Here is a 283810-nt window from a genome sequence, read left to right on the forward strand (position 1 = left end):
CAGGTCATGACATTTGATCAATATCCTTTTGGACCCTGGAGGAGTATGTAAGCCAGCAGTCTGAGGAGACAACACTCTCAACTGAGTACTTACGGTGGCTTCTCAACTGGAGCTGAACTGTCTGCAAATATTTTGCCAAGCTCGATGATCAGCTGAGCTTCCAATGATACACAGAGTAACATGTACAGCTGAGAACTGGAGGTTCCCTTTTTCTGCCTCATCAATCACCCACCAAACAAGTACAGCGCAAATTGGATACTTATTAAAGTACAGTGTAAAGCACTTTCTAAATTAATTCATCAAACACAGCCAACCCAAGTACAGCAATGTAATAAACACAATGAGGAGCTTCTCCATCATGATTAAATAAAGCATACCCGTTCAATCCCAGCACAGCATTAATACAGAATCAAAAGCCTTCTACTTGCAATTTTCAAACTCATAGAATGGAAAAATAAATGAGATCCAGGTTAAACATGCCTCTTTGTTCTTAGACCATAACACAATAACACAATAATGAGACATAACAGCAGAATTTGGCCATTCAGCCAATCAGAACTTCATTGCTATTCAATCATGGCTGATTTATTTTCCCTCTGAACCGCTATCTCCTGCATTCTCAAAGTAACCTTTGATGGCCTTACTCATTAACTCTTGTCTTTATAAGGTACTGGACCCATTGTAATTTGCCTATCGTTACAATAGGTCTATGGTGGACGAGATCTCAATGGTTCTCTATGCAGCCTTGGATCAACTGGACAATACAAATATGTATGTCAGGATGTTGTTTATTGACTATAGTGCAGCATTTAACACCATCATTCCTCTAGTCCTAATCAAAAAGCTACAGAATCTGGGTCTCAGTACCTCCCCCTGTAACTGGATCCTCAATTTCCAAACCAAAAGACCACAGCATGTGCAGATTGACAGAGACATTTCCACCTCGCTGACAACCAACACTGGCGCACCTCAGGGATATGTGCCTACCCCACTGCTCAACTCTCTATATACGCATGACTGTGTGGCTAGGTGTAGCTCAGATGCCATCTATAAATTTACTGGTGATATAACTATTGTTGGTAGAATTTCAGGTGGTGACGAGAGGGCGTACAGGAGTGAGATTGTGAAGTAGTGGAGTGGCACTCAACGTCAGTAAAACGAAAGAGCTGATTGTGACTTCAGGAAGGGTAAGACAAGGGAACACGAACCAATCAGAAATGGAGCGCATGAGCAATTTCAAGTGCCTAGGTGTTAATATCTATGAGGACCTAACTTGGTCCCAGCACATCAATGCAGCAATAAAAAAGGCTGGACAGTGGCGAATTTCTTTGGGCGTTTGAGGAGATTTGGAATGTCACCTAAAACACTCGTAAATTTCTACAGATGTACCATATAGAGCATTTTGGTTGGCTGCATTACCATCTAGTATGGGGGAGAGGCTACTGCACAGGATTAAAGGAAGCTGCAGAGAGTTGTAAAATTAGTCAGCTCCATTATGGCGTCTAGCCTCCTTCGTACCCAAGACACCTTCAAGGAGCAGTGCCTCAGAAAGGCAGCGTCCATTATTAAGGACCTCCACCACCCAGGACATGCCCTCTTCTCGTTACCATCAGGACGGAGGTACAGAAGCCTGAAAGCACACACTTAATGATTCAGGAACAGCTTCTTCCCCTCTGCCATCTGATTTCTGAATGGACATTGAAATCTGAACACTACCTCACTACATTATAATTTCTATTTTTGCACTACTTATCTATTTTAAATGTTTGATATATATATTTACTGTAATTTATTGACTTTTTCAATATTATCATGTATTGCTTTGTACCGCTGCCACAAAGTTAACAAATTTCACGACATATGTTGGTGATATTAAACTTAATTATGATTAATCTGCTGTAGATACAATATATCAAATTATTTTTGCCTCCACAGCCATCTGTGATAATGAATTCCACAGTTTCATACCCTCAGGCTACAGAAATTCCTCCTCGTCTCTGCTCTAAAGGGATGCCTTTTTACTTTGATGTTGTGCCGTCTGTTCCTAGACTCTCCCATTGTTACAAACAGCCTCTCTTTGCGCTCTCTATCTAGGCCTTTCAATATTCGATAGGATTAAATGAGACGTCCTTTCAATTTTTAAATTCCAGTAAGTGCAGGCCCAGAGCCATCAAATGCTCTTCATTTTAACCTTTTTATTCCCAGGATTATTCTCGTAAACCTCCTCTAGATATTTTCAAAGGCCAGCTCATCCTTTCTTAGATAAGGGAATCAAAACTGCTCACAACACTTCAAATTTGGTCTGTCCAACATCTTATAAAGCCTTTGCATTACATCCTTGCTTTTATATTCTAGTCCTCTCAAAATGAATGCTAACATTATATTTGCCTTTCTTACTACCAATTCAACATGCAAGTTAACTTTTAGGGAACCCTGCACTGGGACTTCCCTGTCCCTTTGAACGTCCAAACTCTGAATACATTCAGCATTTAGAAAATCATCTCTGCCATTATTCCTCTACCAACATGCATGACCATACACTTCCCGACATTCCATTCCATCTGCCACTTCTTTAGTCATTCTCCTAATCTGTCTGTCCTTTTGCAGATTTCCTCAACATGACCTGCTCTTCCACTTGTCTTTATATCATCCATAAACCTGGCCACAAAGCCATCAATTCCATCTTCAAATTCATTGACATTTAACATGAAAAGTAGTGGACTCATCATTGACCCCTACAAAACACCACTGGTCACCAGTGATACAAGTAAGGATTATTCTTTCTTTTAGTTACTCAGTGAGAATGCTGCCTGGACTTGAGAGCCTAAGTTACAGGGAGAGGCTGGCCACAGTGGAGCGTTATTCCTTGGAGTGGAAGAGAATGAGAGATGCCTATAAAACCATGAGGGGAATGGACAAGGTGGATAGGTTTAATGCCATCTCCATGATTGTGGGGGGTCTAAAACTAGAGGTCACAGATAATAAATTAAAGAAAGATTAGCTTTGGAGCATGGAAGAAAATCAGAGCACCCTGAGGAAACCAAACGGTCACAGAGAGAATGTTCAAACGCAAGAGAACATAGGAGGGAAGAGACTTAGAGATCTGAGAGGGAACTTCTTTACACAGTGTGTAGTGATTACATGGAATGAGCTGCTAGGGGAAGTTGTCAGGTTGAGTACAAATGGGCTATTTAAAATTATTTGGATGGATGCACGGAGGGAAGATGAAAGTTTATAAGCTAAATGCAGACGACTGGGACAGTGTCAGCAGGGGCCAGTTAGTTCGAAGGCCCTCTTTCTGTGCTGTATTATTTTATGACTCTGTGACTGTAGGAATGTTGGCTGAAGGCCTGCATAGACTCAGCGCACTGAAACACCTGTTTTCGCACTGTATTTTTTATAAGTCTGCAACAATAAATTTGACGGGTCAGCCATTGGAGAAATACCAATAAATCTCTCCATTAAACTGGAAAGAATTTTCAGAAGTGGGAGCTGAGGATCAGTGTTAGTCCCTAGTTTTGGCCTTGCCTTCTGGGCCTCCTTCGCTGAATGCCATTGCTGTGTTAAATGAGGCAGACTATGATGACGCAGGAAGATTATGTCAATGCTCCTCTACAATACAGTTTTCCAATCTGCCAACTATAGAACACGTGCTCAAAAAGTGTGTTTTGTGTTGATTCTGATGGTTAAATCTATATTTTTAGTTGGTGCAATGGCAGAAGACTACCATTATGGGACATATAGTTTCTTCAAATTGCCAATAAACTGAAGATTTATTTTGAAATAAAGTAATAAGACGTCTTTGTTGTTGGTGGCCCAAGATTACCCAGCTTTGATACAGACCTCTGGTGTTTGTGTGGAGTTTGCTCGTTTTCCCAATGACCTAATGGGTTTTCCCGGAGGCTCTGTTTTTGTTTTGCCTCACTTCAGAAATAGTTGGTTGGTTAATTGGTTTCTGTAAATTGTCCTTAATATGGTCGTTAATCGCCACTGTAACATGTACTATCCCCTCACTGGAACAGCCACCACAGTGTAAGTCTTTAAAGTCAACCTTGTTCGTTCTGAGGTGAGAAGTTGGAATTTCTCTTTCTAAACTGTCTCTGACACCAACGATATTTCAGTACCCTATCCACCTGCTCCCTCACCGTGGCCCCATCCAACCATGAGATCATCCACTAGCCATCTTAATGTCCTGAAACAGATAAAGCATACAAAGCTTCTTCAAGTGAGGCCTCTGTATGCTCTGTATTACAGTGTTTTTGATTGACAGTGTCTTTTTACTTTTAGAGGTGTGTTCAATATGTCACTTTTTGCCACAGCTTTGGCAATTTAAATCCCTATACTGCAATCTTTTTCTGAATGCCCAGTTTTGCCACAACACAAACTTTGATTGCCAATAGGTATCTTATTTTTAGTCAATGAACTTGGGAAGATGCGAACAATAGCTGTGCATCTTTAACTTCCATCTCCATAGATGAATGAATCCCAATTGCCTTCTGTTGTGTTAGTCTGTCTTCCGTAAGCAAATGTTTCTGAATTGTCTCACTACACTGACCACATACGGGTCTATCACATAACATGTCAGTTCAAAAGCTGCTCAAAATCACAGTGTTCAGATAATTGCTTCAGTACTGCCACGAACTGTGAAATAGACTCACTTTTCTCTTCATTCCTTTTAAGAAACCTAACCCTCTCAGCAATAATCAAAGTTTTAAGTGAATTGTGGTTCTTCCATGTTCTTTCTTTGTTTTGTGACTATCTGGAGAAGATAAATCTCACAGTTGTATATGGATACATACTTTGATAATGAATGAGCCTTTGAACTATGTCCTCATAAAGCTTATCACCAGGATTAGACAGTTGTGCTGGACTGCGTAATGAATTACTATAAACATTTTGCACCCATCACAGTCAGAAGAGTCAGAACATGAAAATCATCTGAAATTTAATTTTCCAGTGCAAAATATTAAAATTTTTCAGGATATGAATTACATTGCTCTGTCATTTCATCATACATTCATTTTTAAACACAATTATGTTCCAGAAAAGATAGTCTTTTCCATCTCTCTCTCCCTCCCTTCCTCATTTGTTTTATTTAACCATCCCTTTCTTGTTCTCTTCCCTCGGATTCATCACTCACCATGCTTCCCGTGGCCTTCTTCTTTTCACTCACCCACGTTACATAGCGGTACACAACCAGTACTGCACATGGACTTTTCTTGTTGAAGGGAGCAAAACAGTAAATATCGCATGAGGGCTTGTCTCCTCATCATTATTTGTTATGTTTGTGGTACTGGGAAGCCAGGCAGCTGTGACTAACACACTCAAGAGACGGAGAGGTGAGGAACCACTGCACTACTGTTTATTTTTCTAGTAAGTCATCTACCCAGAATGCCCTCTCACATTATGTTCAGTACATAATACACAGGGAAGCTTGAAAGCAACCCATAAGGTTCCAAATGCATAACGGTGTCTACCTGCAAAGATGCTGAACAGGGAAACTGAACGTACAGGACAATGTGGGCGATAAAAACCAAGACCAGGCACAGACTCTTATGTCACATGTTGTTCGTGACAGTGCGCCATTTCCCTTATTATGACTGAAAAATATTATTTGCAAGTTGCCAACTTTTATTTATGACTAAAAATTATTAGTTGTAAGTTGCAAACCTTTGATTTATTTTTGGTTCACAATCTTCCATCAACACGAGAGACAAGAGACACAAGGGTCTGTGGATGCTGGAATGGAAACTGTTGCAATCAGATATCTGTGCTGTGCATGTTGATGAAGATGATGATGGGACATTTTCAGGAAAGTGCAACAAGAAGTCCCAAAAGAAACTAGATTGGTTGCTAGGAAATTGGACTCCTAACAGCAATGTATTGTGGCGACCTTTTGGTCCAGCAATCCCCACTGTGAGTATGAGGCTTTGGTCTCTGGGTCCAGGGCGGAGACCTCTGTCCACTCTGGCTGTCGTCCCACACCCAGCCATCCCCTCACCTGGGCCAGCACGGGATCACTCACCTGTTCGCCGTGCAGCTGCTGGTCCATGACAGGGAGATCATCGCCGGCTGTCACCGCGCTTGCTTCTGGTTGTGTTGGGCCGCTGCCGGATGTGCTGTACTGCCGCAGGCCGCTGTGAAACCAGAGGTGGTTGCGGCTCCCACTGGGATCGCTTCCTGGAGCTGCTCTGTTGGAGAGCCACGGCGTCAGCACCGAGGTAGAGTGTTGCCCCCGGCACATCCACACGGGCCCCCAGCGGGACAGCAGGTCCGGGCTCAGGATGCAGGACTCTCGGATGCCGGCGAGCCACACTTCGTGCTGCACCGTGTTTCCCCTCACTGCCATGTGCAGCCTCCTCTTCCCTTGTATCGCCACCATTACCGGTAACCATAGCCAGCCGGACGCCATCATTGTCCACCCAGGTGGGGATGGCTGATCCGTGTTGGGGAGAGCACCGAGACAGACGATAGTGATGGTTGACCCCGTGTCCACCAAGACACGGCATCTGATGTCCTCCTCCACTCACTCCACATGCAAGCCTTGCTCTTCACCCACCGGTGGGGTTCTGCTGGAGGATGCGGGCGGTGCTGCCCGATCGGCGTTTGCCGATGGATGTTCTGATCTGTGGCATTGCCGGGCCAAGTGACCTGCCTCACCGCACTGGGAGCAGCATCGTTTCGTGGCCGCAGGCGGGGTCGGCGTGGTGCTGGTCGGGCCCGTCTCACGGGCTGCTCTTCGTGAGTTTGCTCCTCACCTTCGGTGATACAAACCCGGGCTCGCTGCATGCGGGCGACGCTGGAACTCCTTGGGGGGCTAAAATTGCTTCTGCCCTCTCCGCCTTCAGCCAGAGCCTCGGTCAGTGACGAAGGGGATGTCAGGCCAACATGCTGCCGAAGGCGCTCCGGCATCAGCCCCTTTACAAAGGCGCGGAGGGCGAGCTCTTCCTGGGCGCGGGAGGGAGCTCGGGGTAGCCATGCCGAGCACAGTGACAAAGATCTGCTGCCAATGCCCTCAGGTTTTCTCCCGTACGGAGCCGTCTGCTGCACAGTTCTTCCCTCATTGCTTCCACCCACGGCCTCTGCTCGAAACGCCGCTCAAGAGCCCGGTGGTCACGCTGCTTCGTCGGCGTTAGGTGAGGGAGGGCCCGCAGGGCATCTCTGTCCAGTGCCAGGGCAAGGTGCACCGGGGTCTCGGCGGGACTCCACCCGTTATGCCACGCGGCAAGTCTGACACTCCAGAGAAGGCTCCAGGCAGCTGGCGCCGTTGTATCTGGGGAGCTTCAGAGTAGATCTTGAGTCGCAAATCATCGAAGCCAGTTGATCTTCCTCTTGCTCCGGCGGCGTCTCCCATGGTGCCCATTCCCCCATGGCCACGGCGTCTTGGGTTCCCCGGTGCAGGTAACTATGGAGGCGAATGATGCGCTCCGCTCTGTCCTCCGGGTTGGGGAGCCTGGGTACGGTCGCACCATCAGGGCTCCCTGGGAAGCCACAGTGCTCGATTCCCAGGTCCTCCCTCCGGGTCTCCCCTGCATGAGCCCTGCCCGTGGGTGCAGGAGAAGGATACTGTTCGGTCCCTCGACTTACCCCGGAGTCTTAAGGCTCTCTATCCGGCGTTGTAGCTCTTCAGTCTCGTCGTCGATCTCGCATCCCACTCCCGACACCAATGTGGCGAGCATTTAGTCCATAATGACAGATGAGGAAGCTGTTTAATTCAGCAACAGTTTTATTGTGATAAACACAAAACAGACTGGGAACCATGACCCAGAGAGTGAACCCCATAAGTCTCAAAGAGACGTGGGGGGGGTGGGTGACCGGTTACAGTCAGGGTGACCCACAAATACACAAGCAAATAACTGTATAACCCAGGGGTCAGCAACCTTTACCACTGAAAGAGCCACTTGGACCCGTTTCCCACAGAAAAGAAAACACTGGGAGCCGCAAAACCCGTTTGACATTTAAAATGAAATAACACTGCATACAACGTTTTTTTTGCCTTTATGCTATGTATAAACAAACTATAATGTGTTGCATTTATGAAATTGATGAACTCCTGCAGAGAAAACGAAATTACATTTCTGCATGCAACAAAAACATTTTGAACTCCGAAAAAAAGACGTTGGGTTGAAAGTTACTTTTAAGTAAAATATTCAATGTCTATTTGAGTCCTTCTTGTATTTATGAAAAACGCCGAACTTAAATTTTCCGCCAGCAGCAAACCAAAAATAACGTCAGCCAGCTGTCATCCTGAAAAATGAAAGGACTATTTCACTGAACAATGAAAAAATATGAATATGAGTAAAATAATAGGCAATTAAAATATTTATCATACTTGGTTAATGGGATTTCTGCTCCTGGACCTCAGCGCACAGCGTCTGCACATCAGGGCTGTATGATGTCACCTTCATCTTTACACAGGATCGCAAGCTGTCATCTGTGAGGTTTTCAATATCACTCCATTTGTGTTTCTGAGCAAGAACGGCCTTCTGACGGGCAACATCTTCAAGGTCTGCTGTCAAGCGTCTAAACTTGGACACCCATATGTCTTTGTCGGCTATGTCGGCCAGTTCCATCTCAAGATCAGGTTGACTCACACCTGCCAATGCAGTCGTATTCAGTAGGGAAGGATCGATGCTTAAGGGAGTGACCGGGAAGGATAATGTGTTTTTTTCCTCTCTGAACTCACAGAAGCGTTTCCCAAACGATGTTTGCATTGCGATGATTGCAGAATGTAAATACTCCGAAATTATCATGTCGTGACCTTGTTTGAACTCTCTCAAATTGGGGAAGTGAGACAAAGTGCCTTTCTGTAAATCTCTGGCAAGCACTGTCAACTTGCGCTCGAATGCCAAAACATCCTCCAACATGTGCAGGGCTGTACGTCCTTTCCCCTGAAGAGCTGTGTTCAGCGTGTTCAGGTGCGCTGTCATGTCTACCATGAAGTGTAGCTTTTCCAGCCACTCTGGCTGTTCCAGCTCAGGAAAGGTGAGCCCTTTGCTGCCCAGGAAAGTTTTCACTTCTTCCAGACACGCGACAAAGCGTTTCAGCACCTTCCGTCTGGACAGCCAGCGATAAAAACACGTTGTAGCGGTGTCAGTAAACTGCAGTCAAAGATAGCTTTATTCGAACTAAACAGCCTTGCTTTTCAGCTTCCCTCAACCCAGCCCCCATGGACGCAGATGCTGCAAAAGACGCGTACTCACAAACCCCCGTAGGCTATCTCCCTTAGCCGGAATGCTGGCTAATTGTGAGCCGTTTTATGATGTGGCAGGAAATGTGTCGCTACACTTAGGTTGTACAAGGTCACCATAATTACATTTCAAAAGCTAACAAACTAACATAAAATACATTTTAATTAAATACTGACCAATTATTTCCCAAAGCCACAGGGAGCCGCAGCACAGAGGTGAAAGAGCCACAAATGGCTCGGGAGCCGCAGGTTGCCGACCCCCGGTATAACCCAAGCTAAAATGAACTAGAACTTCACACCATAATCCCACAAAAGCATTTTAACACAAGAACAATAAACAGCACTGGTCATTAGAAATGCAGTCGACCACACCCCTCCCCAGAGCATCACAATATGCAAACAGTTAAAAAGCTCAAAATGTACAAAATGCTCTTTAAATGTGATTAATGCATTAAGTGGGTAATTTCTAAGCTTGATTATTTGACAATGCGTCAACAATATTTCAAATAATTCAGCTCAGCCTTTACATTTCAGGTCAAAGACTCTAAAGCTGCAATAATAATTCTGCTTCTCTTTCCTCAAATGCTGATGAGTTTTTCCAAGATTTTCCATTTATATTATAAATTTTTGATGTCCTGAGATTCCTTATGATTCTCGTTCTTCCATTCAGTCTTAACCCTACCCTTCAGAAGCAAAGTAATATAGTATATGTTATTATGTTTGTTTGGTATAACATGAAATTCTGAAATCAGTAATAAGCATTGGAAAGAAAGATCAAACTTCCCGTGCAATAACTTGTTCTAACAGTGTTATCGCCTTAAAATAGAATTGCCTTATCATCGAGATGGAAGATGTGTATTGTTCCTCAGCTTACTTTGGGAGCTGGGAAAGTTCTTTCACTTTGACTTATTTAATAGCCTGCGCTGTGAATCATGGGCACAGGCACAGGCACCTGCACCGGAGGAAGAGGGAGCTGTTCCATTCGGACAAGCTTCAGGCTTCATTTGATCTGTGCAAAGCACATCAATGTGGTTAAAGACCTTGAATAAATTTAAAAGGAGAGGGTGATGGTGAAGGGAAGTTTAATAACTCAGAAAGAAATGAGCAAATGATGGTGCATGATTACACAAAGTGTGACAGAAAGAGCAGTAAATAGATAGCACAAAATAGAAATTAAGGCCTAGGACAGTTTAGTCATGATCATATTGGATGGTGCAAGCTTAAGAGGCCAGCTGGCCTGGTCCTGCTCTTATTTCATTCTTGTGTTTCATGTCAAAGATGTTTCATCAGACCTTAAACGTTCACTCTGTTTATCTCTGCATAGTTGCTGGCTTCCAGTGTTTTTCTACAGTTCATCCTCACCAAGGGCACAGGGCCCAGGGCACACACACTTTCTGTGTGCAGGGTCTGTGCTGTCGGAAGGTGTCGGATTTTGACTCCCCAAGCAGAGGAGAATCATAGTTACAGTAATGCAACAGGCCTTTGGCCCAACAAATCCATGCCAACCGTGAAGCACCCATTTCAACATCAATCCAAACCCATCTGCCACTTCTTTGCCCACTCTCCTAATCTGTCTAAGCCCTTCTGCAGACTCCCTGCTTCCTCAACACTACCTGCCCCTCCACCTATCTTTGTATCATCCACAAACTTGGATCCTATCAATTCTGTCATCCAAGTCATTGACATAAAACATAAAAAGAAATGGTCCCAGCACCGACCTCTGCAGAACACCACTAGTCACTGGCAGACAATCAGAAAGGGCTCCCTTTATACCCACCCTTTGCCTCCTGTCAATCAGGCAATGCTCTATCAATACTAGTATCTTTCCTGTAATACCACAGGCTCTAATCTTGTTAAGCAACCTCCTGTGCAGCACCTTGTCAAAAGCCTTCTGAAAATCAAAGTACACAAATCCAGAAAACCTCCTTTGTCTATCCTCAAAGAACTCCAACAGATTTGTCTGGCAAGATTTTCCCCTAAGGAAACTAAGCTGATTTTGGCAGATTTAATTACGTGTCTTCAAGAATCCCAAAGCTACATCTTTAACAATCAACTCCAACATCTTCCCAACCACTGAAGTCAGGTCAGGCTAACCAGCCTATAATTTCCTTCCTTCTACCACCCTCCCCTGAAGAGTTGAGTGACATTTGCAATTTTCCAAACTTCAGGAACCATGAAGTCTATTGTTTCCTGAAAGATCATTACTAATGGCTCCAAAATCTCTTCAAGTACCTCTTTCAGAACCCTGGGGTGTAGTCCATCTGGTCCAGTGACTTATCTACCTTCAGACCTTTCAGTTTCCCAAGTGCCTTCTCCCTAGTAAAAGCAACTGTACTCACTTCTGCCCCTTACACTCTCGAATCCCTGACATACTGCTGGTGTCTTCCACAATAGCAAAATACTTCATCAATTAATCTGCCATTTCCTTGTACCCCATTACCTTTCCAGGGTAATTTCCCTGTGGACCAATAGCCACCCTCACTTTTTTTTACTCTTCATATATCTGAAAAATCTTTTGGTATCTTCTTTGATATTATTGGCTAGCTTTCCTTCATATTTCTTCTATTCCCTCTTTATGTTTTCTTTAGTTGTCTTCTGTTGGTTTTTAAAATTTTCCAATCCTCTAACTTCCCACTAATGTTTGCTTTATTATATGCCTCCTCTTTTGCTTTTATGTTGGCTTTGACTTCCAATGTCAGACATGGTTGCATCATCCTGCCTTTAAAATATTTCTTTTTCTTCTGGCTGTACCTGTCCTACACCTTCCAGATCACTCCCAGAAACTCTAGCCATAACTGCTCTGCCATCATCCCTGCTAAAGTCTGCTTCCAGTCCACTTTGGCCAGCTCCTTTCTCATGCCACTGTAATTCCCTTTACTCCACTGGAATACTGACACATCTAACTTCATCTTCTCCCTCTCAAATTCAGGGTGAATTCTATCATATTATGATCACTTACTCCTAAGTGTTCCTTTACCTTAAGCTCCCTAGTCAAATCTGGTTCATCACACAAGGCCCAACCCAGAGTAGCTGATCCCCTAGTGGGCTCAACCACAAGCTGCTCTAAAAAGCACATTGTAGGCATTCTATAAATTCTCTCTTTTGGAATCTAACACCAACCTGATTTTCACAATCTATCTGCATATTGAAATCCTACATGATTATCATACCATTGCCTTTTTGACATTTCTTTTCTATCTCCCAATGCAATTTGCAGCCTACATCCTGGCTACTGTTTGGAGGCCTGTGCATAGTTCCCATTGGGATCTTTTTACCCTTGCAATTTCTTAATTATACCCAAGAGATTCTACATCTTCTAATGCCACGTCACCTCTCTCTGAGTACTTGTTTTCACTTTTTACCGTACAGGCACACCACTCCCTCTGTCTGCCCTATCGATACAATATGTATGCTTGGATGTTAGGCTCTTTCGGCCACGAGTTAGTGATGCCCACAGCTAACAATCTCTAACTGCGTTACAAGATCATCGACCTTACTCCATCCACAGTCCTGTTTCCGTCACCCATTTCAATTTTGTCCCCCTTTTACACTGCAACTCATCCCACTGACTGCCCTATCATCTGCCTATCCTTCCTGACTTTCAGTATACGCTGCCTCTGCTTGTAAAGCAACAGCACTATCCTCAGCCTTAACGCTCTGGTTTGCCCCTCCCTGCCAAATTAGTTTAGACCCTCACCTTTAGGTTCAGGTATAACACATCCCTTTTGCACATCTCATATCTTTCCCAGAAGAGATCCCAATGATCCAGAAATCTGAAACTCTGCACCCTGCACCATATATCCACTCAGTCACAGGGAGAACATGCAAACTCCACACAAACAGCATGGGAGATCAATATCAAACCAGGACCATTGAAGTTGTGGGACAAAGTCTTTATCGGCAGCTCCATTGTGCCTCACTCTACTGGGCCGGCACTGTTGAGGGTGAATTGCCCGTAACCCCCAAACGTTTATGGTCTTTGGTCACGAGAATGCAGCTTTTTGTTCTCTAAGAGAATGAGGGGTGAGGGGTTGCTGATCTCTGAGGTTAGGGACCTGTGGTCTCAAGGTTGAGAGATCAATATTTTCAGGGGTGAGGGGTCTGTACTTTCCAAGCGCAAGAGTTCTATATTGTCTGAAGGTGAGGAATTTGTATTCTCAAGGGTGAAGCAAAAGGACTTCTCCACTTGGAGTTACATACACCAAGCTAACCAAGTTTCCTTTCTGGAATACGAATGACCAAAACAATTTAGCATCAACTGGTATTCTCTGTGAGAGGCAAGGACTCTACCTTAGAGGATAAGAGGTCTCCATTCGCTGAACGTGAGGGGTTTGAAGTCTTAAGGGGGATAATATTCACTTTAGATATATAATCTGTCTGTATTCTTGGGCAGATTAGGGATCTGTTCTCTCCAAGGGTGAGGGATCTGACCTCTCTGAAGGACGAGGGAAGCGCACTCTTTAAGTACTATCTGTAGGGAGAGTCTATAATCTCAAGATGAGACTGTTCAAGAGTGCATTCACACTCTCTAAGATAAATTATTTGAAATAATGATATTATATAAAATTATTAGAAATGAAACAAAGTCAGTGCCAATAATGTGCCCTTACTTCCCTTGCTTAGTTATTTTGATATTAAATAATATCCCATATATAATCATGAGTGATAGAAGCTTATTTTTAATTGCTTGCTGGTCAGGATCAAATAAAAAGCACAGTGTTGTTGCATTTACTTTAATTTAACAGCTTTAAGTACAAATGCTGAAAAAGATACATTTTCAGGAATACTGGTGTTATATACATTAAGGCATAAAGATAATGTGAAGAAAATATCTACAAAATAGTGTGAGAACACCAGCTTACATGAAATTGTACTGGTCAGATTTTGGAAGTATATAAGAAATATCCTTAACTAACAAAATCATTCTTTGAGCATTTCACCAACAAACTGTAACCAACTGCAACAAAACCAGTAAGTATATATATATATATATATAATGTATGATTTGTAAATCATGTAGATAACTTGTACATTGACTTATTGCTGAGGTACTTTCCTTTTCGAAGCCAAAACTTTTCTCTTTGGAAAGTTCTGCTTTTGCCTAGGTCCGCTTGGTATTTCAGCAAGCTTAACTTTAATTTGATCAACAGACTCTTCCACAGCACTAAATTTTTCAGTTAGGTGTCCAAGGTGTTCTTTCAGTGAATTAAACTCTTTGAAGAGATCATCAAGTGCCTCGGACAGAGGAGAGATTCTGAAATAGAAAAAAATTTCAAAAATGCAACAAATTTTATACTAATTATTAAAGTAGCCTTGTTTTGAGTCATTATTTAGTATTTTTTTCCCATTTTTTGTGGCTTTCCTAATTTATCAGGGTTAGCAATTAGCTCTACCTACTTTGCTGTTGGCTTGGATCCTAGAAGGTGCACCAGACTGGGACAAATTGATTTGCTTTCTGAGTTCCCCTCCCTCTATTTCTCTACTGATGTAATCTGTGCTCCAGATCGAGATTTGAGCTCTGTTTCTCAGCAGATCAGTGTTCCTGTTGTAGAGGCACTTAAGTACAATGGTAGGTATTACTTTATGATTTTTTTAATCTTGCTTCCCCACTATCAATCTATGTCCCCACTATCAATCTATGCAAACAGTCTGCAGATTTGCAAATTGGTTCCAATGACATTGGAAAATTGAGTAAATTTCAAAATGGTACAGGTTGTCCACAGGATATTGTCTGATTTTATCTATACCTTTCAATTAGTGGATCTGTATCTGATCATACAGTTATATTCCAACTTTAGTCGGGTCCTGCTGAAGAGTTTCGGCCCAAAACATCATCTGTACTCTTTTCTTAGATGCTACCTGGCCTGCTGAGTTCCTCCAGCATTTTGTGTGGGCTGCTCGGATCTCCAGCATCTGCAAATTTTCTCTTGCTTTTAAACATTAAAGGCTGTACTTTTTTCCAGTCTATGATCTTCGATTATTTTTAAAGAAGTGGCGATAGCTACTCATTATTCAGGGATATGCACTCTGATCAAATATTGATTCCCCCATATGGATTTGAAAGCACAGCACCATCTAGGGTTCTTTCTTTGTCATTAAGATTTGCTTTATAACATTCTAACTATTCTGCCTTGGGCAACATGATTGCCGATTTCAAATGTGTGAAATGATTTGGGTGCATCAACAACAGTTAACATTTGGAAGCTTCAGTCGCTTTCCAGCAATACCCCATAACTGGTGCTGAATCAAACCACGATCTTCCTGGCTGCCACAGAAAATGCTAGGAAATTTGGATTCAGGATTATGCCAGCCTGGCATAAATTGAACCAAGTAATTCAAAGCCAAAGTTCTGTCTCTTAACTTTGCAAAAACATCTTAAAATCAAACTAGATTTGTTTAGCAATTGGAAACTTAGGTTACTGAAATTAATGTTGATGCATCCAAGTGCAAAACGATAGCTCCAGCATTGAAATAAAAGTTGCCAAATCAAACAATTCTCTGAAATATTTACTCAGCAGGCTTCTGAATTTTGTTAAACTTAACCATTGGGGTGAAATATAAATTTGTTGAAAAATGTCCCCATTCTACAGCAAAGAAACAATTTCAGTTGGCAAAAAAGTTTAATTGATAAATTTAATGAATCAGTTTCTATATTAAGTTAGGCAAACAGGGCTCATTACAATTAAGGTTGAAATGTCCATTAAATCTGAAGCTGAATCTATAAAATGTGCACCCCTGCATTAGTATTATATCTCATTAAAGAAGAATTCCCATGATAGCTTAAGTTTGGTTAAAGACAATGAAATCAATCAGTTTTGAGTTATTGCATCTAAAATATCCATCACCTGGAATAGTCAGGGAGGAGAGACTGGTGATCATTTATCAGCAAGTTTCTCATTTGAGTCATAATGTCAAATCTCCAGTTGTCCAATACTTCTGTCAAATTGGCAACTCCACGCAAATTAACCTTATCAGCTGCAAAGAAACGTTAGATATTGATATATGTAACTCATATTAATTGAACTGCTTCAATAAAAAAACTGATAATATAAATTATCATCACGCCCTTAAGAAACACTACCACCTCCAGTTGTTTTTACTATCTGACATGCTGAGAAACACTCTGAAGGAGCTTAATGTTACATTCCAATTTAGAAATTGGAAGTACAATTTAAAATTTGGCAATTTTTATTACTTTCTAGACCTAAGACTTTGAAAGGTAACAGAATGTTTTAAGTCAAGCTATAATCAATTTGTAAGGTAACAAAACAATAATTGGAAACTCTGTGCTTTCACGCTTTGCTTCAATACTCTACTTTTGAAATAGTAAACATAAATATACAAAGATAAGAACAAATATCTCATTGGTCTTCAAAGTGTCTATCATCAGTTAAAGTGTGCTTCCTGTAGATGAGTGGATCAGGTTTCTCAGTTGACTGAAGGAATTGAACATTTTAAGGCACTATCAATCAGTTACAAAAACAGTACTCACATCCATATCTATAGTCCCACACATCACTTTGCAAAGGTCGTTTTCTGCTCTGCACAACCGTTAAAAGAAACAAGGAAATCACAAAGAGTCTGAGGAGCATTCTGAGCTGAAAGGTAGGAAACTCCCCTCAATGACTATCCTGAAGTAACGAGAGAATGCAAAGTAAAAAGCAGCAGTAATGAGCCTGTACATTATATTCAAATCACATTTCTTAAACTATTTAGTGCTGGACTTTTAAAAAACAAAATGGCATTAGAATTCTAAATACAGAAATTTCTTCAAAAGAAAACATTATTTCAATGGATTGTGCATTCTTTAAGAAGTAAATAAAATTCCTTACTCTATACTGAACGAAGTGGTTGCTGTGAACTCCCTCAATGCAAAAAGCACTTTGCGATATATAATCTGGAATTGATTTGAATGTTGTGTTGGAACATGTGGAAATGACTGCCAGCATCACGTGGTCTGGGAGCGGAGGACAGAAAATAAGTACTTAGCATCTGGATAAAGCTAAAAATGCTCCTAGCATGTGTTTTAAATTTTCAAGCAGCTACAAAAAAAAAGCTTCTTTTAACTCTATATTGTGCAAGAGTTTTTAAAGAAAACAAAGCTAGTCTTCTTGTTTAAGTAGGTATCACTTTGCATTCTTTTAAGAAGGAATTTCCTTTGTCAAATAATTGGAGAAGTATTGTGAACAGAATGACTTTTTGAACTGAATGAATTTTAGGAAGCTATTCAGCCCACTGAATCTAAACTGCTTCCTAATACAGCAATCCCTCCACCCCCATTTCCCCACTCTTCCCCTACCCTTAAAATGAAAAAGCCTGTCCAGTTCCCTAACCATAACCCTGCACAAACTGACCTTCATTGTTGCCTGCTTAAGCAGCAACCTTGTTTTCAACATTCTTTTTTTAACTTCTCGGTCTCCTTAATCACCTCTAGCCGTATCATACCTTGGGGCATTTGTGATTGTCTACTATTAGGTGCCGAACAATGAGCTGCAAAGACCCTAAATTTCATTCATTCTATAAAGCTTTCCACTCTTCTATTTATCTTAAGAGCTACGTCTTTCATCATTTAGTTATCTGAACTAATTTATGGTCAGTTTTATTTTGCTTGATAAAATTCTCTCACACACATTAGGACATTTTTGCTAAAGATGGGGACTGGGACACTGAGTTCCAAGGATTATAACCATTAGGAGATTAAGGATTTTGAGAAGTTGAGAGTATTAGGTGACTGGAGTATTAGAGTGTTAGGTTGTCTCAAGGAGAACCAAGGGCAAAATAGGGCTGCTATTTTGGATAGGTTCAAAGGTCAGTATGGGCCATAACTTACAGGGATCTCAATTCTTGTTCATATTAGTAAAACCAGAAGTGTCCATCAATAGTTGTTCTTGGGTCAGTGTTGTCTATTCTTTCCTGCAATGTTCCACAGGGACTTTTCATCAGAATATATAATTTCTGTAGAACAGGAATGTCATAGAATGACATTTCACATTTCTAACCAAAGAATGTCTTAAATTCATCAGTGAGTGATGTTGAAATCTCATCTGGAGTATAAGGATTAGTCACCCTATGGTGCATTTAAATTAAATATATAATGCTTTAAAAGTTTCTGGGTCTGGAAATCCTACCATTGTGACTTAGATGTTGCTCTAATGCATTTTGCATTATAAAGTGGGAGGATCGTGTGTAGTGAACACATACAGTTGATCAGAAACAAACTTGCAGGACATGAAAGGTAAATAACTGCTTAGTGGTGTGAGGTAGTTGTCAACGCACATCCTCCTAAACACTGAGACTATTGGCTACTTCCACAGAGGAGACCGTAACTACTCGGACATTTGCTGAGTGTTACATAGAACAGTACAGCACAGGAACAAGGTCTTCAGTCCATGATGTCTATGCTGAGCATGACTCCAAAATTAAACCAACCTTTTCTGCCCACAGAGGATCCACATCTCTCCATTTGCCCTCCAGTTTTCAGCATGTCTGCCCAGAGAAAAAACTCTAGCTGTCTTCCTTATCTATTATGCCTCTTAAAATTTTCTGATTTACAAACAGGTCTCTCTTCAGCCTTCAGCACTCCAGAGCAAAGAATGCAAATTTGTCCAACCTCTCCTAAGAGCAAATATCTTGTAATCTAGGCAGCATCCTGGTAAATCTCTCCAAGGACTTCCCATTCTTCCTGTAATGGGGTGACCAGAACTGAAAGTAATACTCTATGGGCAGCCTATATTAAAGTTTTAAACAACTGCAACATAACTCCTTATACTCTATGCCCCATAGCAAAGAAAGCAAACATGCCATTCATCTCCTTTACCATCTACCTACTGGTGTTGCTTCTTTCAGGGACCTATGGACTTAAATCTGAAGATACCGCCAAACATCTATGCTGTTAAGAGTCCTGCCAGAAACTCTATACTTTCCCCTTGCATTTGACCTCCCAAAGTGCAACAGCTTATACTTGCCCACATTAAATTCCACCTATCATCTCTCCACCCATGACTGTTGCTGATCTACAACCTCCTGTATCACTTGATGACTTTTGTTACTGTCGGCAACTCTTGCTATTTTTGTGTCATCTGCAAACTTATTAACCCATCTACATTTTCATCCAAGTCATTTAAGTATCACAAACAGCAGAGGACCCAGCACTGATTCCAGCCAAACACGAGCGACAGAGCTGCAGCCAGAATAACAACCTTGCTACGTCCAATCTCTCAGTTAAGTTATGAATTCAGCATTTTTTGTTCAATGCCGATCTAAAATTTCTAGTTACATCAGTAAATATCCATTAAGTGGCATGGTATAGTAAAGTTATCCCACTAGTAACCGTTTATTTGGCTAGCAACCCAAAGAATGAGATTAAATCCCAGCATGGCAGCTGTCACATTTAAATTCAATTAATAGCTACAGAAGTTTTACAAAACCCTTTCTTTGTTGAAGTGACCTCAAAATTAATGACCTATTGTTTAAAATCTCTTCCAGTTGCCTGGTGTGATTCAGAGGATGAACTCCGCTGTCCTCATTTGGTCTGGTGTTTATGTTCTCCAGACTTGCAGCTATTTGGTTGACTCCAAAGTGGCCAAACATGACCACAAAGTTGAAACAGGAGAAGTGTAACCCCCCGGGGTCGTCTCAGGCTCGCTCAGCTCGTTCTCGTCTAGGGGGAGCAGCCTTCGGCCCCACCAAACTGGGTAATCAGCTGGTGTGGATGCTGTGTATTGTCCCCGCCTCGCCCAAAAACAGACAGTACACCATATGCGATTAAATGATTACAGTTCATAAAGATTACTATACCTAAGTAATTAATAACGATACAGTATACATGAAGGAAATGAAAATAAAGAAAAGGCACCAAACTAATCAAAGTCCAAACCACTTCGTGCACAACCGTTGGAGCTCAATTACTGAAGTCTTCTGGCCACCATTCGATCCCCTCCAAACTCCTCGACTCACAGCTCAGGACCACCCGAAGTAGTCAACCAAGCACATCTATCTTCTTCTCCTCTCCATGGGGTACCTCCTGGCCTTGGACCCCACTTTAGGGTCCGTTCCTCGCCCAATTTACAGCATCGCGTCCTCTCTCTCTCAACCCCTCACGCCGAATCTCCCCAAAAGCCCGCCAACAATCGCTTACAGACTCAGAAGGAAGAACAACATTAATCCCAATTGGTTAACAAAGGAATACAATTCTCATTATCAATAAATTTTAACCCAAACAAGCTTCCAGCACTCACTCGCAACAAAGAAGCATTCCTACTTTTAACAAAACAAAGAAGCCATTTTGATTAACATACGCAGTAACAAAGAAAAAGAAGAAACCCCCCTTTACAGAAGAATTAAATTACATGGAGCAGCACTTTGTACCAACCAGGGACTGAACTTCAATGTGGCAAAGTTGCTGATAAGAGGCTGAGATAGCATCTCCATTGAGTCATTCACCAAAGCTGCTGGCCCTTCAGCTCACAGTGCATGCTGACAATCAACACTATACCAATGGTATTATTCTTTCTTAATCCATAGTCTTCTCATCCATGTGCTATGTAAATATTCTGAGAATATCTGCCTCCACCACCCTCACTTTAGACCTACGTCCTTTAGTTTTGGACTCGTCTGCCATGGGGAAAGTTTGTTAATATCTACTAAATCACTGTGTATCATGGTATTGTATACCTCTATCAGGTACCCCCTCAACCTCTCTTCATAACTGGAGCACCCCATCTCAAACAATATCCTGGTAAACCTTCTATCACTCTCTTCACTAAAATCACATTCTTCCTAGGGTGGGGCATCCAGTACTACACACTGTATTCCAGCTGTTACCTAACTAAAGTTTTATAAATTTATACCAAGTTCTCACTGTTCTTCTACTCTGTGTGCCAGCTAATGAAGGCAAGCATTCTGTATTTTTTCTTGCCCACCTGTTCTGCAACTTCCAGGGATCTTTGGACTTGTAAACATAGGTCCCTTTGTTCCTCAACATTATCTAGGGTCCTACCATCTTTGGACTGGAGTCTGAACTGACTAACAAGCTAGCTAAGCAGCTGTCGGACTTGGTAAGGCAACATTGCCAGCTCCTGTCTTCACAATGGGCTCGATGGAAGAAAAATTCAACACATCTTTGAATCTTACTTTCAAAATAAGTAACTGTTCTCTGTTTCCTCTATTCCAGGGTCAAGCTGTCTCCCAGCCATGGGATGGATACTCAAGGACCAAACTCCAAGTCAATGCTATCCCTTCCTCTGAAGTGGATAAAACAAAATGGGTTTACTGCATCTACTGACACCACCATTGTTCAAAGATAAAGATCCAAGATGAGATCCTGGTTAGAGCGGACCATTGCCTGCATCTCAGGTACCATCTTTCAGTGATGAAATTCACTTTTGCCTCCAGTGCACCAACAGAGCCTTGGCCAACTGTAGAAAAGAGCATTGGAACTTCAGGCATGACCTCAAACCCATCACAGGTCCTGCTTTCCTGTACCTTCAGGGCCATAAACTAAATAGAGCAGGTACCTCAAAGAAATGCCACATATTCGCCTTTCAGATGTACTGACATGGAAAACGAGCAAATATCAGCAACCTCTCCCAGGCAAACAACACATGGTTCAAAGACTCCATTTACATTGAGGCACTAATTTTACTCAGCTGACTTTAATGGGCAGGCCATGCGGTTCAAAAAGTCCATTTGACAAGAGCTCATAGAAGCCCAATGTAAATGGTAGAAGAAGCACGCCATCATCGTTAATCAAGCACCTCTTGCCCCTATCTGTGGGTCTCATATTGGCCTCATCAGTCCCCTCGGAACCCAAAGAACTAGAGTGTTATGTAATTCATACTGGGACCTGAGAGATGGTTTAAGAAGGAAATGAAATTATGAAATGCCTTCTCAAAAAAGGCAGCTTGTTTGATAAATTTCCTGTTAACCATCCTTCATCATGTTGTGGCTGCAGAGCATGCCATCTACAAAATGCACTGCCATTTCTCACCATGAATACTCCCGGAATTCCCGATCCAATATCACCATGGGACTAACTTCACCAAAAGTACCACACCAATTTGAGAAGATAAACACTAAATAAACATGTAACCCATGATACTGACATGCAATAAATTTTAAAATATCTAAATCTTTGCACAAGTATTTGTACACACATGTGCAATGTAAAACTTACAGTACTTCCTGCAATATCATAAGCACATAGCATCATACACAAAAAAATCATAAATTATACATAATTTTTACATGAAAACATACATTTAAGAAATTATGATTTTCATTTTAGTGCAAGGTGATTAAAGTGGTTATGGTGTTGCTAAACTATAATGATTAGGGATTTGCAAGTTGGTACAAAAACCGAATGGTTGGTACAAGAACCTGGTGGTGTGGAACTTCAGGCTTCTATTCCTCCTGCCCAATGGTAGCTGCAAAAAGATCCAAGGCCCAAACGGTGGGGATCTTTGATGATAGATGCTGCCTTCTTGAGGCATGGTTGCCTGTAGATATTAGCAATAGTTGGGAGAGATGTGCCTATGATGTATTGGATGGAGTCCACTACTCTGCTGTTTCTCACATTCCTGCACATTTGAATTGTTGTACCAGAACACAATGCAACCAGTTACGATACTTTCAATAGCACATCTGTAAAAAGTTTGTTCAGAGTGTTCAATGACAAGCTGAACCTGCTTAACTTTCTAAGAAAGAACAGACACTGGAGCATTTAGCCTTATGATTTCACCCATGGACATTTGACATCTGGGGGCTTAACATCTAAGGATAGACATCGTATTAAAAGAACAGAAAGGTGGGCAGAAGGAATGGGGTGTGGTTGATGGTAAAACAATGAAATCAAATCCTCAAAAAAAAATGTAGAACCCTTGTGGATTAGAGTTAAGAAACTGCAAGGGGAAAAAAGACCCTGATAAAAGTATATGCAGGCCTCCAAACAGTCACCAGGATGTGGGATTCAAATTAAAATGGGACATAGAAAAGGCATGTGAAAAGGGCAATGTTAAAGTTGTCATGGGGGGGATTTCAATATGCAGGTATATAGAGAAGGAATGTATAAAATGCCTTTTGAGGTGGGTTTTTAGAACAGCTTGTGGTTGTGTCCACTAAGGAAAAGGCAGTTCTGGCCTGTGTGTTGTGTAATGAACTAGATTTGATCAGAGTGCTTACGATAAAGGAAACCTTAGGAGTCAGTAATCATAACATGGTAGAATTCACCCTGCAGCTTGAGAGGGAGAAACTAACATCAGATTTATCACTATTACAGTTGAGTAAAGGTAAATATAGAGGCATGAGAGAGAAGATGGCCAATGGCAATTGGAAGAGGACACTGGCAGGGTTGATAGTAGAGTAGTAATGGCTGAAGTTCCTGGGAGTCAGTTGGAAAATATAGGATCAGTTTATCCTAAAAAAGAAAAAGCATTCTAAAGGGAGGATGAGGCAACCATGCCTGACAAGGAAAGTCGAAGACAGCTTAAAAGCAAGAGCGAGTGCATACAACAAGGCAAAAAAGCAATAACTAGTGTGAAGTTAGAGGATTGGAAAACTCTTAAAGGCTAACAGGGGCAGCTTAAAAAGCAGTCAGGAGAGAAAATACAGTTGGTGTAAAGTGAGACTGATTCAGTAGTCAGAACACACTACCTACATCAATACCCTGGTGCAAGGACAACCTGTGATATTTCAACTTGATTCAGGAACTACATGCAACATCTTCCTGAAATAAGTCATCAATCTACCGGCAGTGCAGTTGTAACAACAAGTTATACTGTCAACGTAAAACTGCACTGAAGCCAGCACAGAATCTTCAGGAAAACTTCATTAAACTTCAGGAATCAAGAGAGCTTCAATGTTCCTATTGTATATTTAATTATTGGATTTATCATTTGTTTATTCAATTTAGTAAATACAAAGGGAAGCGCAGCTCCTAAAATAGAATCCAATGAAAAAACCAGTACAGACTCCCGTTCGAGGTTCATCCATCGTGGACATTTATTTTTTAATTTATTAAATTTTTAGAAAATTACAAAGAATAAATGTAATAAAAAAAAGAAAAATAATATTGATCCTCCCCTCCCCTTAACCCTTATCTAAAGAAAGAAAAAAAAGAAAGAAAGAAAGAAAGAAAGAAAGAAGAAAAAAGAATGCCTGGATATCGGAGGATCCCCACATGCTCCTTGGAGTTCAAAATAATTTCAATATTTATTTTTACTTTCCCCAATTACTTTATAATTTTATCTTCAAAGGACCTATATATTTAATCCCATCTTTTGTAAGTATGGGAGCCAAATTTTCAAAAATATATCATATTCATTTCTTAGATTATATGTAATTTTTTCAAGTGGAATACAACTATATATTTTATTATTCCAATGATCCATAGTTAAATATAAATCAGATTTCCAAGTAACTGCAATAACTTTTTTAGCTACTGCCAATACAATTTTTATAATTTTTTTCTGATACTTATTCAATTTAAGTTTCGGTATTGTCCCTTCAATATCTCCTAATAAAAATAACATTGGACTATGTGGGAGTTGTACTCCAGTAATTTGTTCCAATAAAAGTCTTAAATTTATCCAAAATGGTTGAATTTTAAAACAAGACCAAGTAAAATGTGAAAAAGTACCAATTTCTTGATTACATCGAAAACATGGCTCAGACATATTTGAATTTAATCTATTTATTTTCTGTGGTGTTATATATAATTGATGTAAAAAATTATATTGTATTAATTTAACTTGAACATTTATTGTATTTATCATACTATCAGAACATAATCTTGACCAACTTTTTCCATCAATTTTAACATTCAGATCAGATTCCCATTTTTGTCTTGATTTATGAATTCCAGATTCAATTGTCTGTTTTTGAATCAAATTGTACATACAAGGTGTAAATTTTTTTAATTTTTCCTTTTTGAATTAATATTTCTATTTCACTAGGTTTTGGCATCAACATTGTTTGACCCAGCTTTTCTTGTAAATAAGCCTTCAATTGAAAATAACAGAAAAGAGTGTTGTTTGATATTTTATATTTATTTTTTAATTGATCAAACGACATCAATATACCTCCTTCAAACCAATCACCTATATATTTAATCCCCTCTTGGAACCAATTATGTAAAAGTTTATTATCCATTGTAAAAGGAATAAGCCTATTTTGAATTAAAGTTCTTTTTGCTAATAAAGATTTCTTTATCTCATCATCCATATTTACCTTATTCCATAAATCAATCAAATGTCTTAATATAGGAGATTCTTTTTTTTCCCCTTATCCATTTGGATTCCCATTTATATATAAAATCTTCTGGTATGTTTTCTCCTATCTTATCTAACTCTATTCTAATCCACGCCGAGTTTTTTTCATCAAAAAAGACGCAATAAATCTAAGTTGATTTGCTTTAAAATAATTCTTAAAATTTGGAAGTTGTAACCCTCCTAAATCAAATTTACACGTCAATTTTTCTAATGATATTCTTGACATCTTTCCTTTCCAAAGAAATTTCCTTACATATTTATTCAGTTCTTGAAAAAACTTCTGTGGTAATTGTATTGGTAAAGTTTGGAATAAATATTGCAATCTAGGAAATATATTCAGTTTTACAGCATTAACTCTACCTATTAATGTTATTGGTAACATCATCCATTTATCAAGATCCTCTTTTATTTTTTTTAATAATGGCAAATAATTTTGTTTATATAATTTTTTTGCATCATTATCAACTCTAATACCTAAATATTTTATCCCATTTATTGACCATCGAAATTGAGTTACTAATCAACATTGATTATAATTTCCTTTGCTAAGGGGTAAAATTTCACTTTTATCCCAATTTACTTTATACCCTGATACTTTCCCATATTCTTCCAATCTGAAAGATAATCTTTGCGAAGATTGCAATGGGTTTGTTAAATAAATTAATCTTATATTCTTCTTGATTAACTCTAAAGCCCCCAATGACTGAATCTGTTCTAATTAATTCAGCTAATGGTTCTATTGCCAATACAAATAAAGCAGGTGATAATGGGCAGCCTTGTCTAGTTGACCTTGTTAAGCAAAATGGTGTTGAAATCTGACCATTTATAATTACTTTAGCTTGAGGATTAGTATTTAAAGTTTTAATCCATTGTATAAAAGATTTTCCTAACTCATATATTTCCAATACCTTAAATAAAAAATCCCATTCCAATCTATCAAATGCTTTTTCTGCATCCAAAGCAACTGCCACATTCATTTCCTCTCTTTTAGATAGATAGATAGATACTTTATTCATCCCCAAGGGGAAATTCAACATTTTTCCAGTGTCCCATACACCTATTGTAGCAAAACTAATTACATACAGTATTTAACTCAGTATAAATATGATATGCATCTAAAATCACCCTCCCAAAAAGCATTAATAAATAGCTTTTAAAAAGTTCTTAAATAGTTTACTAAAGTGCATTGAGTGGTAACTTAAGCTCAGTCCTAACCCCGGCACTTAACATGTCTTGCCCCTGGTGGTTGAATTGTAGAGCCAAATGGCGTTGGGGAGTAATGATCTCTTCATCCTGTCTGAGGAGCATTGCATTGACAGCAACCTGCCGCTGAAGCTGCTTCTCTGTCTCTGGATGGTGTTGTGCAGAGGATGTTCAGGGTTTTCCATGATTGACCGTAGCCTACTCAGCGCCCTCCGCTCTGCCAAATGTGCCAAATGAATTATACTAAGTAACTGGATTATATTATCCATTGATTGTCTGTTTTTAATAAAACCTGTTTGATCCATATGTATTAATTTTGGTAAATATTTAGATATTCTATTAGATAAAATTTTTGCTATTATTTTATCATCTGTATTCAACAAAGAAATAGGTCTATATGATATTGGTTTTAAAGGATCTCTATCTTTTTTTGGCAATACAGTTATGATCGCTGTTAAAAAAGATTGTGGGAGTTTATGCATTCTTTCCACTTAATATATTAATTCCATAAAAGGAGGAATTAATAAATCTTTAAATTTTTTATAAAATTCAGGAGGAAAACCATCTTCTCCTGGGGATTTATTACTCTGAAGTGATCCTAAAGCTTCTTCAACCTCTTTTAATGTAAAGGGCATATCTAATCCTTTCTGTTCTTCCAAATTTAATTTTGGAAGGGTTATTTGTGATAAAAATTTATCTATCTCAGCAATTTTATTTTGTGATTCTGATTGATATAGTTCAGTATAAAATTTTTTAAAAGTTTCATTAATTTCTAAAGGTTTATAAGTAACCTTATTTACACTTGTTCTAATTGCATTTATTGTTTTAGAAGCCTGTTCTGTTTTCAACTGCCAAGCAAGAATCTTGTGTGATCTTTCACCTAATTCGTAATATTTCTGTTTAGTTCTCATAATTACTTTTTCTGTACAATATGTCTGGAGTGTATTATATTTTAATTTTTTATTAACAAGTTGTCTTCGTTTTTCTTCTGTCATATATCTTTGAGATTCTTTTTCTAACTTTTTGATATCTTTTTCCAATTGATCTATTTCTGCCATGTATTCCTTCTTAATTTTAGATGTATAACATAATCTGACCCCTTAAATATGCTTTCATTGCTTCCCATAATACAATTTTATCTTCAACTGAATGTAAATTTGTATCCAAAAAAAATTGAATCTGTTTTTTCATAAAATCACAAAAATCTTGATGTTTTAATAAAATTGAATTAAATCTCCATCTATAGATTGATTCTTCCTTATCCATCATTATCATTGTCATTATCAAGGGGGAATGATCTGACAGTATTCTTGCTTTATATTCCACACTTTTCACTCTATCCTGAATATTTTTTGTTAATAAAAAAATCAATTCTTGAGTAAGTTTTATGTCTATTTGAATAAAATGAATAATCTCTTTCTCGGATTAATTTTTCTCCATATATCAATCAGGTTTAAATCTTTCATTAATGATAAAGTTAGTTTTATTACTTTTGATTTTGTAGCAACTTTAGTTGACCTATCCAAAACTGGATCTAAACAAAAATTCAAATCTCCACCTATTAATATTTTATCATGTGCATCAGCCAAATTCAAAAAAAATTCTTGTATGAATTTTGCATCATTTTCATTTAGTGCATAAATGTTCATAAAAGTCCATAATTCTGAAAAAATTTGACAATGTATAATCACATATCTCCCCACAGAATCAATTACTACATTTTGTATTTTAATTGGTAAAGCTTTATTAACCAAAATTGCAACTCCTCTCGATTTTGAATTAAATGAAGCTGCATTGACATTTCCAACCCAATCTCTCTTTAATTTCTTATATTCTGTTTCTGTTAAATGTGTTTCTTGTAAAAAAGCTACATCTCCTTTCATTTTCTTAATATATGTTAAAACTCTTTTTCTTTTCACAGGTCCATTAAGTCCATTAACATTAAAACTTTAAAAATTAAGTAAATTAATCATTCATAATACCTGGGGAACTCTTTGAAATTCTCCATGTTGCTATGAGTCTCTCCCCAACCATCCAGGCAAAAAAGAAGAAAAATAGAAAAAAGGTAACTAATATATAAAAAAAAACAAAATACCCCCCCACTAATGTTGTGAATAAAAAGAACACAACATTACCCCCCCCCCCATTTTACGGGTCATGGCAATCACCATGATTGTACACGTGAAACTCGCAGCCATCGATCAGGAGCTCCTCCAGCTCCCCCGCAAAAAAAAAGAAAGAAAATATATTAGTGAAGAAAAAAAAGAAAATAATGTCTCTACTCCCAATTAATACTCCTCAACTATTTTTGTTTTCCTTATAAATGTCCATCAAGTCCAACTTTATTTCAGTCTTCATCATTAATCCACTTCATTTCTATAATTCTTTAGTCCTCTTCATGGACATCAAATAATTCTTGTACAATTTTCTCTGCTTTCTGGTAATCTTTTCCCTTCTATTATCAATGGCCCATTTCTCTTTTTAGCACCTTGAGTAGCTGCCTTCAAGATCATCTCTTTATCTTGATACCTTAAGCACTTTATCAAAATTGATCTTGGATTTTGATCTTGTTGAGGTCTTGGTCTTAAAGCTCTGTGTGCTCTTTCAATTTCAATTATTTGGCTTCCTCCTTTCATTTCCAAAATTTTCAGAATCCATTCTTGAAAGAATTTTATTGGATTTTCACCCTCTGTACCTTCCATAAGACCAACAATTTTAATATTATTTTGTCTACTAGAGTTTTCAAGCACATTTATTTTTTCCAACATCCGTTTTCTTTCTATTGTCCAGGCAAGATTATTGTCTTCTATCTTATCTGTTCTTTCAGTGTTTTCTTCCACTTTTACTTCCATCTCTTAAACTTTATTATCCATCTTCTTTTGTTTTTCCACCACATTATCGAGTGTATTCTGCATCCTTCTTATATCTGTTCTTATAGCTTTTAATTCATTCATCAGATATATATCAGGATATCTTTTATGTCTCCTTTAATCTCTTTCTTCTTTTCCTCTTCTTCATCCTCTGTAGTTCCCAAAGAGTCTGATTCCACTTTGGATTCACTTCCAGCCGTAGTTGGGATTTGTAGTTTTGTTAATATCTGTTCATGCATACTTGTTTCTTCACGCATGCGTTGTTCTTGCCGTTTCTTCTTAGAGACCGCCGACATTGCTGCAGCTTCCTGTCCTGTATCATCAGAAGTGCCATGCACTTCGCCGAGAGGAGATCCAACTTGAGTCCGAGGCTTCGCCGAGATGGTTTGCGACAGTCTTCGAAGTAGTAGCTTTCTTCTGTTTCGGTTTAGGAGCCATATCCAAAAATAATCCTGAGTTACTTATAAATAGTTTCTAGTAGGTATTTATTAATTCTTCTTCATTTAAACTCTATTTCATTACTTTTTACGAGGGAGCTGGATTCCCAACGTCTCGACCCAAATTCATCATGTGACGTAAATTTTTTGGATTGAATAAATTTATCCTGTCAAGTTCTATTCTATCTAATTTTTTCTTTCAACCATCTAGAATTGATCAAGCTTTTCTTTTATGGAAAACAAAGGGAATGACATGTTTTCATGATTTATTCATGGATGATTGTTTTATGTCTTTTGAACAGTTGTCTAATAAATATAATTTGCCTAGATCACACTTTTTCTGATATTTACAGATTAGAAACTTTCTGAACGCTAATTTACCTACCTTTCCGATATTGCATCAAATTAAAATTACAGAAAAAAATTAGGTTTAAACCCCTATCAGAAGAGTTTAATAGCAATTATTTATGATCTGATTACAAAAATAATGATTACATCTAGGTACATCTGATAAAATTAAGAATGAGTGGGAAAGAGAACTTCAAATATCTTTATCTATAGAGAAATGGGAGAAAATTCTTCAACTAGTTAATACTTCTTCAACATGTGCCAGACACGCTTTGAATCAATTTAAGGTTGTTCATAGAGCTCATATGTCCAACAATAAGTTGGCTTGCTTTTACTGCCATATAAATCCTGTTTGTGATAGATGTAATTCCGAAGTAGTTTCCTTGACACATATGTTCTAGTCTTGTCCTCTTCTAGGAAAATATTGGAAAGATATTTTTGATATTATTTCAGTAGTTCTGCATGTTGATCTACAACCTCATCCTATTACTGCAATTTTTGGACTACCAGTGATAGACTCCAGTCACTTATTCTCATCAGCTTGTCATCTAATTGCATTTGTTACATTAATAGCCAGAAGATCCATTCCACTTAAATGGAAAGATTCCGATCCCACACCACATTTCAATGGTTTCCCCAAATGACAGCACGTTTAAACTTGGAAAAAATTAGGAGCGGTACTCAGGACCCTTCGGTTAAACTTGAAGAAACTTGGAGGCCATTTATTCAATATTTACATATGATGTAAGTTGCCCTTTTCTGAATCCTTTTTTTTTATTAATTTTTTGCTCATTTATAGAGGAGCGGAGTTAACGACAAATTATAATTTTAACTGATGAAATATGGCAGCCCAATCTTTGATCTTTTTTTAAGTTTAGCTTTTTTTTAGTTTAGGGTTTTTTTCTCTCTTTATAAAATATCTTTATCATTGTTCGTTACTAAGAGATTGGGACATTTATTTGTTACTTGGAATCTGTGTTTGTACATGTTGACCATTATTAATGTAATCCCAATCTCTATGTATCATTATCATTATTGCTATGTTTATTAATTTGAAACTTAATAAAAAGATTGAAAAAGGAAAAAAAAAAGAGAGCTTCAATGTCGTAGGCCAAAGTAGTGTCACACTTGCAGGTATGAAATCTTGCAGATGGAATTGTTTGAGGCCCGCCATGATTGGAGGTAGTAGGAAAGGGACATGCACACCACGGAAGTGCTGAAGACTGGCCAACAACGGCAATCAGAAACTCAATGGGCCAATAGCAGAAAGCAACAGAAGTTTCAGTGTTGATTACAACAGATGTCTCATCAGATTAAGCAAGTGCATGATGGAGAAGGACACCCTCCCCCCTTTCAGTAGAACAGACTCAGAATCTTCACAAAGATGGAGAGAGGACCAATATCTCCACAGCGTAAGAACATCACACCACACTCTAAAAAACTCCCAGAACAAATAGGGTTAAATCAGGGTTTGCTGGGTGGTGAGGCTTGAAGGGTCAGAAGGGTCTATTCCACACTGTATCTCAAAAAATTAAATAAATAAGTAATTTTTGAGTCAACAAGAGCTCATAGTCATATCAAGCTAATTGATTTTAATGTTATATCCCCATGTTGTGTATTTAAAATTTCAGCAGTATTCGAGTAATCTTTTATATACTTTGGTTGATTAAGCATTTTTGTTTGTTTAAGTAATTCGTTTTGGGCTATAAGTATAAATACGTGAATTGCATTCATCATCACGCTACCATGTGATATGTGTGCGCCTCGCTTGAAGTAAACACGGAGATGGACCTGCATTTTGGAACCCTGCATCTTCCTTTGAATTAGTTTAATGTTTTGAAGTTACAAAACTTAACAGCCTAGCTGCTTTGGGGTTATAGATATTAATCGATCTCAGATGGCCAGTTCCCACCAGTTTCCTAAGGACTGCATGTGCTGAAGTTGATTGAAGCTCTGGTTGTCTGGCTTCAAGTTTTTAACCGTAGTCAAAGAACAGACTGGTACGAGCAAGCAGGCTGACCCAGGCTCACTCATCCTCTCTCTTAGGCTCTCTTGCTTCCTGTCTTTTTCTCTTGATCTCTCCCATGAACCCAAGTTTCATGCATTTTATTGCACTTCTATCTCAGAAGTGGGCTTAATGTAATTTTGTTTATTTCTTTAATCAATTTTGGAGTGTGTCTTGTCACCTCCTGACAATTAAATCATTCAACCCAACCATCTAATCATCCCACATGTTTGTTGAACCAGATTCCAGTGTGTACAGTCACTTGTGTTTCCAATGATCCCATACATTTGATTAGTAAACATTAAATCTTGATCTTCTCTCAATTACATTGTTCAGGTCCGCTCCACCAACTCTAAGTTTGTCTCTCACATAGACATCGCACTGACCATTTCTTGATTAGGCAAGTAACTGCATTTCTCCCAGCAACTAAGGTCTTAACAAAATTAAACAGTAACAACACACAAAGTCATATACGTTTACGTTCACTGGCACAGTTTATTAGGTAAACCTGTACAGGGCTCCTATGCAAAGATCTGATCAGCTCATCGCATGGCAGCAACTTTCTGCATGCATGAAAGCATGCAGAGATGGTCAAGGCGTTCAGACTAAAGATTTGAATGGGGATGAAATGTGATCTAGGTGATTTTGATCATGGAATGATTGTTGGAGCCAGACAAGGTGGTTTGAGAACCTCAGAACTGCTGATCTCCTGAGATTTTCACGCTGAACAGTCTCTAGAGTTTACAGAAAATGGTGCGAAAATGAAAAATAATCCAGCGAGTGGCAGTTCTGTGGCAAAAAATGCCTTGTTAATGACAGAGGTCAAAGGAAATTGGCCAGACTGGTTCAAGCTGATGGGGGTGGGGGGGGGGGGTGCGACAGTAACACAAATAACCTCATGTTACAACAGTGGTGTGCAGAAGACCATCTCTGAATGCTCAGCATGTCAAACCTTGGAGTGGATGGGCTCCAGCAGCAGAAGACGATGAACCTGCACGCAGTGGCCTTTTCACTAGGTACAGGAGCAGACACTAGGGACTGCAGATACTAGAGTCTGCAATAAACAAACACGTTGTTAGAACTCAGCAGGCAGGCAGCAGACAAATAAAGGTTCAATGTTTTGGGCTAATGAAGAGAATCTTCTTGCAATACTTCTTTAATGTACTTTTAATATATCATATTTTATTTTTTTATTATGTATTGCCCTGTACTGCTGCTGCTGCCAAATAACAAATTTTGTGATATATGCCAGTGATATTAAACCTGGTTCTTATTCTTTATTCCTCTACATGGGTTTCAGCCTGAAATGCAGGCAGTTCCTTTCCCCACACAGATGCTGCTTATTTACACTCATCTACTATTTTGCATAAGATGATTGTGTGGATAGTCAGAGGCATTTCCCAGGGCTGAAATGGCTAGTGCAAGAGGGCACAGTTTTAAGGTGTTGGGGAGTAGTTACAGAGGGGATGTCAGGGGTAAGTTTTTTATGCAGAGAGTGGTGAGTGCCTGGAATGGGCTGCTGGCAACGGTGTTCAAGGCAGATACGATAGGGGTCTTTAAAGAGACTCCTGGATAGGTACATGGAGCTTAGAAAAACAGAGGGCTATGGGTAATCCTGGGTAATTTCTAAAGTAAGCACATGTTCGGTACAGCATTGTGGGCTGAAGGGCCTGTACAGTGCTGTAGGTTTTCCATGTTTCTACGCTGCCTGACCCACTGAGTTCCTCAGGCAGCTCATTTTTTTTTACCCTAAGCAGTTATTTTGAACTCTTGTTTTTTTTTTGGCTTTGTTTTCCCCTACAGTTGTTCATTATTAAGGATGCATTGTATGTATTATTACCTATAGTAATATTCGGAGTATCTCATACATTGCTAGTGTGGAATGGGCTAGATTTGATTTGCCTCTCTACATGTTACTACACAAGAAGAAATACCTTCCCTTTCTCTTAGTCACCCTACCTTTATTTTATTGATTCAAAGACTCAAAGTACATTTATTGTCAAAGTATGTATGCAGTATACAACCCTGAGATTTGTCTTCCCACAGACAGTCATGAAATAAAGAAAACCATGGAACCTGCTCAAACACTCACCCCCCACCCCCACCACCCAGCCTCACGCACAAAAAAAACTAATTGTGCAAACGACAAAAAAAAAACAAACACAAAACACGGAATATTAAACACCAACCTACAAAGGTAATCGAATGAGTCCAGGCGTATTCACTTCAGTTCAATGAAGCACTGTGTCGTTCATTATCCGCAAGCTCCCCCAATCAAAATCGCACAAAATAGCAACAAGACAATGGAGCGACCACTCTGTTAATTTAGCTTATGAGAGGGATACTGATTTGGTGGCGATGAGTCTTCACCCATTGTTTTTGCATAGCTTCACTTTAAGCAGTCATGTCTGCATATCGGGCACATTGAAATTTAGAAAATGGAGAAGATAACAGCATCTGTTAATCATAAATTGGAACCATTTGATTCATACTAGGAAAAAAGGTTTAATTACATAATACCTCATAGGCCTGATTTTATTCTGACAAATCAATGAATATGTTGTAAAAAAAAGATCACTCCCTTCTTGTACATAGTTTTCTCCTTTCGCTTGTTCTTTCTTTCCTCTCTTCTCTATAAGTGTATACCCCAGATAAATATTATGTGGAGATTACTGGCAAATATGACTATATAATATATATGTATAGTATCTGAAATACGTCTTATGGAAATATTTGTTTGATGATGAGCTTCAATAAAAAATAAATTACAAAAAAAAAAGAAATTTGGGAATGCATTCAGGAAAGAGCATGAGATACCACAGGCTTTAGCACCCCAACATAGCAACAGACAGAGCTGGTCAGTATTAAGCGGTTGCAGGCTGCCCCAGGTCCAGGGTAGAACTGATGGGTCGCTCGTCGTTTTACACATTTCCACAACCTAAATTTACCCTCAGAAATTGTTATCGTACAGAGGCTGACAGCTTTGTTATGATAACTAGATTCTTTAAATGTGCAGTCTCTATGAATTTTTTGGAAGGTAAAGATATTTTTGGTTGCTGAGGCTAATATACAGTACTTGAATCAATAATGCACTCGATAAAGCTCTCTTATACAGTAGAAGAAAGCAACATTTTATGCTCAAAAAGACTTTTTTTGTCCAAGTCCTCTGCATCCCAGGTTTTTGGTCTCAGCAAAATTTTTGTTGTCTATATGAATCAGCTTAGTCCACACTCCTCATTTCATAAACTCATCCTGATGAAGGGTCTCAGCCCAAAACGTCAACTGGTTATTCATCTCCATAGATGCCGGTTGACCTGCTAAGTTCCTCCAGCCTTTTGTGTGTTACAAAAATCAGAGCTCGTACATGAGAGGAACACAGAAAAGAGTTTATACAGTTTTTGGTATGTCACTGAAAAGACTAATATTCAATGCACATTGAGAAGATTTTGGTGAGATTCCTTGTTTTTGAGACCTATTCCCAAATCAGGATGATGTGCGAATTGGAGAAGGGATCTGTAAACCGTGGTGCTGCCAATTGATAAAAATAATGGAAGGATTGAGTACCTACGGTGACAGATGGGGAGCCAGTTATGCGTGCATTCTGATCTTGTTGGAGCCAAGCATAATGAGTGTGGTTCGAACTGCACCCTTCCTGGCAAGGGGACTGGTTCCGGAGGAGTAAGCATGTGCACCTTGATAATCAGCATCAAGACAAAGCCAGGACCTATCATTGTGCTGTGAAGCTCCCCAGTCCGGTTGGAAAGGGTCTACATTAGTTTGGTAGGGGGGAAAAGACTGAAATATTTGAATTATCAACAATAAGATGAGACTATTAAAGAAATTGGAAGGACTGGAGTGAAGCAAATAAAATATCAATGCTCATAAGATAACTAGTAAAATATGAGAGTTTCTGAGAAAAGATGCACCACTGGATTATAAATATGATTAGACTGACAAAGGCCTTATTCATGCAAGGCCAGAAATGGCTTCTGAATATTCCTTGTGTCAAGTATTCAGAGATCACAGTGAAGAGAAATGGTGTGGCAGTACTGACTAAGGGTGAAATTAGTTTGCTAAATAGGAAGGCTGTACTCAGATAGTCCTGGCTTCAATCTCTTTGGCATAATTTAGAAAATACAGGGAGCAGCTGTGCTCTTGGGTGGACTTCTTTTTGAAACATAAGCATATTTGCTTGTAAAACAAATTTGTTTGACGAAAATTGGGAAAAATTTAATTACCTTAAAATAGAATAGGAAGACAGTGTTAACAAAAGAAGGAGAACTCAATTTATTTATCTGCAGCCTTGTATACGTTATGTCTCCAGCCCAGTGAGCCCAGGAATGTGAATGGAGCAAGTGAAGCATGTTACAGCTGAAAAATAACAACCAAAGCATAATTCAGACATAAGCAGTTGATGAAAGCCGCCCTGAAACATCAAAGGTAAAATGCTCAGTACAGAAGAGCTCATCTCTGATACCTAAGAAGGTCATTTTAAGCCAAAGTGAAAAACTGATATCTTCAGTAGCAAGTAAGCATGCAGGATCAAGATTCATGTAATAAACAAGCAGATTATGGAAAGTACCAAGGGAAACTGAAATATTTAATACAGAAGTAATAAAAGATTAAAAGACTAGATTAGCAGGAGCATTAACCTGAACACATATTGCAAATAAAATCTTTTGTGACTGCCCATGAGAAATGTTCAACTTTATTAAAAACCCCAAAGGAAATCTTATCAAGAGAATGTGTGGTTAAAGTATTAAATTAGTGTTACATTGATCTATACAAAACAACCAAATGGTGTGAGGGTTATAGAGTTATAGGGTAATAGAGTAAGGTAACAGAACTTTGGGTCCAATTGGTCCAAGGTGAGCACAGCATCCTCCCAGCTTGCGCAAGTTGCCTGCGTTCAACCCATAACACTCGATAACAAATGTTTTCAAATGTGTTACTTCCTCAGAATTTTTTTTTGTTTATGATAGACCACTGGAGGCTGAACACAAATATAATTTGTGTTATTCTATGTTATTTTATTCTATGTTCTAATTTCAGACTATTTGTGTCATGTAGGAACTTGGAGAAAGAATAAATTTTATTGAATATAATGTGCTTAATTGCATAATGGTGCTGACCCTTTGCAATAGTTCAGCTAAGCTAAAAATGTTTTGTTGACGATTTTCATTTGTACTCAGTGTCTGAAGCTTCTTGCTTAAGTGTCCAACAATAATCAGCCAGCATTGATGGATTCCAGTTGCCCTGATACTGTTTCTCCATGACTGCAATGTCCTGGCGAAACCTTTCACCATGCTCGTCACTGATGGCGCCAAGGTTTATAGGGAAGAAGTCTAAGTGTGAATTTAGAAAATGAAACCTCAGTGACACGTTGCACTTCATGGTTTTGTATGATTGAAGCATGTTGTCAACCAGCTGCATGTGGTTTGGTGCTCGTTAGTTGCCAAGAAAAATTTCATTAACATTCTTGAATACTTTTCATGCGATTTTCTCTGGTCCCACTAGAAGTTCTTTGACTTGCCTGACATTGATGACCTGATTGATTTGGTGGTGGTGGCATCTGTCGGTCTCGAGAGACCATGGATCTGCGCCTGGAGTTTCCAGGGCGCAGGCCTGGGCAGGGTTGAATGGGAGACCAGCAGTTGCCCAAGCTGCAGGCCTTCCCCTCTCCACGCTACCGACATTGTCCAAGGGAAGATCACTAGGACCCATGCAGCTTGGCACCGGTGACGTCGCAGAGCAATGTGTTGTTAAGTGCCTTGCTCAAGGACACAAACACGCTGCCTCAGCTGAGGCTCGAACTTAATCTTGGTATCAGTTATTCTGATTTGAATTATGAATTGAAATAACAAATGCAGGCAAGTTTTAAAAAATGGTGCATGATAGGGAAATTTCATGGTGATTTTCATGATCAGCAGCCGAAAAGTCCATAAGCTACACCCAAAAGTATTCAGGAAGCAAAATCTTTGTTGTCCAGTGTAACCCTCCAATGAATGGAGAAACTGAATTTACCTACAGGATTGCAGTTGAGAAGGAAAACATGCTAGATAGATCAATTTTAGTCAAAGTCGGCATATCGCTGATTGGAATGGAATGCATTCTAGGTTGCTTGATTAAAAAAAAACAAGGTAGAAATGTCAGAGACATTGATAATAAACTTGCAATTGGCATTCAATACAGAACTTGCACCAGACTACCAGAGTTAATAAATTTAAAAAAGGGGAAGTCAGCCCAACATTAGTAACAGGAAAGTTATTGGAAACTGTTATTAAGAAGACAATAATTTTCATATAGAAAGTCATTTATTAGTCAAGGAGAGCCACCATGTAATATTTAAGGAACTCATATCTGATTGATTTCTTTACAGTTTTTGGTGAAATAACAAGGAAGGGTAGTTTGGTTAATACAGTACAGTATTCATAGAAGTAAACCATCAGCATCCAGCGTTTGACACAGGGCTTTGCCAAAAAGATGAGGACCCGTGTAATTATGGAGAAAGTAGAAAGGTTACAAAGCTGATCCAATGAAAAGAGGTAACAAGTAGTGACAGAGGGTATTTTTCAGACTGGGAAATAGCTTAGCAACAATCCTTTTCTAATCAGACACCTTTTACAGTGACTGTACATGTTCTTGTGACTTAATCAAGAGCAAATTTGCTGATCACAGGAAACTTGGTGGAATAGCTGATAGTACTGAAGGTGCCCTGAATGGGATGGGGAAACGGGCAGAGGCACGGCCATTGGGAATAAGTGCAGAGAAGTGTAGAGTGATGCACACTGTGAAGTCTCACAGTTGAGTATATTGAATAGATGAGTAGTGGTTATAGATGACCAGTGAGATCCCATTATCCATATAAACAAATGCTTAAAAGTGGTTAGAAAGAAAAACATTTTTTTCAGCACAGTACTGGTATTTAGAATTACAGGAATGGGATTTTAAAAAAGAGCAGCCATTATACTAAGATTCACCAGTTGGCCATCAGCTAATAGATTGTGGAGAGTTCTGGACATCATATTTAAGAAAAATGTCATGATTTTCCAGAACATGACCAGGTTTGTAAGAGACTTCAGTTATGAGGAGAGATTATAAAAGCCAAATCGAACCTCCTTGGAATAAGAAAGGATAAGAGAAGTTTCCAGGAAGGATGAGAGGCTTTAATAGAGACAAACTCTTCTATTTGGGTAGTGTTCAATGGGTTTTACATTATTGGCAAGAAATTGAGGAAATAGATAATGTTTAGTTTTCACTTTTAGAGAGTTGTTAGGAACTAGAACATTCTCCCTGAAGACGACAATGGAAGCTGATTCCATGAATATTTTTTGAAGAGAGTGAGTTGAGCTTTGGAGAATAAGAAGCTTATAGATTAAATTCTGGATGTAAGGCTGGTTGTGCTGCTCTTTTTAGCACAGACCATCCTGGCCACTGGGTCTCCTTCTCTACCACAGGATTCTATGTTTCATTCAATAACAGAGGATTTCCTTTTCCTTATATGTAACAGTCAATTATTCCATGTTTTCCACCCAGAGCTCAGTCCTCTGATTCAACTCAAATTAACTTGAAACTTCAGACACAGGGTGCCAATCATCACTTACGGTAATTAACACCATCTGCCTCCTGTTCGCTTGGAGGACTAAAAGGAAAATCTCCATTAATGACTAAAATATAAAAATAAATATTTCTGTGGCACATGTGAAACTTATTATATCATCTTCACGTATTTTAAACAAGGGCCAGACTGTATCACATTAAATTCAGGTCAGCACTATGTTTGAAATTCAGTTATCCCTTTACAAGAACAATCATTTTTCTCAGGCACGGCACCCTAAATATACAGTAAGGCACTCTTCATTTGACTAACTATTGTTGTATTGAAACATACCTATATACTTAATAAATTAAACCAAAGTTTTATTATCTGTGTCATCATAATGTAAGGAGTAGAGTTCCCTTCAAAGTCTACTGCTTCTATTAGCTGAGTGATTTTTCATCACTATTTATGGTTGGATGGGGGGAGCATTTCAAAGCTTTGATTTGAACTATTGGTTGTAGGATTACTTAGTTGCACACAAGTTTTCATCCAGTCCTATGCTTTTGCTTCACCCATTTGGCATTTAATTTTTAGGTACAGCTGTCACTGATCTTGGCATATCCTTCTCATCATCATCATCATTATACCTCGTCTCGTATGACATAGGCGACCATGGTCTCATGACCATGAACATTCTTGGCAAATAATTCTACAGAAGTACTTTGCCATTGTTTCTTCTGGGCAGTGTCTTTACAGGACGAGTGACCCCAGCCATTATCAATACTCTTCAGGGATTGTCTGCCTGGCGTCAGTGGTCGTATAACCAGAAATGGCAAAGGAGTCTGCATTTGTCGAATGTTCCTCGTAGTCCCAATCCACTCTCCACGTGTCTGACGTGGCATTGCTCACCCATACCTGTGAAGGCTATTATCCAGAGTTGTCGCTGTCTCGCATTCGAAACCTCTCCTTTTATACATTTTCCTCACCTGTTCAGATATTGCATTTCAATCTCATTGGCTCAAGGTCATCTGACTGACCTGGTCCAAGACAGTATCCACTTATTGCTCTCTTCCACAAGTGACAACTGTTCATAGCTCTTTTTTTCAACCCAGTAACCAGCTCAAATCACTCAGAGTAGTCACAAACTCCACCATTCACAAACCCACATGTTATATCATACCAACACCTCCCAAATAACTTCTTATTTGGAAATTAACTCTAGCTCAGCAGATTACTTGGAACATCATTGTCTCTACTTTAAAACAATTATTCAGCCAAGCAAAGCCATTTCACAAAACAGAGGATACATAGCAGCTTCACAAAATGGCAGCCTCCATTCCTTCGACCTCATGGCAAGAACAAAGTCAATTGGTTGGTCCACTTCCACTGTCCTTGATTCACACAGATTCACTGGTTTGTAAGCTGTAGTTCTTTCTAGCCAATATCTCCCTCTTCTTGATCCAAAGATATTTATCTTAGGATCCTTGTCCTTCTCCTTCAGTTGACTATGCATAGGAATGCCATGGGTCCCCCCCCCCCCGCCCCATCACATAGGGGTGTGCAACACTTACAAGATAGATTTGAACAGGAAATCAAAAGGCTTTATGAGGAAGAAACCTAAAGAAAAAGGTTATTGATTTACAGGAACATTGAAGTATGGATTTGATGCATATGAAACTGTTTCAGCTGAAGTGTGAGAAACCGGTTAAATAAAAGAGTAAACAGGAGGAAGCAGCCCAAGTAGTTAAGACAGAGATGAAGGGATTGAAGAAAGAGTGGAGTGAATTAAAGGCAACCATGAATGTGGTACAAAAATCAGTACACGAAAAGAAAATCAACACTAACTTCATAGAAAGTGTTCAAAGCAGATACAAAAGCTGCAGGGCCAACTTGCTGCACAGAGAGGAACAGAACCATAGGACATTACAGCACAGAAACAGGCCTTTTGGCCCTTCTTGGCTGTTCAGAACCAGTTTTCTGCCTAGTCCCACTGACCTGCACCTGGACCATATCCCTCCATACCCCTCTCATCCACGTACCTGTCCAAGTTTTTCTTAAATGTTAAAAGTGAACCTGCATTTACCACTTCATCTGGCAGCTCATTCCACACTCCCACCACTCTGTGTGAAGAAGCCCCCTCCCAATGTTCCCTTTAAACTTTCCCCCTTCACCCTTAACCCATGTCCTCTGTTTTTTTTTCTCCTCTAGCCCCAGTGGAAAAAGCCTGCTTGCATTCACTCTATCTATACCCATCATCATTTTATATACCTCTATCAAATCTCCCCTCACTCTCCTATGCTTCAGGGAATGAAGTCCTAACCTATTCACCCTTTCTCTGTAACTCAGTTTCTCAAGTCCCGGCAACATCCTTGTAAACCTTCTCTGCACACTTTCAACCTTATTAATATCCTTCCTGTAATTCGGTGACCAAAACTGCACACAATACTCCAAATTCAGTCTCACCAATGCCTTATACATTATATATATTATGCACTTTTTGAAAGAGGGGTGGAGAGTGAATATGGAGATAAAGATTGAAGCGGTTCAGCAGATGATGTGGCCAGATACGGTTACACTAACAAGGAAGAGCCACCACCATACAATCTTAAGGAACCAGTGGTGCCGATGACACCACTGTCCCCCCTAGTTACTATCAGAAAGTGGGGCGCCTGCACAAGAAATCAAAACCAGAATATAACATACACTATCCCATTCAGGTACAGCAGTTGAGAGATATTGCTAAAGATATTGGGAATACTTGTTCAGACACGATCCTCAGGAGCTGTTCTGGGCAACTAGTCATCGGAGAGTAATACAGGGTCTATGATGCCGAGAAAAGGAAACTGATTATAATGTGGTTGCACCCAGATACACACTCAGCCTTGCCAGAATTACAATGGCAAGGTGGGGGAACAAATGAGGAATTGAAATTCCTCTGTTATAGGTGTTAACAGAGTGGACACACTAGTTGTATGTTACCAGAGGAGAGGAGAACATTTTTTCACTGCATTTGCATCTTGTTTATGAATGGTATTCCAAGGGGTAAACAGAACAGCAATATATTGAGACATTTAGGACTAGTGTCCCTGCATAGATGGTTAGGGACACTGGTGTCTCACTGTACTGATGAATCTAAAAAGCCTTTGGAAATGTGATCCCACTGACCTTACACATACTGAGGCATGGGCACTGCAGAAAATCTGTAAAGCATGGGAAAAGGAGACACAAATGCCAGCAATAGGGAGAAAGAGAGTGGGTTTTGCTGAGATGGAAGAAGCCTAAATATTCTTTGTCACTGTTCACATTGTTACCTGATCTGCAACTATTTTCCAGCATTTTTTTTTCCATTTCAAACTTCCAGCATTCATAGTACGGGGGGGGGGGGGTGATTGATAAATTCGTAGCCTAAGGTAGAAGGAGTCAAATTTAGAAAACCTAGCACATTAATTTTTCCTATATTTACACACTTCGTTCAGCGGTCGTGGAGCATATGGATCCCTTCTTTGTAGAAGTTGGTGTCTTGGACTTCCAGCAGTGGTCCACAACAGGGGTGATTGATAAGTTTGTGGCCTAAGGTAGAAGGAGATGAGAAACTTCAAACTTTCTGCATTTTCACACAGAGTTGAACTGCATGTGCATATAACATGAGCTGTATAACTCATCTCCTTCTCCCTTAGGCCATGAACTTATCCATCACGTCTGCTGTGGACCACCTGGAGGTCCAAAATGCTCTTGTTACATGCATGTGCAGTTCAACTCTTTGAGTGATAATGCAGAAAATTTGAAGTTAATAACATCTCCTTCTACCTTAGGCCATGAACTGATCAATCACCCCTGCTGTGGACCACATCAAAAAAGAAGGGATCCGTATGCTCCATGACCGCTGAACTAAGTGTGTACATGTAGGAGAGGACCATGTTGAAAAATAAATGTGCTAGGTTTTCTAAAATAGACTCCTTCTACCTTAGGCCATGAACTTAATAATCACCCCTCGTATGTTGCATTGTGTTAACATATTTCTTTCCATACAACTCATTTTGCTATAAAACGGTAATACTCTAAAATGTAAATGCAGAGTTACAACTTAATTACAGATGTTTCTGATTATATTCTAGTGCCATGTTATCAAAAACCTCTCCGGCAGCAATTTACAAGCTTCTTAGGTCCGTTTTCCTTCCTCTAATGAAGGAGTGTAAGGCTGTCTTGCTGTGATTTTTATTGGCAAGTGGATCAAAGTTCTGGCAAACATTGCTATTTGATTTTCATCTGCTTTTATGATGTTCCTATAAAAGGAAAACACATGAATGTTTTTTTATTATTAGCCTCTAACCTCACCACAGCTCCTTTGCCATGACTGGGAAGAGCCAGCAAGGATGAGGAGTTGGACTTTGGCAGATACTCATGTTAAAGCTGGCCCTTATTTATACAAAGCCAAAGGAGCCTAGTGACAACCTAAATAAGGCATTTGAGAAGAGTGTTGGGTGTGACAGGAAGAGCACCTACACAAACAGCACCACCAGATGAGCAAAAGGACCAAGCAATCTAGACCACATCATGGGAAAAGAATTAAGTGCTCATTTATATAAAAATTTTTGTTACCCAATTCATCCATTTGCTAAAATGTCTTGTATGTAATTGGGCACTGTACACAAAATGGTGGCGTAACCCTAAAGGTCGGGCTGCATGTACGGAGGGAAATGAAGACTTGATGAAGGACCATGGCCCAAAACATTGATTGTTTATTTCCTCCACAGATGCTGTCTGGCCTGCTGAGTTCCTCCAGTGTTTTGTGCATGTTGCTCTTCAGCAAGATTTTCAGCATCTGCAGAATATCTAGAGATCCTCAAAAGAAACTGAAACACTTTTATCTTTTTGGCAGTCTTCTCCTCAGTTGATCTCCCTTGATCAGCATAGTGGTAACCTTAAGATGTAGTCAGGTTCCAATCAGCCATTGCCAATAATATTGCCAGCTCCAGTCCACTGGTAGGCCGCTAAAGATTTGCACAAGGCTGTGACTTGCTTGAAAGGTGTTTATCACCTCAGTTCTTATCAAAATTGCCAAATGATTGACCTCAGAGTCAATGAGGCCTGATCAATATTAACTGGACACGCTTTGGCAATGGTGGCTGTGGCAGATATTTGGCATCAACCTCTGTGTGCTTTGATGGCTTTGAACAGGTGAATATTTAGCTGTGTCGGACAATAATAGTTGGTTGTTCAAGCCATAAGACCATGAAACCTAGAAGCAGAATGAAGTCATTCAGTCCATCGAGTCTTCTCCGCCATTTCATCATAGCCAATCCATTTCCCTCTTAACCCCATTCTCCTGCTTTCTTCCCATAACCTTTCACTCACTGACTAATCAAGAACCAGTCAACCTTCACCCTAAAAAAAACCAGTGACTTTGCCTCCACAGCTGCCTCTGGTAATGAATTCCACAGATTCATCAACCTCTGGCCAAAGAAATTCCTCCTCATCTCTGTTCTAAATGGACATCCCTCTATTTTGAGGCTGTGCCCTTTGGTCCTGGACTCCCCAGCCAAATGAAACATCCTCTTTACATCCACTCTATCTAGCCCTTTCAATGTTTGATATGTTTCAGTGAAATCCCTCCTCATTCTTCTAAATTCCAGTGAGTACAGGCCCAGAGCCATCAATTGTGCCTCATATGATAAGCTTTTCATTCCCAGAATCACTCTTGTGAACCTCCTCTGAACCCTCTACAATGTCAACACATCCTTTCTAAAATAAGGGGGTCAAAACTGCTCACAATACTCCAAGTGAGTCTTCACTAGTGCTTTAGCCTTAGCATTTCATCCTTGCTTTTCTATTCTAGTCCTCTTCAAATGAATACTAACATTGCATTCACCTTCCTCACCACCAGTTCAACCTACAAAATAACCTTTAGGGAATCCTGCAAAAGTACTCCCAAATCCCTGTGCACCTCAGATTTTTAAATTTTCTCCTCATTTAGAAAATAGTCTGTGCTTTTATTTCTTCTGAAGTGCATGACCATACCCTTCCTGACACTGTATTCCATCTGCCACCTCTTTGCTTATTCCCCTAAGTCCTTCTGCAGCCTTCCTACTTCCTCAACATTACTTGCCCCTCCCCCATCTTCACACTATCTGCAAACTTGTCCACAAAACCATCAATTCCATCATCCAAATCATTGACATACAACATAAAAAGAAGCATTTCCAACACAGACACCATTGGAACACCAATGGTCACCAACAGCCAATCCGAAAAGGATCTATTTATTACCACTTTTGCCTCCTTCTCCGCCCCCTTCCCTTCTGAGCCACAGCGCCAGACCCAGTGACAGAGACCCAGCCGGTGCAGTTCCCCCGGCAGGTCATTCCACCTAACAGTGTCTAAAACGATATTCATGGTATTAAGGGGAAAGGCCACAGGGGTCTCCGAAACTGTTTCCTATTTTCCTTCCCTCTCCTGACAGTCACCCATTCACCTGCCTCCTGCAACCCAGGGGTGACTACTTCCCTGTAGCTCCTGTCTAGCACCTCCTGATTCTCCCATACGAGTCGAAGGTCATTGAGTGGCAGCTCCAGTTCATTAACATGTTCTCCGAGGAGTTCCAGCTCTGGCACCTAGTACAGATGTGGTTATCCGGGAGTGTGGAGGGCTCCACATCCCTAAAGGAACAAAACACACCCCATGGAGCCATTCCTGCTGCCCTAATGAGGTGAACTCTGTGCCTGTCTGGACACGCCCCTGCTGGCTGCTCCTGTGGCTCCTCCCACAGGCCCCTGTATAAAGGAGATCTGAGGCCTGACACTCGGCCTCAGTCTCCAGGACTTAGTATGATGGACACTCACTCCTGGTTCCTTCTTCCAGTCAATAAAAGCCGATATCTCGCCTTACGTCTCAGTGTGAGTTATTGATGGTGCATCACCTAACTATGCACTTTAGACCAAGAATGACAAAGAAGCAGCTTACCAGATACTTACATCACCCAATCCTGTGGAGACAAAGCCAAAAGTCTCCCATTCTGACACCGTCCCACTGCAACAGTGAGCACCTAATTATTGAAAAGGAGAAATAAAGAACACAAAAAGAAATAGGAGAAAAAGTAAATCATGATCTCCTTCAAGTCTGCCCCAGTGTTCAATATGATTACAGTTCAACTCAAATTTTTCAATTATTTATCTTTCTGCTACTTAAGTATTTCTAATGACTGGGCCTCTACCATCTCAGAGTCCAGAGATTAATTCCCTCTGAGAGATTAATTCATTTTAAATGAAATCAAGGAGTTGATTTTTCTGTCACTGCCTTGTTTTAGTACTGATAAGCAGAGCAGTGCACTTATCATATTTATGATTATTGATGTGGCCAACAAAACAGGAAGGTTGCTTATCAGAAGCAAACGAAATAAATAAATTCAAATCAGATTCCTAAGAAATAGGAAGCACAAGTCAGAGAACTTTGAAATATAAGCAGAAAATGCTGTAAAAACTCAACCAGGTCAGGTAGCATTTGCATAAAGAGAAATAGTGTCAATATTTCATATCCTTTACAAGAACTGTGAAAGAGAAAGCATTCTAGGTTTAAGTTGCAGACAAGTAGGATGAGGTGGCTAGGACAGAGAGAAGATTCCATAACTGCTGAATAAAATGCTACTAACTTATCCAAGTTAATTTGCTTCAATTTAATGTAAGTTTCTTAATGTGGAAGATTCTGGAGTTATTCTTGTCACCAAAATATATAATCATGGCATCTGTTTAGCATCTGCAGTCAAGATGCAGAAAGTGGTGTCTGGACAGAGTTACTGTTACTAACGTAGTAAAATAAAAAGCAATACCTGTCTTTTCAAGCAAGTGAAGAGATGTCTTATGAGAGGCATACATAATATCTGTTATACATAACTGTTAGCATTGCCTCTTATTCTGACAGAAATATATTGCACAAACTCTGTACTCTCAAAATTTCACTTTTGAAGGATTCCCACTTACCAAGTACAGCTTTGGCATAGGAAAACCCATCCCAAGCTACATTTGCCAGACCCTGTCAGATACCATCAAAATTGGCATTTCTCCAATTTAGAGTCTCAGCCTAAGGTCCAGGCCTAACCTTTTCCATAATCACCTTGAAACTCATGGTCTTATGATCACTAGATGCAAAGTGTTCTCTGCACAAACTTCTGTCACCTTGTCTTGTCTCTTTCCCTGGTAGGAGATCTAGTATCACAATCTCTCTACTTGTGTGGTGAACTACGTGTGCCTGTCTGGACACGCCCCCTGCTGACTGCTCCTGTGGCTCCTCCCACAGGCCCCTGTATAAAGGCGATCAAGGCCTGATGCTCGGCCTCAGTCTCCAGGATGTAGTATGATGGTCACTCACTGCTGGTTCCTTCTTCCAGTCAATAAAAGCCAAAATCTCGCCTTTACGTCTCAGAGTGAGTTATTGATGGTGCATCAACTTGGTACTTCTATGTGCTCATTGTACTGAGTAAGGAAACTTCCCTGAACACATTTGACAAACTCTATCCCATCCAGTACTTTTACAGTATGGGAGTCCCAGTCAATACGTGGACAGTTAAAAATCACCTATTTTCACAATCTTACGTTTCTTGCAACAGTCTGTGACCTCTCTACAAATTTGATTCTCTACTTTCTTCAGACTGATGAGTGGTTTATAGTATACACCCAATAATGTGATCATAACTTTCTTATTCCTTATACACACCTCCGCGGTGTGTGCTTAGCCCACTGCTCTACTCTCTGTATACACATTACTGTGTGGCTAGACACAGCACAAATACCATCTACAAATTTGCTGATGATACAGCCATTGTTGGTAGAATCTCAAGTGCTGACAAGAGGGCGTACAGGAGTGAGATATGCCAACTAGTGGAATGGTGCCACAGCAACAACTTGGCACTCAATGTCAGTAAGACAAAAGAGCTGATTGTGGACTTCAGGAAGGGTAAGACGAAGGAACACATACCAATCCTCATACAGGGATCAGAAGTGGAGAGAGTGTGCAGCTTCAAGATCCTGGGTGTCAAGATCTCTTGAGGATCTAACCTGGACCCAACACACTGACATAGTCGTAAAGAAAGCAAGACAGCGGCTATTCTCTATTAGGAGTTTGAAGTGATTTGGCATGTCAACAAATACACTCAAAAACTTCTATAGTTGTACCGTGGAGAGCATTCTGATCGGCTGCATGGTATGGAGGGACTACTGCACAGGATTGAAAGAAGCTGCAGAAGGTTGTAAATCTAGTCAGTTCCATCTTGGAGTACCCAGGACATCTTTAGAGAGTGGTGTCTCAAAAAAGCAGTATCCATTATTAAGGACCTCCAGCATCCAGGGCATGCCCTTTTCTCACTGTTACCATCAGGTAGGAGGTACAGAAGCCTGAAGGCACACACTCAGTGATTCAGGAACAGCTTCTTCCCCTCTGCCATCCGATTCCTGAATGGACTTTGAAGCTTTGGACACTACCTCACTTTTTTAATATACAGTAATTCAGTGTTTGCACATCTTTAATAACCTTTTCAATATACATAATTGATTTACTTGTTATTTATTATTATATTTTATTTTTCTCTCGCTGCTAGATTATGTATTGCCTTGAACTGCTGCTGTTAAGTTAACAAATTTCATGTCACATGCCGGTGATAATAAACCTGATTCTGATTTATACAAACATTTACTCATATATGTTTTCAAAATAACACACTTAAAATTACTTATAGGTGATCCTTTGACTTAATGCACTCTGTTACACTGAGAAGCAGGCATATCAGTTGATCATTGTCTGACTGCCTCACAGCACATGGACGTAGAGAGATCAGATGGTTCCATGCATAAATATATCTATTGAGTATTTCCAACTAAAGCATTCTTCAGGGTGTGTGTAGCTACTTTGCTGTTAGTGAGAAGGCTACTATCTATGAATCTGACAAAGTATTTGGATAGTAAATAGTTCAAAATAATTATTAACAAAAAATCACTTAGAGGACCAGAGGAACCAGTGCACTGGATCACTGTTACACCACCATCAGGAGTGTTTACCAGTCTATCTCATGCCCACACTTCGGTAAATCTGATCACCTGACTGCACTTCTACTCCCTGAATACAGGCAGAGACTGAAGACTGCAGCACCAGCAGTGAGGACCAAGAAGGTATGGACAAGAGAAACACAGGAGCGCCTACAGGACTGCTTTGAATCGGAGGACAGGGCAGTATTCAGGGATCCATCTTTGAATCTGAATGAGTATGCCACAGCTGTCACTGGTTCATTAAAACTTGGGTGAATGAGTGTGTGCCTCCAAGAACAGACTGTGCATACCCAGATCAAAAGCTGTGGATGAACCTGAAGGATCATAGTCTGTGGCATTCAAGTCTGGTGACACAGGTCTGTACAAGAGAATCATGATGGATGGCTATCTCCAGAGCAAAGGAACAATACCAGACAGGGTTGGAGGCAAAATCAGATGCATGTCAACTCTGGCAAAGCGAAACCTGACATCAGGAATGGCAGTGATACTTCACCCCCGGATCAGCTCAACGACTTTTATGCTCAGTTTAAAAGGGAGAATAAAATGACAGCTATGAGGACTCCTGCAGCACCTTGTGACCCTGTGATCTCCATCTCGGAGGCCAAAGCCAGGTTGTCTTTCAAGAGGACGAACCCTCGCAAGGCGACAGACCCTGACTGAGTACCTGGTAGGGCACTGAAAACTTGTGCAACCAACTGTTGGCAATGTTCAAAGACATTTTCAATCACTCATTGCTGCAGTCAGAAGTTCCCACCTGCTTCAAAAGGGGCAACAATTATACGAGAGCCCAAGAAGAGCTGGGTGAGCTGCCTTAATGACTATCATCCAGTAGCACTCAAATCTACACTGATGAAGTGCTTTGAGAGGTTGGTTATGGCTAGAATTAAATCCTGTCTCAGCAAGAACTGGCCCCACTGCAATTTGCCTATTGCCACAATAGGTCTACCGTGGATGCAATCTCCTTGGCTCTTCATGCAGCTTTAGAACACCTGTACAATACAAACACCCATGTCAGGATGCAGCTCATTGACTACAGCTCAGCGGTCAACACAATCATTCCTACAGTTCTGATCAAAAGGCTCCAGTACCTGGGCCTCTGTACCTCCCTCTGCAGCTGGATCCTCAACTTCCTCCTATGAGAAGTGATTGAGTCACCTGGGACTATACTCTCTGGAATTCAGAAGAATGAGAGGGGATCTTATAGAAACATGCAAAATTTTGAAAGGGATAGTTAAGATAGAAGTAGGAAAGTTGTTTCCATTGGTAGATGAGACTAGAACTAGGGGACGTTGTCTCAATACTCAGGGGAAAAGATTTAGGACGGAGATGAGGAGAAACTGTTTTTTCCAGAGAGTGGTGAATCTGTGGAGTTCTCTGCCCAGGGAAGCAATTGAGGCTTCTTCACTAAATGTATTTAAGATACAGTTAGATAGGTTTTTACATAGTAGGGGTATTAAGGGTTATGGGGAAAAGGCAGGTGGATGGAGCTGAGTTTACGGACAGATCAGCCATGATCGTATTGAATGGTTGGACAGGCTCAATGGGCCAGATGGCCGACTTCTGCTCCTATTTCTTATGTTCTTATGTAATCAGAAATTAGCAGCTTCATCTTGCTAACAATTAATGCTGGCACACCACTGGGGTGTGTGCTTAGCCCACTGCTCTACTCTCTCTACACATGACTGTATGACTAGGCACATCTCAAATGCCATCTATAAATTTGCTGATGATACAACTATTGTTGGCAGAATTTCAGATGGTGATGAGAGAGCTGAGTGATATTTCTGCAACAACCTTGAACTCAATGTCACTAAGACCAAAGAACTGATTGTGGACTTCAGAAAGGGTAAGATGAGAGAAGCTACACCAGTTCTCATAGGGGGATCAGAAGTGGAGACATTGAGCAATTTTAACTTCCTGGGTGTCAATATCTCTGAGGATCTAACCTGAACCCAACATACCGATCCAGCTACAAAGAAAGCAAGACAGTGGCTATATTTCATTAGGAGCTTGAGGAGATTTAGTATGTCACCAAAGGCACTCACAAATTTCTACAAATGAACCATGGAGAACATTCTAACTGGGTCCATCATCTCTGGTATGGGGTGGGGAGGGAGGTACTACTGCACAGGATAGTAAAAAGCTGCAGAGAGTTGTAAACTTAGTCAGCTGCATCATGGGCACTACCCTTCATAGTAGCCAGAATGTCTTTAATGAGCAATGTCTCAAAAAGGCAGCAACCGTCATTAATGACCCCATCACCAGGTCATGTCTTGTTGTCATTACTACCATCAGGAGGGAGATACAGAAGCCTGAAGGCACACTCTCGTTGATTCAGAAACAGCTTCTTCCCCTCTGCCATCCAATTTCTGAATGGACCTTGAACCCATGAACACTACCTCACTACTCTTTTTTATTCCTATTTTTGTACTATTTATTGAATTTAGTTTATATACATACATACGCACTTATACACACTTATTGTTATTCAATTTCTTATTTCTATTATTACGTATTCCATTGTACAATTGCCAGAAAGACAACAAATTTCATGACATATGAACGTCGGTGACACTTGTTTAAAAGGAGATCCTCGTGGGTATTGGACATTCCAGAGGGCCAATCAGCATCAGGAGCAAATTAAGTAAAACTACAGAAGGGACAAGAGGGTCAGCCATTGTTCGGAGTAGGTGAGTGGTGAGAATAGGAGTGTCAGGCCTTGGCTCAAAAGAGGCATTGACTCTAGGTAAGCTTCTGTTAAGGTTCCCTTTTTCCTCTCTCTCTTTCTGTATTTAGTGTAGTAAACGGCCATAGTGTACTCTTCATGCCAGATGCTGGAGCCCAGAGACACCCAGATTCTCCCAGGGCACTACATATGCATGGAGTGCAACCAACTGTAGCTCCTTGAAGATCGTGTTAGGGATCTGGAGCAGCAGATGGATGACCTTTGGCTTATACAGGAGAGTGAAGAAATTATTGATCAGAGTTACAGGGAAGTAGTCACCCTGAAGTTGCAGGAGGTGAGTAGCTGGGTGACAGTCAGGAGAAATGGAAATGAGAATCAGCAGTTAGCACAGAGCACCCGTTGCCATCCCCTCGATGATAAGTATATCGTTTTGGATACTTTTGTTGGGATGACCTCCCAAGTGAACGCTGTGGAGACCAGTAACTGATACTGAGCGTAGGTCCATGGTGCAGAAGGGAAAGAGGGAGGAGAGGGGAGTGGCAGTGATAGGGGACTCAATAATCGTAGCAACAGAGAGGAACATCTGTGGATGTGAACGGGACCCCCAGATGGTATGTTGCCTCTCAGGTGCCAGGGTCAGGGACATCTCCGATCGTGTCCATGACATTTTCGAGAGATGGGGGGAGAACAGCCAGATGTCTTGGTACATAGTGGTACCAACGACATAGGAAGGAAAAGCAACAAGGTCCTGAAGAGAGAATTTAGAAAGCTAGGTAGAAAGCTGAGAAGTAGGTCATCCAGGATTGTAATTTTTGGATTGCTGCTTGTGCCATGTGCCAGTGAGGGTAGAAACAGGATGATTTGGCAAATAAATGCGTGGCTGAGAAGTTGGTGCAGGGGACAGGGCTCCAGGTTCTTGGATCACTGGGATCTCTTCTGGGGGAGGTATGACCTGTACTATAAGGACAGGTTGTGCCTGAACCCAAAGGAGACCAATTTTCTCACGGGCAGGTTTGTTAGAGCTGTTGGTGAGGGTTTAAACTAATTTGGCAGGGTTATGGGAACAGCAGTGAATGGACTCGGTAGGACAGATGGTAAAACAGCAGAGATAGCATGCAGTCAGATTGTCAGGAAGGGCAGGCAGGTGATGGGACAAATTGCAGCCAGCAGGGTGAGCATCAGTGCATTAGGGTTGCAGAATCTAACAGGATAGCAAATTCAGCACTCAAAGTCTTATACTTCAATGCACAGAATAGACGAAATAAGGTGGATTATCTTGTTGCACTATTACAGATTGTTAGGTACGATGTTCTGGTCATCACTGAATCATGATTGTAGTTGGGAGCTGAATGTCCAAGGTTACACATTGAATCAGAGGGATAGGAAGGTAGGCAGAGGGGGTGGTGTGGCTCTGCTGGTAAAGAATGGCATCAAGTCAGCAGAAAGATGTCACATAGGATTGGAAGATTTGAATCCTTGTGGGTTGAGTTAAGAAACTGCAAGGGTTAAAGGATGTTGATGGCAGTTATATACAGGCCTCCCAACAGTAGCTGACAAAGGATCTTGGCCCGAAACGTTGACTGCTTGTTTCCACAGATACTGCCCAACCTGCTGAATTCCTCCCACTCGTTGTATGAGTAGCTGAGGTGTTGGCCACAGATTACAACAGGAAATAGAAAAGGTGTGTCAAAAGGGCAACGTATGATAGTCATGGGAGATTTTAACATGAAGGGTCGATTGGAAAAATTAGGTTGGTAATGGATCTTAAGAGAGTGAGTTTGTTGAATGCTTGAGAGATGGCTATTTAGAGCAGTTTGTCGTTGATCCTACTAGGGGATCAGCTGTACTGGATTGGGTGTTATGTAATGAACTGGAGGTGATTAGAGAGCTTAAGGTAAAAGAACACTTAGGAGCCAGTTATCACAATATGATTGTGTTCAACTTGAAATTTGAGAGGGAGAAAGAAAAGTCTGCCATAGCAGTATTTCAGTGGAGTAAGGAAATTACAGAGAGAGGAGTTGGCTAAAGTAAATTGGAAGGAGCTGCTGGCAAGGATGTCAGCAGAGCAGCAATGACATGTGTTTCTGGGAAAAATGAGGAAGGGGAAGGACATATGTAGTCCAAAAAAGAAGAAATACTCAAATAGCAAATCAGAACAAAATAGTGGCTGACAAGGGAAGTCAAAGCTAACGTAAAATCAAAAGAGAGGGCATGCAACAAAGCAAAATAATTAGCAGGAAGATAGAGGATTGGGAAGCTTTTTAAAACCCTACAGAGAGCAACTAAAAGAATCATTAGAAGGGAAAAGTTGAAATATGAAAGCAAGCTGGCAAACAACAACAAGGTGGATAGTAAAAGCTTTCTCAAGTATGTAAAAAATAGATAGATGAGGGTGGATATAGGAACGCTAGAAAATGAGGCCTGAGAAATAATAATAGAGGACAAGGAGACGGCAGATGAACTAAATGAATATGTTGCATCAATCTTCACTGTGAAAGACACTAGCAGTGTGCCGGATGTTGCAGTGTGTGAAAGGAGAGAAGTGAGTGCAGTTACAAGGGAGAAGGTGCTCAGAAAGCTGAAAGAACCTAAAGTCACCCAGACTAGATGAGCTGCACCCTAGGGTTCTGAAAGAGTGAAGGAGATAGCGATAGAGATTGTGGAGGCATTAGCAATGATCTTTCAAAGATCATTGGACTGGGGCAAGGCACCAGAGAATTGGAAAATTGCATATGTCACACCATTCTTTAAAAAAGGAGGAAGGCAGCAGAAAGGAAATTATAGACCAGTTAGCCTGACTTCAGTAGTTGGGAAGATGTTGGAGCACTTGAGCACTTGGTGACACAGGACAATATAGGACAAAGTCAGCATGGTTTCCTTCAGGGAAAATCCTGCCTGACAAACCTGTTGGAATTCTTTGAGGAAATTACAAGTGGGATAGATAAAGGGGATGCAGAAGATGTTGTACATTTGGACTTTCAGAAGGCCTTTGACAAGGTACCACACATGAGGCTGCTTACCAAGTTAAGAGCGCATGGTATCACAGGAAAGTTACTAACATGATTAGAGCATTGGCTGTTTGGTAGGAGGCAGCAAGTGGGGATAAAAGAATTCAATGCTGGTTGGCTGCCAGTGACTAGTGGTATTCCACAGGGGTCGGTGTTGGGACCACTTCTTTTTATGCTGTATATCAATGATTTAGATGATGGAATAGATGGCTTTGTTGCCAAGTTTTCAGATGATATGAAGATTGGTGGAGGGGCAGGTGGTGTTGAGAAAACAGACAAGCTACAGAAGGACTGAAACAGATTAGGAGAATGGGCAAGAGAGTGGCAAATGAAATACAATGTTGGAAAATGTATGGCCATGCACTTTGATAGTAGGAATAAATGTGTGGACTATTTCTTAAATGGGGAGAAAATCCAAACATCTGAGATGCAAAGGGACTTGGGAGTCCTTGTGTAGAACACCCTAAAGGTTAACTTCAAGTCAAGTCAAGTCAACTTTTATTATCATTTTGACTATAACTGCTGGTACAGTGCATAGTAAAAATCAGACAACATTTTTCAGGACCGTGGTGTTACATGACACAGTACAAAAACTAGACTGAACTACATAATAAAAAAAAAACACACAGAGAAAGCTACACTAGACTACATACCTACACTGGACTGCATAAAGTGCACAAAAACAGTGCAGGCATTACAATAAATAACAAACAGGACAATAGGGCCAAGGCGTCAGTCCAGGTTTCGGGTATTGAGGAGTCTGATAGCTTGGGGGAAGAAACTGTTACATAGTCTGGTCATGAGAGCGCGAATGCTTTGGAGCCTTTTCCCAGACGGCAGGAGGGAGAAGAGATTGTATGAGGGGATGCAGCGTGTAGTGTAAATGTCCGTGATGGCAGGAAGAGAGACCCCGATGATCTCCTCGGCTGACCTCACTATCCGCTGCAGGGTCTTGCGATCCGAGATGGTGCAATTTCTGAACCAGGCAGTGATGCATCTGCTCAGGATGCTCTCAATACAACCCCTGTAGAATGTGATGAGGATGGGGGGTGGGAAATGGATTTTCCTCAGCCTCCACAAAAAGTAGAGACACTGCTGGGCTTTTTTTGCTATGGAGCTGGTGTTGAGGGACCAGGTGAGATTCTCCGTCAAGTGAACACCAAGAAATTTGGTGCTCTTTACGATCTCTACTGAGGAGCCATCGATGTTCAGCGGGGAGTAGCCGCTCCATGCCCTCCTGAAGTCAACAACCATCTCTTTTGTTTTGTTCACATTAAGAGACAGGTTGTTGGCTCTGCACCAGTCCATTAGCCGCTGCACCTCCTCTCTGTAAGCTGACTCGTCGTTCTTGCTGATGAGACACACCACGGTTGTGTCATCGGTGAACTTGATGATATGGTTCGAGCTGTGTGTTGCAGCACAGTCGTGGGTCAGTAGAGTGAACAGCAGTGGACTGAGCACACAACCCTGGGGAGCCCCCGTGCTGAGTGTGATGGTGTTGGAGATGCTGCTCCCAATCCGGACTGACTGACTGAGGTCTCAAACTTGCAGATTGAGTTGGTGGTGAGGAAGGCAATTGCCATGTTAGCATTCATTTGAAGAGGTCTAGAATACAAGAGGAGGGATGTGATGCTGAGGCTTTATTAGGCACTGGTGAGGCTGCACCTTGAGATTTGTGAACGGTTTTGGGCTCCTCATCTAAGAAAAGATGTGCTAGAATTGGAGATGGTCCCGAGGCGATTCACAAGAATGATTCTGGCAATGAAAGAGTTATCACACAAGGAACATTTGATAGTTCTGGGTCTATACCCTCTGGAATTTACAAGGATGAGGTGGGATTTCATTGAAATCTTTCGAATGTTGAAAGGCCTAGAAAGAGTAGGTGTGGAAAGGATGTTTCCCCATGGTGGGGGAGTCTAGGATAAGAGGACAGCCTTAGGATAGAGGGGCATCATTTAAAACAGATGTGGAGAAATTTCTTTAGCCAGAGGGTAGTGAATTTGTGGAAATTGTTACCGCAGGCATCTGTGGAGGCCAGGTCTTAGGGTCTATTTAAGGCAGAGATTGATAGATGCTTGATGGGAGATGGCATCAAAGGTTATGGGGAAAAAGAAGGGGAATGGGGTTCAGGAGGGGAATGATGCACCATCAATGACTCTCGGAGGCAGGAAGTGAACGATAGGCTTTTATTAACAGCAAAAGGGAGCACGACATCTCGGAGACTGAGAGGGGATCAGTGTCCCGTTCGCCTTTATACAGGGGTCTGTGGGAGGAGCCACAGCAGCAGTCAGCAGAGGGATGTGTCCAGACAGGTATACATAGTTTACCACAGGGAAGAAAGGATCAGCCATGATTGAATGACGGACCAGACTCAATGGGCCAAATGGCCCAGTTCTGCTCCTATGTCTTATGGTTTTGTGGATATTAAACCTGATTCTGATTCTTCCAAAATGAAGAACAAGAATTGTGTAGTGACTTCAAGCTGGATATGTGATGCCTACCATAGTGAATTAGGCATTCAGTGCATTCCAAGCCATGAAAAACACTATACTCTAAACTTGTTGGAGAATTCTGACTTTGATATGCTTAAGCATATGCTTTTCCTTGTGCTTTAACTTAACATCTGCTTCTTTAACCTGTTATCTGACATGATAAATTGGTAAACTGGTTTATTATTGTCACATGTACCAAGGCACAGTGAAAAATTTGAGTTCCATCCAACTATCATTTTGCTAGTATTTCAATAGTTGGGTCTGACAGAAGGAACGAGAAAGTTGTCAGAGAATGGGAACAGCTGTCAGGTAGTTAACAGGATGTCATAACCATGCTTGGTATTGAGAAAACAAAACCCCTGCATTAACCTCACTAGGACTGGGGAATGAAGTGCTTTCCCACAGGTTAATACCACCAGCTGTAACTACAATCAAAACTCCAAGGCATGAACATTGTCAGCTGTGGCTATTAAGATCACTGTGGGCCCTTTAGTTTTGGGCAATAGATTCTTTACAGGTTGCAACAGTGACACATCAAATAACTTTGTTCACTGATTATTAGCAAAGTCACTAAGGCTGTGGAATCTACTTCTCTACAGAGACTAATAAGTAAGGTGGGAAGAAAGTATTACCTTCATCAACATGGTAGGATTCTCTGGGTTGCAAGGAACCATAGACTTCAATCGGACTCCTTCTCACTGTTTTAAACCCTGACAGATACAAACCTTTCCTCAAAAGATAATCCTCCTACACAAGTCCTCATTGAGGGATCAGCAAATGAAATGGTGAGCAATTTCAAGTTCCTGGACATCAGTATTCAGAGGATGTATCGTGAGCCCAACATATTGAAGAAAACAGGCCAGTAGCTTTAGTTCATTGGGAGTTTGAAGAGATTTGGTACGTCACCCAAGACTTGTGCAAATTTCTTCAGATGTACCGTGAAGAGCATTCTAACTGGCTGCATCAACCGGCTGGTGTGAAGGTGCCACTGCACAGGATCGGAAACGCTGCAGAGGGTTGTTGTCTCTGCCAACTCCCTCGTTACCATTAAGAATGTCTTCAAAAGGCGATGTCTCAAGAATATGGCAGCCATCATGAAGGACTCTCACCATCTCGGATATAAGATACAGGAGCAGTATTAGGCCATTTAGCACATCGAGACTGCTCTACCATTTCATCATGGCTGATCCAATTTTCCTCTCAGCCCCAGTCTCCTGCCTTCTCCCCGTATCCCCTCATGCCCTGACCAATCAAGAATCTGTCAACCTCTGCCTTAAATATACATAAAGACTTGGCCTCCACAGCTGCCTGTGGCAAAGAATTCCCCAAATCCACCACTCTCTGGCTAAAGAAATTCCTCCTCATCTCCATTTTAAAAGGACATCCCTCTATTCTAAGGCTGTGTCCTCTGGTTTTAGACTCTCCCACCATAGGAAACATCCTCTCCCCCTCCACTCTATCAAATTTCACCATTCGATAGCTTTCAATAAGGTCATCCCTCATTCTTCTAAATTCTAGTGAATACAGGCACAGAGCCATCAAATGCTGTTCATGTGACAAGCCATTCAATCCTGGAATCATTTTTGTGAACCTCCTTTCAACCCTCTCCAGTTTCAGCACATCCTTTCTTAGATAAAGGGCCTAAAACTACTCACAATACTCCAAGTGAGGGCTCACCAGTGCTTTATAATGTTTCAACATTACATCCTTGCTTTTATATTGTAGTCCTCTCGAAATAAATGCTAACATTGCACTTGCCTTTCCCACAGACTCCACCTGCAAATTAACCTTTAGGGAATCCTGCACAAGGACTCGCAAGTCCCTTTGCACCTGCTTTTTGCCATTTCTCTTCATTTAGAAAATAGTCAGCCCTTTCATTTCTTCTACCAAAGTGCATGACCATACACTTCCCGACACTGTATTCTATTTGCCCATTCTCCTAATCTCTGTCTAAATCCTTCTGTAGTCTCTCTACTTCCCCAAAACTACCTGCCCCTCTAGCTGCCTCCATATAATCTGCAAACTTGGCAAAAAAGCCATCAATTTCATCATCCAAATCATTGACATATTACAAAAAAAGATCAGTCCTAGCACAAAAACCCATGGAACACCACTGGTCACCGGCAGCTAGTCAGAAAAGGCTCCTTTTTTTTCCCTCTTTGCCTCTTGCCAATCAGCCACTGCTTTATCCATGCTAGAATCTTCCCTACAATACCATGGGCTCATAGGTTGTTAAGCAACCTCATGTGTGGCACCTTGTCAAAGGCCCCCTGAAAATCCAGGTACATGACATCAACCGATTTTCCTTTGTCTAATCTGCTTGTTCAAAGAATTCCAACAGATTTGTCAGGCAAGATTTTCCCTTGAAGAAACCATGCTGACTTTGGCCCATTTTATCATGTTTCTCCAAGTATATTGAGACCTCATCCGTAATAATCAACTTCAATATCTTCCCAACCACTATACTTTCTTTTCTTCTGCTCCTCTTCCTTCTTGAAGAGTGGAGTGACATTTGCAATTTACCAGTCTTCCAGAACAATTCCAGTACTTAGTGATTAGAAACATAGAAAACCTACAGCATTGTACAGGCCCTTTGGCCCACAATGCTGTGACAAGCATGTACTTACTTTAGAAATTACCTAGGGTTACCCATAGCCCTCTATTTTTCTAAGCTCCATGTACCTATCCAGGAGTTTCTTAAAAGACCCTATCGTATCCGCCTCCACCGTCACCGGCAGCCCATTCCACACACTCAGCACCCTCTGTGTAAAAAACTTACCCCTGAAATCTTCCCTGTACCTACTTCCAAGCACCTTAGAACCGTGCCCTCATGTGTTCGCCATTTCAGCCCTGGAAAAAGCCTCTGACTATCCACACGATCAATGCCTCTCATCATCTTATACACCTCTATCAGGTCACCTCCCATCCTCTGTCGCTCCAAGGAGAAAAGGCCAAGTTCACTCAACCTATTCTCATAAGGCATGCTCCCCAATCCAGGCAACATCCTCTTAAATCTCCTCTGCACCCTTTCTATAGTTTCCACATCTTTCCTGTGGTGAGGTGACCAGAACTGAGCACAGTACTCCAAGTGGAGTCTGACCAGGGTCTTACATAGCTGTAGCATTGCCTCTCAGCTCTTAAACTCAATCCCATGACTGATGAAGGCCAATGCACCATATGCCTTCTTAACCACAGAGTCAACCTGCACAGATGCTTTGAGTATCCTATGGACTCAGACTCTAAGTTCCTCCACATTGCCAAGAGTCTTATTATATTTTGCCATCACATTTGACCTACCAGCCTGAACCACCTCACGCTTACCTCCAGCTGCCACTTCTCAGCCCAGTTTTGCATCCTATCAATGTCCCACGGTAACCTCTGACAGCCCTCCACACTATCCACGACACCCCCAACCTTTGTGTCATCAGCAAATTTACTAACCCATCCCTCCATTTCTTCATCCAGGTCATTTATAAATATCACGAAGAGTAAGGGTCCCAGAACAGATCCCTGAGGTCACTGGTTTTCTTGCAGAATATGACCCATCTACAACCACTCTTTGCCTTCTGTGGGCAAGCTAGTTCTGGATCCACAAAGCAATGTCACTTACATCCCATGCCTCCTTAAATTTTTCAATAAGCCTTGCATGGAGTACTTTATCAAATGCCTTGCTAAAATCCATATATACACTACATCTACTGCTCTACCTTCATCAAGGTGTTTAGTCACATCCTCAAAAAATTCAATCAGGCTCATAAGGCATGACCTGCCTTTGACAAAGCCAATTTGACTATTCCTAATCATATTATACCTCTCCAAATGTTCATCAATCTTTCCTCTCAGTATCTTCTCCATCAATTTAACAACCACTGAAGTAAGACTCACTGGCCTATAATTTCCTGGGCTACCCCTACTCTCTTTCTTGAATAAGGGAACAACATCCACAACCCTCCAATCCTCCAGAACCTCTCCTGTCCTCATTGATGATGCAAAGATCATTGCCAGAGGCTCAGCAATCTCCTCCCTCACCTCCCACAGTAGCCTGGGGTACTTCTCATCCTGTCCCGGAGACTTAACCAACTTGATGCTTTCCAAAAGCTCCAGAACATCCTCTTAAAGATTCTTGAAAGATTATTATTAATGCCTCCATGATCTCTTCAGCCACCTTTTTCAGAACTCTGGTGTGTACACCATCAGGTGACTTATCTACCTTCAGACCTTTCAATTTCCTCAGAACCTTCTCTCTAGTTATGATAACTTCACACACTACATACCCCTGTCACTTGGAACTTCACCATACTGCTAGTGTCTTCGACAGTGAATACTGATGCAAAATACTTATTCAGTTTGTCTGCTATTTCTTTGTCACCCATTACTACCTCTCTGGCATCATTTTCCAGTGGTCCAATATCCACTCTCGCCTCTCTTTTACACTTTTATGTTGGATTTGACTTCCCTTGTGTTACCTTGCCTTTGGAATACTTCGTCATCTTTGGGATGTATATATTTTGTGCCTTCCCAATAGCTTCCAGAAATTCCAGCCATTGCTACTCTGCTATCATCCCTGCCAGGGGTGTTTCCCAGTCAATTCTGGCCAATTTCTCTCACATGCTTCTGTAATTCCCTTTACTCCACTGTAATATTGATAACTTTATACGCCCTCTTTATATTACTACCACCGGGGACATAAGCCTAATGATGCACTCTCAATATCTTAGGAACAGCTTCAAAGTTCAGAGTAAATCTATTATCAAAGTACATATATGTCACCATATACAACCATGAGATTCATTTTCTTGCAGACATTCACAGTAAATATAAAGAAACAACAAAAAAGCAAATTTATAACAAGCAATAAATATCAAGAACATGTGATGAAGAGTCCTTGAAAGTGAATCCATAGGCTGTGGGAACAGTTCAATGTTGGGATGAGTGAAGATGAGTGAAGTTATCCACTCTGGTTCAAGAGACTGTGTCATAAGTCGGGTGTTGAATCAGGACCCAACTGCAGGACACAGACAATGGAGTCCCGGAAACAGGACGAGATGGAACCCAAGGACGGGACGGAATGTAGTCTAGGCAGGGGAAGCAGGACCAGGACGGACTGGGAACAAGGAGCCTGGGGTGGACTTCAAGCCCAAGAATGGACAAGGACTCAGAACTTGGGTCTTGCCTCAGGCTCGGACCCCCAAACCCAGGCAAGGACATGACGAGACTTGGCTAGGGACTTGGGGTCTTGAGGCTTGGGTCGAGGCTTGACGTCTGGGGAACTCGGAGGCTGGAGCTAGGGGCAGACTAGGAACTGTACATCAACATGGAGCCAGGACTTATCCTCCAACAAGCCAGGTCTCATCTTTAACAGGACACTGACATGCAATGGGACAGTACACAAACATAGAGCCAGGTCTTCTCCACTGACAAGCCAGGACTCATCTATAACTCCACACCAAGGTGGGGCAGGACCATCCATCAAGTAACAGCAGAACAGCCTGACCTACCCAACAGAGGCAAAGACAAGACAAGACAGATTCCCCCCACAGGGCAACGACAGAACAGCCAGACTTACCCCACAGGAGCAAGGACAGGAAGAGACAAACACCAAGGAACAACAGACAGCTCCACCTCTGCATCAGGGTAGCTCTGAGTAGCCGTTACAGCCAGCAGCCTTGGTTGGCTACAGAAGCAAACGGCTACCTACCTAGCTCAGAGTGGCTGACAGCCACCCAGCTGGCCCAGGAAACAGCTGAATCCATACCGCAATGACCACTCCAACTACTGACAGCGAGGCTCCCAGAAGCCATGGCAGAAAAAAATACAGAATTTTATGAAACTCTATACACAAAGACAAACATCCAATGTGTAAAGAAGACAAGCTGTGCCAATAAAAATAATACTGAGAACATGAGTTGGAAAGGGCACATGAAAGTACTGTAGGTCATAGAATCAATTCAGAGTAGTGGTGATTGAAGTTATCCACACCTGTTTGAGAGCCCGAAGTAGGGTAGTAACTGGTCCTGAACCTGGTGATATGGGACCTAAGGCTTCGATACCTGCTGTCTGATGGTTGTAGTAAGAAAAGGGCATGCCCTAGATGGTGGGGGGGGCGTTCTTTGATAATGGATGCTGCCTTCTTCTGGCAGCACTCCATGTACATGTACTCAATGTTGGGGAGGGCTTTGCCTGTGATAGACTGGGCTGCATCCATAACTTTATGTAGCCTTTTCCATTCCTGGGCATTAGGGCATTAGTATTTCCATACCAAGCCGAAATGCATCCAGTTAGGATACTTAGCAGTGGGCAGAGAGTCATAGAGTCATAGTAAGGTACAACATAGTAACAGGCCATTCAGTCCATCAAGTCCATGCTGAACCAAACTGTTTAGACATTGACCTGCACTCAGACCATAGCCCTCCATACCCCTACCATCCAAGTGCCTATCCAAACTTCACTTAAACATTGAAATCGAGTTCAAATGCACCAGTTGTGCTGGCAGCTCATTCCACACTCTCATGACCCTCTGAGTGAAGACATTTCCCCTCGTTCCCTTTACGCATTTCATCTTTTGTGCTTAACCTATAACCTCTAGTTATTGTCTCACCCAACCTCAGTGGAAAAAGCCTGTTTGCATTTACCCTATGTATACCATTCATAATTTTGTATACCTCTATCAAATTTCCCTCAATCTTCTCTACTCCAAGGAATAATGTCCTATCCTCTTCAAGCTTTCCTTAAAATTCAGGTCCTCCAGACCCAGCAACATCCTTGTAAATTTATCTGTACTCTTTCAACCTTATTTACATCTTTCCAGTAGGTAGGTGACCAAAACTGCACACAATACTCCAAATTCAGTCTCGCCAATGTCTTCCACAACTTCAACATAACATCTCGAGTCCTGTAGTTAATACTTTGATTTATGAAGGCCAAAGTTCCAAAAGCTTTCTGTACACCCTATCTACCTGTGAGTCAACTTCAAATGAATTATGGACCTGTAGTGCCAGATCCCTCTGTTTTACTGAGCTCCTTAGTGCCTTACCATTTACTGTTTAAGTCCTACCCGGATTGGTCATACTGAAGTGCAACAACTTGGCTGCATTAAGTTCCATCTGCAATTTTTCAGCCCATTTTTCCAGCTGGTCCAGATTCTGCTGCAAGCCACGAGGCTTTCCTCGATCCCCTCAATCTTGGTGTCATCCACGTATCTAACTGGGCAGAGACTGGACTAATGAGTGATATCTTGACCAATACTAATCCTTTTAGTACATATTGGATAGGGGATAGATCCAAACAACATGGTTTTTGAAGATCCATTAGGTTGAGATCATAACAGCAGGAAGCTCTCCAGAAAAAAACAATCTAGGAAATGATATTTTGGTATTCTGCAGTTGATTTTGTCATCTAGTTGTGCTATTAGTTTATATTTCAACATCACATATTAGTGTCTCTCAACTAGTAACAGCAGATTTGATAAACTGTGCTGGGATTAAACGACAAGAAAGTGATGTAGATTCAGAGTAAGATGAAATGAAGTATTAGAAGAGGAAATCAAGGGAATGGGGTTGCTCTGGGAGTAAGAACAGATTTGATGTGCCAAATAACCTCTTTCTATCTTATAAGAAGAAATAAGAGAGAAATGAAGAATTATAAATTCTCAATAAAATATTTTGACAAATGGCCCACTTCTAAATCTATTCACAACCCAGATGTTCCCCTCACCCATTAGGAATGCCTGGTATTTTCTATCTTGATTCTCACTCTAAAATCCCATATTATTTCCGCAGATACTTGTCAGTTGCAAATAAGATGCATATCTCTGTCTATAGGAAATAAATCTAGTTTCATTCACGCACCTTCCCTGAAAATCTTGTGTTGCTGGCAGATTCTAATGAGTATTTAGGAAACATTATAGATGATGAAGAAACCCAAAATAAAAACATAAACTCTTACCAAAGCCTTATGAAGTTCTCTTCATATTTTAGCCCGCAAATGTAAGCAGGTTAAGAATAAAGAACAGGGATGGGCTCTTTAACTCACAGTGTCTGTGATAATCATGGTGCCCATCCAAATTAATCCCATCTGCCTGCACGTGTTCTATATCCCTCAATTCATTGCCTGTTCATGCGCCTGTCTAAATGCCTTTGAAATGCTATTATCATTATTGCTTTCACCATTTTTTCTACCGGTACAATCCAGGCATCTGCCACTCTCTTTGTAGAGCACTCACTTCATAAATCTCCTTCAAGCTTCCCTCCTCTTACCTTAAAGTTATTCCTTCCAGTATTTGGCATTTCCACCTTTGATAAAAAAAACTCTATTGACCCTGTGTTTCCCCTCATAAATTTAGGTCCCTATTTTTCAGCTTTCCCCTCAACCTCCAACACTCCAGAGAAAATAATCCAGGTTTGTCTAATCTCTCCTTTATAGCTAATTCTCTCTAATTCAGACAACATCCTGGTAAAACTCTTCTGCACTCTCTCCAAAACCTCCACATCTTTCCTATAATGAGGCAAATAGAACTTCACACAATATTTCAAATATGGCTTAACCAAAGTTTTGTATAGCTACAAAGTGAGCATTCTAGTTTTTATTCTCAACACCCTGACCAAAGGCAAGGATACCGTATATTTTCCTTACCATCTATCTACTTGCGTTGTCACTTTCAGGGAGCATCTAAGATCCCTCTGAACCTCGATGCTCCAAGGGTCCTTGTATACTTTCACTTTACATTTGACCTCCCAAAACCCAATGCCTCACACTTTCTCAGATTAAATTACCTTTTCCCTGTCCACAGTTACAACTGATCTCTATCCTACTGAATCCTTTGATACCCTTCCTCACTATTCACATCTCTCATGTCATCTGCAAACTTACTTATCAACCTACTTTCAACTTGATCCACATCACTCATATAAATCCATTACGAATACTCTTAGGAATTTTACACAAATATATTAAGCATTCATTTAACAGCACCCCACAGCAAAACATCATTATCAAGATACTCAGATGACATTGAAATGCCTCAAGTTAAAATGGTTAATAACCTATTTAAATTAAATTTAATGAGAAATTTTGGAAAAAAATCTCAATTAAGGAATTTCCAACAAAGAACGGTGTAGATTACACAAGTATAAAATCTGTTTATATTTGTGTACATATTTATTTCTGATGGGTATATCTCCTCATCTAAGAAAGGATATGGTAGCATTGGAGGCAGTCCAAAGGGGAGTCACCAGGTTAATTTCTGGGATGAGTGATTTGTTTTATCAAGAGAGGCTTAACAGGTTAGCTCTGTATTGTAGTTTAGAAGAACGTATACCATCCTAACAGGGGGAATGACAAGACAGATGCTGAAATATTTGATCTAGTCTCAAACAAGGTGGGCATAGTTGCAAAATAAGTGGCCATTCATTTCAAAATTCAAGATTCAAGTACATTCATTATTAAAGAATGTATAAATTATACAACCTGGAGATTTATCTGCTTATAGGCAGCTGCAAAGTAAGAGACCCAAAAAAATCCAGTTTAAAAAAATAAAGACCAACACCCAATGTGCAGAGAAAGAGGAAAAAAACACAAATCATGCAAACAACAGAAGTGATCACAGTATTCTGAACCAAATTGAGTCCTTAGATCCAAAACCCCGGAGCAGCTTGGAATAGGCCCGAAGCCTCATCTTAGTGGAGCAAATCGCAGCGAAGTTCGCAGACACAAAGCACAGCAGCCACAGCAGTCTCACAGCCTCTGCGTAACAAACAAAGGAATGAACATCACAGGAGAGCAAGTGAAAATGGTTCGAATCTCACCTCAGGTCCAGACACCCTTCCTTTCCAATCGATCAGGGCCGGTGTTTAAATTGTCCAGCAGCGGATTGTGTCTGGCATTAGGACCTGGCCCCACCGCAGTGAAACACTCCTGGCCTACACCATGTTGCCCAGCCTGAAGCCATTCTCGACATCCCCAAACTGGCTCAGCGCTTAGAGGCATCCATTCTCACACCCGGGTTAGTCGGACGGGGATGGAAACTCGACTCCAAAGTACATAGGAATTTCTTCTCACAGAGTGTAGTGAATCTCAGAAAAGTGGTAAGAGTTAGATAATTAGAAGCATTTAAAGAGGAGGTAGATACACTTTTAAAACACCAGTGCTATGGAGATCTGGCTGATGCACCATCAATAACTCTCTCTGAGACATAAAGGCGAGATATCGGCTTTTATTGACTGGAAGAAGGAACAAGCAGTGGTTGACCACCATACTGCATCCTGGAGACTGAGAGGCCGGGCTCAGGCCCCAATCGCCTTTATACAGGGGTCTGTGGGAGGAGCCACAGGAGCAGTCAGCAGGGGGTGTGTCCAGACAGGTATATGTAGTTCACCACACTGGCATGAGGAGGAACTGAGGCCTGGGATAGGTCAGCCATGCTTGTAGTGAATTGAGGGGGCAAGCTCGTGGGACAAGGTGGTCTACCTCTGCTTCTGGTTTCATGTGTTCTTCCTGTGTTCCAGCAATTAAATACATATAGCTTATCTCACTCTGTAGATTTTATAGATATGATAAAAACATACTTCAATGACAATTATGACAGTATTATCATATAGCCTATATAGCATATAGCCTAAATAGGAGAAGGAAAACTCTGATTTTAAAACCTCCAGTGCCTTGTGGCCACACCCAATCATAGGAAAGGCTATAGGAGTAAACCCTGAGAAGAAATCCAGAGCCGGAGTCCCGTAGGTGGTCAATAGGAAGAACTTCATCAATCTATTGTCCAGCAACTCCTGCAGCTGAAGAGGCCACCATGTGTAACGATCTTCGTGCCAGTGGATCCTGACCTCTGAGGCCGGGAGAGCTTTTTCACTATAATATCTTTCACACACAGGTCCTTGTGTTGTGCATCTTCGTCTTCTTTCTCTTCATATGCGTGCCCACAGACGTTGACTGTGCAACACATTCATCTTCCTCGGACTTCGAGGGACTGCTACTAAAAAGTGACAGCTGTACAATGCAACTATGTTCAAGTTGGTGGAGTCATAGAGTGATAGAGTCATGCAATGTGGAAGTAGAATGGCCTTAGTTGTCCATGCCAACCAAGGTGTCCATCTAAGCTAATCCTGTCTGCCTGTGTTTGACTTATATTCCTCTAAACCTTTCCTATCTATTCACCTGCCCAAATATCCTAGGTGCTGTTATTGTCGCTGCCTGAGCTAATTTCTCACTGATGTCGTGCTTTCTGTCTGAAAAAGTTGTCCTTCAGGTACTTGTTAAGTTTTTCCCCTTTCACCTTAACCCTATGCTTTCCAGTTCTTGCTTCCATAATTCAGGGGAAAAGACGATTCATGCTCATGTAAGACCATAAGACCAAAGCGCAGGATCGGAAACGCTGCAGAGGGTTGTAGATTCTGTCAGCTCCATCATGGGCTCTCACCTCACCACCATTAAGAATGTCTTCAAAAGCCGATGTCACAAGAATATGGCAGCCATCATGAAGAACTCTCACCATCTCGGATATAAGATATAGGAGCAGAATTAGGCCATCTGGCCCATCGAGACTGCTCCGACATTTCATCATGGATGATCCAAATTTTCCTCTCAGCCCCAATCTCCTTCCTTCTCCTCGTATCCCTGACCAATCAAGAATCTATCAACCTCTGCCTTAAAATACACAGAAAGACTTGTCCTCCACAGCTGCCCGTGGCAAAGAATTCTACAGATCTGCCACTCTCTGGCTGGAGAAATTACTCGCAATCTCCATTTTAAAAGGTCGCCCCTCTATTCTGAGGCTGTGTCCTCCCTCCCACTGTAGGAAACATCCTCTCCACATCCACACTATCAAAGCCTTTTATCATTGGTTTGTTTCACTGAGGTCACCCCTCATCCTTCTGAATTCCAGTGAATACAGGCCCAGAGCCATAAATGCTCTTCATATGACAAGCCATTTAATCCTGGAATCATTTTTGTGAACCTCCTTTGAACCCTCTCCAGTTTCAGCACATCCTTTCTAAGATAAGGGGCCCAAACCTGCTCACAATACTCCAAGTGAGGCCTCTCCAGTGCTTCATAAAGTTTCAACATTACATCCTTGCTTTTATATTCAAGTCCTCTTGAAATTAATGCCAACATTGTATTGCCTTCCTCACCAAATCTACACCCCTCATGATTTTGTACACCTCTATAAGATTGCCCCTCAGTCTCCTACTCTCCAAGGAATAAATTTCCAGCCTCCCCAATGTCTCCCTATAACCCAGTCCCTTAAGTACTGACAATATCCTTGCAAATCTTTTCTGACTGTTTCCATCTTAATGGCATCTTTCCTACAACAAGGTGACCTAAACTGAGCACAATATTTCAAAGAACAAACACGAGGAATCCTGACGAAGGGTCTTGGCCCGAAACGTCGACAGCGCTTCTCCTATAGATGCTGCCTGGCCTGCTGTGTTCCACCAGCATTTTGTGTGTGTTGTTCTGACAATATTTCAAATATGGTCTCGCTAACACCTAGTGAAACTGAAACATAACATGTCATTTTCTATTACATTGCCCTGACTGATGAAGATCAACAAATCAAGTGTTTTTCATTACCATGTCAACGTAAGATGCCACTTTTGGGGAACTATGTCCTCATACTCCAAGGTCTGTCTGTTCTACAATGCTCCCCAGAGCTCTACCATTCATTGTGAAAGTCCTACCCTGGTAGAAAGAGTGATGAAAAAGGTGAATGGTGCATTTGCTTCATCAGCTGAGGAATTGAGTACAAAAGTTGGGGCACTGTGTAACTGCAGAACAAAATATTGCCACGGTCGCACCTGCAGTTCTGGCTGACACACTAGAGAAAAGATGTAACTGAGCCAGAGAGGGTGCAGAAAGGTTTCAGAGAGATGTGACCTGGATTGGCGAGGGAGAGAAGGGATAGGCTGGGAGATGACATGATGGAGGCATATACATTTATTACAGGCATAAACAGGCTAGATAATCAGAGTCTGTTGCTCATGGTAGGACAGAGAGGTGTAAGATGAAAGGGAAGATATTCAAGGGGAATCTAATGAGGTGCTTCACACAAGGAGTAGTTGGTACCTGGACTGAGCTGCCAGAGGTGATGCTGGAGGCAAGAGCAGTAACAACATTTAAAAGGTAACTGGACAGAGACAGGGAATTAGTGCAAGAAAGTGGAACATCAGACATGTCTCTATGATGTACAGCTCTCTGACTATAAACAAATAGAAGTCAATATAAAATAATTACAATAAGTATTGTCGAGACCAATGCCAATGTCAATTAATGCCAAGCAGGATTCAATTGTAAACTGCTTGCACTGGAGAACAATTACTGTGTTCCCTTTGGTTTAAAAAAAAGTATCAAAAATCATTAAGTATTAAACCGCACTTGTTTATGGAAAAGTTCTCAACTTATTTAAGTTGAGCTATGTAAACCAAGAAAGGAAAAGTGTGTGTTTCCTACTTAAGGGAGTGACAGTGCCACGTTGTCAAACCATATTTGTACTGGCACATGTTGCATTGATCTCATTTTCAGCATGTTCTTTTTTTCCAACATTTTTTCATAGTATCAATCGTTCTTTCAGTTCTAAAAAACAAAACGTAAATTTCAGGAGCACATACGCTGGACATTGAACCCATGAACACTACTACACAAACATACACAGAAAATGAGTAGTTAATAGATTTATTTTCTACCTGAACATCAGGGGCTATTGTGCATTATTCTCCTCTGCACATTTTGAAAGAATACTGTCAATTTACATAAAGTTCTGCTGCTGGTTCCAGATGAACTGTTCTTTCCTGGCTTCATCTACATGAACCAAAATATTTTTCTCAGTAAACCAATAAAGATTCTTTTCCAAGTTTGTATTACTGCTTTTGTCACATGTTTGAGCTATCTTTACAGAGGGAATGTGATATCTGAAATAAATGTACTGTGTTGAGAACTGTTATTTTTGGCTGTAAAGTTCTACAGCAGTGCCACTGGTCTCTTGTTTTAAATAGCAGCTCTACCCCATTGAAGATGCTACGAACTTCCCTTGCCTTCATTATTGTTATTCCATCCATCATTAAGGACCCCCATCACCCAGGACGTGCCCTCTTCTCATTGCTACCATCAGGAAGGAGGTACAGGAGCCTGAAGGCACACACTCAGTGATTCAGGAACTGTATTTTTGTCTCTGCTATCAGATGTCTGAATGGACATTGAACCCGTGAACGCTACCTCACTACTTTTTTTACACTACTTATTTAATTTAACATTTAATATGTACTGTATATGCTTACTGTAATTCACAGGGTTTTTATTATGCATTGCATTGTACTGCTGCCACAAATACCACAAATTTCACAAGATATGCTGGAGGTATTAAACCTGATTCTGAGTTGCCCATCAGCCTCCCAACAGAGGTAGTGGGAGACCAGCAGGACTTCAATACAATTGCAATGCTTTTATTTGTACAACATTCCCTACAATTATCAGTTTAAAAATCTGTTGGTGTAATAGATTAGAAGGTTAAATTTACTGTTGAATCATAAACCAGCCTCTAGTTTCATAATCTCTCCTACACTGAACTTTCCACATCTTAGTGGATCCTGACTGAAAGCCAGAATTCTGCCAGGTGAATTTTGTAACTATCGAAAAGCCAGGGGAACTTTTACAACAAAACAAATGAATTGGTTTGAAGCCTTGAAGAAAGGTGGAGGGAAATACAGTCAACATTTCAGATCAATGACCTTTGATCAAATGAGAGGTTAAGGGTTATAAATTAAATATGAAAAATCAAGTGTTAGTACTTGATTTAAGAGCAGTATGTATTGCAGATTATATTGCATATGAAGTATTTCAAATATTGAAAGATTCAAAGTACTTTTATTATCAAGGTATGTATGCAGTATACAACCCTGAGATTGGTCTTCTCAGAACAGACACGAAACAGAGAAAACCATGGAACCCATTCAAAGAAAATCATCAAACTACAAAAAAAAGAACAAATTGCACAAACAGCAAAAAAAGAGGGAAAAACACAGAATATAAAACATCAAACCACAAATCATCAAACCTATCCAGGCATATTCAGTTCAGTTCAATCTAGCAACACACACAAAATGCTGGAGGAACTCAGCAGGTCAGGCAGCATCTATGGTGAAAAGTAAACTGTCAATGTTTCGGGCTGAGACCCTTCATCAGGACTGGGAATAAAAGATGAGAAGTTACAGTGAGAAGTACAAGGTGGAAGCTGATCGGTGAAGCTGGGAAAGGGGGAGGGTTGAAGTAAAAGAGCTGGGAAGTTGATCTGTGAAAGAGATAAAGTGCTGGAGAAGGAGAATCTAATAGGAGAGGGTAAAAGACCATGGAGAAAAGGGAAGGGGAGGAGCTTCAGAGGTGATGGACAGGTGAGGAGTGAAGTGAGAGAGGGAAATGGGAATGGAGGAATAGTGAAGGGGGAGCAATTACCGGAACTTCGAGAAATCAATGTTCATGCTATCAGGTTGGAGGTTACCCAGATGAAATAAAAGATGTTGCTCCTTCAACCTGAGAGTTCAAGCTAGTGCTGTGTCATTCTTTAACTTCAGGCCGCTCAAAATTACACAAAATAGCAACAAAACAGATGCAACCAGAAACACATCATAACATGAACCACAGTAACGTTCAATCCACAAACCGTGTCGATTGCCCAGGAGTCCGGCAGCATCGAGCGGAGGGAGAGGGAGGGGGAGAGGGGGAGGTGGAGAGGGAGGGGGAGGGGGAGGTGGAGAGGGAGGGGGGAAGGGGGAGGGAGAGGGAGGGGAGAGGTAGAGAGGGGGAGGGGGAGTGAGGGGGAGGGGGAGAGGGAGATGGGGAGAAGGGGAGAGGGGGGAGGGGAGAGGGAGAGGAGAAGAGGGGGGGAGAGGAAGGGGGGAGACCATTCGAACAAAGGGACCTTCCTACAGGAGCAGCGAACGAGAGGGAGAGTGAAACACGCAGACACCTTCCTCCGTCAGCAGCGAGCAAGAGGGAGAGAGAGAGACAGATCACCCACAAGCATACAGTGCCGAACACCCACTTGACTTCTGCTCTCGGCCTCAATGATTTCAATCTTCCCTGATGCTTTAATTGGTGAGAAATGGAGTCTATCATGGGCTCATGATCCATCTCCAGGCTTCTTGGCCTGCAAGCCGCACACTTTGCTTAAAATCTCACCAAATATCCTCAGAGGCAGCATGGTGCCAGATTACTCAATCGGTCCAAAAACATGTCTCCGAAATGTATATCACTGGCTCCAGAAGAAGCAGAATCACATTTCTGGCTTGTTCAGAAAGTGTAATAGCCCTTGCAGAGCTGTTTAAAACACTCTTAGATGGGAGTGAGGTGCTGGAGGACAGCTAATGTTGTTCCACCGTTCAAGAAGGGTTCTAAGAATAAGCCAGGAAATTACAGGTCATTGGAAGGTATTCTAACAGACAGGATGTATAAGTACTTGGATAGACGGGGCCTGATTGGAGATAATCCAGAAGGCTTTGAGTTTGACAGGTCACGTCTAGCCAATCTTATAGAGGTTTTTGAGGAGCTTACCAGGAAAGTTGATAAAGAAAAAGCAGTAGATGTTGTCTACATTGGCTTTAGCAAGGCCTTTGACTAGGTACCACGTGGGAGGCTGGTCCAGAAGGTTCACTTGCTTGGCATTCAGGATGAGGTGGTCAGCTCAATTCAACATTGGTTCAGTGGGAGAATCCATAGAGTTGCAGCTCTGACTGGAGGCCTGTGACCAGTGGTGTGCAGCAGGGGTCAACGCTGGGTCCATTGTTGTTTGCCATCTATATTAAGGATTTGAGTGATCATGTGATAAACTGGATCAGCAAATTTGCGGATGACACCAATATTAGAGGCAAGGAGGATAGCAAGGAAGCTTATCGAAGCTTGCAGTAGGATGTGAACCAGCTGGATAAGTGGGCTTAAAATGGCAGGTGGAGCTTAATACAGACAAGTGTGAGGCATTGCACTTCATTCAAGGGAGGTTATACTGTACTTGCCTACTCTTCAAAGGCTGGATTACTTCCCTGTTTATTCTCCATGGTGGATTGAGCTGCTCCTACCCATGAAATAAAAGATGGGTCTTCCATCCCTTCCAGCTAGAAAAGTAATTTATTCATTAATTCACAATTGTTTATTCACAGTTCATTTATTTTAGTGACATGTTTAAACTTAGATAACATTCTTAAAACACATTTAAAACTCATAGAGGTGTTCTATCTTATAAAAGATTTCCAAATTACAATTTCTAAACACAAAGGATTTCCAAAACACAGGTACAATTCCTAAAAGTAAAAAAGACATACCAATGAGTTGCAATAAGTAAGTCCTCCATAGCACCAGTCAAAAGCAAAGAAATGGTTTCTAATTCACCCTATCTCTCTGTCATTCTTCTTGCTGTTCCTTGACTATTCCTAACAAACCTGACTGCTCTGTAATATTCATTCTATGTTTTGCCACTTAGTGACTTCACACGCATGTGACAGTTTTTCAAATAGCTTTTCATGCAGATCGTCTGAAAGGCTCTGGCGAAAGGTATCCCAGACACCCAAAATTAATGCTGTGAATGCTGGTGCTCTGAATACACAAATCTTACAACTATTGATAAACCAGCTATTTGATGTGCTATGTGATAATATCAATTTGGTCTGCAAACTTCCTTGAACTAAATAACAGAGGAGTGTTGTCTGATTTGAAACTAACCATTTAAAGTAAACCCATTGTCTCATACTGCATCTCCAGAGTAATCAGCCCCATACTGTGAGCCAAGAAGCCTGTGCTCTATAGATAGTGCTGTTTGTTTGCAAAGCTGTCCTTTTAACTTCAGACTGATTATTGCTTGTAACTTACATTAAGAACTGAAGACTGGCACCTGTACAAAGAATATTGTTTTAGGAAGGTTAACTTACTCAAAAACACCTCAATGATCTCAAGTATCAGCTGAGCATGGCAAAAGGCTCCACCCCCCCCCCCCAACCCTGGACAGTGTATATGCATAATATAGGATGTTATATTGAAATTGTATCAGATGTTGGTGAGGGCAAATTAGGAGTAGATAGGGTAAATACTTACTTGCTGATTCCCCTGAGGTTGGATGACATTAGAGGCCATACATTCAGGGTGAAGGGTGACCCTGAGGGGCAACTTCTTCACCAGGTGACTGTGAGCATATGGAATGAGCTGCCAGTGGAAGTTGTGGATGACAACTTGACTGCAACACTTAAGAGAAGTTTGGGTAAGTACAGGGATGGGAGGGGTATAGAGACCTGTAGTCCAGGTGTGGGTTGATGGCCCTAAGCAGAGTAACAGTCCAGCATGCACTAGGTGGGCCAAAGGGCCTGTTACTGTACTGAAATGCTCTATGACTGGATGACTCTAACATGTCATTCACAAATATAACTAGTATCTTCACACTTCCTTTTCTGCAGAAATATATAAAACATAGCTTCATCCCATTCTCTTCCTCCAGTGACAATTTCTGCTCTGCCTCTAAACTGCGAATTTTTGTAGGCTATTCTCATTTCTATCATGGCAGCCTCTCTATTAGTTTCCTAACTCTGAATGGATACATTTCAAATCTTTTTCCTTGTTTGCTGATGTCTTCGATTAACCCATCTAATGATCAATCTCTTCAATGAAACCACATAATTCCTCATACCTTCCATTCCATGATTTGATATCAGACAGGTAACAGAGGTAACATGGGTCAGATTCTTATAGGGACCTCAGGAGAATTGGTGTTCAATGATTCTTTAGGCTACAAGCCCACAGCTCTGTGAAAGTAGTGACACAGATTGGTAGGGCAGTGAAAGAGGCTAAACATTGTCCACAAGAGTTGTGACGTCATGGCACTGTTATGCAACATGATATTTTATACATTTGCTATGCAATATGTTATGTTGTATAACCAATTATTATATATTAAATATTTGTATAACTCATATGATTATGCTGCATTTTAAGTATTCTGGTCACCACATTTGGGAATTATATAGTAAGAGAGAGAGTGAAGAACAGATTCATCAGGGTGATGACTGGAATGGAGAGCTATAACTCTAAGGAGAAATTTGATAGGCTGTGTTTATTCTCACTGAAAGTTGGATGCTGAGGGGAGAGCTAACAGTGGATTATAAAATGATGAAGGGTACGAATTGAATAGATAGCAGTATCTTTTTTTCACAGGCTGGGAATTTAGATCTGGAATGCACAGTTTTACCAGAGAGATGGGAAATTTAAAAGGGATCTGAAGCGTAAATGTTTCCTCCTGGAGGTTGGCGAATATCTGGACTGAGCTGTTAGGGGAGGCAGACAGAGTTAGAATGTTTAAAAGACTTGTGGACAGATACTTGAACAGGAAAAGTGGAGAGGGACATGGGTCCAATGTGGGCAAATGGGATTAGCATAACCTGGCATCACCATCATAAGGACAAAGTGGGATATTTCTTCGATTTTATTATCAGTAATTTGAGCTGCTTTAGGCTCTCTCACATAGGTACATTGTCAATAAAATTTTCATTCATGGTGTCTCTACTTATTGGAGCTGTTTCCTTAAATATGATCTTGGTATATAAGCTTCTTTCGCTGCTTACAAAAGTATCTTCTTAATCTCATTTTGATCTGTTTCCTAACTTCCCTCCAAACTCAGTTCAAATGCTCTCCAATGTAAAATCACAGGATATTTAATTTCAGGTTCTATAAATAACAAATTATTGTTGAGGTTAAAAAGCAGTCTCCACATGGATTGCTAAACAAATACCATTCCAATTAAAAAGCAAAAGATCATAGATGGTTGAAATCAGAAATAAAACAGAAAGTGCTAGAGATACTGATGTAGGTAAGACAGATTTAACTCTATTTCTCCCTGTACAGGTGTTAGCTTTCCTGCTGAGTATTTCCAGCATTTCAGGTTTTTATCATCTCAGCTATTTCCATTTCCACTTCCCTTTCTATTTACTTTTTCTGTTCTCCACAAATCTCTGTTTCTAGCTCTTCTCAGGTGACCTGGGCCTTCCTGGGTGCTCTGTCCTAGATCCTTACCCAAAATCAAGAATTCCTTGATTTCCCAATTATCATCCCAATTATCAAAATTGGATATTACCTGTATTCCCAACCAAAGTGCCACAAAAAAATTCTGACTGTGCTAACTTCAGTACTCTCCTCTGCACCAAGGGTAAGTCATTTCAAGCTGAATCTCAAATCATTACGCTCTTTCTCCTCTGAGTTCACTACTCTCCTCTCTTCCTCAAAGCTGTTCCTCTGCAAAAACTATGTATGGGAAATTAAATTTTGATTTAAATGTTGTTGTCAAGTTTGACTAGCTAAGTATTCTTCAAGTCTTGGGTCATGAGGGTGACAGGATACAATGCAGATGCTGCCTTGCTTGCATAAGCTAACACTAGCTAGCAACAGATCATGCCAGTGATGAGGCATTGTGAACCTTTGTCCGAGACTATCTAGCAACTAGAGGAACTGACTGTAGATGTGCAATTCTAATTTTGTGCATCACGCGGGAATATTTGTAGATTTGCTGATACCTGACTAAGTGCTTCTTCAAATTGCTGACCAAATATGTTTAGCTGTTGGCTATTGCCCAAAATTTGCTGTATAAATTTAAGGTGTAACCCGACATTGACAGCGTCATAAGGCAAGGGCTCCCTGTGATCACATGTTAAAGGGTTAACTGAGGTCTGAGTCTTTATTCCTGTTTGCTAACCGGGTAAAGTCTCTCACAGTAATCCGGTGACAAAATTCTTTCACAGTAATATACGATAAATCAGGGTAAATTCTTTGAAAATATGCAACCCATGCTCAGAAGCATCACCCTTGACTATACCAATTTCTGAAAGGAAAAGCCTACAAAAAGTAGTGGATACAGCCCAGTCCATCACGTGGTAAAGCCTTCCCCACCATTGAGTACGTGTACATGGAGCACTGTCACAGGAAAGTAGCCTTCATCATTAAGAACCCCACCATCCAGGCCATGCTCTCTTCACGTTGCTGCCATCAGGTAGAAGGTGCAGGAGCTTTAGATTCAGATTCAGTTTATTGTCATTTAGAAACCACAAATGCAATGCAGTTAAGAAATGAGACAACATTCCCTCAGAATGATATCACAAAAGCACACGACAAAACAGACTACACCAGAAAATCCACATAACGTTTGGCAATCCCCAATCCAGAGTCCGGAGAGGCTGCTGCGTATTAATATCGTGCTACCGTCTAGCGAGTTCCCCGGAAAGGAGCTCCAAATCCACCAGACAAACAAGACCAAAAACTAAAGCTACAAGACCTGCACAAAACCACATAGTTACGACAGTGCAAACAATAGCATAATTGATTAAAAAAAAACAGACTATGGGCACAGTAAAAATAGTCCAATATGTTAAAGGACTGTAAGTTCAAAAGAAATCACCACAGTTTCCACAAGTCCCCAGGGTCCCGACAGACTCGCCATCCCACGCCAGCGGTAGAAGGGAGTACCCCTGCTATGGACTTCCACGGTGCCGCCCGACTCAGCCTTGCAGACACAGCACACAATGGAAGCTCCGTCGAAACCAGCCTCACAGATGTAGCACACACCGAAAGCGACCTGAGTCTGTCAAACCTCCGAGCCAATGATCATCCCCTCCAGCACAGCTTCTCTGAGCACCATCCTCTGCCGAGCGTATTAAGACGGCCCCACCAACGGCCATCGGCAATGCGACCCCGAGGACTGGGGGCCTGTTCTTCCCAGCAGAGTCCCGGACCTCACAGCAGCAGCAGCAGCAATGAAGAAGGTCTTCCTGGAATTTCCCAATGTTTCTCCGTGCTTCCACGTCTGTTTTCAATCAATAATGATTGCGCACGGCACCTCACTTCACAAATAACAGAAAATCAGCTCCGGAGTTGCTGCTGCAAGCTGCATCGTGCTGTCATCTTGGATCATAGGTCCCACGCCATCAGGAAGGAGGTACAGGAGATTTAGGTCCCATGCCATCAGGAAGTTATTGCCCTTCTGCCTTCAAGCTCCTGAACCAGAGGGGATAACTTCACTCAATTTCACTCACTCCAACGTTGCACTTTTCCCACAACCTATGGACTCACTTTCTAGTACTTTACATCTCTTACTCTTATTCTTGATAATTATTGTTTATTTATTGATTTATCTTGTATTTACAGTTGTTACCTTTTTCATGTTAGTTGTTTGACCATCTTCTGTGCAGTCTTACATTGGTTCAATTGTGTTTCTTTGTGTTACTGTGAATGCCCAGAAGAAAACAAATCACAGGAAAGTAATTGGTGACATATATGTACTTTGATAATAAATTTACTTTGAACTTTGAGGCTTTGCATAAACATTTTCTTGTACTACTTTCCATGTCACAACCATTGTTAATGCCATGAGGTCTGCTAGCCCTTTCAAATGGGCCGCGGAGTGGGTTTGGAAATCATGCTCATGAGTATGCACGTGTCAGCCAATTAGTGTTCCGTTGTGGTGATGTTTAACTCCCTTCCACTCACTTGTGGAGACTTGACCAAAAGCACACCAACATACTGTGCGACAACTACTCATTCAAGCCTTGCTCAAACCAAAAATCGTTGGTCAGGTGGAGAATAAGTTGAAGTCAGTGGTGTCTGGGTTGGCTGAAATCAAAGTCAAAGTCAAAGTACAGTTATTATCGAAGTGTATATACTACATATAACCTTGAGCTTCACAGAAGCTGCCACAGAACAAAGAAATCCAATAGAAAAGCCCGTCAAACACCAAATGTGCAGAAAATAAAATAAATTGTGCTAACAACAAAAGCCAGCAAACAACTAAAGCTTATGAACAAGTCATCACTGCAGTCTTAGTTCAGCACAGAGATGAGTAAACCTTGTGGAGCAGTGGTGCACCATCAATAACTCACTCTGAGATGTAAAGGCGAGATATCGGCTTTTATTGTCTGGAAGAAGGAACAAGCAGTGGTTGACCACCATACTACATCCTGGAGACTGAGAGGCCGGGTTCAGACCTCAATCGCCTTTATACCAGGGTCTGTGGGAAGAGCCACAGGAGCAGTCAGCTGGGGGGGCGTATCCAGACAGGTATATGTAGTTCACCACAAGCAGTGAGCTGAAATGGTTGATCCTTTGCCTTCAGCCCCAACACCCTGACTTTCAGTCTGGCCCAGTGATCATCCAAACATCAGGTTGTTCTTTGCTCTCAACCTGGGCCCGGCCGCTTCAAAATGCTCTTAGGACTGGGTCCCCTCACCTCAATTCAGTCCCTACTCAACCTTTCCAATTCGGTCCAGCAGTTAAATCGATCAAACCTCGGTTCTTTCCCCGCTCTCAGTCCCCACCGCCCCGACTCTGCCTCGCCTCAGCTCTGCCTCATTGAATCACCTCTGTGTCCTCTCCAGTTACAACCAATCATTAGTTACTCCCCACTCTCGCACCTGAGCCCTGCTGCCTCGACTGAGCCCAAATACGCTTCACCATTGCCACCCAGCACCTTTGAAACTTCAGTCCACATCGCAAAAATGCTGGATTGTACAAATGGCTCAAAAGCTCATCTCTGAAAGGGAAGTTGATTGCAGCAATTGGTTTCCAGAAGAAGTAGTTAGTATTTCTCTTTGCTTTGTTTTGGCTCTGAAACAATCACTTTTAGAGCAGCAGCTCACCAACACACCACAGACAGCCAGAATCGGGTGGCAGCCATCATTGCCTTCACTGCCATGGTTCAGCATCAACGACCAGGACAATCCTGCTCACAGCATCTCCTAGATCTTGGCAGCACACACAAAATGCTGGAAGAACTCAGCAGGCCAGGCTGCATCTATGGAAAAGAATAAACGATCAATGTTTCAGGCTGAGACCCTTCGTCAGGACCCATGGAAAAGAGGAAACAGTCAACGTTTTGCGCCGAGACCCATACGGAAGAGCCTTGGCCTGAAATGTTGGCTGTTTACTCTTTTCCATGTGAGGGGTCTCCTCCAGCAGTTTGTGTGTGTTGTTTGGATTTCCAGCATCTGCTGATTTTCTCCTGTTTTATCTCCTAGATCTTCCTCTGTGATAGTCTCATCAACCTCAGTCACTAACGTCTCAATTCCTTTAAGGCTGATTTATACTTGTGTGTCTCACCTACGCTGTAGGTGTTGTGTATCCAATGCCATACCTATGCTGTACCCTACACTGTAGGGTGACGTACACCTCTCCAGAAAAGTTACTCACATGTCGGGGCGACGCAGACCGCAACAACTGTGATTGGTCCGCTTGGTAGCATCGCATTTCCAGTTGCTTCTTCTCCGACATGTCTGTAGGCTATGCGTACACCGATGTGAAATAGCTGAACAAAATTGTCAAATCTACCTGCCGACATGCGAAAATGTTTGAAATGCAATGTCTCTCACGAAGAAACTCAACACAGTGGCATAGAAACCCCACCACCAACTAGCGTTTTGGAGCACACCAACGCATGCTCGCTATGGCATAGAGCAACGCAGAAGTGAAAATCAGGGCTATGGCATAGGCTGCAGCGTAGCCCATACACACAAGTATAAATCAGCCGTTAGACTGATCCGGATCGGAGCCAAGTATTCCTCCACCAAGTAGATACACCCGTAACCCCGGCAGCTGCAGGAACTTTAGTGTGAGCTGACTATCCAAACCCAGCCAGCTCTTTTCAGTAATGATGCACGTAAACTGGTTGATATGATGAACCTCTTAGATGGACTCCCACTCAGCCTGATCAATGGTCTAAAAGACAAGGCTCTGCCACGGCCCTGTCCTTCCAACGTTCAGTGGTTGAGTTCAAGAAAGTGCTTGATCTTCTATTTACGGGGTCAGGAAGCAGCCCGCTGACTCCTGGACCTGCGCCAAGGGAAAGGGACGATGAGGGACGACACATTAAGTTCCATACACTTGAGATTGAGACTAAGTGAAACAAGAGATCATTGCTCTCCAGTGTGGGCTAAGTGCAACAATTCTGCATGACATCGCAGTGTGTGATAACAAGACAGTCTAGATGAACTGATAAATCTGGCCATTCGAGTTGACAACCAGCGCAGAGGAAGAATGCCTCGAGCTTCCAACTCCTTAGATCACACTCTGTGTTCATCCTCTCCTTCATCACCAGTACACTGTCCACGGAGGAGCCTATGCAAGTGGGGCACAAGTGCCCACCTCAGGGGAACAGGTCCTTGTCTCTACTGTGGCGATCCAGGAAATTTCTAGGCATCATGTCCCATGCTCCCCATAAAAGAGGGTTCCTAACAACAGGGAGGGGAATTCGGACAGGTCAATAAGCATCATCCCTAATGTTGTAATGCTCCCAGCTTCCTTGTCGTGGCAGCCGCAGATCCATGAGCTTCATTCACTATTCGCTGTTACTCACTATTTTTGAATGTTTGCTTGCCATTTTGAATATTTTGCACCTTGGCCCCGGAGGAATGCTGTCTTGTTCAGCTGCATCTATGTATGGTTTGAATGATAATTAGAACTGATCTGATTTGATTCAGGCACTTACTGACTCGGGAACAGTTGGAACCTCGTGCATGTCTCTCTGGCTTGAAGATGGGAAGTCCTAACTCAGCAATTGAGAGAAAATATCGATGGGAAAACTCAGGATGTTTGGTCTCTGGGTACTGGCGAGATCCACAGAACCCCTCCAACTAGTGCTAGAAGTCAACTATAGAGAACATCTCTGCTTCTCACCTGTTGATTCATCTGAACTGCCACTGGTGCTTGGCTTTACCTGGCTAGCTTGACACAACCTGCAGATCAATTGATCACTAAAGGCACTCCAAGTTTGGGGACTGGCCTGTCCGTCTACCTATCTGGGTCCAGCTCAAACTCAAGCTCCTGTGCCCACTGCTAGTGTGGACCTGGCTGGGATTCCAGCTGAACATATAGACCTTCTTGAGGTCTTCAGTAAGAAGAAGGCCTTCTCCCTGACACCACACTGGCCATATGGCTGCACCATTGACCTCTCACCCTGTACTAGGCCTTTGCGGAGCCAGCCCTTTTCCCATCTCTCATCCTGAAACGCTGGCCATGGAAGAATACATCAAAGAGGCAATGGCCTTAGGATTTATCCATTCAGCAACCTAGCCAGCAAAGGTGGGCTTCTTTTTTGTGAGCAAGAATTATTATCAGCCCCTCAGAAACATCAACTGCTCTCTTCCCTGTTTGCCTCTACATCTGAACATCTTCAAGGAGCAAAAATATTCTACAAAATAGCTCTGAACAATGCTTACAACCTGGTTCATATCCAGGAAGAGGACGAGTAGAAGACAGCATTCAAAATCTCCACTGGCCACTATGAGTATGTCATGATGCCATTTTGACTGGCCAATGCCCCTGCTGTTTATCAGGCTTTGGTCAAAGATGTGCTCCAGGTCACGTTGAATCAGTTTGTTTCTGTACATTTTGATGGTATTCTTATCTATTACTGTTCCCACCAGGAACATGTCCAGTAAGTCTGAAGGGTTCTCAGACAGCTCCTCGAGAATAGCCTCTCTGCCAAGCCAGAGAAGTATGAGTTTGATAAAGAGCAGGTGTCATTCTTGTGCTACATCCTCACCCCTTCCAGTGTTCAAATGGACCCATGTAAAGTTCAGGCAGTCACACAGTAGACCAAACCATCTACGACCAAACAGGTGAGGCACTTCCTGGGGTTTGCAAACTTTTATCGCTGCTTCATCAGAAAATTTAGTTCCATTGCAGCCCCCATAAGTGCAGCCACCACGAAGACCACTGCAGAATTCCATTGGACAAGTGAAGCAGACCAAGCTTTCTCAGAACTAAAGTGACATTTCACCACTGCCCTGGTGCTGCGTCACAGAGAATCGTCCTGTCCATCTGTCCATTCATCGTCAAGGTGGATACATCAGAAGTCAGCATTGGACCTGTACTCTCCCAGCACACTTCTGCCCATAACCAGCTGCACCACTTAAGCCTTTCATCGCTTGACTCTGGAGAGTGTAACTATGATGTCAGGAACTGAGAACTGGCTGTCAAGGAGGTCCTGGAAACAAGATGACTAGAGGAACAGAGCAGCCCTTTCTGGAGCGGACAGATCACAAGAAGTTCTCCTACATTCGGGGCACTAAGAGACTCAAAACCAGTCAAGCCCGTTGGGCTTTCTTCTTCACCTGGTTTAATTTCACCTTCACCTACCATTCCTCGAGCCAGAGTACCAAATATGATTCTCTCACCTGACAGTTCGACATGACTGAGGACAACACCAATCCAGAGCCCATCCTTCCTCACTCATCCATTGCTGTTCCTGTAATTTGGGGATAGAGGCAGAGGTAAGGGGTACCTATCATTTGGATCCAGGCCCAGGTGGGAGACTTCCTGAATGGTCATTTGTTCCTGCCATTGTGTGCCTCAGAGTGGTGGAATAGAGTCACTCCTCCCATCCAGTTGGACATCCAAGAATTCAACGGACCCTGGAATTTATCAAGAGCTGATTTTGGTGGCCACCTATGTCCCAGGATGCCCACAACTTCATCTCTGCCTGTCCCATTTGTGCCCAGAGCAAGACATCATGCCAGTGCCCTGGGGTCTGGTATGTCCGCTGCTTGTGCCTCACTGCCCCGGCCCATCTCTCCATGGATTTCATCACAGGTCTGCCCCCATCTGATGAGAACACTACTATTCTGGTGGTTGTGGACCAATTCTCCAAGGCTCCCCACTCCATTGCTCTGTCATTAGTTCATGAGACTGCCACTCTCATGGTTCAGCATATTTTCCGCTTGCATGGTTTCCCACGGGACATAGTGTCTCACCGACAACCACAGTTCACTTCCAATATTTGAAAGGCCTTCTGTTCTCTTTTGGGAGCCACAGCCATCCCCTCATCTGGTTTCCACCCCAATCAACGGTCAGACTGAGTGAGTGAATCAGGGGCTGGAGTCAATTCCACGCTGCCTTGTCTCTTTCATGCTCACAACCTGGAGCTCCCAGTTGGGTGCCAGAAAGGATTCCAGCCCCTGCTCTTTCCTGACCAGGAGACAGACATGGGAGTTTCTGCTGCAAACTGGTTGGTCCAATACTACAAGCACGCGTGCACTTAGAATCAACGTGCCAGGCAGCCTGATCGACTCCACTGACGGATGAGGCCTCTCGAGCCAGGGGAGGAATTCTGGCTGGCATCTAGTCATCTTGCCTTGAAGGTCAAGAGCTACAAGTTGGCCCCATGTTACGTGGGACCATTTGTAGTGGTGAAGGCTATCAACAAGATCTCATATAGATTGCACCCACCATCACCAATGAAGATTAACCCAGTATTCCCTGCTTTCCAACTCAAGCTAATGACTTCCGCATCCACCAGCTTGCTCCAGTCACCTCCCCCCACCCTCCCAGTCTGGTAGATATTCTGGTCTATTCCATGCAGTGCCTCATGGTATCTTGCTAGGTGCAGGGCAGGGTCCAGTATCTCATGGATTAGGATTGGCCTGGCTCTGAGGAACATGCTTGAGTCCAGCCCATGACATCCTGGACAAGTCTCTCATCCAGCACCTTAGGACCTGCACCTAGAGAGATGGGCCCTATCACAACAATGGATTCTACTGTGGAGTCTGCATACCCTCACAGGTAGGCTGTGGAACAGCTTTGGCAATCATGTTCATGAGTATGCATGCTCCAGCCAATTAGTGTCCTGTGTGGTGGTATTTAACACCCTTCCTCTTGTTTCAGTCTTGTTGAGACTTGCCCAAAAGCACAGCAACATCTGCACTCCCTGTTTACCTTTGCCCTTGCTCCAGGAAAGAAGACTACCATTTCGATTGACACTATAAGGGAGTGGTATTCATTTGGTATTAGGTTACCGCTTCCTAGCCACAGTGTTGGCGTTAGCTTTCAGTTTGAGTGTTTTAGTTAACAGCCCTGTTGGCCTAGTATTTATTGTTTTGCCTTTAATTTAGCACACTTCTTTGTAAAAGTTGGTGAACTGTTCATCCATTTCAGTGCCTCTCCTTCTGCATGTGGACCATAACCATAGACTTGTGTCCCTCCATCCTTCACTCCCACCCCCTCCCCAAATTTCAACGTCCAATTGTGTCTCCGGCAAAACACTCGCTAAACTCACTCACAATGGTGCTTTCAACTTAACAACCATCAGCCTTTGCACCTCCATTTCTACAGCTACTGATCTGCTCAGTCATATCGTCACCTTACGGCCTACACTGAAGGCAAGGACAGGGAGATGAAAGCGAAGGAAAACGTAAATAAAGCAGAGAAGCAATTGTTGAATTATGGTGCATAGGAAGAACAAAATGAGAGGTAGAGTGTCATAAAGTGAGTGCTTTTCTCTGTGACTTAATTCAAAAAGAAGTTTAATAACTACAAAACTCAATAGCTTACAGAGACATTTGTTATTGATATTGGAAATGTGATTACTTGAAAGAGCAGCGCCTGAAGACAGACTTGAGAAGTTACAACAAATTATTTTTCAGGATGTTACTCGGAGGGATGTTTTGCCTGCATTCTAAATGTGTTCACTTCTGGCATTTCCAGCATTCTTCCCGCTTCAGAGACTCCACCACCCTTTCCGTGTCCCTTGGCTGCTATTTCTGCTTTTCGTCACTGCCAATGAATCTGCCACGTTGTACACTCACTTGGGATCTGTTCCCATTCATGAAACTGCTTGTCCCACAGCCTCGGACTAGAGCCTTAACCTGCTAGTACACAAGCTTCTCTGTGTGTTTTGTACTGCTCCTATGTCTACATTTCTTCCTCAAGGTTCCAAGAATCCCTCCCGATAATCAGCCCCCATCCTAACACTTGGCATTTTCATTCATGCAGAAAGATACTACCACCCTCCTTGTTACTCTAGGTTCACCAATGTGTAGTGACCCATTTTAGTACATTGTCCCCTATACTTTCACAGCTCTTGCCCCCACCCTATTTTACACCACTTATAGTTCTTTGCTTTCCAATACCAGCAAGTCAAACAAGCGACAGTTCCCAAGTCCATATTCAGCAAAACTGACCTTCCCACTCCAACCTCCATCTTAAAGTCAGTGCGTGTTGCCTCTTAACTTTCTTACAATAATTAAAAGGATATTTTGTTCATCAGTCTAATGCTATATATACCAGTCACACAGAAGAAATGGAGCAATACACAAAGGGAAGGAAATAATATTACACAGACAGAGAGAAAAGAGACACAGGAGGGTAACAACATTAGGGATAATGTAACAAAAGCTGTAATGAGAAAAATATTTGAAAATCATGCCATAAAGGGAAATGGTGAAAGTCACAGACAAAGAGAGGGACAATTAGCATGAGAAAAATATTCCCCTTTATGATCTCATGGAGATCCCCAAGCACTTAGTAGACAGTAACATAGAACTTGCCAAAACACTTTACATTTAATTAATATTGCCATGCAGGAATCACAGTAGACAGCTTGCACAAAATAAACAATCTTTTCAGTAATAGAGACTGATGGTTAAATATTGGCAAAGATGCAGGCTGCTGTTCTTCAAAGTAGTGTCAGGGGGTCGTTTAGGAGTGAAGATGATGCCTCAGTTTAATATAATATCTGAAAGCCCAGCAGGGAGGTATCAGCTTAGATTGGTGATCAGCACTGGGGCAGAACATTAACCTAAACTTTTCTGACTCAGAGCTAAGAATTCAGCTGGAGATATTTGGAAAAAAGGGAGATGATCAAGAGAAGATAATTTTTAGTTATTAATATACCATATGTGTTATGTAGTGCAGGCTGTCCACAAGTTATACAAGGGTCCTATTCCTGAGAAATGTCCCTAAACTGATTTCTCTGTCAGAAACTTCAGTCTTTCATTGCAAATCATTTTGTGTTGCCCTACCTACACTTGCTACAATCCTTTTATTTAATTGAATGATCACCCTAATGCAACTATAATTAAACTAATAGATGATATATTATATCATTAGTGAATCAATTTACTTTGAATACCATAGAATTGTTTATTATTATTATTTTTATTTTTTCTCAGCTCAAGATGGTAAAATAGCCAAGTATATTCATCTTTGGGACAATTCTAGTGGTGCTTTGTATTGTAGACTTCTGGAGATTTTACATAAATACTGCATGTAGGCCTAAATGCTTAATGCTATCATGTAGTGACTTTGGGGTGATACCAGTTGTAGATATTACTCTTGGTACAATAGTAATGTTCATGTTCCATAGTTTTTCAATTTCCTATTTCAATTCAACATATTTCTGGTGTTTTTAACTTATTAATTTTGGTATGTTATGTGTATTTGGAATGGCTACATCAATTAAGTTGTGCTTACTTGTTTATCCTGTATTCAAAGTTCAAAGTATATTAGCAAAGTGTGCATACAGTATACAACTCTGAGATTCATCTTCTTCAGACAGCCATGAAACAAAGGAAAGCATTCCATTGTCCATTCAAAGCAAAAACATCAAAACCCTCCACATGCCAGAAAACAAATCATGACAACAGCAACAAGAACATCAACCACCCCACATGTAAAAAAACAAATTGCACAAATGGCAACGAGAACACCTATCCCTCCCAGGTGCAAACAAACAAACAAGTCGCACAAACGGCAACAAGAAAGAGTGAGTGAAAACAGAATATAGAAACGCAAGATCGAAAGAGTCCAATCAAACTACAGTCCAATCCATGAACCACAGACCCAGGAATCTGGTACCATCCTCCAACAGCACTGAAGGGAAGATCATTTGAATACAGGGGCCTTCCTTTTGTCAGAATTGCATATGCTGGCGTGGAGTGATGAATTCAGTTTTCATTGATGAAAATACTGTATATACCCAGGAGTTTTATCTGTTATGAAACATTTTTATGTCTGTAATTCGTCTTACTCCTTCTGTCCTAGGTAGTGTTAATGTAAGTGCCTTCGAGTGTGCATAGTGTTTTCAAAAATTTGTCAATTCAGTTCTTATCTTCCTTTGTAAATTTTCCAGATTGACTTTGGACCAAAACATTATGCCAAAAGAATACATTAATATGGGAATAGTGAAGTGTTTATTGCCTTTGTTATATTTTTCTATTGAGCTCCGCCTGGCAGATTTTCTTAAGCCTTAAAGTAAATTCTCTCGAAAATTTTCTCTTTATCACACTATGATCTATTTTCATTCCTTGTTGATATCTCAGATATTTATGAGTTTCACATTCATCCATCGGTGGTATTGCATCCTGCTACTCTGTTTTAAATTCTACTAGCTCTACTGCACCTTACTTTATGTTTAATATCCTGCATGGTCTCATGCAAAACTCATGTTTATATCTTTAGAAAATAGCTTCACTATTTGAATTTATTGACTTAGCTTTACTAATGAAGGAGTGCATAATTTCAAAGTACCCATGTATAGAAGGTGTGTCAAGGTACAATTCATTTCTCTGATTTGATACCCTATTTTCATCTGATTCAGTAAGTTAGAGAGTGGGTTTAAAGCTGGACAAAACCATGGTGGACTAAGGGAGTTGCCCTGGAAAATGCCTGTTTATTTTGATAATGGTGATTGGTCTTTTAGATAAAGTGATTATAGTATGCAAATACCCCATTAGATGTAGGAATTTCACAAGTAGTAGATGTAATTTACATATATTAAGAGCTTCTATTAAACCATGAGTGTGGGAAAAGAAACAAATGCCTTTTGATAGTCAATATAATGACATAGAAACATAGAAAATAGGTGCAGGAGTAGGCCATTCAGCCCTTCGAGCCTGCACCGCCATTCAGTATGATCATGGCTAATCATCCAACTCAGAACCCTGTACCTGCTTTCTCTCCATACCCCCTGATCCCTTTAGCCACAAGGGCCATATCTAACTTCCTCTTAAATATAGCCAATGAACCGGCCTCAACTGTTTTCTGTGGCAGGGAATTCCACAGAGTCACCACTCTCTGTGTGAAGAAGTTTTTCCTTATCTCGGTCCTAAAAGGCTTCCCCTTTATCCTTAAACTGTGACCCCTCATTCTGGACTTCCACAACATCAGAAACAATCTTCCTGCATCTAGTCTGTCCAATCCCTTTAGAATGTTATACGTTTCAATAAGATCCCCCCTCAATCTTCTAAATTCCAGTGAGCATAAGCCTAGTTGATCCAGTCTTTCTTCATATGAAAGTCCTGCCATCCCAGGAATCAAGCTGGTGAACCTTCTCTGTACTCCCTCTATGGCAAGAATGTCTTTCCTCAGATTAGGGGACCAAAACTGCACACAATATTCTTGGTGCGGTCTCACCAAGGCCTTGTACAACTACAATAGAACCTCCCTGCTCCTGTACTCAAATCCTTTTGCTATGAATGCCAACATACCATTTGCCTTTTTCACCGCCTGCTGTACCTGCATGCCCATCTTCAATGACTGGTGCATTATGACACCCAGGTCTCGTTGTACCTCCCCTTTTCCTAATTGGCCACTGTTCAGATAATAATCTGTTTTCCTGTTCTTGCAACATGAAAGACTTCTGCTGTTCTACTGGGCTTGATCTAGAATTACAGAATCTAATATCATCTGTTGTCGACATTCTTTCATGCCTTTTACTGCATCCTTTTGTCTTATTAATATTATTACCAACTTGAAAATGTGTTATAAATATGTGGGAAAATTTGCATAATATTGTATTTCTGTAAATCAGGCTATTGATAACTTAGGCAACCCCATACGATCTTATAAGAATATACAATACTCTACTTTCTAATTTGTAACACCATAGAAGATCCGACATATTTTATGAAAAATTTCATAATTATTATTGTTCTTAGGCAGAAATTTTGTGTATTAGAAACTCTTTTCTCCTCCTTGTATGTGTGCCTACTGTAACAATTCTCATTCGAATGTGTCTTGTTTTACTGTAATTGCAGACTGTCCATTGGGTGGTCCATCAAGCAATTTTCAGAAATACAAGAGATTCTACAGATGTTGGAAATTCTGAGCAACACACACAGAATGCCGGGGAGCGCAGCAGGTCACGCAGCATCTACGGAGGTGAATAAACAGTTGACATTTCAGAAATGACTCTCTCAACTCCATTGTCATCTTCCACTCATCAACCAAGTGCACAGCCCGCGTCCTCGGGGTTTCCCAACCTTCAAAAGCTCAAGGAACATGCGGTACATTTGAGGGCTTTATGCAGACTTAGGAACTACCTAAAACTTATTGTTTAAACCCAGCGAGCTGTTAGTCACACTGCATGATCTCGAAGGAATAGCAACCTTAAAATCTTTGTTCACAATTAAGATCACAAGCATTCTCCTACATCAATATTGACATTTTTTTTCCAGAAAAAAATAAAGGCCCATATATTCCTCAGAAGTACAGGGAATTGACAGAAAATCTGGGATTCCTTCAAAAGCAGATAAAAACATGGAAATCCTGAGCTCTTTGAGAGGTTCTCGTGTGGAATTACTCCAATAATTACAAAGGGTTGTATTTATTGCTGCAAATGAAAGGGGTAAGTTAAGGGCAACTGGTAACCTTCACTTCTAATTGAATCAGCCTAAACATTTTAACTGTCATGCACAGTGAAAATTCATGTCTACATGACTTAATTTAGATGCAAGAAGATAACATGATTAGTCATTACCAGACATACCGAATAAATTGATGTTAATGTTCAAAAGGCACACAGCAATAGTGTCATTTGCCTCATAGAGAAAAAAATGCAGAAATAAATTTAACTGTGAATTCATGATTGATGAGGACAAGAGGGATGGTTTTAAATTTCTGAGGCATTGATGTTGATTGTGACTTACACAGACCTGGTGAGTTGCATTTCCCAGAGCTGAGATCAAAGGAGGGGAGTTCCCAGAGCCTTGCAAGTGGATTTGAACTGAATTAACAGGGAAATAGGAACCAGAATATACAGTGATTTGAGAAAGTATTCAGCCTCCACAACTATTTTCACATTTTGCTGTCTCATTTTATAAAGTTAAAGTATATTGAAATAGGATTTACTTAGCTTATCCACAGAACATTGTGTATCATGTCAAATCAAAATAAAAATTCAAAAACCTGTCAGCAATTTACTAAAAAAAAATATAAACCATCAACTATTTTCAATGAATTCACAAGAATTAGTATGCCCCTCTCTGTGAACTCCAACGGTATAGTAGATCTTCAACAGACCAAACCAAAATGAAGACAAAAGAGCGTTCCAAACAAGTCAGGGAAATGATAATAGAGAAGCACAAATCTGTTGAAGAGTACAAGACCATCTCAAAGGCACTGAACATACCTCAGTGCAGTCGATCATGAAAAAATATGAAACCACAGACGGAAGGTCAAGCCGCCCTTCTAAATTGAGTCATCAAAGAATGGCACTTGAAAGAGAAGCTATTGTGACTCTAACAGCCACTCTGAGTAAGCTGCAGTCAGTGGCTGCAATTGGAGATGAAGTTCATGGCTCCACCATTTCTGATGACTTGCTCAAAAGGGATATTTATGGAAGAGTGGCAAGGAAGAAGCCCCTGGCTAAAGAAAGCATATCCTTGACTTCGCAAAGCATCACTTGGAAGATAATGCAAAGATGTGGAAGAAGGTCCGGTGGTCCAATGAAACTAAAGCAGTGTGGCGACCCAGTTCAGGAAAGACAGGGAGCTAACAAAATGTGGGGGGTGGGGGGAATAGGATTGGTTAAGGGGTATATTGTGGTGCTGGAGAGAAGAGATGTCCTTGACAATCAAGGACGGAATCTGCAAGGTTAGAGTAACAAAACAATAGTAGTATCATTACACAACTGGATGTATTCAATAGCTCAGCAATTAGAAGTGAAGTTGCAGAGCAGGGAAATTACAGAGAAGTGCAAATACAACAGTAAATCCAGTGATCATAACAGAGGATGGGATTGTAGTGTAAAAGATAAAGATAGGTAATTATATGTGATATGTTCAGGAGAATATTGTCTAGGATATTTCCAGTCTACCAAGGAAGAGGCATTGCTGAATCTGGATCTGACGTCAAGTTCAGCGAGTATCAGTGGTACAGCAATGACTGTAGTAGTGCATTGTTTTGATTAGCTATGGAAAAGACAAGGAATAAAAATCATTAACTGAACGAGGGTCAACTTCAGTGACTTGTAAATAAATCTGGTCATAGTAAACTTAAATTGTGACATGGATAGACAATAGGCATGAATACAAGTAAAACAAGTGCAGCCTTTAAAGAGATGCAGTAAAGTATGTCTGGGTATATTTCCACCAGGGAAAAGGTAAGGCAACCAAAACCAAACCTTAATGGATGAAGATAGTGATAGACAAGAGAGTGAGAAAAGAAAGCATTGTGTGACTAGTGTCAGATTGATAACAGCAGTGAGAATCCGGTTAAACATTTCTGAAGAAGTGAATGGGGAAATACAGTAAGGGGGGAAGGACAATATGGAGTAGTCTGAGAATTAACATAAAAAGGAATTCAGCAGTTTTCTACATCGTTGTAAATAATAAATGAGTAGCATAAAGGGGTGGGTGTTCTAACTAAATTGGGGCCTAAAAAGGTGTTGGAGGGGTGGGGGGAAATACTCTGTGGCTACTTCAATAGGTACCTCCTGTGCCTAATAACGTGGCCACTGTGTGTATGTTCGTGGTCTTCTGCTGCTGTAGCCCGTCCACTTCAAGGGTCAATATGTTGTGCTTTCAAAACGCTCTTCTGCACAGCACTGTTGTAGTGCCTGGTCAAATGAGTTACTCTCGCCTTCCTGTCAGCTTGAATGAGGCTGGCCATTCTCCTCTGACTTCTCTCACTAACAAAGTGTTTTTGCCAACGCAACTGCTGCTCACTGGCTTTACGTTTTTTTGTCTTTCACAGTGTTCTCCATAAACTCTAGAGACTATTGAGCATGAAATTCCCAGGAGATCAGCAGGTTCTGAGATACTCAATGAACCCCATCTGGAACCACCAATCATTCCATGGTCAGAGTCACTCAGATCACCTTTCTTCCCTATTCTAATGTTTGGTCTGATCTACAGTTGAAACTCTTGACCATGTCTACATGCTTTTATGAATTGAGTTGCTGCCACATGATTGGGAGTTTAGATATTTGCATTAATGAGCAGATGTATCAAATAAGTATGTAGAATGCATATTTTGTACAATACTTGTGGCAGGAGGCAGAGCATAAATACTCTGATTCTCTTTGAATGATTCTTTCAAAGGAATGTTGCTTTGGGATTTAGAAATTACATTCAAAATAGAATGCAAGGGTAAACACTGTAACAATTAGCCAATCAAACTAACCTTGATCAACAGAAAGTTGTTGGAACGAACAAAATTTGTGATTCACTTGGACAACTGTGAATTAACAAAGGAACACCAGCATATATTTGTTAGGGTAAACTATACTTCTACTGGACTTGCAGTGCATATGTACAAAGATATGCAGTGAACTAAACGCTTATTGAAAAATCACCCGAGATGAAAGCATTCTTTACGGTTTTAATGAGATCGTACTTATGAAAAAGATGTTGCTGTTTCAAGGGCAAATAGTGAGAGGACGGAGATAGATACTTTTCCACAGTGTGCTTCAAGTCGAATCCAAATTAACCCACACACGAAAGTTTTAAAAAAACTTGTGTGCAGGCATACAAAACAAACTGTGCTTCTGGAAGCCAATCCACTCCCCGCCTGGCATCGATAGGATAGCAAATTTTACTACTAAAGCTAAAAGTCAAATAATCATTTCATTAAGTCTTTGGCAGAGTAGTCTCAGAGACGGGTCTTGAAAACAAATTTAACCACGCTCACTTTGGAAACATTGGCCTTGATAATATTCCTGCTGGGCATCAGCAAGAAATGTTGGGCCAGTTAACCACAAGGAGGGGTTGAGCTGATTAGCTTGGAGCCCTCTTGTGGCATGCTCAGCAAGGTTGAGATCAGAAGGAACATAGTTTTATTGACTCTTCTGAGTTGATTGGCTGATACATGGAATCCTATTATGTATGTAAACATAGAATCTCCTTGTTTGATTAATTATATGTATAATCCAGCTCAATATTGCTGTCAGTAAATAATTTGATATTATCTAGTTCTAGGTTCAGCTCTACGGTTACCATCTCTGCCATCTCAGCTGCTAGTACAGCAGCACTGAGTTCAAGGCTTGGTAAGGTGAGTGTCACAACCTTGGACTCTGCTGCAGTGTCTGCATGCCCTCATAGGCAGGCCACGGTTTGAGTTTGGCAATCATGCTCAAGAATATGCATGCTCCAGCCAATTAGTGTTTCCTTGTGGTGGTATTTAAATCCCTTCCTCTCATTCGAGGCTTGTCCAGACTTGGCCAAGAGCATATCAGCATCCATGCTCCCTGCTTACTTTTGTCCTTGTAAAGGAAAGAAAACCACCATTTTATCTGTCGTTGTAAAGGAGCAGAATTCATTTAATATTAAGTTACTTCTTCCTAACCGTATTATTCACATTAGCTTTCAGTCTGAGTATTTTTGTTAATGGCTCTGTTGGCCTGGCATTTATTTTTTTTATTTTAATTTTGCACGTTTTTTATTAAAAGCCTGGGAACTGTTCATCTGCTTCAGTGTCTCTCCCTCTGCACTTGGGTCATAACCACACGCACATCTGTGTCAGCAAGCCTCAGTCAACAATAAAGTGAATCCAGCAAAGAGACAACAGCTGACCTTTGCCCTGACTTTCATTGGCCAGATCGGAACAAAGACACAGTCAGATGAAGCTGCTTTGGGAGAAGTGACAGTAGCAATGCGACAGCTACTTTCAGAATGACGACCCTAATCCAAACCAAAGTTCATGAAGACGAAACTAAAATCAGTAGCTGCTAGGCTAGTTGATGTTTCTAACTCAGTGCAACAGCTACTTTCAGAGAAGCAAGCTGGTGAAACAGGTGTCAGCCCTCTCAATGACATTTCAGCAACTCTCTGCAGACAGCCAGAATCAGGAGGCAGAGATTACTACTCAAAAGTGCAGCCTGGCAGCTTACTACCAACATTGTGAATCAGGTGACAGCGATTATCACTCACCGCCGTAATTCAGCATCTTTTAGCCATATCAGTCCCATTCCCACTATCTCCCAGATTCTGCTCTTCAACGTCATCATCTAGCTCAGCCACTAATGCCCCGACTCCTGTAATCATGTCTGGACCAGAACCAAGTATTCCTCCACAAAGCAGATACTCCTGTGACTCTGACAGCTCCAGGAATTTTATTACCGATGTGAGTTGACCTTCCAAGCACAGCCTGGTTGGCTCAGTGATGACTCACATAAACTGATGTAAATGATGAACCTCTTAGACAGAACACCACTCAGCCTGTCCAATGGTCTATGGGAACAAGGTTCCCCACATCTGAGTCCCTCCAGCAACTCGTGGTTGAGTTCAAGAGAGTGTTTGATTTGCTAGTATGGGATCCGGAGTCAAACTGTTGTCTCCTGGACCTGCACCAAGGGAAATCAATAGTGAATGACTACACAGTAAAGTTCCACACACTTGAGACGGGGTGGAATGAGAGCTTTCCAATGTGTGCTGAGCACAGGGGGGGGGGGGGGGGTTCTGCATTAGTTCACAGTGCATGACAAGCTAGATAGTCTCGATGACCTGATAAGTTCAGCTATTTGAAATGACAACCGGCACAGAGTAAGAATGCCTCAAGCTTCCTACCCTTTGAATCACTGTCTGGTTTCACCCCTCCCTCACCACCCAGCATCCAGTCCATAAAGGAACCTATGCTGGTGGGGTGCATCAGGAGGAATGAGATGGTGCAGGAGAATAGGTTCCTGTTTCTACTGTGGGGATCCAGGACACTTTGGAGCGTCATGTCCCAAGTGCTCAATAAAAGAGGATTCCTGTCAGTAGGAAAAGGAATTCTTATGGGTTGATTCTCCCTGCAAGCATCATCCCAAAATCCCACAGTGCTCTGAGCTTCCTTGTCATGGGGGTCTCAAACCCATGAACTTCAGGCATTTATTGACTCCAGGGCAGCTGGAGACCTCATGTATATCTCTCTGGCTCAAAGATGGAGAATTCTGACTCAGCAATTGAGGGAGAATATCAGTGTCAAGACACTGGATGTTTGGTCTCTGGGCATTGGCAAGATCCACCTTTCCAACTAACCCCTCCAACTAGTGGTAAAAAGCACAGCTCTCCTTCTATCTTGTTGATTTGCCTGAACTGCCACTGGTATTTGGCCTTTCCTGGCAAAACCAACACACCCATGGATTGATTAATCCCTAAAGGTGCTAAGACTGGGGACAGGCCTTTCTCTCTACCTGTCTGGGTCCAGCTCAAGCATCTATCAGTGTGTTATTATGTGTGTACATAATAAAGAACTTCAGTTCCCAGTATGCAATATGGACAGTTCACCTGGAACTGGAAGTGACACTGGTGAATGGGGGAGTGTCCCAAGTAAAAGGTGGTCAAGATGAAGTCATTCTGTAAATAAACCATGTGTTAGTATTTTTTTCCCCATTCAAGTTTGTCTTTGTTAAAGACCAAACATAACAGTTAGAATATCCCCTCCTGTGCCTACTGCTAGTGTGGACATGTTTGGTTTTCCAGATGAATTTGTGGACCTTCTTGGAGGTCTTCAGTAAGAAGGCCACCTCCCTGCCACCACAGCAGCCATGCAACTGCACCAGTGACCTCTTACCAGATAGTTGTCCTCCCTGCGGCTGGCTCTTTTCTCAGAAATGCTGGCTATGGAAGAATACATCAAGGACCTTAGGATTTATCCATCCATCAGCCCCACCAGCAGGAATGGGCTTTTTTTGTGAGCAAGAAGGATGGAAAACTTTGTCCCTGCATCGATTATCAGCCCTCAACAATATCACAGTGCACAACTGCTACCCTCTACCCCTGCATGTCTCTGCATTTGAACATCTCCAAGGAACTACTGTATTCTCCAATATAGATCTACATAATGATTACAACCTGGTTCTTACCCAAGAAGAGAACAAGTGGAATACAGCATTCAACCCTGCACTGGTCACTATGAGTACCTTGAGATGTCATTTGATCTGGCTAATGCCCCTGCTGTTTTTCAAACCCTGGTCAACATGCCAAATCAGTTTGTTTTCATGTATTTGGATAGTGTTCTGATCTATTTGCGCTCTCATCAGCATGTCCAGAGAATTCTCAGATGACTTCTCAAGCGCAACCTTTATGCCAAACCAGAGAAGTGCAAGTTCCATAAAGAGCAGGTGCCATTCTTGATCTACATCCTCACCTCTTCCAGTGTTCAAATACCATTCAGCACTGTGCTTAGCCACATAGCCATAAGCGTAAAGCAGGTAGAACAGGGGGCTAAGCACACAGCCTTGTGGTGCACCTGTGCTGATGGAGATCGCGGAGGAGATGTTGCCAATCCAAACCAACTGAGATCTGCAAGTGAGGAAATCAAGGATCCAATTGCACAAAGAGATATTAAGGCTAAGATCTTGTAACTTATTGATTAGTTTTGAGGAGTACTGAATGCCCAGCTATAGTCAATAAAGAATATTCTGATGTATGCATCTTTGCTGACCAGGTGTTCCAGGATTGATTGGGGAGCCAATGAGATGGTATCAGCTATTAAATTGTTGTGCCGGTAGGCAAATTGGAGCGGATCCAATTTACTTCTCTGGTTGGAGTTGTTATGTTTCATCACCAACCTCTCAAAAAAATTTATCACTGTAGATGTAAATGTTACTGGACAATAGTCTTTAAGACAGGTTACCACGTCCTTGTTAAGCACTGGTTATATTTGAAGCCTGCTTGAAGCAAGTGTGTACCTCAGACTGCAGAAGTGAAAGGCTAAATATTTCAGTGAACAATCCAGCCAGTTGATCAGTGCAAGTCTTTATACTCGGCCAGGTACTCCATCTGGGCCGGATGCTTTATGTGAGTTCACCCTCTTGAAGGGTGCTCACACATCAGCCTCAGAAACTGAAATCACGGGATTATTTTGGGCTGTGGGAGTTCGTTAGTTCCTCCATGTTTTGATGGTCAAAACAAGGACAGAAGCCATTGAGCTCATCTGGAAGCCAAGCCCTGTTGATGCCTATGTCACTAGATTTTACTTTGTAAGAGGCGATAGCATTCAAGCCCTGCCACAACAGCTGATCCTCCTTCATTGATTCAGTGTTGGTCTGGAATTGCCATCTTCTCCACAGCCTAATGTAGCATGACATCCTTTCCAGCACTATTCTCAAATATGGTACTGTGATGAAAATGCAGGAAGGTGGATCCACACAATTACAGGCAGGAACGGGGAATATACAGTAAAAAGAAAATTTTCATCAGAAACTGTATTTGAATCATATGAGTTCCAAGCACATCACTTAGGGAATTATACAGCTCAACTTGCAGAGGCTAAAGCCCTAGAATTATGTCTAAAACAGGTAAATATAACAGAATCTGTCTTGATATGTACTGACTCTAATTATGTTGGGAATGCAGTAGAAAGAGAACTTCCCTTTTGGTCAACTACCAGATAGAGGACACAAAGAGGTAAACTGCTTCCACGTTTGTCCATGTGAAAGAATATTTACAAATTATTATTGACTAAGACCATTGGTTACACATCTCAGGACATACAGCAGGCCACTTACATCGCTATGGTAATAAACTGATCGATGAACGAGAAAGAAACAAGCAGACGGGATGGACCTTACTACAGTAAGGGAGGTCAGGATTCTGGTAGTAACTAAGCAACAAATAACAAATAACCAGGATGATGTTTGAAGAATTCTCTGAGATACGACTGAACCCAATCTCAGAGGACTTCCACCATGGTACTGATGGTGAAGGTAAGGTTTGGGTTTGCTACCCTACAATAAGAAGCAAGTACCTCTTGCCCATAAGTAGGAAGCACTGATTCAAGAAGTCCACCAAGACTCCATTATGGCAGTCAAGCCACTCATGCAAAATGAATCACGTTATGCCAGTGGCCTTGCATGTTGAGTGATTGTAAGAAGTTTGTTGCAACCAGCAATGATTGCCTGCCCTATAACAAGCAGTCACAAGACCACCTCCTATAAGACAAACAAAATCAACTGTACCGGTGCAAGTGTGGCAAATCAGTTATGCAGGCCCATTCTGGCATCCCAGGGCAACCCATCTTATTGGAAACCTAATAGCTTTCTTCTTTTGATAGTGGGTCTTTGTATGGCATATGCACGGCTAGTCTCTAGGACTGCTTGCAGTGAGGCTGTAACTCTCTCAGCACTCCAAAACTCCATATTCCCGCATGCTGACACCCCTGCCTGCACACCTGCTGAGCAAGATCTTCCTTCGTTGGTGAAGGTTTTCAGGCCAAACAGGCGTACAAGGGAGTACACCCCCAGTCGAGTGACACTGTGGAGAGAAGGAATCGGGAGATTAAACGAAGCCTGGCAAAGCTGGTTTACTCTAAAGGACAAAAGTTGGCTACATTTGTCCCTGAAGTGCAACTGTCCATAAATTGTGAAAATAGGATTACATAATACTGTTGCACCTTCTTTCTTAATGTACAAAGTCCACCTAAAGGCAACTTGACAGGAGGAGAGGTGAGACGAGATAGAACGTGTATTCAGATCTAAAAAGAATGTAAAAATTCCTATTCCCTTGAGGAGGATCTCATAGCTGGAGTACATTGCACAGGGATAATACACCCAAAGTGTACTGTTGTTTTCAGAGTAAGAAAGATACAATTTTTTGGAAGAAATCTTGCTATACTTTACCGTTAATATTTGTGCTTTTAACAATATTACTCAGTGCTGACTTGCATACCAGTTGCTTTTTAACGAATGAAGTCCCACTTACTCCAGAAATTGTCTCATCTGGCTTGGACACCCCTGATCTTAATGACTCAGACAGTATTAGATTAAAAAGCACTGCTTGCAATGATGATTTCAATTTAAATGTCACCAAATGGCCCTTACCTCTTGGTCATATGTTAACTGATACACTGGAAACCTTAATACTTGCCTCTGGCAAAGTGATTGTTCCCATCCAGTTAAACATTCACTCTGACATTATTGCAGATGGAATAAACATAGGTACATGGGAAGGCAAAGAATCACTTGTAGAAATGATTAATAAAACCCTAACAAAACTGAAACATTCCAGCCCAGGTATTGAAGATAAACTGATAGAGGAATCCCCTGACATGGACCTTTCTAGACTTGAAGAAAGTATAGACACTGTTATGTCATTGAATAGAAAAATGACATTGAAACCATTAGATTTGATCATTGTGAAAAACCCCTTTTTCATGATGATTCTTCTACATTAAATGGATATCTTATTGCAATTTCCCTTTATGGCCAACAAGAATATGAATGTAGAGTAGATTTTAGACGTTTCCATTTCCCCAGCTATGGCCACTATTGCACTCCATTGCTAAATGTAAATGTAACATGACGATTTTCTGCATTACTGGTTTATATTCTAAATGGTTCAGCAAAGCTCGTTATCTGGTTTTTGCATGGGAAGATATGATAGATAGATGCATTGAAGAAGGCAAGATAAAACAAAAATGTTTTCTTCCCTAGTGAACTGAAACTGTTAGATCCGTAAAAATTAAGAGATTTTAGTCCCAGACACTATTGTATCTACCCAGATTTCCTATTTGTCCTGAATCAAATAGTCATGAATAGTTTGTGCCATGATGTGAATTATATCTTACTACTAAAATTAGTTCAGAACAATTAGTGTCCCTATGAGTACAATTATATTTCCAATAGACTATGACTACAAATTGAAAATCAGGATAAACAAACCTCTTTGTTGGAAACCAACTGATACCGCAAATTTTTGGGATTGCACTGATAATATTACTGCCAAATGGACAATGTTACATAAACAAGCCTTCAAGTATGCTGTGCATTATCATCAACAGGCAAATTAACAATTTGGCCCTTAACAACTTTCATGATATTTTTTAAAAACCATGACTTGACAGTGCTCATTCTTATAATGGCTCTGATGTGATCCTTCTGTTCTCTTGGAAGGCAAAAATTTCTGATGACAAAAGTTGTTCAGACATAACACTATAAGAGGATCACCCACTTTTTAATGTTTACAAAGGAAAAGACTCTTGGAGTTATTTGATTTCTAAATCCATGTTGCAAATCTCAAGACAAAAACACAAGTCTTGAATTGAATTGATTTGACTGTATTTCTTACATCCTTCACCTACATGGGAGTAAAAATCTTTATGCTAAATGTGTAAACAAAGTAATTTATAATAATTTATAATAAATAGAACAGTCAGTGTAATATAGAGTACACTCATCAGCGTGAGTTCATCAGTCTGATGGCCTGGTGGAGGAAGCCGTCCTGGAGCCTGTTGGTCCTGGCTTTTAAGCTGCAGTACCACTTCTCAGATGGTAGCAGCTGGAATTGGTTTAAGGAACAATTTACAATAGATGCAACAAAGAATATTCTAGAAAAACATGATAGTCATCAAAAATGGCTAGAAGAAACTCAGTAAAATCAAAAGAATATTTCTCAATTCACTTCTAGAGTAACTGAACTGACACAATCAAATGAGTGATTGTTTCACCTTTCACAAGTTTCTGTTGCAGACCCATACTAAGTCCTTGACTGGCTTCGCACTTTAGCTGAAACAATAGCTAAGACTTTTCCAGCTGCTGCAAACTCCACTTCTGAAGCAGTGAATACAGGACTGGCACTACTTTAAATTGAGTTAAAGATTTTTTTTGCCATCTTCCAATGGACCATTCCCCTAATTATTGGAATTATTGTTTTGGAGTTCTCCTGCTGAAATGTTGAAATTTGAAAAGACTGAAGTTTGGTGTCTTCTGCCTTTGTATAATGGCTCCGCACCTAAGACCCCATTAACTGCAATATAGAATCTGCACTACCATGGGTTATGGCTCATATGACTGTTTTGCCTCATATTCATCTTTTACCTTTTCCGCTGGATCGTCCTCAAACTTGGAAGAGTGAAGAGCAGGGCCTACCTCAGCCATGTTATCCTTTCCGATTACTAACTTTGCGAATGGGTATGTGTGGTAAACTATGTATACCTGTCTGGACACGCCCCTCTGCTGACTGCTCCTGTGGCTCCTCCCATAGACCCCTGTATAAAGGCGAATGGGACACTGCTCCTCCCTCAGTCTTCGACATGTCGTGCTCCCTTTTTGCTGTTAATAAAAGCCTATTGTTCACTTCTAGTCTCCTAGAGTTATTGATGGTGCATCAATTTTATTAACAGCGATTTTAAAACATGGGGAGCATTTTATGACCCGACAGATTGGATCTCGACCCTCAATCCCAGGAAGCAGGCAGCACTTTCGAACTCTGGCTAGCATGCTTCGAATCGTACCTGGAGGAGATTCATGAGACCGACCCTGCCACGATGCACAGGGTTCTCCTCTCCAGAGTCAGTTCAAGGGTCTACTCCATGATCAGGGACCAACTGAGCTACCAGGGCGTGATAGATGCTCTCAAAAGACAGTACCTGCGGCCGGTGAACACTGTCTGCACAAGACATCGCTTAGCAACACGGCAGCAGCGGGCAGGAGAGTCGAGCGCTGAGTTTGTCCTGGCCCTACAGACACTCATGCGGGCCTGCGATTGTGGCGGGCTGAAGGCGGAACAGCATGCGGAGCTGCTGGTAAGAGATGCTTTCGTCACGGGGATCAGGTCAGTGTATGTGTGCCAGCGGTTGCTGGAACACACCGATCTTACCTTACGTTCGGCAATTGAGATGGCTGACATGCTGGAGGCTGCTCTGCACAAGGCTGATGCTGTCCAGGCACGCGATCTCCCACCGGCTTCGTGGATGCTGAGGACCCCACAACCCTCCGGCGAATTGACCTCGGCTGCTGCCAGTCACAAGTCCGTGAAGTCCCTGCAATCTGCCGGCGAATCGACCACAGCTGCTGCCAGTTGCAAGTCCGTGAAGTGTTACTTCTGCAGACACAAGAAGCACCCCCGAAAATGCTGCCTGGCCCGAGAAGCTACCTGCTCCAGCTGCGGAAAGAAGGGCCACTTCGCCAAGGCCTGTCAGTCCAAACCGCAAGCGGGGTCGAGCAGCGCCGTGTGCGAGGCATGGAGGCGGCCATCTTGGTCGGCGCCACCTCGCACCGCCTACGACCCACGGGTGCTTACCGGGCACCGCGCCGGACTAAGATGGTGATTCACCTCTGGCCTTCATGACCCTCGACCAAAGCGCTCCACACCAGCTCGCAAGCTCAATGATGGACATCCTGGTGGAGGGGCGCAGGACTAGATGCCTGTTTGACATGGGCAGCACTGAGAGTTTTATTCACCTGGACACGGTGCAATGCTGCAGATTCGTGACATAGCCCGTAAGCCAGAGGGTCGCCATGGCTTCTGGGTCACGTACAACAGGCATCCAGGGGAGGGGGGGTGTAGTGATACTAGTGGCACAGAATATTGGGACTTTGCACTACTGGTCATGCCTCAACTGTGCGCACCAGTGCTCTTGGGGCTCGACTTCCAGAGCCACCTGAAAAGTGTGACAATGGAGTATGACAGGCCCCTCCCACCAATCACTGTCAGAAATCCCCAGTTCTGTGGGAATTCATCACATACCCCGCTACTGACCACACATACACACCGACCCTCACATCCCACCCAACACCATGCCAACAGCTGCGCTACGGACACCACTTGCAGCCTCTCCACCCTCAAGATCCCTCCCCCACCGCTGTTCGCCAACCTGAGCCCCGACTGAAAACCTGTGGCAACTAAAAACAGGAGGTACAACACACACAAAATGCTGGTGGAACACAGCAGGCCAGGCAGCATCTATAAGGAGAAGTACTGTCGACGTTTTGGGCCGAGACCCTTCGTCAGGACTGGTCCTTATAGATGCTGCCTGGCCTGCTGTGTTCCACCAGCATTTTGTGTGTGTTGTTTGAATTTCCAGCATCTGCAGATTTCCTCCTGTTTGCAGGAGGTACAGCGCGGGGGACAGGGCCTTCATTAAGTCGGAGGTGCAGCGGCTGCTCGGGGAGGGGATCATTGAGCCAAGCACAAGTCCTTGGAGGGCCCAGGTGGTCGTTGTTTGGAACGGGCAGAAAAATAGGATGGTTGTGGTCTATAGCCAGACCATCAATAGGTTCACGCAGCTTGATGCGTACTCCCTACCCCGCATCGCGGATATGGTCAATCAGATCGCTCAGTACAAGGTGTACTCGACCATAGACCTAAAATCCGCTTACCGTCAGCTCCCCATCCGCACGGAAGATCGCCCCTACACCGCCCTTGAAGCGGGCGGCAGGCTCTATCACTTCCTGCACGTCCCCTTCGGTGTCACAAATGGTGTCTCTGTCTTCCAGAGGGAAATGGACCGGATGGTGGACCAGTGCCAACTGAAGGCCACGTTCCCATATCTGGATAACATCGCCATCTGCGGTCACGACTGGCAGGATCACGACGCCAACCTCCAACAATTCTTCCAAGCAGCCAAAGCTTTTAACCTCATCTATAACAGGGACAAGTGAGTGTTCGGAACCATCCGACTTGCTATCCTTGGGTATGTTGTGGAGAACGGGGTCATTGGCCCTGACCCTGACCGTATGCGCCCCTTGTTGGAACTCCCTCTTCCCAACACCTTCAGAGCCCTCAAACAGTGCCTGGGCTTCTTTTCCTATTACACTCAATGGGTCCCTCACTACGTAGACAAGGCCCGCCCCCTGGTCAAATGCACCACATTTCCCCTCTTAGCCGAGGCCCCCGTGGCCTTCAGCCGCATTAAAGGGGACATTGCCAAAGCAGCAATGCATGCGGTGGACGAGACCATTCCCTTCCAAGTAGAGTGTGACGCCTCTGACTTTGCGCTGGCTGCTACGCTCAATCAGGCAGGCAGGCCGGTAGCATTCTTCTCTCGTACCCTTCAAGGCTCTGAAATTTGGCACTCCGTGGTGGAGAAAGAAGCCCAGGCCATAGTGGAGGCTATTAGGCACTGGAGGCACGATCTCGCTGGCAAAAGGTTCACATTGCTGACCGACCAGCGCTCAGTTGCGTTCATGTTTAGCAACCAACAGCGGGGCAAAATCAAAAATGATAAAATTTTGAGGTGGAGAATAGAACTCTCCGCCTACAAATATGACATCCTGTACCGGCCTGGAAGGCTCAATGAGCCCCCTGATGCCCTATCCTGGGGAACATGTGCCAGCGTGCAGCTCGACCAGCTATATGCCCTCCATGCAGATCTTTGCCAACCGGGGGTCACCCAACTTTATCATTTTGTGAAAGCCCAGAACCTGCCTTACTCCCTTGAGGAAATCAGGACGATGGCCAGAGACTGTCAAATCTGCGCTGAGTGCAAACCGCACTTCTACCGACCTAAAAAGGCACAACTGATCAAGGCCACCCGCCCCTTTGAGCGACTGAGTTTCAACTTTAAGGACCCTCTTCCCTCCACCAACTGCAATGTGTACTTTCTTAACATAATCGATGAGTACTCGCGGTTCCCCTTTGCCATCCCCTGCCCCGATACCACTGCCATGTCCGTCATAAAAGCCCTGCGCCAGCTCTTCACTCTGTTCAGATATCCCTGCTATATCCACAGTGATAGAGGGTCCTCCTTTATGAGTGACGAGCTGCGCCAGTACCTGCTGGCTAGGGGCATTGCTACTAGTAGGACCACGAGCTATAATCCCCGGGGAAATGGCCAGGTGGAGAGGGAGAATCCACGGTGTGGAAGGCCACACTCTTAGCCCTTAAGTCAAAGGGACTGCTGGTCTCTTGCTGGCAAGAGATCCTCCCCGAGGCACTCCACTCCATCCGCTCCCTGTTATGCACGTCCACCAATGACACCCTTCATGAGCAACTCTTTTCTTTTCCCTGGAAGTCTGCCACTGGGACCACCCTACCGGCTTGGCTGACGTCCCCAGGGCCAGTGCTGTTCCGGAAACATGAGGAGCAATAAATACTCCCCGCTGGTCGAGAGGGTTCACCTTCTGCATGCGAACCCCCCAGTATGCCTACGTGGTCTTACCTGATGGGCGGTAGGACATGGTCTCCGTCCGCGACCTGGCGCCCACAGGAGCACCAGACCCCTACCCTCAACACTCCACGATGACTATGAACCCCATACCCACCAATGTATATACCCACGAGACACCGCGCATGCCAAACCCTCCACAGACTCCTCACGACACTCCCATACCGGGCGCCACGCACACGCATGGGGGGCCTAATGGGCTGGCACCTTAAGTCAGGCCGGAGCCGGCACAACCACCGTCACCGATGCAATCACCACCTGTGCTACATAGATCGCAGAGGCAGACTCGACCGCCTGATAGACTTAACCTGTAAATACACTTGTAAGTAACTTCGCCCTGTGGGGACTCTCTTTTAAAACAAAGGAGAGGTGAATGTGTTAAACTCTATATACCTGTCTGGACACGTCCCTCTGCTGACTGCTCCTATGGCTCCTCCCACAGACCCCTGTATAAAGGCAATTGCGGCACTGCTCCTCCCTCAGTCTTTGACATGTCGTGCTCCCTTTTCGCTGTAAAGCCTATCGTTCACTTCGAGTCTCCTAGAGTTATTGATGGTGCATCAGTATGCATGTTTCCTACCTCATCTTGAGGAGGGTCAGGATGTGCCTGTTGCAATTGGTCTAATAACACAATCCCACAGAAAAAAACATTTTCACTCACCTATTTGGCTATTGCATATTTATTTTCTAACGTAGGTAAGAATGATTTTTAAGAATTTATATAATATACTTCGTAAATGTGTTGATTGCTGCTAATTATGGAATTACATCATTATCATTTACACCTTTGACTTTTATAAAAACCCATCTGTCTTACTAACTTGTGTGTTCTGTTATACAAAGGTAACAAGACTTATCAGGAGGAGAGGATGGCTACCACTGGGGAATGTTATATTCCTGTTAACCTTTTTAGCTAATCTCTTGTGATTTCTTCGGAAACAGTGATGTAATCCAAGGGCCTCTAATGCCTCAAGGTATTATATTGTCACTAAGTTGTGTAGGGCTTTCAGTACCATTAACTGTGGTGTTAACTGTTCAGGATAACAAAATGGCTTCTCTATTGTTATAATGAAATGGTTTCTCTATAACGTTACTTAATGCTGTAATGAATTTGTGTCTGGAATGTTTGGGTTATAACTGCAGATAAGGGGGGGAACTAACCAATGGAGAATTGTTATGCTATCTTGTTTGTGTGAGCTGAGCGGGAGTTCGCAGTCGTTTTGAGAGGCGAGTGAGGAGGACGGACGTGTGAGGAGTGGACAGCGGTTCCAGGGCAGCGGATACTGTACGTTGGCAGTTCGGACGGTGGCCAAAGGCTCAGAAGGTCATTGTGGATGAAACCGGAGGTGTAAGCTCCATCGTATTAATATATTACATGCACAAACTGATAAACTTACTGATTTGGCGCCTTCAGGTTTTCTGTTTCTACTAACCCGTCACTAAGAAATAACTATAAATTGCAATTATTTACTCGCCTTTGGTGTATTGTCTGATATTTGTGTTGCGAGCGTGTACTGGGTGGGGCATTACACCCTATTTATACCGAAGTATCGCACTATTGGCGGGACGACTGCAGTTCACCCTAGGCGAATGGGGGTACATTGGGGACACGGATGCTACAGTTGAACTATCAAATGTATTTCACTTAACATTTGGTATACACATATAATGCCTCCGTGGTACTCCAAGAATGCTACAGGTTGGACCACTAAGCCTACCAATATTGCTGTCTATGTTACAATTAATGTTATAATGTATATTTGGTTGATAAAATCCCATGGTCTGAAAGAACAGAATGGCTAGTTAAAATTTGCTCAGTTAAAATTTTCTGGGAAAACACAAAAGTTGGGAAGATGTGTTAATTCTTCTTAGTCAGGACCAATTCTTTAACGAAGTAATGACGAATGGTAGAGGATTATAGGCAGAGTCCGGAATCACTAAAATGGGAAGAAACTTATGCAGATGATATGGTTGGTACCAGAATGCTGAGCTACAGCACACTAATGAGTGTTCACTCCCATGGGAAGGACATAACCAACCCCTATGTTCTGACATTTTTTCAGGGCACCCAGAACTAAAACTAAAAACTAAAAATAACTAAAAGTCTAGTTATTTTAAAAGTAACTAGACACCACAGTTATGTTTTATAACTTCAAAATATTAAGCTAATTCAAAGGAAGACATGGGAGTCCGGGAATGTGGGTCTACCTTCACGTTTACTTTAAGTGAGACACGCGTATACCACGCGGTAGTGTGATGATCTGTGTAAGTCACATATTTATACATATAACCTGTAATTAATTATTTTAAGAAACAAGAATGGTTATTCAAACAATATATGTATAATCCAATATTGCTGTAATATTAAATACACAACAAAGGTTGGTACAGTATAACCTCCCTTTAGTAAGGATACTCATAGCTATCTATGTCAGTTAAGGCTTAAGATCTAGGTTTGAATTTAAAACTTCACAGTCAGCAACCCAATAACATTCACACCTTTACCAGAGGAAGGGTCTGGTTTTGAACATTTAATAGATGTTTGGTTAAGTACATGGACATGAGACGTATGGAGGGCTGTATATATTCCAGGTATAGGTTGATGGGACTAGGCAGAGTAACAGTTTGGCACAGATTAGATGGGCCAAATTGCCTGTTTTTGTCCTGAGGTGCTCTATTACACTATAACTCTATTTTTGTACAATTTATTACAAGCAGAATTCTTTAAAAGTGTGGCAGCATTGGTATAAATCATTTCTACAACCAATGGTATATATAATGGCACTCCTATGTTAATCTCTAACCTCCCAGAGATAGCAAACATCCATGTCTTATGTGAATAATAAAACCTTTCACGCTTATTAATAAACATATGTTCCACTTGTTCAGCGATTTTGAAACAATTACTTTAAAAGCATACTTAATCAGTTGTACCAACTTTCTGAAGTTTGTTACATCAGCTTTTGTGAACTAGTCAGCTTCTATTGTTATGATTATCTGTAGTTTCGTAAAAAATATATAAATCTCTAGTAATTGGTCCGATGCTACGTTTTGTAAATGCATCTCATATTTATTTATGTTAATTAATGTTAGACGAAGCTGCATTTGTTGAAAACAATTACGGCAACATGTACAAACAAATCATGCCAGTAATGAATATGGCGCCCATTACTTCCATTCTCCAGCGACTGTGCCAGTAGTAAAGATGGCACCCGGAGTTCAGGTCGGTGCCGAGGCGGCGATCTCATTTCCTCTCCCACTTCCGGACGGTTTCCATGATCACAGCGTACGCGTAGACAGACGATTTTATCGCCGGTGACCGTAATGATTGGAGTTAATCTGTGATCAATTAAGCAGATCTTTCGTAGTTAAAAATGACACTGGTGCAGATAAAAGACGGGGAGTATACAGCGACCATTTATAAACTGGTGAGTTTGTCGTGACGAAGCTCGGGAATGGGCGGTGGATAAAATCGGCGAAACGGAGATATATATTTGCATAGGGAAATAAAGTATTCTGGAAGCGCTCAGTCAGCATTAGTGCCGAGGTTCTTGGTGAATGACAGAAGTAATTAATTCCCGCAATTTGTTGGTGGTGTGCAGAGGCGTGTTGATGTCTTCCTCTGTGATGGAGTTGCTGGCTAAATTGGGGATGGGGCCTCCCGCCTATAAAGTGGCCTGTCTTTCTTGGCCCCTGTTGGGTCACAGAGGTCTTGAGTCAATCTTGCCGAGCATTTGAATCACGAGACGCCACATTTGTGCCTGTGCGGTTCCGTTTGAACGATATAAGCATCAATGAAAGTATAAAAATTCATATGAGTTTCATAGATTACAAATCTAGGAGTTTCCTTCTGCATCCTCATTTCATCTGACTGTAGGCATGGAAAAGACCCTTTGGTCAGTGAGTCCACACTGAGCATCAAGTCCAATTTACGCTAATCCTATTTTATTCTCTCCTCGTTCCCTTCAACTCAGCCCAGTTTCTAACACTTGCCTGCACACTAGAGACAATTTACAGTGGCATACCAGGCTGTATGTTTTTGGGATGTGGGAGAAAACTGCAGCACCCAATGGAGACCCACACTGCCACAGGAAGAAAATACAGACAATATCGGAAGCCAGCATTGATCACTGATTGTGTCCCACTCAAAGCCACAGACCCCTTATTAGTTTTATTTCCCAACTCTCTACACCATACTCCAGTCCAGTTGGTGGTGGTAATGCACCTTAAGTTGGAATACCAATCGTAATTAAAAGTCAGAGTGGAAGAAAACTCTTCCTTTCCTTTCCCCACCCTGGCCTTACTGAACCCAAGTCCACTGATTCCCAACAGTCAAGATTCATCCTACTGTCCAGCATTCAACTACCTATTTGGGTTTTTTTTTCGTTTTGCCCTCCACCTGGCCCCAACCATGGATGTTTCCTGCACTGTTCATTCAACCTTATCCATCTTTGACTTTATCAGAGCTGAGCCCATGAACAAATTATGAATTGAAAATTAGCATAACTTCAAGGGCAGATACCAAATTAGATGAACAATTCAAAGGTACATAAACAAACCATTCACCTTAATAGACACAGTGCCAATATATGTGCCCCACACAAGCCTACACCATCTAATCTTAACCAATACCTTAAGCATTTTATTTTGTTCTGCCCTCTATCTTCATATGATCAAATTGTCAATAACAGTGTCATTGCTATTTTTTCTCCCCTTTCTACCTGACTTTTCCCAACTTTCATTACTATTCACTTACTTGGAAGAAATTAATGTTCTAATTATGTTGATTTCTTGCATCACCTCAACCATTTACCTGTGAACTGTTTCCCATGTTCATATTTAAACTGTTTCACTTGTACATCAGGATTGTCAGTTATGTTTGGAGGTACTGTATATCTGAAAGTCTGATTACACAAAGTTTGAAAATGTTTTAATATTTGCCTTTTATAATTGTTGATATCCTTATGTTGAATATCTTTGTATATAAATTTCCATCATTCGCTATTGTGCAAGGAGTTCAGGGTATGCCCACACCTTAACGATTGCAGCAATTCAAGAAGGCAGCTCACTTCCATGACCTCAGTGATTAATAGAAATGAGCAATTGGATGCTCTTTCAGACAGCACAGCTCACATCTCTTGACTGAACAATTGAGAAACAAAAATCAAGAAGCCCAAAATCTGAGAGGATAACAACAAAGCTCGTGAAAGAATTTGCAGGAGAGAAATCAGAAATGCGGAAGATGATTTAAACATTGTCTGGGTTTCTTTATATCCATCATGGGGCATACATTCACAGTATTATCAGGTCTATACACCTATGTTTTTAGTATGGTAACCACCCATGTTATGGTCAATCAGTCAGGGAAATTTGCCATTACAGAATTCACAAATTATTACCCAAAATTTTGAGGAGCAGAATTAAATGTGGGCATGGTATATTGGTGCTGGAATGTCTGGTGATACTTACAGGCTGCCCCCAAGATTTCCTTGGGTTGTATTTGTTGTTTGTGCAAACAACGCATTTCAGTGTATCATGTGCATGTGATAAATGAATGTGAATCTGAATTTATTTTCATTGAATTTATATGGGAAAATCCTTCCCAACAACCAGGCCAGGTAGAGCTTCAGTATATGGCAACAGATGGTACAGCTACATTTGATGCAGCCACACACACAGGTGGCCATGAGGAACGTTGGTGTGGTGAACTACCTATACCTGTCTGGACACGCCCCCTGCTGACTGCTCCTGTGGCTCCTCCCACAGACCCCTGTATAAAGGCGATCAAGGCCTGAGCCCGGCCTCTCAGTCTCCAGGATGTAGTATGGTGGTCACTCACTGTTTGTTCCTTCTTCCAGTCAATAAAAGCTGATATCTCGCCTTACGTCTCAGAGTGAGTTATTGATGGTGCATCAGTTGGGTTCATTTTTTCTCCTTTCCCTGGAGACTTGAGCATTCACCTCACAGAATATAGAGAGGTAAAGTAACATAATAGAGTGGAAAACAAAGTTACCTAACCTGTTAGCATTAGTCAAGAGCAAATCATGCCACATTCTGTGAGACTTACCCAGTCTAGGCAGTCCTTGTGTATATCCACTTTTCCCCCTACCCACAATAGTTTTTTTGTAAGATCTCAATATTCACATCATTTTCTAGCCCAGGGGTTCCCAACCAGGGGTCTATGGACCCCTCAGTTAATGGTAAGGGTCTGTGGAAACACCCTGTTCTTGCTGAAGGGGGTCAGACCTAAAATGACATCATGTATGGTCTCATAGATGTGGATGACCTATACAGTATTTTCAATATTTTTGATTTGATTTCAGATTTCCAGCATTTGCAGAATATGCTTTACAAATAGTTAGCTAATAGTTAGAAAATACAATTGCTGATGTTATGTGAATGTTTAGAATTATTCATTATTTGAAGTTTGCATTGCCTTTCTGAATCTTATTTATCTGGAGAAAGGTAGCAACATTGAAGGAACAGTGACAGGCACCAGGATAATGTGCATTTTGGAAAAGACCCTACAAGTGGTGGTGCTCCTATGTACTCGTTGCTGAAGTTCAGGAATTAAGGCAGTGTGTGACAGCCAGGTGAGTAGCTGCAGTATGCTGATAGTGGAGGAAATAAATAGTTAAGCTGTAGGATGGGGTAGCAGTCAAACTGCCTGTTTTATCCATGGCAGCATCAAGGTAGTCTGGAATCATTGGAACAGTGCTCATCCGAGGTAATGATCTGTTCTGCTCTTATAGAATTATATTTATGTACAATTGAGTTTTTGTTCAATCAAGACCATACCTCCATAATGAAGATCACAGGAAACATGGAAGTTCAAAGTTTAAAATTTAAAATTTATTATCAGAGCACATACATGGGTACCAAGGGGGATGTCAGGGGTAAGTTTTTCTACACAGAGCGGTGGATGCATGGAATGCACTGCTAGCGGCAGTGATGGAAGTGGATAGAATAGGGTCTTCTAAGAGCCTCTTAGATAGGTACGTGGAGCTTGGAAAAATAGAGGGCTATGTGGTAGAGAAATTCTAGGCAGTTTCTAGAATAGGTTACATGGTTGGCATAATATTCTGGGCTGAAAGGCCTGTAATGTGTGTAGATTTCTATGTCACCAAATACAACCCTGAGATTCTTTTTCTTTCTGGCATACTCAGCAAGTCTATAGAACAGTAACTACACAGGATCAATGAAAGAGCAAGTGCATAGAGGACAACAAAATGTTGAAATGCCACATTTCAACCAGAGCATAAAATAACCAGATAAATAACAAATAGCAAAATAAAAAATCCTTAAACTTGAGATCATTGCTCGTGGGAACATCCCAATAGATGAGTGTACTTATCCCCTTTTGTTCAATAGCCTGATTATTGAGGGGTAGTAACTGTTCTTGAACCTGGTGATATGAGTCCTCAGGCATTTGTACCTTCTACCTGATAGCAGCAGTGAGAAAAGAGCATGGCCTGTGTGGGGAGGATCCTTAGTGATAGATGCTGCTTTCCTTCAACAGTATTTCATGTAGATGTGCTGAGTGGCTGGGTGGGATTTTAACTGTGATGTACTGGGCTGAATCCAGTACCATCTGTCGGATTTTCTGTTCAAAGGCATTGATTTTCCCGTACCAGGCCTTAATACAGCCAGTTAATACTCCTTCCACCACACATCTATAGAAGTTTCTCAAGGTTTTTGATGTCATGCCAAATCTCCGCAGCCACCTTAGGAAGTGCAGGCGATGTTGTTCTTTCTTTGCAATTACATTTATATGATGGGTCCAGGACAAGTCCTCTGACATAGTGACACCCAGGAATTTAAAGTTGCCGACCCTCTCCACCTCTGATCGTCCAATGAGGACTGGCTCATGGACCTCTGGTTTCCCCCTCCAGAAGTCTACAATTGGTTCCTTGGTCTTGTTGACATTGAGTGAGAGCTTGTTGTTATGATACCACTCAGCCAGATTTTCAGTTTCCCTCCTGTGTGCTTATATATACCACTGAATTCACTGAAATGGTTAGAGTCTATCTCGTTAGAGATGATCATTGCCTGACACATTCATGACATGAGTATTAAAATTGCTACTTAACAATCCATGTCTACATGTTGTCTGGTCTTACTGCATACAGCTTAACTTAGTTTAGTTTTGTTCCTATGCAAGAAGATTTCCATGGGTCTCTCAATGTATTTTCATGAATGTCAAATCTTACCTGACATAGTTTGTATCACTTTGATAAAACAGATTAGCTTGGATGGGTAGCAGCTAACCTGTGTTATCTGGTCTGGTATCAAATTTCTTTAGAATTGTTGGAATTGCACTCTCTGCTTCCTACCTGATCTTCTAGGATTGTAGGATTTATGTACGCTTCAATAAAACAAAAGCTACCTGATCCACTAAATTCTGACATGTTTTATGTTTTTTTAATTGATTAATGTATCAGCTGATTAGTATTTTGGGAAATATTTGACTTAATTTATCAGGGGAGTAGATACAAGATGGAATACCAGAAAATACTATACTGTAGAGACAAATATCCAGTATGTTTCATATTATCAATCAATAATTGACATCAAATCACAAAGAGTGGTAGTTACAGGATAAAAGAAGGCTATTTGATCTGTCAAACCTACATCAAGTGAGCAAAACTTTGATCTAGGGCTTCAAAGAAGTAGTAAAATTGACAGGATTTGGGGAAAGTTTCAGAGCTTGAGCCTAGCTAACTGGAGCTCCCACCAATATTGAACTGTTCAAAACTGGAGATACGAAGGAATTCAGAGGCACAGCAACTTTGGAAGGCTGGAGAACTGGAGAAGGTCACAGAGACTGGGAGTGGCAAGCCAAGTGAAGTTTTTTATCTGTTTTTAAATTGTATCTACTGTTGTACAAGGTAGGAGCCATACTAAGGCAAAATGTAGGAAGCTGGTAGATGACAGGACAAAGTTTGGAATTCTTGCACTAACTTTTTGCTCTGATTAAACTTGATACTTTTACAAATTATGCATGCACTGCTTTGGAACGTCATCCTCAAGATTACCATATACACATTCTGTATATAATTGCATGTATTTGTATACCAGTTCCACCTTGATCACAAAGAGTTACTGTTTGAGTGATAGCAGAATAATAGTAACAATTCCAATAAAACACATAACCTTCCAATCCCAGTTAATCACTGCCATGGCTATACAGGTTAAAACTCTCTAGTCTGCAATTCTGTGGTCCATTATCTTTTGAATTATAGTACAGATAGATTCTTAGACTTTGGAGAGATAGCATGAAAACAGCCCATTCAACCCACCAACTCCATGTTGTTCATTGATTGCCCAATTACACTAATTCTAACCAAGATCTAACAAAGATCTAAAATCAAGCAAGATCTGTACCAATCTATGGTTAATTAATCTACTAGTGCAACTTTTGCAACTTCGGCCTTCAGTGTTTCAATTTATAAAAACTTTAGGCTTTTAGAAATTCTCAGAACCATACGTGACCAGTGAGTCTCTGTACTTAACAGCTCTCCTACTCATTCTGTGATTGCTTTTTGCTGACATAGAAAAATAAATTGTGGAATGAAAACTTTAATTTCAGTTTTAATTGACTCGTTGTGTGAAATATAGTAAAGCAGTGGTTATTTAGCCAATTGTCCTTGGTACATTCCCAAATCACACATTGCATTCCTGGGAGCAATTTGAAACAGTATCAGGATAAGCCCCTGACATCACTAAGGCTGCCTGTTTTCTTCCTGAAAACATCATTTCACACCAAGCCATCCCAGATCATTTCCTGCTGAAATCCTCATCCATTCCTTTGTTACATCGAGAAATGACTTCTTCTGCCCTCTGTAAACACTAATATGATTTAAACCACATCAAGTTCCATTCCTCTCTCATCTCCCATATGCTAAAACAATGTTTATTCCAGATTGATTAATGCTTCAGTTTAAAATCTTCATCCATATTTTGAAACCCTCCATAGCTTTGTCTCTCTTCCTCACTGTAATCTCTTCCATTCATACAACCCTCTAAGCTTGGGAATGGTCTCAAAATGAACTTCCCTCCCATTGATGGTCATTGTATCAGTTTAAAGGTCTAAAATCTGGATTTACTTACCTAAATATTGTGTATTTCCATCACGTTCCTCTAATGAGCTGGTCTCAAAGCCTGGTTCTTGACTCATCCCTTTGTAACATGCACTACCATCTCCTAGTAGTAATATATTTTGCTTGATAACAGACCTATAAAGTGCCAAAAAATAAGATGGTGCACTAAAGGCAATGTTTTCATTCTGCTTAATATCGGGAAGGAGAAATTCCACTAATTATGTCTGTAATGGCGTCCATTCAATTTTTCAGATCCGAGATGGAAGATATGGAGAGGCCATTCATATTCTTAACAATGAACTACAGAAACACTCAAAAGTAAGTATTGTAATTTTAAATGCTTTTGTGTATTTTATTTGCTGACAAACGTAACTTGACATACATCTAATTTACAGAATATTGCGGGTGTACTGTGTCTTATAAATGGTCAAAATAATAAAATACCCTTGGATGAACTTGTCTGTTATGCATTTACCAAAATACAAAATTCATTAGTACAGCATTGTACTGGGATATTCCAGAAGCTGTGAAGTTTAACTGCTAGTGGCTCAGCATTTTCTTAAACAGCAAGTTTTATATTGTCTGATGAAATTCATTTAAAAGTAAAACTATGGTTTCTATAAAATACAGTGTGAACAGCTACATGATGAAGTTTGACCTGCAATGTAATTTGTGCAGATCTTTTATTACTCTGAAGAACAATTATTCTTAAAAAATTGCTTTGTATGTTGTTAATCTGATAGATCATGGGAGACATTGTGACTCATTATATTTATTGTCAGCCACAAATGAACTACAGAGGCCTTACATTCACTCGTGTTTCCTACAAATCTCCTATGGCCATTGTTCTGCAGTTTACTGTTTACAGAACCATTATGGCAATAGACAATAGACAATAGGTGCAGAAGTAGACCATTCGGCCCTTCGAGCCTGCACCGCCATTTTGAGATCATGGCTGATCAACTACTATCAATACCCGGTTCCTGCCTTGTCCCCATATCCTTTGATTCCCATACCCATAAGATACCTATCTAGCTCCTTCTTGAAAGCATCCAGAGAATTGGCCTTCACTGCCTTCCGAGGCAGTGCATTCCAGACCCCCACAACTCTCTGGGAGAAGAAGTTTTTCCTTAACTCTGTCCTAAATGACCTACCCCTTATTCTCAAACCATGCCCTCTGGTACTGGACTCTCCCAGCATCTGGAACGTATTTCCTGCCTCTATCTTGTCAAATCCCTTAATAATCTTATATGTTTCAATCAGATCCCCTCTCAATCTCCTTAATTCCAGCGTATACAAGCCCAGTCTCTCTAACCTCTCTGCGTAAGACAGTCCAGACATCCCAGGAATTAACCTCGTGAAACTACACTGCACTTCCTCTACAGCCAGGATGTCCTTCCTTAACCCTGGAGACCAAAACTGTACACAATACTCCAGGTGTGGTCTCACCAGGGCTCTGTACAAATGCAAGAGGATTTCCTTGCTCTTGTACTCAATTGCCTTTGTAATAAAGGCCAACATTCCATTAGCCTTCTTCACTGCCTGCTGCACTTGCTCATTCACCTTCAGTGACTGATGAACAAGGACTCCTAGATCTCTTGGTATTTCTCCCTTACCTAACTCTACACCATTCAGGCGTAGTACCTTTTCCAGGGAAGCTAGGATTTGTACAAGCAATGGCTGAGAAATTATTTTCACAAATACAAAAAAAAAATGCCTTTCATCTGGAAATGGGGGGTTAGAGCAGAGTAGAACAATAATTGTGTACATTTCTGACTATCTTAGCACTCATTAAATAAATTGTTCCCTAAAGTTTTGGCAGGATTTTTGTTTGCTTTTTTCCTCCAATATAAATCTCTCCCAAATGACCAGCTGTAGCAAAACAGACAAAATTAATCTTCTGATGATTTTAACCTCATGAGTCTGCATAACATAATATGCTTACCACAGAGTTGAAAGTTTGGTCTATCAAATGCACACTGGCTCCCAATAAAGCAATTCCATCAGCAATGTCAGTCCCTGTATCCCAGCAGCTTACCTCGTGTGCCCATCGACTATCCCTGTTGAGCACTTTGCCCGTTAAGTATGTTATTAACAAATTAGAATAGCCAAATAACCGACTACCTGTATTAGATATGGGAGAGAACTAGAACACTCAAAAAAAATCCCACAGCCATGGGAAAGAATGTGCAAATTCCACATGGGAAGCAGTTGAGCTGAGTATCAAACCCAGGATTTTAAAACTCTTAAGGCAGTAGCACTAATTACTGCACAAATTGAGTTTCCTCCAGGTGCTCCAGTTTCCTTCCATACCCCCAAAAATGGGGCAGCACAATAGTGTAGTGTTTAGCGCAATGCTATTACAACTTGGGGTGTCAGAGTTCAGAGTTCAATTCTGGCGCCATCCATAAGGAGTTTGCACGTCATCCCTGTGAATGTGCAGGTTTCCTCCCGCATTCCCAAGACATACAGTTTACTAGATTAATTGGTCATTGTAAATTGTCCTGTGATTAGACGAGGATTAAATAGGTGTATTGCTGGGCAATGCAGCTCACTGGGCTGGAAGGGCCTGTTCTGTGCTGTATCTCTAAATAAATAAATGGTGTATAGCTATAAAATATCATTACCCTACACAAAAGGATAACGAGAATCAAAGGAGAGTTGGTTGGTTGGTAGAGATGGAAAACAATATATTGCCAGGGGTGTAAGGAAATAGAGGGGAATTGGACTGGAGGCTTTGCCCCCTGAAATGCAGTATCTAGTGAGCCAAAAGTTTTAGTTATAAGAAGCAAGAGAAAATCTGCAGATGCTGGAAATCCAAGCAACACACACAAAATGCTGAAGGAACTCAAAAGGCCAGGCAGCATCTATAGAAAAGAGTACAGTTGATGTTTCAAGCCAATACCGTTCCTTAGAACCCATCTTGGCCTGAAACATCAACTGTACTCTTTTTCCATAGATGCTGCCTAGCTTGCTGAGTTCCTCCAGCATTTTTGGTGTGTTGCTTAGTTATAAGAACATTTGTTTTTAATGTTTAAAAAACAGCATTATGGCTCACTTTAAGGCTTATTTTAATGAAAATCACAAAGGTTAAGATTTTCAGTAGTTAGGTTGACATTACAATATTGTTAGCTTTTTTTTCTGTACAACAACAAATTAAATCACACGTCATTGGTTTTCAGTGCAGGGTTTCCTGTTGTTGTGTTATAAGCTCTTAACAATTGTTGAATAGCTCATCTAATTATACAAGCAGCACTTTTTCAGTTACAGGGAGCGTTGCTATTCTTGATGCTGCATAGGTGACTTGTGAGGGGATGAGAGGGAGTTGTACAGGTAGGGGAAGAACCCATGGGATGCATGTTTGTTGAAGGGGTGATCCTCCCAGCAGGAAATGCTGGTGGAATCATCAAATAGAAATTCAGCTTCTGAATGTATATTTGGGGAAAGCCTAGACTGAAGGTGAATACCAACCTTCAGCCAGCCTGCTCTTGCAGTCTGTAGGAATAGTGGATGCAGTCTTCTGTCCTTGAGGACAGAGTTCAAGTGACCTCTTTAATTCAGTTTTGAATAGTAAACCTCAAGAAATGACAGAGATCTTTTGGAGGAGTCTGGAATGATACTGAGGTTTAGAAGCTGAAAGTGACTTTGAGCCTGACTTCCATGGGCTGAGCATTCCAGGTATACACACATTTGCATTTGCATCTGGCACTGTTCATGGATCTCGTTGAAGACAATGAAAGCAATTTACATTTTGGTCCGTTAAGAGGCAGATGTAACAACTGTCATTTCTTAGACTAATGAGCTAAAAATCTCACTGCAGCTAAACGTTGTGTTGTTACACAGTTGAACTGTATGGTAGGTACATGCGTCTTTCTTTAATGATGTATTTTTACATATGGCTGTTCATGGTTGCTTTTTATGTGAAAATATTTTGGAATTTAAGAAGATAGTTAATATTTCTAATGGATGATATATGCTCTAATCCTCTTAATTAATACCAATTTGTTTTCAGTCTCGGGCAGCACTCTCTGTCTTGGGATATTGCTATTATCAAATGCAAGACTTTTCAAATGCTGCAGACTGCTATGAACAGTTGGTACAGATTCATCAAGAAATCGATGACTACAAACTCTACTATGCACAATCTCTATACAAAGCTTGCATGTATACAGAGGCCATGAAAGCAACCTTTCTAATTGATAATCCAGCTTATCAGACAAAGGTAATATGTTTGGTACTCTTACTGCTAAGAAATCTTGTATCTGTATTCCCCATTATTCTATGGAATGATTCATTTGTCAATTCTGTCTAAGTTAAAGAACTACTGCATAGCTTCTGTCAGTTACTGGATCCATGTATAGTAATTAACAATTTATTGCAAATTTCAATTGTCTTATTGTTCTCTGAAGAACACTAATATTCGATAGTTTCAAGACTTCTCTATAATATGATTTATGAAATGTTACCAATAATGAGATAATTTCATAAGTGACTATGAGGATTCTTGCAGTTATTCTGGGGAAAAAAGACTCAGCAGAGTAATTAGGTCAACTAATAAATTTTGGTTGCAAATTCTTATCACACAATTGTAACATTTCTTGCACTGTTTGGCACCTGAGGTGTGTACATAGAATGCATAGACATCAGTTTATTGCCACTTTGTTAAATTGGATACATGTATTTTGTTATCTGTTCGAGTGTGGAGCACACTGGATACCTGATAAACAGTAGAAATAAAACCCCACTTGCCCTGTCTAAGTTCTTTTGTAGTATTTGAGTCACTGAGACATGGCATCAGGGCTGTCAGGCAGCAAGGGCACCAACTTACTTGAACTTGTCAATGCATTTCTATCTGTCTAAACATGGCATCACGGCCACCACAGAGTCTAATATTGTTGCGTAGTTATAATATGCTTGAGTATATTATCTGGAGTTTGCCAGAACAGACAACTAGTACCAACTGTATAACTACATGCAAACCACTTCCATACTAACATGCAAAGTCACCATGGTTACATCCATTAGGAAGATATTGTATCTCAAATTGACACTTATTTAGAATCCTAGAGTAAAACAGCGTAGAAACAGGCCCTTTGCCCAACTGGTTCAACTACAGCATCCTCTCTGCTAGTCCCAATTGCCTGTGTTCAGATCATGACCCTCCAAGCCTCTTCCTTTCATGTATCTATGGAAAAACATCTTAAATGTTGCAACTGTGCCAATCTTGATGACTTCCTCGAATGGTTTCTTCCAGGTACTCACTACCTTCAGCGTAATGAAATTACCTCTCAGGTTCCTTTTAAATCTTGTGACTGTGCCCCCAACCCTGGGCTCCCCAACCCTGGGGAAAGGACGATGACTATCTGTACATTTCAGGATTTTATAAGCTTCTCTGGAGTCACCTCTCACATATACTCCACGGAATAAAGATCCAGCATGGCCAACCTCTTCTTATAACTCACACCCTCTAGGTCCAGCCAAGCAGCATCCTTGTTAATCTCTTCTTCATCCTCGCAAGTTTGACAATGTCTTTCTTGTGACAGGCTGATCAAAACTGTACACAATACTGCAAGTGTGGTGTTGCCAATAACTTGTGTAAATCCACTGTATTGTCACTGATCTTGAACTTTTTGCTGTGACTGATAAGGCCAGCATGCTAAATGCTTTCTTCACTACTTGTCTACTTGTGTAGCCACTTTCAGTGAACTTTGCACTTCTATTTCGAGGTCCCTTTGTTCCATAACACTCATTAGTGCTCTGCCATTCACTGCATAGTTCCTACCTTGGTTTGACGTTTAGAAAAGCATCATTTCACACTTATCCAGGTGGAAGTCTATTTGCCCTTCTTCAGCCTATCTACCTAATTGATCAATATTTCTTTGTAGCTCTTTGCAAACTCTTTTAATTATCAACAAGACCTCCTAATTTAGTATCACCAGCGAATTTGCTAATTGTACCTTGTACATTCACATCCAAATCATTTACATAAATAGAATAACAAGGTCCCAGCATTGACCCTAATAGTCACAGGCCTCCATTCAGAAAATCGACTTTTGGTACCAACCCAAGGTCTAGGAGGAGGTGCTGAATGTCTTGAATGATATGAGGGTAGACAAATCTCCAGGGCCTGACCAGGTATATCGAAGTACACTATGGGAGACTACAGAATAAAGTGCAGAAGCCCTGGTTGCGATATTTGCATCATTGCTAGCCATGGACTAGGTTCTGGTAGATTGGATGGTAATAAATGATGTACTTTTAATTCATAAGGGCAGCAAAGGAAAACCTGGCAACTCTAGTTAAGTAAGTCCAATGACATCTGTGCCAGGTAAGGATTCATATACGTGCACCTGGAAAGATGAGTTGGTCAGGAGTAGTCAGTATGGCTTTGTATGTGGAAGATCATGGGTTACAAAGTTGATTTGAGGTTTTTTGATGATGTGACCAAGAAAGCTGATGAGTGTAGAGCAGTAGACATGTTTTATGTGGACTTCAGTAAGGCCTTTGATAAGGTTCCACATGGTAGGCTGCTCTCTGGTAGAGCTGTCCACTTAGATACACAAATGGCTTGAAAGTAGGAAGCTGAGGGTGATGGTGGAAGCTTGTTTACAGATTGGAGGCCCACAAATAGTGGTGTGCCTCAGGAGTAAGTTCCAGACCTTTTGTTGTATATCATCTGTATCAAGAGCTTGGTTAAAAATGTTGAAGACATAATTAGTAAGTTTGCAAATGACATTAAAATAGGTGGCATATTGGACAGGGAAGAAGGTTATCCATAATTGCAGGGGAATCTTGATCAGCGAAGTGGGCCGAGGAATGGCAAAAGAATTTAATCCAGATAAGTGTGGGGTGTTGCATTTTAGAAAGTTAAATCAAAGTTGGACTTGCACAGTGAATAGGAGGGCCCTGGAAGCTGTTGCAGATAGAATTAAGTCACAGGTAGACAGGGTGGTGAAGAAGGCTTTTGGTATGCTCACTTTCATCAGTCATCATATTGAGTATAAAAGTTGGGAGGTCATAGTGGCTATACTATGGCCATACAAGAGGCCATACTTGGAGTAAATCAAGGGATATGGGGAAAAGGCAGGAACGGGGTACTGATTGTGGATGCTCAGCCACAATCACATTGAATGGCGGTGCTGGCTCGTGGGGCCGAATGGCCTACTCCTGCACCTATTGTCTGTTGTCTATTGTGTTCAGTTTTGGTGTCCCTGGTATAGAAAGATGTAATTAAACTGGAAAGAGTGCAGAAAAAAAAGTTTATGAAGATTTTGCCAACTACTTGGGGAACTGACTTACAGAGACAGGTAACAGTAAAATACTTTATTGCTTAGAGCATAGGAGTTGAGGGGTGATCTTACAGAGATGCAGAAGTGAATGCACTTATTCTTTTCACCATTTCACTTATTCTTTTCTTTTCATAGCTAGAGAGCATGGGTTTAAGGTGAGAGGGGAAATATTTAATAGGAACTTGAGTGGATTTTTTTTAACATACAGTGGAATGAGCTGCCAGAGGAAGAGGTTGAGGCTGTTGTGCTAATAGCTTTTAAAAGATAATTGGATTATTGCATATATTTGGAAAGATTAAAAGATATGGGCCAAACACTGATGAATGGGATTTCATGGAGCACATGGTCAGTTTTGACGAGTTGGGCCAAGAGGCCTGTTTCTGACTGTATAACTCCATAACTATGAATACAAGTCTGTATGTCCAAAATAGCTGTCATCTTGAAAAGATAATTGACCATGTTTAATTTTGGCAACATTGTGCAATGAGGGTGTCTCATTCTGAGCTCATTCTTGGTGGTCAGCATTCTCTCAGAGATCATGCGGTAAGGATGTCCTATTCAGAAAATGAATTAAAACTCTTGATATTTATGCAGCTGAGAAAGAATATGAACTAATAGAGAATACCCAAAAAAACAAACATTCCCAATCAAAATGACTGAAGGATACAGTTTTTCTTTATAACAATCCTTGTAATTTGAGATATGACTGGATGCAAGGTGCTTATGTTCCTTCAGTCATTTTCTATAAACTTCAATACATTTGGGTAGAAGGACCACTAAGAGCCTCAAACACTGAAGCAAAATATCTGTACTTGCAATAACCTGATTACTTCAAAATCCTTTGACATCATTCTAAGACAATCGTTATTACTCCTGTAAAGGACTCCTTAATTACTTGCAGGTTTGTCTTGTTGCTTGGGTGGTAAGCTCATTTGCAAAATATATAGCCATATCATTTGGGCATTTGAGATGACATATACAATTTAGTTACTGAAAAATGTGGGAGCTTTTGTTATGGTCCTGTCAGTCTCCAGTATGATTGTAAACAGGAGACGAGGGGCCAAAGATGAAGACTACATGCCAGGTGAGGCTGAAGGAACGAGGAAAAGGTCCTGATGAGCATTTGGAGACATTAAAAATTGAAACAAATTTTAAACCACTTAAAATTAATAAAATATTTTTTAAATTAATTGATGCTCCTCATTCCGTAGACAGGGAATCCCTTTTGAAATGAATGGGATCTTCAATTGTACACACATCTGGCCTGCCATAGGTGTGCTGAGGTGATTTTGCCACCTAACACTGGGAGGTCCCAACACGGCTATGCCTTACAAAAGGATTTTGGGATTGCAGCAGAGTGACAGATGAGGTATATTTGTCATTCAGTAGGCCCTGGATCTGATTTCAGGACCTGCTGCCTGGAAGACTACTTTCTTTTTCTTTCTTTCTAAATCTTTTTATTAATATTAGTAATATGGACAGAATACAAATGATATATTGATAAAGAAATTACCAACATAGACATTCCATTACATATGAAAAAAAACATACATAATAGTTACAATATAAATGAGTTTACCAAGACATAAGCCATAAGATATATGTATGGACATAGTAAATCTAAATATTTCATAATGTATAATATAAAAAAAAACAGAAAAAAGAAAGAAAAAAAAAACAAAAAAAAAATGTATATAATGCAGAACTAGCTAATCTAATCTAATAACTATAACTAATAAGTAATATAAAAGAAAAAAAAACAAAAAAGAAGGGAAAAAAAACGGGCTGTTTATAATATCTCACAAAAATAAGTATTCATCAATGCCATCACTTCCGGTCCTCTCAAAATACATAAGCTGAAAACTGGGAAATCAAATGAACTTGGCACAGGGTCATATTACATCATATGAAAATGTTGAATAAATGGTCTCCATAACTTTTCAAATTTAATAGAAGTCTCAAAAGTACCACTTCTAATTTTTTCTAAATTTAAACATAACATAGTTTGAGAGAACCAATTAAATACAGTGGGAGGATCAATTTCTTTCCAATTTAACAATATAGATCTTCTAGCCATCAGAGTTAGAAATGCAATCATTCGACGGGCTGAAGAAGATAAATGCAGTGAATCTAACATTGGTAAACCAAAAATTGCGGTAATAGGATGAGGTTGTAAATCAATATTCAAAACCGCAGAAATAATATCAAAAATATCTTTCCAATATTTCTCCAAAAATGAACACGACCAAAACATGTGAGTTAAAGACGCAATTTCAGAATGACATCTATCACAAATAGGACTTATATGAGAGTAAAAATGAGCTAATTTATCCTTGGACATATGGGCCCTATGTACGACCTTAAATTGTATTAATGAATGTTTGGCACATAACGATGATGTATTAACTAATTGAAGAATTCTATCCCAATTCTCACTAGAAATACTAAAACTAAGCTCTCTTTCCCAATCCTGTTTAGTCTTATAAAGAGGCTCTGAACGTATCTTCATAATTATATTATAAAGTTTTGAAATAAGCCCTTTTTGAAAAGGGTCTAATTCAAATAAACTCTCCAAAGTATCTGAAGGCACAAAATTTGGAAACGTAGAGAGTACAGAACTTAAAAAATGTCTAATCTGTAAATATCTAAAAAAATGAAATCTCGGCAAGTTATATTTGTTGGATAATTGTTCAAAAGACATGAAACAATTATCAAAAAATAAATCAGAAAATCTTAGTAATCCCTTAGTTTTCCAAGCTGAATAAGCTTGATCTATAATGGAAGGGTGAAAAAAACTATTAGATACAATAGGACTATTTAAAACGAATTGAGTCAACCCAAAAAATCTCCGAAATTGAAACCATATACGCAATATATGTTTAACTATCGGGTTGTCAATTCGTTTCGGCAATTTAGAAAGAGCAAAAGGGAGAGAAGTCCCTAAAATAGAACCCAAAGCATAAGCTGATACCGATTTAGTTTCTAAACTCACCCAACAAGGGCCAAAAGATCCACCCCCATCTTTCAACCAACATAACAAATATCTAATATTAACTGCCCAATAGTAAAATCTGAAATTAGGTAATGCTAACCCGCCTTCCTTTTTTGTCTTCTGTAAATATGTTTTACCTAACCTGGGATTTTTATACTGCCATATATATGAAGAAATTTTAGAGTCAACATTAGTAAAAAAAGATTTCGGGATAAAAATTGGTATCGCTTGAAAAATATATAAAAACTTAGGTAAAATAACCATCTTAATAGCATTAATCCTGCCTATTAGAGATAGAGACAAAGGTGACCACTTAGTAAACAAACCTTTAATCTGATCAATTAAGGGTAAAAAATTAAATCTAAACAAATCTTTATGGTTTTTTGTGATTTTGATCCCTAAATAAGTAAAAGAGTCATTAACTAATTTAAAGGGTAAATTTCCATAAATTGGGACCCGTTTATTCAATGGAAACAATTCACTTTTATTAAGATTTAACTTATACCCAGAAAACTCACTAAATTGAGCCAATAATGATAAAACTGCTGGAATGGATTTCTCCGGGTTAGAAATGAATAATAATAAATCATCTGCATACAAAGATAACTTATGAATATCTGTCCCACGATTAATACCCAAAATATCCTGTGATTGTCTGATGGCAATTGCCAAAGTTTCTAAGGCAATGTTAAATAGTAATGGACTAAGAGGACATCCCTGTCTAGTGCCCCGAAATAGGCGAAAAAAGGGAGATCTTTGATTATTGGTAACCACTGAGGCTACTGGAGTATGATAAATCAATTTAATCCATGATATAAATATCGGACTAAAATTAAACTTCTCCAACACATTAAATAAGTAAGGCCATTCAACTCTGTCAAATGCTTTCTCCGCATCTAATGAAATCACGCATTCTGAAGTATCATGTGAGGGAGTATAAACAATATTCAACAATCTCCTAATGTTAAAAAAAGAATAACGATTTTTAATAAAGCCAGTTTGATCATCTGAAATAATTTTGGGTAATACCTTCTCCAATCTAGATGCCAGTAACTTAGAAAAAATCTTGGAGTCTACATTCAATAAAGATATAGGTCTATAAGAAGCACAATTAGTAGGGTCTTTATCTTTCTTCAATATTAGAGAAATGGAAGCTCTATAAAAAGATTGTGGCAAATTCCCTAATCTAATGGCCTCCTCAAAAACCTTACCTAACCAAGGGGAAAGAGTAGCGGAAAAAAATTTAAAAAATTCAACTGTATAACCATCTGGACCCGGTGCTTTCCCAGAATTCATTGAGGAAATAGCCCCCTTAATTTCTACATCCGTAATAGGAGTATCCAATATCAAAAGATCATCAGATGATAACCTTGGAAAATTTAATTTTCCAAGAAAATCAGACATGGTATTATAATCTTGAGGAAATTCAGATTGATACAGGGAGGTATAGAAATCTTGAAATGCCTTATTTATCTCATCATGATTAACTGTCAGATTCCCATTCTGCTGACCAATCTTAGTGATTGGACGTTTAACCAGAGCATTCTTCAATTGACTAGCTAACAGTTTACCAGATTTATCACTATGTATATAAAAATCAGATTTAGTTTTCATTAATTGATTTTCAATCGAGGATGTAAGTAATAAACTATGTTCCATTTGAAGTTCAACCCTTTGTAAAGCTCCTTACTAGGAGCAATCGAATATTTCTTATCAATCTCTTTAATTTTATCAACCAATAAAAGAGTTTCCATCTTGATACGTTTCCTCAAACCAGCAGAATAAGAAATAATCTGTCCACGTATATAAGCTTTAAAAGTGTCCCAAAGTGTTCCGCAGGAAATATCATCTGTAGAATTAGTTGAGAAGAAGAAGTCGATCTGCTCCTCCATAAATTTTATAAAGTCAGAGTCTTGCAACAAGGTAGAGTCAAATCGCCATTGTCTAGCATTAAAAGCTGTATCCGTAAATTTCATAGAAAGTAATAACGGAGCATGATCAGAGATAGCTATAATATCATAGTTACAACCGATTACCAATGGAATAAAACAAGAGTCTACAAAAAAATAATCAATTCTTGAATAAGAGTGATAAACATGTGAGAAAAAAGAAAACTCTTTGTCTTTAGGATACCGGAATCTCCAAATATCAAAAACTCCATTGTCAGTCAAAAAAGAGTTAATACAAGTGGCCGACTTATTAGGTAAAGTCTGAATAGATAAAGATTTATCCATCAGAGGATTTAAACAACAATTAAAGTCACCACCCATTATTAACTTATATTCGTTTAGATTGGGTAAAGAAGTAAATAAAGACTTAAAAAAGTCAGGACAATCCACATTTGGAGCATAAACATTAACCAAAGCAACCTTTTTATTACAAAGTAAACCCGTAATTGACTACTGAACATAAACAAGTTCAACCCAAGCATCTTAGTTCCATCTTATCTTTATTCCATTTATTGTTGTCCATTTTCATAGACAGCACCTCGTGAATCTTATTAAGTTGTCTCAGGATGGATTGATGGAGCTCTGTCAAGCTCTCCAAATCTTTGCTTCAAAACCAGCGCCCAAATCAACATGCAGAATTTCTTCTGTGCTTGCTGACCATTAAGCAACTTCTGCCTGTGCTGTCATGGAAGAAGCAGTCTCAGTCAGTTGATGCTACATCTTAGTTAAGTTGCTAAATGTTGAAATGGAGATGGTTGTTCGTGTCATGCTGAAAAGGGTGGTTTTCAAGCTCCACCCAATACCCTCTGCATGCCTAGAACAGGATTAGTCCATTTATCCTTGATTTGTTTGTGTATGCGTGCAGGCAGATCTGGCAAGGTCTCAGTTATGTACTGTATGTCTTTCAGCCTAGAGTTTGCAGCTGCTTCATCAGAGTCCTCACCTGAATCCTCTGGAGTTGGACTCTTGTCACTCTCAGGGAAGTTGGCACCTGACCTGTTATTGCTTACCTTCTTGGCTGCATGTCTTTCAATTTTCTTGGTAACATATACTCCCTAGTATCTTTGATTCAAAAAAGAACAAATGCAATTTTTAGAGTGACCTTTAAAGTTTTCACTTGAATTTATTTACAACCTCCCAATGGTGATTAATTTGGTTCTGGGTGCAAACAAACATGTTTACAGTTTGAACCTCCTCTGTCATTCAGTAAGATTATGGCTCTACATCATTTTGACAATGGAGCATCAGCAGGCCTCTGGAGTAGAAAATTCAAAATATTCCTCCATAGTTCTAAACTGCTGATCCAATAATTTTGCTGTTATAAACGGTTAAAGAAAATAACCTCTCAGCTCCTTCCTCTGAAGTCCTATATTTCCCTCCATTAACTTTTCTTGTACTTTTATTTTACCATGCTCCAGCTGCATTAGACTGATGATGGCCCATAATTCTTATTTTTATTGTCCCAACTGTGACATATAATATAGTCTCTGACATTTTCTTACTCCTCATGAATTTTTTTCCTTTCTTTATCTCTAAAGCACACAGGTATATTTTTTCCTCTTGGCATACCTGTAAAAACTCTTAAAGTTGTTCCCTGATGGTATATTTCATTTGCTTTCTCCCTCTTACCAATTTCTTTCTCATCCTTTATATTTTTTAATGTCTGCTAGTCCAAAGCCATATTACTGTTTTTGGCAATGTTTTAAACTGCTGTATTCAATTTAATACTGTACCTAACGTCTCTTATCCAGATTTAACTTGCTGGATCGTCATAACAATGAGATAAATTTCCTACTGAGGGCACAGTCAGCAATCTGTGCATAATTTATTTCCTCTTTGAAATGTTTATCGCCCTCTTGTGTATTTCTGCTGAAACATATTTATTCAGTGTTTAATATGACTTGCCACTTTTACCTGTGGACTTTTTTGTTCCATTGACTGAATCTTCTTGAAAATTTGAGAATTGCTTTAAATGTTTCTCCTTGCTTAACCTTAATTTTAAGCAAATTTCCCAACATATGTGAGCCATTTTGTGTTCGATCCCAGTTTTGAATTTAATTCCTATCAGTCCCAGTGAAGTACTATCAAATTAAAATCAATTTTGTCAGAACCTCATTTACTGTAACCATACTAAATAACCATATTGTATTAAATAATATTAAATTTTAAAACCATTTGCTTGGTTCCTAGTCCTAGACTTCCAAGATGGTGGCATACATGGTCACAGCAGCCTCTCCAACTCCAATCAATGGTTAGATTTCTCATCCTGCTCGTCTTTTCGATGATCGTAATGAGCACCAAAATCTTCACGTTTACCTTGCTAGCGAACTAGGTAACAAAGGTGCCTAATGTGTGGAGTGGGTCCTCGCAATGCGCTGCGGCCTACTGCATCTACTCAGAAGGGGCATGCGGGGATGCAGAAGTGCAGTAAGCATGTCATTATTCACATGAGACTTAAAGTAGGTCCCTACAGGTCTGCGATCCTGATGTTTCTACTTGCTAAAAAATAAGCTGTATTACCTGCATATGCGTCTGGATCAGCGGGAGATGAGGAACTACTGAACACTCATCCTGATAGAAATGTGGCTTCAGGACACCACTCAAGACTTGGCCATCTGATTAGAAGGCCTTATCTCCATTTGGGCCAACAGAAATCCTGTGACCTCCGGTAACACTCATGGAGGATCTCTAGGTGGCTACGTCAATAAGAACTGGTGCATGAAAATGTCAGTGGTAATGGACCACTGCTCATTGCAGATAGAGATTTTAATAGTGTAATGTAGGCACTTCTACTTACCAAGGGAGTTTACTGCCATTGTGATTGTTGCTCTTTACAGCTAGCACCCCTTCCACCCCCTGTGCTTCTGCTGGGGAAGTGGTGCAGGAACTCTACGGCACCATCTGCGACCAAGCCACTCACTCTGATGGTTTCTTTATTGTTGCTGGGTGATGTCAATCAAGCCAACTTATAAACAGTCCTGCCAAAGTTCTACCAGCATGTCAATTTTGCAACCAGAGAAGGATATATATTAGACCTGGTCTATGCCATCTCTTGTGGAGCTGAAAAGGCTGCCTCCACTCTCACCTCAGATACTCAGACTACATATCCATTTTGCTAATCCCTCCATACAGACCAGTGATTAAATGATTCAAGCCAGTATACTGGGAGATCAGGACCCGGCCAGAATGTGCCACCTCAGTGCTGCAGGACTATTTCGACATCGAGGACTGGAGAATATTCAAGGAGGTGGCTCCCTACAATCATTGCGTTGACATTGATAAATATGCAAGATCATTAACTGGCTACATAGGAAAATACATTGAGGATGCACCATGATTAAACGCTACACTGCCAGGGCAAATCAGAAGACATGGCTGACTTCAGAGGTTCATGCACTTATAAGTTAGTGATCAGGATGCTGTGTTCATATTGGAGGGCAAGACAACTGTAAGGTCAGGAATAGCTGAGCTCTCTCATGCCATCAAGAAAGCAAAGCGTGAGGATGTACTGAAAATCCACAGACACCTTTGTGACACCAGGGACAGGTGGCACATGTGGCAAGGTATACAAACCATAACAGATTACAGGTTAGCCTGCGCATCAACGACAACAACATCTCCCTTCCTGATAGGCCGAATGTCTTTTATGCATAATTTGACACAATGAATGATGTGACATCGAGGAAAGGCCCTTGTACCCCTGAGGAACAGTCACCCTGTCTGACTGCAGCCAAGGTGAGGAGGATCCTAGCCAGGGTAAACCCACACAAAGCTGCGGGGCCAGGCAACATATCGGGTCAGGTGCTGAGAGATTGTGTGGCCAGCTGACGGGTCTTAACGGACATCTTTAACATCTCTTTGTAACAGTCCACTGTCACTGCAGGCTTCAAGGCAGTCACCATCATTCCGCTGCCTAAGCAAGTAACAGTAACAGGCTAAACAATTACTGCCTAGTGGTACTGACCTCAATGATTATGAAGTGCTTTGAATGGTTGGTAATGAATCATTTAAAATCCCACCTTCTAGTTATATTGGACCCTTTCCAGTTCACCTCCTGCTCAGCCAGTCAACTGATGATGCCATAGTCTTGGCCCACCGCTCCATTTTGTCACACCTAGAAAACGATGCCTCATACATCAGGATGGTATTCATTGAATTCAGCTTGGCGTTTAACATGTTGGCAACAACTATCCAAGTTGGCAGCAATATCTCAGGCTCCAACACACTGAGCACTGGTGCACTCCCCTGCCCCCAATGGCTATGTATTCAGCCCACTGCTGTTCACGCTGCTGACTCACCACTGCGCTGCAGATCCAGTTGAAGCTGCATCATCAGGTTCATTGATGGTAAAATGTGGTTGGGCTCATCAGCATCAACGTTATGTTGGCATACAGAGAGAAGGTAGAGAAGCATGTCAAGTGGTATAAGAACAAGCTGAGTCTCAAAGCGGACAAGACAAAAAAGATTATTGTGGACTTCAGGAAGGTGCAGATCGACCACTCTCCATTGCAGATCAATGGCTCTGCTTTGGAGAGAATGAAGAGTACAAAGTTCCTTGGTATGCACATAACAGACAATCTAACCCGAACTCAAAACACCTCCTCATAAGTCAAGAAGGTACAGCAGTGTCTACACTTTCTGAGGTGATTGAGGTATGCAAGGCTCCCTACCCCCATTCAAACAACTTTCTACAGAAACACCATCAAAAATATCCTGTCTGGCTGCACCATTGAGTGATACAGAACCTGCAAGACATCAGACCAAAAGATCCTACAGAGGATAATAAAAACTGTCAAGAGCATCACCAGGGTCTCCCTCCCCCATGTTTGTGATATTTACTGGAAGTATTGTATATGAAGAACCTGAAGCATTGTTGAGGATCCCTACCACCCATTGCACAATCTCTTTGACCCACTGCTGTCAGGAAGGAGATACAGGAGCATCAGGACTAGGACTGTCAAATTGAGAAACAGCTTCTTTCCCTAGGCTATGAGGCTAATGATTACCCTGCCACCTGAGGTCTTGTCACAAGGACAACCAGCTGTTTACTGTTTACTTATGCTGTGCACTTCACATGCATCTTTGGTCATATTTTATTAATTTTTCTGGTAGTGTGTCGTCTAATATACTGTGTGTGATACATGTTTCGTGGGTGCACCATGGTCTGGAGGAACATTGTTTCATTTGGTTGTATATATGTACAGTCAAATAACAATGAACGAACTTGAAACATTTTCTTGCATTCTCTAAATTTATCCTATTTAAATTTCCAATGATACTCCATAATTATTACTTTCCCATTTTGTATGGCTGGCTGGTGGCATAGTGGCATCAGTGGCGGACTTCGGAGTGAAGGCTCCGAAGTTCAAATCCAGCCAGCTGCTTTGCATGCTTTCCATCCGTGCTGGGTTGAGCGTCGAGCTAGCAGCTCGACCTCATAAAAATAAGAAAGCCTGCTAAAAAACGCCGTCACGACGGTGTCCCGATTGCTCCACTTGGAGTTAAGGGCTTTCTTTTTCTTCATTTTGTATGCTCTTCAAATCTCCTGATCTGCACTTTTTCAATTGTTGGTGATATATAAACTACTTCGACCAGTGTTTATGTTCTTGCATTTTTTTCGTAATTCCACCTATACTAATTCTATAAGCAGATTTTCTGAAAACGAGTAAGATCCTTTCCCACTCTCCCTTAACTCAGTCCTTTATTGTCAGTCTGTATAACCACATTTTCCCTTTTCTTTTTCCTTATTGTTTATAAAAGCCATATTCTCCAACATTTAGTTTCTAACATGGTCATGCTGATCTCTATTTGTTCTAGTATTTAATTTCTTGCATTTAGATGTTGTACTTAACACTATGACCATTATGTAATCCTCTGTCTCTTCCTGATGTAGCTTCCTTGATGTTTCTTTTTTTTAACATATATTTTTATTAAATTTTTAAGAGAATTACATACAATGAATAGAAAGATAGAATAATGGAAATTAATATTAGCCCTCCCCCCTCCCCTTAACCCTTCCCCCCTTAACATCCCTATCTAAAAAAAAAGAAAGGAAGAATTATTGCCTGGATATCGGAGGATCCCCACATGCACCATGGAGTTCAAAATAACTTTAGTATATATCTTTATTTTTTTCCTCAAATAACTAATAATTTTATCTTAAAAGGACCTATATATTTAACCCTATATATTTTATAGGGGTGCCAAATTTTCAAAAATATATTCATTTCTTAAATTATAAGTAATTTTTTCAAGTGGAATGCAGCTATATATTTCATTATTCCAATGGTCCATAGTTAAGTATGAATCTGATTTCCAAGTAACTGCAATAGCTTTTTTGGCTACTGCCAAAGCAATTTTTATAAATTTTTTCTGATATTTATTCAATTTAGGTTTCAGTATTATCCCTTCAATATCGCCTAATAAAAATAATGTTGGGCTATGTGGAAGTTGTATTCCAATAATTTGTTCTAGTAAAAGTCTTAGATTTATCCAAAAAGGTTGAATTTTAAAACAAGACCAAGTAGAGTGTATAAAAGTACCGATTTCTTGATTACATCGGAAACATTGGTCAGATAAATTTGGATTTAATCTATTTATTTTTTGTGGTGTAATATATAATTGATGTAAAAAATTGTATTGTACTAATCTAAGTCGGACGTCTATTGTATTTGTCATACTATCGAGACATAGTCTTGACCAATTTTTTTCATCAATTTTAATATTCAAATCATTTTTGTCAAATATTCAAATATTCCCATTTTTGTCTTGACATGAATTCCTGGTTTAATTGTCTGTTTTTGAATCAAATTATACATACACGAGGTAATTTTTTTTAATTTTTAATTTTTGAATTAAAGTTTCTATTTCATTAGGTTTTGGCATTAACATTGTTTGACCCAGTTTATCTCTTAAATAGGCCTTTAATTGAAAATAACAGAAAAGAATGTTATTTGATATTTTATATTTATTCTTTAATTGATCAAACGACATCAATATACCTCCTTCAAAACAGTCACCTATATATCTGATCCCTTTTTGAAACCAGTTATATAAAAGTTGATTATCCATTGTAAAAGGAATAAGTCTATTTTGAATTAGGGTTCTCTTTTCTAATAAGGATTTCTTTATCTCATCATCCACATTTACCTTATTCCATAAATTGATCAAATGTTTTAATATAAGAGATTCTTTCTTTTCCCATATCCATTTGGATTCCCATTTATATATAAAGTCATCTGGTATATATTTTCTCCTATCTTATCTAACTCTATTCTAATCCATGCCGGTTTTTCTTCATCAAAAAAAGACGCAATAAATCTAAGTTGATTTGCTTTATAATAATTCTTAAAATTTGGGAGTTGTAACCCTCCTAGGTCAAATTTACATGTCAATTTTTCCAACAATATTCTTGACATCTTACCTTTCCAAAGAAACCTCCTCACTCATTTATTCAACTCTTGAAAAAGCTTCTGGGGCAGTTGTATTGGTAATGTTTGGAATAAATATTGTAATCTGGGAAATATATTCATTTTTACAGCATTAACTCTGCCTACTAATGTTATTGGTAACATCATCCATTTATCAAGATCTTCTTGTATTTTTTTCAATAATGGCAAATAATTTAATTTATATAAATTCTTCATATCATTATTGACTTTTATACCTAAATATTTTATACCATTTGTCGGCCATCTAAATTGAGTTACTAATCGACATTGACTATAATCTCCTTTAGTAAGGGGTAAAATTTCATTTTTATCCCAGTTTATTTTATACCCTAATATTTTCCCATATTCTTCCAATCTGAAAGATAATTTATGCAACGAATGCAATGAGTTTGTTAAATAAATCAGAACATCATCAGCAAATAAATTAATCTTATATTCCTCCTGGTTAACTCTGAAGCCCACAATATCTGGATCCGCTCTAATTAATTCAGCTAATGATTCTATCGCCAACACAAATAGGGCAGGTGATAATGGACAGCCTTGTCTAGTTCACCTTGTTAACTGGAATGATGTTGAAATTTGACCATTTGTCACTACTTTAGCTTTGGGACTAGTATTTAAGGTTTTAATCCATTTTATAAAAGATTTTCCTAACCCATATTTTTCCAATACCTTAAATAAAAAGTCCCATTCCAATCTATCAAATGCTTTCTCTGCATCCAAAGCAACTGCCACACTCATTTCTTCCTTCTTTTGTGCCAGATGAATTATGCTAAGTAACCAAGTTACATTATCTGCTGATTGTCTATTTTTAATAAAGCCTGTTTGATCCATTTGTATTAATTTTGGTAAATAATTAGATAATCTATCAGATAAAATTTTTGCTATTACTTTATAATCTGTATTCAACAAAGAAATAGGCCTATGTGATGTTGGTTTTGAAGGATCTCTATCTTTTTTTGGCAATACTATTAGGATCGCTGTCGAAAAAGATTGTGGAAGTTTATGTGTCCTTTCCACTCGATATATTAACTCCATAAAGAGAGGGATTAATAAATCCTTAAATTTTTTATAAAATTCAGGTGGAAAACCATCTTCTCCTGGAGATTTATTACTCTGAAGTGATCCTAAAGCTTCTTCAACCTCTTTTAATGTAAAGGGCATATCTAATCCTTTCTGTTCTTCAGAATTCAATTTTGGAAGAATTATTTGTGATTAAAAAAATTTCTATCTATTCTGATTGATATAATTCGGAGTAAAATTTTTTAAAAGTTTCATTAATTTCTAAAGGTTTATAAGTAATTTTATTTGCACTTGTTCTAATTGCATTTATTGTTTTGGAAGCCTGCTCTGTTTTCAACTGCCAAGCAAGAATCTTATGTGATCTTTCACCTAATTCGTAATATTTCTGTTTAGTTCTCACAATTACTTTTTCTGTTCAATATGTCTGGAGTGTATTATATTGTAGCTTCTTATTAACAAGTTGTCTTTGTTTTTCTCCTGTCATTTATCTTTGAGATTCTTTTTCTAATTTTGTAATCTCTTTTTCTAATTGATCTATTTCTACCATATATTCCTTCTTAATTTTAGAAGTATAACTTATCTGACCGCTCAACTATGCTTTCATTGCTTCCCATAATATAAATTTATCATCAACTGAATATGTTTGTATCCAAAAAAAATTGGATCTGTTTTTTCATAAAATCACAAAAATCTTGACTTTTTAATAAAATTGAATTAAATCTCCATCTGTAAATCAATTCCTCCTTATCAATCATTATCATTGTCATTATCAAGGGGGGGATGATCTGACAGTATTCTCGCTTTATATTCTACACTTTTCACTCTACCCTGAATATTCATTGATAATAGGAAAAAGTCAATCCTTGAATAAGTTTTATGTCTATTTGAATAAAATGTATAATCTCTTTCTCTTGGATTAATTTTTCTCCATATATCAATTAAATGTAAGTCTTTCATCAATGATAAAGTTAGCTTTATTACTTTTGATTTTGTAATAGCCTTAGTTGACCTATCTAGAACTGGGTCTAAACAAAAGTTAAAATCTCCGCCTATTAATATTTTATCATGTGCGTCAGCCAAATTCAAAAAAACTTCTTGTATGAATTTTGCATCACTTTCATTTGGTGCATAAATGTTCATAAGAGTCCATAATTCCGAGATTTGCAATGTATAATCACATATCTCCCCACAGAATCAATTAGTACATTTTGTATTTTAATTGGTAAGGTTTTATTAACCAAAATTGCAACTCCCCTCGACTTTGAATTAAATGAAGCTGCTATAACACTTCCAACCCAATCTTTCTTTAATTTCTGATGTTCTGTCTCGGTTAAATGTGTTTCCTGCAAAAAAGCTATATCTCCTTTCATTTTCTTAATATATATTAAAACTCTTTTTCTTTTCTCAGGTCCATTAAGCCCATTAACATTAAAACTTAAAAATTAGAGTAAATTAGTCATTCATAATACCTTGGGGTATTTCTTTAAAATTCTCCATGTTGCTATGTGTCTCCCCCCAATCATCCAGGCAAAAAAAGAAAAATAGAAGAAAGATAGATAGTAAAGAAAAAAATAACAAAATAACCCCCCACTAATGTTGTGAATGAATAGAAGCACAACATTACCCCCCTCCGTTTTACGGGTCATGGCAATCGCCATGATTACACACGTGAATCCCGCAGCAGTTGATCAGAAGCTCCTCCAGCTCCCCCCGCAACAAAAAAAAGATATATATAAGTGAAGAAGAAAAAAATTAATATCTCTATTTCCAATTAATATTCCTCAATTTTTTTTTCTTGTTCCCCTTCTATCATATACTTAAAGTATATTTGTATATTCTTCTTCTCATAAATGTCCATCAAATCTGATCCCTATCTCAGTCTTCATCTTTAATCCATTTCATTTCCATAATTCTTTACCGCATCTCGTGAATATTAGGAAGTTCTTGTACAAACTCCTCTGCTTTCTGATGATCCGTAAAAAATTTTCTTTCTTCATCATCCAAAAAAATTATCAGTGTTGCTGGGTAGCTCAATAAAATTTATAACCCTTTTCCCATAAGATTTTTTTACACTGAATTAAATTCCTTCTGCCTCTTTAAAAGGTCGTAACTTATATCAGGATAAAAAAGAACTCTTTTCTCTTCTATCATCAATGGCCCATTTCTCTTTCTGGCACCTTGAGCAGTTGCCTTCAAGATCTTTTCTTTACCTTGATATCGTAAACATTTTATCAAGATTGATCGTGGATTTTGATCTTGTTGGGGCTTTGGTCTTAAAGCTCTATGAGCCCTTTCAATTTCAATTAACTGACTTCCCTCTTCCATTTCCAAGATTTCCAGGATCCATTTTTGAAAGAATTTTATTGGATCTTCTCCCTCTATACCTTCTTTAAGACCAACAATCTTAATATTGTTTCATCTGCTAAAATTTTCAAGCACATCCACTTTTTCCAACAACTGTTTTCTTTCTCATGTCCAGGCAAGGATATTATCTTCCATCTTGTCCACTCTTTCAGTGGTGTCTCCCGTTTTTACTTCCAACTTTTTAACTTTCTTATCCATTTTCTTTCATTTTTCCACCACCTTATCAAGCGTAATATTCATATTTTTAATATCTGTTTTTATTACTTTTAATGCTTTTAATTCATGCATTATTTGTATCAGGGTTTTTCCTATATCCTTTCAGGTGAGGCACCACTTCACCTGCAAGACAACTGAGGTGATGTACTGTATCCAGTGCTCCCAACGTGGCCATTTATACATTGAGGAGACCTGCCGCAGACTGGGAGACCGTTTCACTGAACACCAGTGCTCGGTCCTCCAGCAGTGGCCGGATCTCCCTGTGGCCACACACTTCAATTCCACAGACCACTCCCACTCCGACATGTCTGTCCATGGCATCCTCTACCGTCAAGATGAGACCACACGCAGGTCGATAGAGCAATACCTTATCTCCCGCCTAGGTAGCTTCCTTCCTGCCAGCATGAACATCCAACTCACTGACCTCCGTTGATACCCCTGCCCCCCACCCTTACCCCCATCCCTATCTATTATTTTAGTCTAGTTCTCTTTCTCTCTCTTTTTCCTCCCTCACCATAATCTCTCCCCCCAGCCCTACCTTTCTTTCTCTTTTATTTCCCATAATTCTCCACCTTCCCCCAGCCCATTTCCCTCCAGCCTATCACTTCCCAGCTCTCTATACTTTACCCCTCCCCCCACTTCTTAACCCCCCCCTCGACCATCCCATGTTACTTCACTCCTGATGAAGGGTTTCGGCCCGAAACGTCGTTATTACCTCCTCCCATAGATGCTGTCTGGCCTGCTGAGTTCTGCCAGCATTTTGTGTTTTTTATTTATTTCCGGCATCTGCAGATTCGCTCATGCTGCCTGAGGTAGTGTTCATCGGTACATTGTCCATTCAGAAATCTGATGGCAGAGAAGAAGAAGCTGGTCCTGAAACATTGAGTGTGTGTCTTCAGGCTCATGTGCCTCAGCCTTGATGATACCAATGATACCAACATCTTCGTACCAGATGTTGATGCAATTATTTAGAATATTCTCCATGGTACATCTGTAGAAATTTGCAAGTGTCTTTAGTGACATATCAATTTTCCTCAAGCTCCTAATGAAATATAGCTGCTGTCGTGCCTTCTTTGTAATTGCATCAATATGTTCAGCCCAGGATAGGTCCTCAGAGATGTTGACACATAGGAACTTAAAACTGCTCTCCCCTTTCCACTTCTGATTCCTCGATGAGGACTGGTGTGTGTTCTCTCGAACTCCCCTTCCTGAAATCCACTACCAATTCCTTGGTCTTACTGATGGAGTGTGCAAGGTTGTTGCAATACCTTGATCTGCTGATCTACTTTGCTCCTCATATATGAAACTCTGCCAACAATAGTTGTGCTGTTGGCAAATTTATAGATGGTGTTTGAGCTGTGCATAGCTACACAATTGTAGGTGCAGAGAGAGTAGAGCAGTGGGCTAAGTGTGTAACCTTGAGGTCTCACCAGTGTTGACTGTCAGCAAGGAAGAGATGCTATTTCCAATCCACACAGACTATGATCTCCCAGTGAGAAAGTAAAAGATCCATTTGCAGAGGGAGTACGGAGTCCCACGTTTTGGATCTCGTTGATTAGAACTGAGTGTATGATTGAATGCTGACCTGTATTCAATAAACAGAATCCTGACATAGGTATTGTTATTGTGCAGGTGATCCAAGTGAAGAGCCAGTGAGGTTGCATCTACTGTAGACCTATTGTGGCAATAGGCAAATTGCAACATGTCCAGGTCCTTACTTAAGTAGAATTTGGTTCCAGCCATGACCAACCTCACAAAGCACTTCATCTAAGTCACTGTTGAGGCAGCTCACCCTGCTCTTCTTGGGCACTTCTTGGATTGTCACCCTTTTGAAGTAAATGGGAACCTCCAATGGCAACACTGAGAGATTGAAGACATCTTTGAATGCTCCAACCAGTTGGTTGGCACAGGTTTTCAGAGCCTCACTAGATACTACCAGAGCCTAATGCCTTGAAAGGTGTTATGACATCAGCCTCCAAGACAGATCACAGCATCACCAGATGCTGCAGGGATTCGTACAGGTGTAGTTTTATTCTCCCTTTCAAAGCATGCATAAAAGGCATTAAACCCAACGAGGAGCAAAGCATTCCAGATACTCATGAAGTTAGACCATAAGATATAGGAGCAAAAGTAGACCATTCGGCCCATCAGTTCTGCTCTGCCATTCAATCGTGGGCTGATCCAATTGTTCCAGTCATCTTCACTCCCCTGCTTCTTCCCATACCTTTTGATGCCCTGGCTAATCAAGAACCTATCTATCTCTGCCTTAAATACACCCAATGACTTGGCCTCCACACCCGCTTGTGGCCACAAATTCCACAGATTTACCACCCTCTGACTAAAGCAATTTTTCCGCATCTCTGTTCTAAATGGGCATCCTTCAATCTCGAAGCCGTGCCCTCTTGTCCTAGACTCCCCTTTGCCATATCTAATCTGTTCAGGCCTTTTAACATTCGGAATGTCTCTAAGAGGTCCCCTCTCATTCTCCTGAATTCCAGGGAATGCAGCCCAAGAGCTGCCAGGCGTTCCTCATACAGTAACCCTTTCCTGGAAACGTTCTCATGAATCTTCTCTGAACCCTCTCCAATTTCAGTATATCCTTTCTAAAATAAAGGAGCCCAAAACCGCACACAATACTCTCAAGTGTGGTCTCACGAGTGCCTTATAGACCCTGCTCTTATATTCTATACCTCTAGAAATGAATGCCAACATTGCATTTGCCTTCTTCACCACCGACTCAACCTGGAGGTTAGCCTTTAGGGTATGCTGCACAAGGACTCCCAAGCCCCTTTGCACCTCTGCATTTTGAATTCTCTCCCTATCTAAATAATAGTCTGCCCGTTTATTTCTTCCACCAAAGTGCATGACCATACACTTTCCAACATTGTATTTAATTTGCCACTTCCTTGCCCATTCCCCTAAACTATCTAATTTCTCTGCAGGCTCTCTGTTTCCTCAACACTGCCTGCTGCTCCATTTATCTTTGTATCATTGGCAAATTTAGCCACAAATCCATTAATCCCATAGTCCAAATCATTGACATGCATTGTAAAAAGCTGCAGTCCCAACTCCACTGGTACCCGGCAGACAGCCAAAATAGGATCCCTTTATTCCCACTCTCTGTTTTCTGCAGATCAGCCAATGCTCTACCCATGCTAGGATCTCCCCTGTAATTCCATGGGCTCTTATCTTGCTAAGCAGCCTCCTGTATGGCACCTTGTCAAAGTCCTTCTGAAAATCCAAGTACACCACATCTACTGCATCTCCTTTGTCTACCCTGCTCGTAATTTCCTCAAAAAATTTGAGTAGGTTAGTCAGGCAGGATTTTCCTTTCAGGGAACCATGCTGGCTTTGGCCTATCTTGTCATGTGCCTCCAGGTATACTGTAATCTCATACCTAGCAATCGATTCCAACAACTTCCCAACCACTGATGTCAGGCTAACAGGTCTATAGTTTCCTTTCTGCTGCCTCCCATCAATAGCAGAGTAACATTTGCAATTTTCCAGTCATCCGGTACAATGCCAGAATCTATCCATTCTTGAGAGATCATTGTTAATGCCTCAACAATCTTTCCAGCTAATGACTTCAGAACCCGAGGGTGCATTCCATCAGGTCCAGGAGATTTATCCACCCTCAGACCATTAAGCTTCCTGAGCACCTTCTCAGTCATAATTCTCCCTGACACTCTTGAACGTCTGGTATTCTGCAGATGTCTTCTACTGTGAAGACCTATGCAAAATACGCCTTCAGTTCCTCTGCCATCTGTGCATCTCTCATTACAATATCTCCAGTGTCATTTTCTATTGGTCCTATATCTACTCTCAACTCTCTTTTACCCTTTATATGCTTCAAAAAAATTTTAGTATCTTCTTTGATAGTATTTACCAGCTTCCTTTCATAATTCATCTTTTCCTTCCTAATGGCCTTCTTATTTTCCTTCTGCAAGTTTTTAAAAGCTACCCAATCCTCTTTCATGCCATGAACGTTGGCTTCCTTGTATGCCCTCTCTTTTGCTTTTACTTTGGCTCTGACTTCACTTGTCCGCCACAGAGTGTCCTTCTTTCATTCGAAAAAATTTTTCTTACCAGTATTTGCTTTGCAGGAAGTAAGTTGCTGCAAACCCTGCCAAAGCTGGTGTGCATCTGATTCCGTCTCTAACCTCAATCAGAATTGTTTTTTTGCCCTTAAAATAGTCTTCGGTAGATCATACCTGGACATTGTATAGTTCTGGATTACCGATCTTGAATGCCACAGGTCTTGCCTTCAGCAGATTACGAATCTCTGGGTTCATTCACATCTTTTGGTTTGGGTGTGTCTGGTATGTACTCGAAGGCACACACTCATCTGCAAAGCTTTTGGTGAAGTCGCTGACAACTGTGGCTTATGCATTCAGATTTGAAAATTAATCCCTGAATATTATCCAATCCACTGACTCAAAGCAGTCCTGTATCTGCTCCTTCACTTCCTTTGACCATACCTTTTTGGTCTTCACCACTGAAGTGTGGGCATGGGATGGCATGATAAGTGTTCTTGATGGTGGTATAACAGTGATCAAGTGTGTTGGTTCCTCTTTTTCCATCAGTGATATGTTGGTAATAGTTATTCAGAGATTACTTCAAGATGGCCTGGTTGAAATCTTCCGCAATAATAGGGAAGGCATCTGGGTGTGGAGTTTCATACCTGCTGATTAGAGCTTAGTTCCTCCAGTACCTGGCTGCCTTTCTGTACCACCTTGCTCATGAGTTGCTTGATAACCTAGAGATTAACTTAAAGATTTGCCTTTTCTTAATTTGCATGCTTGGTCTTCAAACTTTCATCAGCAGATCCTCTTTCCTAGTTCTAGCTATGTTATTTCCCTTAAGTCACCATAACAAGAAGAATATCTATCTCCAAAGTATTTCTCTAGCCATGATGAGATATTTTTAACTTGGCAAAGGGCAAACAAATCAGCTTTCAGGACTCTAGTACTAAGAGGAAAGTACAATATGAGATCCCCAACTACTTTATGCCTTATTGCAAACTTTTTCTCAGTTCTCCATTTGGAACCAATTTACCAGGATGTTCTGAGCAATTTGTACTGCAGTCTTTATCCATACTTGCAGTAACTGTTCGATTACTGAAAAGGTTGGAACTTCTCATCCTCTCCCTATCTCCTCCCCATATTTGTTACAGTGATATTCATGTCTTGATTCTTACCACTGGGCAATGTGTGCTTAGCCCCCTGCTCCACTTACTTTTTACCTGTGATTGTGTGGCTAAGTACAGCTCCAGTGGTGTATTTCAATTTGCTGATGACATTGCTGTTGTTGGCGAAATCAAAGGTAGTGATGAATTGACAGACTGAAATCTGAATGGTGCAACAGCAACCTCTCACTCAAAGTCAGCAAAATCCCATGGCTGATGATCAACTACAGGAGGAAGAAATCGAAGGTTCATGAGCCAGTCCTCATTAGGGGATCAGAAAATTTAGATTTCTTGGTATTATCATGTCAGAGGAACAACAGCATCTCTACTTTACTAGTAGATTCAGCATGTCATCTAAAGCTTTGACGAACTTCTATAGTGGCACAGTGGACATTATCTTGACTGGTTGCATAGTGGCCTGGTATGAGAACACCAATGCCCAGGAACAGAAAAGTTTACAGAAAATGGTGAATACAGCCCAGTTCATCGCGGGCAAAGCCCTCCCCACCATTAAGCACATTTACAAGGAGCACTACCACAAAAAGGCCATATGCATTATCAAGAAACCCCACCATCTAGACCATGCTCTCTTCTCAGTGCTACCATCGGGCAAAAGGCACAGGACCCTTAGGTCCATAGCCACCAAGTTCAGAAACAGTTATTAGTCTACCACGATCAGGCTCCTGAATCAGCGTGAATAATTTCACTCCCCTTAACTCTAAACTGATTCCACCATCTACGAACTAACTTTTAAGGACTCTACAACTCATATTCTATATATTATTTATTTATTTATCATTGGTTTGTTGTCAGTCTTTGTTTATGTATAGCTTTTCATAAGTTATTTTATTTTTCTGTTTTTCTGTAAATGCAAGCAAGAAGATGAATCTCAAGGTAGTATATAGTGACATATTCTGTACATATGTTGATGATAAATTTACTTTGATTTTGTCTTTGAACTAGCTAGAGGCCCTGTAAAGTTTTGTCCTGGCTTTGCTGCTTTCAAATAAATTACACAAAAAAGGTGAAGCTGATCAGAAGCTGTGGGTTACTGTTTTAGTAGTAATTTTGTTAGAAAGTATGTAAGCATAAATAACATTTGATTTTCTCAATCAGGTGTTGAAACTACAAGCTGCAATTAAATATGGAGAAGAAGACCTTACAGGAGCAAAAGTAAGAATCGCCTTACCCTTACAATTAAGTTTTGGATACCTGAACATTAATGTGAATTTAGAAAGTTTAAAAAATTCTATATATAAATGAATTTGAAGGGTTGACTTGTACTTAAATGAGTAAAATATCTCTCGCTAAAAATGCAGTTTAAACATTGTTCTAGCTAATCTATGAGAGCCACAACAGACACCAAATGATTATCATGCTTATAAACATAGATGCTTATGTGAATATAGTTATTTCAACCTTTCCTTTTTATTATTGGTGTTGTATCCCTCCCAAAGTATATTCTTCAGATCTTGCTACATCATATCCTCTCTATTTTGTCTTTGCATCTCCTCATTTTTACAGAAGTTCCCACATTTGCTCTCTGTGTCAGAATATTTTTTTAAAATAGCAAATGCACTGGAAAACTCTTCCCACTCACTTCTACACTCTGAATGGATTTGGTTTAATACGCACAAAGGATTAGGCATTTTAAAAGCTTAACAGTCAGAGCTACTTGTATGGAGTTATTATTCAGTGTTTTATGTTAATCTGGGATTTTATTCATCAGAATGAAATTTTGTCCTCAAAACTAGCCTTTTCTCCAGTTTAGAACTGTACATTTTCCCAGGAACACTAATTCAAGTTATTTGCGTTTTCTTAGTTGCTGAGGAATTAATTGATATGTTGTAAAAGTTTTTGCATAGAAAGTATTTATTTTTATTAAGAAGTTGTTGAGCGTAGATTACTGAAGCATTGAAATTGTTCAATGCGGTTTATTAGAAGTTATTTTCAGTTTTTTTTAGATCAGTGTGTTCTCACAGGTGAAGGATTAGACAACAAAAAAAGGCTTATTTATGGAGATGATCTTATTTTCATTTGAAATGATAAATTTGCAACAGATTTATAGCCCAGTCAGAAACTTTACCCCATGTATAAATGCAGGTTCTTTCTTTTCACCTTCTATTAAAAAACACTCTGGATATCCAAGCTGGTACTTGCCAGCCTTGAACTTTTGATTAGTCTAGTTAAGACTGAGCTACCAAAAGTTGGGGAATGAATCAGTTTAAAGATGGTTCATCAGATATTTTTGTTTCTATTCTAACATAAGTTGAAGACTTCTCGCCATTGTGTAAGAACCAGGTGATGTGTCAATTTCCTTCAGACTCATATTTGAGTGACTAGTTGCAATATATGTGCTTTCAAGTTCACTTTCACATTTATTGTTATCTGTCTGTACATATATACAACCAAACAAAACATTGTCCCACCAGACCATGGTGCACCCACAATACATATATTACACCCAGCAAATAAAACAAAATATTAGCACAAATAAGTTAATAAAATATAGTTCAAAATACAAGTGGTGTGCAGCACAGTGAAACAGTATAGTAAACAGCAGTCTGTCCCAGTGATGATGAGACCTCAGCGATGGCAGGGTATTCATTAGTCTCACAGTCTGAGGGAGAAAGCTGTTATCTGGGCCTGATGCCCTTGTACCTCCTTCCTGACAGTAATGGCTCAAAGAAATAGTGGGATGGATGGTAGAGATCCTCAAAAATACTTCTGACCCTTCTTAAATAGTCCCAATAAATGTCATGATTGGGAGAGAAGGAGACCCTGGTAATCCTTTCAGCTGATCTTACTATCCCCTATAGGTTCTTGTGGTCAGATGCCTTGGCAGCTTCTGTGATGCACAAAAAAGCAGTCAGACAAAACACTTTTGATGATGCTCCTTTAGAAAGTTGTTAAAATGGGGGTGGGGAGCCTTACACATCTCAGTCTCAGAAAGTGCAGATGATGCTGTGCCTTCTTGGCTAATGAAGAGATATTCTGAGTTCAGGTTAGGTTATCTGTTGCGTGCATACCAAGAACTTTGCACTCTTCACCGTCTCCACAGCAGAGTCATTGATGTGCACTGGAGAATGGTCAACCTTTGCCTTCCTGAAGTCCACAATCATCTTTTTTTGTCCGGTCCATATTGGGACTCATGTTGTTGTTTCTACACTATATGACAAGCCTGTTTACCTGCTCTCTGTATGCAGAGTCTTCATTGTTGTTGATGAGGCCAACCGCTATTGTATCATCAGCAAATGTGATAGAGACTTTGAAGCAAAAAACAATATGAAACAGAAACCTCTCCAATCCATGTACCTATCCAAATTTCTCTTAACTGTTGAAATTGAACCCACAGCCACCACTTCTGCTGGCGGCTCCTTCCACACTCTCACCACTCTTTGAGTGAAGAAATTCCCCCTCATATTCCCTTTAAATATTTCACCTCTCACACTTAACCCATGACCTCTAATTCAAGTCTCACCCAACCTCAGTGGAAAGAACCTGCTTACATTTGCCCTCTCTTTACCCTACATAATGTTATATACCTCTATTTATGCTTCCCTCAATCTCCTGCACTCTAGAGAATAAAGTCCTAACCTATTCAAGCTTTCCCTAAAACTCAGGTCATCAAGACCTGGCAACATCTTAGTTAATTTTCTCTTCAGTCTTTCAATCTTATTGATATCTTTCCTGTAAGTAGATGACCAAAACTGCACACAGTACTCCAAATTAGGCTTCAACAACGTCTTATACAACTTCAACATAATATCCCAACTCCTGTACTCAGTACCTTGATTTATGAAGATCAATGTGCCAAAAGATTTATTTACAATCCTATCTACATGTAACACAACTCCTAAGGAATTATTGATATGTATTCCCAGATCCCTTTCTTACTACACTCCTCAGTGCTCTAACAATCACCATGTAAGTCCTACCCTGGTTTGCCCTCCCAAAGTGCAACACCTCACACTTGTCTGCATTAGCTTCCATTCTGTCCTTTTTTTCCAGCTGGTCCAGATCCCACTGCAATCTCTGATAGTCTTCCTTGCTGTCCCCTATCTTGGTAACTTTTGCAAATTTGCTGAATCACTTTACTACATTAGCATCCAAATCATATATATACAGTAGATGACAAACAACGGACCCGGCACCAAACCCTGCAGCACACCTCTGGTTACAGCCCTCCAATCAGAGAAACAACCATCTTCTACCACTCTCTGGCATCTCCTATGAAGCCAATATCAAATCAAATTTACTACCTAATCTTGAATGCCAAGTGACAAAACTCTCTTGACCAACCTCCCATGTGGGACTTGTCAAAGGCCTTACTAAAGTCCATGTGGACAACATCCACTACCTTGCCTTCATCAGCTTTCCTGATAACTTTCTTGAAAAATCAGTCCTTGTTTACCCAAATATTTTTATATCCAGTTGATTAGAATACCTTCCAGTAACTTTCCCATTACTGATGTCAGGCTCACCAGCCTATAACTTTCTGGCTGATTCCTAGAGTCTTTCTTAAACAACAGAACAACATCAGCTATCCTCCAATCTTCCGGCACCTCACCCGTCTCTAAGGATGGTTTAAATATCTCTTCTAGGGCCCTGCGATTTCTGCACCAACTTTCCACAGGGTCTGAGGTAATACTTTGTCAGGCTCTGGAGATTTATCCACGCTAATTTTCCTAAAGGCAGCAAACACCTGCTCCTCAGTAATCTGTATATGGTCCATGATCTCACTACTGCTTTACCTCATTTCTATAGACTTTGTGCTCTTCTTCCGAGTAAATAAAGATGCAAAAAAAATCCATTTAAGATCTCCCCCATCTCTTTCAGCTCCACACCTAGATTACCATTCTGATCTTCCAGAGGACCAATTTTGTCTCCTCCTATCCTTTTGCTCTTAATATACAGTAATGTAGAAGCCCTTGGGATTCTTCTTCACCTTGTTTGCTAGAGCAACCTCTTGCATTCTTTTAGCGCTCCTGATTTCCTACTTAAGTGTTCATTTGTATTTCTTGTACTCCTCAAGTAGCTCATTTCCCGCCTGTCTACCTGCTATGCACCTCTTTTTTTCTTTTCTTAATCAGGGCCTCAATATCTCCTGAAACCAAGATTCTCTTCCTTCGTCATAATTATCTTGAAACTAATGGCATTATGATCACTAGATGCAAAGAATTCCCCTACACAAATTTCAGTCACCTGCCCTGTCTCATTCTCTAATAGGAGATCTAGTATCACACTGTCTCTAGTTCAGACCTCTATGTACTAACACCAGCCTTTTTACAGCATGGGAGTCCCAGTTAAGGTGGAAAGTTAAAATCACCCTGTGTATCTTGAAACAGTCTGCGATCTCTCTACAAATTTGCTCCCCTAAATCCCGCAGACTGTTGGGTGGTCTATAATATAACCTCATTAACATAGTTATACCTGTCTTATTCCTTAGTTCTACAATAATGCCTCAGTAATGAGCTCTCCATCTGTTCTGTCTGAGTACTGCTATGGTATTTTCCCTGACTAGTAATGCCACCCCTTATCCTTTAATCCCTCCAGCTCTATCATATCTAAAACAACAGAACCTTGGAACATTGAGCTGTCTGTCCTGTCCCTCCTGCAACTAAGTCTCACTAATTGCAGCAATATCATCATGCCTTTCCTACGTTGCATTGAAATATACCCAATTTAGAAATTAATCCCACCATGCTCAACCTTTCGATTCCTGACTTTGTATGTAGCTTAACATCTTTCCCCACAACCACTCCTCGATCTGCTCTGGTGCTCTAGTTCTGATCCCTCTGCAACTCTAGTTTAAACCCCAACACCCTCCCCCCACACCCCAATTCAGTACTAGCAAAGCTTCCCACAGGATATTATATGATGATGCGGTTTGAGCAGTGTGAACAGCAGTGGGCTGAGCACTCAACCCTGGGGGCTCCAGTGTGATGGAGCTTGAGATATTGCTGCCAACTTGGACTGACTGGGGTCTTTCCATCAAGAAGTCTAAGATCCAGTTACAGATCTTGACTAACAGTTTCTACGGACGCTGAAGTTCATTTGCTTCTGTGCAATCCAGACACAAGATGGGTGAGTGTTTTCATGAAGACAGGAGGGCTACAGTGGTTGTAGTCCAGTCTTTTCCAGTCTCTCCTCATAACTAAATTCCATCATGAGCATCCTGATAAACTGACCAAACTCTTTCAAAAGCATTTACTTCTTTCCTGAAATGTTTCTTTGTATGGTCCTCCAGTTGAGATCTAACCAGTGAGTTATAAAATTCTAGCATGCTTGTATTTCATTCTCTTATTCATACATGCATATAGCAAATAGGTTTTTCAACCAGCTTATCAACTTACACTCTCACCCTCTATCATTAACAATTTATCTGAACAAACTTTTAATGTTTGTTCTTTATCCACCTTAGCCTTCTCAAATTATCATTTAACGCTTCCTCATATTGATCTCCAAGCTGCTTTTCACCATCCCTTATGTGCCAAACGGAAATCTGTAAGAATTTCCATCTCTTTCCAAATTTTACATTGTTTCTTCTTCATTGAAGAATCAGAAAGAATAATAGACCAAACAACTTCTGTGAAAACCAACTTTCAGTCTAAAAAGTATCTGTCCACCGTTATACATTGCTTCTTGTCAATGAGCTAGTTTTGCATTCATGCTGAATTTTTCTACTCAATTCAGTTAGCTTAATAAGCTTACTATATTGCAATTGAATATCTTCTAAAACTCCATGTATTATGCATAACGTATCAAAGAATATTGGATTTGATTTCTGTTTGTTGTCAGCAATTAAAGTATCTACATATTTAGCTTGTCTCTGATAATGTTCCTGTTAGGGTGGCCTATGGATTCCTGGTTTATCTTTCTCCTCTTTTTCAAACAGTGATATATCATTACAGCCCTTCAGTGAGTTGAGTAGGTTGTCAATAATTTTAATGTACCTCTGAGATCCTTAACCACTAACAGAAAATAAGTTTGCATTCTGATCATTCTAACAGATAAATGTTTTTAATATTGTAAAGAATATGTGATAAAGTGTGCAATATACATAATTTGAATTAATGTTTCTAGAAAAAAGATTTTTTTTCTTACCTGATTCTATAAATGTATTATTTTTAAACGTTAGAGCCTAGTAGAGCAGCAGCCATCTGATGATCCAGACACGGAGATTAATTTGGGGTGTTTGCTGTACAAGGAAGGACACTGTGAAGAGGCCTGCAAAAAGTTTACCACAGCCATGCAGGTTGTGGGTTACAAACCAGGTAAATTATTTAAATAGATCTAAAATTTAACCAAGTATTGGTTGAAAAAATGTTTTTAAAAAAATCTTTCTAAGACTTAAATCCCAGATTATTTTGGCTTTCATTAAATCAAAAACCTCAAAATCAGGTTAGAAAAAAAATCATTTGCTCCCCTTATATGTTGTCTTTTCATTATTGAAAAAAAATGTTTCTTCATGTATAAATCATACACAAAAAGCATGTTACCTATGTTTTTAAGGACATGCCAATGCCTGGCTGAAATCTTGTGAACTGGGTGATTGAACTAGTTGTGATTTACACTAATGCTACTATAAATTCTTTCTGTATTTTATTGTGGAAAGAGGAGTTTCTAAGGGATAATGCAATTGAATCAAATGTTATGAGCTGGTAATTCCCTTTCTCAATCATGAGGACTGTATCACAGACATTATTTTTACTCTAATTGACTTCCCCACATTGATGTGTAAGTGCTGCACCTTTGGTGGGAAAGCAGCACTGACAAAGAACTGACAAACGTCTCTATTGGCAATGTATTGCATCAGTGATTAACCATGATGATCATTGTGTTAGTGCCCATTGGCAGCACAGTGCCTGATTCTGCTATTCTGTAATGTAAGAGCCATGTTACCCAACAATACATCTTTTAATTTCAATCCTAATTTCTTTGTCCCATCTCTCTCATCTCCCCCCACCCATTTTATCTCATTTCTCTAGAAGCCCATACAGAATTAGAGTCAGCAACCTGTTGTCTGTGTATAAGCAAAGAGTTTCTAATGCTTTTAGATGGGAGTAAACCACAATAGGAATTTCTTAAAGAAATTATGCTGCAATGTAAAGATTTTTTTGCATCATTCATTTGGCAATAAGGCAAAATGTAGTGCTTATTTAGTGTAATAAAAATAGATTTATTATTGAATAATATAGCAAAAAAAAGATCCCATTCAGCCTACACTACCTGCTCTACTCTTTAATGTTATTACAGATATTCTCCTGTTCTAATCCTTTAGACATTCTCTTTTGAATGATGAATCTGTTTCGCTATCTGTTTATGCAGCAAATTCCATTGCACAACAGCTTGATGCATTTTTAAGTAAATTTATCCTCATTATATCTCTGATTCTTTTAAGCACGAGAGGTGTATCAATAATATTATCCGGAATTAGACAAGATCAAGACCACAGTATTCAATAGCTTACAGATTACTGCACAGTGACTGACTTCTAAATAACTAGCTGTTAGGTCAAAATGTGGCTTTTGTCAAATATAAAATTAAGTGATCAAGATTTTCATGTGTTATAGTGGTCAGACTACATAGGACTAGAAAAAAGGTAGAGTTGTTCTGCTGAGAACAGAGAAGATTAAGAAACTTGGCAAAGTGTGCAAAACCATGAGAGATTTGATGATAATAAATACAAAAAAACTGTCTGTTGGCCTCTCATTATAGTCCTGTCTCAGACAGTATTTAGATGTATGTGGTAGCTAAGCCATTCCAAAGCACATGTAAACATATTACTTAGTCAAAGGAATATCAAGGATGAAGAACTTCCACTGAAACAGTTAATTGGGAGTTTTCAAAGGTCAATTTATAGTCTATGTGCAAACTTCAAAGTAAAATTAAGGATAATTTTTGTCATGCACTATTTATACAATTACTCTTATTGCATCTTGAAATGATAATATATAGTATGATAGTATATAAATTTCATGTATAATTGACTTAGTACTGAAACTGGAAATAACTTCCTACTTTTACAGAATTCTCACATTTAAAAAAAACAGTGAAAATATAGCACTAAATGTGAATATCAGTTGGGATTTTGTGCATCTATTTTTGTTTAAAGTAAGTTGCAGTTTTAGTTAAAATATCATCTATTCCTTGTGCTTTCTTTTAGATTTGACCTACAACATCACTCTGTGTTATTACAGCATGAAACAATATGCACCTGCTCTGAAGTATATTGCGGAAATAATAGAGCGTGGAATCAGGGAACACCCAGGTAAATTGATTAATTTGATTTTCGCATTTATTTTAAAAATTACATGGTTAATATAATAAACTGAAAAGAAAGACCATAAGAATAGTAGTCTTTGGATCGCGACCTAAGCCATATGCTAACTGAGTATATACGTAGATATGGATAGTTGACAGCATGGGATGGAGGCTTGACTTACGTCAGGAAGAAGAGGACCAAGTTTTTTGATAAAGCAGATAAATGAGTGCCTGAATACAACACTCATTTCATTGTGAAGAGTTCCACAATTAACAGGCCAAAAATAAATGATATATGATAATAAATTGCAGTACAAGGTGGTGTCCTTTAGCAGGACAAACCAAGGTAAGACTTACACGGTGAACAGTAGGACATTGAGAAGTGTGGTAGAACAGAGAAATCTGGGAATACAGATGTATATTTTCTTGAAAATGGCATCGCAGGTAGATAGGATTCTAAAGAAAGCTTTTGGCACAACAGATTTCATAAAGCAAAACAGTGAGTGCAGGAATCTTCTAAATTCCAGCAATTATAAGCCTAGTCAATCCAGTCTTTCTTCATATGAAAGTCCTGCCATCCCAGGAATCAATCTGGTGTACCTTCTTTATACTCCCTCCTTGGCAAGAATGTCTTTCCTCAGATTAGGGGACCAAAACTGCCACAATACTCTAGGTGCGGTCTCACCAAGGCCTTGTACAACTGCAGTAGAACCTCCCTGCTCCATACTCGAATCCTCTTGCTACGAATGCCAACATACCATTTGCCTTTTTCACCACCTGCTGTACCTGCGTGCCCACTTTCAATGACTGGTGTACAATGACACCCAGGTCTCGTTGCACCTCCCTTTTCCTAATCGGCCACCATTCAGATAATAATCTGTTTTCCTGTTCTTGCAACCAAAGTAGATAACCTCACATTTATCCACATTAAATTGCATCTGCCATGAATTTGCCCACTCACCTAACCAATCCAAGTCACCTTGCATTCTCTTAGCATCCTCCTCACAGCTAACACCGCCGCCCAGCTTCGTGTCATCCGCAAACTTGGAGATGCTGCATTTAATTCCCTCGTCTAAATCATTAATGTATATTGTAAACAACTGGGGTCCCAGCAGTGAGCCTTGAGGTACCCCACTAGTCACTGCCTGCCATTCTGAAAAGGTCCCGTTTACTCCCACTCTTTGCTTCCTGTCTGCCAACCAATTCTCTATCCACATCAATACCATACCCCCCAATACCATGTGCTTTAAGTTTGTGCACTAATCTCCAGTGTGGGACCTTGTCAAAAGCCTTTTGAAAATCCAAATATACCACATCCACTGGCTCTCCCCTATCCACTCTACTAGTTACATTTTCAAAAAATTCTATAAGATTCGTCAGATATGATTTTCCTTTCACAAATTCATGCTGACTTTGTCCGATGATTTCACCTCTTTCCAAATGTGCTGTTATCACATCTTTGATAACTGACTCTAGCATTTTCCCCACCACAGATGTCAGGCTAACTGGTCTATAATTCCCCAGTTTTTTTCTCCCTCTTTTTTTAAAAAATAATGTTACATTAGCCACCCTCCAATCTTCATGAACTAATCCAGAATCTAAGGAGTTTTGAAAAATTATCACTAATGCATCCACTATTTCCTGGGCTACTTCCTTAAGCACTGGGATGCAGACCATCTGGCTCTGGGGATTTATCTGCCTTTAATCCCTTCAATTTACCTAGCACCACTTCCCTACTAACATGTATTTCCCTCCATTCCTCCTGTTTCTGACTGTAAGGGACCTACATTTGTCTTAACCAATCTTTTTCTTTTCACATATCTATAAAAGCTTTTACAGTCAGTTTTTATGTTCCCTGCCAGCTTTCTCTCATAATCTTTTTTCCCTTTCCTAATTAAGCCCTTTGTCCTCCTCTGCTGGACTCTGAATTTCTCCCAGTCCTCAGGTGTGCTGTTTTTTCTGGCTAATTTGTGTGTTTCTTCTTTGGACTTGATACTATCCCTAATTTCCCTTGTCAGCCACGGGTGCACTACCTTCTCTGGTTTATTCTTTTGCCAAACTGGGATAAACAATTGTTGTAGTTCATCCATGCGATCTTTAAATACTTGCCATCGCATATCCACCGTCAACCCTTTAAGTATCATTTGCCAGTCTATCTTAGCTAATTCACGTCTCATACCTTCAAAGTTACTCTTCTTTAAGTTAAGAACCTTTGTTTCTGAATTAACTACGTCACTCTCCATCTTAATGAAGCATTCCACTGTATTATGGTCACTCTTACCCAAGGGGCCTCGCACGACAAGATTGCTAACTAACCCTTCCTCATTGCTCAATACCCAATCTAGAATGGCCTGTTCTCTAGTTGGTTCCTCGACATGTTGGTTCAGAAAACCATCCTGCATACATTCCAAGAAATCCTCTTCCTCAGCACCCTGACCAATTTGGTTCACTCAATCTATATGTAGATTGAAGTCACTCATTATAACTACTGTTCCTTTATTGCACACATTTCTAATTTCCTGTTTAATGCCATCCCCAACCTCACTACTACTGTTAGGTGGCCTGTACACAACTCCCACCAGCGTTTTCTGCCCCTTAGTGTTATGCAGCTCTAGCCATATCGATTCCACATCCTCCAGGCTAATGTCCTTCCTTTCTATTGTGTTAATCTCCTCTCTAACCAGCAACGCTACCTCTCCTCTTTTTCTTTCCTGTTTATCCCTCCTGAATATTGAACATCCCTGGATGTTGAGCTCCCATCCTTGGTCACCCTGGAGCCATGTCTCTGTGATCCCAACTATATCATATTCATTAATAACTATCTGCACATTCAGTTCATCCACCTTATTGCAAATGCTCCTTGCATTGACACACAAAGCCTTCAGGCTTATTTTTACAACACTCTTAGCCCTTATACAATTATGTTGAAAAGTAGCCCTTTTTGATTTTTGCCCTGAATTTGCTTGCCTGCTGCTTCTACTTTTTGCTTCTACCCTCATTTTACACCCCTCTGTCTCTCTGCACTTGTTCCCATCCCCCTGCCACATTAGTTTAAATCCTCTTGAACAGCAGTAGCAAACGCTCCCCCTAGGACATTGGTTCCAGTCCAGCCCAGGTGCAGACTGTCCTGTTTGTACTGATCCCACCTCCCCCAGAACTGGTTCCAATGCCACAGAAATTTGAATCTCTCCCCCTTGCACCATTCTTCAAGCCATATATTCATCTGAAATATCCTCCTATTTCTACTCTGACTAGCAGGTGGCACTAAATTCACCTTGTAGGACCTCATCCCGTTTTTTACCTATATCGTTGGTACCTATGTGCACCACGACCACTGGCTGTTCACCCTCCTACTCCAGTGTCCTGCAGCCGCTCAGAGACATCCTTGACCCTTGCACCAGGGAGGCAACATACCATCCTGGAGTCTCGTTTGCGGTCACAGAAACGCCTATCTATTCCCCTTACAATCGAATCCCCTATCACTATAACTCTCCCACTCCTTTTCCTTCCCTCCTGTGCTGCAGAGCCACCCATAGTGCAATGAACTCGGCTGCTGCTGCCTTCCCCTGATGAGACATCTCCCCTAACAGTATCCAAAACAGTATATCTGTTTAGGAGGGAGATGACCTCAGGGGACTCCTGCACTACCTGCCTATTATTACGCTGTCTAGTGGCCACCCATTCCCTTTCTGCCTGTGTAGCCTTTACCTGCAGTGTGGCCAACTCACTGAACGTGCTATTCATGACTTTCTCAGCATAGCGGATGCTCCAGTATGAATCCAATCGCAGCTCCAGCTGCTCAATACGGTCTGCCAGAAGCTGCAGTTGGACACACTTCCTGCATGCATAGTCATCAGGGACACTGGAAGTATCCCTGATTTCCCACATGCTGCAGGATGAACGGGGCCAATCTCAGCTGTCATGACCTACCCAATACGTTGCCTCAATTTTGAAACGTTCTCCTTTTAAAGGAACTTACCCAGCCTTACCTCACCTGGAGTGAAGCTCGTCTTCGGCCTCTGCTCGCCAAAGCCTTCTCTGTCCCCCTCTACTCTGTCGCCCGCTCCATCTAATTGCTTTCCTTAAATACTCTCGCTGCCTCACAGTCCGACTTACATGCGCTTGCGCAGTTGTGCCCCCGTTAAACTGCCGAAGAAAATTACCAATTTCCACAAACTGTTCTCTTTAAATACTCCCACTGCCTCACAGTCCTACTTGCGCAGTCATGACCCCGTTAAACTGACAAAGAAAATGTTTAAGCAGATTAATGGTTCAGCAATGACTAAAGGGCCTGTTTCTGTGTTGTGCTCTGCTGTTCTCGAGGAGAGAAGACAAAATGACTTGAAGTTGAGGAATTGTGCTACAAACATGGTTGGGAAACAATAAAGATACTGAACAAAAATGTAAAGTAGCTGCTAAAACTAAAGAGAGAGGATGTATTGACAACAAACAAAACAAAACATGATAACTATGGACAATAATATATACCACAGCCAGACTGCAGTGGAGATCATATAAAAGAAAGCAAATGTAATTTCCATGTCTGGAATGCACAAGAGAACAACATCCTCCACGTTATTAGTTTTGCAACATTGTGAGGGAACTTGGAGCCATATGGATTTCAACCCATCCATCATGTGCACTCCCAGAAGAGGAAAGTCTTCCAAGCACAGAGCTGGATTGGGCAACTCTCATCCTTTGGGTTGATCTACCTAGTCCTGTTTACCTCCCAAAATGTTGTTGCTCAATGAGGACATGATTCCAGTCTTCTACCTGCACCCCACCCTTTCTTGTTCGACTTGCCAACTTACCACATTACAATTAACTGTCTTGACCACTTCTGAGCTTCCTCCTCATGTCTCTCTTATACACCCCTAAACTAATGCACAGTTTTCTTCCTCATCCCAACCCAGGACAGAATATTTGATCCCATATTGCCCCACAACTCCCAAAGTACAAGGTCAATTAGATCTATTTCCCCCTTCTTGTCTAACACTTGCCCACCATTTTGCATCCACCCCACCTGCCCAGTGTCATTCAATCTTGGATCTGTGTCCAGGATTAACAGATTTTTATTCATGGAAAGATGTGGTACTCATTCATTCACAGGTGGCCCATGACGTCCTGCCCTAACTACACTTCGTGGTTCAAGGCTATAAATATTTTACTTGCCATTAATTATGGTATTTCTGTGATATTTGCCTGAATTATGCCTCATGGTAGAGAGGATAACTGCTAGGCATAGATGTAAAGTAGTATTAGAGGGGAGTTGAGGAAAATTGTTTTGACCCAAAGAGTAGAAGGGCTCAGTATAAAAGGTTGGAGGCAGTAACCATCATCACATTTCAAATGCACCTGGATGAACATTTGAATAATAGCAACATGAGACAACAAATGAAGAGCTTGCATGTATGAATAAACCAAATATCTACCTTTAAATGCAGCATGAATGCAGTGTGCTGAATGGTATCATTCTGTGAGATTAGTTCCTTTTTTTGATATAATTACCATTTCTTTCTTCCTTAGAGCTCAGTGTTGGAATGACAACTGAAGGGATTGATGTAAGAAGTGTTGGGAACACATTGGTGCTCCATGAAACTGCATTGATTGAAGCTTTTAATCTGAAAGCAGCCATTGAATATCAGCTTAAGAACTGTAAGTGTGAAATACAAAGTGGAGATGCTTTATGCTTTCTGGGGCCGTCTTTTTCAGAGTGTCAAATTATGCAAGTTAAGAAGGCATTTTTTAAGATGGGGACTGTCAAACTCATCTTTGACAGCAAACAATCATTACTATAAATTATACCACTGAGTATCATGGCCATGAACTTGCTGAGAAAACAACAGGTATCTAATGCACACACCATTTAACAGTGTGTGAATAACCTAACAATTTCTTACAAAGAAAGATGAATCTGAATTACAAATCACGAAGAAATTTAACTCCACTATCAGGGAAAATAAATTGATTTATTTCAGAATTTGGATAGTTCTGGTCCAGATTATATCTATATATCTGTTTACTATAAAATAATATAAAGGAGATGTATGACACCAATGAATTGACAAGAAGTTAATATCATTCTTACATTTAGAACAGGAGAGAGTGAGGGAAGTACAAATCCAGGAAACCAGTTATTAGCAGTGGGATAGATAATAGAATCTCTAAAACTGTAAAGGATATGCCTCTGGAAATTCCATCTTCTAATGTGGCTACTTAATTCATCTAAATTCAATTGAAAATGGATTTTCTTGGAATGGAATTTAATAATATCCATTGTCAGCTGTTTTTGCTTTGGGCATTTTACCTCCAGGAGGCGGGGGCGGTGGGGGGTGTGGGGGTGGAGGTTTTTAAGCACCGCTGCTCCACATTTAAAAATGGACTTTCTGGTACCCATTGTATTTTGTTATACAGGCCTGAATCTGTGCTGAGTTACCCATGTAATTCACTTAAAACTAAGTTTGGACTGTTGACAAGACATAGCAAAACACTAATAATTCACCACCAGCTATTCAGAAATCCAGATGGTTTGTCATTCTCATTTGCCACCCTCTTCTGACTTGCCAGTGTCCCGGTTTCCATACTGTCTTTCAACTGACCAGGTCAGCTTTTCCCTCGCGCCCTTTAAACTTATCTGGTTCACTGGGAAATTATTGTAATACTGTGTAACAACCTAGAAAACAAAAGAGCTCAGGAGAAATTTGTAAATATAGCATACTGGAAGTCCTGAGCATGCTGGATTATCAGTTTTTCTATATTGGGAACATCGCTGCAGTGTAAGAACGTCCTATATTTCCTTATCAGCCATGATGAATTTTGCATAGGTTTTCAAAACAGTATTGCAGATTTGCTGACAATTCATATTATATTCCTTTCATGATATTGACTGTCATTTACTTGTTATCTTAACCCGCACTTCCTTCGACATACCATACCACATGTCAAGATTTCACCCGCTAAAGCTTCCATTGCATATTAAGGATTTCAAACACAAATTTCTAGGTTACAGTGGTGATTTGGGTACAGCTGTGAAGAAATTGTGGGTCTTTGCTGTTTATAATTCTTATAGTCAAATAAGAGAAACTATATTCTCTTGGGTATATTGCGTCTGTTCCAATGATTTTCTTTGTTTTATAGATTTCTCTATTATATTACTGCTTAATTTGACTTAGGAGAATATTGTTGTAATGGCTAAGTATTATGGATGTTAATGTTTTTGTTGTTCTTTTGTTTTTTAACAGTTGAAGCAGCACAAGAGGCATTGACAGATATGCCACCACGATCTGAAGAGGTAAGTTTCTTGCTAGGCAATAAAGATTCACAATTTTGACAGTAATCAAGTGAATGAACGTATTATAATTATAATAATAATTTCCCAGTAAACCAGATACAAGAAAGTATGCCTTTCAGGCATGTTCTACCATTCAATGAATTCATCGCCTTAACACCCTGTATTCAACTTCTGATCCCTTTAGCATTAATAAATATATAATTTGTGAATGCATTTAATACCATCTCCTCCACCTCCTTCTGTGATAGTAAATTGCACATTTTCAATGCCCGCAAAAAAATTTCTCCTGATATAAATGATATTCTCTTTATCCTAATGTTGTAACCATATTGGTTCTGGACTATAAAGCCATTAGGAAGATCCACCTTGTGTTTAATGTCATAATTGTTTAAAATGTCACTTTTTAGTCATGTATATCTTAGCATGATAAAAACTGCAATTTTTTTTGAATAAACTTTTAAAATTTGACCCAAGCAATTAGCCAAAACTAAATCTTATAGAATCTTATAGAACTTTTTGAAGATGTAACTAGTAGAGTGGATAGGGGAGAGCCAGTGGGTGGTATATTTAGATTTTCAAAAGGCTTTTGATAAGGTCCCACACAGGAGATTAGTGTGCAAACTTAAAGCACATGGTATTGGGGGTATGGTATTGATGTGGATAGAGAATTGGTTGGCAGACAGGAAGCAAAGAGTGGGAGTAAATGGGACCTTTTCAGAATGGCAGGCAGTGACTAGTGGGGTACCGCAAGGCTCAGTGCTGGGACCTCAGTTGTTTACAATATATATGAATGCTTTAGACGAGGGAATTAAATGCAGCATCTCCAAGTTTGCAGATGACACGAAGCTGGGCAGCGGTGTTAGCTGTGAGGAAGATGCTAAGAGGATGCAGGGTGACTTGGATAGGTTGGGTGAGTGGGCAAATTCATGGCAGATGCAATTTTATGTGGATAAATGTGAGGTTATCCACTTTGGTTGCAAGAACAGGAAAACAGATTATTATCTGAACAGTGGCCGATTAGGAAAAGAGGAGATGCAACGAGACCTGGATGTCATTGAAGGTGGGCATGCAGGTACAGCAGGCGGTGAAAAAGGCAAATGGTATGTTGGCATTCATAGCAAAAGGATTTGAGTACAGGAGCAGGGAGGTTCTACTGTAGTTGTACAAGGCCTTGGTGAGACTGCACCTAGAATATTGTGTGCAGTTTTGGTCCCCTAATCTGAGGAAAGACATTCTTGCCATAGAGGGAGTACAGAAAAGGTTCACCAGATTGATTCCTGGGATAGCAGGACTTTCATATGAAGAAAGACTGGATCGACTAGGCTTATACTCACTGGAATTGAGAAGATTGAGAGGGGATCTTATTGAAACATATAAAATTCGAAAGGAATTGGACAGGCTAGATGCAGGAAGATTGTTTCCGATGTTGGCGAAGTCCAAAACGAGGGGTCACAGTTTAAGGATAAAGGGGAAGCCTTTTAGGACCGAGATGAGAAAAAACTTCTTCACACAGAGAGTGGTGAATCTGTGGAATTCTCTGCCACAGGAAACAGTAGAGGCTGGTTCATTAGATTAGGAAATTAGATACAGCCCTTGTGGCTAAAGGGATCAGGGGGTATGGAGAGAAAGCAGGTACAGGGTTCTGAGTTCGATGATCAGCCATGATCATACTGAATGGCAGTGCAGGCTCGAAGGGCCGAATGGCCTACTCCTGCACCTATTTTCTATGTTTCTATTCCTTTATGTATAATTTGCTAAAAACTCATTTGTATTACTTTGATTGCAATCCAAAGGTTTTGCTTGTTACCTTTCACAAATAAAGTAAACTTAACAGCCTTGAAAGTAAAGACAGCTTGCCAAGTAATAGTCCAAATAATTAATTCCACTTGTTTGAACTTATCAAAATAAATGTTAAATTTTCAAACCATAACAGTAATTTTGTAAGTGTTAAATGAAAATTTGGATTTCCTTTGGAATACAACAACTGGCTATCCTGTAGAGATGATTTGATCCAAGGAGGCGAGAGTAGACACATTTCTCCCCTTTTTGTTAGCTGGGTACAGATCCAATCATATCTGCAAGCTTCTGGAGAAGGTTGAGTAAAGAGAAAGTGCTTGACCTGTTTTGTATGTGAGATCCATTAACTTCATATACTGGTTGAATTTTGTATTGCCTGGTTCTGATCCAGAAGGCCAAATCTGCTGGCTATTATGCTCTGGACCTGAATGATAAAGTCTTGGCCCATAGAGAGATAAAAATCATATGCATAAGCTGGGACAAGCTTCACCCACAAAGTTGCTGAGATAACCCCATCTGTTATATTGACAATATAATACAGTGAGCTGACAAGTAATGGAAATGTTGGAAGACATTAACGTGGGAACTCTTTGGAAAGCACCATTGGTGTACCATACATTTCTGTTTCAGCTCTTCCAAATTTTTCACATTTTCCCATTGTTTTGTGCTTTTGTCTTGTGTGGATGAGTTTGTTCCATCTTAAATGTTCACCTGATGTTATTTTGAAGTTTTACTCTACAATTCTAAATCTGCTGGCAGTTGGCTACATCTCTCCTTTTCCATTTATGTCTACAATCATCCTGCACTCTTGCTCCAACCCTTCATTTTTATGCCTCAGTATTTGTACTCTGTTTCCCCCAAGCCTTTTACTCTTTCATCTCTGTACCCCATCAGAATAAAGCACATTACTCAATGTTCTCATTTACTCCTTTTCCTTCCCCTGACATTTGCCAAATTTCTCTCTTCCAGTTTTCTCGCCCTATCCCTTTTAACCTTTCTTTCATAATGGAACCTATGTAGTCATGGGAAACCAACTATAGAGCTGTGAAGAATAAATTATTTATTTCAGGAACATTACAAAGATTGACTGACAGGAAAAGAACTGACATTTATGTAAAACATATACCGAAGAGGGAATGGGCCAGGAGATCTGCTAGGCATTGTACAATATCTGCATATAGAAATAGCATGACAAAACCAATGGAGCCAGCAGTATGGAAGAATGTAGAGTATGATATAAAATTAGTGGAAACAAGGCCTGTGGTAATAGATTAAGGAGACTGAAGTGAAAGAATAATTGAGCCATGGCAAATTTTTAAATGAGCAAGTTGAATTGGAAGGTTTTGTAGCCAGCTAAGGGTGAGAAAACTAATGTAATCTCGAACTGTTTAAAATATGTTGAAGTGCAAGAAGAAACTTGAATTTTTACAGAAGCTTTCTTTGTTAGAAGTTTGTCACATATATTAAGTGAGGTTAATTACATCTGTATCAATTTATTAAACTTTCTTACAGGAGCTTGACCCAGTCACTCTTCATAACCAAGCCCTGATGAACATGGACTCTAAGCCAACTGAAGGTTTTGAAAAACTTCAATTCTTACTCCAACAGAACCCTTTTCCACCAGAAACCTTTGGCAACCTACTTCTTTTGTACTGCAAATATGAAGTATGTTTATGTGCAGGTTTTTATTTCATCTTTTAAAAATAAGTATTTCTGCTTTAAACATCTTACTTGTAGAAGAGACACAAAGGACTGCAGATGCTGGAATAGAGTTATTGAGATAGATTCATGCAGCACAGAAACAAGCCATTTAGCCCAACTTTGCCACAATTAACATACATCCCTCTAAACTCTTCCTATCCATGAATCTGGAGCAGAAAAGATTCTGCTGTAGGAACACAGTGTATCAGGCAGCATCTGTGGAGGGAAATGAACAGTGAAAGTTCAAGCCAGTCCAGGTGAGGGGTCTCAACCCTAAACATCATTAAAGATGATGTGAATGAGTACTTCTATAAACTTAAGCTGATTACTATAAATATAGGAAGAGTACATTTTTGAGGTCACTAGCATAGCAGATATAAATGTTATCTAAATTGTCTTCTAGCAAACATTTGACAGTAGAAATGTAGCAAAACTGAAGCCATGCTGAATTTGTAACAATACTGGTTTGTAATTGGTTTTCACCACTTGTGTCAAATGGTTTGTATATAGCAATAGACCTTTTCCTCCAGTTAAGTGAGTGAAATTATTTAATCACATAAATTCTCCCCCAAAAGGTTTTTGATGCCAGGTTTCAGCAGTCATATTCAAAATAGAGATTGAAAGATAAATGTATTAAATGATGGAACCAATGCTAGTAAATGATTTTGAGATACAGATCAGTCACAATTTAGTTGAATGGACCCAGGAGCTGGATGACCACTTCAGTTCCCAGCCCTGGGTGATGCTATAGACAGAAGCACTACTTGAAATATTAGTAAGTACCTTAGAAAACTAAGGTGACAATGGTGTTTTGATCAGATAAGCAACTTAAAAGATTGTGAAGCATATTAGATGATGCCGGAGGTTGGCGGTACTTTGTATGCATCTCTGAAGGAAATTACCAAATATTCCCTTTTTGGCTACTACAGCTGAAATCTACAGTCACAGTTATGGGTACTTCAGTAAACAACATTGTCTCAAGACATTTAAAAAATCAATCTTCAAGACTGGCAGACTCTGGACTGCATACCACCCAGGTAGTGGGCGCAGTTTCCCTTCAAGAAAGTGCAGCTGTGGGGCTGGGCTACAGGTATCACTGAACTGCGGGGCCACCACTCCCTACCATCCTCCTTGTACAGTCTCCGAAAAATAAAATGGAAGACACCAGTGCAAGATTGCAGTACAGAGGGACATCAAGGACTGCAGCATTCTTTGCTTCATAGAGACATGGCTCACCCCAACACTCTGAATACAGCAAGGGCTTCATCTTCCACTTTATGGATCAGACAGTAGTGTCCGGTTAAGGCAGAGGTGGTAGTGTTTGCTTTATGATTAACTCAGACATGGCGGTCCTAGAACATCAGGCAGTCAAGGATCATCCCTTCTATCTGCCACAGGTATTTTCTGGTGTCATCCAGATTGCAGTGTACTTTCCACCTCAGGTCAATGTCAGGCTGGCACCAAGAACAGATGAGCACCACGATCAGTAGTCATGACACAGCGCACCCTGATGCCATCCTGATCGTTATGCGGGATTTCAACCAGGGCAGCTTGAAGAAGTCTCTGAGCAGCTACCACCAGCATGTTATCTGTGAAACCAGAGTAGTCAACACACTTGACCACTGTTGCACCAGTATCAAGAATGCTTACCTTATATCCCACGCCCCCACTTGGCAAATGCAATCACCTGATTGTACTTCTACTCCCAGCATACTGACAGAGACTGAGAACTGCAGCACCACTTTTGCAGACCATAGAAGGGTAGTCATGGGAGGTAGAGGAAGGCTGACATGGCTGTTTTGAATCTGTAGACTGGACTATATTCAGCAACTCATCTTCGGATCTGAATGAATATGCCACAGTTGTAACTGACTTCATCAAGCCCTGTCTGGATAAGTGTATCCCTTCGAGAATATACCGGACATACCCAGATAGGACACCTCAAGAAGGCAGCATCCATCATGGAGGGCCCTCTCCTTCCAGGACATGACTTCTTCTCATTATTACTATTAATGATGAGGCTGAGGAAGCACACTCACGATTTAAGAAAAGTTTTTTCCCCTCTGCCATCAGATTTTTGAACAGTCCATGAACACGTATCCCCGTGTCCAGCACATAATACTCCGAAGCTCCTGCCACCTCCAACTGGATCCCACCACCAAACACACCTTTCCTTAACTCCCACTTTCTGCTTTCTACAGGGATCACTCCCTACGTGACTCCCTTGTCCATTTGCCCCTCTCAATTGATCTCCATCCTGGCACTTACCCTTGCAAGCAGAACAAGTGCTACACCTGCCCCTACACCTCCTCCCTCACTACTATTCAGGGCCCCAAACAGTCCTTCCAGGTGAGGTGACACATAGAACCTAGAATGGTACAGCACAGTACAGGCCCTTCAGCCCACAATGTTGTGTCAACCCTTAAACCCTGGCTCCCATATAACCACCCCCACCTTAAATTCCTCCATGTACCTGCCCAGTAGTCTCTTAAATTTTACTAGTGTATCCGCCTTCACCACTGACTCAGGCAGTGCATTCCACGCACCAACCACTCTCTGAGTAAAAAACCTTCCTCTGATATCCCCCTTGAACTTTCCACCCCTTACCTTAAAGCTATGTCCTCTTGTATGAGTAGTTATGCCCTGAAGAAGTGGCGCTGGCTGTCCACTCTGCCTATTCCTCTTAATATCTATCATATCTCCTCTTATCCTCCCCCTCTCCAAAGAGTAAAGCTCTAGCTCCCTTAATCTCTGATCATAATGCATACTCTCTAAACCAGACAGCATCCTGGTAAATCTCCTTTGTACCCTTTCCAATGCTTCCATATCCTTCCAATAGTGAGGCGACCAGAACTGGACACAGTACTCCAAGTATGGCCTAACCAGAGTTTTATAGAACTGCATCATTACCTCGCGACTCTTAAATTCTATCCCTCGACTTATGAAAGCTAACACCCCATAAGCTTTCTTAACTACCCTATCTACCTGTGTGGCAACTTTCAAGGATCTGTGGACATGCACCCCCAGATCCCTCTGCTCCTCCACACTACCAAGTGTCCTGCCATTTACTTTGTACTCTGCCTTGGAGTTTGTCCTTCCAAAGTGTACCACCTCACACTTCTCTGGGTTGAACTCCATTTGCCACTTCTCAGCCCACTTCTGCATCCTATCAACGTCTCTCTACAATCTTCGACAATCCTCTACGCTATCCACAACATTACCAACCTTTGTGTCGTCTACAAACTTGCCAACCCACCCTTCTACCCACTTCTACGCTTCACCTGTAAGTCTGTTGGGGTCATATACTGTGTTCAGTGCTCCCAGTGTGGCCTCTTGTATATCAGTGAGACCCAACGTAGATTGGGAGACCATTTTGCCGAGCTTCTACTTCCGTCCACCAGAACAAGCGGGATCTCCCAGTGGCCACACATTTCAATTCCACTTCCTATTCCCATTCCAATATATCCATCCATAGTCTCCTCCACTTGGGATAAGGACACACTTAGGTTGGAGGAAAAAAACCTTAAATTCCATTTGGGTAGGATCCCACCTGATGGCATGAGCATTGATTTCTCTAACTTCCAGTAATGCCTCTCTTCTCCCCCTACCCCCAATTCACCAGTTCCCATCTCCTTGTCCTTCTATCATGTTATCTCCTTGCCTGCCCATCGCCTCCCTCTGGTGCTCCTCCATTGCCCCTCCCCCTTTTTCTTTCTTCCATGGCCTTCTGTCTCTTTCACCAATAAACCTCCCGGCTCTTTACTTCATCCCTTCCCCTCCAAATTTTGCTTGTCACCTGGTGCTTCTCCCTCTCCTCCCCCCCCCCACCCCACCTTTCACACCTACTCCTCAGCTTTTTATCTCCAGTCCTGCCGAAGGATTTCGGCCCGAAACATCAGCTGTATTTTTTTCCATAGATGCTCCCTGGCCGGTTGAGTTCCTCCAGCATCTTGTGTGTTGCTTGGATTTCCAGCACCTGTAGATTTTCACTTGTTTGTGATATGAACACTATCTCACCATTTTGCTCTAGTTTTGCATGATTTATTTATATTCTTATTGTAATTTATATTATTTTTAGTTATTACACTGTACTGCTTCTGCAAAACAACAAATTTCACAACACACATCAGTGATAATAACCCTGATTCTGATATTGAGAAACTTGACTAAATAACAGCATTTCAACAGGCTTCTGTTGGGCCCATAGTTGTGTGAAATTCTTGACTGTCAGTTGTGAAACTCAATATATATTGATTGAAGGGTGACAGGAGCTGATTGTTCCGCTAGCATTTTGTGAGTGTTAATGTCCATTTGTAACAGAACAAGATCAGGATACCTAAAATTATCACATTAAGTTGGATTATCCTGAGTGAAACTGGATTTGAGACTGTTCAGTACTAGTTTTCTCAGCAGTGAGGAAGCAAAAAATTCACATTACTTTTTTCCAATCACGCACAACCAAGCTGGGTAGAGAATTCATCCAGGCACTACAGCACTTCATTTAGCCATACTGGTCTCCTCCCAGAATGTTGAAGTGCTTTTTAATCTATTTATGGTTGAGAAACAGGCATATTTCCTATCAGTTTCCAAGAATTATGAAATTCTGTTACTTGCTAAAAAGTAGTTTTATTAGTGATATGTAAGTGCTGCAGTATATTGTTACTTTTATGTATTGATTAATTCACATTTTTATCCAATTTTAATACAGTGAAATGAAATTAATGACATAGTTTCCATCTATCGAAGGCAAGAGAGTTATAAAAGAGTTTGTGGCATCCTCAAATATTTACTGGAATTTTCAGATGCAGCACAGTAATTCATATGAAAGATCAATCATTGATTCACTGGATAAACGTGGTTGGCTTGGAAGCACAAACAAACTTAAATCTTAAATTAGTTTTTGCAGTCTTGAAATTTTAAGGATCAGTTAGAATATGCATAATTTGAAATGAAAGGTTATGCAGATATATAAATGAATTCAAAATGTACATTAGTAGTTACTCAATGCATTATTGCCCAAATGAAATCAATTAAATTTATGAGAAGTACTGAAGAAATTACTAAAATATTATTGTGTATGGTTACATCTTGTACAAAGATTTATAATAATATTCTACTTGCAAAACTCATAAACTATTTTGCTCTACATTTTCAGTATTTTGACTTGGCTGCGGATGTTTTGGCTGAAAATGCTCATCTTACATACAAGTTTCTTACACCGGTAAGATATGTGAATTTCACAAAGAAGCAATGTGTTTACTTGTACTTGCAAAATTTATTGTTATGTATAAATTAGCAGCATTTCAGTATGATGATTTCGTGCTTAAAAAAGAATTATGCATCTACGTAAACCCTGATCAAGAGGAAATCATAGATCTGTACCAAAAAGAATTGATCATTGTAAAAGATTTCATACTCTATATGACAAGCACTTAGTTTGCGTTTTCTCAACTAAAAGGGGATACATATCAGTAGACAGCAGAAAAGGAAAGGAGATGTGGATCACATTTGCAGAACCCCAGAGGGCATAATAGTAAAGGCCATCATGGAAAAGAGTATCACTGAGATCGTGGCCACGGACAAAGCTGTATATGAGCAAATAGTGAGGGAATCTGCATGCCTTATTTTATTTTGGACAGATTCTCATTTATCCAACATTCTATACATACAAGCCGCAGGAAATACATACACAGAAGCACGTACTTCATTTGTTCACTCCCTTCTCCACGGTCTATTTTTTTTCCTCTTTTTGAGTTACCACCTGCTCCCACCATTAAGGAAAAGAAACTGATGAATTCAATGTAATAGAGGATTATACTGCAACAACTACACGCTGGCTTGTAGAAAGAGTGACCAAAGATGAATTTCTAGCCTGCTGTCTTTCTCCCCCTTCTCCCTCTTGCATTCACAATTTTTTCTAGCATTGAACACCTGGTAACAACTCGGCTCAGGACACAGGAGCTGGTCTAGTGCATTCTGACATAATTCCTAATATTCTCTGTAGGGATGTGGCTCCCATTTTAGGCCCTTTGTGCACATATATGGGGAGTGTTGTGGATAGTCTAGAGAGCTGTCAGAGGTTGCAGTGTGACATTAATAGGATGCAGAACTGGACTGAGAAGTGGCAGATGAGGTTCAACGCAGATAAGTGTGAAGTGGTTCATTTTGTAAGGTCAAATTTGAAGACAGAATATAATATTAATGGTAGGACTCTTGGCAGTGTGGAGGATCAGTGAGATCTTGGGGTACATGTTAATAGGACACTCAAAGCTGCTGCGCAGATTGACAGTGTTGTTAAGAAGGCGTGTGGTGTGTTGGCATTCATCAACTGTGGGATTGAGTTCAAGAGCTGTAAGGTAATGTTAGATCTCACTTGGAGTACTGTGTTCAGTACTGGTCACCTAATTTCAGGAAGGATGTGGATACTATAGAGAGAGTGCAGAGGAGATTTACAAGGATGTTTCCTGGATTGGAGAGCATGCCTTATGAGAATAGGTTGAGTGAACTTGGCCTTTTCTCCTTGGAGCTACAGAGGATGAGAGGTGACCTAATAGAGGTGTACAAGATGATGAGAGGCATTGATCGTGTGGATAGTCAGGCTTTTTCCCAGGGCTGAAATGGCTAACACAAGGGGCATAGTTTTAAGGTGCTTGGAAGTAGGTACAAGGGGGATGAGTGGTGGGTGCATGGAATGCACTGCCAACAAGGGTGGTAGAGGCAGATACAATAGGGTCTTTTAAGAGACTCTTAGATAGGTTCATAGAGCCTAGAAAAATAGAGGGCGGGAAATTCTGGGCAGTTTCTAGAGTAGGTTACATGGTCAGCAGAACATTGTGGGCTGAAGGGCCTGTAATGTGCTGTAAATTTCTATGTTCCATGTATGTTCTATATTCTGGTCTAGAATGATAATATTTAATAAATAGAAGTTGATCATCAGCTGTAGCGGGCGAAGTACAACTATCATAGAATGAGAAATTTTGTTTTCATTCTATAGCACCTATATGTTGCCTGTGGTCGTGCATTCTTCTTTCATGTGAAAATAATCCAAATTCACTTGGCATCATGCAGCCGGTAGAACTGTAATCCATGCAAGTGTATATGCTTAATGACTAAATTTAATTTGCTTTGTAGTTCAATTGAGGATTTTAACACAGATGATCTGAAGGATGAGTGAGGTGATTTAGTGGTCTGTGTTTGGGTGTAATTCCCTCACCCAGCAACTCAGGTTTATAATACTCATGCAGAATTTTAGTTTTGTAAGTTCAGTTGCATCCTTTGATCTACTAGTTTAGAACCAAAAATATGTAATTTTTTCTGGTGTACTTAACACATCAATTCTTCACCTTGTTTTAAACATAGCTTTGACATGGACCCTCTATAGGAAACATCCACTCTATCTAGGCCTTTTAATATTCAATAGATTTCATTTAGATCCCCGCTTATTCTTCTAAACTCCAGCAAGTACCGGCACAGTGCCATCAAATGCTCCTTGCATGTTAACCCTTTCATTACCTGAATCATTCTTGTGACCCTCCTCTGAACCCTCTCCAATGCCAGCATTTCTTTTCTTAGATAAAGAGCCTAACGCTGCTCACAGTACTCTAAGTTCAGTCTAACCAATGACTTATAAAACTTCAGCATTACATCCTTGCACGTGTATTCTAGTCCTTTTGAATGAATGCTAACATTGCATTTGCTTTCCTTATAAGTGACTCAACCTGAAGTTAACCTTTAGGGAATCCTGCACAAGGACTCCCAAGTCCTTTTGCATTTCAGATTTTTGAATTTTCTCTCCATTTAGAAAATAGTCTGCACATTTATTCCTTCTGCTAAAGTGCATAACTGTACACTTCCCTACACTATATTCCATTTGCCACTTCTTTGCCTATTCTCACAATCTGTCAAAGTCCTGCAGACTCCCTGCTTCCTCAACACTATCTGCTCCTCCACCTATCTTTGTATCATTTACAAACTTGACCACAAAGCCATCAGTTCCATCATCCAAATCATTGATATATAATGTGAAAAGAAGTGATCCCAACACCAACTTCTGTGGAACACCACTGGCAGCTAACCAGAAAGGGCTCCCTTTATTCAGTCTTTGTTTTCTGTCAGTCAGCCGATCTTCTAAGATATTATCTTTCCTTTAATACCATGCGTTCTTACCTTGATTAGCAGCATCATGTGTGACACCTTGTCAAAGGCCTTCTGAAATTCCAAGTAAGCAACATTCACTGACTAGTCTAGCCTACCTGTTACTTCCTCAAATAATTCCAACAGATTTTTCTGGTAAGATTCCCCCTTAAGGAAAACAAGCTGACTTTCTTTGGTCAATTTTATCTTGTTGCTCCTTAATAATGAACTCCAACTTCATCCCAACCACTGAAGTCAGGCTAACTGATATATAATTTCCTTTCTTCTGCCTCCTTCCCTTCTTAATGAGTGGAGTGACATTTGCAATTTTCCAGTCCTCTGGAATCTTTCCAGAATATAGTGATTCTTGAAAGATCATTACTAATGTTTCCTCAATCTCTTCAGCTATGTTTTTATATTACAATTTTTAAGCACATCTGTATACTTATAATTTTTTATATATATTGTATAGTACTTGTATGAGTTCCTGGATGCCATGATAACCTGTCAGACAGCACCAGAAGAGGTAAGACTTTTGTTTATATCTCTTATGATTTTAAGTACTCATTTTGATTGTAAAACTTGTATTACATTTAATACTTTTATGCATTAGGCACTGGATAAATAGGCACCTGGACAATAGACTTGATTGCTTAGTTTGTTATCCTGAAATACTCTTGGGTAGATGTCTACTGTTTAAGATGTTGGATTAAAACATCTTCAAAAAGAATCAAAGAGTTAAGAGCAGTAAAAGAATTAATAGAACAATGTAGATGACATGGCTAACTAAAACTAACAACTTTTGGTGGCTTTTCAAGTAAAGTTGTTGTTATGTGATAGGAAAACAAATAGGGTGAGAACATAGTTCTTTATTATTAAGGTTATTGTCTATGCATTTTGACCAGATAGTCACTTGCATTGGCTTATCCTCCCATTTTTATAACATTATTCCTGGCACGCCAGTGATCATTACTTGGCCCTTTCTTATATAGAATCAATTAACTGTTCCTTGACAACAGTGTTTGAAAATATAACACCAATTTGCACATTATATTGATGATGCCTTACCTCACCTCCATTCTCTTGAACCCAGTACTGTATCAAAATTGTCAGAGTATGTTTGTCAGATAAAATTGGATGAACAAAATTTTCCCCCTTGACATCTGCTGTTGATACCCTCATCTTGCAATAGTTTTGATTATTCCAACACAAAGCCAACAAGCCTCCCTCCATAACCTTGAATGTATGAAAAATAGTGCCAGCATGTTAAAATGCACTGTCTACTCTTCCATCATCCCAGTTCATGCTGATAGACATTTTCTCCTGGTTAAGCTATTTCTTGTCTTCAGTTTTCCCATTGCCGGAAATTCCCAATATCCATTTGGAAGAAGACCATTGCATACCCAGAGCAGCTAGATAATACAGTGCCATCCCACAGCTCTGCCAGTCACTGGGGTAAATCCCCCATACCTACCCAGCAGAATACCACTGCAGGCCAGCAGCAACCCACTTACCTCTGAACTAAAAGAGGAGTTGAAAGCAGAAGTATCCAGAAGTTTAGGACTTCCTTGTTTGTGAAGAATGACTTTACCACACTTTCATTGAGAAACATGTTTGTTCCATGATTCTTTCAGCACAAGATCTGATCCATTATCTTTTCCACATCATTCACTGCCCGATTATCCCAATTCTAATTAAGCCTGTTTAGGCAGTAAGAGTTTTGTAATGTAAATTATCTGAGTGGTCTGGAGTTTTCTCTTACTAATTTCATTATTAGAGGTGATTCAAGTGAGGCTACCTGTGGCAACAGTACTTTCCAAGATAATGCAGTTCTGAAATGTATTTTAAAAATCCCATGATTTTGCAAAATATAGAAACAATTCAGAAGAATCAGGATTCTGTTTGAGGTCTACAGTTCTGTACACCTCATGAGGCCACAGCAGAGTTCTTGATGGTCAGAGGGAACATTTGATGTTGTAGCCAATTGTATTAATAACTTATTCAAAAAGTAAAACTTTATTTTGTTTACTTATTTCTTTATAGGCATTCAGAAAATTTGACGAAATGGCTGGTAAACTCACTGAACAGTTACGGAAATTGACAAAACAGGTAATAAATTTTAAAAATAATTGTTTATAATTTAGATTAAATACCGATGTGGATGTGTATATACAACCTCGTTCCATCATATTTATTATGAGAACTGAATAGCTTATTGGTATCACTATGCTGAAAGAATTGCTATAATTAAATCGGTGCTAGTCTGGTGTGATACTACTACACTGCTAACAAATTTATAATTGCTGGTAATTAGTATTCTGTTTCAGGGCAACTTGGAGAAGTATGACTATTCTTTCTAAATTGATACATTAGGACCGATAGATTTTGCAGTTAAAAATAACAGTAATGCTTTACTAAAGAGATCATTGTGGACAATAGCTTCAAGCGATATAAGATGAAGAAGTAGGGAGGGATGTTTAGAGGGAATAGAATTTGCAATGGTTAAATGCTTCAAGCTTTTGCAAAATTATTCTACAAAGTGCTATGCTTTTGGACTCTTTTAGATATTAGATGTATGATCCAATAGCTCAAGGCTGTTTTTATATATGCTAATATTTATGATTGAATTTAATTTCAAGAAAATAAATGCAGTTTTCCAAGCCACATTACAAAGTACAATTGAGAATTGTATTACACTTGAAGTAGTGCAAGAGACCCATTCCCCTTACCATATCTCACATATATGCCATTCATCAAAATATTGTGCAGAAAGAAAACCAAAAGAATGTACCTTTTAAAAAAAGAACTACAGAATACTCCATGTTGCGCACCACAGTTCCCATACAGGGAGACAGAGTTTAAAAAAAGCAAGCAAGGACAATCACTGCATTTTGCACACTACGGTTTCTAAGGAGACATTGGGTTCTGCACAATTAGGCATTTGGCAAGATCCATTAAAAAGAAGTTAGGCTTAAGCAGAGCGGCCATTATGTGAGTGGGTTAGTGCTAGAGCGGGGAGTTTAGGCTTTGGCTCATCGAGGAGAGACGTTGGCCATAGATGTTTTTCTTGTTATTTATGCTTTGTTTCTTTCATACTGCAGGTTTAGAGCAGTGGGATGTGGGAAGACAGGGAAATCTCCAGTATCCCTGATGACTACACCTAAAGGAGGTGCATCCAGCTAACAGACCAGGTTAAGAAGCTGAAGCTGGAGCTGGCTGAACCCCCCGCCCCCCCAGATCATTCAGGAGGTTGAGGGGTTGATAGGCAGGACGTAGATGGAGATAGTTACACCCAAGGTACAAGACACAGGAAACTGGGTGATCATCAGGTGAAGGGAAGGGAGATAGGCAGCCAGTGCAGAGTACCCCTCTGGCAGTTCCCCTTAACAACATCACTTTGGATGCTGTTAGGGGAAATGACCTAGCAAAGGAAAGTCCCAGTGGTTGGGCATGGATCAGCACATGGGATTATGCCATTGTAGCCATAAGTGACACTTGGATGCAAGAGGGCAGGGATGGCAGCTCAGTGTTCCGGTGCTCCTTTGTTTTAGACTTGATAGAGTGGGAAGGATTAAAGGGGGAGGGGTGACATTACTAGTCAGGGAAAATGTCACCGCAGTGCTCAGAACGGACACACTGGAGAGCTAGTTTACTGAGGCTTTATGCATAGAACGAGGAATAAGAAAGCTATGACCGTATTGATGGGATTATAGACCAGCTAACATTCCGCACGATATAGAGGAGCAAACATGTAGAGAGATCACAGACTATTGTCAGAAGCATGAGGTTGTGATAGCAGGTGATTTTAACTTTCCACATATTGCCTGGAACTCAAATACTGCAAAAGGGCTGGATAGTAAAGAGTATGTCAAATGTGTTCAGGAAAACTTCTTAATCTGTACATAGAAGTCCCAACTAGAAAGAGTATAATACTAGACCTCCCTTTTGGGAAATGAGACAGGCCAGGGGTCAGAAGTTTGTGTAGGGGAACACTTTGCATCTCGTGATCGTGATGCCATTAGTTCAAGAATATTATGGAAAAGTATTGGATTGGTCTGGTCTGCGAGTTAAGATTCTAAATTATAAAAAGGCCAATTTTGATGGATCTGAAAGGATCTGGCAAGAGTGGATTGGCATAGGTTGTTTTCTGGCAAAGGTGTACTTGATAAAGGGGAAGGCCTTCAAAAGTGAAATTTTCAGAGTACAGAGTTTGTATGTTCCTATCAGAATAAAAGACAAGGATAATAGCTTTTCGGAACCTTGTTTTTCCAGAGATATTGAGGCCTTGGTTATGAAAAAATAGAGGTACTTAGCAGGTATGAGCTGGTAGGAACAAATGAGGTACTTGAGTATAAGAAGTACAAGAGAACATTTAAGAAGAAAATCAAGAGGGCTAAAAGAAGGCATGATGTTACTCTAGCAGACAAGGTGATGGACAATCCTAACGGCTTCTACAGATATATTAAGAGCAAAAGGATAGCAAGGGAGAAATGTGTTCCTCTGGAAGGTCAGAGTGCTAATCTAAACATGGAGCTGAAGGAGATGGGGGAGTTTTCAAATAGATTTTTTGCATCTGCATTTCTTCGGGAAATGGACACAGAGTCTATAGAAGTGAGGCAAAGTAGCAGCAAAGGCATGGACCGTATACAGATTACAGAACAGGAGATTTTTGCTGTCATGAGACAAATCTCCAGGGCCTAACAAGGTGTTCCCTCAGACCCTGTGGGAGGCTAGTGCAGAAATTGCAGGACCCTGATAGAGATATTTAAATATCCTTAGCCATGGGTGAGGTGTCAGAGGATTGGAGAATGCCTAATGTTGTTCTGTTATTTAAGAAAGGCTCTAAGAATAAGCCCAGAAATTACAGGCTGGTGAGCCTAACATCAGTAGTGGAAAAGTTACTGGAAGGTATTGTAAGGGACTGGATATATAAATATTTGAATAGACAATGGACTGATTAAGTACAGGCAACGTGGTTTTGTGCATGGTAAGTCATGTCTAACCAATCTTATAGAGTTTTTTGAGGAAGTTACCAGTAAAGTTGATGAAAGCAAAGTAGTAGATGTTGTCTACATTGATTTTACCAAGGCTTTTGACAAGGTCCTGCATGGGAGGTTGGTCAAGAAGGTTTAGTCACTTGGCATTCAAGATGAGGTAGTAAATTGGAGTAGACATTGTCTTTGCAGGAGAAGCCAGACCATGATGGAGGTTGCTTGCCTTTCTGACTGGAGGCCTGTGATTAGTGATGTGCCTCAGGGATCGGTGCTGGCTCCATTGTTGCTTGTCATCTATATCAACAATCTAGATGTGGCAATGTGGCAAACTGGATCAGCAAATTTATGGATGACACCAAGACTGGCAGTAACAAGGAAGACTGTCAAAGCTTGCAATAGAATCTGGACCAGCTGGAAAAAAGAGTTGAGGAATGGCAGATGGAATTTAATGCAGACAAGTGTGAGGTGCTGCACTTTGGGAGGACTAACGAGGGCAGGTCTTACACAGTAAGCAGTAGGGCACTTAGGAGGGTGGTAGAACAGAGAGTTTGGGAATACAGATCTATAATTCCTTGAAACTGGCATTACAGGTACAAAAGCTTTTGGCACATTGGCCTCTGTAAATCGATGTATTGGGTACAGAAGTTGGGATGTTATGTTGAAGTTGTATAAGACATTGGTGAGGCCTACTTCCCCTAACTTGAAATACTGTGTGGAGTTTTGGTCACCAAACTACAGGAAAGATATAAATAAGATTGAAAGAGTGCAGAGAAAATTTATGAAGATGTTGCCAGGACTGGAGGACCTGAGTTATACGAAAAGGTTGAATAGTTTGGGATTTTATTCCCTAGAAAGTAGAAGATAGAGGGGAGCTTTGATAGAGGTATATAAAATTATGAGGGGTACAGATTGGGAAAATGCAAGCAGGCTTTGTCCACTGAAGTTAGGTGAGATCACAATTAGAGCGCATGGGTTAAAGGTGAAAGATAGATTCTTTAAGGAGAACATGAGGGTGAACTTTTTCACTCAGAGGGAGGTGAGATTGTGGAACAAGCTGCCAGAACAAGTGGTGGATCCAAGCTCGAGTTCAACATTTAAGGGAAATTTGGATAGGTACCTGGATGGGAGAAGTAAGGAGGGGTATGGTTCGAGTGCTAGTTAATGGGACTAGGCAAATTAATGGTTTGGCATGGACTAGATGTGCCAAAGGACCTGTTTCTGTGCTGTGGTGTTCTTTGAGCTTAAAACTCTAATCATAGAGATTACATATTTTTGACTTCTTCTATCTGTCTTTTAGCCACGGACTCAAGCTTTTACTGTTCCAATAGAATGTGGCTGATAGACCTTGAAAAAAATAACTAATTCTAAACTGAGTACATACAGCAGAACTAAGTGCAAAAGAATTATAAAAGAACTTCCCTTTTTTTTAATACGCAAGAATTATACCCAATCTGAAAACAGATGTACACTATGAGAATTCAAACTGTCTCAGCCCGATACGTTGACTATACTCTCCATAGATGCTGCCTGGCCTGCTGAGTTCCTTCAGCATTTTGTGTGTGTTGCTCACTTTCCTCACTTCAAACAATAACAATGGCGAAATGAAAATATTTGTGAGCTTTTGACACCCCACTGGAGGTGAAATATCAGTCATGTTTCTATGCTTTGACAATTCTGGCTAAAAAAATTTTTTTTTGCAAGAGAAAATGAAATGATAGTGAAATATGATCATATGATCAATGTGTGCACATGAACATTTACTTTACTTCCAGGTACAGGAAGCAAGACATACTCGAGATGATGAAGCTGTGAAAAAGGCTCTTAATGAGTATGATGAAGTACTTGAGAAGTGAGTTACATTTAGCAAAATCCTTGAAATACATGATTGGAATTTAATTTTGCTTTTCAGATGTGGATGTATGAATGTTCCTTGACAAAAGGACAACAGGGCAGAGTGTTTCTACTCTTTCCCTTCTTTCTTTTAGTCGTGCTATCAACTACCAAGGACCCGTCTCTAAAGTTCTTGATTTAAGCCCCATCACCTCAGTACTGTTTTCTAAGAATTTCCTTAAAACTTGCCTTTTAAGCCAACCTTTTGGTCTTAACGTGGTCTTCTGAGCTATACAGTTTATTAAATTATGGCTCTATTAAGCATTCTTAGACTTATCCACATTCAAAATGCTATATAAATGCAGCTCTTTTATAGAAGTTACATTTTAATTTTACATTGACCTCCTACATCATGAAGACCCTGCAGAGACTTGTTCTAGAGCAGCTCTGGCCTATGGTTAGGCCACACTTAGACCCCGTCCAGTTCACCTATCAGCCCCAACTAGGAGTTGAGGATACCATCGTCTACTGCTGAACCGTGTCTACGCCCACCTGGACAAGCCGGCGAGCACTGTGAGGGTCATGTTTTTTGACTTCTCCAGTGCATTCAACACCTTCGGCCCTGCTCTGCTGGGTGAGAAGCTGACAGTGATGCAGGTGAATGCCCCCCTGGTGTCATGGATTATTGATTACCTGACTGGCAGACCACAGTATGTGCGCTTGCAACACTGTGTGTCAGACAGAGTGGTCAGCAGCACTGGGGCTCCACAGGGGACTGTCCTGTCTCCCTTTCTCTTCACCATCTACACCTCAGACTTCAACTACAACACAGAGTCTTGCCACCTTAAGAAGTTTTCTGATGACTCTGCCATAGTTAGATCCATCAGCAAGGGAGATGAGGCTGAGTACAGGGCTACGGTGGGAAACTTTGTCACATGGTGTGAGCAGAATCATCTGCAGCTTAATGTGAAAAAGACTAAGGAGCTGGTGGTGGACCTGAGGAGGGCTAAGGCACCGGTGACCCCTGTTTCCATCCAAGGGGTCAGTGTGGACATGGTGGAGGATTACAAATACCTGGGGATACAAATGGACAATAAACTGGACTGGTCAAAGAACACTGAGGCTGTCTACAAGAAGGGTCAGAGCCGTCTCTATTTCCTGAGGAGACTGAGGTGCTTTAACATCTGCCGGACGATGCTGAGGATGTTCTACGAGGCTGTGGCGGCCAGTGCTGTCATGTTTGCTGTTGTGTGCTGGGGCAGTAGGCTGAGGGTAGCAGACACCAACAGAATCAACAAACTCATTCATAAGGCCAGTGATGTTGTGGGGGTGGAACTGACGGTGGCATGATTAACTTATTATTATTTAATTATTTATGGTTTTATATTGCTATATTTCCTCACTATTCTTGGTTGGTGTGGCTGTAACGAAACCCAGTTTCCCTCGGGATCAATAAAGTATGTCTGTCTGTTTTAGTTTTTTTTGCTAGGATGAAATTCAGTGGAAGATGATCTCACTGGAATTATCTCTTGCTAGGTACAAATTTCTTTTATCATGAAACATATCTTGACTACTTCTTCCAGTTTTACCATTCAAAAGGGGTCACTCTTTCACCACTTCACTTCCACAGCACCTTCTCAATCCAGCCCTTTTTAATTTCCCTTAATGTTAATATTAATAGTTCATATTGAAAAGGAGCACATTATGGTATTTGCTGCTCTATGTACTTTACTGTTAAGAATAATCATCAGTTCATCACTTCTTGCCATTTGTGTTGTAAACTTATTTCAGTTGATCAGTTTCGTCAGCTCCTCTGTGAAGAGCTAATAACTGAATAGTTAATGTTGTTGTTTTATTTATAGGTACAACACTGTAACAGGCCCTTCTGGCCCAAAGAGCACACTCTGCCCACTTACACCCATCTGACCAATTAATCTAATAAAGGTTTGTCTTTGGACTGTGAGAGGAAGCCTTAGCACTGGAAGAAACAAGGGGAAAGTACAAACTCCTTGCAGACAGCAGCAAAATTGTACCCTTGATGGTAGCATTAAACAATCATTACATAAATATGTTACCATAATTGCTTGTAATCTCTTGTTTCCTAATTGGTTATTTGTTCCATAGTAGCACATCTACTTGTATTCAGAGAATAATTACTCAGATTGAATTGTGTCACCTTGCTCTCCATATATAACTTTGAACTCCATATTCCACTTCTTCCCTCAGTTTATCAATGTGTTGGATTACCCTCAGCCTGGTTCATTCCTCACATTCCACTGCTACAGGGATCACTGGGGCTGCACTAACCTTTTCGGCCACTCTTCTCCCACTATCCCTATAAGCTTCACTGTCAGTGCATTTCCACAAAACTAACCAGTTCACAGGAGGCAAGTACATTTCAGACAACAAATTCTGGGGTCATGTTCCTGGCTGTGCTGACATTCCTCTTACAACTTGATCTTCTCTTACCTTTGTCACGTGCCCCATGACCTGGTTAAGAACCAGCAGAAATGGAGAACACCTTGGAGTCTGAACACCGTAAACTAATAGTGTTTATTAGTAAACTAAGCAATACAGTACTATAAAATACAAATATATGAAACAGGTTAGCAATGATATATACAGAAGTGTGGAAATAGGAACCAAAACCAGGCCCTTTCAGAGCTAGGGGTAAATGGATACAGTCTTACGATATGATGCAGAGTTCAGGTCGAGGTAGTTGTTTGAGTATCGTTGGAGAGAGAGAGAGAGGTGATGCCATTGCCGTCGATCTTCCCGTTGTCTTCCTGTTGTGGTCACCGACTATGACCATACCACGTACAACCGTTCTTCAGTGGTGGACCTGCCACCCAGGCAAGGGTGGACACACAAACAGTTCCCCACCGGTTGCATCTTCTCACACTGTGAGCTACTGATCGATTTCCCCAAATCGATCCTCCAAAACCCCCACCTTCACGTGGATGCACAAAGCTCCTTCAGTGTCCCATGGTGTGTCTGTCTGTGTCTTAGCAGACCTGCTTTTTATCTCCACATGCTGGATACCAGCTGTCCATCAACCGGCTCCTCCCTGCTGTCTCTGCAGGAATCTTAACAGCAGGCAAAGTGTCCTTGGAGAAAAGGTAAGCAATATGCCGAGGAACCATAACATTAAATCCTCTCTCTCTCTCACACTCTCTCGTACATACTCTCACTCTCTCTCTCTCTCTCTCTCTCTTTTCTCATAGGGGCAATTCTGGACCCCATCTCAAACTCAGTTTGCCCATCACACCTTTTTAAAGAAAACTGACAACATCACCCAAGATATAAAGTGTATCTAATATCTGTACTCAGTGCAATAAGGTATTGCTGCTTTACAGTGTAGAGTCCAGCAGTAGAACTACAGAGCAGATGTGCTGCAGTACTAACATATGGACTGCAGTAGCTGGTGGTTCCGCCTTCCCTTTGTAGCTTCCTTTCATCTTCAAAATTACTGCTAATTCAACCACTCACTTTGTTTAAAACTAAATTAGTGATACATTGAATAAAATTAGCTCCAGAACATCATTTCAAAGTGTGGAAATGTCATCTGTGAAAAGCTATCCTTAACCTCTGGCCAAAAGTCAATCCATTTAATATTAATTTAAATACAATAAAACTACTTACATACTTCCTTTGATCTAAAGTCTATGGTATTTTCATGATTATTTAGAAATGGCAATTTAAATGAACTTTTAAATTAACCAGTAATTATCAAAATCAGCTTGTCAATCTATATTTGCAAACAGAACTATTTTTGACAACTCCCAGCATTTTATTATCCACCCAGTCACTAGGCCCTGAAATAAAATTTCTAGGAAAACACAGCTTCTTTGTGCCACTTGGCATGATTAACTTATTATTATTCAATTATTTATGGTTTTATATTGCTATATTTCTACACTATTCTTGGTTGGCGCGGCTGTAACGAAACCCAGTTTCCCTAAGGATCAATAAAGTATGTCTGTCTGTCTGTTTATCTTTCACCAGATATTGGGGAATAAAAATACTCTGGTGATGTTATGAATTATTATTTCTTCCAAATAAGAGCAGGGAGCTTATGCTGCAACTTTACATTGTACTGGTGAGGCTGCATCTCACTGAGGAATGATATGTTCTGATTGATTCTGGCAATGAGGGGAGATGAACTTGTCTGTGACTATACTCACTAGAATTCATAAGAATAGGAGGGGATCTTATAGAAGTAAAAATACCATGAAAGGGATCGTTAATGTACACGATGTAAACGTTAATGTAAATTCAGAAAAGTTGTTTCCACTGGTAAGTGAGACTAGAACTAGGAGAAATAGCCTCACGATTTGGGGAATAAGTTTAGGACCAGGATGAGGAGAAACTGCTTTTCTTAGACAGTCTTGGATCTATAGAAATCTCTGTCCAAAGAAGCAGTAGAGATTACTTCATTAAGTATATTTAACTTATAATTAAGTTAGACGAATTAAGGGTTATGGGGAAAGTTCAGGTAGGTGGAGCTGAGTGCATGGCCAGATCAACCATGATCTCATTGCATTGCAGAGCAGGCTCAACAAGCCAGGATGCCTGTTCCTATTTCTTATGTTCTTGAGGGAGATAAAGGGTACAGGTTTCAGATACCCCTACATTGATTTTTGATGTGATTCTTGTGAGATAAGCTTATGCTCAGAATGCACAAGACTACTTTTGAAACATTGATTGACCAAGCCTACTGAGAGCTGGGCAGGATCTGCATAATGGAGTGGTTAGTTAAACTTCTTCCTGCTATAAAGAGGTATCATTGGTAACTGGCATATCTTCTCAAAATTAAAGAAGAAAATGTTGGAAATAGGTCAGAAAAAATCGGAGATCATGTCTCTAGTCAAAAGTCTTGTGTCAGAATTAAAATGTACAATAAAACTTTTTTAATAAAGAGGAAAGGGAAGGAAAGTATAAAAGGGGAAGAATGCAAGACTCTATCTCTCACACTGGGTCATTGTCATATTACAAACTTGCAGTTTGCTTGGATAAGTGTAAGATGACATTCCTCCAAATGAATGATCCAATATCCCTGGGAAGTATTTTTACAAGCTTATAAAATAGGAATAATACAAAAGAGATCTGTTAGCTTTTTTAACATTTGTTGTATTAAGTTTGCACCTTCATTATTAAAAACCTAATGGAATGTATTTTCTCAGGTACATTCCAGTGCTTATGGCTCAGGCCCGAATCTATTGGAATTTGGAAAACTATCAAATGGTTGAGAAAATCTTCCGAAAGTCAGTGGAGTTCTGCAATGAGCACGACGTTTGGAAACTGAATGTTGCCCATGTTCTCTTCATGCAAGAGAACAAGTATAAAGAGGCAATAGGCTTCTATGAGCCAATTGTGAAAAAACATTATGATAACGTAAGATACCAATGTTTGCATGTTTTAAGAACAATAGTTTAACTGTCATTCTGTCCCTTACGATTAAGCATTTATTTCAATTCTATAGTCATCAAACAACACAATTTACAAAATGAATTTAGTTATTAAAAGTTGATTATGAATATGTATGCAGTTGATGTTTAAGATTATTACCGATAACTAAACTACTTTTGAGAGAAACAGTATATCTATCCTGACTTGAACTGACAGGTGCTCAAACTGTGAGCACTCAATCACCTAATTCAGTTTATCTTTAGTTAATTCTTTTTAAAACTTAGTAATAGCAAAACTAGTACATGAACAGCATTGGTCAATTGATCACCGCAAGATTTTTTTTATGGTTGGCCTTTTGGAAGTGTCCCTACTAACTGTGTGATCAAGGCTTTTCAAATTCAAATCAGGTATAATCCCTAACCTTTACGGATTCCTTATTGAATCAATTAGAAATAGTTTGTTATTGAATACCCACCCATGATCTTGTGTTGACGGTCCTTATGTGAAAACAATTCAATGACATGCTGTTTTTCCCGTTTGTTGGTTACAAGTTGTACCTACCAGGTGCCAGTTTTATCGTGTGTCTAACACATGATCTTGAATTCATGCTGCAGTATCCCAAACCTGATTTATCTTTACTCAGATCATTAATAGGAATGTACATTTTACACGATATGAAATTCATCAGTCTCTGACTTTTTACCACATTCTTAAAAAGTAAGAGACTAATGAATGTAGTGACCAAATGTTACATATCATCAAATTAATCAAGTTCTTGCAACTTAATAAAATTTGATAGATAATAAGCATACTAAAATAAGTGAATTTTTAGACAGTAATATAATTACACTGTTTAAGGATTGACTTCATATTGCAACATCGATCTAATTTCAATGACAGAAATACATTTTTAAAAGTAAGATAATTTTATATGCGTTATTAAGTGTACCTATTAAAATATTCATTGTTGCCTATTTTTAAATATGTATCTTTTGATCTTTCTGTTTTTTAATGACACATCAATTTCTCCAAAAAAAAGGTAAATCTTTTTAGCCATGTGAATACACTTAGCAGGGTGGTGAAGATTAGACACAAATTTAATTGTACATGTCATTTTTTCCATTCATTGTACCACCTAATAACTACCTTCTCTTACATCTATGAAGTGCTCGAGAGGCTGTTACACAGGACCCAGCCCGTCGGTCTCTAGTGATGGCAGGACCCTAGACTTTTGTCCTCCACCCACCCTCATCCCCCAGAGCTTTTGTGGTGACTGCACTATTGTTCATTGTGTTCCTCAGCATGTACTCCTGTACCCGGGAATATGCTATTCGCACAAGGGCATCTTATGATAGGAAAATCATGTAGTTTAACATGTGGTTAAGGAGTTGGTGTGGGAGGGAGGGCATCAGATTTTTGGATCACTGGGCTCTCTAACAGGGAAGGTGAGAACTGTACAAATAAGATGGTTTACGCCTGAACTGGAGGAAGTCTAATATCCTAATGGGAAGGTTAGCAAGTGCAGCACAGTGGAGCAGGGGGGAGGGGTTTAAACTAGTGTTGCAGTGGGGTGGGAACCAGAGTACCAGAACGGTTAGTGAAGAGGTTGTGGAGACAGATGTTCTTAAGACCTCAGACAAAGTCAGGAATCAGAAGGTTGAGCATGGTGCAACTAATGTTCTGAGCTGCATATATTTTAATGCAAGAAGTGTTGTAGGAAAGGCAGATGAGCTCAAGGCATGGATCAATACATGAAAGTATGATATTGTGGCCATTAGTGAGACTTGGTTGCAAGAGGGGCAGGACTGCCAGTTGAGTATTCCTGGGTTCCGTTATTTTAGATGCAACAGAATGGGAAAGACTAAAGGAGGAGGGGTGTCACTATTAGTCAGGGAAAAGTCACAGTAGTATTCAGTCAGGACAGACTGGGGAACTCATCTAGTGAGGATTTATGGGTTGAATTAAGGAATAAGAAAGGTATGACAACATTAATGGGCTATATTATAGACCACCCAACAGTCCACACGATTAGAGAAACAAATTTGTAGAGAGATTGCAGATTGTTGTATGAAGTGTAAGGTTCTTATAGAAGGTGATTTTTAACTTTCCACATATTTACTGGGACTTCCACACTGTAAAAACACTAGATGGGATAGTTTGTCAAATGTGTTCATGAAAATTTTGTTAATCAGTACATAGAAGCCCCACAAGAGAGTGTGCAGTACTTGATCTAGGGAATAAAACAGGGCACATGAAAGAAGTTTGTTTAGGGGAACACTTTGCATCTAGTGATCATAGTGCCATTGGTTTCAAAGTAAATATGGGAAAGGATAAGTAAGGTCCACAGTCTGTGATTGTAAATTGGAGAAAGGTCGATTTTGGTGGTATCAGAAAGGATCTGGTAAGTATAAATTGGGACGGGCTGCTTTCTGCAGAAAGGGTACTTGGTAAGTGGGAGGCCTTCAAAAGTGAAATTTTGAGAGTACAAAGCTTGTTTGTGCTTGTCAGAATAAAAGGTAAAGATAACCAATATGGGGAACCTTGGCAGGACTAATCAGGATAAGTCTTACACAGTGAACGGTAGAAAAAAGAGATCTGCAAATACAGGTCCATAATTCATTGAAAGTGACAGCACAGTCAGATAGGATCGTAACAAAACCCTTAGGAACATCAGCCTTCATAAATCAAAGTACTGAGTACCAGAGATGGGATGTTATTTTGAAGTTGTATAAGACATTGGTGAGGCCTAATTTGGAATATTGGGTGCCGTTTTGGTCACCTAGGTGCTGGAAAGATGTAAATAAGGTTGACAGGGTAAAAAGAAAATTTTAAAGAATTTTGCTGTGAGTTGGAGGACATGAAATATAAGGAAAGAATAGATTGGATTAGAATAGATTAGAACTTTATTCCTTGGAGCATAAGAAGATTAAGGGGTGATTTGATAGAGGTATACAAATTTATGAGTGGTATAGATGTGTGAGTGCCAGCAGATTGGGTGGGACTACAATTGGGGTAATGGGTTAAGGGTTAAAGGTGAAAAGTTTAAGGGGAACATGAGGGGAAACATCTTCACTCAGAGAGTTGGGAGAGTGTGGAAAGAGTTGCTAGCGCAAGAGGTGCATGCGAGCTCGATTTCAATATTTAGAAGATAGGGTTTTGGATGGTGGGGGTATGGATGGCTATGGTCCTGCTGTAGGTCAATGGGAGTAGGCAGATTAAATGGTTTGGCACAGGCTAAATGGGCCAAAGGGCCTTTATCTCTGCTGTAGTTTCTGAGTCTATGACACTATGTATCAGTTAGGTTTTGGACTTTGTATACTGTACTTTTAATTTAACCAACAGCACTAACACCTTCCTTTCTATTTCTTATAACATCTCTCAATCAATTTAGAGTTTTACATTTTCCATGTATCATTCTCTTTTAATAAAAACTCAACCAAAATAATTACATATCAGCATCAATTTTCACTAATTCTTTGGCCCAGAAATGTTGTTTTCTAGTGCATTGTTCTTGTTTATTCCCTGTGCAGTAAAGCCAGCTGATCTGGTCCTGTGTGTATTTGAATACTACATAACATACTTTTACTGCCCAAATGCAGTTGCCAAAGAGTGGACTAAACACCAGAACAGACACAATCTGGAGAGCTAAAACCAGAGGATTTGTTCATGCCTTGGCTGCTGCTGGAAAGCTTAGCAGTGAAGATAAAAAACATAAGACACAGGAGCAGAATTAGGCCATTCAGCCCATTGAGTCTGCTCCACCATTCCATCATGGCTGATTTACTTTCCCTTTCAATCCCATTCTCCTGTAATCTTTGACATTAATAATCATAAACCTATCAACTGCTTTAAATATACCCGATGACTTGGCCTCTGAAGTTATCTGTGACAGCAAATTACACAGATTCACCATTCTTTGTCTAAAATTCCTCTTCATCTGTGTTAAAGACATGTCCTTCTATTCTGAAGTTGTGCACTTTGGTCTTAGACTCTTCCCGTATTGAGAACATTCATTCTAAGTCCACTTGATCTAGACTTTCCAATATTCAGTGGGTTTCAATAATATTCCTCCCCTCCCAACCCACCATTCAGTGAGTATAGGTTCTGAGCCATCAAACACTCTTCATATGTTAGCCATTTCATTCCCAGGATCATTCTTGTAAGTCTCCTCTGGACCCCCTCCAAAGCCAGCACATCCTTTCTTAGATATGGGACCCAAAACTGTGCACATTCCCTCAGAATATTTTTAGTCGAATTGCTTGATTACGTATTTACTAATGTAAATACTAGATTCTGCATAGATCTAGATTATTATCATCTCCTTTGGAAAAGATTCATCTGCCGTTATAGATTAGCAATAGGGAAATTAATATATTGAAAGGTTTGCATAATACAGTATCAATTGTAAAACATTTTTGCAAAAAAATTATGTATGTTCTTTAAATTTCATAAAGATAATTAATTTTAGTAAAATGTAATTTCTACTTGTCACATTTTAAGGGAGATTTTTCTTAAAATATTGCATCTATATTTCATCAGGATTTGTACTTGAACATGGCAAAATTGCAGGTAATTTAGAGTCCATTGTAATCAGATTTGTTTTAGAATTGTGCCAACATTAAAAGTCATTAGTAAATAATTGCTTTAGTGGTCAGATAGCATATGAATTGCTGAGTTCCCAAATTTATTAATTCAGCAAGGGAATGCTACATTTAAAATGTATTTATTATGCTTATTAACCCTATGTTGCTCTATCTGGAAATCTTACACCTGCAGTTCTGTGGTTGGGCGACTGTGATAGCAAAAATCTTTCTTTACAGTGACAATTAACATTGCAGTTTAATGGAACAAAGTGACAGTGAGAACTGTTGGTTTTGTTTCAAAAGAAGAGCTCTGGTAGTAAGTATCTATTGTAATGAATAACATAAATTTGCAATATCTTAGGCTAAACTTTATACTGAGGTCTTTTTTGCAAATTTGACTTTTTAACAAAAAACACAAAATGCTGGCAGAACTCAGCAGGCCAGACAGCATCTATGGGAGGAGGTAATAACGATGTTTCGGGCTGAAACCCTTCATCAGGAGTGAAGTAACATGGGATGGTCGAGGGGGGATAAGAAGTGGGGGGAGGGGGGATAAAGTAGAGAGCTGGGAAGTGATAGGCTGGAGGGAAATGGGCTAGGGGGAAGGTGGAGAATTATGGGAAATAAAAGAGAAAGAAAGGTAGGGCTGGGGGAGATTATAGTGAGGGGGGAAAAGAGAGAGAAAGAGAACCAGACTAAAATAATAGATAGGGATGGGGGTAAGGGTGGGGGGCAGAACAAATTTGATTAACTCATGAAATTGTTGTAAAGCAGAATTTGAGGTCTATTTTGCTAACATCCACCGGATAGAACTTAAGGGAGACTTTGTTAACCATTATATGTAAAATAATTGCATTATTTAAACTATATAAGTTATGCAAATTGATTAAAAGTAGCTTTTCAGGTATTTATATAATATCTTAGTCAGTCTACTGTATTAATAATTTATTTCAGAGTGCATACAGTTTATTTTATGGGATTTTAATTACATTTCAAGCAATATTTTTTAAGCTAAATTGTCACTGTAAAGTCTTACCATATGGGCTTCAGTATCATTATATCATTAACCTAAATAATTATTTTGATTTACTATAGTTTATACCTATCACCAGGTGTAAAATGTAATGGTTTACATTATATCAGATAAAAGTTGTGTGAAGAACTTGGCAAGTAGATTGAGTAAACCCTTAACATGTTTTTAGAAGGGTAGTTTGGCTTGAAATATTATGTACCAATAAAGTAATAAAATATAAAAATATTTAGAAATTTAATACACAGGAAGTAAATCTCAGGTATGTGAAAGTGAAAACGTTAACGATCTACTTAAATTTCACAGCAATATGTGCTATAACATGTACTGTATAACTACAGGATTCTGAAAAAATACATTCTAATTGATGATTCTAGTCAAAAGTTATATGAAATTAAGAACATGATACAAAAATTACTTCATGTGTGATGTGGGAACAGAAAAGATGAAGTTGAAAGATTGTCTTTGAACCAGCCAATAAACAAGCAGAGAAGAAAGCCTTGACTAAATATCAGAAAAGTACAGCTCACTCCCCAATGTACCGCTGCACGTACTTACAAATGGCTATTAAAGAAACCATTTCAAAGCTCCGCTTTATTAAGCTATCCAAAGTACGCACTTTATAGTGCAAGTATTAGGGAGTAGAGCCTAAGAGAACCACTGCCTACTATTCATTCTTGCAGACAGGATCATCTGTATAAACAAAAACAATTGGAAAGACATTTTTGCATGGTTGACAGATTTTAGCTCTTGGAATTAACTGCAAGACAAATCACGTCCAATTGTTTTACTGAGGCTTAAGTAAATGTGAATTATCTAGATCTGTGTGCTCAGTTTTTGATCTTTCAAGTACTTTATTAAGTATATCATACTTACTGACACTAGAATGTTCTTAACAGTTCAAGCTACTGTAACAATGATGTGAAGTGTATGTTCAGTTTAGGAACAGGTTTCAACAATGAAACATGTTTGCAAGCAGGGGGAGTTCCCTGTGTAGTCAAACTCTGCATTCTGTGCTTATCAGTAGCTTGTCAGACCTGTACAGTTCTGATCACAAAGAAGGGAGTCAGGGGGGGGTTAGTGATAAAATTAATCCCAAACCTCAAAGAGACAATAGAGAGGTGACATTGGGATACACAGACACTAGCAGATGTCTGAAATGTGTAAAGTGTATTAGGAGGATGCGGTCAGTACAGTGCTGAAGGAGGTCATTCAAACTTCCAGTAAATCCCCCCCCCCACTTTCACCATTCCCCATTCCCATTTCACTCTCACACCATCTCTTCTTACCTGCCCATCACCTTCCTCTTGTGTTCCTCCCCTATCAGATTTCCCTCCTTCTCCAGCCCTTTATTTCTTTCACCAGTCAACTTCCTAGCACTTTAATTCACCCCCTCCCCTCTCCCGGTTTCATCTATCACCTGCCAACTTGTATTTCTTCCTCCCCCTCCCCCACCTTCTTATTTTGACTTCTTCCCTTTGTTTCGAGTTCTGATGAAGGTCTCAGCCCAAAGCATTGACTGCTTACTCTCTGCCATAGATGCTGCCTGTCTTGCTGAGTTCCTCCAGCATTTTGTGTGTGTTCCTTTTTATAATATTTTATTTCAAAAGAATTGGTTAAACTTATTTGCTAGCCAGTTGAGATGGCAGTTTTTTTTAGTAGTTAACTACTAAAAAGTTAACTACACAGTGACTCCTGTGTAAAGGCTATCCAGGTGACAGAAATTTGCCTTGGCATAAATAACAAATCACAATGCAAAAATTTGAGCTACAAAATAAAATTCACTCTCACTGAATTTATGTGGGAGTGACAGGACTTCATATTACTGAAGATTGTAATATGAACTATTTACTAGCAAATCCCCCACACCTAACACAGCAATCAACTATACATTGTAATTATTAATTGTCTATCTTCCATTCTTTAGTTATTACCAGTTATTTCTTTCAGTTATTATAAGCAGTTATGAAATTTTTAGGCATTCCTCTCGATTCAGTAACTTTAATGTGATGTTTTAGTTGGCATTCACTTAGATTATCTTCCAAACAGGGAATTACAGCCCCCTGTGCATTATTTTTGTTATAAAGATTTTTAATTCTAAAATCCATTGGTACTACAGCTCAAACTTCTTGTTTCCCTTGTTTGATTAAATTGGGTTGTAATGTTTATTAGCAATCTCCATTTAAAATCAAGTATATTAATCATTAGAAAATATTAAACACACTGTAACGACAGTTGTGCAGGCTCTTAACTAGAGTTAACTAGTCTAATCCCACTTCCCATTCTTTGTTATGTAGCACTTTATATTAAATTCCAAAATATATGATCAAATTATTTTTAGTAGTCACTTGTAAAAAAAAAGTACGCGGCCCAAGTTTAGTTAGAATACTTCACGATAAAACTAAATATTAGTATACTTTTGATTAGATACTAATTTCAAAATAATTCACCAATTATATTTTTCTATTAGAGCCAATAAAGATGGGTTTCCATCCCATTTCACTTTATCAGTTGGCCATACTGTACTGCTGATATTTTAGTCATTGCTTAGCACAAAGATGTGTATTTATTTAGAGAATCAGCATGGAATAGGCCCTTCAAGCCCACTGCCCAGCAACCCACCAAATTAATCCTAGCCAAATCACGAGACAATTTAGAATGACCAAATTAATCTACTAACTGATACATGTTTGGACTGTGGGAGGAAATCAGAGCACCCATAGAAAACCCAGACACACATGGGAGGGAACATATAGACTTGCTGACAGAGAATGCCATACTCTACCCTGAGTTGTAACAGCTTCTCTCTAACCGGTACACTACCGTTCAGTGCCAAACTGTGCTAAATCATGACACTGTGGCATCTTCATCTTGCTGTCACCCAATAATATCAGATGAGGAATCATTCATAAAAGACCAATATCACTGTTTTGCTCAATTATTTTGGGCCACTTTTCCCATTCCCCTCTCTTTATTCAATTCCCAATCCTTTAGCTACCTAGTTTCACTGCAATTCCAATGCTCTCTAGAATTTAGCAACTAAGAAAAATGTTCCACCCACACCCCTGCTTTATTTAGTTCAATTTTGTTTCTGAAGTTGATGGCTGAAGGTTTATATTTTCTCGTTACTGGATTAATATCCTGATTTGTAAAATAAATTCTTCTACTGTGTCTTGTACAGAGATAAAGAAATGCTGTTCGTAAATGTTGCATTAATCATGTACATAGTCTTCATTATAGAAACAATTTTTTCTCATCTGAAATCATTTAGGAAATAATCATTTGAGCATTATGTATTTCCTAGGAAAATGTTGATATATTTCTATGTGTCTTAATTTAATTGTGATTCTTAAATGTCTAAGTTGTTCATTGCATTATTTGCGCTTGTTTGAAGTGTCAATTTGTTTATTTTGATGTTGAGATCCATCCAACCGTTTACTTTCAATTATTTTAAATGTAATGCTATTTTTATGAGGCATGTGCTTACATTCACTTTATTCAACTTTCAGATCTTAAATGTGAGTGCCATTGTCCTTGCTAATCTCTGTGTTTCGTATATAATGACCAGTCAAAATGAAGAGGTAAGTAGAACATGTGTTAATGTTTAATCCATACAAAAATATGTGCGTGTGTGTGTGTAATCACACCATTTTATTGAATGCCTTAAGATTTTTGATATCTGATCAGATGTGGCAAAACTCAGTTTTTCTCTCTTCACAGATACTGCACCATCTGCTAGATATTCCCACCTTTATTTCCCATTTCCAGCAATGTGTGTTCTAGATTGCACCACTTCCATGTAATTTTTTTGCTCTTCTGTTCCCCTTCTATTTACACCACCATCTCCAAACAGTTCAGCTAGCTAAACAAGCACCTTCACCTTCTCTCTATCAACACCAAAATATGCCACTCATTTTTTCTTGATCTCCATCCTATCAAAGGCATTATATTTGTTCTCCCCATCCTTTCCTCCTCTGTTACTTAATACATACATGCTTTCTAAATTTCTCCATGATGAAGGATCATCAGGTTGGTACATTGATTCTGTTTCACTCTCCACAGAACCTCCCTGACCTGTTGAGTATTTCCAGCTTTTTCTGTTTTATTATCCCCTTTAAACAAATTATTTGCACTGATACCAATTTATCATTGACCCTCTTCATTATTTTCACATCTCATTGACAGATGGATGAACACATGTCAGCTCAAATGTAACACAGAGAAATGCAAAGTGATGCATTTAGTTTACACGTCAAATTTACCTTTATGGTTGGTGTTTCCACAAGGCTTCGCCTCATGTTGGTTAAGCTTTCTGCAGGTTTCTACCAGAATACTGTACTATCTGACTTGCTTTTCCCCTTGCCCTGTTGTCTATTTTAATTTCCTTCTCAATTTTGATTTTATTAATTCATTTTTAACTAAATGATTTTTCATGCTAGTTCACTTTGGGTTTTTATATCTCTATTGAAAGGCAGAAGAATTGATGAGGAAGATTGAAAAGGAAGAGGAACAGCTGGCATATGATGATCCAGATAAAAAAATTTATCACCTTTGTATTGTTAATCTTGTAATAGGGTAAGTGATATCTTGAACTAATTAAGTGCTTGTGTTAGATAATTATATTTAGTTTATATTGGATTTTATCTCAAGAAATAACTAATGCACCAAGACTGTGATCAGCTGTCCCATTATTCAGAAATCCCAATGGTTCAGCATCTGGCTCACTGAGTGATGTTTCCTGTGGCCCATTTAAACACACCAGGGTCCAATTTCCTCACATCCTTTAATGTCACCTGGTTCACTGATCAGTTTATTTTGCTATTGTACAACACCTAAACAAAAGTGAATTCAAGATGTTTGGAAGTGACATCCAATAATCTGGAAAATCTGTCAATCCAGCAACACCATATGCTGTGCACCACAGTACCTGAGGAAACGTTGGATTGTGTAGCGGGAGAGAGAGTTAAAATAAAGCGAATGGGGGTAATCAGGACATTCAGCACACCACAATTCCTGAGGAGACATTGGATTGTGTATCATTAGGCACTTGGCAAGGGCCAATAAAAAGAAGTTAGGTTTAAGAGGAGCGGCCATTGTTAGAGTGGGAAGTTCAAGCTTTGGCTCACAGAGGCTTTGGTAAAAGAAGATTTTTTTTCGTCTAATTTTTCTTTCTTTCTTTCTCGTTGCACAGTCAGAGCAGTGTGAGTGCCAGGCAGGATTGTGGTATGCTCCTTTTGCAGGGTGTGGGAAGGCAGTGAGACCTCCATTGTTCCTGACGACTACACCTGCAAGAAGTGCATCTAGCTGCAGCTTCTTTCTGACCATGTTAAGGAATCATACCAGGAACTGGATTAACTTCTGATCATTTGGGAGGCTGAGGGGTTGATTGAGCAGACATACAAGGAGGTCGACTTCAGGTGGGGTAAAGAAATAGACAGCCAGTGCAGAGTATCCCTGTGGCCATTATCCTCAACAGATATGCCATTTTGGATAGTGTTGGGGTGGGATGACCTAGCAGAGGAAAGCCACAGCTGTCAGGTCTGTGGCATTCAGCTGGCCCTGTGGCTCAAAAGAGAAGGAGGGAGAAGATACAAGGTATAGTGATAGGAGATTCAATGGTAGGGGAAACAGACAGGAGGTTCTACGGGCAAGATCGAGATCCCAGATGGTATATTGCCTGTCAGGTGCCAGGGTAAGAGACATTTTGGATTGAGTCCTCAGAATTGTTAAATGGGAGGGTGAGCAGCCAAAGATAATTGACATGGGTAGGAGGGGTGACAAGGTCCTGCAAAGTGAATTTAAGGAGTTAGGTGCTATGCTAAAGAACAGGACCTCCAGGGTTGTGATCTCAGAATTCTACCATGCAAAATTCTAGAGAAGCCAGAAGTAGGAAGATTATATAGTTTAAAGCTTGGCCAAGGAGATGGAGCATGAGGGAGAGCTCCAGGATTTTGCATCGTTGGGCTGTCCTCCAGGGAAGGTGGGACCTGGACAGAAGAAATGGTTTATACCTGACTGGAGGCAGACTACCCTGGTGGAAAGAATTGCTAGTTTGCTAGTGGGGTTAAAGTAGATTGCAGAGGAATGGTAACCAGAGTGCCAAAGCAGGTAATGGATTAGTTGTGGGGAAAGGTGTTGTTAAGCCTATATACAGAGTCAGGAATTGGAAGATTGAGCATGGTGGGACTAACGTTCTGAGTCGTAGCTAATTCAGTGCAGAGTATTGTCAGAAAGGCAGATGATCTTAGGGCATGAATCTACACATGGAGTTATGACATTTAGCCTTTAGTGAGACTTAGTTGCAGGAGGGGCAGGACTAGCAGCTCAGTGTTCTAGGTTTCATTGTTTTAGATGTGATAGAGCAGGAGGGATTAAAAGGTGCGGGGTGGCATTATTAGTCAAGGAAAGTATCACAGCAGTGCTCAGGTAGGACAGACTGGAGTGCTCATTTACAGAGATTGCATGGGTGGAACTGAGGAATAAGAAAAGGATGACCATGTTAATGAGATTATATTATAAACCATCAATGTTCAAGTGTAGAAGGATTTTTATAAGCTCTTCATGTCTGACTGGAGGCCTGTGACTTGGTGGTGTGCTGCACCAGTCGGTGCTGGGTCCATTTTTGTTTCTCATCCATATCAACTATCTGGGTGAACTGCTTCAGCATTTATGTGGACGAGTCCAAGATTGGGAGTTCAGTGGGCAGCGAGGAAGACTATTAAAGCTTGGAGTTGGATCTGTAAAATGGCAGATGGAGTTTAAAGCAGACAAGTGTGAGTGTTACATTTTGGGAGGACAACCCAGGGTAGGACTTAAAGGTTGAGCGGCAGGGCCCTGAGGAGTGCAATAGAATAGAGGGATCTAGGAATACAGATCTATAATTCCTTGAAAATGCCATCACAAATACGTTTGTACATACTGTAGGGTTATAAAGCAAAATTTCTGTCCCCATTCCCATTCCAACATGTTGGACCATGCCCTCTTCTTTTGCCACAATGAGGCCACTCTCAGGGTGGAGGAGCAACAATTCATATCCTATATAGGTAGCCTACAAACTGGTGGTATGAACATTGATTTCTCCTTCCGATAATTTTTCGTCTATCTTTCCCCTCCCACTTCCCTCTTCTTCTAATCCCCAATCTGGTCTTTTACCTCTTCTCCTACCCTGCCCATCACTTCTCCTGGTTCCTCTCCTTCTCCACTTTTTCCCTTGATCTACTCTTCACTTCCATAATATTCTTTCTTCTCCAGCCCTTTACCTTTTCCACCCACCTGGCTTTACCTATCACCTTCTACCTTGCCCTTCCATCATCATCTTATTCTGCATCTTCTCCTTTTCTTTACAGGCCTGGTGAAGGGTCTCAGCCAACACATCAACTGTTTATTCATTTCCATAGATGCTGACTGACCTCCTGAGTTCCTCCAGCATTTTCTGTGTGTTGCTCTGGATTTCCAGCATCTCCATTCCAGTATTTTTGGCACATTCGCCCTCATAAATCAAAGTATTGAGTACAGGAGTTGGAGTGCTAGTTGAAGCAGTGTAAGAAGTTGGTGAGGCCTAATTTGGAATGTTGTGTGTTGTCCACCTACAGGAAAGATGAGATTGAAAGAGTGCCCAGAGAAGTTACAAGGATGTTGCAGGGACTTGAGGACCAGAGTTATAGGGAATGGTTGAATAGATTATGACCTTATTCCCTATAGTGTAGAAAAATGAGGGGAGATTTGATAGATATACAAAGTTATGAGGGGTATAGATAGAGTAAATGCAAACAGGTCTTTTCCATCGAGGTTGGCAAACACTAGAACTAGAGGCATGAAATGTTTAAAGGGAATAAGAGAGGAGAATTCTCCAGTCAGAGGATAATGAGAGCATGGAACAGGCTGCCAATGGAAATGGTGGATGCACGTTCAGTTTCAACATTTGGGAGAAATTTAGTTAGATCCATGGATGGGAGAGGTATGGAGGGCTATCGTCCAGGTGCAGGTCAATGGGACTAGGCAGATTGTTAGTTCAGCATGGACTGAATGGGCTGAAGGTCATATTTCTTTGCTGTAATGTTCTATGACTTACTCTGTATGAGTTTAGCATAAAAATTATGTTTCAGGGCAGGTTAACTCCTGTTATTTGCTTAAACCAAACCTTGCACAGCAGATCCACATATCAAAGAGTTTAGAATTGCCTGTTTGAAAATATTCACTGGCAGGTAAGGTAGTTGTTTTCTGATTTGCCATTTGTTTACTCTGAGCAGGAAAAGTGGCTAAAATTGCAGATACAAAAATGGGTGCAAGAAAGCACCCATGGTGACTTCGAAAGATAATTCTTTGGAACCTTACACAGTTTTATATTCTCAATTCTCTCAGGACTTTGTACTGTGCTAAAGGAAATTATGAATTTGGCATTTCAAGAGTAATAAAGAGCTTGGAACCATACAACAAAAAGGTAAGGGGGTGGGGAAAAAAACAAAGACACCAGATTGTACACAAGTGCTCAAGAAAATAGGAGCAGGAATAGGCCACTAGGTCCTCAAGCTGAGGACCATGCTATTCATGGCTGATCAACACTGATCTCAACTCCTTGCCTGTGCTATTTCTCCATTGCCCTTCACTAACTTATCAGAAATTTACCCAACTCCAGCTTAAATTCTTCTAATAGTCTAATAACAATTTAGAAAGTAATTCAATTTAGAATATTATAATAGTCAGAACTGTCCTTCATATTGATTGGTTTAAAATCATTGTGTTAAACCTAGTATTTTTGAAAGTTTACTGATAATATAAACAAATCACAATTTATTGATCAATAAATAATCGAGAATACTTGTATCCACAGTTTCTGTAATTCACCTGAAAAACCTCGATTGTATAAGCCATGATATTGAGTAACTTAAAATTTGATTTGTTATATTGAAACTTAGATCAAATGTTTGATCTCAACTTGATGATTCCACTCAGGTGTATCATGAAATTTGTTGTTTATTGTAACTCACTGAATCAAATTTTATTGGTGTCAGGTCATAGTCTTTTCCAACTCAAACTTATTGTACCACAACTTGTAGACCATGACCTGAGTGGCATAGAAGTGACAGTACTGCTTCTAGAAACCTGATAATCAATAGGACTGATAGTGTCAATATTTATCCAATAAAATTAAAGGATTAGAAAAACAAAGTAGGAAATATTGAGGAAGATGAATTGGATTGGGGCACAGCATAAAAAGGAATAAAATACTGAAGAGCCACAGAAAACATAAGGTTTAAAAAAGTAACTTGATCTCTTAAAAAAAAGTAGTTTAAAACACAAGAATGATGTGTAAGAGTATAAGGTGACCCCTTTCTGGAGCTGGAATAATTAACATTACACTGATTCTCATATGAGTAAGAGGGTACTTACATTTAATTAAACACGCTAATTGTATATGAGTTTACTGTATATATCTAGCAAGTTCTTGAGAATAAACAGGAGGCCAAGGATGAGTTATTATCAATCAGCAATGTAAATTAACTAGCTATTTCAGATTTACAGCATGTTTTTCATCCTCTGGTTTTGTTGCTGATTTAGTCATTAATGCACGTAAAGTTCTAAGAAGATTTGACTCAATGGAACTGTGATTTAAAAACAGTGAACATTGGGAAAACACTGCACTTTATACATTCTCTGTCTGCACATTATTTAGGTTGTTGATTGCAAAATGTGAGGTTTATTCCAATTTCCCAGTGACCTAATCAGAACTTGATTGTGATTGATTATATTCAGTCTTGTAATCAAGCAGCAGTTCATTGGCTGTTCTTGTCAATTCTTGACCTTGCAAGTGTAATTATGGCAATTCTGTGTGTGCACCACCAATTTCAGCTATGACATTCTTGACTGTCAATGGCCTTCTGCAAAATTGTACATCAAAGAAATATCATTAAAAACATATTTTCCTTTAAATTAGATTTAGCCACATTTAAAAGGGGATGTATTAATTTTCTTTCAATAAGACCTAAAGAAAAATGAAACTTCTTGTTTTTATTGGCAGTTGTTGATAATACAGGACAGTAAAATATCAGTATACATTGACTCCTGAACTTTAAAGTTTATTTTCTTCTTTACAGCTTGGAACTGATACTTGGTATTATGCCAAAAGATGTTTTTTGTCTTTACTGGAAAATATGGCAAAACATATGATTATGCTAAGGGACACTGTTATACAGGAATGTATTCAGTTCCTCGAGCACTGTGAAAGTAAGTTCTTAAAACATCATTTCTGAAGTCTGAAATATCATTGACTAGAAAGTGAACAAGATATAAAATCTTGGAGTTTCTCTATATTAAAGAAGAGTTTTTTTAAATAAGTTATTAGTACTGTTGAGGACTAAATTTTCTAACCTTCTCAAATCAGGGCATCCAGATCTCTGCATAAGAGAGATGAGGCATAAACTAACTGGATTAGTCTTTGAAAGAACAAGAGCATTCCCAAGCACTGAGCAGCCACCTGACATGCAAAAAATAAGAATTTTTTTCTTGAATGAATTTGACTTGATTCTTCCCCTTTACATACAGTTTTCATGGAAAAGTTGTATTTTGCCTTCTTCATATGAAACCAATTCAAGGTGTTAGTTCAACACCAACCGTTCCTTGGCTTCCTTCACGGTGTCTCCTGAATGCATTCATTTTCTTCATATTCATTTCATGGATATCCTCGCAACATATTTCTGAAGATCTTTAGGAGCCACTTGTGTGTTTGTTCCAATTTTTCATTTAACTTTTTACTGTACAATATATTGCATTTAGATATTTGTTCCATTCACACTTTTCTTGGCTATGTGCAAGCCTTTTTCATGCTCCCTCTTACCTCATTTTGTTGATCATAGTAGCTGAACCACACTTTTCAGGAGTACAGAGTATTTTTACAATGAAATAAATATTTATTTGAACCATTTCTGGCATGTTTTACACATGAATAATTCAGCTGAATTTATAGACGTGATAGCACTTAAACATTAATTGATTGTAATTCACTTTTCTATATCTTAAGCTCATGAAAAACATTGTAAAATTATTATTATATACAATTACATTGATATTCTTTTTATTTTTGCCCCATTAGTTTATGGCAAAAATGTACTAGCAGTGATTGAACAACCTTTAGAGGAACAAAGACTGCATACAGGGAAGAATACGGTTACATACCAGGCACGACTGTTGAAGTCACTCATTTATGAGATCATCGGGTGGAATAGCTAATAAGTACTTAGATTTGTCTAAACCTGGATACAGCAAACTACTTCAAATCCTATTGATGGTGATTTTGTTCCACATTTCACCGAATATATAACCAGTTCTCAGAAATAATACCAGACAAGTATTTTATAAACTTTCATTGTCCTGTGTATTTATGGAAGCACAAGTGTATGATCTTTTTTAAAAAATATTTGTTTCTAAAATACTATGACAAAATCCTTGCATTTTAATTTAGGTCTTAAATAAAGTTGATAATGAAAACTACGGATTATGTTGCATCATTTAATCTACAGTAGAGTTGCTTAACATTCCACAGTATAAACCAGACAGTATTTTAAAAATCACTTCAAATATCTTATTTTCTAAAATTAAATGAAAAGTCCTCTGATTCGAAAAAAGAAATTCAGCAAGAAAATGTAAGGAAAAAAATCAATGAAATAAACTACTTCTTTAAAAAATCTAAAAACTAATTAAACAAATATTTTCTTGCTGATGATAATCGTCACTGAGAAGCAAAATAAAAATACAAGTACTGGAAAACTGAAATAGAAACAAAATGCTGTTAGTTGAAGTCAACTGATCAGGCAGTGTCTGTGGAGAAAGAACCAGAGTAACAATTCAAGTTATTATCAGAAGAACTTAAGAACTGTTCTATCTTGCCTGCCAGCATTTTGTCAACATCTTTTGAAATGGATTTGCTCCAATATTTGGGCCACTTTGATAGGAACAATATAATCATAACTCATGCAATACAATGCTGTATAATTGATTCTGTGGAACTTCTGTTAAACCTTAAATGCTAACTGCCCCCATGGTAACATTTTGCTATGAATAGTCAATTATATTCCTTTACTATAAAGCAGCCTGGGCTCTTGAATGATAATATTTTTAATCAATTTCCTGTTCTGTCAGTCATAAATGTTATACTATGTCAAAGCAAATAGGATTAATGAAATGGTTCCCTTTGGATTTTATTACTTAGCCTACAACATGAAGTATATGCTAACTAATTGCTTTTACTTCAGTCCTTTCAGCCAAAGAAAATGATCCCACCAGCTATCCCAGATACGTAAATTTATCTACAATATAGAACTATTCAACCCAATGACTACTCCAGCTTCACTGTTCCCTCGAAGTTGCGCAATAACAGAAATTCTCCTGCGCACCTGGAGTTTGTTGCTGCTTTTATGCAATTTAATATCATCTTGAAACTATGCTATTCTAATTTTGAAATCTTTAATTCTGAAATACCTTGTCATTGTTAATGAATATAATCCATAAATTTTCTAAATAAGAAAACCTTGACATTGAAACATTTGAGCTTCAACCTATTTACATTGTCAGTGTTTCAAGTTACAAGTTGTAACAATAAACACAGAAGTCAGTGGCTCATTGTTAACATACCGCCAGCTTGCTTAACGCTGATGCTGTAATATGCGTATTACAAAACAGTATTTAAAGTTTAGAGCCTGTGTGGAAATTTCCTGCTCGGAGCAATGGTTAGTCTGTGCAGTTGTAAAAAGAAATAGATGGAACGTTGGCCAGCTCCCACTTACTTTATTGTAACCTGTTCTCACTCACTCATTGACAACCTCTGATTCTCTTTCCACTCACCTATACTAAGGGTAACTGAGCTAATTAACTTAACTAAAGTCACATAAGAGGAAACCAGAGCCCGGAGGAACTCACATAGTTATGATCTGAACTCACCATTTGAAAACAATTAATTCTATATCTATCTTAAATAGAATTTCTCTGAATGTCTTACCCTTGCTTTCTCAAGATAAACATTTTTCCATCTTCAACTTCAGCTAATTGTAGGAGTAATTGTTCTAAACAACTTAAGTCATAGGATGAAGTGCAGAATTGTTGTATGATACATTCATGATATTATTAATTCAATATAATCGCAAGGACAAGTTGTGTTTGGTAGATTTTTCATGGTTCTATGACGTTCTGGCTTATTCCATAAAAACGAAGGTAGCCACCTAAAGCTCCTACAGCGACAGCAGTCTTATGACATGAGCAATTATCTGAAAAGAAGTCAATACATTGATCATCAGATCTCTTTGGTAAAGGTTAATATTTGTTATTTTATAATCTACAATCCACTCTACTCAGACATTATTAATTTTATAGTTAAGATTGCATAATGATGAGATGAAATATCAAAATGTTTATCTTTTGCTTGAAATAAGGACAACACAATAGTTTACCATGTTGATGGAGTATCCAAATTTTGCTGTGACGCCTTTGTAGTGAGTTATCTTTTTTCATTTGCTGTGGACTAATAATGGAATTGAGCATTGTCCACAAACATCTACATCTCTGACATTATGGGGCAGCATGTTAACATAGTTAACGCTGTACAGTACAGGCAATCCAAGTTCAATTCTCGCTGCTGCCTGCAAGGAGATGGTACATTCTCCCCGTGGCTTTCCCCTGGGTGCCCAGTTTCCTCCCACACTCCAGAGGCACATAGGTTGGTAGGTTAATTGCTCATTGTGAATTGTCCTGTGATTATGCTAGGACCAGGTCAGGGGATTGATTGCTGGGTGGCACAGCTCAAAGGGCCTATTCTGTGCTGAATCTCAATAAATAATAGAAAGAAAATCACTGATGAAACAGAGCCTGGAACACTGCAGGTTAATTTCGACTTGAGCTCATCACTCCTGAAATTGCCAATGCTAAGCAACTGCAAATGTAAAAAAGATAATGATTGTTGGTATTTAGTGCAAAAATCAAGCAAAAAAGGCTTGTGCAATTTACACCTGTACGAATGTGATCCTTCTTGTTTGTGTCAACTCTGTCCCCTTCCCTTGGTTCCGTCATGATGATTTAGCAGGAGAGTCTACACCCAATTCCCTTTTGAACATGGTAGCTGAACCTGCTTTTAAGTCTGTGTTTTTCATATCATAATCACTTGCTACATTTAGTAAATTCCTCTCCTTTGATCATTTGACATTTATCTTTTATTGTGATGCTGTAACTTATTTCAACTGTTTGATTTTTACTCTAAACAAATTCACTACATTTGAACACTTAGATTGATCCTTCATCAATGGATTGGATGCAATGCATAGGACCCACAATCCCAGATCACCTATTATGGATTAGAATATGGACTGGTCTTGCTGGCCCTCTGCAGTCTGGTGTTGGGCATTGGAGGTCCAGATGTCAAATGGTCCTCAGGGAGCACAGTGTCAAAGTCCTACCCTGATTGTCCTTGACAAAATTCAAAATGGGGCAAAACTGTGGTTTCTGACAAATGTCACTACTGTTAATGTGTTTTTAAATGTCTCTGATAGGAATATTTAATAATATAATACAGTAGTAAATCAAAGCAACTGGACTTGCTATGTTGTCACAGAACTGCTGATGGGTTTCGGCCTGAAATGTTAACTGTACTCTTTTCCATAGATGCTGAGTTCCTCCAGCACTTTGTGTGTGTTGCTTGGATTTCCAGCATCTGCAGATTTTCTCTTCATTGGAAATAGAAAGCAAGTTGGGGGCTTGGTAGTTGGAGGTTAACAAACTACTTCCCTGGGAGCTTGCTTTTGGAAGTTATGCGCAAGTGTCAGTAGTACTGCACTGGACACCTATCACATACCACACCCCAGCCATTCATTCTCTTCCCCAACACACACATCATATCCCTTGAGTTTTATTACTATTTGAACAATGTGAAATTATCTTAATTTTCACCATCTTAGAATCAGATTTCACAAAATGAGGCCATTTCAACTCAGCGCTGGGTAAAATTGTGCACTTCATTCCACTCCACTGTTGTTTCATTAGGACTTTGGGTCTTGGCCCGAGATATCAACTCTTTACTCCTTTCCATGGATACTGCCTGGCCTGCACTTTGTGTGTGTTTATTGAATTGACTTGTTTTTAGCATCGTATTTAAATATAAAATGGTTTTCTTTCATGGATCATTGAATTGCACAACCACAATATTAGTTCATGGATATATTAGTCTCAATAACAATATTGGTGTAATGTATAACAGTATTTAAAAGGACCATTATTATTTCCTCACCTTGTTAAACATTTCTAAATATGAAAACAATAACAATCACTATACTATCACATCTAGAAAATTAGGCTCTAAGAATTGCTGAGACTACCAGCAAGATTGTAATTATTTGAGGCAATTTGTGGGGCAACTGCAATTCATTTTCTTCGATAGACTTTCAAAAATCAAAAAGATAAACATTGATTATATTGAGATTTAATCATATTTTATCATGCATTTGTCATTAATTCCAAGTGCTGGTCAGCTATTTGGTACCAGATTTCAGTAACAGAAACTAGTAAATATTTAAAAGGAAATATTTTACCATCCAATAGGACATCTTCTCTCTTCACTTTCTTGTGTACTGTGTGTGCATTTTCTTTCCCCTCTTTTGAGTGCATACTCCTACCTAATGTTGTATGAAATACAAGGCATCAATTGTGGAGGGATATTTACAGGTTTCAACAGAATATAAGTGTTAAAAATATTACACGTCTTAATTTTTTTAATTACACTAATAGATTGAAATAGCTGATATTTTTAAAGAAACACTGGAATGGAAATGCTGCTTCTTAAATCATGAAGTTATTAATACCTGATTAAAAGCTTAGTTTTACACATTGAATGCTTCCGCATGAAAATCGACTGAGCAGGACTTCAACACTACTAGCTGTTTTGCAATGCCCATCTGTATTGGTACAAGGAGGGTAAATCAGACTTTAAACTAGCCTAAGAATTGCTTTTCATCTGCTTAGCTCTAGGAAATTACAGCAAAGAATTAAAAAAAAGGATCAAATATATTCCAAGAGGTTCCTGAGCTAATGAGATGATATTGCAAAGGAAATCTTTAGGGAAATGTGCAGCAAAACATTGCAATTACTATACAAGAGAAACATAAAAGCTGAACAACATATAACTAATTAGGTGGCACCGGATCCACATTTCACACTTTGAGTCCTTGCTTAGCAGAAGTGCTCAGTTGAACAGCATTTTAAATCAGGCACACAAAATTTCAAAGAGGGAGAAATTAATACATTATTCCCAGTTTTAAAGTCAGTGCTTGTTTCTTTCCATATTCTTCAGCCCAACTTCTTCCTGCCAACAGCAAGATAGTCCCACCTTCCTGCATCTAAACCTCCTCTCCATGTACTTACCTAGAATGCTTTTAAATGTTGCTAATATGCCCGCCTCAACCACCATTTCTAGCAGTTCATTCCAAATGCACACCACCCTTTCTATAAAGAAGCTCCCTCTGTCTGTAGTTTCTGATCTTGCCCTTTTATTTTTAGCACACCATCCCCTGGGAAAAAAAAACATGCCTTCACTCTGTCTATGACCGTCATGATTTTATATACCTCTATCAGGGCATCCTTCAAACTCCTACATTCCAGGGAATAAAGTCCTAGTCTACACAATGTCTCCTTGTAATTTAGACCCCCAACACCAAGCAAAGTCCTGGTAAATCTTTCTAGTTTATTAACATCTTTCCTATAACCGGATGACTAGAGCCACACCTACATCAAGTGAAGCCTCACTAGAATCCTATATAACTGCAACATTACTTCCCAGGTCCTCTACTCAATGCTCTGACTAATAAAGGGCAAAGTGCAAATGCCTGTTTCACCACCCTATCTACCCATGACACTGCTTTCAGTGAACTCTACATTTTTCATTATTATCAAATCTTGCCTCCATCCCTATAACATCTCTCCATACTGTAATTAACTGAAATTTCTCCACTGCTCAACTTTTGGCCTCTTGCTTGTTTAATGGTTCCATTTTAGTACAAAGGGCTGAAGAAGCAGAATTTTCTCCCCACACTTCTCAAGTCTCCCTAGCTCTTTTTACTCCTTTAGAGATACCATTTACAATCTCTACTACTAACAGCTGTTAATCAATTGCTTTAACTCCTCCAATTTTAGGAAGTCATCACTTTATGTAATGTACCCAACAGGAAAAAAAAACATGACCTTTTGGTATGTTAAGAGGTAAAAAGAATAAGAATTCTTCTCCTTTCACACCCTTGGGATTCATCAGTATTCTTCACCAGATCTTCTCTCCCTTCCTACATTATCTGTCTGCAACTTGGTGTCATGGGACATCTTGTTCTCACGCTTTATGGGTGGGGAAGAGCTAAAAGGGACAGGTGCTTCAATTGCTGAGGATGCATGCGGAAGGTAAATGCTGGTGAAGACGAGCATGAAGTTGAGAGGGAATGGTCCATTCAGAACACTGAATGGAGGGGAAGATGTGGCTGCTGGTGGAATTTACTGGAGATGACCCTCTTAAATGTGGTGGCTGGGAGGGTGGAAGGTGTGGGAACAAAGAAGAACTCTAATCTTTGTTCTGGCTGAGCGCACAGAGAATGAGAGCAGACAGCAGGTAACAACCTTGTCAACCGTGGTTCAGTGAGAAATAAGAACTGTTCTCACAAAACAAGTATATGGAGTGATTACAGAAAGCAAGGAATTGTAGTCAAGGTAACTGTGCTAGTCCATAAGCTTGTAGTGGAAACCATTACATAAAATGGAGGTGTAGAACACAAATCCTTCAACCCACAGCATTGTGCTGACCCTTTAACCTACTCCAAATTCAATCTAACCCTTCCCTCCCAAATAGCCCTCCATTTTTCTTTCATCCATGTGCCTACCCAAGAATCTGTTAAATGTCCTTAATGTATCTGCTTCTACCACCACCACCTGTGGCAGTGCATTCCGTGCACTTACCACTGTCTACGTAACGAAACCTACCTCTGACATGCCCCTCCCCATACCTCCCTCCAATCTTTTTAAAGGTGTGCCGTCCTGCGAAAAATATCGTCAAGGTCTTTCTGAAAGTAGGCACATCTTGCTTCATATACTGTGATGCAATCATCAGGAAACATGCACTTCTGACCTTTTGAAGGAAGCTCAGTCATTGATGAAGCAGTTGAAGATGGGGCAAGGGACATTATCGTGAGAAATGTCAGTATAGTTGCCCTGGAACTGGAAAGATTAATCACCAACTATTACCATCTTCCTTTGTACAGGGTAAGACTCCAAACAATGATTTCAAATCAACCAGAATTCCTTGATGCAACCCTCAGGCAAAAAGTAGCCATGATATTAAAAATTGTGCTCTTTTTAAAAAATATTTTTTATTCCTTTTTTTCTACAAACAAGCAACAAAAAAAATACATCACATCCACAAAAACCACGACCATAACAAAATCAAATTAAATATTGAGCAGCAAAAAGGAGAATAATATAAAGACAAAAGTAAACATACACAGCAGAGGTGCACCACACCAAAAAGCTCAGTCCTCACCCCGTAAGAAAGTCCAATAGAGGGCTATCTCTGGTATTCAATCTTCACCAGAACCTTTTCAGAAGATCTCATCAGGATTGTAAACAGTAGCTTTCATTTCAAACAATGAATATTGATCAATCAACTCACCCATCTTCACATAGCAACCATTGGGGTACTGCCATGATAGAATGGCTTCAAGCCACCGGGTCTTGTAGAAATCAGAATATCCAATCATCCCGCAAAGCATTACTGTATAAATTATACACTTAATTAGAAACTTTGTCCTTAAAACAACTTAAGACCAACCATAAATACTCTGTCAGTATACTCATAACCCCTCACACTCTCAGGTGCTTCTGGAACCAGAGCACGAGAAGAATGTAATCATTATTCACGCCTTTGCATTCAAATTTAACTAGCTGCACTCTTCCAGTTATTCAATACTTGGCTGAAATTTGTGAACTAATCATTAAAATAATGACTAAGCATGCTCAAGGGACCAAATGTCCCTCTCCCATGCCCTGTCCTCATGTTTTTACCCTACCCAGTCCATTCTCTCATTATATGGTTCACTGGTGAAAGTTAAAATCAAACAAATGAGCACTAAAGCTGCAGCGGTCCAAGAACAAGTGAATCAGAGCAACTCAACACATCAATAATTACAGCCATCAATAAATGACTGAAGAACAATGATATTAAAGATGTGACCCAGCCTCTGTATTGTGAGCAAACTGATTTGAACAGTAATTTCACATGAAGCAGCTCATTTCAGCAGGACTTGAAAGGCACTCGGGGTTAAATTGACTGAGTAATGACTTCTCCAACAAGGAAAATTCAAAAATATGTTCTCCCAACTCTTGACATCAATATGGGTAAGGGAAGGGAAGTGATGACTGCTCTTTAACTGCATCAATAACTAATTTCATGGCTTTAGATTACATTTCAAGGTGCTCAGTTTCTCAGAAAAAAATTGATGTCATTGGAGCGGGAGCACTGAAATAGCTTAATATCATGGGGGGGGGGGGGTAGTTACCAATTACATATTCAATTCTCCTTAGACAGTTAATATTTATTCCATCTCCATCACATTTACAATACATTCCAAGTCATAATACATTATAAGGTATGATCAAAATTACAAAAGAAATTCTCCCAATTCTTCCCACAATCCTTTTGTTTGAAATTCCCAGCCTACTATAAGACCAGAAGGCATAGGAGCATAATTAGGCCATTCAGCCCATCAAGTCTGCTCTGCCATTCCAACATGTGTGATCCCAGATGCCACTCAACCCCATACACCTGCCTTCTCACCACATGCTTTGATGTCCTGACCAATCAGGAAACTATCAACTTCTGCCTTAAATATACCCATGGACTTGGCCTCCACTACAGTCTGTGGCAAAGCATTCCACAATTTCACTACTCTCCGGCTAAAAGAATCCTCCAACCTATGTTGTAAAAGGTCACCCCTCAATTTTGAGGCTGTGCCCTCTAGTTCTGGATACCCCACCACAGGAAACATCCTCTCCACATCCACCTATCTAGACCTTTCAACATTAAGTAGGTTTCAATGCATTCTTCTAACTCCTAGTGAGTACAGGCCCAAAGCTGCCAAATGCCCCTCATATGTTAACCCCTTCATTCCTAGAATCATCCTTGTGAACCTCCTCTGGACTCTCTCCAATGAGAATACATCCTTTCTGACATATGGGGCCCAAAACTGTTAACAATACTCTGCGGCTTGACTAGTGTCTTATAAAGCCTCAGCACTATCTCCTTGCTTTTATATTTTATTCCCCTTGAAATAAATTCCAATATTGCATTTGCCTTCACTACCACAGAATCAACCTGTAAACTAACCTTTTGGGAGTCTTGCACAAGGATTTCTAAGTCTCTCTGCGCCTCTGATGTTTGAACCTTCTCCCCATTTAGAAAATAGTCTGCACTAGTGTTCCTTTCACCAAGTGCATTACCATATATTTCCCAACACTGTATTCCAGTTGCCACTTTTTTGCCCATTCTTCCAATTTGTCTAAGTCCTGCTGCAATTGCATTGCTTCCTCTGCACTACCTACCCCTCCACCTATCTTCGTATCATCTGCAAGTTTTGCCACAAAGCCATCAATTCCCCTATCTAAATCATTGACAGTGGAGGCACATCAACACAAGGCAAAGCTTATGATTTTAGACTGGGCAAATGCAAAAGTTGGCCATGTAGTCGCAAAGCCTCAACAACTGCTTAGCTTATTAAAGTATATCATAACCTTATTAGGTGTTAGGATTATTAAGTATATCAATGCAGAGTGGGGTCAAAAAGAAACAGTGACAAAGCTGCAAAAATATTTCAGCATATAGGAGCAATGACCGTTTAAAGGAAGATTTAGATAATGCTTTGATTTAACCAAAATTACACAACTTCAAATCAGCAGGAACTAATTTAACAGTGATAGCAGGAATCTCTTCTTCACAGTAATGACAAACTAGAATGGAATTCTAGGTAGTATAAAACAGAATAGTTTTAAAGAAAAAAGGCAATATGGTGGTAGGTTTCAGCCATGTTTGAGTGGATGAATGCCCTGTTGAATGCTACAATAATATTCAAGTTAAAACCATTTACAAAATATAACAGGCACATACCATGCTAGAGTAGGTCAAAACCTTGTACTAGTTTAGAAATTTAAGCTATAACGGCTTTTCAATGTTCACTTTTTAATTATGCTTAAGAAGAAGCAGCCATTGTATAATTGACTTGACACTTACTGCTCTTCATTCACTCATCCCAAATGAGAAATTCCCCACTACTTTACTTTCACGAAGTTAATACTCCAGTAAAGCTCAACTGATGTGAATGTATTGTAAACAGAAACAAAGGAGGGAACACAAAAGAGAAATTATTCAAGTAGAATTTAAGCTGTTTTACAATTACAAGAGTAAGTGTGGAGATTTAGTTGCATCATGATAACATTATGGACACAACACAGCAGACACAACCCACCCTTGCAGTGTACTGTGGAGCACTGTGCTCAGTTCTGGTCAGCTCACTGCAGGAAAGATGTGGATACCTTAGAAAGAGTGCAGAGGAGGTTTACAAGGCTGTTGCCTGGATTGGAGAGTGTGCCTTATGAGAATAGGTGAGTGAGCCTCCTCCTTGGAGGGATGGAGGATGAGGGGTGACCTGATAGAGGTGTATGAGATGATGGGAGGCATTGATCATGTGGATAGTCAGAGGCTTTTTCCCAGGGCTGAAGTAGCCAACACAAGGGGACATTCTAGGCAGTTTCTAGAATAGGTTACATGGTCGGCACAACATTGTGGGCCGAAGGGCCTGTAATGTGCTGTTGATGTTCTATGTTTTACGTAATTTCCCAGGGTGGGTCTGTGCTCAGAAGCACTGAGTGAACTGAATAACTAGCACACCTCACCCCCCCCCCCCCCACCCCACAGGACAACATAGCCCAAGTTATCCTGCAACATTCCTGTGAACTAAGCCTTCCTGGATTTCCAAATATTGGGCATTCCCAGGATAATGTGGTTTTCTGAGTGCATTGCCAGACTGGGAGTCTAGCTGAATAACTAGCCCATAAAATACCTTCCAATCATCAACCATTTTCAATGACCACTCCCCTTCAACGTCACCCCAGTTTCGATCAACTTCAGGTCCCATATCTACCTCAACCTCATGAAAATATGCCTTTCCACCCCAGCTCCCATCCCCTGTGAATAGTGACAGTCCTGCCATCCCCCCACTCCTTCAAAACTCTGTATTCCCAACAAACAATTTCAGTCTTTGCCATTCCGATACCCCCGAGAAGTAAGCTATGAAATCAGAAAATGGTGGGAATACTTAGCAGGTAAGGCACCGAAAACAAAGCAATTAATGTTTCAGGCTGAAGACCCCTTGTGCTGCTGCGACAAGAAAACTAGCATTTATACCCAAATATGTATGCCAATGACAATAAACTTAAAATTAAACTTGAAACACAAAATATTTGCACCATTACAAAGGACCCCAACCTTTAACCGAAGAGTCCATGGACCCCAGCTGGGAACCCTTTCTCTACTGAACGCACTAGAATCTTGTGTACAAAACAATTTTCTTTGTAAACACTGACAAGATAATACTATTTTCATTTTTCAATTTTATTTTAATAGTTCATTTTAAATTTGTTACTTACTGTTTTCCAGAAATAAATCACGTCGATATACAGGAAAACCATCATTTTCAATCTGCAAGTTTGTTTCCATCATATTGGTGCAGTAGATTTTCTTAAGGTGTTGAGTACTTACAGAACGTCTCAGCCCTGGGTGCCAAGATCCCACTATATTTGTGCAGTTTTTCTAAAATTGAATTGAAAATGGATCAGTTAGAAAGAAAAATTATGTCTAGAAACTGACACAAGATGGATGATGTACTGAAGTCCTCAAGATGCAAATTACCCTACAGTCTCCTCCCACTGTCATTACAGTGAGGATCTGGAGACCACCAGAGTTCATGCAGACTAGAAATACATTTCATCAGATGCTGAAGGAATCCTCAGAGTTGTGGTTTTATTTTCCCTTTCAAAGCAAGCATAAAAAGCATTGAGTTTGGCTGGGAATGAAGCATCACTGCCATTCATGATGTTGGGTTTAGCTTTGTAGGAAGTAATGGCCTGCACAACCTGCCAGAATTGATGTGCATCCAATGTCACCTACAACCTCTCCCAGAATTGTTTCTTTGCCCTTGAAATAGCCCTCCGCAAGTCATACCTGGGTTTGTTATACAGACCTGGATCGCCAAACTTAAATGCCACAGATCTAGCCCTCAGCAGATTACAAACCTTCTGATTCAGCCATGACTTTTGGCTTGGGAATGTACAGCAAGTTTGCGTAGTTCACATCATGAACTACAAACCCCGCTGATCCAAGCAGAAATACAGTAATCCAAGATCTCGATGTTCAAATAAGATCCAGAAATGGCAGTCATTGAAAAAAATAGAAAAGACTGAAAAAAATACCAGAATAGCAAATTAGCAAATACTCTTGCTAATTACAAGATCTCACATTAAGACAGAGTAAATTAAGGTACATGAAGCAGGGTTTAAATACACAGAAGTTAATTGGGAAAATGTGCAGTCAATAATCAATAACAATAGAGTCCAATCAGTTCTGAAAAAACCCTTAGGGAACTATGTCCACCACTGCTAACCAACCCGGAATAGATCAGACTGCTAACAGCTTAAATCCAGCTTTCCTATCACTCCACCATCTCTTCATTTGCAGAGACTCTACGCTGCTCTTGTCACACTGTGACCCTCTCTCTTTTCAGATCCCAGCTTTGCAAGCCTCTGAGTCTGAAGCAAATGAAGAGAACATCTCTTCACTTCAACTTTCACTTGCACACTCTGGTGTTTCAGGAAGAACTGAGAATAGTTTAGAGATGGGATCTTCATCAGACAGGTAGACCAGAGGTAAATAGTAATACGTGCAGTTTCCTGGAGGGAAAGTTACATGCCAACTCTGCTTTGGATTTCATAGACTGGGAAAAAGTAGATACCTGTCAGGCCCATCAAAAATCCCATGAGAAATATCAAAGAGCGTAAGAGAGTCCAGGTCCAACTTTGCACTTAGCTCTTTGTAGTGTCTAAAGCTTCTCTTTCTCTGTATGAAATGTGTGGCCAACTCCTGCCCCCCAACCGTTATGCAGGGTCCATTGGCTGAGAGCTATTACAATAAAAGCAGCAACCACTATGTTATACTAGAAGTCCAGACTGTTGCTTTGGGTACCAGTGTTCCAGGTCTTGGGAATATCCTGGCATCCTCATAATCCAACCTCAATTTATTTATTAAATTGTCACCCCAGAGAATAAACTACTCCGAATACAAAGTAGCTGCTTCCCTTTGAAGTGGATTATAGGGAGTTTACCACTGCCACTTCAGCACTATTGACCATCAGCCAACCTGCCCAGACCAGCTAGATGGAGAGCTTCAGGTTGGGTTCCCATGTGGAACCCACAGCACAACATTCCTATCACATCTGAGCTCTCAGCATCTCATTACTGGTTGAGAACAATAAGACCTTAAGATATAACAGCAGAATTAAGCCAGTCAGCCCTTTGAGTCTGCTCCGCCATTCCATCATGGCTGATCTTGGATCCCACTCAACCCCATAATAGCCTTTGATGCCCTGACCGATCAGGAAGCAATCAACTTCCACCTTAAATGTACCCATGGACTTGGCCTCCACCGCAGTTTGTGGCCAAGCATTCCAGACTCACTGCTATAAGTTCAGTAATGCAAATTGAGAACTGCAAGATACAGCACAAGGGTAGAGACTAAAAACTGCCATTATCTGCGACCTTCAGCTTAAGAAGCAATGGCTTCCAGTCTCAGCTGTAAAGATGCTAACATGTCAATATTCCAATACACATACTGACTTGTTCCCACTTGACCTCTTGGGTTCTGTGGTGGCTGATGAAGACACCAGGTGGGGCAGGAGGCAAAAGCACAAGGACTGATTATAGGGAATCTCAATATGTACTTAGCTTTTCATGGGTCACTGGGTCTTTGAGAGTAAGTCCCAGTTTGGACACGATAATGGCTGGTCAAAATGCATTGTTTCAGTGAATCTGAAATAAGGTGTTGACTTGTCAACCAACTTTTAAAGAAGGACCACTTCCTTATTTTTTTAATTTGACTTGGAGAAGACCAATTGCTTTGACTACAATGCAGACTTTTCTGAGAACTGTATTTGAAGTACAGTACGTCTACAGGAAAAGGCACAGAACTGACAGTCCCAGCATAACGAATAAATTTAGTGTTCATAGTAAATACTAAAGAAGGGTCAGTAGAGAGCATAGCAAAAATATTAACTATAAACAATGCCTTATAAATGAAAGATGGAATTAACAGTTTGGATGATGATGTTAATATAGAATAGTACAAAACTGGAGCAGGCCATTCAGCCACAATGTTGTACCGAACCAGCTAAAAAGCAAATCAAAAACACCCGAACACTAATCCCTCTTGCCTACACCATGAGCATATCCCTCCATCTTCCTTATACCCATGTGCCTATCCAAATGCCTCTTAAAAGCCTCTAATGTATTTGACTCTAGCACCATACCAAGTGGCACATTTCAGGCATCCACGACTTTTTCAGTAAAAAGCATACCCCTCATATCCCCTTTGAACCTGCCCCCTCTCACCTTCAGTGCATGCCCTCTAGAATTAGAAATTTCAACCCTGGGAAACAGATACTACTCTGTCTGTGCCTCTCATAATCTTATAAACCTCTATCAGATCTCCCCTCAGCCTCCGTCACTCCACAGAAAACAACCCAAGCTTATCCAGCTTCTCGTGATGGCACATGCCCTGTAAACCAGGCAGCATCCTGGTAAACCTCGTCTGCACTCCCTCCAAAGCCTCAACATCCTTCCTATAGTGGAGCATCTAGAACTGTACGCAATACTCCAGATGTGGCCTAACAAGAGTTTTATAAAGTTGCAACATAACCTCCTGACTTTTGAACTCAATGCCTTGACTAATAAAAACAAGCATTCTATAAACCTTCTTATCGACCTGTGTAGCCATTTTCAAGGATCTATGAACCTTAATCCCAAGATCTCTCTGCTCAGCAACATTGTTGAGGATCTTGCCCTTAACAATTGATGCACCATCAATAACTCTCGGAGATGGGAGGTGAACGATAGGCTTTTATTAGCAGCAAAAGGGAGCACGGCATCTCGGAGACTGAGGGAGGAGCAGTGCCTCCAATCGCCTTTATACCAGGGTCTGCGGGAGGAGCCACGGTCAGTGGGAAGAGCCACAGGAGCAGTCAGCAGAGGGGCGTGTCCAGACAGATATACATAGTTTACCACATTCACCTCCCCTTTGTTTTAAAAGAGAGTCCCCATGGGGCGAAGTTTCTTACAAGTATATTTACAGGTTAAGTCTATCAGGCAGTCGAGTCTGTTGCTGTGATCTACGTAGCACCGGCTGTGATTGCACCGGTGCCGGTGGTGATTGCACTGGTGATGGTGGTTGTGCTGGTTCCAGCCTGACCGGAGGTGCCAGCCCATTAGGCATCAGTAACCCCTCATGCGTGTGCATGGCACCCGGGGTATGGGAGTGTCGTGAGGAGTCTGTGTAGGGCTTGGTGTGCACGGTGTCTCGTGGGTATACACCTCGGTGGGTACAGGGTACATAGTCACCGTGGAGTGTTCAGGGTAGGGGTCTGGTGCTCCTACAGGCGCCAGGTCGCGGACGGAGACCGTGTCCTCCCGCTCATCAGATAAGACCACGTAGGCATACTGGGGGTTCGCATGAAGTAGGTGAACCCTCTCGACCAGCAAGGAGTATTTATTGCTCCTTGCATGTTTCCGGAGCAGCACTGGCCCTAGGGACGTCAGCCAAGCCGGTAGGGTGGTCCCAGTGGTCGATTTCCTGGGAAAAGAAAAGATTCGCTCATGAGGGGTGGCATTGGTGGACGTGCATAACAGGGAGTGGATGGAGTGGAGTGCCTTAGGGAGGACCTCCTGCCAGCGAGAGACTGGCAATCCCTTTGACCTGAGGACTAAGAGTGTGGTCTTCCTCACAGTGGCATTCTCCCTCTCCACCTGTCCATTCCCCTGGGATTATAGCTCGTGGTCCTACTAGTAACAATACCCCTAGCCAGCAGGTACTGGCGCAGCTCGTCACTCATAAACAAGGATCCTCTATCACCGTGGATATAGCAGGGATATCTGAACAGAGTGAAGAGCTGGCGCAGGGCTTTTATGATGGACGTGGCAGTGGTGTCGGGGCAGGGGATGGCAAAGGGGAACCGCGAGTACCCGTCGATAATGTTGAGAAAGTAGACATTGTGGTCAGTGGAGGGAAGGGGGCCCTTAAAGTCAACACTCAGTTGCTCAAAGGGGCGGGTGGCCTTGATAAGTTGTGCCTTTTCAGAATGGTAGAAGTGCAATTTGCACTCAGCGCAGACTTGACAGTCCCTGGTCATTGTCCTGATTTCCTCAAGGGAGTAAGGCAGGTTCTGGGCTTTCACAAAATGGTAAAGTCGGGTGACCCCCAGGTGGCAAAGATCTGCATGGACAGCATATAGCCGGTCGAGCTGCGCGCTGATACATGTTCCCCGGGATAGGGCATCAGGGGGTTCATTGAGCCTTCCAGGCCAGTACAGGATGTCATAATTGTAGGTGGAGAGTTCTATTCTCCACCTCAAAATTTTATCATTTTTGATTTTGCCCCGCTGTTGGTTGCTGAACATGAATGCAACCAAGCGCTGGTCGGTCAGCAAGGTGAACCTTTTGCCGGCGAGATAGTGCCTCCAGTGCCTAACAGCCTCCACTATGGCCTGGGCTTCTTTCTCCACCGCGGAGTGCCGAATTTCAGGGCCTTGAAGGGTACGAGAGAAGAATGCTACTGGCCTGCCTGCCTGGTTGAGGGTAGCAGCAAGCGCGAAATCGGAGGCGTCACTCTCTACTTGGAAGGGAATGGTCTCGTCCACCGCATGCATCGTTGCTTTGGCAATGTCCCCTTTAATGCGGCTGAAGGCCACGCGGGCCTCGGCTGAGAGGGGAAATGCGGTGGACTTGACCAGGGGACGGCCCTTGTCTGCGTGGTGCATTTGCCCTACCAAGGTGCAACACCTCACATTTATCTGGGTAAAACTCCATCTGCCATTTCTCTACCCATATCTGCAACTGATTTATATTGTACTGAATTCTTTGCCAGTCTTCTACACTATCCACAACTCCATCAATCTTGGTATCATCCACAAACTTATCATCCGTCTATTTTCATCTAAGTCATTTATATACATCACAAACAGAGGTCTCAGCACAGATCCCTGTGGAAACCCACTAACTGCAGACCTCCAGCTCAAACAAGTCCTTTCAAGCACTACCTTCTGTCTTCTATGCACAAACCAGTTCTGAATCCAAACAACCAATTCACCAAGGACACCATGCATCTTGATCTTCTGGATTAGCCTCCCAAGAGGGACTTTGCCATGTGCTTTACCAGAATACATGTAGCAAGACTGTAGCTCTGACACCAGAAGTTGGTGGCTTATTGGACAGTGAAGGAGATCGTCTAAGACTACAACAGGATCTAGATGAACTGAGGAAATGACAGGTGAAACTCGACTTGGGTAACTGCAAATTTTGCATTTTGGTGAATTTAACTAAGTCAGGATTTACACAGTAAATAGTAGGACCATGGATTGTGTGGTAGGACAAAGTGATCTTGGAGGTACAATGACATAATTCCCTGAAAGGAGTGACACAGGTAGACAGGGTGCTAAAGAAGGTTAAATGTTTTACAATGATTAAAAGATGCCAAACACCAAATGCAAGCATACCAGACTACCTCAGATAGACATCTTGATCAATGTGGATGAATTGGTCCAAAGGGCCTGTTGTTGTGCCATTGAACTCTATAGTTACTTTTACAGTGGAACAAAGATTTTACAATAATAAAAGTGACAACTTTTGAATCCATGCTGTGAATAAATCAGTAATTTTACTTACTATCTCAGCAAAAATAAAGTACAGCAGTTGGTGTGACAGGGAGTAATCTGGGCAATATAGTGTTGTCATCAGCTTCTTACACATGGTTGTATCCAGGCAAGGCACTTTATAATCCTTCCTAGATTTTAAAGAATAAACATATTTAGATGATTTGTTTTAGTAGATTATGACATTATCAGTTCATTTGAAATTATATTAAAAACTGTTTTTAGATGTCTTCCTCAGACTCATTGACTTCCTTCTAATAAATCTCTATCAGCAATTTCCAATTGTGTGCCTGTGTAATGTCCTGGGGTGTTCTTCATTTAAATGGAACTCTGCAAAGGATCACTTGGTATTCCTATTCACACAAAATGAGTGTGACTTCCGTATCATTTGGGCCTGTGAAGTTCACACATTACAGAAACCAGTCAATGGAAGGGATACCTTTTAACTATTTTCAGGCATATCCTTACCATCTCCGAGCTTTCTTATTCTGTGGCAAAACACCACAGTGCAGTCCCAGTCCATTCAGTGATGAAGACATAGGAATTGCCCTTGAAAAGATTCTTCAATAAGTCGATAAGTTAATTATGCAGATTGATGTAAATAAATAGGATATAATTGGAAATACTGAGAGAGGGCAGTGGGGCTCCAAGAATAGGAACTGAACAATCAGGGGAGTTCAGTATTTGGGAAGAACAGGCAAGAAGGACAAGGAGGGATAGCACTGCTGGTTAAAAAGATTATTGCAATAGGAAGGAAGGATGCAAAGATTAAATGAGTTCAGCATGGGCAGTTCCATGAAATAACAAAGGTCAAAAATACCTATTGGGAATAGTTATAGTAATCAGTGATGTTGGGGAGTTGACATTAAACAGGAAATTAGAGAACTAAAAGATGAAACAGTAACAATAGATGAGTTTAATAGACACACAAATTGACCTAACCAAATTACTAACAAGAATTCATGGATTGTGTACAGGTCAGTTTTGTGATCCAAAACATCAATAAATCAACTAAGGGCAAACCTCAGGAGATTAACTATTATGTATGGGAATCTGAATCAGATTTATTATCATTGAAATTTGTTGTTTTGTGGCAACACTACAGTCCAGTAGATAAAAATACTATAAATTACAAAATATAAAAATAAATAAGTAGTGTAGAAAGAAAACAAAAATAATGAGGGTGTGTTCATGGGTTCATCTTCTGTTGAGAAATCTGATGGTGGAGGGGAAGAAGCTGTTCCTAAAATGTTGAGTGTATGTGTTCAGGCTCTTGTACCTCCTTTCTGGTGGTAGCAATGAGAAGAGGGCACGTCCTGGGGTTTCTGAACAAAGGATGCCTTTTTGAGGCATCGCCTTTTTGATGTCCTCACCAGTGGGGAGGCTCACATGCACGTGATGGAGCTGGTTGAGTTTACAACCCTCTGCAGCTTCTTCCAGTCCTGGGCAGTGGGCCCTTCATACCAGATGATAATGCAACCAGTCAGAAAGATTTCCATGGTCCACTGCACAAATTTGCTAAGTGGCATACCAAATCTCAATGAAATATAACCTCTGGTTATGGATCATGTTTCACGTGGAATGAAACAGGATTACTCCGCAGTCTTGCTGTGAGAGGCCCATAGGAGAAGTGACCATAATATTATAGAATCCTTTATTAAAATAGAGGGCAACGTAGTTGATTCAGTGACTAGGATCCTGAATCTACATAAAGAAAACTATTATGGCATCAAACAAGAGTTGTCCAAGATCAACCAGGGATTGGTACTCATGTTGTTGATAGTTGATCAACAATGTCAAGTGTTTATGGAGAGCATGGACAAAAACAATTGTTCATTCCTGAATGGCAAAAAAAAATTTATGGATAGAAAAGGAAATTGCGGATAGTATTGGAGCTAGGACAACTGGCAAAACAGCAAAAATGAGTACCAGTAATAGTTCCTAACTCAGGGCCAAGGGATTAATTAAAGGGAAATAGAATATGATCAGCCATTAATCACATTAAATGCCACAAAAGTCTCAAACAGTGAATGCTTTCAGTTTCTGATGAAGGTCATAGACATAAAATGTTGGCTGATTCTCCTTCTACAGATGTTACTGTTTTACCAGCTTTTATTTCAGATTTCTAACATTTGCTGTTTTTTAAACTCCCATTTTCCATGTTTAATTGATCTCATAAATGTAGCCATCTAAATTAAGAATGGTAAATAAGAGCAGAACTATCAAAAGAGAGTAAAGAGTTTGCTTTGCAAATCTCACCAAAAGCAAATTAAACTTATTCACTCCAATGATACAAACATTTGAACTTATCATTTTTGACAGAAACAGCGAAATGAAAATTCAAATCGAATCTGGTCAATCATAATTAAATCATCAAGTTAAAATTGCAACTGATTCCTCATTTAAAATGTTCATAATATTAGGCTGCAGTTATTAAATTGTAATTAAACACTTGAATCCTGATTAATGGAATAATGTATTGCATATTCATTTTCCAGCCTCTGGGAACATAATATTTCTTTTTAAAACTAAGTATTAGTTTGATGTTAAAAGAATAGTTAAGAACCATAAAACATTACAGCACAGAAAGAGGCCTTTTGGCCCTTCTTGGCTGTGCCGAACCATTTTTCTGCCTAGTCCCAGTGACTTGCACCTGGACCATATCCCTCCATACACCTCTCATCCATGTGCCCGTCCAAGTTTTTCTTCAATATTAAAAGTAAGCACACATTTACCACTTCATCTGGCAGCTCATTCCACACTCCCACCACTCTCTGTGTGAAGAAGCCCCACCCCTAATGTTCCCTTTAAACTTTTCCCTTTTCACCCTTAACCCATGTCCTCTGGTTTTTTTCTCCCATAACCTCAGTGGAAAAAGCCTGCTTGCATTCATTCTATCTATACCCATCATCATTTTATATACCTCTATCAAATCTCCCCTCATTCTTCTACACTCCAGGGAATAAAGTCCTAACCTATTCAACCTTTCTCTGTAACTCAGTTTCTCAAGTCCTGGCAACATCCTTGTAAACCTTCTCTGCACACTTTCAACCTTATTAATATCCTTCCTGTAATTCGGTGACCAAAACTGCACACAATACTCCAAATTCGGCCTCACCAATGCCTTATGCAACCATATACATAACATTCCAACTCTGGTACTCAATACTTCGATTTATAAAGGACAATGTACCAAAAGCTCTCTTTACTACCCTATCTACCTGTGACACCACTTTTAAGGAATTTTGTATCTGTATTCCCAGATCCCTCTGTTCTACTGCACTCCTCAGTGCCCTACCATTTACTTTATATATTCTACCTTGGTTTTTTCTTCCAAAGTGCAATACCTCACACCTGTCTGTATTAAACTCCATCTGCCATTTTTTAGCCCATTTTTTCCAGCTGGTCCTAATCCCCCTGCAAGCTTTGAAAACCTTCCTCACTGTCCACTACACCTCTAATCTTTGTATCATCAGCAAATTTGCTGATCCAATTTACCACATTATCATCCAGATCATTGATACAGATGACAAATAACAATGGACCCAGCACTGATCCCTGTGGCACACCACTAGTCACAGGCCTCCACTCAGAGAAGCAATCCTCCACTACCACTCTCTGGCTTCCCCCATTGAGCCAATGTCTAGCCCAATTTACTACTTCACCATGTATACCTAGTGATTGAATCTTCCTAACTAACCTCCCATGTGGGACCTTGTCAAAGGCCTTACTGAAGTCCATGTAGATAACATCCACTGCCTTCCCCTCATCCACTTTCCTTGTAACCTCCTCGAAAAACTCTTAACAGATTTGTTAAACATGACCTACCACACACAAAGCCGTGTTGACTCTCCCTAATAAGTCCCTGTCTATCTAAATACTTGTAGATCCTATCTCTTGGTACTCCTTCCAATAATTTACCTACTACCGATGTTAGGTATTTTGATATAGTAAGGTGTAATGGAATTGTAAAAGTTGCTTTATCAATGATAAGTGACGTATTATAGTTATAAATGATAGACCATTTATAAAATCAAAAGCAAGACATACCCGGTACCTAATATTTGAAATATGCAGGTGTCACTGTCTTCCTCCTCAAAACATTCTTTAACCCTCCATTTAGGATAGACCAATTTACTGTCTGTCTGAGTCCATTCAGGTCTGAAAGTCCAGAAATTAATTTGTAGTAATGGTTCAAAGGCTAGATGAAGAAATACATTTCCTCAATATTAATCCAAAACTATCAGCAACATTCAAAATAAAAAGCATTATTTTGCAACAAACCCTTAGATCCCCTGATACAATAGTATCATTCAATTGTGCTAAAGGATACCGGAATAGTGATCCAAAAGTGGAGTGAATGAGAGGCACGTAGATGATATGACCAGAAAGAACAGGCAGGGCCCGGATAATAGACACAATGGAACAGACAAGTTTAAGTATGTGAATTTTAATACTAGGAATATTAATGGTTAAGATTAGTGAACTTACAGCACATATCAGTACATTGAACGAAGGTGTTGCAGCCATTTCAGACACTTGATTCTGGCTTTGTTGTGCACATTCATGCAAAGAGTCCAACAACAGTAGGTGCCATATTGGATCACATCAGGCTGCTTAACAAGATGAAATCCTATGGCATTACAGGCTTGGATAGAGAAATGGCTGACAGACAGGAGGCAGAGAGTGGGAATTAAGGGAGCCTTTTCTGGTTGACTGCCAGTGACCTGTGGTGTTCCTCAGGGCTCAGTATTGGGACCGCTACATATCACATTGTTTGGCAGTGATTTAGATAGTGGGATTGAACCAGAATCAGGTTTATTATCACCGGCATGTGTCATGAAATTTGTTAACAGCAGCAGTTCAATGCAATGTATAATATAGAAGAAAATATAATAAATTAATTTTTATAATTGATTATAGTGTGAATAGATTGAAAGTTGTGAAAAACAGAAATGACATATATATTTAAAACGTGAGCTAGTGTTCACGGGTTCAATGTCCATTTAGGGATCAGAGGGCAGAGGGGAAGAATTGCTGAGTGTGTGCCTTCAGGCTTCTGTACCTCCTACCTGACGGTAACAGTGAGAAAAGGGCACGCTCTGGGTGCTGGAAGTCCTTAATAATGGACGCTGCCTTTCTGAGACACCACTCCTTGAAGATGTCCTGGATACTTCATAGCCTAGTACCCAGGGTGGAGCCGACTGAATTTATGACCCTCTGCAGCTTCTTTCAGTCCTGTGCAATGGCAGTGATGCAGCCTGTCAGAATGCTCCCCATGGTACATCTACAGAAGATGTATATTTGTTGACACACCAAATCTCTTCAAACTCCTAATGAAGTATAGTCACTGATTTGCCTTTTTTATAGCTGCATCAGTCTGTTGGGACCAGGTTAGATTCTTAGATACCTTGACACTCAGGAACTTGAAACTGCTCACTCTCTCCACTTCTGATCCCTCTATGAGGATTGGTATGTGTTCCTTTGTCTTATCCTTCCTGAAATCCACAATCAGCTCTTTCATCTTACTGATGTTGAGTGCCAGGTTGTGGCTGTGACACTACTCCACTAGTTGGTATATCTCACTCCTGTACGCTCTCTCATTTCCATCTGAGATTCTACCAACAATAGTTGCACCATCAGCAAGTTTATAGATGGTATTTGAGCTATTCCTAGCCGCACAGTCATGGGTATAGAGAAAGTAGTGCTGTGGGCTGAGCACACACCTCTGAGGTGAGCCAGTGTTGATCATCAGCGAGGAGGATATGTTATCACCAATCTGCACAGTTTGTGGTCTTCCAATTAGGAAGTCGCGGATCCAATTACAGTGTGAGGTACAGAGGCCCAGGTTCTGTAACTTGTCAATCATGACTGTGGGAATTATGGTGTTAAATGCTGAGCTTAGTCGATGAACAGCACCTTGACACGGGTGTTTGTGTTGTCCAGGAGGTCTAAGGCCATGTGAAGGGTCATTGAGATTGCATCTGCTGTTGACCTATTGTGGCAATAGGCAAATTGCAATGGGTCCAGGTCTTTGCTGAAGCAGGAGTTAAACCTAGTCATGACCAACCTCTCAAAGCGTTTCATCACTGTCGACGTAAGTGCCACCAGACGATAGTCATTAAGGCAGCCCACATTATTCTTCTTAGGCACTGGTATAATTGTTGCCTTTTTGAAGCAAGTGTGAAGTTTTGCCTGTAGCAGTGAGAGGTTGAAAATGTCCTTGAATACACCTGTCAGTTGATTGCCACAGGTTTTCAGAGCCTTACCAGGTATGCATCAGGACCTTCCGCCTTGCGAAAGAGTTCACCCTCTTTAAATATAGCCTAACATCGGCCTATGTGATGGAGATCACAGGGTCACCAGGTTCAGAAGGGATCTTCACAGCTGTAGTTGTGTTCTCCCTTTCAAAGCAGGCATAAAAAGCAATGAGTTCATTTGATAGGGATCATGCTATTGGATCTGGATGATAATGTGGTAAATTGAATCAGCAAATTTGCTGATGATACAAAGATTGGAGGTGTAGTGGACAGTGAGGAAGGTTTTCAAAGCTTGCAGAGGGATTGGGGCCAGCTGGAAAAATGCGCTAAAAAATGGCAGACGGAGTTTAATACAGACAAGTGTGAGGTATTGCACTTTGGAAGGAAAAACCAAGGTAGAACATACAAGGTAAATGGTAGGACACTGAGGAGTGCAGTAGAACAGAGGGATCTGGGAGTACAGATACATAATTCTCTAAAAGTGGCGTCACAGGTAGATAGGGTAGTAAAGAGGGCTTTTGGTACATTGGCCTTTATAAATCAAAGTATTGAGCATAAGAGTTGGAATGTTATGGTGAGGTTGTATAAGGCATTGGTGAGGCCGAATTTGGAGTATTGTGTGCAGTTTTGGTCACCGAATTACAGGAAGGATATTAAAAAGGTTGAAAGAGTGCAGCGAAGGTTTACAAGGATGTTGCCGGGACTTGAGAAACTGAGTTACAGAGAAAGGTTGAATAGGTTAGGACTTTATTCCCTGGAGTGTAGAAGAATGAGGGGAGATTTGATAGAGGTATATAAAATGATGATGGGTATAGATAGAGTGAATGCAAGCAGGCTTTTTCCACTGAGGCCAGGGAAGAAAAAAAAACCAGAGGACATGGGTTAAGGGTGAAGGGGGAAAAGTTTAAAGGGAACATTGGGGGGGGGGGGGCTTCTTCACACAGAGAGTGGTGGGAGTGTGGAATGAGCTGCCAGATGAAGTGGTAAATGCGGGCTCACTTTTAACATTTAAGAAAAACTTGGACAGGTACATGTTTGGAGGTGTATGGAGGGATATGGTCCAGGTGCAGGTCAGTGGGACTAGGCAGAAAAATGGTTCGGCACAGCCAAGAAGGGCCAAAGGGAAAGGGCCTGTTTCTGTGCTGTAATGTTCTACGGTTCTATTGGTTGTTGCTTTGGAGGAAGTAACATCTTGCAAACCCTGCCAAAGTTGCCTTTGCCCCACAAACTCTTACATCTGTTGTTACTTACAAGATCAGCCCACAGCCATGCACACCACATTCATTCTACCACAATCAGACCAACAGGTGCCCTTCAGGAACAAGAAAACCAGAATCACTGTAATAAGTGAGGCTTCTGAAGAGAAGACATTTCCATACCACTACTGCTGTTGTGCACAAGGAAATTATTTTACTTGCCAGTTAAAAGAGAGGAATGGGTCACTGATATAAATAATCCTCAACCACTACCCTCTGATCTTCAGCTCATGCCAAAACATTTAAACACCCCACCCCAACTTGATCTTTAATTATCCCTTCTAGCTCAATACCTTCTGTCTTTATTTAACACCTCTCTCATACTGCCCTTAGAGATCTGTTCCCTGCCAATGACACCCTTTTGCATATCTATAAATTTAATTGGACCAATTTGTTTGTGTATTATGTGCAATGTTGTACCATGTGGGTGATCCACCCGGCCACCCACAACTGCACCACTACTGACGTCATATCTTCAACCACCTAGGCCATATGTTCAAGAATTCCTTCCCTATGCTTCCACAGTCCTTTACTCCTCTGATAAGTTCTTCAGATCTCCCTGTAATGAGTATTCAGATATCTCTCTTCAGTTTAAAATTACATAATGTTTTCCTGCGTTATGGGCACAGTTAATGCAATCTGCTAGACATTCTCATGGGTGCTAAGAGATTGAATTCTTTAATTCTGTCACCAAAAAGAACCATATTAGAAGCAGAGAACACAGACACAAAATTTAAAAAGGGGGAAACTACACAGAGAGCTTGGATTTAACTCCTTTGTGCAGAAGGCATCATGTGTGAAACGGATATTGTTGAGCTGTTTATGGGAGAACTTTATGCATATTTTCAAAGTATTTGCAGACTGCCGAACATTTTTCTACACCTGCTCTTTCTGTCATATTCCAGCTACATGTTGCTATTCTTTAAATGCTATCCAAGGTTAACAACATCAATAATTGCAATGGGAAAATAAACTTCAGAGCAACGTAAACAATGAACACAAACACAGGTACAATATATAGCAACTCACTATTATGGAGTAAATATTTTGCATTCATGACAAAAATCAATTAAATCTTTCTTATAGTGTAGTTATTGTTATTTTAAATCTGAAGTATCATTATCAATTACCTAAAATATTAACTCCATCTCTTGACCTCATCCCACCATTGCTGCCTGCTGTTGAGGTCAGTATCTTCTGTTTTAGTTTAACCTTTGACAATATTTATATTACAGGTATTTCTCACAGCAATGTACCATCAATTGTTGAAAACATGCCAAGTAAAGAGTAAGGTTTCATCATGTTCTTGATGTTTTTTGTAAAGGCCATGGTGCAAATTGCAAATCAGACTTGAAAAGTGGAAGGAAATTACATTTAGATTACTCATAACATTAACGTTTACCATCGAAATATGCAGGCTGATGTAATTTTACTTCTTTGATAGCCATCTCTACCATGAAGCCCACTTTTATCACAAGATCCTCCACCCTTGTATACAGAGAGTCAGTTTCGGGTTCTGACAGAGACCATCTCTTCAACGTATCTTCCAGCAGAGCTGTATGAACAAAACAGCACAAATCATATTCAAATTCTGTAACACTTCCCGCAAGAGGTGCAACCAATATAAAATCCTGAGGGCTAAAATCTTCTGTCATGTATAACCACAGGAATAACACTGACATCTTTGTTCACTAGAAATCAGTCATTTACAACTATTCATTTAAGTACTTTTATTTATTGCTTTAATCTGGATTTTATATATGCATCACAATTTGCCCCCCCCCATTATAAAAGCTCCATGCTTATGAGTAGCCTTCAGAGCAGTCCTTACTTACTAGATGCATCTTTAATTCCAAACAACATACATGAACGCTGGAGGAATTTGGCAGTCAGGCATCATCTATGGAGAAGAGTAATCAATCGACATTTCAGGCTGAGACCCTGCATCAGGACTGGAAAAGAAGGGGAAGGATGCCAGAATAACGAGGTGGGGGTGGGTTACAAGCCAGAAGGTGAAGCCAGGTGGATGAGGGAGGGGGGGGATAAAATATGGAACTGCAAGGTAATAGATGGAAAAGGTAAAGGGCTGGAGAAGAAGACATCTGATAGGAGAGGAGAGTGGACCTTGGGAGAAAGAGAAGGAGGAACACAAGAGGGAGGTGATAGGCAGGTGTGGAGGTTAGATGGGACCAGGGTGGGGAATTGGAAAAAAGAGGGAAGGGGAAGAGAATAAAAATTACAGGAAATTGGAGAAATCAATGTTCATGCCATCAGGTTGGAAGCTACGTATTCCTAGATGGCTCCTGCAACCTGACAGAAGCCTGATCATGGCAGAAGAGGAAGCCGTGGACCAACACGTCCAAATGGGAATGGGAACTAGAATTAAAATGGCTGGCTACTGGGAAATTCCACTTTCAGTAGATAGAGCGGAGAAGTTCGGAAAAGTGGCCCTCCCAGTGTGAGGAACCCACATTGGTAGCACCAGATACAGAAGACAAGCCCAACAAATTCACTTGTGAAGTGTTGTCTCACCTGGAAGGGCAGTTTGAGCCTCTGAATGGCGGCGAGGGAGAAGGTGAATGGGCAGGTGTAGCACTACTTCCACCTGCAAAGGTAAGTGCCAGGAGGGATTATTATTAGGGAGGACAAATGGACAAGTGAATCACAGATGGAGTGAACCCATGGATAACTAAGAGTGGGGCGGGGGGTGCAGGTAAAGATGTGTTTGATGGTAGGGTCCCATTGATGATGGCGAAATTTGTGGAGAATTATGTGTTGGATGTGAAGAGTTATTGTGTGGTAGGTGAGGACAATATAAATTCTATCCCTGTTAAGGCAGTGAGAAGATGGGGTGAGCGTGGATGTCAGGGAAATGGAGGGGATGTGGGCAAGGGCTGTATCAACGGTGGAGGAAGGGAAACCCCGTTCTTTGAAGAAGGAGAACACCTTTGACGTCCCGGAAAGGAAAGCCTCATCCTGGAACAGAGACAAAGGAACTGAGAAAAGGGAATAGCATTTTTACAGGAGATGGCATGAGAAGCGGTACAGGCAGTCATGGGAATCGGTAGGTTTATAGAAGATATCAGTCACTATGAGGTCACTCTCGAGTTGAGGAGCAACATCTCATTCCATCTAGATAGCGTCCAACCTGATGGCATGAACATCAATTTCTCCAACTTCCAGTAATTTTTCCACATCTCCCTTCCCTTTTCTTCAAACCCCCTCTCTGACCCTCCTCCTACCTCTTCTCCTCATCTACCTAGTCACTTGTCCTTGGTGCCCCTTGTCCTTTCCCATTCTCCCAAACTTGCCTCTCTGCTCCTATTAGATTCCTTCTTCTCCAGCCTTTTTACCTTCCCACTCACCCAGCTTCGCTAATCATCTCCCAGCTCCTTCATTTCCCCTCCCCATCCACCCAGCTTCACCAATCATCTCCCAGCTCCTTCATTCCCCCTCCCCCATCCACCCAGCTTCACCAATCATCTCCCAGCTCCTTCATTCCCCTTCCCCCATCCACCCAGCTTCACCAATCATCTCCCAGCTCCTTCATTCCCCCTCCCCCATCCACCCAGCTTCACCAATCATCTCCCAGCTCCTTCATTCCCCCTCCCCCATCCACCCAGCTTCACCAATCATCTCCCAGCTCCTTCATTCCCCCTCCCCCATCCACCCAGCTTCACCAATCATCTCCCAGCTCCTTCATTTCCCCTCCCCATCCACCCAGCTTCACCAATCATCTCCCAGCTCCTTCATTCCCCCTCCCCCATCCACCCAGCTTCACCAATCATCTCCCAGCTCCTTCATTCCCCCTCCCCCATCCACCCAGCTTCACCAATCATCTCCCAGCTCCTTCATTCCCCCTCCCCCATCCACCCAGCTTCACCAATCATCTCCCAGCTCCTTCATTCCCCCTCCCCCATCCACCCAGCTTCACCAATCATCTCCCAGCTCCTTCATTTCCCCTCCCCATCCACCCAGCTTCACCAATCATCTCCCAGCTCCTTCATTCCCCCTCCCCCATCCACCCAGCTTCACCAATCATCTCCCAGCTCCTTCATTCCCCTTCCCCCATCCACCCAGCTTCACAAATCATCTCCCAGCTCCTTCATTTCCCCCTCCCCATCCACCCAGCTTCACCAATCATCTCCCAGCTCCTTCATTTCCCCTCCCCATCCACCCACTTCACCAATCATCTCCCAGCTCCTTCATTCCCCCTCCCCCATCCACCCAGCTTCACCAATCATCTCCCAGCTCCTTCATTCCCCCTCCCCCATCCACCCAGCTTCACCAATCATCTCCCAGCTCCTTCATTCCCCCTCCCCCATCCACCCAGCTTCACCAATCATCTCCCAGCTCCTTCATTCCCCCTCCCCCATCCACCCAGCTTCACCAATCATCTCCCAGCTCCTTCATTCCCCCTCCCCCATCCACCCAGCTTCACCAATCATCTCCCAGCTCCTTCATTCCCCCTCCCCCATCCACCCAGCTTCACCAATCATCTCCCAGCTCCTTCATTCCCCCTCCCCCATCCACCCAGCTTCACCAATCATCTCCCAGCTCCTTCATTCCCCCTCCCCCATCCACCCAGCTTCACCAATCATCTCCCAGCTCCTTCATTTCCCCTCCCCATCCACCCAGCTTCACCAATCATCTCCCAGCTCCTTCATTCCCCCTCCCCCATCCACCCAGCTTCACCAATCATCTCCCAGCTCCTTCATTCCCCTTCCCCCATCCACCCAGCTTCACAAATCATCTCCCAGCTCCTTCATTTCCCCCTCCCCATCCACCCAGCTTCACCAATCATCTCCCAGCTCCTTCATTTCCCCTCCCCATCCACCCACTTCACCAATCATCTCCCAGCTCCTTCATTCCCCCTCCCCATCCACCCAGCTTCACCAATCATCTCCCAGCTCCTTCATTTCCCCTCCCCATCCACCCAGCTTCACCAATCATCTCCCAGCTCCTTCATTCCCCCTCCCCCATCCACCCAGCTTCACCAATCATCTCCCAGCTCCTTCATTCCCCCTCCCCCATCCACCCAGCTTCACCAATCATCTCCCAGCTCCTTCATTCCCCCTCCCCCATCCACCCAGCTTCACCAATCATCTCCCAGCTCCTTCATTCCCCCTCCCCCATCCACCCAGCTTCACCAATCATCTCCCAGCTCCTTCATTTCCCCTCCCCATCCACCCAGCTTCACCAATCATCTCCCAGCTCCTTCATTCCCCCTCCCCCATCCACCCAGCTTCACCAATCATCTCCCAGCTCCTTCATTCCCCTTCCCCCATCCACCCAGCTTCACAAATCATCTCCCAGCTCCTTCATTTCCCCCTCCCCATCCACCCAGCTTCACCAATCATCTCCCAGCTCCTTCATTTCCCCTCCCCATCCACCCACTTCACCAATCATCTCCCAGCTCCTTCATTCCCCCTCCCCCATCCACCCAGCTTCACCAATCATCTCCCAGCTCCTTCATTCCCCCTCCCCATCCACCCAGCTTCACCAATCATCTCCCAGCTCTTTCATTCCCCCATCCCCATCCACCGAGCTTCACCAATCATCTCCCAGCTCCTTCATTCCCCATCCCCATCCACCCAGCTTCACCAATCATCTCCCAGCTCCTTCATTCCCCCTCCCCATCCACCCAGCTTCACCAATCACCTCCCAGCTCCTTCATTCCCCATCCCCATCCACTCAGCTTCACCAATCACCTCCCAGCTCCTTCATTTCCCCTCCCCCATCCACCTGGATTCGCCAATCACCTTCTGGCTTGTATTCCTTCCTCGCCCCCACACCCCTCCAACTTCTTCTGGCATCTTCCCCCCTCCTATCGATTAGTGATGAAGGGTCTCGGCTCGACTCTTTCTTCCTCTCCATAGATGCTGCCTCAGCTGCTGACTTCTGCCAACATTTTGTGTGAGTGTGGCTCTGGATTTCCAGCAACTGCACAATTTCTTATTCAGAAAGCAGTTTTTGCTTTCTTCTTCCATACTAGATATTTTCCCCGAGTTAAACTTTTGTAAAAACGAATGCAATGATCTTAAAACTAAGATCATCCTTCAACATCCTTACAAACTAAATGGCTTAGAACATTTTTCTTTCTTCCTAACATCAGCAGATGTCCTGTTCAAGGTGGTAACAGCTGGGGCTTTCCTCTCTCATCACCGTCGCCGACTCAACGGGAGGACCTCACGGGGTCTCGGTCCCTGCAGCCTCTCATGCACTAGGTGAAGCCAGGACGCGTCATACGACTTACCTTGTAATATACTGTACCCTGACACTCCGTCCAAATTAAATCGATCATGGTTGGTTTCAAAGAAGAGAACTGCCTTCTCCAGTGTGGAAATAATATCGTTGATCGTTCGCTCATTTGCTGAAACGCAACTTAGTACAGCTATTGCGATCAGGACAGAATTCATGTTCCCCCTCCCTCCCGCTGTTAGACCATCAACTCTGTGTGTGTGTGTGGTGTTCTCCCCGTGGATTTAAAGGAGTTTTACCGTTACACGTGACTTGCTCCCAGCTGCGACTGCTACAGAACTGACGCCTCCTGAATACTTTTTAATTACTCTGTGTCTGTATTCATATTGACGGTTTATACAAAGGCCATAAAACAAAGGTTGCAGTAGACGATGCTACTGGGAACAATTTCCAGCTAGTTATGGGAAAAGATAAATAAACCCCAAAAGGGAATGGATTCTATTGAAAAGATATTGACCCAAAATGTTATCTTTTAACCTTGCTGGTCAACATTTTCTGATTATATACAAAAACATGTTAATAATACATGCAATGGATATTGTAATATCTTTAAAATTGAATGGTGCAAGAGATGAATTTGGTGAATAACTGAGTGAATCCTATAGTACAGTGGATTCAATCAGATTCACTGCTGCTTTGTGATGTCTTTGCTGATTTCAGACAGCTGGGTTTCTTTATTGCACATTTAATTAGCTGCGTGATTAGAGGATGAATCTAGGGTAAAAATGACTAACTGGAGGAAAACCAATTTCAATGTCTGTCCCCAGTAACTGGAACCAAAATCGTAGCAGAACTCTGAGCTGTCTTTAAGTTTATATGCAATCCAGGCATGTTACCACGAGGAGCACCGTCAATATCCCCAGTGACTAAAGAGATGCAGAGAGACACAGCAAAAGGGAGCTTTGGGTACAGAATAGGCCCTTCCAGTCCTATGAGTCACACCGCCCAGAAACCCACGATTTAACTGCAGCCGAATCACAGGACAATTTGCAATAACCAATTAACCTACCAGCCAGTCTGTCGTTGGACTGTGGAAGGAAACCGGAGCACCCTGAGGAAACCCACGCAGTCACGGGGAGAATGTACAAACTCGATACAGACTGCGATGGGAATTGAACCCTGGTTGCTGGTACTGTAAAGAGTTGCTCTAACAACTATGCTACTGTACCGCCCATTTAACAAATTGATGACAAATGTTGGGTTGTAAGTATCAGCAGAAACCAGAATAATTGCAAAAAATTATCAGAGGGATGGTGAAAATGATAAGAGAGATAAAGGAACCTTTTGAGATAATATTAGCAGGTAACAATAACAAAAATCCAGAAGTGTTCTGTGTACAAATTAATATGAAAGGGAGGAATGAAGAACTTGAGCCCATTGAGGTCAAAAAGAGGAACTTCCACACAGAAGCTGAGGACAGAGTTAAGATGTTGAATGTTTTCACAAGGGATATTGCTACTGAAATAATAGAAAGGAGATCATAGATGCACTAAAAAGGAGATGCATTAAAAACTGAAAGCATGGGAGGTAATAGAAAAGTTGGCTGAACTCTAAGTAGGTAAGTCACCATGACCAGATGGGGTGCATCCTTTAGGGAAATATGGGAGGAAATCACAAGGGCACTGAACATACTCTTCCAGTGTTTTTCCATAATCTGTGATGTAAGAAGGGTTGAAATTGTCATTCTCTTGTTCGATAAAATAATGATATGTTCAGCATACAAGGTTTAACCTTGATGATGGGAAAACTTTTGAAAACATTGATGTGGGACACAATATTTCACCTGGGAAAAAAGTTAATTAAGACAAACCCGCACAGAATTTGTTAATGGTTAATTCATTTTAACCAGCTTGATAGAATTATTTGATAAGGTTAACAGAGAAAGATTATGAGAGTTATGTCTTTGAAGTGATGCACTTGGATTTAGATAATTAAATAGTAGACACCAGGGTGGAGGTGGGGGTGCGTCTTTACCAAAGCAGGTGTAAGGGTCTCCTTCCCTCCACTAGCCTGCAGGTCACCCTTGGTCAAGGTGTAGCACCTGCTTATCTTCCCCCCTCCCACCGCTCCGATCAGGGTCACGTAAAGCCATGGGAGTAGGTCGTATGAGCAGCTGGTGCATATCACAAATCCTGGTTATGCAACCACTGATGCCAGGCAGACAATCTCCGAAGAGTATTGACACTGCCCAGAAGGCAATGGCAAACCACTTGTGTAGAAGAATTTGCCAAGAACAATCATGGTCATGGAAAGACCAATATCACCCATGTTATATGACACGGCACATAACAAACAAACCAGGATAGTGAAGGACAGGACATAAATGGGATATTATTGCATGAATACAATTCTGTTGAAGTACAAAGAACCAAAGGTCACTGTAGATTGTTTTCAGACTAGAAAGGAGGGATTCTGACATTCCTCAGGGATCATTGTCAGGACCAATGATTTTCATTTTTGATCTTTGCTAGTAACCTGGGCTTAGGGTGTCAGTCACAAAGATTGACAGTTTTGTGAGCTGTGAGGTGACAGATTGCAACAAGCTGAAGAATGGGCAAATGTAGAGCCAAGGACATTTAATGTAAAGAAATCTGAGGTTTTGCACTTTGGTAAGGAAATTGAAGACTGGCAATGTAAAATAAAAGACAATTTTCTCAAAGATTTACGGGAACAAAGAGACCTGGGGCTATAGATGAACGTGTCATTGAAACTAGCAGGGCAGATTGGAAAGAGACTAACAAGGCATGTACCAGTCCAGGCACAGTATAAAAGCAAGGAAGTTGTGCTGAATCTTTATAAAACACTGTGTTCAATTCTAGTCAGCGCTTTCCTTGGAAAAATGGGAAGACATTATGAAAATTGTTCCTTGGAAGAGGGATTACATTTCTAAGAATGGATTAGCAAAGCTGGGACTGTTTTGTTTCAAAGGAAGGCTGACAGGTGCTTTGATAAAAGTTAATGAAAAGATGAGGTGTCTGGACTGAGAGACTGATGGGATATTTGCTCCTGTTGGAGGAAGAAGTGAAGACCAAAGATCATAGGAATAAAAGCAAGGGAAAGTTAGATTTAACAAGTTTTTTTTTATCTAGCATTTGATTGGAATCTGGTACATTTTGTCTGCAGGTGTGGTGCAGGAGAGGTAATTCAATAAATGCATAGAAAAAGGTTTGCAAGACTACAGAGAAAGGACCAGTGGCAGGAACTGAAATTCACAGCACCATACGACATAGGTACAAAATCAGACCATTCAGCCCATCGGGTCTGCTCTCCCATTCAATCACGGCTGATTTATTTTCCCTCTTGACCCCATTCTCCTGCCTTCTCCCCATAACCTTTAATAGCCTTACTAATCAAGAATCTATAAACTTCCACTTTAAATATACCCAATGGCTTGGCCTTCATAACCATCTATTGCAATGAATTCCACAGATTCACCACCCTCTGGCTAAATAAATTATTCCTAATTTCTTTTCTAAAGGGACATCCCTATTCAGAGGCTGTGTCCTCTGGTTCTTCACTCACCCAATATCAGAAACATTCGCCCTACATCCACTCTATAAAAGCCTTTCAATATTCGGTAGCTTTCAATCAGGTTCCTCCTCATTCCTCTTAATACCAGTCAGTAAGAGGCCCAGAACCATCAAATGCTCCTCACACATTACTCCTTTCATTCCAGGGATCATTCTCATAATCCTCCTTGGGAACCCCTCCAATGCCAATATTAAATACTTCAAATGTTGTCTGACCATTGCCTTATGGTGCCTCATCACTTTAGGTGTGTTAAACCTAAAGTTCCTTGGAGTTATGTTGTCAAAACAGCCGACATGGACCACCGACACCTCGCTGACATGGACCACCAACACCTTGCTGCTTGTAAAAGAGGCAGAACAAAGACTTTTCTTCCTCAGGAAGCTGAAACAGGCCAAACTCCAACAAAAGCTGTTGCTTAACTTCTACAGAAGCACAACTGAAACCATCCTGACCAACAGATCCACAGTGTGGTATGGCAGCTGCACAGCCGCTGAGCGACAAGACCTGCATCGTGTGGTGATTGCGGCCCAGTGAATTATCAGGATGGAGTTCTCACGACTGGACACCATCTATTCCAGCAGACTCAGGAGGAAAGCAATCAGCATAACCAGAGACACCACACACCCCGGCCACTCCCTGTTTGGACCGCTGCCGTCCAGCACAAGGTTCAGGATACTAAAAGCCTGAACAAGTAGACTGAGGAACAGCTTCTACCCCAGAGCTGTGGCCTCCATCACACCACTCCCATAGAACAAAGACTGAAACTGTGAGCACACACATGCGCACACAAGGACTCAAATACTTGCACTACTGACACTTTGTGCATTACTGTGATATTCTGGTGCTGCTGCAACTTATTCTCTGCTACTTATCTATTTAATACTGTTTTTTTATTACTGTCTTGTTTTTATCTACCGCTTTGTTTGATTGCCTGAGAGGAAGCCAAACAGAGTTTCATTGTACCTATGTATAATGACAATAAAGATCATTCAATTCAATTCAATATCCTTGCTTTTAAATTCTAGACCTCTCAAAATGAATACTGACATTGTGTTTGCCTTCCTTACTACTTAGTCAACAGCAAGTTAACCTTTCGGGAATTGTGCACGAGGACCCTCAAATCCTTTTGCACTTCTGTTTTCTGAAGTTACTCCCTGTTTTGAAAACACTTTCCTATAATTCATCTCAAAATCAGGTTTAATATCACTGTATCACTGGCATACGGCATGAAATTCACTGCTATGTGGCAACAGTACAATGTGTTAATAAAAACTATTATTGTAAAGTACAGTAAAATGTATATATATTAAGTTATATAAATTATATAAGTTAAATTAAGTAAGTAGTGCACAAAGAGAAAAAAATGTAGTGGATTCAATGTCTATCCAGAAATCTGATGGCAGAGGGGAAGAAGTTATTCTTGAATTGGTGAGTGTGTGCCTTCAGACTTCTGTCCTTCTTGCCTGATGGTAACAATGAGAAGAGGGCATGTCCTGGGTGATGGAGGACCTTAATGGTGGATACTGCCTTTCTGAGGCATCACTCCTTGAAGATGTTGTGTTGTGGTATTCTACGTGTTGTAAAAATATTAGATGACAGTCTGAACAATTCAAGTGACACTGTAACTCTGTGTGTGTTAGGCTTGTTAAATGTCTGCTAATAGCCACTGGATTCTTTCTGGCTCAGGCACAGTGGCGTCAAGATGTCTGTCGACATAAGTTGTTTGAATGAAAGAAACCCTGCTGAGCTGGTGGCTTGGTTTGTCTGTCTCTGTGTGTCTCGCTGTGCTTGTAGATTGAACACTTATTTATTGAGCTCCTTTCTCTTGGTTCTTGGGACTTCACCTGGAACGAGGGATCATGATCGGTGCCTAGGATGGACCCAGGCTGAATTCATGAGATGGAATTCGGAGTGACAAGCAAGTGGAGACTAAGAATCTAAGCCCTGAAATCTTTGTAACTTGCTACATAGTGCTGATGGTGGCTTATTTGTGCTTTCTATTTTATAATAATAAATTTGGCTTAAGTTACTTTGTGATGCTTGTATACTTATCGCCACATTTCCTGGATACTCGAGTTGTTTGGGTCTTTTGAGTCTGATCTTCCCAATCCATTACAGGTGTCCTAGATGCTGGGGAGACTAGTGTCCGTGATGGAGCTGACTGAGTTTACAACCTTCAGCAGCTTATTTTGATCCTGTGCAGCTCCCCGACCCCTCCCCACCCCCGCAGACGGTGAAGCAACCACTTAAAATGGAGTGGTTTTGGTGACATAACAAGTCTCCTCAAACGCCTAATGAAATGTAGCTGCTGCCGTACCTTCTTTGTAACTGCATCCATATTTTGGGACCAGGATAGGTCCTTAGAGACGTCGACACCCAGAAACGAAATGGCTCTCCCTTTCCACTTCTGATCCCTCAGTGAGGACTGGTGGGTTCCTTCGTCTTAACCTTTCCAAAGTTCACAATAAATTCTTTGGTCTTACAGACGTTGAGTGCAAAGTTGTTTCTGTGACACCACTCAACAAGCTGGTCAATCTCACTTCTGTACACTTTCTGCCAACAACAGGTGTGTCATCAGCAGATCTGCCACTTCTTTACCCTTTCCCTTAATCTGTCCAAGTCCTTCTGCAGACTCCCTGCTTCCTCAACACTACCTGCTTCCCCACCTATCCTGGTATCATCTGTAAACTTGGCCACAAAGCCATCTATTCTAACAACCAGATCACTAACTTATAACATGAAAAGCAGCATTATATTACTGACATCAGCCCCTACAGAACACCATTAGTCACCGGCAGCCGACCAGAAAGGGCCCACTTCATTCCAGTACTTTGCCTTCCGCCAGTCAGTCAATCTTCTATCCATGCTGATATTTTTCTTGCAAAACCATGGGGCTCTTAACTTGTTTACCAACATCCTGTGCAACACCTTCTCAAATGCCTTCTGAAAATCCAAGTCAACAACATCCACTGGCTCTCCCTTGTCCATTCTGCTTGTTATCCCCTCAAATAATTCCAAAAGATTTGTCAGGCAAGATTTTCCCTTAAGGAAACCATGCCAACTTCGGCCTATTCTAGCATGTGCCTCCCAGTACTCTGAGAATTCATTCTTAATTCTTGTATTTACTATATCAAAGCTGGTGATGAATACATTTTTCAAAAATATGGAACACAGTATGTAGTTGGCTCTTATGTATACATCATCCAACTTGGGAAACAAATCAGTCAGCCAGAATATTTTATCAAGCTCCAGTGATAATTGCTATTGGAGGAGATGAAAGGCTAAATCACACAGTGCAGTTAAATAGTTGGCTGTTGTTCAAAACACTGGAGGGCCCAATCTTGCAATTAACATTATTGGCTGCAAAAGGTTTGGGAGTGATAGGGAGATGAAAAACATGGCATGGCAGCATTGTGCACATAGTCCTTGACTATTTCCATTGCTTGAGCAACACACACAAAATGTGAACTCCACCCGCTACCTTGTAATCCAGCAGCCTCCCGCCAGCTTGTGCTCCTTAACCTCACCCCATCTTCTTATTCTGGCTTCTGCACCCTTCATTTCCAGTTCTAATAAAGCAGTGGCTCCCTGCCTGGGACCCCCTCAGTTAATGGAAGGAGCCCACTGCATAAAGAAAGGTTGGAAACCCCTGTAATAAAGGTCTCTGTCCAAAACGTCAACTGCTTGCTCCTTTCCACAGATCCTGCCTGACTTGCCTAGTTCCTCCAGCATTCTGCGTGTGTTGCCTAAGATTTCCAGTGTCTGCAGAATCTCTTGTATTTGCTTTATTGCTTTTCTGAAGTCTTCTGTTTCATAGAAAGAATTGGAGCCACATACAGGACAGAAATGGTTCCTTTCGGCCCTCCTCATCCATGCCAACACTGACGCCTGTCTACACTCATCCTATTTGTTTGCATTAGGCCATTCCTATTGAAGTACCTGTCCAAATGTCTTTTAATCATGATAATTTTATCTGTCTCTACCACCTCCTCTGGCAGCTCATTCCTCTGTCTGAAAAACATCTCTCAGATCTCCTTTAAATTTCTCCCTTCTCACTATCTTCTAATTCGAGGCTAGGTAACCCTGTAGAGAGACTCTCTGATTCTAATAATTTTATTCACTACACTGTCACCCTTCAGCTCCAATTTCCAATGAGAATAAACTCAGCCTATCAAATCTCTCTTATAACAGCCCTCCACTCAAGGCAACTTGGTAAATCTCTACTGAACTCTTTCCGTTATTGCCATAGCCTTTCTGTAGTATAGAACAGTGATCAGAACTCTACACGATACTCCTAGTGCCATCTAGCCGATGTTTGTGTACTGACTTGTTCACTCAATGCCTCAGACTATAAAGGCAAGTGCACCAAATGCTTTCTTCATTATAATATCCACATGCCACTTTTAGTAAATCATAGACTTGCATAGGTCTCTCTGTACATCAGCACTTCTAAGATCTCTGCCATTCTCTATATGCTGACTTCCCAAAGAGCATCAGCTCACACTTTTCACATTTCCCCCTCCCCCACTACTTTCAAATCTCTTAGTATCTTTCCTTTCGGTTAATCCTGACGAAGGGTCTCGGCCCGAAACGTCAACAGCGCTTCTCCCTATAGATGCTGCCTGGCCTGCTGCGTTCCACCAGCATTTTGTGTGTGTTGTTGTTTGAATTTCCAGCATCTGCAGATTTCCTCGTGTCAGCTCACACTTGCCTGGATTATCAAATTCTATCTGCCACCATTGCACCCATCTTTCCAGGCTGATCTATGGCTCACTGTATTGTTCTGCAACCTTTCTTCACTGTGTACAACTCCACCAATGTTTATGTCATCTGCAAACTTACTAATCACATCACATCATGTACATTGAATCCAAACAGCAAATGTCCCAATACAGTCTCTGAAGTAGACCATTTACAACAGACTTTTGGTCAGAAGAACACCCATCCACCATTATCTGTTGCCTCCTATCACCCAGTTAATTTTTTTGTTCCAGTTTCCCAACATGCCACTGATTCCTTGTCCTGTAATCTTCTGGACCAGACTCCAATATGGGACCTTGTCAAAATCCATGTAAACCATGTATATCTCTCTGTCATCATCAATTTTCCTAGTTACCTTTAACCTTTTGTATTTCTTGACAAATTTGGCACAAGGAAAATCTCTGCCCTCTGTTTTGCATTCTGTCAAAGTCTGACAGCAGGACCCACTGAAATTTTTAGAATAGAAAATAACAAATCTTTATAATTGCAATAGATCAGGGGTATTGAGCAAAAACAAGCAAGAGGGTGTAGAAGTACGACTCAGCTATAATTTTGCTTTGTCTAAAGTGCAAGTGTGTTTGATGCTAGCATGCCAAAAATTGCTTCTTGATTACATGTCAAATATTCAATACAATCTTCCATTATACACACCTCTCTGTAATTGACATGTATTTTATTACTTGTGTAGCTTCTGTGTATCAGGAATATAAACAGGAAAAAACCATTAGGACGGATGGAAAGGATGAAATATGAAGGTAAGCTAGCCAATAAAATTAAACAGGAAACCAAAAGTTTTTCAGATATATTAAGGTAAAAGAGAGGCGAGAGTGGATATAAAGACCACTGGAAAATAACACTGGAGAATTAGTAAAAGTGGACAAGGAAATGGCGGATGACATAAAGTAGTATTTTGCATCCATATTCACCATGGAAGTCACTAGCAGAATGTCAGGGGGGAGAAGTGAGTGCAATTATTATCAGTAGGGAGAAGGTGCTTGGGAAGCTGAAAGATCTGAAGGTGGATAAGTCACTGGACCAGGTGGACTACACCCTAGGGTTCTGAAAGAGGTGGTTGCGGAGACTGTGGAGGCATTGATAATGATCTACCAAGAATCATTGGACTCTGCCGTGGTTCCGGAGGACTGGAAAATTGCAAATGTCACTCCACTCTTCGGAAATTGTACGCCAGTTCACCTGACCTCAGTAATGCAGTTTGAAAGACATTGGAGTAGATTGTTAAGGATAAAGATCTCCGTTAACTTGGAGGCTCATTATAAAATAAGCCAAACTCAGCAAAGTTTCCTTAAGGGAAAATCTTGCTTGATAAATCTGTTGGAATTCTTTGAGGAAATAACATGCAGGATAGACAAAGGAGAATTGGTTAATGTTGTGTAATTGGATTTTCAGAAAGCCTTTGACAAAGTGCCACATATGAGACTACTTAGCCGAAAGAAACTGGTGGGGAAACTGTCCTCACTGGATCTCAACACCTCTCTCTGCAAATGGATACTGGACTTCTTAACCGTAAGGCTACAGTCAGTCCATGTGGGCAGCAATGTCTCTCGTCCCATTACACTGAGCACGGATGTTCCCCTGGGCTCCGTGCTCACCCCACTGCTGTTCACGCTGCTGATGCATGACAGTGTCACAGGCTCCAGCTCAAACTGTGGCATGAAATTTGCAGATGACACAACAGTGGTTGGCCTTATCGAGAATTATGATGAGACGGAATATAGAGAGGAAGTGGAGCAGCTGATGGATTTGGCATGAGAAGACCTAAGCCTGAACATGGAGAAGACAAATGAAATCATTGTGGACTTCAGGAAGGTGCAGATGAACCATCCCCCTCTGCGAATACAGGGATCCTCCGTAGAGAGAGTTAAGTGCACCAGGTTCCTGGAAGTTCACGTCACAGGTGACCTCACCTGGTCCCTTAATATCACCTCCCTGAACAAGAAGGCACAGCAGCACCTTCACTTCCTAAGAAGATTGAGACAAGCAGGGATTGCCCCCGCCTCTCAACTTAACTGTGTTTTATAAGAGCACCGTTGAGAGCGTCTGACAAGTTGCACATCCATCTGGTATGGGAGCAGTTGAGTATCGGACCCGAAGTCCCTACAAAGGACGTTGAGAATGACTGAGAGGATCATAGGGGTATCCCTACACTGGGAGTATTTACCAGGAGCGCTGCATACACTGGGCCGTTAGTATTATTAGGGATCCCACCCATCCATCCGACATCCTCTTTGAATTTCTACCATCAGGCAGGAGACCATGATGTATTAAAACAAGAACAGTTAGGCTTCTGAACTCCTGGCCGCATCATATTCGAAGCGTCACTGGTTAATCTGTTCCATACCTTCCAATATTTAAAGTTAATGCACCTTAGTTTGTTATTTATGTGTGATTCATCTGCAGATTTTATTCATAGCTTCATAAGTTATCATATGTTATGAGTACTACTGTGCTTTACACCCAGGTTCAAAGAAATATTGTCTCATTTCTATATACATTATATGGCTATATAGTTATATACATATAGACAGTTAAATGACAATAAACTTGACTTAACAAGAAAAGAGCATTGTATTACAGGAAAATTATTAGCATGGATAGATGGTTGGCTGATTTGCAGGAGGCAAAGATTGGGAATAAAGGGAGTCTTTTCTCACTGGCTGCTGGTGACTAGTGGTGATCAGTGTGTGTACTACTACTTTTTATGTTTTATGACAATGATTTAGATGATAGAATTGATGGTTTTGTAGCCAAGATTGCAGATGATACAAAGATAGGTGGAGGGGCAGGTAGTGTTGAGGAAGAAGAGGCTACAGAAGGACCGAGTATTTTTAAAAAATGGACAAAGAAGTGGCAAAAGGAATACAGTGTTGGAAAGTGTATGGTCATGTACTTTAGTAGAAGGAACAAAAGCATAGACTATTTTCTAATGGGCAGAAATTTCAAAAAAACCTGAGGTGCAAAGGGACTTGGGAGTCCTTGTGCCGGATTCCCTAAAGATTAACTTTCAGGCTGAGTCAGTGGTGAGAAAGGCAAATGCAATGTTAGCATTCATTTGGAGAGAAGTAGAATATAAAAGCAAGGGTGTAATTCTGAGCTTTATAAGGCATTGGTGAGGACTCTGTTAGAGTATTGTGAACAGTTTTGGGCCCCTTATCTAAAAATGGATGTGCTGACATTGGAGAGGCATCAGACAAGGTTCACCAGAATGATTCCTGGAATGAAAGGGTCATCATAAAAGGAGCATTTGATAGCTCTGGGCCTGTACTCACTGGAATTTAGAAGAATGAGGGGGGATCTCATTGAAATTTATCAAATGTTGAAAGGTCCCAGTTAGAGAGGATGTGGAGAGGATGCTTCCTATAGGGGGCAAGTCTAGGACCAGAGACACAGCCACAGAATAGAGGGTTGTCTATTTGGAACTAAGGTGAGGAGAGATTTCTTTAGCTTGAGGGTGGTGAATCAGTGGTGGCCAGGTCATTGATGCGTTAAAGGCAGAGGGTGATAGTTTCTGGATTAGTCAGGGTGTGAAAAGTTACGGGGAGAAGGCAGAAGAATGGGGTTAAGAGAGAAAATGAATTAGCCATGATGAAATAGCAGAACAGACTTGATGGTCCAGATGGCTTAATTCTGCTCCTATATTCTATGATCTTTATATATCAAGATGGAGCACTATAAAGATTAAGTTCAGCACTTAAGAAGTAATTACCTGAGGCTACACTGACCTCTGCTGCTGCTGCTCATTGTGTGTGGGTGTTTTTAAAATCATGATGTATGCATATTTTCAACATCCTGCAATGGAGTGAAAATAAATGTTAACAAACACTTCACATCTAAATTTAATGTAAAGATGGTATGCTAAGATTAGAAAGTAAGGGATATAGTTCTGGAAAATTACATAGTGAGAACAATTTAAAAACAGGGTTTTTTTTTCATTTTGTGATCAGTCATATTGTTTACTTTCATCCAGAATTTATTTGAATGTTCTAATGGTGGGAAAGTGGAGCATTTTTTGTACAGCTAAGAATGGCTTCTTTCTGCTGAATTACATTTGCAATCTTTTAAACGAGGTTTTTGTTATATGCACTGCAAAAGGACATTTCATGCTTAAGAGAGAAAAAAATCAACATACTTGTGTCCCAAGCCATTTTTCTACATTCTTCATGTTTCTTGACTATCTGGTCTTTTAAGTACATTGCTTCATTACAAACTCTTGTAAGATCCGTAAAGTGTTTTCTTCCATTAGTTGTTTTGGTTTGTTTTTTGATGACTGAATGCTCACACTTGGTCATTATAGGCTATTATACATTGAGACAGCAGCGTACACTACTGTCGAAAGAAGGAGAACTCAAACAAGTGATGCTACAGACTGTAACATCGAAGCAGCGAGCTGTTGGTCTCCCCTCTCACCGTGGCAGGATATTTCTCCCTCCCTCGCTAGTATGAGACAGAGAGCCTGTCTGACATGTCAAAGTGTTGGGATGGACAGTAGTTTCTGCTGGACTCTAAATCATGGTCTTTGGTGGGCTTTGCCATTGCTTGCATGGTGGGTGGTGGGGGTTGAAGCTTTTCCTGGAGCAAGTGGGAGGAGGGGAGAGGGAAGTTAGAACAGTAGATGTACTGTATATGGATTTCAGCAAGGCATTTGATAAGGTACCCCATGCAAGGCTTATTGAGAAAGTAAAGAGGCATGGGATCCAAGAGGACATTGCTTTGTGGATCCAGAACTGGCTTGCCCACAGAAGGCAAAGGGTGGTTGTAGATGGGTCATATTCTGTGTGGAGGCCAGTGACCAGTAGTGTGCCTCGGGGATCTATTCTGCGACCCCTACTCTTCGTTATTTTTATAAATGACCTGGATGAAAAAGTGGAGGGATAGGTTAGTAAATTTGCTGATGACAGAAAGGTGGGGGGTGTCGTGGATAGTGTGGAGGGCTGTCAGAGGTTACAGCAGGATATTGATAGGATGGCAAACTGGGCTGAGAAATGGCAGATGGAGTTCAACCCAGGTAAGTGTGAGGTAGTTCATTTTGGTAGGTCAAGTATGATGGCCAAATTTAGCATTAATGGTAAGACTCTTGTCAGTGTGGAAGATCAGAGGGATCTTGGGCTCCAAGTCCATAGGACACTCAAAGTTGCTGCTTCGGTTGACTCTGTAGTTAAGAAGGCATACGGTGTATTGGCCTTCATCAATCGTGGTACTGAGTTTAAAAGCCAGAGGTAATGTTGCAGCTGTATAGGACCCTGGTCAGACCCCACTTGGAGTACTGTGCTCATTTCTGGTTGCCTCTCTACAGGATGTGGAAACTATGGAAAGGGTGCAGAGGAAATTTACAAGGGTGTTGCCTGGATTGGGGAGCATGCCTTATGAGAATAGGTTGAATGAACTCCTTTTCTCCTTGGAGCAATGGAGGATGAGAGGTGACCGGATAGAGGTGTATAAGATGCTGAGAGGCATTGATTGTGTAGATAGTCAGAGGCTTTTTCCCAGGGCTGAAATGTTTAGCACAAGAGAGCACAGTTTTAAGGTGCTTGGAAGCAGGTACAGAGGGGATGTCAGGGGTAAGTTGTTGTATTTTTTTTAAACAGAGAGTAGTGAGTGCATGGAATGGGCTGCCAGCGACAGTGATGGAGATGGATATGATAGGGTCTTTTAAGAGATTCCTGGACAAGTACACAGAGCTTAGAAAAATAGAGGGATATGGGTAACTGTAGGTAATTTCTAAAGTAAGGACATGCTCGGCACAGCTTTGTGGGCTGAAGGGCCTGTATTGTGCTATAGGTTTTCTGTTTCCATGAAGGTGTTACACGAGTGAGGCAGCGGACAAACCCAAGTGTAGAACACATGCATGGAGGCAGATTCGGGAGGCATTCTTGACGTAACAAGCATGGAATCGGTATCCAAGAGCAATGCCAGACTTAGAACTGGCAGTCCTAAGAACCATGAAATGAGGTTACTCATACCGGAGTCGACCAAGTTCAAGTCTAGGTTCCGTCGATCAAGTCTAAGCTTCAAGGTTCAAGTATCAAGTCCAAGCTCCAAGGTTTGAGTAGCAAGTCCATGTCTGGGTCCCAAGTTCCAGGTTCCAGTTCCAAGTTAAAGCTTTGTGTTCTCGTCCTGTGCAGGAGTTCCTCGTCCAGTCCTGTTGCCTTGCCACATCTTGTTCTCGCCTGGATCCGGGGTCCGAGCCTGAGTCAAGACCTGGGTTCTGGGTCCCGGTCCAGTCTCTGGCTCGGAGTCCTTGTCCAGGTTCCCAGTTCCTCATCCAGGCCCCGTTTTCCTAGTCTACTCCTATCCCTGGCCCAGTATCCTAGTCTCGTCCAGGGCCTGTATCTTGTCCAGCGTCATTTCTTCCCCACTTCCCTTGCTTTCTTGACACACCTAGTCCTGTTCCTTGTCCATTACGCTTATTCCCGCTTCCACTTTGCTCTCTCCTTGATTTCTCTCTGTTCTATCCTTGCGTCATGGCTTTCCTTGTAATTATTAATAAACTCTATTTCGTTAACCCTACAAAACATGTTTGTGTCCTGCATTTGGTTGGCACTTTGTGACAGAAGGGTTGATGCGTTTGCTGCTGTTTGTGTGAGGGAGTGGAGGGGGGGCTTTGGGGTTCTAACGTTATCTGCCATTCATTCTTTGGGGTTTTTCAGGTTGTAGACTGTACAAATTCCCTGAAATTAAACTGAACCTTTAACCATTGTATGGGTCCTTCCTTTGTGTTGTCTTCAGGTGTAATTTTCCTTTGAATAATATATATGATTTTGTCTTTGTTTTCTATAATTTATGCTTTTTAAATATGGTACAAATTTCATGTGGCCAGTGAGTTTCCAGATTTTTTTTTGTAATTTTTTTTATTGAAGTTCATCATCAAACAAGCATTTCCATAAGATGTATTTCAGACATTGTACATATATATCATATAATCATATATATCACAAATCTCCACAAAGTATTTATCCGAGGTATACACTTATAGAAAAGAGTGGAAAGAAAAAACAAGCAAAAGGAAAGAACTATGTACAAGTAGCGAATGATCTTTTTTTACAATAGATTCATTGATTTGTGAGAATAAAATCAGGCCTATGAGGCATTATGTAGTTAAACCATTTTTCCCAGTATGTATTAAATTGTTCCAGCTTATGGTTAACAGATGCTGTTATCTTCTCCATTTTAAATGTGAATGCCATTGTCCTTGCAGACTTCTGCATTTCACAAACAATAACCAGTCAAAATGAAGAGGTGAATAAAATATACTGGTTGATCCATATAAGAATGCAATCATTTCATTTTTATTGTACAGACTGAACCATTTCAGCTTTCAGAGCTACCTTATCCCTCACATCCATCCAGCTCACTTGGGTGTTTGAGCTGCTGAACTTTGGACTTCACTTTGGAATAGGTGGGCACCGGAGGAAGCCAGATGTCATTTCACCTCACCTGAAAAGGTTAGATGATGAAGACTCAAGTTGAAGGAATGGGCTTCTATTTCACTAAATGAACTAATGAGTTATTTCAAATTTCAAAGTAACTGTGTTATCAAAGTACATATACGTCACCGTATACAACCCTGAGATTCATTTTCTTGTGGGCATTCTCAATAATTCTAATAACCGCAATAGAATCAATGAAAGACCACACCAAATGGGTGTTCAGCCGGTGTTTAGAGGACAACAAACTACAAATACAAAAGGAAAGAAATAATAATGAAAAAATTAGCAATAAATTTCAAGAACATGAGATGAAGTATCCTTGGAAGCAAGTCTGGAGGTTGTGGGGATATTTCAGTGATGGGGCAAGTCAAGCTGGAGTGAAGTTGTCCCCTTTGGTTCAAGAGCCTGATGGTTGAGGAGTCATAACTGTTCCTGAGCCTGGTGCTGTGAGTCCTGGGGCTTCTTCCTGAGGGCAGCAGTAAGAAGAGAGCATGTCCTGGGTGGTGTGGTCTCTGATAACAGATGCTGTTTTCCTGTGGCAGCACTTCGTGTAGATGTGCTCACTGCTGGGGAGGTCTTTACCTGTGATGGACTAGGCCATATCCACTACTTTTTGTAGGATATTTCATTCCATACCACGCTGTGAAGCCAACAATTGATATACTCTCCACTACACATCTATAGAGGCTTGTCAAAGTTTTAGATGTCATGCCAACTCTTAACAAACTCCAACAGAAATAGAGGCTCTGCCATGCTTTTTGCATAATTGCCCTTACATGCTAGGCCCAGGACCGGTCCTTTGAGGAATTTAAAGTTGCTGATCCTCTCTTTCTCTGATCCCCCGATGAGGACTGGCTCCTGCACCTCTGTCTTCCTCCACTTGAAGTCAATAATCTGCTCCTTGGTCTTGCTGACATTCAGCAAGGGTAAGAGGTTGTTCTTACAGCACCATTCAGCCAGATTTTTAATCTCCTTCCTATATGCTGATTCGTCACCACTTTTGATTCGGTCAATGACAGTAGTGTTGTCAGCAAACCTGAATATGGCATTGGAGATGTGCTTGGCCACACAGTCACAACTGTAAAACAATTAGAACAGGGAGCTAAACACACAGCCTTGTGGTGAACCTGTGCTGATGGAGATTGTAGAGGAGACATTGTTGCCAATCAGAACTGACTGGGATCTGCAAGAGAGGATTCAATTGCACAAGGAAGTATTGAGGCCAAAGTCTTGAAGCTTATTGATAAGTACTGAGGGAAAGATACTACTGAATGCCGAGCTGTAGTTGATAAAAAGCTTCCTAGTGTATGCATCTTTGCTGTCCAGATGATCCAGGATTGAGGGAAGAACCAATGAAATGGCATTTGCTTTCTACCTGTTGTGCCAATAGGCAAATTAAACAGATCCAAGTCACTCTTGCAGGATATGGGATTCCAGAGAGATCTCCAGTGTTCTTGATTACTACATCTGTGAGAAGTGCATCCAGCTGCAGCTTCTAACAATCCGTGTTAAGGAGCTGGAGCTGGAAATGGATGAAATCCAGATCATTTGGAGGCTGAGGGAGTGATAGATAGGACATATAGAGAGGTAGTTACAGGACACAGGAGACTGGGTGACAGTCAGGAAGGGGAAAGGGGTTAAACAGCAAATGCAGAGTACCCCTGTGGCCATTCCCCTCAACAACAGGTACAGTATATCACTTTAGATACTGTGGGGAGGGGGGAGATGATCTAGAAGAGGAAAGCCACATCAGTCAGGTCAGTGGCACTAAGTCTGACTCTGTGATTCAGAAAAGAAGGGAGAAGATGAGACGAGTTGTGGTGATAGGGGATACGTTAGTTAGGAGAACAGAAAGGATGTTCTGTGGATAAGTTCGAGATTCTCAGATAGTATGTTGCCTCCAGGATGTCAGGGTCCATGAGATCTTGTATCGAGTCCTCACCTTAAGTGGGAGGGTGAACAACCAGGGGTCGTGGTCCATGTAGGTGCCAATGACAGAGGTAGAAAGGGTGATGAGGGACTGCAAAGGGAGTTCGGGAAGTTAGGTGCTAAGTTAAAGTTCAGGACCGCCAGGGTTGTGAGCTCAGGTTGCTACCCATGCCACATGCTAGTGAGGCCAGAACTAGGAAGATTATACAGTTTAATATGTGGCTAAGGAGTTGGTGTAGGAGGGAGGGCACAACATTTTTGGATCATTGGGCTGTCTTCCAGGGAAGATGGAACCTGTACAGAAGAGGTGGTTTGCACCTGAACTGGAAGGACACTAATGTCCTAGTGGAAAGGTTTGCTAGTACTGTACAGTGGGGTTTAAAATAGAGTTGCCAGAACAGTTAGTGGAGAGGTTCTGGAGACGGTTTATGGTAAGACCTCAGGTCAGGGATCAAAAGGTTGAACACTGTGCAACTAATCTGATCTGAATATATTACAACGCAAGAAGTATGGTAGGAAAAGTATAAGAGCTCAGGGCATGGATCAACAGCTGGAATTGTGATATTGTGGCCACTAGTGAGACTCAGTTGTAGGAGGGCAGGACTGGCCAAGGGATGCTACAGATATGTTCACAGCAAAAGGATTGCAAAGGAACAGAACTGGTCCTCTGGAAGATCAGAATGGTGATCCACGTGTGGAGTTGTAAGAGATGGGGGGAATCTTAAATGATCTTTTAGCATCTGTATTTACTCAGGAGACTGACACAGAGTATACAGAAGTGAGGCAAAGTGGCATCAATTTCATGGACCCTAAACAGATTACAGAGGAGGTGTTTGCTGTCCTGAGGCAAATCAGGGTGGACAAATCCCCAGTCTGACAAGGTGGACCCTACAGGAGGCAAGTGCAGAAATTGCTAGGACTCTAGCAGAGATAATTAAATCATCCTTAGCGATAGGAGAGATACCAGAGGATTTGAGGATAGCCAAAGCTGTTCTGCTGTTTAAAAAGGCTCTAAAGATAAACCAGGAAATTATAGGCAGGTGAGTTTGACATCAGTTGTGGGAAATTTATTGGAAAGTATTCTAAGGGACCAGATATTTAAGTATTTCAAAGGTTCAAAGGTACATTTAATGTCAGAGAAATGTATACAATATACATCCTGAAATGCTTTTTCTTCGCAATCATTCACAGAAGCAGAGGAGTGCCCCAAAGAATGAACAATAGTTAAATGTTAGAACTTCAAAGTCTCTCCCCCAGCTCCCCCCTCCCACTCATAAGTGGCAGCAAGCAACAATCCCCCCTCCCCACACCAGCAAAAAAAGCAAGCATTGACACTGCCAGCAAGCACTCAAGCATGCGCAAAGTAATGGCAAAGACACGGACTTGCAGTTACCCCAAAGACTTCGTGTTTCACCCAGTATTCAACATACCGTAGGTTCTCTCTCCCCCTAATAAGGAAGAAAGAGGTGTCTCCATTTTCCCAGCGAGCGGGGAAAGATAACGAACAACTCGCTGGTTTATGATGTTAAAAGTCTGTTACATCACTTTTATCGAGCTCTGTGCCTGAAGATCGCAAAGATCCTAGGTCTCCAGCAGATATTCTGATGACACATGGGTCACCTGTCTTGACACCGACCCTCAATCCACCCATCTCCAGAGCCCTGAGATCCTAGGCTTCCAAATTCGAGCCAGACTCTTAGGCCAAGCCTTTGGCTTGCCGAACAATGACCAGTTATGGAACCCCGAGAGCAAATCCCATTCCTGCGAAGAACCATAGTCAACGTGTAACTCCAGGTCAGGGTCTTCAAAAGAACCCTGAAAGGGAAAAATAGAAATATTAAAGATGGAAACAGAGCTGTTTCTGAAGATTCAAGCAAAGGAGTCACCGTTAGGATATTTGGCTAGAGGATGGACTGATTAAGGATCATCAGCATGGCTTATGCGTGGTAGGTCATGTCTAACCAATCTAATAGAGTTTTTCAAGGATGATACCAGGTAAGTGGATGAAGGCAAGGCAGTGGATGTTGTCTACATGGACTTTACCAAAGCATTTGACAAGGTCCCGCTTGGGAGGCTAGTCAAGGAGGTCTAGTCACTCGGCATTCCAGATGAGGTAGTAATTTGGATTAGACATTGGCTTTCTCAGAGAAGCCAGAAAGGCCGTTGCCTCTCTGACAGGAGGCATGAGGCTAGTGGTGTGCTGCAGGGATTGGTGCTGAGTCCATTGTTTGTCATCTATATCAACAATCAGAATGATAATGTGGTTAACTGGATCTGCAAATTTGCAGATTACACCAAGAAGGGGGTGTAGTGGACAGCAAGGAAGGCTATCGTGGTTTGCAGAGGAATCTGGGTCAACTGGAAAAATGGTCTGAAAAATGGCAGATGAAATTTCATGCAGACAAGTGCGATGTGTTGCCCTTTGGTAGGACCAAGCAGGATAGGTCTTACACAGTAAATGGTAGGGTGCTGAGGAGTGAGGTAGAACAAAGGGATCTGGGAATACAAGTCCATAATTCATTGAAAGTGGTAGATAGGATCATAAAGAAAGTTTTTGACACATTGGCTTTCATAAATCAAAGTATTGAGTACAGGAGATGGGATGTTATGTTGAATTTGGATAAGACACTGGCGAGGCCTAATTTGGTGTATTGTGTGCAGTTTTGGTCACCTACCTACAGGAAAGATGTGAATAAGGTTGAAAGAGTACAGAGAAAATTTACAAGGATGTTGCTGGGTCTGGAGGACCTGAGTTATAAGGAAAGGTTGCACAGATTAGGCATTTATTCATTAGAACATAGAAAACTGAGAGGAAATTTGATAGCGGTATGCAAAATTACGAGTGGTATAGATAGGGTAAATGCAAGCAGGATTTTTTCACTGAGGTCAGGTAGGACTATAACCAGAGGTTGGATGGGACTACAACCAGAGGTCATGGGTTAAGGGTGAAAGGTGAGAAGTTTGAGGGAAACATGAGGGGAAACTTCTTCACTAAGATGGCTGTGAGATTGTGGAATGAGCTGCCCGCGCAAGTGGTCCATGCAAGCTCAATTTCACCCTTTAAGAGAAGGTTGGATAGGTATATGGATGGTAGGGATATAGAGGGCTATGGTCCAGGTGCAGGTCGATGGAAGTTGGCAGTTTAACTGGTCTCAGCATGGACTAGATGGGTTGAATGGCATGTTTTTGTGCTGTACTTTTCTATGACTCTGACTTCTCAAGCTGGAGTTGATATGTTTCATCACCAACCTCTCAAAACACCTCATCACAGTGCTACTGGACAATAGTCATTAAGGTAGGTCACCATGTCCTTCTTAGGCACTGGCGTAATTGAAAACTGCTTGAGGTAGTTGAGTACCTCAAACTGCAGAAGTGAGAGGTTAAAGATGTCAGTGAACACTCCAGCCAGTTCATCAGCACAGGTCTTTAGTACTTGACCAGGTACTCCATCTGGGCCAGATGATTTCTATGGGTCACCATCCTGTAGGATGCTCATGTCAGCCTCAAAGACAAATCACAGAATCAAGGGCTGTGGGAGTTTGTGATGGTTCCTCATGTTTTAACATGACTGTAGTGGAAACATGTAACTTTTTTCCTCTAAAACGCAAATGAGTCCAAGTCAATTGAACATTTCAACCTCAGTCTGATTGCCAGCACAGCTATTTCCAAGAGTTACAAAATTAAGGAGGGTAGATAGAATGCAGAACATAGAACAGTACAGTACAGCAAAGGAACAGGCCATTCAGCCCAAAATGTTGTGCTGAACCAGCTATAAAGTATATCAAAATTACTCAAACACTATTCCCTCCTACCTACACAATGTCCATATCCCTCCATCCTCCTTACATCCCTGTGCCTATCCAAACATCTCTTAAAAGCCTCTAATGTATTTGACTCTAGCACCATACCAGGTAGCGCATTTCAGACATCCACCATCTTTGAGTAAAAGCATATCCCTCATACCCCCTTTGAACCATTGTAAAGACGGACTTTTATGTGTCGGTTGTTGCACTAGTGCAGTGAAATGACTCAGTAGATGGTCATTCTTCATCATCAATCTTATCAGAAGTGTCAGTTGGCCTAGGCCTAGAATCCTCCTCCTCTTCAAAAGTCGCCACAAATGGACCATCTCTAGAATGAAAACTTCTCTCCAATTTTCTACTACACAGGTGGTTTGTTCACTCCCACATCAGTCAGCAGCGCATAAGAGGAAGTTGGGGGAGGTAATTTGGGAGGGAGAGGCTGACGTCATAGTCCAAGTTGGGAGGGTCCATTCAATGCTTGGAAAACAAACTTCACACTCCTCATCAGCCTACTGTCCTCCCCTCTGTACAATACAGCACTCACCAATTATCAGCCAAACCATCCTCTCTTCTGTTCAATGCAGCGCTCACCAATATTCAATATCCTGCTGGGCACAAGTGGGATCATAGAGCAGATTAAATGTTAAAGTTATAAAATTATATTTAGTATACGTCAGATTGAATAACTAATATCATAGATTGGATGATGTAGTGCCTAGGGACTAGAAATGAATGTTGGTGTAGCATTGGCAAGTAAATACTCATGCTTAGGTAGTGAATTAAGTAATGGCACCCTGCAGAAAATCAGGTTTCAAGCCATGTTAATTGATACTGTTGGTCTAAACTAACTGTTTTCAAGCTTTTTGCCCTGGAGGAACCCTTGAAATAATTTTTAGGTCTCTGGGGACCCCTGCATAAAAATTATTATATCTATAGCTCACAGTACATTAGTGTGATCAGTAAGTTGTAGATACAATAATCCAAAAATAATTGTCAATGCTGTTAAGAGTAGAGAATGAATTTTTAGCCAACCTTTCTTGAAAAAAGCAGATAGTTAAGCTTAGCTTACCTTTCTTGAAAGAAATCTCTTTCTCTTTCATAATTTTTAAAAACTCATAAGGCAAACCTAACAAATTTCTAAATTCTGGGTCAAACTTCAGATTAGCATACACAGATTTCACCTTCAACTAAATTGAGACAATTTTTATCCTTGCTCTTGATGCTTGTTAAACAAGAAAAAGCTTGCTCACGCATGTAAGAAGTTGAAAACTGCAGCAAAATGTTCATTGCTTTCCTATGAATAGTAGGATACTCTTCTTCCACAGAAATCCAGAACTTGTCCAGGGCAGGTCAATAAATCTCATCCTGAGTGCACGATCAGAGTGCAGCTCACAAAGCTCTTCCTCTTCTCTCAAAGTCGAGTTCTCAGGCTGAGCAGAAGATTCCAAGAAAGGGACCCTCACCCAGTCATAACCTTGTGTTGAAAGGGAGGAAAAATACTGTTCAGTTTTGTCCTGCAGTTCTTCCAGGTGGTTTTCAATAAGACTTGAGACTTTCTGAGATCAAGCAGCAGTGGAAACATTTCAAGATTTCCTTTTACAACATGATTTTTCCAAAGATTCAGTTTTCTTTTAAATCCAACAATCTTGACACATGAAATCAAAATATTTTCTCCAGGGCCTTGCAGAGATTTGTTCAACTGGTGAAAAATGATGAAAAATATCTGTTAACTAGGCTAGTTTCTGCAGCCATTCTTCACCTTCACAGCATTCAGCAAAATCTGGCCTACTATTTTCTTGAAAGTACTTCTGCAATTCATATTCCATCGGATTTCTATAAGTAGCAGGAGACTGGAGTGGTCTTTGTCCAGATTTTCACACAGTGATTTAAAGCATTCTCAAGCTAATTGGTCTTAAATCTACTAAATAACTTGCTTCCTGGTTTCTTTTACTGACTCTGACTTTATTTTCAAAGTCTTTAATCTGCTTATTTTGAGATTCCAATGGTCATTTAAAATAATCGTTACCTTTACATGTCACATGGCTGTGATTTGTAGTTAAGTGTCTTTTGAATTTTGCTGCAGCCATTGTTACATTTGTGAGTAGTCTGCCACAGACTAGGCCCAACGGAATAGGACCACTTGGGTCACCAGTCCATGTAAGACGCATTGATAAGTAGCTTTAATTGGAAAGGCAGACTTTTTTGTATCCTTTGCTGCACTAGTGTAGTGAAACGACTCAGAAGATTGTAATTCTTCATCATTAACCTTATCAGAATTATCCGCAGGAATAGGCCTAGGATCCTCCTCTTCAACAATCGCCACACTGGACCGTCTTTAGAATGAAAGCTTTCCTCCAATTTCCTACTACACTGGTAGTTTGTTTGCTCCCATATGTCAGTTGTTGGGAGCATCAGGGGAAGTTGGGGGAGGTAATTTGGAAGGGAAAGGCTGACATCACAGCCCAAGTTGGGTGAGTGCATTCAATGCTCAGAAAACGCACTTCACGCCCCTCTTCAGCCTACCGTCCTCTCCTCTGTGCAACACAGCACTCACCAGATGTCAAAGGCATCCCCTATCTCACATCAAAATCTGAGAATAAACACAGTCCTGCTGCGCACTGCTGTACTGGGCTGAGAGACCTCTAACGAGATTGCTAACGGGGTTGCTCGATCACTGCCCACCACCATGAGAGCTAGCATTGTGAGTTGCATGAACTTCAGAAAACAATGTTTATTTTTTTAATCACAATCTCTTGCAGAGCCTCTAGCACCTCTCATGGAACCCTAGGGTTTTGTGGAACCCCGGTTGAGAAATTCTGGTCTAAACTAAACCTCAAACAGAGTTCAAGCTGCATTTATTATTAAAATATGTATATGTTACCATATACTACCTTGAGATTCATTTTCTCGTAGGCATTCACAGTAGAGCAAAGAAATACAATAGAATTAATGAAGAACTACAAAGGCTGACGAAAGAACTGTCTTCTTGCACAAGAAGACAAACTGTGCAAATACAAATAATAATAATAAGAAGAAGAAAAAGAAGAAGAAGTAAATAAATAATATTGAAAAGCTGAGTTGTAGAGTCCTTGACAGTGAGACCATCAGTTCATTACTGAGGTGAGCGAACTTATCCACACTGGTTCAGGTGTCTGATGGTTGAAGGGTAATAACCATTCCCGAAGCTGCAGCAAGAACAGAGCATGGGCTGGATAGTTGGCTTGATACTGGATGCAGCTTTCTTCTGGCAGGGCTCCTTGCAAATGGTCTTCGGTAATGTGTTAATACACAATGCGTTATTAAAGAGGCTTCTATGTCAACTCGTACAGATATTACTTTACAATATTTATACAGTGGTTTACTTTCTCAACTCTCTCAGTACTTTGCACTATGCTAAATGAAATCATGAACTTGGCATTTCAAGAGTAATAAAGAGCTTGAAACCATACAACAAAAAGATAAGCAACAAATAATGCAGTTCATACAAGCTTCTGTACAGTTATCTCTGTCATTGAAAGTTATTAAAAGTGTTAATAGTCTATAAAACAATTGAGTTTAACCTTATTGATAATGAATACTGACATTGAAATTAATCTGCTTATAATCATCATGTTTTATATTTTGCATTTATGACCATTTGCTGATAATGTCCATAAATCAAAGGTCATTTACGCAACAAATAACCATAAATAATGCTTACATCCACTGCTTCATAAAACACCTGGGAAACCTCAACACTCATCTGTGCTGGGTGAATTTTGCAGCTGTGATCTTATAGTGGCATCGAAGTGGGTAATAAGGTAGCCAGGAACAGTGAAAATTATAATCCAATAAAATGTACGATTCAGAAGAAAACAAGAATAACTGGTCAGACTGAAATATAATATTGAATTAAATCAGGCACAGAAAAGGAGGGAAAAAATTGGAGAGAAAACAGACTAGCAAAAAGATAAAATGCAAAACAAAATTAATTTAATCTCTATTGATAGTTTAAAAATTCAGAATGATAGTCTAGAGTTTAAATTAATTCTTATTTTAGAGTTGGAGTTGTTAATTGGTATTAAATTAATTATATCATTAAAAGTGTTTTTCATTATTAATTAGAAACACTCATTTTCTGCACTGTGTAATAAGTAGGTCCAATAAATTCTTAAAATTAAACAGGAGGCAAAAGCTGTTATGGTATTTGTATAAAATGAGCATCAGGGCAGTACAAATTGATTGATACATTCTGGAGATTTGTAACATATAATGTTTAACTTTATTTGACTTAATTCCACTATACATTAAAACATCCTGTTATATTTCAAAGAAGTTTTCTTTCAATATACTGTAAATCTGCTTTATTAACATTGGGAAAGCACAGTAATTTCTATATTTACTTTTGTAGCTTGCAGTAATTTTTAATGTCTTGTACTGTACTGCTATTGCAAAACAACTATGTGTATATTGATAAATATATGATGTTTACCCTGATGTAGCAATAATCTAATCAGAAATTCTTTCGGATAGACTAAATTCTGTAATCAAGGAGCAATACCTTGGCTGTTCTAGTGAATTCTTGCTGGTGTAATAATAACAATCTTTCTCTGCACTCAACAATTTCAAGCACAGTCTCCTCAACATACAATAACCTAGCAATTCACAATTACTAAAGAATTATTTTTTCTTGGAATTAGATTGAATCTCATTTAAAAAAGGATGAATTAATTTTCTCTGAAGAAGGTTTTGGTTCTTTCAGAGTTCAGGGAGAGGGAAGTTCTCCATTAAAGCTTGCATCAGAAACTTTTAAAAATTGATTTGGCAATCATCAGTAAATAACAAACAAATATTTCAGTAATACGTGCATATGAAATTGTGCAAATGAAATTGGCTCCTAAACTTTAAACTTAACTTTTTTCCTTTACAGCATTTCAATGCACATCTTCCCACATTAAAACTCCAGTGCAGTTACAAAAACACCTGAAATGTGATGTTATGCAACTGAAACCCATTGTTCTCCCTAAGCTGTGTGGGTGCATGGCCACACAGTAACTGAAATGTTCCTGTGCATGTAGCCTTTGTTGCTGCACAGCTGGAATTTTTAAAAATATAAAACATAAAACATAGAACATAGAACATACAGCACAGTGCAGGCCCTTCGGCCCACAATGCTGTGCCGACCCTTAAACCCTGCCTCCCATATATCCCCCCCACCTTAAATTCCTCCATATACCTGATAGAACATATAATGTTTCATTAAAGTGCTATGCAGTTTCCAAACCACGTAGAAACTTCCTGCTCAGAGCAATGGTTGGTCCATGCAGCTGTAAAATCAAATTAGAGGGAACATTGCTTACACCTAGAAATTGGATTTGAACTTAATTCCAGAGACAAATAGCATATAAAGTACCTTTAATTAAGGAATTCAATGAATTATGCCAAAGTTATTAAGATTTCTGCCTGTTAACAACATTGGCCCATGCTGCTCTGTAGCCACACACCCTCACGCAGAAAATAATTTCCAGTCCATGCGCAAGTGAGGTCATCAGTCAATGTGATGTGCGTTTCTGCCTTCAATGTCATAAATTGTTCTTGTTTTTTGCAAAGTTCAGGATTTGGTTATTGTTCATCTGCGAGTACATCATGCTACTTAAGAGGGTTTTTTTTAGCGTGTCGCAGCAGTCAGTCAGCCATTCTTGTCTGGCGCGTGGTGTCAGGATTGGTCTCCTTTCGGATTAACCGAGTCACGGTATGAATGTTCCTGACTCGACCCTTGTTTTTTTTTACGAGGCCGCGTGGCTAGCTCGATGCTCAGCCCGGCACGGATGGCAAGTGTGCTCAGGGGTGGCCATTCGAACTCGGGAACCTTCACTCCGGAGTCCGGCGCTGGTGCCATTGTGCCACCAGCCAGACACTTAAGAGCTATTTGTATGATTTAAGAGCACACTGCTGACCTTTGGATATTGATTTGGACATCTGCAGAAATTGGATTAGGTTATCAACATGCCTTCCAAAGCCCATTGACTCAGCTGGGATCCACACTGGGGCCTCTGCTGCCTTTACCAGCTTGACTTCAAATCTAATGGGGACATCAATCGTCATGGGTGTTATCAGCTACAGGATGAATCGATACAGCGATGAATGGCCACGTGGTTTTGCTGATAGAAAAGCCATTTACAGACTAAACTGGTGGGTCATCAGGAGTGCTCACTACACATCCATCCCCAGGGAGAGCATGCAGCCAGACATTTACAGAGAGAACAACAAGGACTTCTGTCTCTTTTCTTGACTCCTCACTCCTGAGTGATTCCTTGTTCTTAGAACACCATTAAAAATGAAAACTTTTGGGGTTAGCAGAAACATTTAGAGTTCGCAACAAATTTCTGAATGCAGCAGTAAATGCCGCAGGACATTGGAACAATGAGCCGCGTGCACTACCTGCTGCAGCACCAAGTTATCATCCATTATCTGTACTCTCGGCCTCCTAGTCCACTGGTTAGCTGCTAAGTAAGTCAGTAATTTGTCCTTCGTACAAAATGCTTGGAATTTCACTGAAGTAAAGCACTTCCCTGCCTTGCTACCTCTCACATAAGGGCCAACAAATGTTCTGTTTGCTTTGAATAACAACAGAAAATTCAGGTCAGGACATGTCTGAACGGCTGCTTCTAAAACCTGTGTTGATCCTCTATATAACAGTTTCTGTCTGGGTACATTCCAGCACTTCTGGGCTTAAAAAGGAATCCCACAACTTCAGATAAATAGATTTCTCTGTGTATATCAGTCACCTATCAATGAAAATAACACAGCTTCTTTATCTTCTTTTTGTCCCTCAGTGAGTACAAGATCATTCGGACCTGCCGGGCCTGTCTTGCTGCTTTGCATTTCACAATTCCTACATGCCTTTATCTATGTTTACACTCTGTAACTGCTCTAATTAATCAATTGACAATATTACCTTGTTTACTGTTTATCCCACTGGTCATCCAGGTTTTACCCTGCTCCACCCCTCTGCAGTTTAACAAGCTTCATTTGGCTTCTTTCCAGTTGTTATAAAGGGTCTTCAATCTAAAGTGTTTGTGTATTTATGTGTGTCTGCATTTATTTATTGAAAACAGCATGAAATTTTTATCCAGTTGTCGGTCCTTCTCCTATCAAGGAGGCTAAATGTAGCATCCAGCCAACTCAAATACACTTTCCCCAAGCAGTGAGGCTGATCAACATCTCCACCCACTAACCCACCCCTCCACAACCCCCAACCGCCACTCCTATTTGTCACCTCAATCCTGTGCCCAGCGACATCTTATGGACATAGAATCAATCTATGTGTATAAGCTATTTTATGTATGTATAGTTATTGTGGATTTTTTAAATCTTATCTTATTATGTTTATCTAATTGTGTTTTTTCGTGCTACATTAGATCCAGAGTAACAATTATTTTGTTCTGCTTTGCACTTGTATACTGGAAATAGCTTTAAACGATTTGCCCTGCGTAATATCTCGTTATGTTTTCATGTAAAAGACACTATGCAAAGCATCGGATGATATTCCCAGCACACAAAATTGTAATTTCTACATCATGCACTACAGTAATTAGTCACGGAAGAAGGTATTTTTAGGCATTTTCTTGGGGGGTTTGGATTCAATTATGGTGTGGAGAAATATCATGGTGCAATCCCAGTACATTCTGTGATGAAGACGACAGTGAGATCCATTCACAATTGGTTAATTCTCCAAACAAACAAGTGAGTTGGGTAAGAGGTGTGTCACTGGGGGAGGAGAAGCTTGGCCCAGTCCACAATTCATTCTCAGAAGCTTTCCCTGAAACTTCCAAACATCCAATCCACATTCTTTTTACTTCTCAAAATGCTGTTGGCTGCCTTAGAATGAGAATGGGCTACAGAAAGCAGAAATATTAAAATACTAGACTCTTTATTGTATACAGGTAATTCTCATTCTGCAAAGATTGAGTCAAAAGACAGTAGTCATGGTGCATGACAGCACTAATGACAAAAGGTAAAAGAAGGATGAGGTTCTACAAGCTGAAGAGGGGATTAGAAAGCAGATTTTTAAAATGGACCTTGAAAGTAATCAAATCAAGAATACTACCAGAGTAAAATTTAACAACATAGATTGGATGAATACATGACTATAGCAATGGGCGTAAAGGAAGTAAATCAAGTTTCCTGGTACTGTCGAAATGTTACTGGTGGAAGTGGAGCCAGTTAGGTGGCTGCTCCTGGGAAGGACTAAGACCAATGTGTTTGTTATCGTTATTGTGGAGGGTTTAAACTAAAATGGCAAATAGTTGGGAGCCTCTTCATGGAGACTGAGAATGGAGAAGCTAGAAATGTAAACAGAAGATAGGTGTCAGGAAGAGGAAGTAAACTGGATTTGATGTTGGCTTCGAGGGAGAAACCAGAGGGTGGTAGCAGATGGTTGCCTTTCTGACTAATGGTGTGGTGCAGGGATCGGTGCTAGGTCCATTGTGGCTTGTCATTCCACTCACTCTCCCGCGATGTTCACTCCTCTCTCCCCCCGATACTCACTCCTTTCTCCCCGACGTTCGCTCCTCTCTCTCTCCCCGATGTTCGTTCCTCTCTCCGCAACGTTCGCTCCTCTCTCCCCGACGTTCGCTCCTCTCCGCTACGTTCGCACCTCTCCCCCTGATGTTCGCTCCTCTCTCCCGCGATGCTCGCTCCTCTCTCCCCCCGATGTTTGCTCCTCTCTCCCCCTGATGTTCGCTCCTCTCTCCCCGATGTTCGCTCCTCTCTCCCCGATGTTCGCTCCTCTCTCCCGCGATGCTCGCTCCTCTCTCCCCGGTTCGCTCCTCTATCCCCCGATGCTCGCTCCTCTCTCCCCGGTTTGCTCCTCTCTCTGCGACGTTTGCTCCTCTCTCCGCGACGTTCGCTCCTCTCTCTGCGACGTTCGTTCCTCTCTCCGCGACATTCGCTCCTCTTTCCCACGACATTCTCTCCTCTCTCCCCCGATGTTCGCTCCTCTCTCTGCGATGTTCACTCCTCTCTCCGTGATGTTCACTCTTCTCTCCCGCGATGTTCGCTCCTCTCTCCGGCAACGCCGCGGCTGTGAGACTGCTCCCGCTGTTATGTGCTTCGCGTCTGTGAGCTTCGTGATGAGCTGAAATCAAGGCTTTGGGCCTGCTATGGCTGCTCCGGGGATTCAGGGTCTGTGGCTTCAATTTGGTTCAAAATGCTGCTGTCTGCATGACTTGTGTTTGTTCTCTTCCTCTGAGCAATTGGTGTTAGTCTTTCTTCTTTAATTGGGTTCTTTTGGGTTTCTTGCCTTGTGACTGTCTGTCAGAGGAAGTTACTATCACTGATTAGACTTAAACAAAGACACAGACCCTGGTATTTTGTTTAATTTCTTTATTAAGTGACCATGGAGAGCCCACTCAGCTAAAGCAAGCATGTATGCTCTTCAGTGCCTTAAAGTACATGCAATTCATCCAGTTTCAGGGATCAAGAGTTCCTGCTTAGACTATATTGACAAGGTTCAGAATGCTTCCATGCCTTGCACAAAACTAGACGTGGGTCCCCACATACACAATCGTTTCCCCATTAATTAGAAGAAACCAAGCCATTAGTTCTGTAGTCTAGGGGGCTAAGGGTTCCTCCTTACACACAACATCCGTGCTTCTCAGTTCTTCATTACTAACAGGACTTACTACATCTGTGTGTTCTTAGTCCTTCATTTCTTACAGGACTTATTGCTAATTAGAACAAGTAGACAGACAGATCCCATCTGCTTCTCACCCAGTTTGATTTTGTTAACCCTTAATTCTCAGGCTTAATTTTCTTCCACTGCCTGAAAGCAGACAAATGTCAAGTTTGTATAATTTATAAATACTTTGATAATAAATCTGATACAACACATAACAATACACTAAAATAAAGAACACAATAATTTAAAAAATACTACAAATACAAATAAAGTAGCTTATATACATAAATTGATTATATGTACATAACGTGATTCTAGGTACAGGAGTCTCTGTATATAAGGTGGCTCTGACAGGAAATGATAAAGTAGTGGTGGTGCAGGGTGAGGCAGGGTGAGTTAGTGGGTGAAGTTATTGATCAGCCTTACTGTTTGGGGAAAGAAACTGTTTTTTGGGCCTGGTGGTCCTGGTGTGGATGCTACATAGCCTCCTTCCTGATGGGAGTGCGACAAACATTCCAAGAGCAGGTGGTTGGGTCCTTCGTGATATGGCATCCCATTTTCCGGCACCTTTCTGTATATATGCCCTTGATGGTGGGTAGACTGGAACCAGTGATGCATTGGGTAGCTTTAACTACCTGTTGTAAAGCCTTCCTGTCTCCTGCAGTGGATTTTCCGCACCACGCAGTGCTCCAGCATGTTAGGATGCTCTCTACCGCACATCTGAAGAAGGTCGTGAGTATTGATGTGCATAGTCCAGCTCTCTTGTGCCTCTTCAGAAAGTACAGGCATTGGTGAGCTTTCCTGACTATGTAGGGTGTGTTCTGGAGCCATGAGAGGCTGTATAAGATGTGCACTCCTAGAGGTCTGAAACTGCTCTCAGTTTCCACTGCTGTGCCACCGATGTAAAGAGAGGTTTGGGGAGTGTGAGTTCACCTGAACTTGATAACCATCTCCTTTGTCTTGTTGACAATCAAGAAGAGGCTATTTCCCTGGCACCAGGCTTCGAGCTTTTTCATTTCCCTCCACTGTCATTGGTGATGAGCCCCACTACTGTCGTGTCATCGGCAAACTTGACAATGTGATGAATCAGGCGTTTGGACATGCAGTCATGTGTGGGCACTGTACAGCAGTGGGCTCAGTGCACAACCCTGGACGCCATCAGTGTTGAGGACAGTGGGGAGGGAGGAGTGGTTTTGCATCCTGACTGTCTGAGGTCTGTTGTTTAGGAAGTCCAATACAGCACAGTGTATTTAGATGGGGAGTAAAAGCTTTTTCACCAGGGTCTGTGAGACAATAGTGTTGAATGCCAAACTGAAATTCAGAAACAGTATTCTGACATAAGTGTCCTTGTATTCTGGACGTGTCAGGGCCAGGTGAATGACAGATGCCATAGCTGTTGGTAAGCATATTGGTGAGTGTCCAGTGTGGCAGGAATGGAGTTTTTGATGTGTGGCATTACCTGCTGTTTCATGATGATCGGCACTAGTGCCACGGTCATTTAGTAGTCACTTAGTTATGCAGGTGTAGAGTTCTTTGGCACATGAATGATGCTGGCTGATTTGAAGCATGTGGGGTCAGCAGCCTGAAGGAGTGAGTGTTGTAGATGTCCGTGAAGACATTAGTGAGCTGGTGTGCACACTCAGAGTACTGAACTTGGGATGTTGTCTGGCCCGGCTGCCTTTCGAGGGCTGACTCTCTGCAGAACCCTTCTCGCATCTGCTGCTGTTACAGAGATGGCTGTTCACCTGGAAGGGGGTAGTTTTCGTAGCCGGAGTTGTGTTGCATGCCTTGAAGTGTGTAAAAAAGTTGTTTAGAGCCTCAGGGAGGGAGACTGGTACAATCAACAATGTTTTTCCTTGATATCCAGCCACACATGCAGGGGAAAATTATTAGACAGGTGTTCCTGAATTATTTGTGTGTAGACGGTCTTTGCTCTCTTGTTGCCTAAGATGAGGTTTCTTCTGGCTGCTCAGAGACTTAAAGGCAGCATCCAGGCTTTTTAACAGAGGGTATACTTCTGCATTCAGCCATGGCTTGTTCTTGAGATATTATCTGCACACGTACACATATAACTGGTGACAGATAGAGCATATTCCTCAAGGTCTGTGTCTTCTCCATTTGTGCTGGCCTCCTTGAACATCTGCCAGTTAGTCAAGTCAAAACTGTCCTGAAGCATAGAGGTTGCATCATTAGGCCATACAGTGATGGTTCACTTGACAGGTTTTTCCATTTGATGGTTAAAGAGGAGCCTAATGCAGTAGTAAGGAAAGAAATCAGCAAAGATTATGTAGAATCTGTATGGATAGAGTTGAGAAATCACAAGCATCAAAAAGCCTTTGTGGGAGCTGTTTGCAAGCTCCCAAAAAGCAACAACGCTGGGGATGACATTAAAAAGGAACTTGGGGGTGCTTGAAATAAGGAAGAGAGAAAGCATGCAATTGCAACAGATATTTAGGAAAGCAAAATTTATTTGCTGACCTTCATAGGGAGAGGATCTGAGTACAAATGCTGGGACGTGTCACTGAAATCATACTGGACGTCACCAGGTGTACTGTGTGTGCAAATTTGTTCTACTTATCCGAGGAGGGGTGTTTGTGCAATGGAGGGGGTGCAGTAAAGAATCAGCACATTGATTCCATGAATCAGGACAGTTAAGCTTATATTTGCTGGAATTTAGATGACTGAGAAAAGCCCTAATTAAGTCAAAGGTTTAACAGACCGGACAGATGGGGCAAAGGAAATATAGAACCAGAGATCACAATCTAAGAAGAGAGGGAAATTATTCCATTTTGTGATGAGGAGAAATGTATTCACCCAAAGAACAGTCTCAGGAAAATGAAACTGAAGATGTGCATTCTGCTTCAAAGAGACATGCACTCCAGCCTGAGGGCTTTGCCTTCCTAACACGGACTGCATCGTGGCTTCAGGTAAAGATAGAGGCAGAGGTGTCGGCTTCATGATTAACTCATCCTAGTACACAAATGTGGTGGTCTTGCTGCCTAAAGCTGGAATTATGTGGGGCTCAAATATTGTCTATTCTAGCTACAGTTCTTCACCACCATCCTGGTAGCGGTGTACGGTAAATTCCACCACTGACTTGCCTGGAGAAGCTGAGCACCATGATTAGCAGCCTCTGATCTCTTCCTAATCATTGTGGAGGACTACAACCAGGACAGCATAAAGCAGTCTCTGAAAAATGGCCACCAGCACGTCATCTATGGAACCAGGGGAACCAGCATTCTTGATCACTGTTACACCACCATAAAGAATGGTTAACGGGACTTCCGGTAAGATGGCGATTGCTTAGCTGCTCCGAATTTTTGTTCCATTACTGTCGCTATCTTTGCACTAAATGTCTCCATTTTTTAAACCTTAGTCGGGAACTTTTTCGGTACTTCTTACTTGCCTGTGAACGCATCTAACTTACAATGTCTAGCAAGAGCTCTAAATCCGGGAGAAAGGAAGCTCCAGCTCTCTCAGCCGAGACCCTGGCTGCGCTCGGTAAGCTCCAAGATGAAATTTTAAAGGAATTCAAAACCGCTTTCAAACAGTTGGAGGACAAACTTGATCAGATCAACGACAAGGTGGGCAAGCATGCCCAACACTTATCTCGCATCGATTCGACTTCTGAAGATTTAGAAAGTCGTGTTCGATACTTGGAGACTCTCTGTTCCAGCTTGGAGGAAAAGTGTAACAAACTCCTTTTCAAAACAGTGGATCTCGAAAATCGCAGCAGACGCTGCAATCTTAGAATTCTTGGATTGCCAGAGGCCACCGAACAGGGATCAACAGTGAAGTTTTTCGCCGAGTTTCTCTGTGAGATATTCGGGAAAGATTTGCTTCCGAACCCACCTGAGTTCGGACGGGCACACCGGGTCCATGTTCCCGCCGGAATTCTGGGCAACCACCTGCGACCAGTAATCTTGTGCTTCCATCAATACCAGGTAAAACATCGTCTGATCATAGAGGCATGTCGCAGAGGTTCTTTTATTTTCCAGGATACAACCATTCGCTTTGTGGAAGATTTTGCACCCCAGACCTTAAAGATGCGCGCTGAGTTTAAAGGCGCAATGAAAGTGCTTTTTGGTTGTGGTTTTAAACCCTCTCTTCATTCCCCTGCTGATCTACAAATTAAGCTTAACACTGGGAAACACAAATGGTTTAAGTCAGCCAAGGAAGCTGAAGCATTTGTGACAAGTCTTCCGGCTATCCAGCCATCTTCGGAACCCGATCAGACCTCCTAAAATGGTAGATAAGTACTTCTCGTAGTAAAATTACTTTTTCTGGACTCAGACTTTACTTGAATCATTCAGACATTATTCATCAAAACTCTAAGGGCTGTTGACAATCTCTCCCTGGATTTGGTGTGTGTGTAATCTATTTTTTATTGTTGTACAACTTTATCTACAGAGCTCTACAACTGACTTTAACTTGTTTTGGAGGTTTGAAATCTTCAGTGAAGGCCTTCCTGTTTGTTGGTTCACAGTTTAATTGCCGATCTATTTTTCCTTCTTTTTATATTTATTTATTTTATTATACTTTTTTCTTTTCTTCACCCCCTTTTTTCTAATTTCTGAATTTTTTTCTCTCTTCTCTGTAAATGGTTAATAAATACTCGTCTTGAATTTATAATTTTCCCCTTCCTCTCCTTTTTTTTATCCTTTTTTTTCCTTTCTCTTACTTTATTCTTCTATAATTTTTTTCGCTGGCAGGTTAGTTTTGGTCCGCTTCCGATTTTCTCTGTATTAAGTTTTATATTCCTGCAGAAGGTGTTCTAATCTGTAGTTATGTTTTTTAGTGCATAAACTAGTTACTATTTGTTATAGTATTTACACAGAACTGCTGTTAATGACACAGATCTGGAAGTTGTATTTGGGTTAATTTTTTTGGTAGAGCTAGCTACTTGTTTTGGTAGCCGTCTAGTTTTGGGTTGTGTGGGTGGGGTGGATTTTCTAGTTCCAACATCACTCACTGTATATATTATATCTCTTTATTACTCAGGACATGTATATGTTTTGATTTTACGAATCTATGTTTACATCTCTGCTTCCAGACTGCTATTGTATTGCTTGACTTTTTACATGCCTTCTGCCTTTTATGCATTAGTAATCAATAATGGCTAGTGCACTTAAATTCGTGAGCTGGAATGTAAAGGGATTGAATCACCCTGTTAAAAGGAGGAAGATATTCTCACATATCAAACAACTCAAAGCTGACATTGCTTTCCTTCAAGAAACTCATATTCATTGTTCTGATAACTCCCGGCTTTTGTCAAAGTGGGTGGGTCAGCATTTTCATTCATCCTTTACCGCTAAAGCTAGGGGAGTCTCCATTTTTATTAACTCAAATATTCCTTTTGAACTCCATAATAAAATATCTGATATAAATGGCCGTTTTATTATTGTTTCTGGCAAACTATGTAACACTAAAGTTGCACTAGCAAACCTGTTTGCCCCCAACTTTGATGATGTTAATTTTTTTGAACGCTTTTTTTCCTCACTACCAGACTTAAACTCATACTCTCTTATACTGGGAGGTGACTTTAATTGTTGGTTAGATCCTAATTTGGATCGATCGTCCTCTGTTACTAGACCACCTACTAAATCTGCCTTAGCTATCCAATCGTTTCTAATTATGGTATCTCTGATATATGGCGTTTCCTCCATCCTACGGAGAGAGATTATTCTTTTTTCTCACATGTTCACCATACCTTCACTAGAATTGATTATTTCTTACTCGATAACCAACTTATTCCATTTGCCCACTCTTGTGACTATCAGAGTATACTGATCTCTGACCATGCCCCAATTACTCTCTCTCTGAATTTGCCTGGTCTCCCTCAGAGGAATAAACACTGGTGGTTTGATTCAGCTTTACAATCGGATGATGATTTTTTAAAATTTATTAAGGATCAAATAACCTTTTATTTTAACACTAATACATCACCTGAAGTACCATCCCAGATTGTCTGGAATGCCATGAAAGCATATCTGAGGGGGCAAATAATCTCTTACACAGCAAATCTCAAAAGAAGATCCTGTGCAGATCTATTAGACCTCATTAACCAGATTAAAGAATTGGTTCAAATATATGCCCAAACTAAGAACCCTGAATTATACAAGAAGCGTGTTGAACTCTAAACTAAATTTAACCTTCTGTCCACTCAACCTGTTGAACGCCAACTTCTCTAAAGCAAGAGTTGCTTTTACATTCATGGGGATAAGTCTGGTAAATTCCTAGCCAATCAGCTGAGGCGTTCCAAAGCCAAACAACATATTACAAAGATCCGGAAGGAGAATGGAGACTTACATCGGATCATTTAGAAATTAATGACGCATTTAAAAATTTTTATTCTCGGCTTTATTCCTCTGAATGACAATATCTCTGTTGATCAATTTTTACAGAATCTGAATATCCCCTCACTTTCATCTGATTTCAAAGCCAAACTCAATGTGCCTATGTCATTAGAAGAAATATCTACTGCAATTTCTGCACTGTCCTCAGGGAAATCTCCTGGACCTGATGGGTTCCCTGTAGAATTTTATAAATCATTCTCTTCTCTTCTTTCTCCTCAGTTATTTTCAGTATTATCTGACTCGTTTAATTATGGCAAATTGCCACCCTCTTTCAGTGAGGCATCTATTATTCTTCTTTTAAAAAAGGGCAAAGACCCAACAGAGTGTACCTCGTATAGGCCGATCTCTCTGCTCAATGTTGATGTAAAGATCTTAGCTAAAGTTTTGGCTCATAGATTAGAAACCGTCATTCCCTCCATTATCTCTGATGACCAAACAGGCTTTATTAAAAACCGTCTCCCTTTTTTTTTAACATTCGGCATTTATTTAATATCTTATACTCACCTCCAACTGGGATTCCTGAATGTGTTATTTCCCTCGATGTGGAGAAAGCATTTGATCGTATAGAGTGGAACTACCTTTTTGCAGTCTTAGAAAAATTTGACCTCGGCCGAAGTTTCATCTCTTGGATCCAATTGCTGTACCTGTGTCCTACTGCCTCTGTTTTAACCAATTTTCAGAAATCCCAAGTATTTAATCTCAAACGTGGCACCCGCCAGGGATGCCCCTTAAGTCCCTTTCTCTTTGATTTGGCTATGGAACCTCTGGCGATAGCGTTTCAAAACTGCCCTGAATTGACTGGGATTTGGAGAGGGGGTGTTGAGCATAAAGTTTCTCTCTATGCTGATGACTTATTACTCTTTCTCTCAAATCCATCTACATCCTTACCTCTAATGTTTTCACTTCTTGACCAGTTTAGCCAGATCTCTGGCTATAAACTTAATTTACATAAAAGTGAACTTCTCCCAATTAATAAAGAAGCACAAGAACTAACATTTCGTGATCTCCCTTTTAAAGTAGTCCATAATCAATTTACTTATCTTGGAATTACAGTCACAAGGAAGTTTAAAGATCTCTTTCGTGAAAACTTTGCCAATCTTTCATATGCTATAAAACAGTGTCTGGTACAATGGTCACCTCTATCTATGTCTTTGGTAGGTCGTATTAATGTTGTTAAAATGTATGTTCTCCCCAAATTTTTATACCTATTTCAATCTATCCCAATATTTATTCCTAAATCTTTTTTTGATTCCTTAGACTCTATTATTTTGTCATATATGTGGCAGAATAAGCGCTCTAGAATTTATAAAATCCATCTCCAAAAATCTAAAAAAGAGGGTGGCATGGCTTTACCTAACTTTCGTTTATATTATTGGGCAGCTAATATACGTTGTGCTACCTTCTGGTCTTTCTTCCATGGCCAACCCAAGTGCCCTAACTGGGTGGCGATGGAGCTGAGTTCCACTAAAGAATTATCTATCTCTGCACTTCTTGGCTCTGCACTCCCTAGTAGTCTGCCCAGATCAATAGCTAATCCTCTTGTTAGACACACTTTGCGTATATGGGCTCAGATCAGGAAATGCTATGGTTTCCAGGGGTTTCCCGTTTCCAGCCCTGTTGCTCATAATCACCTTTTTTTTACCTATGTAACTCCCTGGGTCGCCTCAGGCTCGCTCAGCTCGTTCTTGTCTAGGGGGAGCAGCCTTCGGCCCCGCCAAACTGGGTAATCAGCTGGTGTGGATGCTGTGTGATGTCCCCACCTCGCCCAAAAACAGACAGTACACCATATGCGATTAAATGAGTACAATTTATAAAGGTTACTATAACTAAGTGATTAATAACGATACAGTATATATGAAGAGAAAATTAAAGAAAAGGCGCCAAACTTATCAAAGTCCAAACCACTTCGTGCACAACCGTTGGAGCTCAATTACTGAAGTCTTCTGGCCACCATTCGATCCCCTCCGAACTCCTCGACTCGCAGCTCAGGACCCTCCGAACTCCTCGACTCTCCAAACAGCTCAGGACCCTCCGAGTGGTCAACCAAGCACATCTAGCTTCATCCCCCCCCCCTCAGAGAATCTCCCGGCCTCGGACCCCCCTTTGGGGTCCGATCCTCGCCCAGCTTAGAGCATTGCGTCCTCTCTCTCGACCCCCTCGCGCCGATCTGCCCAAAAGCCCGTCAACAAAAGCTTACAGACTCAGAAGAAAGAACATTAATCCCCATTTGGTTTACAAAGGAATACCATTCTCGTTATCAGTAAATTAGCATTCCTGCTAGTTAACAAAAGGAAACCCTTTCCCAACAGTAACAAAGAAAAAAAAGAAACCCCCTTTACACCTACTACATACGATTCAGCATTCCAGGTTTGGCATAGGAAGGGCATTAGACATTTTGAAGATCTTCTCATTGATAATCGCTTCGCTTCTTTTCAGCAGCTTTCTGTTAAGTTCAATCTGCCCAATGCTCATTTTTTCAGATATCTCCAAATCCGACACTTTATTGCTCCCTTAATTCCTAACTTTCCTGAAATGCCTGCGAAAAATGCTATGGACCTATTTCTTTCCATGAATCCACTAGGTAAAGGCTTAATATCAATCATCCGAGATAAACTAGCAGCCTTACGACGGGCACCCATGGATAAAATCAAAATGGCCTGGGAGCAGGATTTAAATATCTCCTTATCTGAGGAGAGCTGGGATTCAGTTCTCAAATCGGTTAACTCAACCTCTTTTTGTGCTCGCCACTGCCTTTTACAGTTTAAGATTGTTCATAGAGCCCATATGTCTAAATCTAAACTATCTCGATTCTACCCTAGCGTTAGTCCGCTCTGTGATAAATGCAAGAGGGGCGTGGCCTCTCTCATCCATATGTACTGGTTCTGTCCTAGCTTGGAGAAATTCTGGAAAGATGTCTTCACTACGTTATCGTGTATTCTGAATCAGCACCTAGAACCAAACCCCTTAAATGCTCTGTTCGGTTTTTGGGGCAAGACAGATTTATGTCTGGGTCCGACCAAATGCCGAATATTATCCTTTGCCTCTCTCCTGGCTAGACGCTTGATCCTCCTCAGATGGAGAGATGTTGCCCCGCCCACTCATGCTCAATGGCTTAACGACATCATGGCCTGTTTGGACCTCGAAAAAATTCATTATTCAGTTCTCAATTCGGATCTAAAGTTCCATAAGGTCTGGGGACCTATTATCAAGTACTTTCATAACCTTCCTCTTGACTTGGGTTTTTTCTTCTTTTCGGTCCCTTGCTTTCAGCTCCTTTTTTTTTCTGGTAGAAGGCATTATTATCCTCTGTTGCTGAGTGTATTCACAGTCTGGGAGTTTGGCTGTCCTGACTTATACTCTCTATATTGTGTTGTGGTTGGTCTGGAGTTGCTGTTGTTTTTTCTTGTGTTGTGGGGCTTGGGGAGGACACTAAGCTTACTTGTCTTTAATTTAGGTGCTTTTTTTGTTAAATTCTCTTCTTTTGTAGCATATTGTTATTGTATGCTTAATTTTGCACTGTTTTAATGTTCCTCATTGGGATTTGGGGTTTTTAATTTGTAAAATGTTTTGAAAAACTAATAAAAAAATTTTTTTTTTAAATGGTTAACATCATACCACCCGACACCCACTTTGGCAAGTCCAGTCACCCAGTGCTTCTACTCCCTGCAAATAGGCAGAGACTGAGGACCACAGCATCAGTGATGAGGACCACAAAGGTATGGTCAAAGGAGGGGGAGGAGCATTTGCAGGAATCAGTGGACTGGACCATATTCAGGGATGCATTTCTGGATTTGAATGACACCAACTTCATCAGTGCATCTGTAGATGAGTGCTTGCCTTTGAAAAGATACCAACCACATCCAATCCAGAAAACCTGGACCAACCAGGAGATTCACAGTTTGCTGAGGGCTGGACTACATTTAAAACCATTTATCAAGAACCCTACAATAAGTCCACAATAACCCTACAAATGACTTGCAGAAAGTCATTGTGAGGACGAAGACAATTCTCTGTGAAATTAGGGACAAAATTGGAAGCATGATAGCTGTGAAAGGGTTGCATGCTATTATTTCTTAAAAAGGCAAAATCCATCAGCATAAGTATCAGAGATGCTTCACTCTCCCGATGAAATCAATGTCTTTCAAGCATGCTTTGAAAGGAAGATTAACACCATGCTTGTGCAAATCCCCTCAGCGTCTGGCAATCCTGTGATACCTGTCTCAGAGGCTGATGTCCAAACATCCTTCAAGAGGGTGAATCCTCACAAGACATCAGACCCCAATAGTGTACCCATAGAGCACAGAAAACCTGTGCCAATCAACTGGTTGAAGTTTTCGTGGGCATCTTCATCCTCTTGCTGCTGCAGTACGAGGTTCCTACCTACTTCAAAAGGGCTTCAATCATACTGGTGCTCAAGAAGAAAAGGGCAAGCTGCCTCAATGACTATCAACTGGTAGCACTCACATCTACTGTGATGAAGTGCTTTGAGAGGTTAGTCACAGCTAGAATTAATTACTACCCAAGCAAGGATCTGGACCCACTGCAACTTGCCTACTGCCACGCAGATCTATAGCAGAGACAATGTCACTGACACTCCATCTGGCTTTGCATCATCTGGACAATCACAGTACATACATCAAGCTGCTGTTAATCAATTACAGATCAGTTCAACACCATCATCCCATCATTATTATTTAAAAGATTCAAAGCTGGGCCTCTGTACCTCCCTCTGCAACTGAATTCTGACTTCCTTATCGGGAGACCATAGTCAGTGCAGGCCAGAAATAATATCCCCTCGCTGGCAATCAACACCAGTCCACGGCAAGGATGCATTCTTAGCCTACTGCTCTACTCTCTCGGTACTCATAACTGCGTAGCCAGGCACAGTTGAAAAGCCATTGGCAAATTTGCCGGTAACACTACTGTCGTCAGCAGAATCTCAGAATGTGTGAGATAGATCAGCTGTTTATGTGGTGTCACGAAAGCAACCTTCACTCAATGTCAGCAGGATCAGGGAAAGAATTGTGGACTTCTTGAAGGGGAAGTCAGGAGAACACATGCCAGTTCTCACTGAGGGCTCAGTGGTGTAAAGGGTGAGCAGCATCCAAGTTCCTGGGTGTCAACATCTCAGAGGATTTATCCTGGGCCCAACCCATTGATGTAATCATGATGAAGGCACTCTAGTGGCTATACTTCTTTAGGAGTTTGAGGAGCTTCAGGTATTGTTGTTAATTTCTACATATGTATCATGGCGAGCATTCTAATTGGTTGCATCTTCGGCTGGTGTAGAGGTTCCAATGTGCAGGATCAGCCAGCTCCATCAGCCAGAACCCTCCCCACCACTGAGGACACCTTCAGAATGGAGAGCCTCAATAATGCAGCATCATTCATTAAGAACCCTCACTATCCAAGACATTGCCTCTGTCATTACAACCATCAGGGAGAAGGTACAGGAACCTAAAGGTACTTTCAGTGTTCAAGGAACAGCTTCATCCCATCCATCATCGCATATCTGAATACTCCATGAACATTACCTCACTATTTGTCTTTTACTTATTTTTTTAAATTTGCAGTAATTTTTATGTCTTGCGCTGTTTTGCTGCCACAAAGCAAGAAATTTCACATCATGTCAGTGATAACAAGTATGATTCTGATTCTGTGCACCAATGGAATTTTCAACCACAGAAGGAAGCAGAGGTCAAACCATTACATTATATTCTACAAAGTGTTTGATTCACTTCTAAAGGTTAAAGACATCAAGTGATAAGGAGGGAAGCAGGAACATGTTATGAATGTAAATGTTCAGCCACCATCATATTGAATGGTGTGGAAGGCTTGATGGCTGAGTGACCTTCTCCAGCTTTTACAATCTACATTTCTTTGATTTCAAAAACATAATCATCTAAACCAACAATGGTAGATAAGAGCAGTGCTGTCCAAAGAACTAAAAATGTATGCTGTTCATTTCAGAGTGTTACAGCACAGAAACAGGCTCTTTGGCTAACCAAGTTAATGCAGCCTGTTTTATCTCTCTACACTAATCTGTTTTACCTGAATTTGGTTCATAGCCTTCTGTGTCTTGGCAATTCAGATATTTAGCTGGATACTTCTTAAATGAAACTGGAATTTCTGCTGCATGCCCCAGCCATTTTAGGTTTCCATATAGACCTGACACAGCGTGGGGTCTTTTCTGGTTTCCCTTTGGATCATCTCTGCCTCAATAGGATACTTCCAATTTGCATTAGGAAGAACATGTCAGGAAGAGTGTCTCCTTTTTTAAATTTTTCCTTTTCCAAGGGTAAACAGGGCAATCAGTCAGCATTTCCATGATTAGTTGTCCTCTTCAATTCCACCTTATAATTGTGTTCTCCAAGAAACAGAACCCATCTCTGCATTCATGCTGTTGCTGTTAGTGGAACAGCCTTCTGTGGATTGAAAATGGACATCAGTGGTTGATAATCAGTAATGAGGGGAAACTCTCTCCCATACAACCACTGGTTGAAATGTTTACACCCCAAACCAGACTCAGGGCTTCTTTGTCCATCTGTACATAATTTTTCTAAATAGCAGTAAAGGAATGTGATGCAAAGGTTGAGGGGCACTCACTTGCATCACTCATACCATTTGACATGACTCCACTTAACCCATAAAGCAAGGTGTCACTGGACAATGTGGATTGTAATGTGTGAGTAATGTCACCATTTCCTTTGCCTTTCGGAAAGCCACCTCACATGCTTTATCCATTGCCATTTCTTCCCAATCTGTAGTAATGAATACAAGTGTTGGGAGCATAGTAGCAAGGTTTGGCAGAAACCTGTGAAAGTAATTAACAAATTTTAAAAAGAATTGCAACTGTGGCAATTCCTCATAGCCTTGGGGCATCCACCACTGCTTGAATTTTCTCAGCACTCTTGAGTAATACTTGTGTATCAATGATGTGACCACAGTAAGTGATGCTTGATTTAAAGAATTCACACTTGTCGCATTCTGTTCTGGGCCCACAATCTTCTAACCTTTCTAATACTGTCCTGAGATTTGGAGATGTTCCTTGTCATCTTCACCAGTAACGATGATGTTATGCCGAAGCAGCCTTGCAGTACCTGGTCCATAGTTTTCTGCCAGAATGAGGGTGCGGATGCTACTCCAAAAATAAGCCCATTATAGTGAGGAAGCCCTTTGTGAGTGTTTATAGTGAGAGACACTTTGGACTCTTCTTCCATTTCCATTTGTAGGTAGGCCTCAACTATTTAAAATCCACTTTGCAGAAGTATTTCCCTCCAAAAAGGTTTGCAAAGATATCCTCTATCCTGGGCCGAGGGTATTGATCTCCTTTCAAAACTGAGTTGATGGTGACCTTAAAATCACCACAGATCCTGACAGACCCATCCTTTTTGGCTACTAGGACCACTCATGTTGCCCATGAGTTCTACTCAGCCTTGGAAAGTATTCCCTCAGCCTCCATGCGATCTAGCTCACTGGCTACTTTATCATGGATGGTATAGGGAACTGGATGGGCTTTGCAAAACTTGAGTGTGGCATTTTCATTTAACACTATTTTACCCTTGACACGTCTCAGTTTTGCAATTCCATCCTTGAATTCAGCCATGTATCATGCAGTACCTTTCTTAATTTACTTACAGTTGACTCCACCACATGCAAAAGGTGGATGGATCTCCAATCAAGTTGGAATAATCTCTGCCAACCACAGCCCCATAATATTGGTCCTCCTGTTTTTACCACATACAAACCCAATGTGGCTTGTTTGTGTTTTATTTCATTATTATGAATGTCATTCCCACAAGAGTTATCTTTTCCCCAGTGTAAGTTCTTAGGCTGCAGGCTTCAGTTTGGTATCTTGAAATGCTGTCCAAACTCACTTTGTAGAATGACTGAAGCAGCTGAGACAGTGTCCATTTCTATTTTAATTAATTTACCACTGACTTGAGGAGTAAATCATATTGTTGGTCTCTTCTTGGTTTTCACACTGTAAATATCAAAGCTACCTAGTCAACAACATACAGGTTAGTGCCCCTTTTGAAACTGCAACTTGACTTTTTATCTCTTTCCTCTTCCCTGTGCAGTCTATTTATTTTTGTCTCTCTGGTATGCTCTTTATGTGTCCTACTTTGTTGCATTGTTTTTTTTCAAGTTTTGCCTTAAACCCTGCAAATAGTGTATGTGAGCCCCTGTCATAATGGTAACACAACTTTTTCAGCCAGTCAGATTTCCCTTTAGATGTTGCAATTTTGTTCACACTTGCTTTCAATCCAAGCTGCAATTCAATTGCATTTCTGGCTTCTATTTCCATGGATACAGTGATTTCAACTCTTAAATGTGAGCTGTACTTCAGTTAGGAGCTGAATGCTTTCTTGTAATATTCCATGAACTAAACAATCTCTCAGAGCATCATTAAGATCACTGAACAGACAATGCTCCGACAATCTCTTCAATTCAACCACATAAGCTGAAATGCACACCCCTCCCTTTTGATTCTGTTTATGAAACCTAGAGCATTCTGCGATCAACAATGGCTTTGGTCCATTACGTTCTTGATATCAGCAAAGTTTTGGCTGGTTTGGTTGTAGCCGTCAAACTTCTAAGCAAACTGCATCTTTTTCATCAATTGCACTCAGTAACACAGATAGTAGTTTGTCATTGCTATTTCAATTGCTTCAAAATGCTTTTCAATTTGTTCAGCATACATTATTTAGTTATCTGTTATGCAAAAGAACAATGTAGCCAGCCATTCTGCTTCGCCATCTCAAATTATCCTCACAGTTAAATAGTCAGTTTACTCATCTTCAACAACTTTAAAGAAATTTAAAAGCACACTTTAATGTTATGTGATAGATCAGATCTTGCTGGCCTGGTCACCTTCTCCCCTACTGCAAAAACGTTAACTTTACATAGAAACAGAGTGTCCACCTCAGTGGCACTCATAATTTCATCTGGATGACAATGTTGCACTGAGGCCCTGCTCTCAAATGAAGCTAAGTCAGCAAAGTTGACTTAAAGTTGGCTTTGCCAGCAATAAAACATGCATTTGACCTTAATAGGCTTTAAATGTCTAAATTCAAGACATAGAAACAACAAATAACTTTTATATCAGAGGTCATTATAATTACAATATTAAACTAAAATGCAGAAGTAATTACAAAATTAAGCAAAAGCAAAATTAGGTTACCTTCCTCTTTGTGTCTTAAATCTTTTCTTTTGAAATTAATAGTGTCAAGTGGAGTCCAATAGTGAAACAATTAGAGATATGACATGCTAGGTCTATCAATAATTTCAAATTTTAGCTTTTCATGGGATTGGGGCAAAACTTTAGGACTTCTACCTTAATGGCTACATTCTGGTAATTCTGATGAAGACCACCAGCCATATTCAGAAAGATTCAGCTGACCTTCCAGAAGGAAATTTATTTTACTTTATTCAAAATAAAGTAAGTTTTAAATGAGTAACCACAATAGAAACAATAGGATAATTGTTTTTATTGAGTAACTGAGCACACAATTATGCAAATAGAATAAATTAAACTACAATAATAATCTCATGAGTACATTTCAGTCTGTAATGAATGAGTGGATAGGAAGCAAGGGGTGTATCCTGATGTGAAAATCCGACATCATTCTTGAAAGGACAGATATAAGGAGGGAGCATCAGAGAGATTTTGTTGTGAAAAAAAATGTTTATGCAAAAAAACATGCAACAGAGCAAACGTCTGATAGGACAGACTCCATATTCATGAAAACAAAATTAACACCGCCTATCTATATTCTGCATTCCTGTGAATAAATTCAAAGTAAATATATTATTAAAGTACATATACATCACCATATACAACCCTGAGATTCATTTACTTGCTAGTATGCTCAATAAATCTATAAAATGATAGCCACAATAGAATCAATGAAAGACTGCCCAATTTGGGCATCAACTTGTGTTTCATAAAGTCTCAAAGCTCATTTTGTAATCGGCACCTTGATTGCCAGGTGTCAAAATCTGACAAGATAGAAAATCCTTACCAAAATATCATGCATCCATTTGCTCAAAGAGACAGTATTCATTCCCAACATGCTGTCCAACACTAATCATTTTCACTGCATCATGTGTAATAAAATTCAAAGCCCAAGCCTCTGACAAAGCATTTACATTTTAAAGCTGTGCATTCTGCCAGCAGTATTTGAAAGGCGAGTTTCAAGTTGACCTTTGCAGCAATTGGCATATTTTTTTGGCTGAATTCAAACCAACATTCTGTGACCACTTTATTAGGTACACCCATCCACCTGCTCATTAATGCAAACATCTAATCAGCCAATCATGTGGCAACTCAATGCAGACATTGCCAAGAGATTCAGTTGCTGTTCAGACCAAACATAAGAATGGGGAATAAAACTACACCTGTACAAATCCCTGCAGCATCTGGTGACCCTGTGATGTCTGTTTCAAAGACTGACGTCAGAATGAACCCTCACAAGGCATCAGGTCCTGATGGTTTACCTGATAGGGTACTGGAAACCTGTGCTTACCAACTAGAAGGAGTGTTTAAGGACATCTTCAATCTCTCACTGCTGTAGTTGGAGATTCCTATCTGCTTCAAAGGGGTGACAATCATAGCAGTGTCCAAGAACAGCAGTATGAGCTACCTCAATGACTATCACCCAGTTGCTCTCAGCTCTACTGTGATGAAATGCTTTGAGAGGTTGGTCATGTCTAGAATCAACTCCTGCTTAAGCAAGGACCTGGACCCACTATAGTTTGCCTATTGCCACAATAGGTCTACAGCAGGTGCAATTTCAATGGCTCTCCTAAACAAGCTAAATGGTCTTTATGCTCAATTCAAGGTTGATAGGACAGAATCCCTGAGGAGAGCCTCTGACAAGACCTGCACCTTGGTGATCTCTGAGGCTAAGGTACATAGAACATTCCAATGTGTCAACATCCGCAAGGCAGTAGGGCCAGACGGCATCCC

At 40.7% G+C, this 283810-nt stretch overlaps 3 protein-coding genes across 3 annotated transcripts; 1 reads left to right on the plus strand and 2 right to left on the minus strand.

Moving 5' to 3' along the window:
• Window positions 1–13991: 13991 nt before the first annotated feature.
• On the minus strand, window positions 13992–17113 carry si:ch211-76l23.4 (uncharacterized). Its single transcript, XM_059978676.1, has 4 exons — window positions 17023–17113; window positions 16683–16821; window positions 16036–16165; window positions 13992–14444 (listed from the first exon to the last, which is right to left on the minus strand). The coding sequence occupies exons 2-4, from the start codon at window positions 16780–16782 to the stop codon at window positions 14228–14230; spliced, it is 447 nt and encodes a 148-aa protein (XP_059834659.1). The 5' UTR covers window positions 16783–16821; window positions 17023–17113; the 3' UTR covers window positions 13992–14227.
• A 94079-nt stretch (window positions 17114–111192) lies between these two features.
• ift70 (intraflagellar transport 70) lies at window positions 111193–203853 on the plus strand. Its single transcript, XM_059979661.1, has 19 exons — window positions 111193–111372; window positions 118297–118362; window positions 122057–122266; window positions 147630–147686; window positions 153655–153790; window positions 155683–155787; window positions 161307–161435; window positions 163022–163071; window positions 166381–166533; window positions 171725–171790; window positions 175175–175228; window positions 176746–176811; window positions 181469–181545; window positions 186710–186920; window positions 196058–196129; window positions 197020–197123; window positions 200910–200988; window positions 202643–202772; window positions 203638–203853. The coding sequence occupies exons 1-19, from the start codon at window positions 111319–111321 to the stop codon at window positions 203772–203774; spliced, it is 1956 nt and encodes a 651-aa protein (XP_059835644.1). The 5' UTR covers window positions 111193–111318; the 3' UTR covers window positions 203775–203853.
• Window positions 203854–205253: 1400 nt separating this feature from the next.
• On the minus strand, window positions 205254–235694 carry c9h16orf89 (chromosome 9 C16orf89 homolog). Its single transcript, XM_059978677.1, has 8 exons — window positions 235348–235694; window positions 230494–230646; window positions 225626–225776; window positions 221589–221706; window positions 215253–215415; window positions 211225–211326; window positions 208115–208198; window positions 205254–205804 (listed from the first exon to the last, which is right to left on the minus strand). Exons 1-8 carry the CDS (start codon window positions 235508–235510, stop codon window positions 205710–205712), a joined length of 1029 nt encoding a protein of 342 aa, XP_059834660.1. The 5' UTR covers window positions 235511–235694; the 3' UTR covers window positions 205254–205709.
• Window positions 235695–283810: the final 48116 nt, after the last annotated feature.

Source organism: Hypanus sabinus, chromosome 9 (genome assembly GCF_030144855.1).
Source record: "Hypanus sabinus isolate sHypSab1 chromosome 9, sHypSab1.hap1, whole genome shotgun sequence".
In the NCBI taxonomy this organism is placed as follows: Eukaryota; Metazoa; Chordata; class Chondrichthyes; order Myliobatiformes; family Dasyatidae; genus Hypanus; species Hypanus sabinus.

Coding starts and splice junctions, on each gene's coding strand:
- c9h16orf89 (XM_059978677.1), bottom strand. CDS start 235,510: ATGAATTCTGTCCTGATCGCAATAGCTGTACTAAGTTGCGTTTCAGCA. Junction 230,647..235,347: donor AGGGTACAGTATATTACAAG/GTAAGTCGTATG, acceptor TTGTTCATACAG/CTCTGCTGGAAGATACGTTG. Junction 208,199..211,224: donor TGGTTGCTATGTGAAGATGG/GTGAGTTGATTG, acceptor ATACAACATTAG/GTAGGAGTATGCACTCAAAA.
- ift70 (XM_059979661.1), top strand. CDS start 111,319: ATGACACTGGTGCAGATAAAAGACGGGGAGTATACAGCGACCATTTAT. Junction 163,072..166,380: donor TGCCACCACGATCTGAAGAG/GTAAGTTTCTTG, acceptor ACTTTCTTACAG/GAGCTTGACCCAGTCACTCT. Junction 181,546..186,709: donor TATGATGAAGTACTTGAGAA/GTGAGTTACATT, acceptor GTATTTTCTCAG/GTACATTCCAGTGCTTATGG.
- si:ch211-76l23.4 (XM_059978676.1), bottom strand. CDS start 16,782: ATGCTCCTCAGACTCTTTGTGATTTCCTTGTTTCTTTTAACGGTTGTG. Junction 16,166..16,682: donor GTGGGACTATAGATATGGAT/GTGAGTACTGTT, acceptor GTTTCTTTGCAG/CTGATAAGGTTAATTTGCGT. Junction 14,445..16,035: donor CTCCTCCCTGACTATTCCAG/GTGATGGATATT, acceptor TTTCTATTTCAG/AATCTCTCCTCTGTCCGAGG.